We start from the raw sequence: 243,751 nt of genomic DNA on the forward strand, positions 1-243,751 counted from the left end.
TTTTGCTCTTGTTGCCCAGGCTAGGGTGCAATGGCACGATCTCGGCTCACCACAACCTCCGCCTCCTGGGTTCAAGTAATTCTCCTGCCTCAGCCTCCCAAGTAGCTAGGATTACAGGCATGTGCCACCACGCCTGGCTAATTTTGTATTTTTAGTGGAGACGGGGTTTCTCCATGTTGGTCAGGCTGGTCTCAAACTCCTGACTTCAGGTGATCTGCACGTCTCGGCCTCCCAATGTGCTGGGATTACAGGCGTGAGCCACTGCACCCGGCCCAATTTTTCGTATTTTTAGTAGAGTCGGGGTTTCACCGTGTTGGTCAGGCTGGTCTTGAACTCCTGAGTTCAGGTGATCCACCAGCCTCTGCCTCCCAAAATGCTAGGATTACAGGCATGAGCTACCACCCCGGTCACCCATTGTTTTTCTAATGCTTTTTTTTCTCTCTCTCTCTCTTTCTCTCTCATTTTTTTCTTTTTCTTTTCTTTCTTTCTTTCTTTTTTTTTTTTTTTTTGGAGACAGTCTCCCTCTGTCACCCAGGCTAGAGTGCAGTGGCTCTATCTTGGCTCACTGCAACCTCTGCCTCCCAGGTTCAAGCGATTCTCCTGCCTCAGCCTCTTGAGTAACTGGGACTACAGGCACCCGCCACCACCTCTGGCTAATTTTTGTATTTTTAGTACAGACGGGGGTTTCACCATGTTGGCCAGGCTGGTCTCGAACTCCTGACCTCAGGTGACCTGCCCGTCTCAGCCTGCCAGTGTTGGGATTACAGGCATGAGCCACCACGCCCGGCCGGTATGCAGTGTTTTTTTTTTTTTTTTTTTTTGAGACGGAAGTCTCGCTCTTTCGCCCAGGCCGGACTGCAGTGGCACTATCTCGGCTCACTGCAAGCTGCGCCTCCCCAGTTCACGCCATTCTCCTGCCTCAGCCTCCTGAGTAGCTGGGACTACAGGCGCCCACCACTGCGCCCGGCTAAGTTTTTGTATTTTTAGTAGAGATGGGTTTTCACCGTATTAGCCAGGATGGTCCCGATATCCTGACCTTGTGATCTGCCTGCTTGGCCTCCCAAAGTGCTGGGATTACAGGTATGAGCCACCACGCCCGGCCCCGGTACGCAGTTTTTTTAAAAAAAAATCTTAGTAGCTATCTTTTTAAGGAATAGAATGGGAGGCAGGTTTGCCCAAAGCAGTTCCCAGCTTGACTTTTCTTTGGCTTAGTGATTTTGGGGTCCCAAGATTTATTTTCCTTTCAAGATTTATTTTCCTTATGTTCTAGTGCGGCGAGCCCTAGCAAGAAAATAGACAAACTAGTTGTGAATTAGGTCGGTACTTTAAGGAAACTAAACAGCGAGCTAAGGCAGAGCTACAGAGGACTTGAGTGGAAAACCTGATCCTGTCTTTCTCCCCACCCTACACATAGCCCCCTATTTGTTCTTTCTTGGTGTCTGAGTTTTTTTCTGGTTAGAATACCTTTCGTTTCACTCCCCCTACCTTGTCAATTCAAATACTACTCCCCTCAGGAAACTTTTGTTTTGTTTTTTTGAGACACGGTCTCACTTTGTCACCTGGTCAACCAGGCTGGAGTGCAGTGGTGCAATCTTGGCTCACTGCAACCTCTGCCTCCCGGGTTCAAGCCATCCTCATGCCTCAGCCTCGTGAGTAGCTGGGATTACAGACATGCACCACTACGCCCAGCTAACTTTTGTATTTTTAGTAGAGACAGGGTTTTGCCATGTTGGGCCAGGCTAGTCTTGAACTCCTGGTGACAGGTGATCCTCCCACCTCATCCTCTTAAAGTGCTGGGATTATAGGCATGAGCCACGGTGCCCAGCTGTGTATTCACTTTTTAAATCCCCACTGGTGTAAGGTGCTGTGAAGAAGAGACAAAGTTGTCGATACAGATCTCCTCCCTCCAGGAGCCTGCAGTCTTCTTAGGGATTTTATGCATATATGCAGATAACTATAATACAGAGTGAGGTGAGGGCCGTAAAAAAGGAAGTGTGAAGAGATCATTGCTGACGAGGAAAGATCAGAAAAGGGTTTCCTAGCCGAGTGCTGTGGCTCACACCTGTAATTCCAGCACTTTCGGAGGCCGAGGCAGGTGGATTGATTGAGCTCAGGAGTTTAAAACCAGCGTGGCCAACGTGGTGAAACCCTGTCTCTACTAAAAAAAAAAAACTACAGAAATTAGCTGGGTGTGGTGGTGCAGCTCTGTAGTCCCAGCTACTGGTGGGGAGTGGGGCGGCTGTGGCGGGAGGATTGCTTGAGCCTGGGAGGTGGAGGTTGCAGTCAGCTGTGGCTGTGATCCCACCACTGTACTTCAGCTTGGGCAACAGGGTGAAACCCTGTCTCAAAACAAAACCCAAACTCAAGACATTAAAATACTTTGAAAAATAAAGAAAGGACTGTAGAAATAGAAATTACTTTTACCCAAGTGTGGTGGTAAGTGCTTGTAGTCCCAGCTACTCAGGAGGCTGAGGCGGGAGGATGACTTGAGCCCAGGAGTTGGAGTCCGGCCTGGGTAACATGGGAGACCCCGTCTCCTTAAAACAAACAAACAAAAAACCTTGCTTTTAAATCATAATTATAGCAAACACCACTCTGGGAATCTGCCCACATGGATGGCTAAGAATGGAGCTGGCTTTTCCAACCCTGTGATACAGGGAAGAGTAAAGGCTGCTCATCTATTTAAATAGCAAAATTTGAGGTTGTGGCCTTGATTTTCTGTTATCTTCCTTTCTCCATCAACTACCTGTGATCAGGGCCGGGCGCGGTGGCTCACACCTGTAATCCCAGCACTTTGGGAGGCCGAGGCGGGCGGATCACGAGGTCAGGCGATTGAGACCATCCTGGCTAACACGGTGAAACCCCGTCTCTACTAAAAATACAAAAAATTAGCCGGGCGAGGTGGCGGGCGCCTGTAGTCCCAGCTACTCAGGAGGCTGAGGCAGGAGAATGGCGTGAACCCGGGAGGGGGAGCCTGCAGTGAGCGGAGATCGCGCCACTGCACTCCAGCCTGGGCAACAGAGGGAGACTCCGTCTCAAAACAAACAAATAAACAAACAAAAACAAAAAACAAAAAAAACTACCTGTGATCACAAGATGAAACAAGTATGCTGAAGCTTGGACTTTTGCACTGATTTCTACAGAACGTAGTGGTTCAGAGCCAGAACGCCTCTGCTGCCCGCTCTACTTCCTTGTTTCCCTTGACAAATTACTGAACCACCCTGCCTTAATTTCCTCATGGGGTTGTTAAGTACAACACATGTGAAACAGGCCTGAAAATAATGCCTGGTACAAAGCAAACAATCATTATCAAAAGTTGTAGTAATCCACTGTGCTTCCTGGTACAGGGCACGACAGAGTTCCCGGGAGCTAATCTTGATTGCTGGTGCTCCGTGTGGTTGTTATGTACAAAGAAATTACCATGGAGGGAACTTGGAGGTGGGAAAGGGCTGGTGCAATGGGCAGAATGAAGAGGTGTCTGAAGAACCAACAACGTTAGGCTAGGCAGGAACATCTGGCAGCTCTCAGAGAGGTTTAGCAGTCCTTACTCAAGTGCAAGTGACTGTGAGGTGCACTAAAGAGTGAAAGGCAGAGAAAGGCCTCCTTGCCTTAGTCTTGGCCTTCATCTTTTTAACTAATGAAAAGAAGCTGAGTGCTCGCTTTGGCAGCATATACACCAAAATTGGAACAATATACGGAAGATTAGCATGGCCCCTGTACAAGAATGACACTCAAATTTGTGTTCTGTATTTAAAAAAAAAAAAAAAAAAAAAAAAAAAAAGGCTGGGCGTGGTGATTCATGCTTGTAATCCCAGCACTTTGGGAGGCGGAGGCGGGTGGATCACCCGAGGTTGGGAGTTCAAGACAAGCCTGGCCAACATGATGAAACCCCGTCTCTACTGAAAAAAATACAAAAAATTAGCCGAGTGTGGTGGCATGCACCTGTAATCTCAGCTACTTGAGAGGCTGAGGCAGGAGAATCGCTTTGAACCTGGGAGGCGGAGGCTGCAGTGAGCCGAGATTGCGCCACTGCACTCCAGCCTCGACAACAAGAGTGAAACTCCGTCTCAGAAGAAAAAAAAAAGTTGGGAAAAACATGGTTCTCCAGGGCCGTGGCAAGCCAGGCTTCTGCACTACTGCCAAGAGGAGTGAACTTGAGCTGCTTTTTGTTTCCTCCACACAACGTGGTGAGGAGCCAAAGGAAGACAGTGATCTAAGTCATTCCCCACCTTCAGGCGGCACCATCCCTGTTTTCAAATCCCTAACTGCCTCACTCCCCTAAAGCATTTTTTCCCCACTGGAAACAGACTGGAACACAATTAAGCAATGTTGATCACTGCTTCAGTCAAAAGTGGTCTGAAGGGAAAAGCTGATGTGTTTTGTCCCTCAAAAGGGATAGATGGCCTCGAAGGAAAATGCCACATTTGGATTAGATTTGTGGTAGGGGAGGAGTGACCTGCCAAGGGCTCCTTGAATAAACAAAACTGTTCCTCAAAGGGCTTTGGGTGGAGGTCATCAAAGCAAGTTCACAGAAAGATCCTCCTCCCTGGTAACTCTCCAGAGATGGCTGACTCTCTGCTTACATAGGTAGCTCAGGGGTCCCACTTGAAGTCAGTTGCCCAGAATAAGCCAGAGCCTGCCCCCTCAAGAATTCAGGAATGTGGTTTCCAATGCAAATAAAGACTAAATTGTAGAAACAGTGCTGGAGTGTGTTCAAGCCCTCCCTCTAGGTCCTCTGAGTCATTTGGAAATGGTTAACAAACAGGTTGGACACCTGGGTTGATTACTGCTAAAGGGGATTTCCACACAAACCCTATACTGTAAAATCATCCTCTTGCCTTCCCAAAGCAATTCAGTTCCACTTTCTAGACCGAATGTGCTTTAGATTCCACATGTCCTAAATCAGATCCTAGGGTTCCTAAATTAGAGCAGCAACTGCTGCTGACACAAAGAAACAAGGAGCCAAGCAACTTTGTGCTTAAAAAAAAAAAAAAAAAAAGTTTATTTTAAATTAAGAGGAACAGATGTCCAATGTTTCAAAAAGCCACACATTTGTGGATTTGGCTGACAAACTCTCTAAGCTGCATTTTATTTCTGTTCCCATAGAGTCAGCCAGCCACTTGCAACTGACTCACTTCTCTCTGGGCCACAGTTTGGGCCAGTCTCCTGACTACAGAATTAGAATCCAGCTATCAAATGAATCCAGGGTGCTTGGGTGGAGAGCAGGTGTTAAAAGCCATCTAAAGCCACCCCTTCCCTGCTTTAATTTAGGAGTATCAACACCCACACAGCAAACTGCAAGGCTAGTGGGTCAAAGAGAATGAGCAAACAGTTGGCACCTGCCAATCCCAGCGCCACACAATTTTAAAGGCAATGAGTAAGCAGCTGCCTGGAACAGGTTTTTGTATAATCCTTCTTAAGAGTACTGGTTAAATATGCAAATACACACAGGTTATTTGCTGCAATTCAAGGCCTCACCCCCAAGGCAAATGCATTACCTCAGGTGAACTCTTGGCCTTGTTGGGAAGGGATAGGATCCCTAGCTCCTGTCCACCAGACACAAATGACTCAGTTGCTTCTAAAGTTTAAAGTACATGCTGTGCTTTCTTTTCTTGTTGTCTTTGAGAATAAATAAATTTATCTTCAGACACAAGGGTTTTGTGTGTAGTATCTCATTTATGTTGTGTAAATACTGGAGAGGCTTCAATAAATGTTAGAGATAAAATGTTACTTGGCTTTTCAAAAACTTTAAACTCCTGCTTAGTTTTAATTTTTTGTAGCACCTCGAAAAATTATTTATGAATAAAATGAATCAGTTGTTTGTATTTTTTAATAGAAATGAGACTCTCAGGTCTATTGAGGAAGATCTTGCATGCCATCAATTTTTTCATGGTTCAAAACCTATTTACCCAGCAAATCTCACTGTATTTTCTAGACTGAACTTGTAACAAGTATTAAAAGCCGATACTCCCTTTTCTCCTCTTTACCTTCCAGATTTTTTAGTATTTATATATATATTTTTTGAGGCAGGGTCTGTGTCACTCAGGCTGGAGTGCAGTGACACAATCACGGCTCACTAATGAGGTGATCCTCCACCTCAGCCTGGGACTATAGGCACATACCGTCACACTTGGCTAACTTTTAAATATTTTGTAGAGAGGTCTCATTATTGTCCAGGCTGGTCTCGAACTCCTGGGCTCAGGAGTGATTTGCCTGCCTTGGCCTAACAAAGTGCTAGAATTACAGGCATGAGCAACCGTGATAACCAATATTCTTTATAATGAAAATAAATTAGAAAATGGTCAATATTTTCAGGTGGGAAAGTTAAAAAACTATTTTTGGTTTTAAATTCTTCAGTAAATTTTTCACTTATCAAAAGTTTGACAGAGTATCTGCTAGAAAACAAGAGCACATATGCTAAGAAAGCATTTTAAAATATATCTTTGTTTCTGGAGGAGTGAATGCAATGTTGTGAAATTCTTGCATGTATATCAGATGCTTTTTTTTTTTTTTTTTTTTTGCGAGATGGTGTCTTGCTCTGTTGCCCAGGCTGGAGTGCAGTGGCACGATCTCGGCTCACTGCAACCTCCGCCTTCCGGGTTCAAGTGACTCTCCTGCCTGTTTCCCGAGTAGCTGAGATTACAGGCATACACCACCACGCCTGGCTAATTTTTGTATTTTTAGTAGAGATAGGGTTTCACCATGCTGGCCAGGCTGGTCTTGAACTCCTGACCTCAAGTGATCCTGTCTTGGCCTCCCAAAAGGCTGGGATTACAGGCATGAGCCACTGTGCCCGGCTCAGTCTTTCATTGGGAATGCCCAGCATGGTGGCTCACACCTGTAATCCCAGCACTTTGGGAGGCCAAGGCAGGATCGCTTGAGCCTGGGAATTCAAGACCGGCCTGGGCAAAACATTGAGACCATGTCTTTACAAAAAATTAAAAAATTAGCCAGGTAGGGTGGTTCATACTGGTCCTTGCCAGGGAGGCTGACGTGGGAGAATTTCTCAAGCCTGGGAGGTCAAGGCTGTATAGAGCCATGACTGTGCCACCACACTCCAGCCTGGGTGACATAGTAAAACCTCATCTCAAAAAAAAAAAAAAAAAAAAAAAAGCTGGGGTGGTGGCGGTGCATAACTTTTATTGCTGTACTTTTACTAAACTCTTTTTTTGTTTTGTTTTGAGACGGAGTTTCACTCTTGTTGCCCAGGCTGGAGTGCAATGGCAAGATCTCAGCTCACTGCAACCTCCGCCTCCTGGGTTTAAGCGATTCCTGCCTCAGCCTCCCGAGTAGCTGGGATTACAGGCATGTGCCACCATGCCTGGCTACTTTTTTGTATTTTTAGTAGAGACGTTATTTTGCCATGTTGTTTAGGCTGGTCTCGAACTCAGGTGATCCGCCCACCTTGGCCTCCCATAGTGCTGGGATTACAGGCCGGAGCCACCATGCCCGTCCCTATTTATTGAACTCTTGGCCTAAAAGGGATCCTTCTGCCTTGGCCTCCGAAAGTATTGGGATTATAAGCATGAGCCACTGTACCCAGCCTATTTCAGTACTTTACATGTTACCAGATTTATTCCTTAGATAAACTGTTCTTCTATCTCTTTTATTTTTATAGATGAAAGAAACTGAGGCTCTTTTAAACTTTCTCAGGTCACAAACAATGTAGAAGAAACCTGAACCGTCATTAACATAGACTATTACACACAGGGGAAAATGGGTTTTAAAGTAATATATATGGAAAGGCTTTTTGACACTAAAAGGTTGGGAATCTCTATGACCTCCTTACACATGGGTCAGGCTAAACAATTCGCCTCAGGGTACATGAGCGCAACTGGTTATTTTACTTAGTGCATGATCCATACTCAAATGAGTCATTGTTGAATGACTGGTGAAATGACAAAAAGCCTCATGTTGTTCTACTAAGGCTATGGATAGCACAGAGCACACTGGGGGCAGAGGCTGAGCACTCGATACTGCATATGTTTCAATAATTAACTAGTGTATTTAAGAAACTTCATTCTAGGTGGGCACGGTGGCTCACGTCTGTGATCCCAGAACTTTGGGAGACTGAGGCAGGTGGATCACCTCAGGTCAGGAGTTCGAGACCAGCCTGACCAACATGGCCAACCCCGTCTCTACTAAAAATACAAAAACTAGCCTGGCGTGGTGGTGGATGCCTGAAATCCCAACTACTCCGGAGGCTGAGGCAGGACAATCGCTTGAACCTGGGAGGCGGAAGTGGCAGTGAGCCGAGATTGTACCATTGCACTCTAGCCTGGGCGACAGAGCGAGACTCTGTCTCAAAAAAATAAAAAAATAAAAAAACTTTATTCTAGCATTCATAGGGAATGGAGAGGTGGCCACTATCCAAAATGAAACTAAAAACCTCTTTCTTCCCAGACTCATACTCCAGATTATGCATACACAGAATACAGAAAACTATGGGAAAACTGGACATTGCACATTTTCATGTGACATGGTCTGTTTTTTTGTCTTGCTCTGTCACCCAGGCTGGAGTGCAGTGGCGCCATCTCAGCTCACTGCAACCTCTGCTTCCTGGGTTCAAGGGATTCTCCTGCCTCAGCCTCCTGAATAGCTGAGATTACAGGTGTGCACCACCACGCCCGGCTAATTTTTTGTATTTTTAGTAGAAATGGGGTTTCACCATGTTGGCCAGTCTGGTCTCAAACTCCTGACCTCAGGTGATCTGCCCGCCTTGGCCTCCCAAAGTGCTGGGATTACAGGTGTGAGCCACCGTGCCCGGCCGACATTGTCTGTTTTAAGGGAGGTATTCCTCAGCTCTTCGGTGATAAACTGCTGATATATTGCACTGCTTGACAGTCACCAAGTTGGAACATGATAAATACTGCAGATGTGTAAGGCACAAAATGAGACTTATACAAAGTAGAGATGGAATCGCAAGAATTCCCAAGCCCTCTTTTTATTTACAGTGATACCAAACCATCTACTTGCAAATTCTCTGGTCTCCCATCAGCTGGAATTAAGTAGGTACTGTGTATCTTTGAGATCATGTATTTGTCTCCACTTTGGTGGATACGAGAAAGGAAGGCACGAACAGCTGAAAAAGAAGGGTATCACACCGCTCCAGCTGGAATCCAGCAGGAACCTCTGAGCATGCCACAGCTGAACACTTAAAAGAGGAAAGAAGGACAGCTGCTCTTCATTTATTTTGAAAGCAAATTCATTTGAAAGATAGTGCATAAACGGTCATCGTAAGTCAAACGTATCAATTAGACCTTCAACCTAGGAAACAAAGGTTTTTTTTTCTATTTAATAATACACCACACTGAAATTATTTGCCAATGAATCCCAAAGATTTGGTACAAATAGTACAATTCGTATTTGCTTTCCTCTTTCCTTTCTTCAGACAAACACCAAATAAAATGCAGGTGAAATAGATGAAACACGACTAGAGGCTGACTTAGAAATTTATGCTGACTCGATCTAAAAAAAATTATGTTGGTTAATGTTAATCTATCTAAAATAAAGCATTTTGGGATGCTTTTCAAAGAAGGTCAAGTAACAGTCATACTGCTAGAAAAGTCCCTGAAAAAAAAAATTGTTAAGAAGTATAATAACCTTTTCAAAACCCACGATGCAGCTTAGTTTTCCTTTATTTATTTATTTATTTGTGGTCATGAAGACTATCCCCATTTCACCATAAAATCCTCCCTCCGTACTGCTGCCTTATGGCACAAAAGACTCTAAGTGCCACCAGACAGAAGGACCAGAGTTTCTGATTATAAACAATGATGCTGGGTAATGTTTAAATGAGAACATTGGATATGGATGGTCAGATGAAAGATACCAAAATGTCAGACAGCCCATCGACTGGTGTTGCCATGAGATTCAACAGTCAACATCAGTCTGATAAGCTACCCGACAAGGTGGTACAGCCATGGAGATGTCACGATGGTAGGCAAGACAAGCAGACATTCAGGCAGGATTTGATAAAAAAAAAAAAAACAAAAACAAACCAAAAAAACCAGGCATTTCTGGCCTGTTAAGATCGAACCCCAATTCTATTCTATTCTGACATAATGCTCATAATGCTCCTAAAGGAAAAAAGTAAAATTGTTTATTTTCCTCCCAAGCAAAACAAAATGAACAAGTTCAATCAAAAACATCCCAATGGAAAAAAATCACATTAAGAATAAAACACTTACAGAAAGGCGAGAAAACTGGGTTACATATAAATTTGTGTCTGTTGAAACCAGAGTACACGCTAGAAAACATTAACACAGATATGACAGAATGTGGTTTTTTTTTAGAAATGGGTAATTTCTCTCTCCAGTATCCTTTCACTTGTATGAGATATCTCTCCTCTCCTGTTTTCACAAACCAAGAAATCCCCAGGTAGGCCAATCCCAGAGGTGCCATTTAGCAGTATGCAGCAGCCCAGCTTCAGCATAACAAAACATGCCTTGGTAGTGGCTCTCTCATGCAAATAAAAGAAGGCTTAAGAAATTCTTGTTGTAGGTGGATTAGGCAAGGCAGCCATTCAGCTGGTATAAGCTAAAAGTAAAAAATCAAAACGCTCAAGAAAATGGACACAATTTTGGAATGATTAAAGATGTCTTTATAAAGTTTTTTTCAAGACTTCATTCTAAATACACAGAATAAAAAATGGTGTCAGCTCACTTGTAAGACACCAACCAGATTTTCCTTATACTGTCTCAAAATTTAAAGATCAATTTCCCCAGAGGGTGTGCAATGCATCATAAAATGGCCCTTTTTTGAGGGTGGGAGAGGAAGGGTCGGGCAGGATGGAATATTAAATTGTAACATGATAAACATGCAAGACTGTTATCCAATCTAGATAATTTATATACATTTTGATGACTTAGGAAAACAAAGCAATCATTTGTGACAAGCCTAAAAAGCTTGACATATTTAACATACTTAGGAACTTTTTCTGTGTGGTGGGAATTCTCTAATTGTATCATGTGGGCCTTTTGAAAGTAACAAACAGAAGGCCAGCCTATTGCAAGTTTGCTGCTGAACATCACATTCCACCCTAAGAAAACACAAGGTGGATTGGATCGAGGGTGGATACCTTACCTTAGCACAGAAGGAAAAAGTATGTCAGTGCAAAGTATGGACTAAACTGCTTTCAGGAAAAACGTTGTAAAAATTGATACAGGTTGGAAAAGGGAATTTTCCTTCCTGGCTTGGAGTCCTCCCAATTTAAGGCAGAACCCATCCACTCCAATTTCTGCAGTTTAAAACTTTCTCTACTTATTTAGTTTTCTCCTCTGAGTTCAACCGCTGCTGGATTCGTTTGGCATAACTTTGTGCCATGGAGTTAATGATAGATAGGATGAAGTAACACACCATGACAACGACCAACTTTTCAAACATCCAGGACAACCAGTTTTCTCCCTGTAGAAATAAATGCAGAACAATGCAATGAAAAAGGCTTCATTAGTTCAGTAGCAAAAAGAGGATCATCTATAATGCTTGAAGTGTGTAACTTATAAAACCTAAAGAATTAAAAATGAAAAGTAAGCAACCCTAGCTACTCCGAAATCTCCACTCCTCTCCTTTTTACACCCAACTATCAAGATTTCACTTTGTTGGATGTAAAATCAGTGTTGAATCATACAGTTTAGAATGGGGTGAGTGTGAGGTTAGCTCTTCTACTAGGACCTAAGAATAAACTCTTTGATTAAACTCAACTCTGAAGTCGCCATGCAGATACTCGTGAGTACTGTCAAGACAGTTAAATATTTTTGTTCCAGTATTAGGAGCTGTTTTTAAAACACACAAATGTATCTGTTTCTGATGTCATGTTTGGTCAACTGAGGGCAGCAAAGGTCCACAAGAAGAGTGCAAGGCCATTAAAAAAACAGTGCTCCGGCCGGGCGCGGCGGCTCACGTCTGTAATCCCAGAACTTTGGGAGGCCAAGGCAGGCGGATCATCTGAGGTCAGTTCAAGACCAGCCTGGCTAACATGGTGAAACCTGTTTCTACTAAAATACAAAAAATTAGCTGGTGTGGTGGCGCGTGCCTGGAATCGCAGCTACTTGGGAGGCTGAGGCAGGAGAATCACTTGAACCCGGGAGGCAGAGGTTGCAGTGAGCCAAGATCGCGCCATTGCACTCCAACTTGGGCAACAAGAGCGAAACTCTGTCTCAAAAAAACCCAAAAAAACAAAAAACAAACCAAACAAAACAAAACAAAAAAAACCTGTGCTTCCCTCGAGTTTCCCATTTCAGGTTATTGCTTACTCATCCTCTTCTAGTCATTTCCCTTTGCCTCAGAATCGTTTACAGAAAAGACAGTCTAAGTTTTAAAGTTCAGCTATGGTAAGAGCCTTGGTTTATTAAAAAATTATCATTTTCCCACGGGTGAAAAGAAAAATAGAGTGAAAATCAAAGGGAGATATTCAAGTCACCTCAGTAAGTGTAATACTTTGTTATACTGTAAGTTTTAACTTTTTAATCCACTTGGGAAGTATATCTACCAATACATCATTTAAGATCAAGGCAACAACTCATTCTATGTAACAGAACCATTACTTTCCATTGGCTCTACCCTTGTTTTTGGGAGAAGATGTACAGAGGTTACACTTTCTAGTTTAAGACAAAGACAAATTTCCCAGTAGAGCATACACAGACGCTCAACTTCTGTCAAGGAACACTGGCAAACCAACCTCACTTATTTGCCTAAAAATGTGAGTGAGAGCTGTGAATGTAATTTCAGCCCGAAACTTCCCAGAGGGGAGAAGAAACCGGATTAAAGTCTTACCTGTGGTGTGCCCATTTCGCTTTTGTGGTGAAGCTTCTGCCGTTGAGCCTCCAGGTACTCCTGAAATGGCTTCTGCAGAGATGGACCTATGCCGGGGACAGCACTGGAAGCAGGGTACAGTAGCCCAAAGAAAAAGACACATTTGGGAAGAAAAGCAGGAAAAACATTAAAGAAAATGCACTTACCACCTGGACTCAAAAGGCAGGGATTGGATAGGAAGAGGAATAAAATATAAAAATCAGAAAACTGCTGAAATTCTGCGAGCTCTTTTTAGTTAAAAAAAAAAAAAAAATTTACTCCTTCTAACAACCCTTAAAAAGCAAAATCTCTCCCACCAACATGTCTGGGAGAAACCAAGAGCTGTAAATCAGGAACCGCTTCCAGCAAAAGAGCTAGTCCCCAGAGTAAGGCCAGCTCAGCTGATGCTGTACTCTGGTGTGGCACAAAGAATAAAATGAATGACTTCTCAGAAGTCCCACATTTATCACCACCAGTTCCTGTAAGAACTGGTTTGAACCAATTAATAAGGAAATGACTTATGCTTGTGTCATCCCTAGTTAAAAAAGAAACTGCCCGCCCTCTCTCTGACTTGTCCCCTCTTCTCAGAGGGGGCGGTCTTTCTCAATCTAAGTCCTTATTAGGACAATCTGTGCGTCATCCTTATCCAAAAAGAATGCATTAGCAAACTTGAGAGGCACCTCCCACTAGTCAGAAGTCAGTGATTAACAAAGGAACAAAGAAGGAACTATGAACTTTGAATCCTTTCATGGTTTATGGTAGACGGTTTGCACAGAAACTCCAGTACATTAGTAACAACTTGTTCTGAGATGATTGGGATAGTGATCTTTGATAAATTTATGTACTCGGAGCTCCTTCTCACCCAGAATACATGGAGGCAGTGCTGTTAAACCGGTTTGGCAACTGTAGCTAACAGGCTCCTGTTTTAGACATGCTTGCAGGCGTTTTTAAAAACGGTAGCTTGAGGCAACTTAGAAAAATCAAACATCTCTATTTTCTGTACCTTTTTAGTTTCTTATCTGTCACATAGGGCTAAGGACGTAAATAAGTTCAAACTCTTTCTTAGAGCCAGCCAAAGAGATTCCAATATCTATTTGCAGCACTGCCTAATGCTTGTCCTATTAAGTATACTGACTCAAATCCACTTCACTTCACTTCTTTTTTTTTTGAGACAGAGTCTCGCTCTGTCCCCCAGGCTGGAGTGCAATGGCACGATCTCAGCTCACTGCAACCTCCACCTCCAGGGTTCAAGTGATTCTCCTGCCTCAGCCTCCCAAGTAGCTGGGATTACAGTCGCCCTCCACGACGCCCAGCTAATCTTTGTATTTTTGTAGAGACGGGATTTCACCATGTTGCCCAGGCTGGTCTCGAACTCCTGACTTCAAGTAATCTGCCCACCTTGGCCTCCCAAAATGCTGGGATTACAGGTGTGAGCCAGGAGCCTGGCCTCACTTCTCTTTTTTTTTTTTTTTTTAAGACATAGTCTCGCTCTGTCGCCCAGGATGGAGTGCAGTGGTGCGATCTCGGCTCACTACAACCTCTGCCTACTGGGTTCAAGCAATTCTCTGCCTTAGCCTCCCAACTAGCTGGCATTACAGGCGCTTGTCACCATGCCTAGCTAATTTTTTTGTATTTTTAGTAGAGATGGGGTTTCACCATCTTGGCCAGGCTGGTCTGGAACTCCTGACCTCATGATCCCCCTGCCTCGTCCTCCCAAAGTGCTGGGATTATAGGTGTGAGCCACCGTGCCTGGCCTTCACTTCTTTTCTAGAACAATTCCTTGCTGCTTTTTATAACAAAAAGCAGGAATAGAAGAGTTTTTGCTATTATATTTTATCAGATGCTAACACATCCCTAACTTCTGGCTGATTCTTTTCTTTAATCCTATTTATCTATCAGTCACCAAATACTTAATTGACGCCTTTTGCTGGGAAAAAAGCCAAAAAAACCCAAACTGCCCACAAGGAACTTAAAATCATTTATGGGGATTTGGATTCAAAACATAGGAAGATGCGCACACGTTGTGTGCGCGCACACACACACACGAACTGATCTGTGAACAAAATAATTTACAATTCAATATTAAAGTTTTTGGTACAGAAGATATATACCAAAGGAATTGGAGGGAGAAAAGAGAGATCAGTGAGGGGTGAAGTTGTTAAAAAGTCCTTTAGGCCATGTGCGGTGGCTCACGCTTGTAATCCCAACACTTTGGGAGGCCAAGGTGGGAGGATGGCTTGAGCCCAGGAGTTCAATACCATCCTGGGAAACATGATGAAACCCTGTCTCTACAAAAAATACAAAAATGAGCTGAAGATGGTGGCATGTGCCTGTAGTCCCCGCTACTCAGGAGGCTACAGTGAGAGCCCAGGAAGCTCAGGGCTGCACTGTACTCCAGTCTCGGTGACAGAGACCCTGCCTCACAAAAAAAAAAAAAAAAAAAAAAAAAGGATTCTTTAATGAATACTGAAGGATGTACAAAAGGCCTGAGCAGACATATATAATAAATGTGAATAATGCACTGATCAGACCAGAAGACCTGTGACAGACATCAAAGATGCTGTGAACAATCGAGAGAACTCATTACCTTCAGACTAGCCTCTCACTGAGCCACCGCTCCTGGCCCTGACTTTTAAGTGGACTTATATTAGGGAGGCAGACTAGTAATCTTTCCTTATATATTACAGGTGGGAATGCAAATAGCTCATCCATTTAGACTAGAAATAAATGACATGAATATAACAAATATATAAAATATTTTAAATATTTAATATATTATATATATATATAAATATATGTATTTTTGTGTATATAAATATATGCACAAAAAGGTTGACCTTGAAAACTGCAAATTTATGTGGTCGGGCGCAGTGGCTCATGCCTGTAATTCCAGCACTTTGGGAGGCCGAGGCGGGCGGATCACCTGAGGTCGGGAGTTCGAGATCAGCCTGACCAACATGGAGAAAACCCGTCTCTACTAAAAATACAAAATTAGCCGGGCATGGTGGCACATGCGTAGAATCTCAGCTACTAGTGAGGCTGGGGCAGGAGAATCGCTTGAACCTGGGAGGCAGAGTGCGGTGAGCCGAGATCATGCCATTGCACTCCAGCCTGGGCAATAAGAGTGAAACTCTGTCCCCCCCAAAAAAAAAAGAAAAGAAAACTGCATATTTATAAGAACTTTCCTTTTCATAAATCAATTTTTTCACTTTAACAGTACTCTGGCCAGGTGCAGTGGCTCACGCCTGTAATCCCAGCACCAGGGGAGGCTGAGGTGGGCAGATCATGAGGTCAGGAGTTCGAGACCAGCCTGGCCAACACAGTGAAACCCTGTCTCTACTAAAAATACAAAAATTAGCTGGGTGTGGTGGCACACACCTGTAATCCCAGCTACTCGGGAGGCTGAGGCAGAAGAATCGCTTGAACCCAGGAGGTGGCGGTTGCAGTGAGCTGAGACCACGCCATTGCACTCCAGCCTGGGCGACAGAGTGAGACTCTGTCTCAAACAAAACAAAACAAAACAAAACAAAAAAACAAAACAGCCTGGCCAACATGGTGAGAAACCCTGTCTCTACCAAAAAGACAAAAATTAGGCCGGCTGTGGTGGTTCACGCCTGTAATCCTAGCACTTTGGGAGGCCAAGGCGGGTGGATCACCTGAGGTCAGGAGTTCAAGACCAGCCTGGCCAACATGGCGAAACCCTGTCTCTACCAAAAAGACAAAAATTAGACCAGCCACGGTGGTTCACGCCTGTAATCCTAGCACTTTGGGAGGCCGAGGCGTGTGGATCATCTGAGGTCAGGAGTTCAAGACCAGCCTGGCCAACATGGTGAAACTCCATCTCTACCAAAATACAAAAATTAGCTGGGCATGATGGTGAGTGCCGGCAATCCCAGCTACTCGAGAGGCTGAGATGGGAGAATCACTTGAACCCAGGAGATGGTGGTTGCAGTGAGCCCAGATCGCACCACTCCACTCCAGCCTGGGCAGCTCAACAAGACTCCGTCTCAAAAAAAAAAAAAAAAAAAAATTAGCTGGGCATGGTGGCAGGTGTCTGTAATCCCAGCTACTTGGGAGGCTGAGATGGGACAATCACTTGAACCCGGGAGATGGTGGTTGCAGTAAGCCCATATCGCACCACTCCACTCCAGCCTGGGCAGCTGAGTGAGACTCCGTCTCAAAACAAAAAAACAAAACAAACCCCCCCCCTCCAAAAAAAAAAGTAGCCAGGCATGGTGGCACATGCCTGTAATCTCAGCTACTAGTGGGGGCGGAGGCAGGAGGATCTGCTTGAACCTGGGAGGCGGTGGTTGCAGTGAGCCAAGATCATGCCACTGCACTCTACCCTGGGCAACAGAGTGAGACTCCGTCTCAAACAAAAACAAGGCTGGGTGCGGTGGTTCACGCCTGTAATCCCAGCATTTTGGGAGGCTAAGGCAGGCGGATCACTTGAGGTCAGGAGTTCAAGACCAGCCTGGCCAACATGGTGAAACCCCGTCTCTACTAAAAATACAAAAAATTAGCCAGGTGTGGTGGCGGGCACCTGTAATCCCAGCTACTCGGGGGACTGAGGCAGGAGAACTGCTTGAACCCGGGAGATGGAGGTTGCAGTGCACCATTGTCCTCCAGGCTGGGGAAAAAGAGGGAAACTCTGTCTCAAAACAAAACAAAAACAAAAACAAAAACAAAAATAAAAATAAAAAACAGTACTCTAAGTTGTCATTTAAATCTACCAGGGATAGCCATAGTCAAGCCATTATTTAAGAGAAAATTAAGAACCAAGACCCAAATGTTAGAAAGAGTATAATGTTTTTGTTGTTTAGGGAAATGAAGAAGGGACTGGAAATAATAATTCTAGATTCCCTTCAAAATAATTTGAAAAGGTAAATAATTTGCCATTGTAAGTCCATTAAGAGATACACTTTATGTACCCATAATAATTTTAAAAAGACATACACTTTAGCTGATAGATACATTTTAGCTGATAGAGTACATCATATGAAGTGTATTCACATGATGTATAACTTATCTTGAGGATAATGCTGAGATTAATATACCAATTTGTTATGTGTCTCTATGTAGGTTTCCATGAAAGACTAGGAAAACAGATGAAAACAGACAAGAGGTTAAAAGTTTTATTTATTATTATTATTATTATTTTTCTTTTTATATTTTGTAGAGATGGAGTCTCACTATGTTGCCCAGGTGGGTCTCAAATTCCTGGCCTCAAAAGATCCTCCCACCTTGGTTTCCCAAACTGTCATCAAAATTTTAGTTACTTGTTTTTCATTTCTCTACCTCTACAATGACTTAGGCTACTGATGCCTCAGCTTCAACAAAGTACTCTTACACTATAGTTTGCTTAATTATCACTAAAGCTATTTTAGTAACGGTCTAGATAAAAATAGAAATTACAGCTCTCACTCTTAACATGCATTTAAGGCAAACAATAATGCCAGCTCTAAATACCACCCGTCAAGTTATTCTCAAGCAGCAGACCAGAAGCAAGAGTCCATTCTGACATTTAAGATTAACTTAAAGTGCACACACGGGGTAGGAGTAATAATTTGCAACACAGTTCAAAGGCTTTCTATAGTTGGTTTGGGAAATACCCTAAATGCCATTCTCCCTAAGCCATTACATTCTTGCAACCCTGTGCACCTTGCTAAAGATGCTAATCTGATCCCATAGTTAAGTTGGGGAAGTCCTCCAATTTGCCCTTAAGCTCTGATTAAATTCAAAGAATTACAATTTCGCTCGGGCATGGTGGTTCATGCCTGTAATCACAGCACTTCGGGAGGCCGAGGCGGGCAGATCACCTGAGGTCAGGAGTTTGAGACCAGCCTGGCCAACATGGTGAAACCCTGTCTCCACTAAAAATACAAAAAAAAAAAAAAAAAAAAAAAATAGCCAGGTACGGTGGTGGGTGCCCGTAATCCCAGCTACTCGGGAGGCTGAGGCAGGAGAATCGCTTGAACCTGGGAGGCAAAGGTTGCAATGAGCCGAGATTGTGCCACTGCATTCCAGCCTGGGCGACAGAGCGAGACTCTGTCTCAAAACAAAACAAAACAAATAATTACAATTTTGTGACATAGAAGAACATAAAGTAGGAGGAGAACAAACAGACATAGAATTATTTTTTCAGTCAACTGCAGGACTAAAATATACCTAAACTAGCTATGTAAGTAGGTACTTGCTCTAGGTGAGAAAGCCTTAGAAAAACAAAAAAAGAAGTAGGTTGGGCACCATGGCTCAGGAGTTCGAGACCAGCCTGGGCAACATGACGAAATCCTGTCTCTACTAAAAGTATAAAAAATTTAGCCAGGCGTGGTGGCACGTGCCTGTAGTCCCAGCTACTCGGGAGGCTGAGGCACGAGGATTGCTTGAACCTGGGAGGTGGAGGTTGCAATGAGCCGAGATTGCACTCCAGTCTAGGCAACAAAAAAAAAAAAAAGAAAGAAGTTGATCTCATTTGCTTTTCCTTGCTGTGAACCTTGAACACAGTGGATAGAAAAATCTTAGTGGGTAGTAGTATCTTCATATTTTTATTCCTGGCACAAACTTAACAGCAAATATAAGATTAAAAAAAATTTTTCCACCGGGCATGGTGGCACATGCCTGTAGTCCCAGCTAATTTGGAGGCTGAGCAGGAGGCTCTCTTGAGCCCAGGAGTTGGGATGGAGGCTTAGTGAGCTATAATCACGCCTGTGAATAGCCACTGCATTCCAGCCTGGGCAAAATAGTGAGATCCTGTCTCCGAAACAAACAAACACATTTCCAACAAATGATGCTAGTGGCGATTTTTACACTTTTGTTATTGTTAACTTCTGTTAAAAAAAAAAACTCAGGAATGCAAATAAAAATTTTTTTTAATTTAAAGAAAAAAACACAGACTCGAAACCTACTCAGAGCTCAAAATTGGTTTCATGGGAACAATATTTTCCCATGCTTACATACCTAGAATCTGTTAAACAGACCTAAGACAAACTTCTTGGCAAGCTTAAATATTGTTAAAAAAAAAAAAAAAAAATCCATTCAAAATAACATTTGGGCAAAATTCTGCCAAGAGCCTTTGTCAAATTGCAAACAAAATCTATTATTTTTCTATGGTTTTTAATATATATGTTACTCTGCTTCTGGAAATCACTTATGTGACAAGAAATCTGTATTTTAGGCTGGGTGTGATGGGTCATGCTTGTAATCCAAGCACTTTGGGAGGCTGAGGCAGGAGGACTTGAGGCCAAGAGTTTGAGATCAGCCTGGGCAACATAGTGAGACTCCTGTCTCTACAAAAGTTTAAAAAACTAGCTGGGTGTGATGGCAAGTGCCTGTAGTCCTAGCTATTCAAGAGGCTGAGATGGGAGGATCCTGTAAGCCTAGGAGTTCAAGGTTAAAGTAAACTAGGATTGAACCACTGCACTCCACCCTTGGTGAAAGAGCAAGACCCTGTCTCTCTCTCAATAAATCAATAGATTAGATAGATAGATAATAAATAAATAAGATCTGAAATCTGGCCAGGCAGGATAGGGTGGCTCATGCCAGTAATCCGAGCACTTTGGGAGGCTGAGGTGGGAGGACTGCTTGAGTCTAAGAGTTCAAGATCAGCTTGGGCAACACAGTGAGACTCTTGTCTCTACACCCACACACAAAATTAACCAAGTGTGGTGCACACCTGTAGTCCTAGTTACTCAAGAGGCTGAGTGGGGAGGACTGCTTGAGCCCTCCTAGGAGGTCGAGGCTGTAGTGATCTAAAATCACACCACTACACTCCACCCTGGGCTACAGAGGGAGAACCTGTCTCTTAAAACACAAACAAAAAAGATTGATTCACCTTGTTGTTTAGCCCTATTTACAGAGTGTATACTTAAAGTCTAAGCAGTTGAAGTCTCTAAGCCTAAGAATATTTTACCAGCATTAATAAAGTAAATTTTTTATTTAATATAGGCTCTGCTCCTTTCTCAAATACTTTTTTGAGGATCTCAGCATTAATGTGGGCATATAGGTTATATTTACCCTCCTGAAAAACATTCTGACATAAATTCTAGTAAGGAGGCAATAGCCTCTTTACAAAGAGTAATAAGCCTTTTTTCTTAGAAAAAAGTCTGGGCACAACAGTTTTTTACCTTTATTTCATTGTTTGTGCTGGGTTAGTATTCCCTCTGATGATTAATCACAAAGTCTAAAGAATCTCAGGGTGTCATAAGTCACATCCCTGAAAGCTTATAAATGAAAAAAAATTTTTTTTCAAGAGAAGATTCAGGTCAGGGTACTATAAAAAGAAAAGGGTGCTCAGCTTGGTGGCTCACTGTAATCCCAGCACTTTGGGAGGCCAAGGTGGGAGGATCACTTGAGCCTATGAGTTCAAGACCAGCCTGGGCAATATAGTGAGACCTCATCTCTACAAAAAATTTAAAAATTGGCTGAGCATGCTGGCATGTGACAGGAGGTGGGATGATCACTTGAGCCTGGCAGGCAGAGGTTGCTCCAGCCTGGGCAACAGAGCTAGCCCCTGTCCCCGCCCCCACCAAATCTGGATAGCCCAACTTCAGGAGACTGAAAACCTGTGCCCAGAGTTATAAAATTTAATTATGTTCTAAATGAATATCAGGGTCTTTAGAATTTTCTTGATTGAATGAGGACCACTGTATGTAAATCAATACATCAAATTTATCCTCTGACCCTGGAGAATTCTATCAGTTGAGATTTGGCCCAGGAGCACAGGAGTAGACTCCTATATAGAAAATGATCCTGTTCTAACTGAAGCCAACAACCGCCTCTTCTGCTGAAGAGGCTGAATTTTACATTTAAGGCACTAGTAGGATACACTTTCAGGAATGAAATTAAAGCCCTTCCCTATCCTACTCCCATTACAAGCTGATCTGTTATGTGTACAAAAGAGGCAAAGAGGGTGTGGGAGAAGATGAGCAACAAGACAGCCTAGCAATTCCCTTTCTCGGTAACAGTCTTGTAAATAATTCTCCATCTTCAGAAATGTGCACATTTTAGTCAAACATTATAGAGTTAAATTTTCCTTCCTACCCCCTAGGCAGTGATCTAAACAGGCTTAACGGCTAGTATTTTAATGAGTTGTCATTTCCTGTCTGATAAAGATTCTCACAGTATTTAACCACCAGTTTCCCTGGGGACCAACCAATACTAGAGCTCTATTCATAGTGACTCAGAATGGACCTCAGACTCTTGCCCTTATTCAAAAATGACAGATTGCCCTCCACATGAAACTGCCTTTCCTAGTAAGGTAGACTGCTCGGAAAAGGGTGGGGGAGTTTATCACGCAATCTTTCTGAAGAAGCCAAAGGCCATCATGCTGACTCATTAATATTTACAGCGTTTCAGCCCTTTATTAATCCAGAATAAGTAAATGAACAGGTGCTAACTGAAAATAAACTCATATTTAACCTAGTAAAAAAGGATCTAGTTATCCTGTGTGACTGGAATGAAAGTGTTATTATCTTTGCCATTTAACTGAACAGAACACATGAATCTTTTTGTTTTGTTTTGTTTTGTTTTTGGAGTTGGAGTCTGGCTCTATCACCCACGATGGAGTGCAGTGGCGCAATCTTGGCTCACTGCAAACTTCACCTCCGGGCTTCAAGCGATTCTCCTGCCTCAACCCCCTGAGTAGCTGAGATTACAGGTATGCGCCACTACACCCTGCTAGTTTTTGTATTTTTAGTAGAGACAGGGTTTCACTATGTTGGCCAGGCTGGTCTCAAACTCCTGACCTTAAGTGATCCGCCTGCCTTGACCTCCCAAAATGCTGGGATTACAGGCATGAGCCTCTGTGCCTGGCTGAGTATATGAATCTTTGAAGCTGATACTATAAGAAAAAACTGGTAACTGATGTATTCTACTTGCTTTGGATCTGAAATGTGGTAGCCCCCTAATTATGTTTCTTTACATCCAGGATCTTGGAATGGCACCCCAACATAAAATAAATTCAGGATGAAAATCACACACTATACTAGAAAATCTAGGGCTTTCTCATATATACAAGTTTGGACTGACAGTCTCTGGCACCTTCTAAAATTCGTTGTGATTTGACCCCAGGATCTGGGATTAAAACATCTTGAATTTCATTCACATCTGTGCCCTTTCAAATGACTAAAACCTCTTTTGTACTTAAGTTAGTCCATTGTACGCGGAGTGGTATTATGAACACATGACACCATGGGTTTCTTTCTGGCTGTGTAGAAGGAAGACCATGCTTTCTCCAGGTGTATTTTATCAGGTATATTGTTTCTACTGCCTTACAGCATATTTTATCACAAAATAATCTGCAATTGCCCTAGCTTTTGGAGATTTAGCATTATTTTCTGTAAGAATCAGATTGGAGGTTAGACCTCCTTATCATTAGCAGCTACTCTTTGAAATAAGCTAACATTAAAGAGAAGCTCTAGAGAACAAAACCTCATTTCAGAATGCAGACTTGAGCAGCGGGAGAAAAGCAGGTATTTGTGCTGATGAATGTGGCCAGAGCTAAAGGAGTGGTCTATAAGAACTAGGTAAAACTGATTGGTTGCCAAAACAAAACTCTGTTAAAAATCAACTGATTGCTTTTATAGAAAATGACAGACTGGTGGCAGCTTTTTTTTTTTTAAAGAGGTTGTGTCTCTTGCCTCAGCCTCCCAAGTAGCTGGAACTACAGGCGAGTGGCACTGCACCTGGCCCCAGTGGCGGCTGTTTTTTTGGGAACAGGATCTTGCTCTGTCACCCACCCAAGAGTGCAATGGCACAAACACGGCTCACTGCAGCCTTGACCTCCTGGGCTCAAGCAATCTTCCTGCCTCAACCTTCCAAGTAGCTGGGGCCACAGCAGCTAATTTTTAAATTTTTTTCTAGAGATGGGGTCTCGCCACGTTGCCCAGGCTGGTCTCAAACTTCTGGGCTCAAGCAATCCTGCCTCCCAAAGTTAGAACTTAGAACTCCCAAAGTTCTAAGATTACAGGTGTGAGTGGTCCCGGTGGCAGCTTTTTATAGTGACAGATCTGCACTGGCTTGAAGACTCACTGAGTTCTAAAACTTAAAAATCAGGCCGGCACAGCGGCTCATGCCTGTAATCCCAGCACTTTGGGAGGCCGAGGCCTTCTGAGGTCAGGAGTTCGAGACCAGCCTGGCCAACATGGTGAAACCCCGTCTCTACTAAAAATACAAAAAACTTAGCTGGGCGTAGTGGCAGGCACCTGTAATCCCAGCTACTCAGGAGGCTGAGGCAGGAGAATTGCTTGAACCGGGAGGCGGAGGTTGCAGAAAGCCGAGATAATGCCACTGCACTCCAGCCTGGGCAACAGAGTGAGACTCTGTCTCAAAAAAACAAAAAAGTAGGCCGGTCACGGTGGCTCATGCCTGTAATCCCAGCACTTTGGGAGGCCGTGGCGGGTGGATCACGAGATCAGGAGTTCGAGACCAGCCTGGCCAATATGGTGAAACCCCGACTCTAGTAAAAATACAAAAATTAGCTGGGCGTGGTGGTGCACGCCTGTAGTCTCAGCTGCTTGGGAGGCTGAGACTGGGTTCAAGCAATTCTTCTGAATTGCTTGAACCCAGGAGGCAGAGGTTACAGTGAGCTGAGATCACGCCACTGCACTCCAGGCTGGGCGACAAAGCAAGACTTGGTCTCAAAAAGCAAAGAAACAAAAAAACCAAAAAAGTGACAGTATTGGCAGGACACAGTGGCTCATGCCTGTAATCCCAGCATTTGGGGAGGCTGAGGCAGGAGGATCGCTTGAGCCCAGGAGTTCAAGATCAGCCTGGGCAACACAGCGAGACCCTGTCTCAAAAAAGAAAAAAAAGTATTGATTGAAATTCAATCTCACTTAAAAAAAGTTATGATCTCTGTCCTCAAGGAACTCTATCTAGAAGGATGCTGGGAGAGGGGGAAAAATGCACTTAAATGTACACTACAGAAACCAGTAGGTTTTTCATTAAAAGTAACCACAGTAGTAACTAGCTACAGCTGCACACAGGTGGATGCACGTGTGCACAGGAGAATAGACAGAATTCATGCTGCATCCCTACCAAATTCACACAGCAGCTATTTGAAACTGGTGCTCTAGTCTAAATTTCCAACTTCCAGCAAATGACCTCACTGGCTTCCAGAGTGCTCCCTCAGGAGTGTACCCCTTCTCTGCCTCAAAACATCTTGGAGTCTTCACTCCAGTTTTCAAGAAAGAACTGGTTCATGACGATAATCAATCCACTCCAGATTGATCCTATCTCAACCATCTCTTATCATTTATATGAATTTAACTTCTCTGTAATAGTACCTCACGGGTTTTGTTATGGATATGAAATGAATATTTATGTAAAGCATCTGGCATAGTGGGTGCTTACTGAATGTTAATTTCCTTCCCACATCCTTCCCTTTCTTCATTTGTATTTTCTATCTCTAGCATTTTACTAGAGTTTTTCCCTCAGCCTAAAATACACACTGGTCCCTCCTATTTAATGAATGAATTAATTCATCTGGTCAACAAATATTTACAAAACAATTACAATGTGTCAGACATGACTTTGGCTTGACCCTTCCTCTAGCCCACAATTCCATGTAATCCAATATATTTGGGTTTTAATTTTCATCATGCTACTAAAATGCTCCATTAAATGGTCAACGGTAACTTCCAAATACAATGCACCCATTTCTCATCTAACAGTCTAACTCCGGAACTCCTGTTTTAATCTTTATGCGGTCTCCCAATATCCATAACAAACATATAGAAAGGTTAAGTGTCAAAAGAGAAGGATATATAAACTACCACGAACATGAAGAGAAAGGGGTTTTCCCAAGCTGCAGAAAGAGGTTGTGTTAGACTGTATAACTGAGTCTCGGCAGCTGGGGTTTAAACCCTATGTTAAGCCTTAAATTCTATCCTTTCGTCAGATAATACAAATGTTGGGGTTCCACACTTCCATAACTCTTTCTGATTATTTTCAATGATCAAAGTCAAAGAGAATCAAATACATGGACCATTTTATATTTTAAAATGAAAGGACAGATTTTCTTTCTGTAGAATAAAAAGTCCAGGCCCACGTAGCTTATTCTGACCACTTTCCATACAGTGAGGAATAAGAAACAACATTCGGATTCAAGCACTTAATTACTCACTGGTTAAAATGATCTCTCTTGCCACAGGCAAGCCTGACTCTGAGGTCAAGCATCAAGTTAGCTCAGAAATAGGAGACAGCAAAGAAGAGCATGGAACATTCTGTATCTGGTAAAAAGTCCCTGTTCCAGCCAACACCATCCCCCAGCCCTCAAGTTCAATGATTGAGTTATGGAAACTTTTCTTGTGTGGTAAAACTGGGGACTTTGTCTTCCAATAAGACCCTGGCAACATGACAATGAGCCAATGTTCTGCATATGGTTTGCTGCGAGTCATATGCTTAATGTTGTTTTCTGGGAATTCACATCCCCTATTTGGTGAGAATATGGGAACATGTCATTTTAATCATAACTTTAAAAGTCAGATTTGGTTATGCTCTTTAAGAAATATGTACAGGTCTCTCCCACTGGAGAAAGTCTAAAATTAAATAAAAATTAGTATTAAATTGTAATCAAAAAAAAAAAAAAAAAGGGCTGGGCACAGTGGCTCATGCCTGTAATCCCAGCACTTTGGGAGGCCAAGGCGGGCGGATCACGAGGTCAGGAGTTTGAGACCAGCCTGGCCAACATGGTGAAATCCTGTCTCTATTAAAGACACAAAAATTAGCCAGGCATGGTGGCAGGTGCCTGTAATCCCAGCTACTCCGGAGAATCGCTTGAACACAGGAGGCAGAGGTTGCAGTGGGCTGAGATTGCGCCACAGCGCTCCAGCCTGGGCAACAGGACAAAACTCTGTTTCAAAAAAAAAAAAAATCACAACTAACATAATGTCTTTTGAGCTAGAAGTTCCCTAGTTCTTTGGTTCTATCACCTGACTTTGGGTCTCGCCATGTTGACCAGGCTGGTCTCGAATTCCTGAGAATTCAACCGATCCATCTGCCTCGGCCTCCCAAAGTGCTGGGATTACAGGTGTGAGCCAACATGCCAAGCCAATTTTTTTTTCTTTCTTTTTTTTTTTTGAGACGGAGTCTTGCTCTGTCACTCAGGCTGGAGTGCAGTGGCGCTATCTCGGCTCACCACAATTTCCACCTCCTGTGTTCAAGCGATTCTCCCACCTCAGCCTCTTGAGTAGCTGGGACTACAGGCAGCCATCATCACGCTTGGTTAATTTTTGTATTTTTAGTAGAGAGGGGGTTTCACCACGTTGGCCAGGCTGGTCTTGAACTCCTGACCTCAGGTGATCCACCCACCTCAGCCTCCCAAAGTGTTGGGATTACAGGCGTGAGCCACGGCGCCTGGTCCTTTTTTTTTTCTAGAAGGAGTCTCCCTCTGTCACCGAGGCTGGACGTGCACTGGCACGATCTTGGCTCACTGCAATCTCCACCTCCCGGGTTCAAGTGATTCTCCTGTCTCAGCCTCCCGAGTAGCTGGGATTACAGACGCCCACCCCCACGCCCGGCTAATTTTTTGTATTTTTAGTAGAGATGAGGTTTCATCAGGTCGCCCAGGCTGGTCTCAAACTCCTGACCTCAGGTGATACACCTGTCTTGGCCTCCCAAAGTGCTGGGGTTATAGATGTGAGCCATCATGCCCGGCCCCAGCCAAAAGATTTTTGATACCCTTTTTTTTTTTTTTTTTTTTTGAGATGGAGTGTCGCTGTGTCGCCCAGGCTGGAGTGCAGTGGCGTGATCTCAGCTCACTGCAAGCTCTGCCTCCTGGGTTCATGTGATTCTCCTGCCTCAGCCTCCTGAGTAGCTGGGACGACAGGTGCCTGCCACCATGCCCGGCTAATTTTTGTATGTTTAGTGGAGATGGGGTTTCACCATGTTGGCCAGCATGGTCTCGAATTCCTGACCTCAGGTGATCTGCCCAAAGTGCCGGGATTACAGGCGTGAACCTCTGCGCCCGGCCAAGGATTCATTTTTCATTCTTCCTTGCCTTATTATCTCATAATTTTATTTTAAATTTGAACTGCTGCTGGCTTTTTTCTTGCTTGTCTTTTGATTTTGTTCTCTACCATGACAAGTTATCTCTCCTTTATTTGTGACTGCAAGGTTTTAAATATCCTTCAAAAGACTGTATTCTGAAGTTTACTAATTTAGTTTGATGATTTGCTATGACATTCAGGGATTTTTTTTTTGTTTTTGAGGCAGAGTCTCGCTCTGTCACCCAGGTTGGAGTGCAAGTGGCATGATCTCGGCTCACTGCATGATCTGCCTCCTGGGTTCATGTCATTCTCCTGCCTCAGCCTCCCAAGTAGCTGAGACTACAGGTGCCCGCCACCATGCCCGGCTAATTTTTTTTGTATTTTTAGTAGAGATGGGGTTTCACCATGTTAGCCAGGATGGTCTTGATCTCCTGACCTCGTGATCCGCCCGCCTCAGCCTCCCAAAGTGCTGGGATTACAGGTGTGAGCCACTGCCCCCAGCCCGATTTTTTTTTTTTTTTTTTTTTTTTTGAGACAGAGTCTCACTGTCACCCAGGCTGGAGTGCAGTGGTGTGATCTCGGCTCACTACAACCTCTGCCTCCCAGGTTCGAGCAATTCTCCTACCTCAGCCTCCCAAATAGCTGAGATTACAGGCATGCGGCACTACGCCCGGCTAATTTTTGTATTTTTAGTAGAGATGGGGGTCTTACCATGTTGGCCAGCCTGGTCTCAAACTCCTGACTTCAAATGATCTACCGCCTTGGCCTCCCAAAGTGCTGGGATTACAGGCGTGAGCCACCATGCCTGGCCCATTCAGGGTTTTAACAGTGTGAAGGGGAGAACTAACAATTAAAGGAGAATGTTTATTTTCTTTCTTCCTTTCTTTTTTTCAAGAATCAGTGTCTCACTCTATCGCCTAGGATGGAGTGCAGTAGTATGATCATGGTTCACTGCAGCCTCAACCTCCTGCCTCAAACAATTTTTCCACCTCAGCCTCTTGGGTAGCAGGGACTACAGGCGGGTACCACCATGCCCAACTAATTTGTTAGTGCGTTTTTTTGTAGAGACAGACAGGGTCTTACTATGTTTCCAGGCCAGTCCTGAATTCCTGGCTTCAAATGATCTAAAGGAGAATGTTTCTACAGCAGGTTAGAGACAGGGTATCTAGTGAGGAAATCCAGCTGTTCACCTCCTCTTTTCTGAAATAAAGTACTAATCTATTAATTATGATATGAAAACATATATTTGGGTCTACTAAAAATTTGTTCTCTTTATTGAACTTAATCTCCATTTTAGGTTTGGTGAGGCAACTTATTAATTTTCATTTGAACACTTGTATTTAAAAGCATTTCTGGCCGGGCATGGTGGCTCACACCTGTAATCCCAGCACTTCGGGGGACAGAGGCGGGTGGATCACTTGAGGTCAGGAGTTCGAGACCAGCCTGACATGGTGAAACCCCATCTGTACTAAAAATACAAAAATTAGCCAGGTGTGTTGGGGCCCACCTATAATCCCAGCTACTCAGGAGGCTGAAGCAGGAGAATTGCTTGAACCCGGAAGGCAGAGATTGGAGTAAGCTGAGATCACACCACTGCACTCCAGCCTGAGCGACACAGCAAGACTCTGTCTCAGAAAAAAAAAAAAAAAAAAAAAGTATTTCCTACTTCAAAACATAAAAAAACCAATCATGTCATGCTCAACTGGAGAATCTGATTAAAAGATAATGTTATTAATGACAAAGACTAAAAGGATACCCTTTGGGATCTGATAATAAAGCTTTACTAGCATCTGCTGAGTCTAACTATTTATACTGTTTAATATATTATCTAGAAAAGAATGGCCGGGCACAGTGGCTCATTCTTGTAATTCCAGCACTTTGGGAGGCTGAGGTGGGCGGATCACCTGAGGTCAGGAGCTTGATATCAGCCTGGCCAACATGGTGGAACCCCATCTCTACTAAAAATATAAAAATTAGCCAGGCATGGTGGTGCAAGCCTGTAATCCCAGTTAATTGGGAGGCTGAGGCAGGAAAATCACTTGAATCCAGGAGGTGGAGGTTGCAGTGAGCTGAGATTGTGCCACTGCACCCCAGCCTGGGCGACAGAGCAAAACTCCATCTCAAAAAAAAAAAGGCCAGGTGCAGTGGCTCACGCCTGTAATCCCAGCACTTTGGGAGTCCCAGGCAGGTGGATCACCTGAGGTCAGGAGTTCGAGACCAGCCTGACCAACATGGAGAAACCCCGTCCCTACTAAAAATAAAAAATTAGCCGGGCATGATGGCACATGCCTGTAATCCCAGCTACTCGGGAGGCTCAGTCAGGAGAATTGCTTGAACCCAGGAGGCGGAGGTTTTGGTGAGTCAAGATCCGAGATCACACCATTGCACTCCAGCCTGGGCAACGAGAATGAAACTCTGCCTCAAAAAAAAAAAAAAAAAAAGAAGAAAAGTAGCTGAGGTAATCCCTGTAGACAGTGCTAGGAAAATGATAAGGACATCAGGACATTCCAACGTCTGTCTCCTGAAAATAATTTTTCAAATACGACACAACTCATTTAATTCAATACAAATCTGAATCCAGTAGGTCTTGAATATTTTAGCATAACTATATTCAAAACCATCTTATCTTTAAGAGTAAAGGGTCACTGGAATTTTTTGAGGGGCCATGCTAGTGGGGTTTAAAATAAATTACTGAGTTTGAAAGACGTAAGATAGGTCAGGTGCGGTGGCTCACACCTGTAATGCCAGCACTTTGGGAGGCTGAGGCAGGCGGATCACGAGGTCAGAAGATTGAGACCATTCTGGCTAACACGGTGAAACCCTGTCTCTATTAACAATACAAAAACTTAGCCAGGCATGGAGGCTGGCGCCTGTAGTCCCAGCTACTCGGGGGGCTGAGGCAGGAGAATGGCGTGGACCCAGGAGGTGGAGCTTCCAGTGAGCCAAGATCACGCCACTGCACTCCAGCCTGGGTGACATAGTGAGACTCCATCACAAAAAAAAAAAAAAAAAAAAAAAAAAAAAAAGGAAGAAGTAAGATATTCTGACTTAACTACATTGGCCTAAGCTTAAAGGCATTTCTATTTACCATAGATAAATAATATAATTTCATAAAAACTCTAAAGGCTGCGGAAATAGAAGAATCTGGGCTATACCAATGATTTTCTAATTTGTACTGGTCATGTGTTCACTTATTCAGCAGATTTACCAAGCATCTGCTATATGTCAGTCAAGACGCCAGGTCCAGTGGACATAACAGTAAACAAAATAGACATAATTTTTGCCTTTGAGAAGCTTACAGGTTAACAGTAAAAAGACAGTAATCACACACTCCTACAAACATAAGTGTAACAATATAACTATAAGTGCATGTAGTATACGTTGCTGTGAAGAAAGGCCCCTGGTAAAGATGGTATTAGATCAAGTCAGGGAATGCTTTCTGAGAATGCAATGGCTAAAATCTAAAGGACACTATTTAGGCCAGTGATTCTCAATGAGGGTGGTGGTCTGTTCCCCACGTGACATTTGGCAATGTCTGAGACATTTGTGATTGTCATGATTGGGAGGTACTAGTAGCATGCAGTGAGTAGAGGAGGAAGATGATGTTACATCTCTTATAATGCACAGGACAGTTCCCCATAACAAGTAATTATCTGGTCTTAAAAAAGTCAATAGTGCCAAGGTTGAGAAATCTTGAACTAGGCAAAGAGAAAAGCACAAGCAAAGATCAGTGGTGGGAGACTCAAATATGGGCAAAGTAGTTTGAGCAGAGAAAACTGGAGGGTACAGATAACACAGAGAGGGCTTATAAACCCTGGTAAGGAGTTTTGGCTTTATCTAAAGAATGAAGGGAAAAACAAGTAAGTGAAGGGTTTTAAGAAGAGGAGGAGAAAGGGAGTGAAGACAGTGGTGATGATGTGCTCAGATTAAAATTTCAAAAAGGTTACTGACTGCAATATGGTGAACAGATTGGAAGAGAGTGAAACTGGATATATTGGTAGGTGAAACAAGTAGCTAAGTAATTTAACTTCCTAGAAACTCCAAAGGCTGGGGAAACAGAAGGTACTCGTGGTGAGGATGCAGGAGTAGCTGAAAAACTTCTTTCTATAACTGTTCAGTATAAGAAAAGAACAAATAATGCATGGTGTTATATGCACTGCACTCTGCAGTCTCAAGGTAGAGTAGTAGTCTCTAAGAATAAATGAAATGTTTTCCTTACATTTAAAAAATAAGGGGTTGGGAGTGGGGGCTCCCGCCTGTAATCCCAGCACTTTAGGAGGCCGAGATGGGCGGATCACCAGGTCAGGAGTTTGAGACCAGCCTGACCAATGTGGTGAAACCCTAACTCTACTAAAAATACAAAAATTAGCCAGGTGTGGTGGTGTACACCTGTAATCCCAGCTACTCAGGAGGCTGATGCAGAAGAATTGCTTTAACCTGGGAGGCAGAGGTTGTAGTGAGCTGAGATTGCATCACCGCACTCCAGCCTGGAGCGAGACTCTGTCTCAAAAACAACAACAACAAAAAACAAAAACATAAGGGAAGGCCAGGCATGGTGGCTCATGCCAGTAATCCCAACACTTTGGAAGGCTGAGGGGGGAGGACTACTTGAAACCAGGAGTTTGACACCAGCCTGGGCAGCAAAGCAAGACCCCGTCACTACAAAAATGAATAAATAAATAAATAAAAATAAGAGACAAGAATATTTTTTGTCTTTATGTGATATATGGTCACATATAAAATACTTTATTTGTAAGGATTCAGGCAGCAAAACACTAGAGTAAATTTAATTTTAATTTTAAATGTAAATTTTAGTGTACAAGTTATAATCCACACTGATAAGCTCAGGAATTAATGAAACTAATGACTGGCTCCACTGAGTACAACCTCAAGAATATATTTTTTCCTTATTAAAGCTCAACTAGCAAATATTAAAAACTATTTTATTACAAAACATAGAAAAGAATGAATATATATATGACTAAAAAAAACCAATAGTCACAAACTCAACATCAAGTGGCATTTTTTTTTTAAATAGCAAAAATTTCCATAAATGTTTGCTCTGTAAGAGGCTTTTAAGATAAAGATTTACATTAAAACTAAACAAAGGGCACTTAAACTTGACACTTTTCCACCATGGGACAGCTGTACTACTGAATGAAAAGAAAACCTCTCCCCTCTAATAATGAATTAAAAACCTAACAACTTTTGGTTTTATTGCAATTTATTTTAATTTATTTTAAAAAAAAATTTTTTTTTTTTTTTTTGAGACGGAGTTTCGCTCTTCTTCCCCAGGCTGGAGTGCAATGATGCGATCTCGGCTCACCGCAACCTCCGCCTCCCTAGTAGCTGGGATTACAGGCATGTGCCACCACGCCCGGCTAATTTTGTATTTTTAGTAGAGATGGGGTTTCTCCATGTTGGTCAGGCTGGTCTTGAACTCCTGACATCAGGTGATCCGCCCACCTTGGCCTCCCGAAGTGCTGGGACTACAGGCATCAGCCACTGTGCCTGGCCAGTTTAGCCTTTTAAAATAACCTAATTTTTCTCTAGTGAAGTAATAGAGACCTGACAAATTTTGTTAATATTATGCCATCTAACATGACTTACTTAATGAAATACTAAATTTTCTTTTTTTTTTTTTAGATGGAGTCTTGCTCTGTCACCCACACTGGAGTGCAATGGCATGATCTTGGCTCACTGCAACCTCTGCCTCCCAGGTTCAAGCGATTCTCCTGCCTCAGCCTCCTGAGCAGCTGGGACTATAGGTGCCCGCCACCACGGCCGGCTAGGTTTTGTATAAAATACTAAAATTTTATGTAAGATTTATATTTACATTAAATGCAGCTGTGTATCTGGCATCTAGTTTGGCCAAAAATCATAGCATTGTACTAAAGTACCATTAAACTGCAATGATATACACATATCTTTTATATAAAGACAATTTCTTATTTCTTTGGTGGGGCTACAGATTCAAACCCCAAAGCTTCTTTTAAACCCAGAATTATATGACTTGATAGATGTTTGGTTTACAATTAAACAGGGATAATGTGAGTTTTATCTTTCCCTACTATAGAACAAGAAAGTCTTCTTCATTTACTAATAACAGCAAGTTATTTTTGCTGCTCAAAAAATAAAGAACTATGTCAAAAATTCTATTTCAATTCAGTCTTGTACACATTTACTCCCATTTAAAGAGTAATTATATTAATATTAGTCCTTAAAGAATTACTTACCCAATGAAAGCCACCATTTGCTCCACTATGTGCTTGCTGAATGTTATTATAACAAAAATTTTCTGTAAAGAAAACACCAGTTAAAATAAATTATTTAGTCATCAAAAAACCAACATAAATTCACAATTCTGGTAATAGTCTAAAGAGGTAAGATTGTGCCCCTAATTGCAATTTTTAAATTTCTTTAAAAATAAAATATAACATTTCCATCCTGTCCAACATGGTGAAACCCCATCTCTACTAAAAATACAAAAATTAGCTGGGCGTGGTGACATGCGCCTGTAGTAGTCCCAGCTACTTGGGAGGCTGAGGCAGGAGAATTGCTTGAACCCAGGAGGCGGAGGTGGCAGTGAGCCGAGATCGCACCACTGCACTCCAGCCTGATGACAGTGAGGAGACTCCATATCAAAAAAAAGATTATAATAAAATAAAATACAATAAAGTAAATAAAAGATAACATTTAATTCAAATGTTATCAACTTTGTATTCCTTTTTTTTTTTTGAGACAGAGTTTCGCTCTTGTTGCCCAGGCTGGAGTGCAATGGCGTGATCTCAACTCACCGCAACCTCTGCCTCCCAGGTTCAAGCGATTCTCCTGCCTCAGCCTCCCAAAGTACCTGGGATTACAGGGATGCGCTACCATGCCCAGCTAATTTTTTTTTTGTATTTTTAGTAGAGACGGTGTTTCTCCATGTTGGTCAGGCTGTTCTTGAACTACCGATCTCAGGTGATCCGTCTGCCTCAGCCTCCCAAAGTGCTGGGATTATAGGCATGAGCCATTGCACCTGGCCCTTTCTTTTTCTTTTTCTTTCTTTCTTTTTTTCGAGACGGAGTCTCCTTCTGTTGCCCAGGTTGGAGTGTAGTGGCGCCATCTTGGCTCACTACAACCTCGGCCTCCCAGGGTCAAGAGATTCTCATACCTCAGCCTCTCAAGTAGCTGGGATTACAGGCACACGACACCACGCCTAGCACATTTTTGTGTTTTTAGTAGAGATGGGGTGCCAGGAGGCCAGGATGGTCTCGAACTCCTGACCTGGTGATCTACCTGCCTCGGCCTCCCAAAGTGCTGGGACTACAGGCGCCCACCACCACACCCGCTAATTTTTTGTATTTTTAGTAGAGACGGGGTTTCACTGTGTTAGCCAGGAGGGTCTTGATCTCCTAACCTCATGATCTGCCCACCTCAGCCTCCCAAAGTGCTGGGATTACAGGCCTGAGCCACCGTGCCCAGCCAACAGTAGTCTTCTTTTTATCCACTCACTATGAATCTCAGGAACCTGGACAGGTTAGACTAATGTACATTATTTCTGGCAAGAAGACTAATAAGGCAAAGGTATACAATTGGTGTGTGAGTACTATGAAGCTAGCAAGGCTATTATTACAGATAATTTGTGAAGAAAAGCAGGGGGGTCTATATCAAAAACCAGTTATTTAGAGCTATAAATCTTTTATTAATCAACAGAGCTAGTAGTTCTTGCCTTTCAGTGATTTCATCACCATGAACTTTCCCTACTATCATTTCTTAACAATCAAAATAAGCCAATGCCTAAATAATTGCACAATTTCAACGCAAAACAGCAAAACAAGATTTTCTTTTTGTATGTAGCAGCTTGAAAAGTCACTGTTCTGGGTTAGACAAAAAACGTGTCACACATTTAAGAACATATGTCTTAGTCTTTCAGGCTGGAGGTCTGAGTGGGAATTCTACAAAATAAATAAAAGGCATAGACCACGGAAGAGCCCTCTTAACCACATGCATAGAAGAAACAAAGGAAAGGGTAGAGCAGGAGGAAAAAAGATATGGGAGGGAGGAACTAATTGTGCTAGAATGAACAAAGATGGAACCATCTGTAAAAGAAGTCCTTCATTGGAAAGAAGAATAGAAGAATCTTTTTTTTTTTTTTTTTTTTTTTTTGAGACGGAGTCTCGCTCTGTTGCCCAGGCTGGAGTGCAGTGGCTCAATCTGGGCTCACTGCAAGCTCCGCCTCCTGGGTTCACACCATTCTCCTGCCTCAGCCTCCTGAGTAGCTGGGACTACAGGCGCCCGCCACTATGCCCAGCTAATTTTTTTGTATTTTTTTAGTACAGACGGGGTTTCACCATGTTAGTCAGGATGGTCTCGATCTCCTGACCTTGTGATCCGCCTGCCTCGGCCTCCCAACGTGCTGGGATTACAGGCGTGAGCCACCGCACCCGGCCAGAAAGAAGAATCTTAAGACAGATTCAGTTATTAAATATGGAGTGCCTACTATCTGCCGGATGCTATTCTAGGCATTATAATACATCAGTGAACCAACAGACAAAAATCTCTGCCCTCCTGGGAGTTTATAATACTGTGTGTGTGCTGGTCAGTGTGAAGGTAGAGAGATAATAAAGAACAGTGATGTATTTTAAGGGTACAATAAGTAAGTTAAATGGTACATGAAATAACATAAATGAGTATGTTGCCTTTCTTAATTATTTGGGACAAAGGTAATATCTCTAAGGATACTACTTCTTCAAAAAATTTTTCTAAAAAGATACTCTTCTCATGCCTTTTCCTATCTAAGGATACTTCTACAGACAGAGGACTTGACTCTGTAGTGGAAGGGGAAATCTGATCTAACATTATAGGTAGATTGATTTGAATCTTTTAGGGGAAGGTTAATAGGAAGACATCAATAAAAACAGCAATATTTATTAAAGAAGGTTGTCTAATTTTAAGCTGAGGAAAAAGGGAAGAAAGAAAAGCAGACAAGGAGACAGGTTTACTATTAGGGTAGAAAAAAATCGGTGTGTGTGTGGCTTTCCCACTATTATTTCAGAATGGTTAAAATGTTTATATTACTAATATTGTTTACCCATAGAATGAGAAATGTTTGTTACCCTAAGCTACATCTGGATGTACATCAAGTGACATGCCTTTACAAAGTATGTCACTATGATACGATGGAACACAGCAAACATATCCCACGGTCTTAGTTTAGTGAAGGAACTCAGATTCTTTCCTTTCAGAAACATAAATGGATTTTAGCTTTCTTTTTCTTTTTTGCTTCCAAATAGATACAGGGAATGAGCTTTATCTTTACAGAGCTTGGTTGGATTCTAGGGCCTTAGGCAAGTATTTTACCTTCTCTAACACAGTTCCCTCATCTATGAAATGTGGTTAATAATGACCTCTCAGGATTGTCTGCCATGAGATAACTACTGCAAATTACCTTGCACAGGTCCTGATCAATAGCAGTCATTAAACAATTCAGTTTCCTTAATCATATCAATACATTAAAGTTAAGAAGGCAATGCAAAAGAATGGAAAGAACACTGAACTTGAAGTCAAAAGACTTGGGTTCAAATTCCAGCTGTTACTTACTCTCTTAAGCAACTATTACTTATTAACCTCCCTACCTCTGAGAATTACAAAATGGGTATAGTAATTCCTCTATCCCAGGATTATAAGAATTAAATCATATAGGTAAGTGCTTTAAAGTGTGAAGTTCCATAAAAAAATCAATCATCAGCCAGGCGCAGTGGCACGCCTGTAATCCCAGCACTTTGGGAGGCCAAGGTGGTAGATCATGAGGTCAGGAGTTCGAGACCAGCCTGGCCAATATGGTAAACCCTATCTCTACTAAAAATACAAAATTAGCTGGGTGTGGTGGCATGCGCCTGTAGTCCCACTTACTCTGGAGGCTGAGACAAAAGAATCGTTTGAACCTGGGAGGCGGAGGTTGCAGTGAGCTGAAATCACGCCACCACACTCCAGCCTGGGTGACAGAGAGAGACTCCGTCTCAAAATCAATCAACCAATCAATCAATCAATCATCATAAATTGAAAAAATCTGAGTATGTTTAAATATATACTAGTTTTAAATCTTTCTGAAATGAAAGGTCTGATAAGTTGCATATCTTACCACTACAGATAGGGTACTTATGGCATAATACGTTTTACTATAATTTATAGAAAGGCACTACATTCAAGAGGTATAAAGCAGGACACATAAAACTTATGGATTACTAGAGAAGTTCTTGTTAAGAAATAAAATAATCTTTATTTTTCCTTAGGTATTAAGGATTGCAAGAAGCTAAATGAAAGCTCTCTTCTAGAAGCAACTCTAAAGATTAAAGAAAAACCTATTTTCAGATACTTTGAAAATAATTTATTATTCACCATATTTTATTATTTGAAAAAATCCTGTATGGTATTAAATCTTTTTTTTTTTTTGAGACAAACTCTTGTTGCCCAGGCTGGAGTGCAATGGCGCGATCTCGGCTCAGTGCAACTTCCACCTCCCAGGTTCAAGTGATTCTCCTGCCTCAGGCTCCTGAGTAGCTGGGATTACAGGCATGCGCCACCACACTCGGCTAATTTTGTATTTTTAGTAGAGACAGGGTTTCTCCATGTTGGTCAGGCTGATCTGGAACTTCCAACCTCAGGTGATCCGCCCGCCTCGGCCTCCCAAAGTGCTGGGATTACAGGCGTGAGCCACCGCATCTGGCCAGTATTAAATCTTAACCATAGTAACTAGCACTGTAATATTAAAAAACCTGTGTTTGTTGATTGAACAAAATACTTAATTTAAATGGGAGGAAATATATTCTTTGAAGTAGGAAAAACATCCATGAAATTCTGAGTGATTATGGCAGGAAAATAGAGGACAGATGCAATAAACTTGACCCAAATGCCAAAATCTAAGATTATAAACCGGATAGGTAGAAGCAGCTGAAGTTTTCCTGTTTCATTCTTCCTTTCTAAGAACTGGAAGTAGAGAGGTATTACATAGAAACTTTGGGGATAGACACACTTGAAATTATCATGGAATCATACAAGGGCAGAGAACTTCACTGTTCTTTCCTTTCTTTTTTTGAGACAGAGTCTCGCTCTGTTGCCAGGCTGGAGTGCAGTGGCGTGATCTTGGCTCACTGCAACCTCCGCCTCCCAGGTTCAAGAGATTCTCCTGGGTCAGCCTCCCAAGTAGCTGGGATTACAAGCGCGCACCACCACGCCCAGCTAATTTTTGCATTTTCAGTAGAGACGGGGTTTCACCATGTTGGCCAGAATGGTCTCGATCTCCTGACCTCATGATCTGCCCGCCTCAGCCTCCCAAAGTGCTGGGATTACAGGCGTGAGCCACCACGCTTGGTTGTTCTTTTCTTTCTTTTGGTTAATAACGTTCTTTGTTACAAACCATACTGATTTAAAACAAATTCTTTCCAGGTTAATTTTTATTTTATTCTACTGAGATCTGCCCTTAGAAGGAAGTAATTCTTATCACAGTTCTAGAAGCACATAACCATTTTCCCTTCGTTTAAATTCTTAACCTTTTCTCTCCTCTCTATTCACATATGCGTGCACATACACATATACATGCACACACCCTCCATCCTAAAGATTTTGTTAAGAGTGGCTTTGAGGACTAGCAGATTCTCACTTCTCTGACCACAACCCACATCTCCTCGCCTTTCAGAGACCCTCTTCTTCCCCATTCTCCTCCCACACTAACATCTGGCTGTTTTTCGGTAAAGGATATTGGTAACACGGGAGGAACTGCTTCAAACGCTCTATATATAGAGTATGTGAAAGAAAGTAAGAATTAGTGAATGGCAATATTCTCTCAGCTTGTGGCTGGTAAAACAAAACAAACAAAAAACTACGTTTTTTGGGCTGTGTATATAAAAATGATGTGCATCTTTCTGCACACAAACACTATTTTTGTTTGGTGAAAGTCCTGGATAAATAGTTTCACAGGGCAAAAAAATAAAGAAAGAAAGAGAGAAAGGAAGGAAAGAAGGAAGAAAGGGAAGGAGGGAGGAAGAAAGAAGAAAAGAAAGAAAACAAGGAGATCACTAATTCCAAATGACATTCTATGCTTTATTACCTAAGTAAGCTACCAACCAAAAAAGCAGAAAGAATAACTAAATAATTCACTTAAGGAATGAGCATGTTTCATCGTCTTGTAATGGGTTCATCATCATTAGGCAGTGAATCAGGGGGTATAATTACCTGGATATGCATTTTTATTATTGCTTTTCCAATTAGGGTTGCACCAAAGAAGGTCCAAAAAGGTACCAGAAAGTGTCCACATGTTATTCCAGCCAGATCAAATAAAGGATTTGGAATCTATAGAGAGAAAAAGAAGGACATCCATATTATAATCCAAAGAACAATTTAATTTTATCACCCATTGATACGTGGTATTCTGCTTTCAGCCTGCTTACACTGCAAAGCAATATATGGGTTCCTTGCTCACTACTGGATTGTTTAAAAGGAGGTTAGGCAAACATCCTAATGTGTCTAGAAGCTGGGTCTCATATTCACCTTAGGTGTTCAATCCGCTCACAGCAAACCAAGGTGTCCTTTTGCTTATATTACTCCCGGCTAAGGCACTGTGTGTGTGTGTGTGTGTGCGCCCATCACATGAGAACTGGATAAAGTAAGTGGACCTGCAGGAATTTAATCCCATTCAGTTGATTCCTGGATATTTGGTGGCTGTTTTCTAAGGTGAGGTATGAGTGAATAAAGAGCCTTAAGATTGTTTCAGCAGTTAGGGTTCTAAAATCTTTAGCTTGAAATGTGAATATTATCTGGAAAGCACTCATATCATTAGCAAATATTTTAATAAATTCTCAAATACATTTATGGGTGGATGTGCTGTTATTCTCAACATAAAATATTAATAATTTGTATTTTATTTTATGAGAGACCAAGTCTGAGGGCCATGTGACACAATTTATAAAGAAGATCAAGTGTGGAAACATGAAATCACACAGATTCAGATGTTTTGAATACTCAGTCCCAGACAAAGAAGTAATTCACAACAAATACCTTTTCCAAACATTCCCACATTTTAAGAATGCTAAAAGATACTTCATGTAAAAATGCAAAGAAGCCACAAGCAGTTTTTGAGCACTTCATCCATTCTTCTCCTATGAAAGTACTCTGACCTTGTGGCTGTTGGCTGAACCATTAATAAGCCAATTAATTTATATAATTTCATTTTTGAACTTTGAAAGAAAAGGCTAGTTATTTAAAAAAATTTGTCACATATGGTCTTTAAAAAAGACATGACTAAATTAGAATTCAAGTATTCCTTTGTTAGTAACACTTGGATTCAATGACTCATTTTTGTTTTTCTCATCCAAATTCAAATGCTTTAGGATTATTTCATCTCTTACAACCATATAATAATATCATTTACACAGCATTACACCTGCTATTGCTCATGTGACTCTCATAATTCTCTGAGTTATAACTTTTTTTCCTTTATCATAAGGTTCCAACTCATGTTGAAATGAAAATGAATTTAAAGTATTTAAGATATGTAGGCTGGGCGCGGTGTCTCACGCCTATAATCCCAGCACTTTGGGAGGCCGAGGTGGGTAGATCACTTGAGGTCAGGAGTTTGAGACCAGCCTGGCCAACATGGTGAAACCTTGTCTCTACTAAAAATACAAAAATTAGCTGGGTGTAGTGGTGCATGATTGTAATCCCAGCTACTGGGTAGCCTGAGGCAGGATCGCTTGAACCTGGGAGGCGGAGGTTGCAGTGAGCCAAGATCGCGCCACTGCACTCCACCCTGGGTGACAGAGGGAGACTCTGTCTCAAAAAAAACAAACAAACAAAAAAAGGATTTAAGATACGTAAATCAGAGTAGCCCTGAGCTAACATCGCTTTACACAGGTTTTATATAAATTCTTCCTTGTAACTAATACTTGAAACTTTGGAAAAAGACCTCTTATCTATAAATTTGAGGAAAGAACGAAGTCATCCTTATTTGGTTAAATGTAGTTTAATTTGGTTAAATGTAGTATATTCTTCATGGGAAGAATGGATTTTGTCTCTTTTATTCTTACTGATTTAAGCCATTTAGGTCTGAAGTCATCACTACATGATGAAATATTTAAAAGCCAATAAACAAGATGTGAACCTATTCAACAGAAAACAGCTCATTTAATAAGTTGAATTGGGCTGGGTGCAGTAGCTCACGCCTGTAATCCCAGTACTTTGGGAGACTGAGGTGGGTGGATCACCTGAGGTCAGGAGTTCAAGACAACCCTGGCCAACATGGTGAAACCCCGTCTCAACTAAAAATAAAAAAAAAGTTGAATGGGCCAGGTATAGTGGCTCATGCCTGTAATCCCAGCACTTTGGGAGGCCGAGGCAGGTGGATCACTTGGGCCCAGGAGTTTGAGACTAGCCTGGGCAACATGAGATCCTGTCTCTACTAAAAATATAAAAATTAGCCAGGCGTGGGGTTGCATGCCTGTAGTCCCAGCTACTAGGGAGGCTGAGGCAGGAGAATTGCTTGAGCCCAGGAGATGGAGGTTGCAGTGAGCCGAGATCATGCCACTGCACTCCAGCCTGGGTGACAGGAGGGAGACTCCGTCTTAAAAAAAAAAAAAAAAAGGTAAATGATTCACAAAATTACATACCCAATAAAGGTGACAGCATTTTTGTTAATTCAGGAGTATATATGGATCAAAATATAACACTACCACTTAGTAAAAGTTCTGTTTTAATACAATTCACTTACCGAAGCACAGGCCAAAATTCCAAAAAATCCAACTTTCTGTACTAGTTTTTGAACTGCCAGTTTGGCCCGGGAGGCAAAGTCCTGTAAAAAGGCAAATTTAGAAACATTAATGAAAAGTAGGAAAAGAAGGAAAGATGGTTCTTTCTAGAGTTTATTAAAGATCTCACAATCTGATGACACTGATTAATAAGATGAATGATGAAAAAAATTACAGTAAGTTGTTCACTGAAACACAAGTAAAATAATGATAGAATATTACATCCTTAAAGTTAAGCTCTTACCACATTTTAAGAATAAACCAAAACACTGTAAATTTAAATTTAGTATTCTCTCTGGATATTCTAGGGATTAACAAAATACTATAAACTAACCATGAACCAATTTATTATTCTGGAAACACTGGCCTACAACATCTACCTTTTCCTCTCTTCTATAATTTGCCAGACTTCATGAAGACATCTCTGCTGATCACTAGGTCAGAAGATGGAAAAAACAGTTATGTGGCAATAAGTAAGCCTTCATTATCCCAGAAGCAAAAGAACATCCTACATTTGCACAGCTTGTGCTAGTTTTGTAAAACATTCTCACCATGATTTTATTTGAGCCTTCAATTCTGGTATGTAGGTATAGTGGATATTATTATACCCAATCTATAGACCACAAAACTGCAGCCCAGAAAGGGTAAGTGATCAAGATCATAATGTCAGCTAGTGACAAAGATAGGACATGATTCAATATTCAGACTGTGAAATCAGTGCTTTTTACTTCACTCTGTTACCTCCTCCCATGCTGAAACATGCATTCGGCTGGCTAGTTCTTTCAGCATGTTGACGCTACAAATATTTGACTAATTCTTTTCTGGTTTTGAAATGGCATATATTCGAATCCAAATTCCAATGAAAATAGTTCATAAGACAAAAAAATGAGCTAATGTGTAAATGCTTTATTTTTTGTATGTGTGTAAATGCTTTATTAATAAGTCTTCATATCATAGAACCTCTTCCACTCTCTTTAGTCCAACTTTCTTTTTTGAGACGGAGTTTCACTCTTGTTGCCCTGCCCAGGCTGGAGTGCAATGGCGCGATCTTGGCTCACTGGAACCTCCGCCTCCCAGGTTCAAGTGATTCTCTCGCCTCCACCTTCCCAGTAGCCGGGATTATAGGCACCTGCCACCACGCCCGGCTAATTTTGTATTTTTAGTAGAGACGAGGTTTCACCATGTTGGTCAAGCTGGTTTTGAACTCCTGACCTCAGGTGATCCGCTCGCCTCGGCCTCCCAAAGTGCCGAGATTACAGGCGTGAGCCACCGCACCCGGCCTTTAGTCCAACTTTCTAAAAGACGATAAAGAGAATATAGAAGCTGGACAGATCCGGCCGGGCGTGGTGGCTCAGGCCTGTAATCCCAGCACTTTGGGAGGCTGAGGCAGGCGGATCACAAGGTCAGGAGATCAAGACCAGCCTGACTAACACGGTGAAACCTTGTATCTACTAAAAATACAAAAAATTAGCAGGGCGTGCTGGCAGGCGCCTGTAGTCCCAGCTACTCGGGAGGCTGAGGCAGGAGAATGGTGCAAACCCGGGAGGCAGAGTTTGCAGTGAGCCGAGATCGCACCACTGCACTCCAGCCTGGGCGACAAGAGCGAGACTCCGTCTCAAAAAAAAAAAAACACAAAAAAACAAAAAAGAAGCTGGACAGATCTATCACAGAGAGTAGAAACAAAGTTCAAAGCCAGAAAAGTAAACTAGTTGAAAAATATACTTCTCTAATTGGCACAGAATCTGTGTATCCCCACTTACAAAAACATTTTGACAAATAATATTGTGTAGAATAGTCCTACCAAGTTACCACAGTAGTTAATACTGAAATTAAAGCAAACAAACAAAAAACCTAACTCTACTTGTTGAAGATGATGAGAAAGTCAAAGAAACCAAACCAATAAACTATATTTTAAAAAAAATGATCAGTCAATATAAACACTTTCAAGTCCAAATACATAGGCTCTCAAAGTTAATCATTAGCTAAATTCTGCAACAAAATTTAGCAATTTTATAATTTATTTCCAAAGAGATAATTATTAATTTTTCTTTTTGGGATTAGACTTACTTTTTCACTAAATCAGTTATATCAGATTTAATTTTTTTTTTTTTTTTTGAGAAAAAGTTTCACTCTTGTTGCCTAGGTTGGAGTGCAATGGTATGATCTTGGCTCACTGCAAACTCTGCCTCCCGGGTTCAAGTGATTCTCCTGTCTCAGCCTCCCGAGTATCTGGGATTACAGGCGCCCGCCACCATGCCTGGCTAATTTTTGTATTTTCAATAGGGAGGGGGTTTCATCATATGGTCAGGCTGGTCTTGAACTCCTGACCTCCCACCTCGGCCTCCCAAAGTGCTGGGATTACAGGCATTGAGCCACCGCCCCAGGCCTCAGATTTAATATTTTTAAACAACTGAACTACTGCAGCAAAGGGTATTTTCTATTTTTATTTAGATTTCTAGCTGAAGGTTAATTTTTTTCTTAGCATCTATTGCATTAAGTGTGAAATACTGAGTTTTATTTATTTAAAACCATATAAGAATATATAATCAATCAGTTTTCCTATATAGCTTATTTTAAAAACAAATTACATTTCTACTTCTATTACATTTTATTATTTACTGCTCCTTTTCACTAATCCTATCCTTCTGCAAAATCCATTTATTTTTAACAATTTATACAATTAGTCCCCAAATTACTAAGTTTATAATCCATTTGAAGCACTAAATAAAAACTGGTAAAAAATGTTTTAATTGTCTAAAGTATCAACAGATACTATTAAATTAAAAACTAGTTATGAAATTTTAATTACTATAGCACAAGAATTAAATATATAAAATCAGCAAAAATGCCTTCCTTGACAGCCTTTAAAATTTTCATAGCAAATCCACTTTTAATGAGAGGGAAGATTGTATTCAATTGCCAAGAAAAGGTAAAGTAAACAACAACAAAACCATATAAATTTTAAAGACAGCACAATTTTTATAAGTTTTCCCAGATATATGTGGGAATATTTTTCTATCAGCATTAATGTCACCTTTAATAGACACAATTATAGAAAATTAGTTTTTCTACATTAAATGGTATAGACAAGATCAACAAGTATTGTATTTAGAAGGTCTGGTGGCCTGCTTTCTTTTATATTAATTTCCTTTTTTTTTTTTTTTTTTTGCTTTTATTTTGAGTTTGCCAAAGAGCATTATCTTAATTTTAAGGCTTTAGAATTTTCTGTTTATTTAAACCAAGTGACTAAGATTGTGCCATCATTTCAAACTGATGGCATTTTTCTACTCTATAGAATCATATATACACATACAAACTTAAATAGGAAAAGAGGTATAATTACACCAACTGATTTATATAAAGAAAAAAATGATTAAACATTAGGCAGATCACCTAATAATATCAAAGATACTTAAAACTACAGAAGAACCAGAAAACATGGTTTGAAAAACATCCTGAAAAGAGGTCAAAACACAGTGATCATTACTAACAAAGAGGAATAACAAGTAAGGAGCCATTTTTCCCTTTTAGGGAAGAGTATCTTTGCTTAATGGCAATTAGGCAAGAACAAAAAACAGACTTCTTGTTCTTTCAGATGCCTGAGTGCTCCTCTTAGTTATCCTTAAGGGAGCTTCAACAATCTTTTTTTGAGCAAAAAGAGTTAATCTATCCAAACACGTGAAGCTGAAACCTCCTTTTACCTTTTTTAATTTTTAAATTTGAAGCTGGCATGTATTATAAGGAAAACAAGTAAAGTGTCTTTTTAATAGAGAGCTTTACTTTTTAAAACGAGTGAAAGTCATCTACTGAAAAAGGATTTCACAAATTTTATTATGTATTTAACATACACAGTGACCGTGCTACTTTCAGTTCCCATAATTTTTTTCCAGGTCTTTCACAATATTCTCAGAATTTAAATTACATTATATATCAAATAATCTACAAACATTTACTGAAATTATATTAATATGAAGTCTGCACAGTTGTTTTTATTTCAAGAAAATAAACATTAGCATAATATGCAGTTTGATGAACAGTATTTTCTTGATTTTTTTCCTTGCCAGTGTAATGAAAACAAAACCAGGAAAGCACTGTATTGGTATTTTAAAATAGTAAAATAACTAATGTTGAATGTTTAGATCTCATAAACACGAATATATTTTATTGTTTCTTATTTTAAATTTATTTCACTTTTTTTCTTTTCTTTTTTTTATTTTTAGCCGGCGTCTTGCTGTCGCCCAGGCTGGAGTGAAGTGGTACGATCTTGGCTCACTGCAACATCTGCCTCCCGGGTTCAAGTGATTCTCCTGCCTCAGCCTCCCGAGTAGCTGGGACTACAGGCACACACTGCAACGCCCGGCTAATTTTTTGTATTTTTAGTAGAGATGGAGTTTCACCGTGTTGCCCAGGCTGGTGTCAAACTCCTGAGCTTAGGCGATCCACCCGCCTCAGCCTCCCAAAGTGCTGGGATTACAGGCTTGAGCCGGTGCGCCAGGCCCAAATTTATTTTACTTTTAAAGCTACATGTATAAAACTTAGTTATATGGTTTTAACAGCTTTATGTAATAATTTTATTGAAAACATTATTCTTTTATTGTTCAAAATGTTCTATATGTTATATGCAATTTTGCTTTCCTTGTTGCTCTGTAGTTTTAAAAGTTCTTTGTTTTTCTAAAAACAACTTCAGTATATTTTTTAATTATTTGCATAATTTGGCAGCTCTTTCTTATGGTCATTTTAGAATAATATTGCCTATGAACTAAAATATATATATTCTCACTTGCCTTTATAATGAGAATTTTATTCTATGTATATTGTTAATAAACTTGACTCTATTACTCACACACCTAACACCACCAAAAAGCTAAACCAAAACAAAAAAAATCCCTTTTATAAAATTAAAAAAAAATTTTAAACAAATTTTGCTGTTCTTTTTAGTCCAAGTAAAATAAAAAAGCTAAGTAAAAATACACACCAATATTAAACAATATTTTTAAGAAAAACTAAATAAAAGATTACAAACAAATTGTATGTTAGGTATTCAATGTTCCCATTAAATGTTAAAAAAAATTAATATTTCATTTGAATAGTTTTGGAGTATTGTGGGAACAATGTAGCATGTCCAATTTGATTACTTCCTCACATGTCATTTTTCACTTTTTCAAAAATCCATAAACTAAAAACAAACACCTTTTATTAGTTCCATTTCTCTGTATTTACATTTCACAACTTTTACCTATTTCACAACTTAAGTGCCTGAGATGACAGTTTCATTCTCTAAGGCTACTTAAATATGAAGCATGCATTTACAATTAGCAATTACAAATCATTTTCTACTTTTCTTTTTTCACAAAAATAAAACCAATTATAGGTAAATAAATTACCTTTCCTACCACAACCCATAGTGATTATATATGTAAACCAATCATGCTTCTGAAACGGAGGCGGAAGAAACATTTTCCCAAGCACTACAAGACTAATAAAAAAAAGTCACAGCAATTCCTTATCACTGAATTTCAAGATTAAATACAGAAAGACAAAGCCTTAAACTATGAATATGCCTGTACCATTGTTGCTTCACATTTCTTTTTCTTAAGAAAGATATTTATGATTGAGAGAGAAGAGAAACTACAAGGCTAATAATAGTCTGCAAAATATTGATCTTTGAATCTAATGATGTCAACATGAATGTAAATATATGAAGTAACTTTTATCTTCAAACAGTAACAGTAAACGTTTTCATTTTCACGAGGAAGCCATATGAAAACATCTCTTTAAAAGCAACAGAAGGCCATATGCGGTGGCTCATGCCTGTAATCCAAGCACTTTGGAGGCCGAGGCGGGCGGATCACCTGAGGTTGGGAGTTCCAGACCAGGCTGACCAACATGAAGAAACGTTGTCTCTACTAAAAATACAAAATTAGCCGGGCGTGGTGGCGCATGCCTGTAATCCCAGCTACTTGGGAGGCTGAGGTGGGAGAATTGCTTGAACACGGGAGGCAGAGGTTGTGGTGAGCCGAGATCGTGCCATTGCACTCCTGCCTGGGCAACAAGAGCTAAACTCTTTCTCAAAACCAAACAAACAAAGCAAACCCAGAAAATTAGCTAGGCGTGGTGGCTGGTGCCTGTAATCCTAGCTACTCAGGAGGCCTAAGCAAGAGAATCGCTTGAACCCGGGAAGCGGAGGTTGCAGTGAGCCGAGATCGTGCCACTGCACTCCAGCCTGGGTGACATAAAAAAATGAAATAAAAACAACAGAAAATCCCTAAACATGTAAAACCAATGCAATGTTATTGAAGATAAATGTGTACTTGGTTAATATCTTATGGAAGTTTTATAACCCATTGCAGTCATGTGTGGCTTATATAACCCACTGCAGTCTTTATAACCCATTGCAGTCATATGTGGCTTAACAACTGGCATATATTCTGAGAAATGAGTTGTTAGGCAATTTCACTGTTGTGTGAACATCATGCAGTGTATTTATACAAACCTAGATGTTATATAGCCTACTACACACTTAGGCTATATAGTATAGCCTACTACTCCTAGGCTACAAACCTACACAACATGTTACTGTACTAAATGCTGTAGGCAATTGTAACACAATGGTAAGTATATGTGTATCTAAACATGTTTTTATTTTATTTTGTTTTATTTATTTTATTTTGGGACAGGGTCTCACTCTGTCGCCCAGGCTGGAGTGCAGTAGCGTGACTTGGCTCAATGCAACCTCCACCTCCTGGGTTCAAGCGATTCTCACACCTCAAACTCCAGAGTACCTAGGACTACAGGTGTGTGCCACCATGCCCAGCTAATTTTCGTATTTTTATTAGAGATGGGGTTTCGCGATGTTGGCCAGACTGGTCTCGAACTCCTGACCTCAAGTGATCTGCCCACCTTGGCCTTCCAAAGTGCTGGGATTACAGGCGTGAGTCACTACACCCGGCCTAAATATGTTTTTTGTTTTGTTTTGTTTTGTTTTTGAGATGGAGTTTAGCTCCTGTTACCCAGGCTAGAGTGCAAAGGCGCAATCTTGGCTCACTGCAACCTCTGCCTCCTAGGTTCAAGCAATTCTCCTGCCTGAGCTGGGATTACAGGCACCTGCCACCACATCTGGCTAATTTTTGTATTTTTAGTAGAGATGGGGTTTCACCACATTAGCCAGGCTGGTCTTGAACTCCTAACCTCAGGTGATCCGGCTGCCTCGGCCTCCTAAAGTGCTGGGATTATAGGCATAAGCCACCTCATCCGGCCTAAATATGTTTTTAAATATAAAAAAGGTACAAATACAATATGGTATATAAGATATTTTGGGCCAGGCACAGTGCCTCATGCCTATAATCCCAACAATTTGGGAAGCCAAGATGGGAGGATCACTCGAGCCTAGGACTTCGAGAGCAGCCTGGGTAACATAAGGAGACCAAGTCTCTATAGCTAATTAAAAAAAAACAATTAGCTAGGTGTGGTGATGCAAGTCTGTGTTCCCAGTTACTCAGGATGCTGAGGCAGGAGGATTGCCAGAGCCCAGGAAGTTGAGGCTACAGTGGGAGGTGATCACACCCCTGCACTCCAGCCTGGGCAAAAGAGCAAGATGATCCCCCCCTTCAACATACACACATACAAAAGATAAAACTATAGTATAGTAAATATATAAACCAATGACACATTTCATTTACTATCAAGTATTACATACTATATATAACTGTATGTGCTATATATATATATATATAAATTTTTTTTTTTTTTTTTTTTTTTTGAGCTGGAGTCTTGTTCTGTCACCCAGGATCGGGTGCAATGGCACGATCTCGGCTCACTGTAACCTCTGCCTCCTGGATTCAAGCAATTCTCCTGCCTCACTCTCCTGAGTAGCTGGGATTACAGGCACGCGCTACCAGGCCCAGCTAATTTTTGTATTTTTAGTTGAGACGGGGTTTCACCATGCTGGCCAGGCTGGTCTCGAACTCCTGACCTCGTGATCTGCCCACCTCAGGCTCCTAACATCCTGGGATTACAGGCGTGAGCCACTGCGCACAGCCTGTATGTGCTATAGTTTTATATGACTGGCAGTGTAATAGGTTTGTTTACACCAGCATCGCCACAAACATGTGAGTAATGTGTTGTGCTACATTACCATGCCACTAGGTGATGGGAATTTTTCAGCCCCATTATAAACTGTCAGAAATGCAGTTCATCACTGGCTGAAAGGTTGTTATGTGGTATATGACTGTATATATTAAAACTACTGAGCTAATAATGCTTTCTTTTGGATTTGGAGCTGAAGTGATTTCACAGCAAATATTAAAAGCCTCAGAGCAACTGTTTCAATACTGATTCCTCATGTGTAATGGAAATTTATGTTAAAATATAGTCTATTTGTGAAGCTCTTGTGCCACCTAAAAACTACTTGCTGGTTTCTGCGTGCTAGTCAAATATACACGCCAAGCAATGAAAACTCTATTAAGCAGAAATGGAATGACTTGTCATGATGACTTAATAATTTAAGTTTTTTCAGCATAGTAGACAATGAGTCTGAAATAATAACTTGTTATTAAGACCCTAATAACATACGATTAAATATTTTCTAAAATGAAATACATTATACAATTAACTATTATCTTTATAGAAACTGCAATGTAAAACTTTCTGTAATGCAGTTATAACTTCAAATCTTTCTTGAACACAAAGTAAAAAGTGCCTTAATCACTATTTTCCACCCATTATCAGGGCTCTATGAGTTATTTTAATTTAAAAATATAGAGCATTAATTGAATTCAAAGTGAACAAAATATTCTTACTGTTGACTTCCTCGACAATATCACTAAAGTAATTGCTTATATTTTAATATTGCATATTTGAGTAGGTCCTCTTTAAATAAGCTTTTTTTTTTTTTTGAGAGGAAGTCTCACTCTTATCCCCCAGGATCTCAGCTCACTGTAACCTCCGCCTCCTGGGTTCAAGTGATTCTCCTGCCTCAGTCTCCCGAGTAGCTGGGATTACAGGGGCCTGCCACCACACCCGGCTAATTTTTGTATCTTTAGTAGAGATGGGGTTTTACCATGTTGGCCAGGCTGGTCTCAAACTCCTGACCTCAGGTGATCCTCCCACCTTGGCCTCCCAAAATGCTGGGATTACAGGTGTGAGCCACCGCGCCCGGCCAAGTGAAGCATATTTTTAAGTCACACATTATTTATTGTTATTGAATTATAACATAATAAGGTCACGGGATAAAGACTGTGGTTAGGAAATAAATTCTAGAATTACCAAAAAAGTAGGGATATTGTTGAAATAAAGTGATTGTAAAACAAAGAAAATAGTTAATAAATTTTAAATTACTACCTATAAGATGTTGAATAACAAAATGCAAACCCATTTAAGAACAAAAAGTGATGAGAACTGAGTTGTGTAACTATTCCTGAAAATGAAACATTTTAACATCCAGCTGATGGCTTACACAGTTAGATAAAGCCAACTGTAAAATCAGAGATGGTCACTGGTATTTCTATATATATCAGAAATTAGGGTAAAACTCTATATAATACTGCAAGCAGAATACGTCACATGAACACATTTCATAAAAGCAAGGATATTTTATTCTGAAAATAACTTAGAGATTTAGAAGTTTTAAGAAGAGACTATATATAAAACATGCACTATAAACATAAGTTCTTATATCTATCAAAATCAATGCAGGCATAACTAAAAACTACCAGAAGCAAAGAAGGATCTGACTGTTCTCTGAAACAGTAAGAAACATTTATTTTGGCAACTAGCTAAATTTATTAAGTACTCAAAAACTAGATGTAACTAGAAATCTGAAAACAAAATTCACTTTAGGTTTCTGTTTATACTCATATTTATATTATCTAGGGCAGTTTCATTAAATTAAAATGTGGTGTGAAAATTTAGTTGGTAACAAATTACATCTTGCTTTTTCTTTTTATTTTTTTCTTTTGAGATGGAGTTTCGCTCTTGTTGTTCAGGCTGGAGGGTAATGGCGCAATCTCGGCTCACTGCAACCCCTGCCTCCTGGGTTCAAGCAATTCTCCTGCCTCAGCCTTCCGGGTAGCTGGGATTACAGGTATGCACCACCACACCTGGCTAATTTTGTATTTTTAGTAGAGATGGGGTTTCTCCATGTTGGTCAGGATGGTCCGGGACTCCTGACCTCAGGTGATCCGCCCGCCTTGGCCTCCCAGAGTGCTGGGATTACAGGCGTGAGCCACCGTGCCCGGCCTTACACCTTGTGTTTTAATGAACAGAATAAAATGGTGAGACCTCACAAGCAATGGAAGTGAATACTGTTTCACGAAACATTTATTCTAGTTACACACAAATTGGCTCTGGGTTGCTAAGTACAATGTATTTTGTATTGTTGGCTACAGTTTAAAAAAAGAAGTAAAAAAGTCATTGATCTAGAGGCAGCTGTGCCTGTAGTAGGTCTCATGATGCTTTATCCAAATTACACTTTTCAAAAGTTACGTGAGAGCTGATCAACACAAATTTTTTTCATGTATACACACAGGAAATATATAATCCACTGTGAACACCACACATTTCAGAGTGTTGTGCCAAAAATGGAAGCTATCAACTATTTCTGGGTCAAGATCAGGATTAAATGGATTTCTTGATATACAGATGTATTTCTGTTACCAACTTTACGTGGGCAGGGTGCAGGACAGAACAGTATGAGTAGTTTTTTAAACTAAGGCATAACATATACAGTAAAGCATACAAATCTAAAATATACATCTTAATGGAAATTTACAACACACCCATGTAACCACTACTGAGATCCAGATATAGAACATTACCGGAACTCCAGAAACCCTGCTGGTGGCACTCCTAGTAATTACTCCCTGCAAAATAACCACTAACGTTGGCTTCCATTACCACAGATTTAGCTTTTCCTATTTTTGAACTTCATTTTAAAAATTTATTTTATCATAGTTTATTTTATTTTTTTGAGATGGTGTTTTGCTCTTGTTGCCCAGGCTGCAATGGTGCGATCTTAGCTCACTGCAACCTCCTACTCCCGGGTTCAAGTGATTCTCCTGCCTCAGCCTCCTGAATAGCTGGGACTACAGGCCCATGCCACCACACCCAGCTAACTTTTGTATTTTTTTAGTAAAGACAGGGTTTCACCACATTGGTCAGGCTGGTCTCAAACTCCTGACCTCAGATGATCTGCCTGCCTCGGCTTCTCAAAGTGCTGGGATTACAGTCGTGAGCCACCGTGCCTGGCATGAACTTTATATAAATGGAATTATACGGTATGTCCTCTTTTATGTCTGGCTTCTTTAGCTTAACATTATATTATGTCCAGGTGATTCATCCATGCTGTTGCATGTAGCAGTAATCAATTTGTTGCAGAGGCGACATATTATTCCACTGTATAGGTATATCACAATTTATTCTATTGTTGGTGGACATTAGGGTTGCTTCCAGTTTTGAACTATTATTCAAAAAATCTTTTTATTTTTCTTTTCTTTTTTTTTTTTTTTGAGACAGAGTCTTGCTATGTCTCCAGGCTGGAGTGCAGTGGCGTGATCTTGGCTCACTGCAACCTCTGCTCCCGGGTTCAAGTGATTCTCCTGCCTCAGCCTCCCCAGTAGCTCGGACTACAGGCATGTGCCACCACACCTGGCTAATTTTTGTATTTTTAGTAGAGATGGGGTTTCACCATGCTGGCCAGGCTGGTCTGGAACTCCTGACCTTGTTTGGGAGAGCCTGCCTTGCTCTCCCAAAGTAGTAGGATTACAGGTGTTAGCAACAGTGCCAGGCCTTATTTTTCCTTTTTAAGCTATCTCCTACAGGAAGGAAATTTTGAGTTACTATAAATAATGCTGCTATGAACATTCTTGTACATGTCTTCCGGCATATCCTTCTGGTGAGCATAGACTTACAAACGGAATTGCTGGATCATACAGTGTGTGTATGTTTAACTGTAGTAGACAGTGCCAGTTTCCAAAAGTGACTGTAAATCAAATTATTCTTAATATTGCTTCCATTTTGCCAACTGATAATAACTGTCAATTGAAAAAAAATCTAAAGGATTTTCCTTTTGTACAGATGGTTCTAAAGAGTGTGTTTGTCAGAATTAGCATGAGGATTGAGTAAGTTAAAGCAAGAAAACGAGGAATGAATAGCTTTAAATATTTTAAATGCTAAGTTTTAGAAAAACAACTTATAACATTTTGAAAGTTACTTCCAATTTCCTTAGGAAAACAGAGATAATTGCTTAGGAAAAAAAGGTATTTTTTGCGCACACTCAATTTGGGAAGACAAAATTGAAACCTTTTTCAGAAATCAGAATTCTTATTTAAAAGCAATTAAATTTAACTGAATAAACCTGATAACTACTATGTGCAAGGTAATAAAGAATCCAAAGACGAGAACATAGTGATTCGTTCATACACTCATTCAGTATATGTTTAACAAGTGTTTACTACATGCCAAATATTGTAGAAGTTGAGAATACAACGCTAAATCACACTGATAACAATCTGGAACCTCATGGAGTTTATATTCTAGTGGGAGGAGATGAAAACTAAATAGGACAGTCAGGAAAGGCTTCAGAGAAAAGGTGATCCAAAACATCAAAATTCTCAAGGAGGTGAGAGAGTAGGTCATGCTGACAATCTATGAGAAGAGAGTTCCGGCGAATTTTTTCCCTTGGCAGATACCTAATTTAGGGTATGTGTATGGAAGCAGAGGGTGCAGTAAGTAAAAAGGGAAGATGAAAGAAGGATGGATGAAACCTACAAAGCAAGAGAGAGCAAAAACAAGAAGATAAAAAGTGCTATAGAGAGAAACAACACAAACACCAGCAATTCTATGGTTTTTAATGATATCAAAATGACAGCATTGATAACACTAAATCTTTTAGGTTCTCTGAATCGCAGTTTGTTCATCTTTTCTGTAAAATGATGATAATAATGTCTACCACCATAAACACAGCTGAGTATGAGACAAAATTGTTCAAATTGAAGTTATACTGCTTAGTAAATGTCAAGAGACAAAAAACACCTGATACCCAATGAAGTAAAATATCTTGCCTGATTTATTTTATCTACTCAGTCGGACCTTATGATGAGCACAATTACTACTGCAATCTTACGATGAAAATAAGAGATTTTTGTTTTGTTTTAAATTTTATTATTATTTTTTATTTTTATAATTTTTAAATGGTAGAGAGAGGATTTCACCATGTTGCCCAGGCTGGTCTTGAACTCCTGAGCTCAGCTGATCCTTTGGGAGGCCTCCCAAAGTGCTAGGATTACAAGCATGAGCCGCCATGCCCGACCATTGTTTTTAATTTTAAAAAACATAAAAGAAACATGTTCATATCAAAGACGTAAGGGGGCTGTAAAATGGAAGGGAGAGAAAGAAGGAAAATATATTAAAAATAAAAAAATTATCGGCCAGGCACGGTGGCTCACGCCTGTAATCCCAGCACTTTGGGAGGCTGAGGCGGATGGATCACTTGAAGTCAAGAGTTCGAGACCAGCCTGACTAACACAGTGAAACCCCATACCCCATCTCTACTAAAAATACAAAACTTAGCTGAGCATGGTGGCACATGCCTGTAATCCCAGCTACTCAGGAGGCTGAGGAAGGAGAATTGCTTGAATCCAGAGCTGGAGGTTGCAGTGACCCAAGATAGAGATCGTGCCATTGCACTCCAGCCTGGGCAGCAAGAGTGAAACTCTGTCTGAAAGAAAAAAAGAAAAAAGGCCAGGAGCGGTGGCTCACGCCTGTAATTCCAGCACTTTGGGAGGCTGAGGTGGGCAGATCACCTGAGGTCGGGAGTTCCAGACCAGCCGGACCAACATGGAGAAACCCTGTCTCTACTAAAAATACAAAATTAGCTGGGCATGGTGGCGCATGCCTGTAATCCCAGCTACTTGGGAGACTGAGGCAGGAGAAGGTGGTGGTGAGCCAAGATTACGCCATTGCATTCCAGCTTGGGCGACAAGGGCGAAACTCCGCCTCAAAAAAAAAAAAAAAAAAAAAAAAAAATCAAATCTGCCTTGCAGTGCCAACAATTAGTTTACCAAATCCTCCAACACAAGAAGGTAGAAATGGGTGCTATTACTTGTCCTAACTGCTTGTTCTTTAGGAGGAAATTGTTCAGTTATTTACACCTGTAATGATTATTTCACTATGATTACTAATCTTAAAACTCACAAACAACCTACTAGACATAAAACATTTCTTGTATAGTCTAGGAGGAAAGATGAGATGGAAGAAATACGGTTTCAGGAGGCTTTCTCGGGGGCTGACTCCAGTATTTATTACCATGTTCAGATATAAAGTAAGTAAATTATTCTTAGAAGCTCACACAAGCAAGCAGTGCTCTCTCTCCCTTTTTCTTATTCCAGCCCAGTTACCAGCATTGAAATTGGCCAGTATCTGCAGCGTCCTTTCCCTTTGTCTCTCTCCCTACTTAGATTTTCATTAAAAAAAAAAAAAAAAAAAAAAGAAAAAAAAATGCAGGGCGTGGGGGCTCACACCTGTAATCCCAGCACTTTGGGAGGCTGAGGCAGGCAGATCATGAGGTCAGGAGTTCAAGACCAGCCTGACCAACATGGTGAAACCCCACCTCTACTAAAAATACAAAAATTAGCCTGGCGTGGTGGCGTGCGATTGTAATCCCAGCTACTCAGGAGGCTAAGGCAGAACTGCTTGAACCCGGGAGGCAGAGGTTGCAGTGAGCTGAGATCTTGCCACTGCACTCCAGCCTGGGCAACAGAGACTCTGTCTCAAAAAAAAAAAAAAAAAAAAAAAAGGCCGGGTGTGGTGACTCACGCCTGTAATCCCAGCACTTTGGGAGGCCGAGGCGGGCAGATCACGAGGTCAGGAGATTGAGACCATCCTGGCTAACATGGTGAAACCCTGTCTCTACTAAAAATACAAAAAATTAGCCGGGTGTGGTGGCGGGTGCTTGTAGTCCCAGCTACTCGGGAGGCTGGGGCAGGAGAACAGCATGAACCTGGGAGGCGGAGCTTTCAGTGAGCCGAGATTGTGCCACTGCACTCCAGCCTGGGCAACAGAGCAAGACTCTGTCTCAAAAAAAAAAAAAAAAAAAAGGGCAAATGTGGTGGCTCACACCTGTAATCCCAGCACTTTAAGAGGCCAAGGCAGACCGTTTGTTTATCCATTCTGTTGTGAATGGATGTTTGAGTTGATTACTGGCTTTTGTTGTTATGAATAATGCTAATATAAATATATTTATACATCTTTCCTGATACACATGAGCAAGAATCTCTCAAGGATATATGCCGTGTTGAAGGGTATTATGTGTATTTAACTTTGAAAAATAATGCCAAACCGGGCGCGGTGGCTCATGCCTGTAATCCCAGCACTTTGGGAGGCCGAGGCAGGCAGATTACAAGGTCAAGAGATCGAGACCATCCTGGCCAACATGGTGAAACCCTGTCTCTACTAAAAATACAAAAATTAGCTGGGCGTGGTGGCGGGTGCCTGTAGTCCCAGTTACTCGGGAGGCTGAGGCAGGAGAATCGCTTGAACCCGGGAGGCGGAGGTTGCGGTGAGCCAAGATCACGCCATTGCACTCCAGCCTGGCGTCAGAGCAAGACTCCGTCTCAAAAGAAAAAAAAAAAAAAGAAAGAAAGAAAAATAATGCCAAGTTCGTTTTCCAGGTGCTTGCACTTCTTTGGTTTGACTTTGCCAGCAGCACAGAGTTGGCGTTCTTTGTTGCACATCTTCTTCGCTACTTGGTAATGTCAGCCTTTAAATTTCTGTCATCCAAGTGTGTGTGAAATGACACCTTACTGAGCTCTTAATTTGTATTTGCAATTACCGATGAGCTTGAACATCATTTCATGTTTTTTGACCAGTCCTGTTTCTTTTCTGTGAAATGCCTCTGAATATCCTTTGCCCATTTTTCTACTTATTAATTTTGCCTTGATTTATGTATACACACATATTTGTGTGCACATATATACACACTTATGAGTATACACACTACATTGTGGTTTTAATATTAAACGTGTTAAAAAAAAAAAAAGAGGCCAAGGCAGGCGGATCACAAGGTCAGGAGTTCGAGACCAGCCTGACCAACAAGGTGAAACCCTGTCTCTACTAAAAATACAAAAATTAAATGGGTGTGGTAATGCTCGCCTGTAATTCCAGCTACTCAGGAGGCTGAGGCAGGAGAATCGCTTGAACCCGGGAGGTGGAGGCTGCAGTAAGATAATATCACGCCACTGCGCTTCAGCCTGGGCGACAGAGCAAGACTCCATCTCAAAATAAATAAATAAATAAATAAATACACACACGCGCGCGCATGCACACACACACACAAACATGGTAATTCTTAGGCAGCTGGCATCCACTCAAACTCAGGTGGGTGCCTGCCTAACTCCTACTAGAAATAAGAACGGACTCTGTAGCCCAAGAAGGACAAGTGCTCTAGACACTCAGGGAAAATATCTGAGTATGCAAGATTTATTACTGCATAGAAATAAGTAAAGGGATATATTACACAAGTAATTTCCTTTTTCTCTCTTTTTCCTGTCTGAAGCCAGTAACTCCTCATATGACAATTTTTCAAAATTCTTTTTAAAAAAATTAATAGAGGCCGGGTGTGGTGGCTCACGCCTGTAATCCCAGCACTTTGGGAGGCCGAGGCAGGCAGATCACCTGAGGTTGGGAGTTCAAGACCAGCCTGGCCAACATGGAGAAATCCCATCTCTACTAAAAAAAAAATTAGAAAATCAGCTGGGTGTGGTGGCGCATGCCTGTAATCCTAGCACTTTGGGAGGCCGAGGCAGGAGAATTGCTTGAACCCGGGAGGCAGAGGTTGTGGTAAGCCGAGATTGTGCCATTGCACTCCAGTCTGGGCAACAAGAGCAGAACTCTGTCTCAAAAAAAAAAGAGATGGGGGTGTTACTATTTTGCCCAGACTGGTCTTGAACTCCTGGACTCCAAGTGATCCTCCCACCTCAGCCTCCCAAAGTGCTGGAATTACAGGCATGAGCCACGATGCCCAGCCACTCATCTGATAATAATTATTATTATATATATATTTTGAGACCGCCGTCTCAAAAAAAATATATAATATATATATATTTTTTGCTCATGTTGCCCAGGCTGGAGTGCAATGGCTCAATCTCGGCTCACCACAACCTCCGCCTCCTGGGTTCAAGCGATTCTCCTGCCTCAGCCTCCCGAGTACAGGATTACAGGCATGTGCCCGGCTAATTTTGTATTTTTAGTACAGACGGAGTTTCTCCATGTTGGTCAGGCTGGTCTCGAACTCTCGACCTCAGGTGATCCGCCCGCCTCGACCTCCCAAAGTGCTAGGATTACAGGCGTGAGCCACCGCGCCCAGCCTCATCTGATAATTATTTAGGTCAAACCGAAATAAAAAAAATCAGTAGATGACAATCTGCCATGTATAAAACATAACAATAATACTAGTCTGTGGAGAAAAAAAGAAAAAAGTCAAAATAGTGAGATGACTTAGACAAGCAAAACTATGAAAACTAAGTCTGTATGGAATTCACAAAACTGTCAGAGACAGGAAACTTAAGAGACTGAAAACAAAGGAAAAAGATAAATGGGAACTTCTCTATTATGGGAAATGTCAACAGTGACATTCTTTTCTGAGGTAGAACCAATCTTTTTTTGATTTTGAGACAGACTTTTGCTCTGCCGTCTAGCTGGAGTGCAGTGGTGCCATCATAGTTCACTGCAATCATGATTTCTCAGGCTCAAGCAATCCTCCTGCCTCAGCTTCCCAAGTAACTGGGACTACAGGTGCATGCCACCATGTATGATTAATTTTTTAACTTTTTTGTTTTTAGAGATGGGGTCTCACTATGTTTCCCAGGTTGGCCTCCAACTCCTTGGCTCAAGCGATCCTCCTACCTCAGTATCCCAAAGTGCTGGGATTACAAGCATGAGCCACGGCACCCGGCCAATAGAACCAATCTTAACAAATTTATAAATGGCCGTGGAAAAAGAAATGCAGAGTTTCAGTTCCAAATCTACAGTTGAAATTATATCTAAAGTAGAAGATGCTAAATTCATTACAGTAAACTGAAAGATTTTGCACACTTCAGCAAGCAAGTGGCAGGTCATCTTCAATACAGACAACAGCCAAGATAAAATGTTTGGGGAAAACTTATTTAAACATAAAACAATGGGGCCAGGCATGGTGGCTCATGCCTGTAATCCCAGCATTTTGGGAGGCCAAGGTGGGCAGATCATTTGAGGTCAGGAGTTCAAGACCAGCCTGGCCAACATTGTGAAACCCTGTCTCTACTAAAAATACAAAATTAGCTGGGTGTGGTGGCCTGTAATCCCAGTTACTAGGGAGGCTGAGGCAAGAGAATCACTTGAACCAGGGAGGCAGAGGAGTGAACACTCCAGCTTGGGTGACAGAGTGAGACTCTGTCTCAAAAAAAAAAAAAGAGCCGGGCATGGTGGCTCACGCCTATAATCCCAGCACTTTGGGAGGCTGAGGCGGGTGGATCTCCTGAGGTCAGGAGTTCGAGACCAGCCTGGCCAATATACTAAAACCCCGTCTCTACTAAAAATACAAAAAATTAGCTGAGCGCGGTGGCGGGCGCCTGTAATCCCAGCTACTCTGGAGGCTGAGGCAGGAGAATCGCTTGAACCCGGGAGGCGGAGCTTGCAGTGAGCCAAGATTGTGCCATTGCACTCCAGCCTGGGCAACAAGAGCGAGACTCCATCTTAAAAAAAAAAAAAAAAAAAAGGGAACTGGGAGCAGTCTTAAATTGTTTATTAAAAATGTCAGCAAAATGCATTGCTAAACAGGCCTATGATTTTAGAAATATGAAAAATGAGTACAGTTATGTGGCAATTGCCTCTGGAAAATCATGTGCAGTTGTGACTTTCATCATGCGCAGTTATGATTTCATGCTAGGAGAGACATAAAAGGATTAGATAAAGATCCACGGAAAAAACAATTGAGATTTGGGGGCTGTTGGATATAAAAAGTGAATAATTACATTCTCTAGAAAGGCTGAAGAGGAAGCTAAGTGAAATCTATAAAGTTATGAAAAATATGAGAGGAAATGAGAAGTATTTGACAAATTTTATAATATCAGAATAATTTGAGTGTAAACTTTATAACTTTTTTTTTTTTTTTTTGAGATGGAGCTTGCCCTGTCGCCCAGACTGGAGTGCAGTGGCACGATCATGGCTCACTGCAGCCTCTGCCCCCTGGGTTCAAGTGATTCTCCTGCCTCAGCCTCCCCGGTAGCTGAGATTACAGGCACATGCCACTACTGCCTGGCTAATTTTTGTATTTTTAGTAGAGATGGGGTTTCACCATGTTGGCCAGGCTAGTCTCAAACTCCTGACCTCAAGTGATCCACCCGCCTCGGCCTCCCAAAGTGCTGGAATTACAGGCATGAGCCACCGCGCCTGGCCAAACTTTATACCTTAAGAGAGGTAAATTTAAAACAAAATGGAAGCACTGCTTTATATGATGGGCTATAAACTTACTGAGTCTTTACTACAAGTAGTAAAAATACAAAGTTTTAGAAATTTGGATAAGTTAATTGATGCAGACCCATGTCGCGGAATGGGGCAAAAAAGTAAAATATATTCCTACTTTTGAGGGGAGCACTGAATGAATTATCATGCCCATTTCTTTAGATCTCTTCATAGGGCCTTAGTTTAAAAGCATGATAGTCATATTTTGAAGTTGTAAGACCTGAGATAGCAAAAATGGGAAGGAGACTCTATTGAGGGAAATCTCCTTAATAAGCAAGAAAGAACTGCAGATTGGAGCCAAACACGGTGGCTCATGTCTGTAATCCCTGCACTTTGGCAGGCTGAGGTGGGCGGATCGCCTGAGGTCAAGAGTTCCAGACCAGCCTGGCCAATATGGTGAAACCCTGCCTCTACTAGGAATACAAAAAAAATAGCCAGGCATGGTGGCGTGTGCTTGTAGTCCCAGCTACTTGGGAGGCTGAGGCAGGAGAATCGCTTGAACCCGGGAGGTGGAGGTTGCAGTGAGCTGAGATCACACCACTGCACTCCAGTCTGGGTGACAGAGTGAGACTCCGTCTCAAAAAAAAAAAGAAAGAAAGAAAGAAAGAGAAAAGAAAAGAAAGAAAGAAAGAAAGAAAGAAAGAAAGAAAGAAAGAAAGAAAGAAGGAAAGAAAGAAAGAAAGAAAGAAAGAAAGAAAGAAAGAAAGAAAGAAAGAAAGAAAGAAAGAAAAGAAAGAAAGAAAGAAAGAGAAAGAAAGAGAAAGAAAAAGAAAGAAAAAGAAAAAGAAAGAAAGAAAGAAAGAAAGAAAGAAAGAAAGAAAGAAAGAAAGAAAGAAAGAAAGAAACTGCAGATTGACCATGACAAACCAAGTATCCTGGCTAATTAGAAATAAAGGCACCTTTGCAATAGGAAATGAACATAATAGCTATTCTGCTGTCCAGGTCTTCCATTAAACTCTGATGTACCCCTCAAAGCACTCAGCAGTTATAACAGAGTGTGGGTTTGTATTTAGCATGTTACTGATTTACAGACTCATAAGCAAAAATAAAGAAGCGTAAGTAGTCTGTTGGTCCAAGTTTTAATAAAGGGCCTTTTTTTTTTTTTGAGACTTGCTTTGTCACCCACGCTGGAGTGCAGTGGCGTGATCTTGGCTCACTGCAACCTCCGCCTTCCGGGTTCAAGTGATTCTCCTGCCTCAGTCTCCCGAGTAATTGAGACTACAGTTGCGAGCCACCACGCCGGGCTAATTTTTGTATTTTTAGTAGAGATGGGGTTTCACCATATTGGCCAGACTGGTTCCGCCTGCCTCGGCCTCCCAAAAGCGCTGGGATTACAGGCGTAAGCCACCACGCTCAGCCAAAAGGGGCCTTTTTTTCTTTTATCTTTTTTTTTTTTTTTTTTGCTCACTGCAATCTCTGCTTCCTGGGTTCAAGGGATTCTCCTGCCTCAGCCTCCCGAGTAGCTGGGACTACAGGCGCGTGCCACCACGCCAGTCTAATTTTTTGTATTTTTAGTAGAGACGGGGTTTCACCGTGTTAGCCAGGATGGTCTCGATCTGCTGACCTCGTGATCCACCCGCCTCGGCCTCCCAAAGTGCTAGGATTACAGGCATGAGCCATGGCGCCCGGCCCAAAAGGGGCCTTTCTAAGGGCATTTTATAAAAGGTATTTGAAACACAAACCTGAAAAAAAAAACAAAAACCTTTAGTTTAACAAAGGTAACCTAATGCTTACCCAGTGCTTTTTTCGCCGCCATATCTGCAAACAGGTGTGGAAGTAAAAAGAACAAGCAGACATAACACAAAATTTTTTCTTTCTTTCTTTTTTTTTTTTTAGATGGAGTCTAGCTCTGTTGCCCAGGCTGGAGTGCAGTGGCGCAATCTCAGCTCACTGCAACTTCCGCCTCTGGGTTCAAGCAGTTCTCCTACCTCAGCCTCCCAAGCAGCTGGGACTAGAGGCACCCGCCAGCACACCCAGCTAATTTTTTTGTAGTTTTTGTAGAGACGGGGTTTTGCCATTGTTGGCCAGGCTGGTCTGGAACTCCTGACCTCAGGTGATCCGCTCGCCTCGGCCTCCCAAAGTGCTGGGATTACAGGCGTGAGCCACCATGCCCAGCCACAAAACTATTTTCTTTTTTCTTCTTTTTTTTTGGAGACTGAGTCTCTCTCTATCACCCAGGCTGGAGTGCAGTGGCGGGATCTCAGCTCACTACAATGTACGCCTCCCGGGTTCAAGCAATTCTCCTGCCTCAGCCTCCTGAGTAGCTGGGACTACCGGAGTCCTCCAACATGCCCGAGTAATTTTTGTATTTTTAGTAGAGATGGTGTTTCACCATCTTGGCCAGGCTGGTCTCGAGCTCCTGATTTTGCGATCCGCCCGCCTCAGCCTCCCAAAGTGCTGGGATTACAGGCCTGAGCCAACGCGTCCAGCCCAAAACTGTTTTCTACTCCAATGTGCAAAGCAACCTAACAGAAAAACCTTAAATATTTATTCTTATTTTCCTTGTTAATGACTAGACTGTATTAACCTCGTATTTTCATTTGAAAATCATCTGGTTTCAATGATAAATTGCTTTGTCATCAAAACAAATAATTTTTTTTAAATTTAGTTTGATGACTGACAGCATGGCTAGAACATAAACAATTTTAAACTTCATTATTGTATATTTTTTCCTGTGAGGAATAACTAGCTTCCACATTTTTTAGAATGTTTTTCCTATTTTGTTACAAAAGTGTAAGCCAAATAATTTTTAGGAGGTCGAGTTTAAGTTTTCACTAAATTAATTAATTAATTAATTAATTATTTTTGAGACAAAGTTCACTCTGTCACCCAGGCTGGAGTGTAGTGGCACGATCTCGGCTCACTGCATCCTCTGCCTCCCGTTTCAAGCAATTCTTTTGCCTCAGCCTCCTGAGTAGCTAGGATTACAGGCACCTGCCACCACGCCCCACAAATTTTTGTATTTTTAGTAGAGATGGGGTTTCACCATGTTGGCCAAGCTGGTCTCAAACTCCTGACCTCAGGTGATCCACCCGCCTCGGCCTCCCAAAATGCTGGGATTACAGGCGTGAGCCATTGTGCCCAGCCTAAATTTATTTTTTAAATAAGTAAGTCTAGCTAAAGGTGACAAGGCTAAATACAGAAATGCACATGTAAAAAGAAATGAACTTGGCAATGTATGGTGAGAAGACAAGTTTCCCATTAGCCATTCATTTAACAGCTTGCATCACATTGCAACTTGTTGATAATATGGGAATGAGTTAAAGAAATAGAAGAAACTAAAAGGGAGAAAGATTAAAGTCTGTGAGTGAGGTGGCAAAAGAGTTCAAAATAAAGTAAATGCTTCTAGAGAAAGCAAGTAAAAGGGGGCATGAAGAATTCCACTATAAATCATGCTAAGTGTGCTTAGACATCACAACTCCAGAATTACTCTAAGTGCTACCTTTTCTTGATGAACAAAGTGCAAGTAAGTGACCTTTGGTACCGACACCTAACTGTGCGAATAGTCAAAATATCCTGTAACAGAATCCATCAAGACCACTTAAAATTGCTTAATTTTGATGGTACTTTGTGATAAAATCATGAGCCAACTGTGAAAGACTATCTACCAGGCCCGCCTTTTCAAAAACTAAACATTATTGGGTGTGGTTGGTTGATTATGAAAAGAGAAACTACACTAATTCTTGGTAGTTTTGACAACGCCTTTAATGATAAAGAAGTGTGTTTAACATGTGTCTCTCATGTTCACTATGGTAAAGTTGATTAGTTTAACTCTTTGCAAACAAGCAAGAGATCCTGCAAGCAGGAAGCTTTTCTGTGGAACTCCTGACGCAACACAAACCATAACAGTTACTGCAAAGCTTAATGCAAACCCTCTAGAGTCCACGTTGACAAATTCTTTAACAAGCCCTGTGGTTACAGGGAAGCTGGTTTCACTGTGACTCACTCCTGCTCAAACAGTTTACTGGAAATGAAGGGGAGGGGGAATTTTCAGAGAAGTCATGTGATGGCCAGACAAACCACAACCAGTAAAGGTTCATCAGAGTCAAAAACAGGTCCCAGCAACAACTGACACCCAGAGTGTTCAAATGGTACTAAAGTGTATGAAAATGTGTCCTGTTTAGTTTCAGATCATCTACACCATAAACTCTTTCATGAATCTGTATATGTAAAGGAAAAACTTCACAGCAGGAAAAACCAGCAGGCATTGACATGGTGTAGGCAACTGCAACTGCACACACTTCATAGGAAAATGTGCTTAAAAGAGAACAGCATTAGTGGAATGCCAAAGCACTTTCGTGAGTATTTAAATAATCTTATCAATTCCTGTCCCATAGTCTTTAAACTCAAATGATCAAACACATATTTTATCATTATCAAAAGAATCCTTCACTTTGACCCTATACTTTGAAAAGGGATGTTCGCTAGATAAATGTCTATTTTGTTTTACTGCATTAAAAAAAAGGCATTGGCCTTAAGAATGAGAACTACCATTACAACTGATACACTGTTTTTTGGTTTTATATTTTCACTAGTAAAATAATGTAAATAACTCGAAACTTCTGAATAGGACAAAAATCCTATTAAGCCAAAAAATAAGATTTTTTTTCAGTCTTAAATTTAATAGAAATTAGTAAGGTAAAAGATACTAGTATTAAAACTTAATTTGGGGATTTAGCTTCAATATATAGAGTAGGTAGCAATTATTGATTATTAATTACATTAATTACTGTAGTCCTAAATAGAACCTAAAAATGTTCCCTTAAAAAAAGATTAAATTCAGAAACTATAAAATAGCCTTTGGGGAAATATTCAACCTAAAATGGTCTGGAGACTCATGAACGATACTCAACAGAAAGACAAGCTAATTGATATGAAAATAGAGGAAAAAAACTGATATTCTTTTTTATCTTTTTTTTTTTTTTTTGAGATGGAATCTCACTCTGTCACCTAGGCTGGAGTGCAGTGGTGTGATCTCGGCTCACTGCAACCTCCGCCTCTCGGGTTCAAGCGATTCTCGTTCCTCAGCCTCCCAAGTAGCTGGGATTACATGTGCCTGCCATCATGCCCAGCTAATTTTTGTATTTTTAGTACAAAAAATTTTGTATTTTTACAAGGTTTCACCATGTCAGTCAGGCTGGTCTTGAGCCCCTGACCTCAAATCATCCACCTGCCTTGGCCTTCCAAAGTGCTGGGATTACAGGCATGAGTCTTCATGCCAGGCCCCGATATTCTTTGAAAAGGTGAAGTTTTAAGACTTTTACATTTCTGATTTAATTTTAAATTTTCTATTCTGATAGCAATAATAAGAAGTAGGAAATTTCACATAGTCAGCAACCTAACACTGTGAGAAAGAATCCAAGTAGCAGGTCATTAAAACAGATGGCATTTAGGAAAGTAAACTCATTCGAAACATATTCTTGTAAGTAAATTTGTACCACAACATTTCTACTGTATTGTGTAAGCTTCAAATACAAAAATACCACAACCACTCCCGGACTTCTCCATTATTTCAGTAATACTGGCTGCCCTAATTTTTCAGGATACATCATGCAAATAAGTTCTTTTATTTTTCAAATTCCTTTATTCCTAAAGTATCTTTAATTTTTCTTTTTGGTTATACAGCTTATAGAATAAACAAATCACAAGAATCTTCATTCGTTTCTAAAGTATATAATTTTACAAAAGTTGTTTTACTCAATGTGAATTAAAATTTGCAAGTCTAAAAAAATAAAAAAAATTTAAAAAAGTAAAAAAATTTGCAAGTCATTTAACTTGGTGTCTTTTATACTATCTTCAGATGACAATTGCTCTCAGATGACTATTAAACTCAAAGATGCAAAACAGTTAAATCTTCCTTTCTTTGTAAAATTACTGGTGTTCAATTACATTTTACAGCAAAATAAGACTGAATATTCATGGACATGTTTCATGTAATGCTACACTTTTTCTTACTGTTATTTCATCATCTATTCAAAGTATCCACTGCATGAGTAGTATGTGCAACCGTAGGCAGGCATTGTTGAAAATACACACATTTTTAAGGCCCCTTCTTAAGGAGTTTACAGACTCCTGGAGAGATAAGAAAAGTCTATAAATAGATTTAAAAGAAGGTAGAATGTGGTAAGTGACACAAGAAAGACATAGCTGGGCTGAGATAGGAATTCAGAGACAATTTGAGAGGAGTGAAGGGGGTGAGGTAGGGGTAGGAAGGGAATCATAAAATAGTTCACAAAGAAGCCAGCAGCACATAAATTGAAAGGCAAGAAAACTGAAAAAGTAGACATGCAGATGGGAAGAAATGACACACTAAGCAAAGTTACGAAAAAGAACAATACCGCATAGTGGTGGAGGAAAACGTTAAATTATTCCAAATGATCAGGCTAGTAATTTTTAAACTTAAAAACTTCAGTTATTTAATTAAAAGAAATCTCTCTCCCTCTCCCTCCCTCCCTCCAATCTCTCTCTCTCTCACACACATACACACAAACACACACACACACACACACACACACACACTTTTTGATGGGTATTCTAGCAGTTTTTTAAAGTTCAACTTGAAAACCATCAATGCAGAGGATAAAAAACTGTTAAAGGGAAATCAGAAGTAGTTGTAGGTTGGGGCCAAGTAATGAAGAAAACTGGGTTAAATAGTTTAGATTTTACTCTATACACAGTGGAAGCCATCACAGATTTTTGAGCAGCAACGTTTCATAAGTAGAGATATTTTTCAGAAAATTATTTTTGTTACTTTGTGTGGGAAAAGATTGGGATAAAAAACTAGTAAAGAGTAGACCTACTAGGAAGCTGCCGGCAGTATTTAGGTAAGGGTTGAGAAAGGCCTGAACCAGCAGTGGGAAGGGAGAAGAGAGGGCATGTAAGATACTATGGAGATAGAATCAACAGGCCTTAAATAATTAATTACTGGGGACGGGAGGAAAGGAGGGAGTCAGATGACTCAGATTTTGATCCAAAGCAATTGTTAGGATGGTGATAGCATTAACAGAACACAGGAACAAAGAAGGAAAAGAAGATCATAAAGAGAATAATTAAACCTTGCATAAAACAGTCCACAAAGTACATAAACAGCTATCTAGACCTAACTTTTATAAATGATGCTAAAATTGCTCAAGGTCAGAGGAAGCTACATTCATTCATGTGTACCTCTCACAGACATCTAGTGGAAACATGATAGAAAGCCAAGAGCAAAAGGAAGTCAGCTTAGTGGAAAAATACTGCCTAATCTCAACATTGTACTCACAAAAATACAGCAGGTATCATAATAAATCAGAATACAAATAAATGCTTTAATCATCTTTTTTTTCCCCCTTAAAACATCTATAGTACGACATCCAACCATTAGTCAAGACTGGAATTTAAGCAAATAAAATTGTTTCATAACAACAATTTCTTTTTTTTTTTTTGAGACAGAGTCTTGCTCTGTCGCCCAGGCTGGAGTGCAGTGGTGCGATCTTGGCTCACTGCGAGCTCCGCCTCCCAGGTTCATGCCATTCTCCAGCCTCAGCCTCCGGAGTAGCTGGGACTAGAGGCGCCCGCCACCACGTCCAGCTAATTTTTTGTATTTTTTAATAGAGACGGGGTTTCACCGTGTCAGCCAGGATGGTCTCGATCTCCTGACCTCGTGATCCGCCTGCCTTGGGCGTGTTGGGATTACAGGTGTGAGCCGTCACGCCTGGCCACAACAATTTCTTAGTAAAATCACATACACCATTTAACCTAGTTGGAGAGCACATGGCAAAGCAATGAAAGCCAAGTGTTTTTTTTTGTTTGTTTGTTTTTACTTTTTTGGCTGATAAACTTATTCTAGTAAAGGGCTTTACCTTCAAAAATAAAAACCCATATTTTCTAACTCATTCTCACGCAATCTTAAAATTTAAATTTCCACTCACAGTTACTGATTGAGTTTACTTAATTTGCCGTTTTAGCTACAGTTGATTCAACTTTTCCATATTTTATTGCTTCTATCAAATTGGAGGTTTTACCAAATACACGTTATCTACGAGCCGATCCCAGCAACAAAGTCAGATAAACTTTGAATCTTTGCTAAACTGATTACTATAAGAATTTGTAAATCATAACCAATAAGATGCGACTAGAAAGATGTCAGTAAAGTTATAGCTTAGCAAATAAGAACCCAGTATCTTTTTAATATACCATTTCTAACATTCATAAAAATATAATAGAAAAAAGATGCAAATTAGAACAACAAAATATAAGACAAAACTAACATATTAAAATCACTTGGAAAATAGTGTTGGAACAATATACAATTAGTTAATTACCTAAGAAAGAAAAAAGTTAGATTCCTACATCATATCATATGTAAAAATATTTTCATAGATTAAAGACTTACACATAAAAGAATAAAACCATAAAAGTACTAAAAGAAAATACAGGCCAGGCGCGGTGGCTTATGCCTGTAATCCCAGAACTTTGGGAGGCCGAGGCTGGCAGATCACTTGAGGTTGGGAGCTCGAGACTAGCCTGGCCAACATGGTGAAACCCCATCTCTACTAAAAATACAAAAATTAGCTGGGCGTGGTGACATGTGCCTATAATCCTAGCTACTTGGGAGGCTGAGTTAGGAGAACCACTTGAACCCGGGAGGCAGAGGTTGCAGTGAGCCAAGATCACACCACTGCACTTCAGCATAGGCGACAGAGCGAGACTCTGTCTAAAAAAAGTAAAATGTAACAAAACATACCCAGTAAATGACATGGAAAAACTACTGGGAATAAGGAATAATACTGGCAGCATATGACAAAGGGCATCTTCTTAAATATGTAAACAAATAAGAAAATGAAAAATATATTATAAAAAATAGATATATGCACCTGTTAGATGAACATCCTATTTCTTCTTTTTTATTTGTATTTTCAGCATTTCATTATAATAAACATACTTTGTAGTAAGAAAAAAACTCGTTAAAGCAAAGATGTGAAAACATTTGATGGTGTGGAAAAATGTTCACGTTTTTAGATTCAAATCAAGTCACAAAACAACAAACAATATGATTTCACTCTTAGGTATATAAATATTTATAGAGAAAAGACTAAACGGCACTCACCAATTTTCTACAATGAGATGTATCACTTCGTAATAAAAAATAATTTTATAATAACATTGGTATCACATGTCTATGATACTGTGAAAAAGGAACTTGTGACTAAAATTTATGGTATGATTCTAATTTTTATAAAAAGTTAGGTATGCAAAGAAAGCAGTCTGGAATACAGTGATTATTACCCTACACTGGGTAGAAGGTGTGTGAGCTTTCACTTTTTACTTTATAATACTTCTGGAATGTAAGAATCTTATTACTAAAAGCACTTGTATAATTAAAAAATATGCAGATCTGTAAAACATAATATAAGCAAAGGGCCTAAGACAAATTCATGATTGAAAGCATTAAAAATCTTCTCTTTGCCAAGCCATAGCAAGAAACTCTCCTTTGAACAAGAATTAAAACATTGGTACTCTCTCAGATAATTTATAACATGGAAAACCGGCAACAGTCTCTTTCCACTTGTTCTCCCTCACCCCTTCAACTGCAAAACAACTATAAACAAATAAAAATTAAAAATCTTATACAACTTATCTAAAACTGGGAAAAAGTATGTAGGGAAAATTATATCCACATCCACTGAAATCTGTCATAAGCCACAAAATTGATGGAAACTGGTGAAAAAATCATGAAAAGGAATAAAGAAAAGAAAAATTAGGCTGGGTACAGGGGCTCACACCTGTAATCCCAGCACTCTGAGAGGCCCAGGTAGGTGGATCACCTGAGGTCAAGTAGTTTGAGACCAGCCTGGCCAACATGGTGAAATCCCATCTCTACTGAAAATACAAAAAATTAGCCAGGCGTGGTGGCGGACACCTATAATCCCAGCTACTTGGGAGGCTGAGGCAAGAGAGTCGCTTGAACCCAGGAGGCAGAGGTTGCAGTCAGCTGAGATGGCGCCACTACACTCCAGCCTGGGCAACAAGAGTGAAACTCTGTCTCAAAACAACAACAACAACAACAACAAAAAACGAAAAATCCAATATAGGAGAAAAAAACTAGTTCTTCACTTTTTATTGCATTAACCTGGATGAAAATATTGCTACATTATGGTATGGTAAGCACAGTACTACTACCATGCCCAGCTAATTTTCTGTATTTTTGGTAGAGATGGGGTTTCACCACATTGGCCAGGCTGGTCTCGAACTCCTGACCTCAAGTGATCTGCCCGCCTTGGTCTCCCAAAGTGCTGGAATTACAGGCGTGAGCCACTGCACCAGGCAACAGCATATGATTTCTAACAAAGAACATGAAACAGTATGTGTGTACATTTTGCTCACTTGATTTTTCAATATAAATAAGCATATATGAAATTAGGGACTGAGAAATGTACAGTTTATCTTAAAATAGTGATTTTAATTATTGGTTTTACAGGATGAAAATAGCCAAACCTCACAACCAACAGAAGTATTGTGTGCATTCTGGTTTCCACGACTCAAAGAAAAAGTGGAATTAGAGAAGATCCCCTCAAAAAGTAACTAATCAGGGACGTAAGAGATGAAAGAAAAAGATTATTACCCCAACAGTAAATAGATAAAGACTGTGAAAAGAAATGGTCAAAGTCTTCAAGAGCTCAAATTACATGGATAAAATAAAGAATTCTTCATCAAATTCTAGAAGATCTTAGTTTTTGGAATTGAGCTTTTAGATGGCAATAAGCTTATGAAATTCATTATTTAAAACTCTAAAATCAAAATCCTGCAAAGAATGAAATAAGTCTTCCAGTCTGATATTCCAGCCAATGCAGGGTGTGCTATGGATGGGATCCTTGAGAGATATCACACAGAGACAAGGCACTCACTGCACTCTGTGAGCAATAAGAATGACTTTTCTTAGTTTAAACCACTAAATATTGGGGTGATTTGTTACTCAGTAATACACAACTGGAATACTCTTTGTTCTAAAAATAACCTCAAAACATAGAAAGCAGAAACGAGAACTCAATCTTTGATGAAGTTAGCATTAACAAATGAGGACAGGACAAACAGAAGAAAAGATTATACCTGACAGCGTACAGGCAAGGGATATGTAAGAGAAGCAAAATACTTTGCCCCACAAAATTCCAAAAGAGCTCTTCAGCAGAACTGCCAGAAGAGGCTGGCATAGGGCTGAAAACAAGGAGAATGCAAAAGACTCCCAGGTCCATCCCTACTCAGCACAGCCAGGCAACTCTCTCTCCCATATCAGTAGGAGACATAGTCTCTAGACAAAAGTGAATGTTCTGGGCTCAGGACATACTTGTGCTTGCGTTTGTGTAGGTATTCACAGATGGAACAGAAGGTGAGTTAACCAACAGTCCACATACTAAATGGAGATCTCTAACCACTCTTCCCCAGTCTAGCTTTAGCGTGTCAGCAGCAACGCTGATACAGATGTTCCTTGACTTACAATGGGTGACGTGTCTTAACCCCTTTGTACTGAATATATCGTAAATCAAAAATGCATTGAATACATCTAACCTACCAAACATCATAGCTTAGCCTAGCCTCCCTTAGACATGCTCAGAAGACTTACATTAGCCTATAGTTGGGCAAAATTACAGTACACTGCAGAATATGGACGTTTACCCTCATGATCACCTGGCTGACTGGGAGCTGTGGCTCACTGCTGCTACTTGGCATTGTGTGAGAGTATGGTACCACATATCGCTAGCTGGGGAAAAGATCAAAATCCAAAATTCGACCTATGGTTTGTACTGAATGTGTATCAATTTCATACCATTGTAAAGGTGAACAATCACAAGTCGAACCGCTGTAAGTCAAGGACTGTCTGTATTGCCTAGGCAAGAAATTGAAGGATCCATCATGGAGAAACTGAACTATCACCAAGAAAAGATCAATAGACACTGATACATGGAGGTTCTCAGTAAATATTAAGCCTGGATGCCACCTGACTGTACAATAGGGAAGCCTCACCATCACTACACCTGGCCTGTACACACATAGCTTCCATTTAGCTTTTAAGTGCCTTATTCTTTTTTTTTTTTTGAGACGGAGTCTCGCTCTCACCCAGGCTGGAGTGCAGTGGCGCCATCTCGGCTCACTGCAAGCTCCACCTCCCAGGTTCACGCCATTCTCCTGCCTCAGCCTCCCAAGTAGCTGGGACTACAGGCGCCTGCTACCATGCCCAGCTAAATTTTTTTTGTATTTTTAGTAGAGACGGGGTTTCACTGTGTTAGCCAGGATGGTCTCGATCTCCTGACCTCATGATCCGCCTGCCTCTGCCTCCCAAAGTGCTGGGATTACAGGCTGAGCCACCGCGCCCGGCCTTAAGTGCCTTATTCTTATATAAACATACAAATAAGGATTATCAGGCTTTGAGGAAAGCCTCGAACTCCAATTGAACAAACAGAAAAGACGATGCCTGAAAAATAACATACAAATTGCTTTTTGAAAATGAATATGTAACAGCAGAAAAACATTTCGATACAAGACTTAGAAGATAAACTTGGGAAATCTCATAGATAGTAAAATGAGATAAATATTAGAAGCAAAAAGGTTTAAAAAATTAAAAGGATGGGCATAGGAGGCCTAACATTGAAGCAACTAGAATTCCAGGAAGCAAGAACGGAGACTAAAGAGGGAAAACTCACATAAAAAATACAAGAACATTTCCCAAAACTAAGGAACAAGTTTTCTGAGCACCTATCAGAGTACACTTTATTTGTTTTTTTGTTTTGTTTTGTTTTGAGACGGAGTCTTGCTGTGTCGCCCAGGCTGGAGTGCAGTGGCATGATCTTGGCTTACCGCAACCTCTGCCTCCAGGGTTCGAGCGATTCTCCTGTCTCAGCCTCCCAAGCAGCTGGGACTACAGGCGCATGCGACCACACCCAGCTAATTTGTTTGTATTTTTAGTAGAGATGGGGTTTCACCATGTTGGCTAGGCTGGTCTTGAACTCCTGACCGTAGGTGATCCACCCACCTCGGCCTCCCAAAGTGCTGGGATTACAGGCGTGAGCCACTGTGCCAAGCCCAGAATACATTTTAAAAAGACTGTACCTCAGATAATGAACCTAAAAGCTTCTAGAGAGAGAGAGAGAAAAAAAAAAAAGTAGACTGCTTATAAAGAGGACTCAGAAGGGCATCGGTCCTCTGGATACCAATTACAGAAACTTGAAGACAATTGAACAATGCCTTCCAAATTCTAAGTATAAAAAGTGATTTTCAACCCACAATACTATATTCAGTTAATTAATTGTGAATGAAGAACATGCTAGTTTAGAATGTATGGTATCACATTTTCCATTTACTCACCCTTTCACAGAAAGCTACAGCAGAATATGTTCAAGCAAAATGAAGGTATAAATTAAGAAAGAGGAAGACAAGAAATCTAAACCAAGACAGAAGCAACTGTGCAGAAGGCCAACTGAACAGCAAGTCCAGAATGGAGTGGGAGCATGGAGGGCTCCAGAGAGATGACTTCATGAAAAAGAAAATGGAATTGATATAATTTTATTTGTGTTACCAAGTGGAAAGTGGTATCATGAGATGTTTTTACAGAGCTGTTGGAGGGGAGAGAAGGCAAGCCAGAGATTTAAAGACGATGCAAATTTGAAAATGTTAATTCTAAGAAAAAAAGGTTTAAAAACAAAAGGAGAAATAATCATAGTACATTAGTTGACTTATGAGAGAACAACTCTCATACCCATTTGGAATCCAAGTCATAGCAAAAAAATGTATAGCTGCAAGCCACCTTATATTTATTCCACTTCAACTTGCTGATTTCATATAGATAAAAAAAGAATTTTAGAGATGTTAAATGACATACATTAGTTAGTGCCATAACTCAAAGAACTATCAGTTGTCACAAGTCTCACCCATCTACTTCTGTGGACAGACTGGTTTCAGTAATCGGAATATACCAGTAATGCTGGCATTCTGAGTTTTTGTTCTACCTGTAAGTATGTGAAATTTGGGAAGTAACAACTAAATCCACTGTTTTCTATAAAGTTAGAAGAATGGTACCTTTCCAAACTCCCTCCAAGTTAACACAAGGGTCATATTAGATACTGGATTTTTAAAATGCTAAAAATAATTTTAAAAGTTTATATTTATAATAATTATTAGCATTAATATAAGCATTATGATGTCATGAGAGGCATAATATTTGGTTGGCAGATAAGGCAAAGCAGATACCAGGGCAATTTGCTCTTTCCACAAAGAGCAGATGTTCATGCCTCTTTATTTCATTTGGTTTATATTTGGCTATTCTAAATTCATATTTGAAAGTTTTGTATTTAATTAAAAACTATAACCATACTTGGTTGAATTTGAATTTTATTTCATAATGCTTCTTCTTTTTTTTTTTTTTAGGTGGGGTCTTGCTCTGTTGCCCAGGGTAGAGTACAGTAGTGCAAATGCAGCTCACTGCAGCCTCCACCTTCTGGGCTCAAGCAATGCTTCTGCTTTAGCCTCCCAAGTAGCAGGGACTACAGGAACGCAACACCCTATGCAGCTAATTTTTCATTTTTTGTAGAGATGAGATCTTGCCATGTTGCCCAGGCTGGTCTTGAATTTCTGGCCTCAAGCAATCCTCCTGTCTCAGCCTCCCAAAGTTCTGGGTAATAATGCATTTTTTAAAAGCCCATCTGAATTGAAGATGGAGATTCAATCTTTCAACAATGTTTTTAGGAATTTTCCTGAAAACAAAACACTCTGTTGAGATAACTGAGATAGAGGCTGATACACAGACTGTGATTAGGTCAAAAAAGCCTCAACCAATTATGTTATCGCTTGCCTAGGCCTAGCATTTAGTATTTTTCTGTTTTGAAAGTTTACCTTGCTCATCTTGAGGACACTGTCTAGAATACTCCAGGGCATTCATTAATCTGAGGGAGGCAAAGGCAAGTCTGAACTGCTGAATAGTTTGAACTGTTAAATATTATTCAAAAAGAAAGTTCAGGCCAGGTGTGGTGGCTCACGCCTGTAATCCCAGCATTTTGGGAGGCCAAGGTGGGAGGATCACTTGAGCCCAGGAGTTTGAGGCCAGCCTAGGCAACATAGTGGGACCCTGTCTCTACAAAAAATAAAAATTAGCTGGCCATAGTGGTATATACCTGTAGTCCCAGCTACTTGAGAGATTGAAGCTGGGGAATAACTTTGTGTTTTTTGAGATAGTCCCATTCTGTCACCCAGGCTGGAGTGCAGTGGCATAATCAGGGCTCACTGCAATCTTTGCCTCCCAGGCTCAAGTGATCCTCCCAACTCAGCCTCCCAAGTAGCTAGGACTACAAGCATGAGCCACTAGGCCCAGCTAAGCTTTTTAAAAAATTTTTTGTAGGCCGGGCGTGGTGGCTCACGCCTGTAATCCCAGCACTTTGGGAGGCCGAGGCGGGCGGATCACAAGGTCAGGAGATTGAGACCATCCTGGCTAACATGGTGAAACCCCGTCTCCACTAAACAAAATACAAAATATTAGCCAGGTGTGGTGGCGGGCGCCCATAGTCCCAGCTACTAGGGAGGCTGAGGCAGGACAATGGCGTGAACCCAGAAGGTGGAGCTTGTAGTGAGCCAAGATCGGGCCACTGCACGCCAGCCTGGGCGACAAAAAAAAAATTTTTTTCTGTAGAGACAAGGTCTCACTATCGCCCAGGGTGATCTCAAACTCCTAGGCTCAAGTGATCTGCCCACCTCGGCCTCTCAAAGTGTTGGGATTACAGGCATGAGCTACCACCCCCGGCTGGAGCCTAAGAGTTTGAAGCTGCAGTAAGCTATGTTTGTATCACTGCACTCCAGCCTGGGTGACAAAGTGAGACCCTGAATCAAAAACAAACAAACAAAACAAAACAAAAAAAGGAAGAAACAAGCAAAGAAAGAAAAAGTTCTACTATTACTATTGTCATATATACTACTACATATTGCTTACTAGTTTAAAGTTTTAGTAACTACTTAAGAATTCGATATAATTCATGTATTCCCCTAGCAAACATTTCAGCAGCTCTGCACACTATGTGGAATATAGAATGAAGCTGCTTTCAAGGGAGGAAAGGGCCACTATAGATATAGCCATAAAATAAGATTTCTTTCTTTCTTTTTTTTTTTTAGAGACAGGGTCTGTTGCGTAGGCCAGAGTACAGTGGGATGATCATAGCTCACTTGCAGCCTCAAACTCCTGCGCTTATGCAATCCTCCTGCCTCGGGTTCTCAAAGTGCTGGGATTACAGGAGTGAGCCACCACATCTGGCCGTTGATGTTATGTTTAACAATTAATTCAGAAGTTCTATTATTTTGGACTCAGAGCAGCAGTCTGCTTGGTAATACCTCTAAACAAATAATGGAGAAAGTAAGTTTCAGCTCCTTAACATCATTGGCAACATTAATTTACCCTAGTTTCTGACAAGGTGTTTTAGTGTATTAAGAGTTGTCTTATTGCATTTTTCTATAATTTTCTATTCTAAGATCATCTTTTATATTTTGACCTTTCTAAATATTCTATCTCAAGTAATATTTTTCTTTTTTTTTTTTTTACTTTAGCAGTTTTCTTCTTCAGAGTAACTACTAACAATTTTACCTTAATAGCCTCTTTAGGAAGAAGTAAAGTGTTCTATTTTCTATCCCCACTGTTCTTACTTGTGCAGACTCTGCATGTTCCAGCATCTCTTCAAATTCCTGATACTCTTCATCATCTGGTTCAGCACCTGAGAGGCGAGCTGCTCTGGCCATGAAATACGGAGGCAGCTCTCCGATTGCTGTACCGATACCCTAGGTGGAAAAACCAAAATACTTACAATGAGGTTCTGTTCTCAACAGTGACACTTAATAGATCAAACCCATACTCTTCTATATCACCAGAAGCATTTTGAGATGCAATATATTGGCGGAAAGCATACGCTACATAATCAAAATAATAAGAGTTTGAATCCTGGCTCTAATTCTGACCTGACGCTTGGCAAGCATCACATAAAACCCTTAAGACAAGCCAGGCACAGTGGCACGCACCTGTAGCCATAGCTACTCAGGATGATGAGGCAGGAAGATCACCTGAGCCCAGGAGTTTGAGGCCAGCCTGGGCAACATTCTGAGATTCCTGTCTATGAAAAAAAAAAAAAATCTTGAGACAACACCTGGCTCATTGCAGACACTAAGTAAATTTTAGTTCTCTAGAATCTCTACTTAGACTCTGTTATTTTTATCATTTGCCCCCCCCGCTTCTGATATCTAAACGATCTGGTAATAAGAATTCACCAGTGGCTGGACATGGTGGCTCACGCCTGTAATCCCAGCACTTTGGGAGGCCGAGGCGGGCGGATCCCGAGGTCAAGAGATCGAGACCATCCTGGCCAATAGGGTGAAACCCCATCTCTACTAAAAACACAAAAATTAGCTGAGTGTGGTGGTGTGCACTTGTAGTTCCAGATACTCCAGAGGCTGAGGCAGGAGAATTGCTTGAACTTGGGAGGCGGAGGCTGCAGAGAGCTGAGATCACACCACTGCACTCCAGCCTAGCAACAGAGCAAGACCGTCTCAAAAAAAAAAAAAAAAAAAAAAAAAAAAAAAAAAAAAAAAAATTCACCAGCGTATGTGTTAGATAAAAATTCTCTAGGAAATCTTCTGGAACTTCAGAAGTTGCTTTAATTTAAATACAACTTTTCTTCTGTTGAGTTAAAACTTTTAACAAATTGTGGTCAGAAAGCCCTTTGAAAACTAAACATTAGGATGAATAAGTTTTCTTTTTCTTTTTTTTTTGAGATGAAGTCTCACTCTGTCACGAAGGCTGGAGTGCAATGGCACGATCTTGGCTCACCGCAACCTCTGCCTCCGAAGTTCAAGCAATTCTCCTGCCTCAGCCTCCCTAGTAGCTGGGACTACAGGTGTGTGCCACCACGTCTGGCTAATTTTTGTATTTTTAGTAGAGTCAGAGTTTCACTATGTTGGCCAGGCTGGTCTCGAACTCCTGACTTTAGGTGATTCACCTGCCTCGGCCTCCCAAAGTGCTGGGATTACAGGCGTGAGCCACTGTGCCCAGCCAAAAGCAATGTTAAGCATTTCAGTTTGCTCTGTCTTATGGTTCTGCCTCCAAATGCTTTGAAAAGAATTCCCAAGGGACCAAATCAAATTCAAACATTTTGTATTCACAATGGGTGGAACCAACAATTTCCACGTGTAACTGCATTATCCATACTTGAAACAAGAATTTTGAAAAAGGGTCCAGGCGCAGTGGCTCACGCCTGGAATCCCAGCACTTTGGGAGGCCGAGGCGGGTGAACTGCCTGAGCTCAGGAGTTTGAGACCAGCCTCGGCAACATCGCGAAACCCCAATTCTACTAAAATACAAAAAATTAGCTGGGCATGGTGGTGCGTGCCTGTAGTCCCAGCTACCTGGGAGGCTGAGGCATGAGAATTGCTTGAACCCGGGAGGTAGAGGTTGCAGCAAGCTTATGGGTGACAAAGCGAGACTCTATCTCCAAAAAAAAAAAAAGAAAAAAGAGAAAAAGAATACTTAAGTGCCAAAAGATTAAGCCTACATTTAGTCAAAAAAAAAGACAGAGAAGGCAGGAGAGACATATATACATGGATATAGGCAAAAACCAAATCATATATATTGCTAAACAAGAAAAGTTGGTCAGACGTCATGGCTCACACCCATCATCCCAGAACTTTGGGAGGCTAAGGCAGGCGTATTGCTTATGAACATGAGCTGAAGACCAGCCTGGGCAACATAATGAAGCTGTCTCTACAAAAAATTATGCATTTGTGGTCCCAGCTTCTTGGGAGGCTGAGGTAGGAGGATCACCTGGACCCAGGAGGTCAAGGCTGCTGTGAGCTGTGATCATGCTACTACACTCCAGCTTGGGTGACAGATTAAGACTCTGCCTCCAAAAAAAAAAAAAAAAAAAAAACATGGTAATGTTGGCCAACTTTGGAGGATGCTAGAGAACCAACTTATTAGTTTAAAAATTGGTATAATAAAGATCAAGTATTTATCTTTTTCTGATATAAACTGTATCTCAGGGTAACTAAATTAGTGACAAGGAAAAGTTTTCCTTCATCAAAGTATTACTTCAGGCCCAGTACGGTGGCTCATGCCTGTAATCCCAGCAGTTTAAAACCGGCCTGGGCAACACAGCAAAACCCTGCCTCTACAAAAAATTAGCTTGGCATGGTAGCTTGTGCCTTTAGTCCCAGCTATTCAGGAGGCTGAGGTGGGAGGATTGTTTAAGCCTGGGAGGTCAAGGCTGCAGTGAGCTGTGATTGTGCCACTGCACTCCAGCCTGGTGACAGAGTGAGACCCCGTCTCCAGTTAATAATTCAAAAAAAAAAAAAAAAAAAGGTGTAATGTAACTGGGATACTAATATTTTATAACCTCTAATAAAATAATGGACATATATAATAAAAAATCATCCATGGTGCTAATATCACAAAAAGGAAGGACAAACAGACATTGTATCTCATGACAGAAATACACAAGGCTATGAAGTGTATTCCTATTTACAAAAAAAGACCACAATTTATCAACTCAAAGGAAACACAAGGAACAGAGCAACATGCTTAAATTATACTAATTAGAATTTAGTCAGTAAAATTCAGACCGTGGGAAATTATTTAACAGTTTCTTCAGCATAAATTTGAAAAGAAATAAAATCCCAGCACTTTGGGAGGCTGAGGCAGGAGGATCACTAGGTCAGGAGTTTGAGACCAGTCTGACCAACATTGTGAAACCCCATGTCTACTAAAAATACAAAAAATTAGCCGGGTATGGTGGTGTGCGCCTATAATCCCAGCTACTCGGGAGGCTGAGGTAGGAGAATCGTGGGAATACGGGAGGAGGAGGTTGCAGTGAAATGAGATTGCGCCATTGCACTCCAGCCTGGGTGACAGTGCAAGATCCCATCTCAGAAAAAAAAAAAAAGAGAAATAAACGTAATCAGAAAAATTTGAACACTAATTGGATAACGAATTTTAAGAGACTACTATAGTTTCTTTTAGGTGTGATAATGCTTTTTAGGCCCCAAGGCTGATATATTTACAGATGATGTGTATTATGATATCTGGGATCAGCTTCAAGATAATTGAGAAGAGAATGAGAAGGGGTATAGATACAACAATATAAACTATTAGTTAATACTAGCTGAACTTGAGTGAGAGTATATTAAATTCATTTTATAATTCTCTGCACCTTTGGAAAATCTTCCATAGAAAAAAGTAGGACAGAAAGTGTAACATTTTACTCAAAACATGAACTTCTCCTAAGTTCAAATGTTAAGTCAAATGTTCAACAGTTCTGAAAGCAATCATGTGATTCAAGCTCATGACAAATTTCCTTAAAGTTAAGAAGGAAGTAACATAATGGACTGAAATGAAATCAAGAGCTGTATACTGTCTTATACGTAGTTGACTATATTTACTGTTATATTTTAGTTTAATTCTCCTAGTGTTTTCCCATATTAGCAAGAAACAATGGGAATCATGAGTCAGTACTCTCTTATTATGCAAATAAATACAAGGGAATTTAGTCATCCAGGCAGGTGTCCCAAAACACATTATATCCTAGACACAGACATTTATCTCAAATTAGATACTAAAGTCTCATCATTTCATAATCCTTACAATTTTATGATTCTCTATAAAATTCAAATATATATTTGTATAAGATACAAAATTCTTTACATTTGTTTATATTCAAAACAAAACATAAATTGTGGAACACTAAAAACTGTCAGCCTAAGTGTAATTAAGGAGAGAGAGTGACTGGCTTCTTTACTGCAAAATAAGTGGTATGTATAGTCAAGCAATAATTCAGAAAGCTCTCCTCCAAATCATCTACTACATATAAATTTATTACCCTTAAATCCTTCTTAAACTAGAGAAGAGTTTAATATGCACAAAATATGCAAACCAAGTGATAACACAGCATCTTCTTGGAGTGCTAATTTTATTCAAAGATTTTAGGGAAGACAAAAATTCTGAATTTGTACTTTTAAAAAGTTTTGTCAGGTGAAGTGGGGGAAAAACATTTTGTCAAGTGGACTCACAAGCAAATCTGCAGCATGGTGCTTTTATATTAAGAAATGTAAGTTTAATGATAAAAATCTGGAGAGCAGGAATTAAAAAAAAATCTATCTTTTTCATCGAGAAACCCTGTCTCTATTAAAAATACAAAAAAATTAGCTGGGCATGATGGCGCATGCCTGTAATCCTAGCTACTCAGGAGGCTGAGGCAGAATCACTTGAACCTGGGAGGCGGAGGTTGCAGTGAGTGAGATTGTGCCATTGCACTCCAGCCTGGGCAACAAGAGCGAAACTGTCTTTAAAAAAAAAAAGTTTTTATTTTATTTAATTAATTAATTAATTAATTAATATTTTTTTGGAGACAGAGTCTCACCTTGTTGCCCAGGCTGAAGTGCAGTGGCACAATCTTGGCTCACTGCAACCTCTGCCTCCCGGGTTCAAGCGATTCTCCTACCTTGGCCTCCTGAGTAGCTGGGATTACAGACCTGTGCCACCACACCCAGATAATTTTTGTATTTTTGGTAGAGACGAACTTTCACCATGTTGGCCAGGCTGGTCTTGAACACCTGACCTCAAGTGATCCACCTGCCTCAGGCTCCCAAGTAGCTGGGACTACAGGGGCCTGCCACCATGCCCAGCTAATTTTTTTTTTTTAATTTTTAGTACAGACTGCTGTCTTTACTATCTTGGCCAGGCTGGTCTTGAACTTCTGACCTCACGCTCTGCCTGCCTTGGCCTCCCAAAGTGCTGGGATTACATGCATGAGCCACCGCGCCTGGTGAATTAATTCTTATATATGGTGTAAGGTAAGGGTCCAACTTCATTCTTTTGCATGTGGATATTCAGTTTTTACAGCAGCCCCCTTGTTTTTTTTTTTTCTTTGAGACGGAGTGTTGCTCTGTCGCCCAGGCTGGAGTGCAATGGTATGATCTCAGCTCACTGCAACCTCCACCTCCTGGGTTCAAGCGATTCTCCTGCCTCAGCATCCCGAGTAGCTGTGATTACAGGCACCCACCACCATGCCCAGCTAAGTTTTATATTTTCAGTAGAGATGGGGTTTCACCACATTGGTCCGGCTGGTCTCGAACTCCTGACCTCAGGTGATCCACCTGCCTTGGCCTCCCAAAGTGCTGGGATTACAGGTGTGAGCCACTACATCCAGCCCCCAGCGCCATTTGTTGAAGACTGTCCTTGTAAATGTTGAGAACAATATTAACAAATTTAAACATAACTTAGTGTGTGCTGTATTTTTAATATAACGAGACAGCTACAAAGAAGGAAAGAAGAGCAAACATTTGACCTATTAATCAGTATTTATTGACATTCCTATACTACATGCAAAACTCTTTCAAAAACATTAATTTTTTTTTGAGAGAGTCTCGCTGTGTTGCACAGGCTGAAGTGCAGAGGTGCAATCTTGGCTCACTGCAACCTCTGCCTCCCGGGTTCAAGTGATTCTCCTACCTCAGCCTCCCAAGTCACTGAGAATACAGGTGTGAGCCACCATGCCCAGCTAATTTTTTGTATTTTTAGTAGAGATGGGGTTTCACCATGTTGGCCAGGCTGGTCTCAAATCCACCTACCTCGGCCTCCCATAGTGCTAGGATTATAGGAGTGAGCCACCGTGCCCAGCCCTATGTGCAAAACTTAATGCTGATTACTGTGATGCTAATACATTTAAGGTATATTTAATATTTTTTACGATCCTAAATATTATTTGGGGAAGAAAGCCACAATACCAGACAAATTAACTAATTTAAAGCATGTATAAAGCCAGGCCTAATATGCACTACAGACAATATATACTACGGAAATTTGGAGGAGGCAGTTATCGCGGCCAGCTGAGATAGTGGTTTTCATTTGTTGGCCTTAAGGTTAATCCAGCAATGTAAATAATTTTTGAAAGAACAAAAGTATAATATTAAGAAAAAAAGACAAATTTACATACAAAGTCCCTTTTCTAGCATGTTCCAAGTATCTTCTGTTATTCTAACATTTTTTTCATCAAAAGACTAATGTCATCAAATTTATAAAGCATATGCAACTAGTATAATAAATTTGTTTCCAGTGTTTATAAAAGAGCAACAGGAAACATGACAATTTTTCCTGTCTTTCATATTCAACAAATTCAACATTATGGTATTTCCTTTACAATTCTTTTAAAGCAAAACATAATTGCTAACACTTAACTGTGTTTCAAAACTCTGCTTCTCCTGAGGGTATGGTATTCATGCTCATTTTAATGAGTTAAGATTTGTAAGTGATCTGTTCCATAATCTTTAATTTCCTAAGAAATTGTTAGTGGGAAAAAATTACAGGAACATAACAAATTCCAATGAGTTAAAAAAAAAACTCAAATGGTAACAGAAATCTTTAACCAATGAATTATTCCTACGGATGCCTGAATAAATTTAGGCATACAGGGCTGGGTGAGGTAGCTCACGCCTGGTGGATCACCTGAAGTCAGGAGTTCGAGACCAGCCTGCCCAACATGGAGAAATCCCGTCTCTACTAAAAATACAAAAAAATCAGCCGAGCATGGTGGCGGGTGCCTGTAATCCCAGTTACTGGGGAGGCTGAGGCAGGAGAATTGCTTGAACCTGGGAGACGGAGGTTGCAGTGAGCCGAGATCGTGCTACCACGTTTCAGCCTGGGCGACAGAGCAAGACTGTCTCAAAAAAAAAAGCAAAAAAAAATTTAGGCATAAAAAAAAATTGTGTGGATTAGAATCCATCTGCCACTTAACATGCTGTCCAAAGAATTTTGTAAAATAAACTTAAGCAAACCACAAAAAGAATAACTGGAACAACTGAAAGTAAAATTGCCATATACGATCATACAGCCTGATACGTTCACTATAATAAGGCTTGGTTTATATTAAGAAATGTCTGACCTTACTTTAGTTAGCATTATAATAACTCAGAAAATGAAATGAGCTCTCTAAGAACACAATATTTTCTTGTTGTTGTTGAGATGTAGTCTCGCTTTGTAGCCCAGGCTGGAGAGCGGTGGCGGGTCTCGGCTCACTGCAACCCCTACTTCCTGGGTTCAAGCAATTCTCATGCCTCAGCATCCCCAGTAGCTGAGATTACAGGTATGCGCCACCACGCCTGGCTAATTTGTGTATTTTTAGTAGAGGTGGGATTTCACCATGTTGACCAGGCTGATCTTGAACTCCTGGCCTCAAGTGATCTGCCTGCCTTGGTCACCCAAAGTGCTGAGATTACAGGGATGGCCACCAGGCCCAGCCAGAACACAGTATTTTAATCTAAAAGTAAGACATACAGGAGGATCACTTGAGCCCAGGAGGTTGAAGCTGCAATGAGCCAAGATGGCGCCACTGCACTCCAGCCTGGGCAACAGAGCAAGGCCTTGTCTCAGTAAATAAATATATAATTAAATAAACGCATTCATATATATATACACACACAATTCTTATTTGCCAAATAAATAAAAGTAAAATTTTAAATTAAAAAAAGACACATGACATTTACCAATCTAATATTTATATATAACTATATATTACCAATCTAATATTTATATATATTTTGTATAACTCTTAGATAAATTCTAAAAGCTTATCAGGTATAGAAATACTGGAACAAATTTTATAATGTAGTATACAGTTGACCCTTGAACAACATGGATTTGAACTGTGCCAGTACAAGTGATAATGGGTGTGCCTCTCATGGCTCCCCATCTACCTCCTCCACCTCCTTTGCCTCTGCCACCCCTAAGACAGCAAGACCAACCCCTTCTTTCCCTCCTCCTCCTCCTCCTCAGCCTCTTCAACATGAAAATGGAGTGGAAATGATGATCCATTTCCACTTAATTAATAATAAATATATTTCCTTTTCCTTATGATTTTCTTTGTAATATAGTATACAATACTATATTAACACATACAAAATATGTGTTAATCTACTATTTATCATTAAGGCTTCCATTCAACAGTAGGCTATTAGTAGTTAAGTTTTTGGGGAGTCTAAAGTTATATGTGGATTTCCTACTGCACAGGGGGTTGGCACCCCTAACCCACACATCGTTCAAGGCTCAACTGTAGTTCCATCATCTGTACTCCCTTTCCCTGCTGGAGTCTACTTGGCCTCAGTTGCTTTGTGATACATATGGTTCATGCCTTTCTTCTCAATGCCATTCACGAATAGGAGATGCTCTAAAAGGTTTCTTTTGCCTTGGAAGTAGGTAGCTGGTTACTGACTGAATCATTTATTGACAAGGAGTATGTTTAGATTCCATTTCAATAAGGTACAACACACTATCAAGATGGTGAGGTTAGTTTTAAACAAATATGAAAATGCATATCTTACCCACATGCAGGCTTCAATCCTAACTTTTGAGATGATACTCCACAAAGAAATGGTTCCTTCGGTGCCCCCTTCATCTGGACAAATAATCTGATCAGGATAGGGTGGTTCAGGAAAATTAACTGAATTGCATTCATAAGCAGCTAATGTAACTGAGGCTATATGTGGACCCTATAAAACAAATACAAGAAACTTCTGATGAGAGCTATTAAAAAATTATCAATACACGTTATTTTAAAAGTATATTAATTACTGTATAAGAAAAATCTTAGCTTTCAAAGAACAAAAATAATTCTAAATAATTTCAAGATGCAGTTAGTAATATGAAGAAAATAATCCTTCCCAGAATCTCTTCCTGGTTGACTTAAAAAAAATCAGATTTATTGAGGTAAAATTTACACATAATGAGTCACATATTTGAGGTCTACATTTCAATTAGCTTTGACAAATATATTCAGCCATATAACCACAACAATCAAGATACAGAACATTTCCATTACTGCAAAAATGATCCCTTGGCCAGGCACGGCAGCTCACGCCTGTATTCCCACCACTTTGGGAGGCTGAGCCAGGATGACTGCTTGAAGCCAGGAGTTCGAGACCAGCCTGGGCTACAAAGCAAGACCTCATCTCTATAAAAATTTAAAAAATTAGCCACACATTGTGGCATGTGCCTGTAGTCCCAGCTACTCAGGAGACTGAGGCAGGAGGATTGCTTGAGCCCAGGTGTCAGAGGCTGTAGTGAGCTATGATTGTGCCACTGCACTCCAGTCTGGACAATGGAACAAGGCCCCATCCCTTATAAAAAAAAATCCCTTGTGTTCCTCTGTGGCCAATTCCCTCCCTCAAGTCCTAGTCCCTGGCAACCACTGATCTAATTCCTTGCTTGACTTTTATTTTATTTATCTATATTTCTCATTTGTTAGATAATTCCTTTTATTAAAAAAAACTTCCTGAGCCACTGTTCTTTTAGGCACAATTTGAGAATATCACTTTATGTCCTTACTTAAAAACAGCTGGTGATGTACCACCTCATGTAACCTTTCCCAGTGAGATCATAAAGCAAAAATGTAACTGTGAAACCAGTATCAATGAGTTTTACACAATGGTTCCTAAAAGCACAAGATGAGGTGTCTGCATACTAGGGAGTTGGTTAAAATATAAATTCCTGGGTCCCTTAAGCATAGGTTGATAGATGTCCTCTAGCATACAGTAACTAGCAGCCATCAGCTATTATGAAGAGAAATACTTTATTTGTAGAATAAAATTATTTACATATATACACACGAGATTTTATTACTAACTATATTGTGCAAGTATTTCTGAATCTGAAGGTTTCTATTAAAGATTTCTCCAATGATTTTTCATAAATGAGTCAGTCCCACAGAAAAGTAAGTGGGCTCTGTGTATAAGAAAGTATTTTAAGATCACTTGATGAAAGAATCTGTGGTTCAAAGTACATAAAATCTAGTGATAAAAATAAAACTAAGACATTCTCCTATCAAGATAATAAAATTTTGTTTGATGTTAATATACAAAGTTGTTCACACATATGTGATATTTATCTCTAAATAGAATAGGCATTTTCTGTTAAAATAATACTTAAAAAATGAAATCCTTGGCACTAAATCAGTTAATAGTTTTTTCTGGATCAAAAAAATCGATGTGAAGTTTTAGCCTTTGTTCCTCTTTTTGGGGACTTTTAATTCTTGGAAATGCAGAAATATTAAAGTATTAAAATAATTATATAAGATTTTGAAAAGAATACTTTGACTACTTAGGTTTTTGAAAACTTATGATTAACCATGAAATCTACAATCATTTCTTTAAACACCAGGTGCACACAAGAGATTTCACACTCAGGGGAAAAAAGAATTATTTTGTGATACTACAAAAAAACCCCAAAGTTTGTGATATTCAGAATAACTGCATAGTTTGTGAAACATTTCTCCTCATACAATTATAGCTATCAGACGTAATTAAAAAAATAAGAAGAAATCAGCTGTAACTTCCACCTTTACTATTAGAAAACACAAAAGAGACATATGAATGCCAATAAGTGAAAAAGAAGAAAATTTAAGAGTTTGTCCATGCTGTCCCCATGTTGCTGTCCTCTTTGGCTACAGGTAGTCTACAGCTAAAGTTAGAAATGAATTTCAACTGAACAAAAATAAAATTGCCTTGGGAGCTAAAATAATGAGATTTCTGGGATATATAGGAAAGGAAAAGCTATATTTGCATTCCAGAAATATAAAAAATGTATCCTAACAGATTAAACATATTATCCAATAAAATAAAAGTTCTTTATAGTTTTCATTTTTAGTTATTCTGAAAAGGGAAATTTTCAACAATCTGATTTGAGATGTTTTTTCAAGTCTCTGATTTGAGAATTCTTTCTTCTAAAGAAGTCTGTTCATTCACTCAACTAAACTGACATATATTTTCCATAACCACACTAATAAGTCATGATTACTCAGCCTTTGAGGCAGATGTGGTGGTTCCCAGACAAAATGAACATTAACAACTCAGTTTCTTGTCCTTTGTTCATAGTTTAAACTATATTAAGTGATAGGAAACCTCACAAGTTCTATTCAACATTTTAGCTTAATGGTTTCTAAATATAACCAATTTGAATGAAAAAATATGTTTATGTGAAAAATTCAAATAAAAACAAAAAAATTTTTGATTAAAAGTTTTAAAAGTTACACATAATTCAAACTACTTTTAAAGTATATTTTCTAAAAACTACAAGTCTCACTACAATGTAGCAAATATGAGTCACATTTTTAACCATACTAAACAAAGAAACAAGAGGGTAAAGACCCAAACAGCTATAGTATTAATTGAAAAGCCTAACTGGATAAAACCTGCCACAGGATATAAAATTTATGTATTTACTGAGCAGCAGGTTCCAACTCTTGTGGGAGCATGGGTTAGGGATCCTGGTCTATGGCTGAAGGTTTTCTGCCTCAGGGCCAGATGAAGTAACGGATACTAGACTTTCATTTCTATAGCAAACAATTAGAAAACTGGACAAAATATATGGGACAATTCTTTTTAGACATTGTACTACAGGCAGTACAGGGCTTTGATTACTAAGAGAAGGGATAAAAATGAAGAAACCATACATCGACTCTGGCTTCTTGTCTGTAGACACATTCCATGCCTGCCAAAAATTCCATGGTCAAAAGAGCAAGAGCCCAAACAAAGCATGTTGCTCCTGCCGAGTTGAGAATGAGATTGGGGTTCACGAGTTCAGGATTCAAGAAGGCTGAGGCAGTCAGAATTTATGAGGCAGTATAACAGAAAAGAGAAAGCTACACAGAGAGAAGGAACTCTAGAAATCTGCACGGGGTCCCCTTCAGACTCTGGCACACAAAGCTGCATTGCATGCTAAGGTGAGACCACAAGTCCAGGCAAAGAACTACTGGGAAAAGAACAATTACTGGGGATTTGTAAACTGACCAATTCCCAGAGTTCACACAGGCCTGGGAAACATTTGTGATCAACCAGCTAGAGTAGAGAGACTCAGCATTCAACCCAGAAAGGTCATGCCTGGGTAGGTACCACCTTTCCTTCTGGTCCTAAGGTGAAAGCTACTCTATCTAGTCTGACCCTAACAGAGTTTAAAACAAGTCTTAAAAAGATCAAGCTGATCCACAGGTAACTTAATTGTCCCCTTCACCCTGCCCCCACATCAATGTTCTATAGTGGAAGACAAACAAAATCCATACAATCAATAATTTAATACTACATATCTAGCATTCAATTAAAAATTACTAGCACTCAGTATTACTAGATATGCGAAGCAGCGAATTATAACTCATAACCAAAAGAAATATTGCTCAATAGAAACAGATCCAGATTTGATGAAAAGTATCAATCCGCAGACTTAAGAAACTGAACAAATCCAGTCAGGATTGACACAAAGAAAATAAAACACATGGGCTGGGTGCGGTGGCTCACACCTGTAATCCCAGCACTTTGGGAGGCCGAGGTGGGTGGATCATGAGGTCAGGAGTTCGAGACTAGCCTGGTCAACATGGTGAAACCTGTCTCTACTAAAAATACAAAAAATCAGCCAGGCGTGGTGGCAAGTGCCTATAATTCCAGCTACTGGGGAGGCTGGGGCAGGAGAATCGCTTGAACCCAGGAGGCAGAGGGTGCGGTGAGCTGAGATCTCACCACTGCACACCAGCACAAAAAAGAAAAGAAAAGAAAACATATAGGCCGGGCATGGTGGCTCACGCCTGTAATCCCAGCGCTTTGGGAGGCCAAGGTGGGTGGATCATGAGGTCAGGAGATTGAGACCATACTGGCCAACATGGTGAAACCCCATCCCTACTAAAAATACAAAAATTAGCTGGGTATGGTGGTGCGCACCTGTAATCCCAGCTACTCGGGAGGCTGAGGCAGGGAATGGCTTGAACCCAGGAGGCGGAGACTGCAGTGAGCCGAGATTGCGCCACTGTACTCCAGCCTGACATCAGAGCAAGATGCCATCTCAAAAAAAGAAAATAGAAAATAAAACGTAATCAAACTGCTAAAAATCATCACAATCATGTCATAATGAAATTGTTATAATTCAATGATAAGAGGAAAAGTCTTAAAAACAATAGAGGAGATAAAAATAAAACATTATCTACAGGGAAAAATAGGTCAGACTTTTCATCAGAAATAATGCAAACCAAAGGACATCAGAATTACTTCTTTAAAATGTCAAAGAAAAAAACACCTGTTAATCTGGGAGCTGGGAAAATATATTTCAAAAAAATATATTTCAAAACAGTACTGTGGGTTTATGACATATGACGAAGTAAAATATACAAGAAGTAAAATGTATGACAACTAAAGCATAAATTATAAATTATGGGAGGAGGAAATGAAGAACACTATTATAAGTTTGTTACATTTTATACAAAATGAGAAAATAATACTTCATTGTTCACCCTGTAAGTTAATGCAGCATATTGCAAACCTTAGGACAACCACTAATTTTTTTTTCTTTTTTTTTTTTGAGAAAGGGTCCTACCCTGTTGCCCAGGCTGGAGGGCAGTAGTGTGATCACAGCTCAGTGGAGTCTTGACTGCCCAGGCTCATGAGATTCTACCTCAGCCTCCCGAGTAGCTGGGACCACAGGCATGCATCACTACACCTAGCTACACCACTAAAAATTTTAACAGAAGTAGAACAAACAAGCAGATAAATTTAATACCAAAAAAAAGAAAACAAAAACACCAAAAAACAAAACAAAACAAACAAACAAACAAACAAAAAAACCCTCAGTCCAAAAGAAGGCAGAGAAAAAAGAAAAAGGAATGAAAAATTAGATATGACAAACAGTTTGAGGGTAGACTTAAACCCAATCATATTGATAACTACATTAATTGCAAATGGACCAAACATATGAATTCAGGCAGACACTGTCACACTGGATTAGTATACGCTGTCTATAAGAAACCCACTTTAAATATTAAGAACCCAGAAAAGAAAGAGTAAAGAGATGGGAAAAGAAAAACCATTTAAAAAATCCATAAAAAAGATAAAGTAGCTAAATTGATATTAGACAAAGTAGATTTAAGGACAAAGAATATTAACAGAGATTCATAGGAACAAATGATAAAAGGTCTAATTCTCAGGAAGTCAGACCAATTCTAAACGTGTATACACCCAATAACAGAGTGTGAAAATACATAAAGCAAAAACTGACAGAACAGAGAAATGAACAAATACCCAATTATAGCTGGAAATTTCTTTATTTTATTTTATTTTTTTTGAGACGGAGTCTCACTCTGTTGCCCAGGCTGGAGTGCAATGGCATGATCTTGGCTCACTGCAATCTTTGCCTCTGGGGTTCAAGCGATTCTCCTGCCTCAGCCTCCCAAGTAGCTGGGGTTACAGGCACCCGCCACCACACCCAGCTAATTTTTGTATTTTTGGTAGAGATGGGTTTTCACCATGTTGGTCAGGCTGGTTTTGAACTCCTGACCTCAGGTGATCCACCCAACTGGGACTGCAGGTGCAAGATACCACACCCAACTAATTTTGTTGTTGTTGTTGTTGAGACAGGGTATCTCATTCCATCACCCAAACTGGAGTGCAGTGGCAAGATCTTGGCTCACTGCAGCCTCAACCTCTCGAGTTCCGGTGATCTTCCCACCCCAGCCTCCTGGGTAGCTGGGACTACAGGTGTACACCACCACGCCTGGCTAATTTTTTGTAGAGATGGGGTTTTGCCTGTTGCCCAGGCTGGTCTCTAACTCTAAGTGATCTACCCGCCTCAGTCTCTCAAAGTGCTGGGATTACAGGTGTAAGCCAGAGTGCCCAGCCCAGCTAATTTTTTTTCATTATTTGTAGACAGGTCTCCCTATGTTGCTTAAACTCCTAGACTCAGGGGATCCTCCTACCAACGCCTCCCAAAGTGCTGGCATTACAGGTGTGAGCCAGCGCACCTGGCCCAGATAATTTTTTTTTGTTATTTTTAGAGATGGGTCCCCCTGTGTTGCCCAGGCTAGTCTCAAACTCCTGGGCTCAAGAGATTCTCCCACCAAGGCCTTCCAAAGTGCTGGGATTACTGGTGTAAGCCACCACACCTGGCTCTATCTAATTTTTCTATTTTTTGTAGAGACAGGGTCTGCCTATGTTGTCCAGGCTGGTCTCAAACTCAGTTCAAGGGATCCTCCTGCCTTGGCCTCCCAAAGCACTCGGATTAGAGGTGAGCCACCATGCCTGGCACATACATAGTTGAAAACTTCAACATCTATATTTCATTAATTGATAGAACAACTACACTGATAATTGTATGGACACAGAAGATTTGAATAACATAGAAAATACCACCCAGCAAGAGCCAAATATATATTATTTTCAAGTACACATGGAATATTTGCCAAGACAGACCATATGCTGTGCTATAAAATTAGTCTGAACACATTTAAAAGGATGTGACATGTGGCAAGGTAAAGATCAATACAGGGAGTACATCTTAAAGGGGCAAACAGGCAAGGCAGGGTGGCTCATGTCTGTATTCTCAGCACTTTGGGAGGCTGAGGTGGGAGACTCACTGGACCCCAGGAGTTTTGAGACCAGCCTGGGTAACATGGTGAGACCCTCCCTCTCAAAACAAAACAAAACAAACAAACAAAAAAATTAGCTGGGTATGGTGGTGTGCACCTGTAGTCCCAGTGAAGTGGGAGGACTGCTTGAGCCTGGGAGGTCAAGGCTGCTGTGAGCTGAGATCGCGCCACTGCACTCCAGCCTGGGCGACAGAGTGAGACCCTGTCTTAAAAAAAAAAAAAAAAGAAAAGTGGCAAATAAAGGTCTGTTTTATTTTTGGTAACTCAGTATAGTTATTCCAGATGAAGTCAAATCAACAAGATAGCTTGGTTATTTGCAACATATTGGACATCTGGATTTGCTTCATTTCAGAGTTCCATATATCTAGTCTCATGAGCTGTATTACATTATATTTTCCAAAGATTGGTAATGGAATAATTTTGCCTTGTCCAGGATAAAAGATGTAGTGCTTGGCCAGGCAAGAGTATGTCTGGGTGACAGCAAACTATACTTAGATGAAAGGGTAAGATTTCTAGTAAGAGCAGATGTAGGTATTTGTCTGTGGAAAAAGATATTTTATCTTTTAAAAACTCTTTTTACGTAAGTTTAAAAAGTTACATTTCCATGATTTACATTCTTTCATGAGTTTTAGTGATTAGAAAAGTTTTAGTGATTAGAAAAAAACCAAACTGAGATAATTCTATGTAATCAATTTTTACTCTAGCTTCAAGAATAATAATACACTACTAGTTCTTCTAATTAAGAGAAACTTAGAATTCAAAAAAAATTGTCCTAGAAGGGTAAAATCATACAAAACCACATCTATCTATCTATCTATCTATCTATCTATCTATCTACCCATCTCCATCCTAATGTGGTAGTGAAGAGTTTTAAGTAGTTTTCTGATAATAATATAGTATCTATGTTAAGCCCAGAGAAAGAAATCCTTGTGCCACAAACACTAATTAGGGTCATAGTAAGAAAGGGATGAATATATTCATACTTGAATTTGTGAAAAAATCATATTAGTAAAATGATAAACTAGTATGTACACTGCTGCTTAATTTTAAGTAAGTAAAACATTTTCTGGATTTTGAACTTTTCAAGTTCTTTGGATTTATACTATAGCGGCTCATGATTTACTATAATTGTACCTTCTTCACACACTTTGTAGCATTTAAAGGATTGAAAAGGTTATACTCATTTCTATGTTTCATCAAGAAAAACAGTATACCATCCAAAAGACCAGAGACAGAATACTGTTGGGTTTACTTTAGGGTCCTTTCTTACAGAGATATCTTTTAAAAATGAAAGACCTAAAATGTTCATATTAATTATTAGCCTAATTTAGGCAAGTATATTTATCAACCAAGATGAAGAATACAACATCACATAGTGTGTGTCTGAGTATTTTTAAGGAAGGCAAGCAGACAAAACAGACAGACAGACATTCTTCCACTCTAGACGGCTCCCTCGAACTGATAAAACATTCCTAAAGACTGGAGTTGTTTGGACAACATCTGTAATGTCAATTCATAGCCTAATCCATCATCTATACACAGAAGTCAAGTGAGATCCCAAAGGCAAAATTTCCAATTAGTTTTGTCTGGAAAGTTTAGGGCAAAGGTAATAAAATCAAGAATCCTGTGCTGATTCACTGGGAAAACATTTATTTGCCACACTTCTTCACTGAGGAACAAAAGCAGTCAGTGGTTAGTCTGGAATGTGATTCATTAGGAATATCTGGGTGATAAATAAACAAAAAAAGATGACAAATGGTTGTTTGTATGACTTGCAAAACCTTTGTTTTCTTTCAGCGGACTTCAGAAACCCTTTTGCAAACACAGGAATTCTCTTCAGAATTTTTTTAATCATTGTTTTTCTCATTAGAGTCAGAAAACAAGGTTATGGTCTACAGCAAATAATTCTAGAAGGCTAGAGTGTAAAATATCGATTCCCAATGGGCACTGACAAGTTTAACCAGTGTTTATATTCTTTTTGTGAAGAAGGTCCCAAGTTATGCCTCTGGTCTCTCTTAACAAAATGCAGTACAGGCTGGGAACCGTGTCTCATGCTTGTAATCCTAACACTTTGAGAGGCCGAGGCAGCAGGATCACTTGAGCCCAGGAGTTCGAGACTAGCCCGGACAACACAGTGAGATTCCGTCTCTACTAAGAAAAAATATTAGCCCAGTGTGGTGGCATATGCCTGCAGTCCCAGCTACTTGGGAGGCTGAGATGGGAGGACCACTCGAGCCCAGGAGTTCAAGGTTGCAGTGAGCTATGATCATGCCACTGCACTCCAGCCTGAGCGACAGAGCAAGACCGTGTTTCAAAAAAAAACCAAAAACCAAAACAAAAAACAAAGAAACAAACTGTCAAAAAGCAGTAACCGGGGCATGCATTAATGTGGATTTCAGTTTTCTAAATCTGTTGGTAAATTACTGTTGGTAACTTCTATCTCCTCCTTTGTTTAACAAAAAGCCTAATAATGCCTGTTACCTAGGTCATAGGGTAGAAATATGAGATTATACTATAAAAGTGCAAATGTAAAATGGCTGGCCAAAACAAAAGAAATATGAACTCTACAGTATTAGTTCATGCTCCAAGTCATAAGGTACTGTCTTTGAAGCTATTTTTATTATATTGAATTAATCCATACTAAAAGGCATGTTTGGCCAGGTGTGGTGGCTCACGCCTGTAATCCCAGCAGTTTGGGAGGCTGAGGCGGGCGGATCACTTGAGGTCAGGAGTTCGAGACCAGCCTGGCCAACACTGTGAAACCCCCGTCTCTACTAAAAATACAAAAAATTAGCCAGGTGTGGTGGCGCATGATTGTAGTCCCAACTACTCAGGAGGCTGAGGCAGGAGAATCACTTGAACATGGGAGAAGGAGTTTGCCGTGAGCCAAGATCGTGCCATTGCACTCCAGCCTGGGCGACAGAGTGAGTCTCCGTCTAAAAAAAAAAAAGAAAAAGAAGGCATGTTTCACCTTTGTTCTTTAGACCCAAGCAACTTTTGATCATACAGTTGACTTAAGTATTCAAGAGAAATTAACTACATATTTATGAGAGAGCTGTTAAAAAAAAGGGGGGGGGGCTAGTATACATTGTTTAAAATGTATGCTCAACAACAAATTTAGGCTAAACTAAATTTTCTTGGCTTTCATTTAAGCATACATTAATAAACTTAAGGGCAGGAAGTTACCCAGTCTGTGCATACCCCTTTTCCTTGGCAAAAACCCAGCCCGATGTCCTGAAGACCTTGGTTTCTTCTTTTGATGTGGTGATGCTCAGCAGAGTTAATATATGAGTCATTCCTTAGGGGAAGACAGGGAGAAGAGCTTTCATGCCTTCATCAAACAAAAGGCAAATAGATTTTTTTCTAAGAAGGGTCTGTTGGTCTTCCTGAAACAGCACTGAGTCACTGCATGCTTATAGCCATAGTTATAAGTGTCTGGTATCAAGTCATACCAGAGCCTTAACTTTTGGTAATTTCTTTTTTGTCTTAAAAGGAGGATAGACAAATGAGCAATAAAGCAATAGTCAGAAGTCAAGCTGAATTGATAGGGAAGAAGCTGGCTAACAATTTTTTTAAAAAAGAATGATTCCACTTTACGGTATTAACTACTACAATATTTCACTTACTGAAACTATTTCACTATTTTATTTCAACCCATATCAATGCAGTTTTCCAAATAATATTTACTTTTAGCAATAGCCAAGAGTCAAAAAGTATCAGAAATGTCTATACTAAGGAAAAAACAGCTTTTAAAAAGTGCAGAATACTATACAGTACTTCCTCCTTAGGGTGCCATATACAGAGGAGGTCATAAATATGAAAAAGCAATTAAGATGTCAGATTTTTTAAATGTATAATTTTTTTGTTTTCTTTTTAGTCATCAATTGACCTGCACTTCAGGGTAAATGTACAATTTTTAACACATATTTTAATAATGAAATAATCCCAAACTTTAAAGCAGAAACAGGCTCTGAATCTTACACAGGGGCACATATCTCACAACTTTCTTTGTATCTAATTTATAAGAAAAAGTACTTTTTTTCTATAAAAATGGTCATATGAAACAAATGGCTCACAGATATCATTCAAAGGATAACACCTTGATGTTACAGCTTCTAATAAAACCTGATCTATTCTACAATGTAACTGAATAGTTCCCAACTTTTCTACTTCCAAACTGCTTCTAGAAAGTAAAACTAACACTTTAAACATGAGAAAATCCAATGGTTAAAATATATGGCAAACAGAAAAATTGTAAAATATATTCAGCCTTCTACTTATAGCTAAATATTTGGGTATGTTTTTAAATTATAAAATGATTGTCGATCGTTTTTCTTCTCTTTACAGTTCTTCGTCTAGAAGCTGGGCTTAATTGAAAGGGATATAGGGCTTTGTGAAGTCTTTTGTCAGGAAACTGCTCCATCTAGTGTCAAAAATTGTACATACATCACATTATATAGGAGAGTAAATTGTAGCCCATGGATTCCTTTGCTATTAAGAACAGGCTTTATAAATCCTTAATGTTACATACAGTTTACAAATGGTTCTTTAATCATCTTTTTGTCTTGTAACTTGATGAATCATAATGTACATGCATATAAGGAGCATGTCCAAAATACATTTCTCATAATCAAGTACCAAAGTTGCTGTTTTTGTTAACCTGGTTAATTACAGAATTATGAATCATATTTCTGTTAGTGGGAAATAATTACAAGGTGGCTACTGAAATAACCCCATCACTTCTCCTAATTGTGTACAACATCTAAACTTTTTTTTTTCTTGAGACAGGGTCTCATTCTGTCGCCCAGGCTAGAGTGCACTGGCACGATCATAACCTCCTTTGGCTCAAGCGATTCTCCAACCTTGGCCTCAACCTCCACCTGAGTAGCTGGGACTACAGGAGCATGCCACTACACCTGGCTAATTAAAATTTTTTTTTTGTAGAGACGGGGTCCCACTAGGTTGACCAGGCTGGTATGGTCTTGAACTCCCAGCCTCAAGTGATCCTCCTGCCTTGGCCTCCCAAAGTGCTGGGAATACAGGTGCGAGCCACTGCACCTGGCCTAAGCTTTTTAGAAATAAATTTTATTGTGCATAATTGAGGCTTACAATATGTTGTTATAGTATACATACAGATAACAAAATGGTTATACTATAGTAAAGCAAATTAACATGTCTATCATCTTACATAGCTTTTTAAAAATAAGAACAGCTAAAAATCTACTTAACAAAAATCCCTAATCCATTATAATTTTACAACAGTGGTACCTTAGATCTTTAGACCTGTTCATCCTACACGTGACATCTAAACTTAATCCATAAGTTATTTATTCCTCAAAATGGTTGCAATCTTGTAAAATCTGGTATTTAAGAGGAATTGAACATACCAATGGTTACATGAAACTGGAACCAAATCTTCCTGTCATCAGACAGCTCATTTAGAAGAAATTCTTCTGCTTTTCCCTTCATAAAAAGCTTTTTCTTTTTATTCTTAATTTTTTTATACAACTCATATATGCACAACTATATTCTTTGCTAAAGCATCATGTGAAACCTGTTATTTCTTGATCAAGAAGAGAGAAATTATAGTACTTATTTGGCAAATGGGTGAACCAAATACACAGATATCATACAAAAATCCTTAGAAGACAGCTAGCTCTCTCATTAAGGCTCCCAGGCTCACTATGTCTCTTCCAGTGTACTACTGTCATTCAATGAGTTGGAGCAGGGGTTAACACACTACAAACTGCAGACCAAATCCAGCCTGCTACCTGTTTTTATGAATAAAGTTTTACCAGAAAACGGCCACATTCACTCATTTATGTACTGTCTATGATTGCTTTCTCATTACAGTACTCATTATGTACTGTCTATGAGCATTTCTCATTTCTCATAAATGCTCACTCATTTATGTACTGTCTATGATTGCTTTCTCATTACAGTGACAGATCTGAGTAGTTGCACAGAGACTGGATAGCCCACGATGTGTAAATAGCTATGGATCTGACCCTTTACAGAAAAAGTGAGGCCGGATACAGTGGCTCATGCCTGTAATCCTAGCACTTTAGGAGGCTGAGGCGAGAGGATCTCTTGAACCGAGGAGTTTGAGACCAGCCTGGGCAACATGGAGAGACCCCGTTTCTACCCCTAAAAAAAAAACAGCTGCGTGTAGTGGTGCGCACCTGTAGTCCCAGCTACTTGGGAGGCTGAGGTGGGAGGATCTCTTGAGCCCAGGAGGTTGAGGCTACAGCGGGCCATATTCATGCCACTGTACTCCAGCCTGGCAACAGAGAGAAACCCTGTCTCAAAAAAGAAACGAAGATAAAAGAAAATGAAAAAGAGAAAGTATGCTCTCTAGCCCTAGGTTAGACCTTTTTTTTTTTTTTTTTGAGATGGAGTTTTGCTCTTGTTGCCCAGGTTGGAGAGCAATGGCGCCATCTCGGCTCACTACAACCTCCGCCTCTCCCGTTCAAACAATTATCTCGCCTCAGCCTCCTGAGTATCTGGGATTACAGGTGCCCCCTCAACCACGCCCAGCTAATTTTTGTATTTTTAGTAGAGACAGGGTTTCACTATGTTGGCCAGGCTGGTCTCAAACTCCTGACCTCAGGTGATCCACCCACCACAGCCTCCCAAAGTGCTGGGATCACAGGCATGAGCCACCGCGCCCGGTCTAGACCATTATTAAGATAGAAATTTTGACTCACAAAAACAGGCTGCATAGAGATGAACCAAAGGGGTCAACAGCAGCTATGTTCTCTTTATGCAAACATTAACTTACTATTCTTACTCTGGATATAATTTCCGCTACACGAGAGAATAAATAAGCATTCCTGATCGCTCATGTACCGGATCTTCTAAAAGGTAACCTGAACGCTTGCTAAGACTAAAATAAATCTGTCAATGGATTTTGGGGAATTAATATGCAATAAAAGACTGCTTAAAAGGTGCTACCTGGCCGATCACGAGGTCAGGAGATCAAGACCATCCTGGCTAACACGGTGAAACCCCGTCTCTACTGAAAATACAAAAAATTAGCCGGGCGTCCCAGCTACTCGGGAGGCTGAGGCAGGGGAATGGCGTGAACCCGGGAGGCGGAGCTTGCAGTGAGCCAAGATTGCACCACTGCACTCCAGCCTGGGCGACAGAGCGAGACTCCGTCTCCAAAAAAAAAAAAAAAAAAAAAAGGTGCTATCTTGGAAAAATCTGCCAGCCCCAGAAGCTTCTTTGCACCTAATCTACATACAAACTCAAATAAGGTAAATGAATGAAATTTGTAACTTGCACTACTTGCCAGGCAAAATTTGTTCAAGGTAGATATCAAATGAATGAACAAAAATATGCCTGCATAAGAACTAAAAACAGAGGAAATGCAGTTTACAAATGCTATTAATTTCTAATTTATTTAATATTCTTTATTTCAAAGTACAATATATCTCACTATAAAGATAAACCAGAGACATAAGCATATTAGCATATGTTGAATAAAATTATTTTAAAAATCACTCATTGTGGGCTGGGCGTGGTGGCTCATGCCTGTAATCCCAGCACTTTGGGAGGCCGAGGTGGGTGGATCACCTGAGGTCAGGAGGTCGAGGCCAGCCTGGCCAACATGGTGAAACCCCATTTCTACAAAAATTAGCCGGGTGTGGTGGTGGACACCTATAATCTCAGCTACTTGGGAGTGTGAGGCAGGAGAATCACTTGAACCCAGGAGGCAGAGATTGCAGTGAGCCGAGTTCGCACCACTGCACTCCAGCCTGGGCAATAAGAGTGAAACTCCATCTCAAAAAAAAAAAAAATTATTCATTGTACCTATTTTTTGTCTAAATTTAAGTAAATTGAATGCAAAGAGCATAATAAAATGTTTACACAGCAAGAAGTAGATGCACTTATTTGCTGGAGAAATAAAACGATGTACTAATATTTAATATAAAACTTATGCAAATTAAGAAAAAGCTATATATAGATTAGGTCATTTTTCATCAACTGTCACAAATAAGACTCAGATGTTAGGAACAGACTGTTTTGCCAATAAAAGAAGTCAAATTATTCTATCTCTCATAGGCTTTGCAAAGATTCTATTTTACATTAATATATTCAACATATATTTGTTGAGCACCTATTGAGTACTAGGCTCTGTTCTAGACAGTTGGAATACAACAGTAAGTTAAGTAGAGGTAATGTAAAACCTAGGATGATTTTACTTTCCTCCAGACAAGTTTGCTTCTAGTGGGTAGACGGGCTGGGCCACTTACAGTTCTAAGAAGATAATAAGATTATTTGAACTTGAGGCAGGGCATGGTGGCTCATGCCTGTAATCGCAGCACTTTGGGAGGCTGAGGGGGGCTGATCAATTGAGGTCAGAATTCGAGACCAGCCTGGCCAACATGGTGAAACCCCGTCTCTACTAAAACTACAAAAACTAGCCAGGTGTGGTGGCACATGCCTGTAATCCCACCTACTTGGGAGGCTGAGACATGAGAATCACTTGAACCCAGGAGGTGGAGGTTGCAGTGAGCTGAGATCACACCACTGCACTCCAGTTTGGGTGACAGAGCGAGACTCTGTCTCAAAAAAAAAAAAAAAAGATTATTTAACTTGAGCTTCAGTACCCATGAAAGCTGATTTATATCTAGTTCATCACATCTTTTAAAGTACGGCCCTTTAGAGTTCAAATTCAAAGCCTGCAGGTTTATCAGGGCCTATCCTTGGCCAGTCTTTCTTCTTTGAGTTTCCTGTATAACTTAGATCTTGGTCTTATAATTCTTTTACTCTCTTTAAACATATATACAAATACTCATATATACATATACTCACCTTTAAATATATATTTAAAAATTTATCAGCTGGGTGTGGTGGCTCACGCCTGTAATTCCAGCACTTTGGGAGGCTGAGGTAGGCGGATCACGAGGTCAGGAGTTCAAGGCCAGCCTGACCAACACGGTGAAACCCCGTCTCTAATAAAAATACAAAAAAAAAAATAGCCAGGCTTGGTAGCGGGCGCCTGTAATCCCAGCTACTGGGGAGGCTGAGGCAGGAGAAACACTTGAACCTAGGAAGCAGAGGTTGCAGTGAGCCGAGATCACACCACTGCACTCCAGCCTGGGTGACAGAGTGAGACTCTGTCTCAAAAAAAAAAAAAAATAATAATAATAAATTTATCCACTCTTTTAAGAAACTTTTATGGGAGAGTTGGTCCAAATTGCCTAGTCATCATTGTTGGAAATGAAAGGATCAGTGGTTTTCAATTATTCTATAACACTGTACTGAAATCAATTGTGGGAAATGTTCCTAATTTGTTAAGACTAGCTAAAGCATATAAATTGAAAATTATTACATTTCAAAAATAAATCAGAGTAAGAATAGTGATATTGCTAATTATAATAGCAGCAATCATTTATTGAATACCTTGCATTTACTAGGTACTGAGCTGAAAATTGTACAAGTAATTTCATTAATCCTCAAAACAGTCTTATCAGACGGGTACTATTATTATCACTCCCATTTACAGCTGAATGACTGAGGTTTAAAAGTTAAGAAATTTGCCAAATATCACACAGCTAGTAACCTAGCTGTTTTACTCTGAAGAGGCCCTATTTCCTATCATAGGAATGAAGGATTTAATGAAAGATTTTATTCTTTTAACAAAATTGGTTTCAATCACTTGCATATTCCTGAACAGTAAAGAAAAGATTGGACTTAAAGTTAGTATGTTTGGTATTACACCTGACACTGGGCATACCATAGGAGTTATGTCCTGCATGTAAATATGTGTATCAATGTTGTGGGAAGTCAGGGATCCCAAACAGACAGACCGGCTGAAACCATGGCAGAAGAACCTGGATTGTGAAGATTTTATGGACATTTATTAGTTCCCCAAATTAATACTTTTGTAATTTCTTATGCCTGTCTTTACTGCAATCTCTAAACATAAATTGTAAAGATTTCATGGACACTTATCACTTCCCCAGTCAATACCCTTGTGATTTCCTATGCCTGTCTTTACTTTAATCTCTTAATCCTGTCAGCCGAGAAGGATGTATATCATCTCAGGACCCTGTAATAATTGCGTTAACTACACAAATTGTACAGCATATGTGTTTGAGCAATATGAAATGTGGGCACCCTGAAAAAAGAACAGGATAACAGCAATTGTTCAGGGAATAAGAGAGATAACCTTAAACTCTGACCGCCAGTGAGCCGGGCAGAACAGAGCCATATTTCTCTTCTTTCAAAAGCAAATGGGAGAAATATCGTTGAATTCTTTTTCTCAGCATGGAACGTCCCTGAGAAAGACAATGCGCACCTAGGGGCAGGTCTCTGAACTGGCCCCTCCGGGACGTACCTGTCTCTTATGGTCGAGATTGCAGAGGTGAAATAAACTCCAGTCTCCCATAGTGCTCCTAGGCTTATTAGGAAGAGGAAATTCCCACCTAATAAATTTTGGTCAGACCGGTTGATCTCAAAACCCTGTCTCCTGATAAGATGTTATCAATGACAATAGTGCCCGAAACTTCATTAGCAATTTTAATTTCGCCTCGGTCCTGTGGTCCTGTGATCTCGCCCTGCCTCCACTTGCCTTGTGATATTCTATTACCCTGTTAAGTACTTGATGTCTGTCACCCACACCTATTCGCACACTCCCTCCCCTTTTGAAAATCCCTAATAAAAACTTGCTGGTTTTTGTGGCTTGTGGGGCATCATGGATCCTACCAATGTGTGATGTCTCCCCCAGACGCCCAGCTTTAAAATTTCTCTCTTTTGTACTCTGTCCTTTTATTTCTCAAGCCAGCCGACGCTTAGGAAGAGAAAAGAACCTACGTGATTATCGGGGAAGGTCCCCCAATACATCAAAATGAAAGGAAAGGCTTTTTTTTTTTTTTGAGACGGAGTCTCACTCTGTTCCCCAGGCTGGAGTGCAGTGGCACCATCTTGGCTCACTGCAAGCTCCGCCTCCCGGGTTCACGCTATTCTCCTGCCTCAGCCTCCCAAGTAGCTGGGACTACAGGCGCCCGCCACCACACCTGGCTAATTTTTTGTATTTTTAGTAGAGACGGGGTTTCACCGTGTTAGCTAAGATGGTCTCGATCTCCTGACCTCGTGATCTGCCTGCCTCGGCCTCCCAAAGTGCTGGGATTACAGGCGTAAGCTACCGCGCCTGGCTGGAAAGACTTTTTTTTTAAGAGACAGGGTCTCGCTCTGTAACACAGGCTGGAGTGCAGTGGGACAATCATAGCTCACCACAGCCTTAAACTCCTGGGCTCAAGTAGTCTTCCCACCTCAACTTCCTGAGTAGCTAGGACTATAGGTGTACACCCCCACACCCAGCTAATTAAAATAATTTTTTTTTTTAAGAAATGGGGTCTTGGCCAGGCACTGTGGCTCATGTCTGTAATCCTAGCACTTTGGGAGGCCAAAGCAGGTGGATCACTCGAGGTTAGGAGTTCAAGACCTGCCTGGCTAACATGGTGAAACCCCGTCTCTACTAAAAATACAAAAATTAGCTGGGCGGTAGTGGCATGCGCCTGTAATCCCAGCTACTTAGGAAGCTGAGGCAGGAGAATCACTTGAGCCTGGGAGGCAGAGGTTGTGGCGAGCCGAGATTGTGCCACTGTACTCCAGCCTGGGCAACAGAGTGAGACTCCATCTTAAAAAAAAAAAAAAAAAGAAAGAAAGAAAGAAAGAAAAAAAACCGGGGTCTTGCTTTGTTGCCCAGACTGGTCTTAAACTCCTGGCCTCAAGTGATCCCCCTGCCCCCCTCTCCCAATGTGCTGGGATTACAGGCATAAGCTGGCCAGAAAGGCAGATTATTAACTGCTGAACTAATTAATGAATGAATGTGAGAAACTATTAAGAAATGCCCTTTTTACTTACATGCGTAAACTGGTTTTAGGCAGGCATGAATACAAGTAAATAACAGAATATGTCTCCTGGCTTAGTAGAGCCATTTGATGGCTTGGTTTTTGGGTGAAGTTGCTCTACACACATATATTTATCCAGACTAGAAACTGCAAATACAATACAGTATATTGGCTGTATTAGCAATGCCACCTAGTGGCAGCCAAATATAGATATATTTTGAAAAAAGTTGTAGAAGAATGGTTCTTAACATTTCACAGTCTTTGGAGAATCTGATGAATACTATAGGTTCTTTCTTGCTAGAAAAAAAGCTTATTTGCAATGATGCATAACAAGTACAGTGCTTTGGGAAATTAACAGGCCTCCTGAAACCCACTTTTTAATTATTAAAATTAACAGAACAAAGCAAGTAACCTAGTAGCCCAACAAACTCTCCGTAAGCCATCGGCAGAAAAAATTTATTTACTTCCCCTTCATCTCCTCCTTTCTGGTTAGCAACCACTATTCTTGCATAAACAGTATCTTAACTTGTCCCTCTGGGCTAGGTACTTGGTCTCTGCAAATTACTTGATTTACACTTTACTGAAATCAATTTACAAAACTCGATGGTTAGTAATTTTTCCCTGATGATTTTCATTAAATTTACTGATCAAATAAACACTAACTTTTATTTGTAACATTTAAAGAAGTGATGAGGACTTCTAAGACATCTTAATTTCAAGTTATAACCTTTCAGTTATATCTAAAAATATTACCAGGCATGTTGGCTCACGCCTGTAATCCCAGTACTTTGGGAGGCTGAGGCGGGTGGATCACCTGAGGCCAGGAGTTCAAGACCAGCCCAGCCAACATGGCAAAATCCTGTCTCTACTAAAAATACAAAAATTAGCTGGGTGTGGTGGTACACACCTATAATTCCAGCTACTTGGGAAGCTGAGGCACTATAATTGCTTGAACCTGGGAGGCGGTGGTTGCAGTGAGCTGAGATCACAGCACTGCACTCCAGCCTGGGTGTCAGAGAGAGATGCTATCTGAATAAATAAATAAATAAAAATATAAATGAAATTGTTTACGGATAAATTTAAGACAAATTCTCCATTTTAAAGCCAAACACGTAGGTATCTAATATTTTAGGAAATTTAGTAAGTCTTTTAGGTGACTAGTATACAACCAATTATAACTTACTAAATGATACTTCCAAAAAAAAATACCTTCCGCACTCTAGGAATCATTCATTCTAAACACAAATTTCAAAAACCTAACTGGGAAATTTTGCCTATTCAGAAAAAAATTCGTATTTCACTTTTAAGCTATGATTTCCAGTAAAGAGAGCCATAATAAATAATGAATTACATTTTTTCTGTTAAAATTAGTTTCTTTTTCACCACAAACTATTATCAAAAGGAGGCCCATATTTTTCACCAGACTACTCTCCCAATATGATCATTTATTCTCTTTGTTGAGGATTAGTTATATGGGTATATTGCAGAGGTGCCTGTTTCATCAGCACGTAATAGAACACGAGAATGTAACATTTCCCTAAGTGAGGATTATGTTAAGCCTGGAAAATGAAAGTAAGTGTAATTAGGACATCCTAAACACAATTGCATTTCCTACATAGAAAAGAAATGGTGACCAATAAGGATAAAATTCTGTTGATCACTAATCAGCAAGAAAATGGTATGAGCTTAAAAAAACTAACCAGAGATTATTTGAAATTGTTTCTATTAAGTAAAAACCCAGATCAGATTTTGAAACTTTTGACTTTGCTTTGCTTCTAGTTTCTTATTTTACTCTTTTCTATAATTGCCAAAGTTCACAAGTAAATAGTTTAAGCTTATTAATTAAAATTTTTACACTTGTCACACTATTGGTTATTGACTAGCTTGGCTCTTGGGAGGCCTGAGATAATTCATTTAAAGTGATGCTCACAGAGACTACCACCTAGTAAACATTCAATAAATGTTAGCTGTCTATCAGTCAGGATAGGTTAGATTATGATGTAATAACAAACAACACAAAGATCTCAAGCAACATCTATCATTTATGCTCACATTTCATTGGTCAAAGCAAATAATATGGCTGGAGTTCAGTAAGGTAGGGATGTAAAATCTTCCCATAGGAATGGGTACCACAAAATGGCCACCAAACATGAGTAAAAATAAAAGAACTGACCAGCTAGTATTAGCACGAGTATGACAATGATGTTTGCCCTTTTTGTTGTTAGTAGTGCTTAACCTCTTGCAAACTGATTTCCACCCCAACCAGTCAATTAAAAAATAAAGACTAGTGATATATTTTGTTTTCCTTTTGCTTCTCTGCAAATTGTATTTTATAAATGCTCTTTCTTCTTCATTCTTTCTGTTAAACCTAAGGGATCCTAAATGGAAGTCAGGATCAAAAAGGTCTAAGAACTAAAGGTCATTTGGTCAAATGGAAATGGCATATACTAGATCTCTCTTTATATTTCTTTTATATTTAACAGATTTCTCCCCAAGCTTCTAAATATTCAATTTCTTTCTTTCCTTCCTTTTCTTCTTTCTTTCATCTCTCTCTTTCCTTCTCTCTGTTTTTTTTTTTTTTTCTGGTAGAGATGGGGTCTCATTATGTTGCCCTGGCAGGTCTTGAACTCCTGGTCTCAAGCAGGGATCCTTCCTTGGTCTCTCAAAGTGCTGAGACTACAGGCATGAGGCACCATGCCTGGACTTTATTTCTTTTTTAAATACTGGCTTTTTTTTTTTTTTTTTGAGACGGAATTTCGCTCTTGTTGCCCAGGCCAGAGTGCAGTGGTGGAATCTTGGCTCACTGCAACCTCCACCTGCCAGGTTCAACTGATTCTCCTGCCTCAGCCTCCTGAGTAGCTGGGATTACAGGCACCTGTCACCACGCCTGGCTAATTTCTTGTATTTTTAGTAGAGACGGGGTTTCATCATGTTGGCCAGGCTGGTCTCAAATTCCTGACCTCAGGTGATCCACCCAACTCGGCCTCCCAAAGTGCAGAGATTACAGGCATGAGCCACCGCGCCTGGTCAAATACTGGCTTTCTAGTCACTATCATCTAAAACAGTGGGTTTTGGGGGACAAAATCCAACAGATTCATGATTAAAAAAAACCAAAAACCTCAGCAAACTTGGCATAGAGGGGTACTTCCTCAATCTGGTAAATAATATCTACAAAAACCTACAGCTAATATCATACTTAAGGGTGAGAAACTAGAGGCTTTCCCATTAAGGTTGGGAACAAGGCAGGATGGCCCCTTCATGACTCCTCTTCAACATTATTTTGAAAACCTAACCAATGCAATAAGACAAGAAAGGAAATAACAGGTATACAGATTGGGAGGGTAGAAAAACTGTCTTTGTTCACAGATGACATAATTATCTATGTAGAAAATAATAAGGAATCATCAAAAAAGTCTTGGAGCTATTAAGCAATTACAGCAAGGTTGCAGAATATAAGGTTAGTAAACAACCTTAAGCCAAGTTTTTTCTATATATTAGTAATTAATACTCATGTTCTATCAGAGTATATATTAATACTCATGATCTATCAGAAAATATATTTATATATTTATAAATATAGCATATATAGCATATATATAATATAGCACATATATATATAGAGAGAGAGAGAGAGAGCAGTTTTTTAAAAATAATTGCCAAACGGGAACAAACAAGATATCCTTCAATAAGTGAATGGATACACAAACTGGTGGTACATCCATATAGAGGAATATTATTAAATAGTGATGAAAAGAAATGAGGTATCAAGCCAGAAAAAGACAAGGAAAAACCTTAAATGTATATTGCAAAGTGAAAGAGGTCGGTCAGAAAAGGATCATACCCTATATAATTCCAACTATAGTGTCTTCTGGAAAAGGCAAAACTATAGAAACAGTAAAAAGATCAGTGGTTATGAAAGGTTTGGGGGCAGGTGGGGAAGTGGAAAAAAAAGGTGAAGCACACGGCATTTTTAAGACAGTGAAACTATTCTGTATGATACTATAGGTATATACATGACATTATGCATTTGTCAAAACCCATAGACCTGTATAACACAGAGTAGATCCCATAAACTATGGGTTTTAGTTAATAATGTATCAATATTGGTTCCTCAATTGTAACAAATAAATTACACTAATACAATATGTTAATAGTAGAGGAAACTGTGTGGTGGGGAAAGGTGTATGGCAGTGGTCCCCAACCTTTTGGGCACCAGGAACCAGTTTCGTGGAAGACAAGTTTTCCACAGACCTGAGGAGGGGGATGGTTTTGGGATGAAACTGTTCCACCTCAGATGATCAGGCATTAGATTCTCATAAAGAGCATGCAAGCTAGATCCCTCGTATGCACAGTTCACAATAAGGTTTGAGCTCCTATGAGAATCTGATGCTGCTGCTGATCTAACAGGAGGTAGAGCTCAGGCAGTAATTCGAGTGATGGGGAGCGGCTGCAAATACAGATGAAGCTTCACTTGCTTGCCAGCTCGCTGATCACCTACTGCTGTGTGGCCTGGTTCCTAACAGGCCAGGGACCAGTACCGGTCTGTGGCCTGGGGATTAGGGACCCCTGGTGTATTAGAACCCTCTGTCTTTTCTGCTCAATTTTTCTGTAAACCTAAAACTACACTAAACAATAAAGCCTATTATTATTATTATTTTTGTTTTTGAGACAGGGTTTTGCTCTGTTTCCCAGGCTAAAGTGCAGTGGTGCAATCATAGTTCACTGTGACCTTGAGCTTCTGGGCTCAAGCAATCCTCCCTCCTTAGCCTCCCAAGGAGCTAGGACCACAGGTACATGCCACCACACCCAGCAAATTTATTTATCTTTTATTTATTTATGTGTTTTTCAGAAACGAGGTCTTGCTAGGTCTGGTCTTGAACCCATGGTCTCAAGTGATTCTCCTGCCTTGGCCTCCCAAAGCACTGGGAGCACAGGAATGAGTCACCGCGCCCAGCTCTAATAATTTTTTGTTTTGTTTTGTTTTGTAAGCGTTCTCAGTCCTTATAACTTTCCCTTCTCTTTCCATTCAACTACGGGCACCAGCAACCTACCTGGATGAAGTGAGGATCTCATTTAACTTGTAGCATAATTACAGTATACCTTTAAATTTCTCTTATTGCATACTTATAATATGTAATAAATGTGAACAAGTGAACATATAACTGTTTTCTATACAGTTAATGGCATCAAAATCTACCCAGTCACTCAGTAAAAAACCAGTAACTACACAGAAAAATGTTGCAAGATCTCATTCATAGACATACAGATGGGAGGAGATGTAGATCAAAGGATACAAAGTAGCAAATATACAGGCAGAACAAGTCAAAAGATCCAATGTACTCTACATACACTATGAGGACTATAGTTAATAACAATGTATTGTATTCAGTTTTTGCTAAACTAGTAAATTATAGCTGTTCTTGCCATGGGGAGTAAAAACGTAAAAACGTAAAAATGGGTAACTACATGAGATAAAGAACATGTTAATTTTTTCCACAATAGTAACCATTTTACTATATATATTTATATCTTATAACATCATGTTGTATACCTTAAATACACATAAAATATATTAAAACAAAAGGAAATCCAAGAGTTATCTTTCATTCCTTCTTCCTCCATAATAATGTACCACACTCTTGATTGTACTTCTAAAATTTCTCTCATATTTGTCCTCTTTCATCCCAAATGCTATTGCCATTCCAAGCAATCTTTTAAAACATCAAAGGTCTATACCATCTTTTGTCTTCATTTTGCTTGACTTCTCTCTACAAGTTCTCTTTATAAATACTCCTTGCTATCCATTCTTCCTATTACCTCCTGGGAAGCTTGTGTCTCTCATAAGGATAATCCTAACAGCTCCTCTTCTCTCCCACCTTCAATCTATCTCCCACACTATAGCCAGGATTATATATTCATAAATTGCAGATCTGGCTGTTTTACATATACTTAATTTTAGGGCATTTAAAATAATTTTTTTTTTGAGACAAGGTCTCACTTTGTCACCCAGGTTGGAGTGCATGGTGCAATCATAGCTCACTGCAGCCCCTATCTCCTGGGCTCAAGCCATCCTCTCGCTTCAGCCTCCTGAGTAGCTGAGACTAACAGTCCTGTGCCACCACACACGACTAATTTTTGTATTTTTGGTAGAGATGTAGAGATGTGTTGCTCAGGCTGGACTCGAACTCCTAGGCTCAAGTGATCAGCCTGCCTTGGCGTCTCAAAATGCTGGAATTACAGGCATGAGCCATAATTTGAATCTCTTTTGACATTCAGCAGAATCTGCTATCTGGGTTGCTTTTCAGAGTCTTCCAAATTAATTAAATGCTGCAAATGAGTTTCTTAATCTGGTTTTCCCAAGGAATATGAGGACAGGTCTAGACACGAACAGAAAAGTATCCTGTAACCTGTAATTCCTTCTTTTCCTCTCTCCCTCAACCTCTACTAGTGAATGTAGTGTTATTCTACTACGAATGCAGTTATTAGAAAAACAGTGATATGAGTTAATTCCCTAGGATTTATGTCCCTGTTTGAGTTAAATCACCAAGCAAACATGAACATAATTCTAAAGTTCCAAGTTTTAAACTCCCATAAACTTGGAGAAATGATATATTATACATTAATTCCCAAAGCATTCGTCAGATCATTAATTCAGTACTCTTCTGAGCCAAGCAGACAATCATTCCTTAATACTTATCCTAGCTGCTTCAGAGATGAATTCATTATAGCACAGAGATTGCAAGTGCTTGTAGTGATGAATTTTATTCAGCAATGGGTACTGCTTGACAACCTTTCGCCTGTTTTTCCCCAATGAAGATCAAACTGCTTTCAAATATGGAAGTGTTTTCAATTTATTATCTAGGGACAGGAACAGCATGAACAAGCAAGGCACATGGGGCACAAAATTCAATGAGGCACTTACTCATCCATTCTGTATCTGCATGACCCTGAGAGTGCCTATTTATATTTTGTGCCCTCAGTATCTAACTCAACCTCTCTCTAGTTCTAGCTCTGATATTATTCCAGTATATTTGTGAATGTTCAAAGGAAAACTGATCTTCATTCTCTCTTATTTCTTTTTCTTTTTCTTTTTTTTTTTTTTTGAGACGGAGTCTTGCTCTGTCGCCCAGGCTGGAGTGCAGTGGCGTGATCTCGGCTCACTGCAAGCTCCACCTCCCAGGTTCACACTATTCTCCTGCCTCAGCCTCCCGAGTAGCTGGGACTACAGGTGCCTGCCACCATGCCCGGCTAATTTTTTTTGTGTATCTAGTAGAGACGGGGTTTCACCATGTTAGCCAGGATGGTCTCGATCTCCTGACCTTGTGATCCGCCTGCCTCGGCTTCCCAAAGTGCTGGGATTACAGGCGTGAGCCACTGCGCCTGGCCATTCTCTCTTATTTCAACTAGTAAAAGAATATTTTTCAGAAGGGGCACTTTTTTTTTTTTTGAGACAGTCTTGCTCTGTCACCCAGGCTGGAGTGCACTGGCGCCATCTCCGCTCACTGCAAGCTCCGCCTCCTGGGTTTACGCCATTCTCCTGCCTCAGCATCCTGAGTAGGTGGGACTACAGGCGCCCGCCACCACATCCGGCTAATTTTTTGTATTTTTAGTAGAGACAGGGTTTCACCGTGTTAGCCAGGATGGTCTCGATCTCCAGACCTCATGATCTGCCCTCCTTGGCCTCCCAAAGTGCTGAGATTACAGGTGTGAGCCACTGCGCCCAGCCTAGAAGGGGCACTTTTTATACTTTGGTTTAAAGGGCTCAAGAAAGCATTTAGTTCTACATGTTAATACTCCATCAATTACATTCAATAAGAATACCAAAATAAATATCCAAGTGTGTAAATGATATTAAAGGATGTGAGGGAAGACATCATTTCTCACATGGAATTTTGTATATTTAAATGGACTTCATATATTAAAATAACAATTGCTTAAGCAATTAAATCTAGAAGGAAAAGAAAAACCTTCCACGCTAAACTAATTTAAATAAACAACCTTATTTGCTTAACTGGGGTTTTATCTTTGCTTTTTAAATATTAACCCTAAAGGAAAAACAAAACAGAACTCTAAGTCAAACTTAAAGCACTGACTGGAGGATCAGAATGCTTACAAAACACAAAGGTAATTAAAACAAATCTTAGAAATTTTACTTCTGACGTAAAAGCACCAATAAAAAGATAGGAAATATCATTTTTGCTTATTAAAATAAAATTATTCTTACCAGATAAAGCAGAAAGGTGTGCAGCCCTGTTCCAAGCCCAACAGAAGACAAAATTCCTAAGCCTATCCAGTAGGCATACAAAAGAAACTGTTTCTCTATACGTTGCACATACTGAAAAAAAGGGATGAGGTGAAAACCGTGAATTCTCTATACAGAAATGCGGTATTTATAAACCATCATCAAAATTAAATAAACCAACTAAAATAAGTTTCAAATAGGAAAAAACTAATAAGATTAAAAACCCATTGAAGAGGCCTAATTTCTTTAATATACAATGGCAAAGATGACAAAAAAATTAATTTAACTGGAATAAAGGCCTTATTTCTAAACCTTTAATAAAAGCCTTGTTTCTAAACCTTTAAATTCCTACTATTTACAGGACACAGGAAAAGCAAATTACGAATAAGATAATTTTGAGGATAATTTTAGATATATTTAAAATAAATGCATTTAGAACTGTAAAAACTTCTCTGTGATTAGCAGTAAACTGTTTCAAAATGCCACTCTAGAGTCATTTCTGTGATTGGCAGTAAAGTGCTTTAAAATACCATTCTAGAACCATTTCCTGTTAAAATACATTAATGTTTTGCTATTTTTACAAAAGAGGTTAACAAAGCATCCTATTTTCCCATCAGTAATGTTGTACATGTAGACTACAGGCAAATGAACCTGTCTTTTTATACAAATAAAACGTAATCATCAACCTTGGATGAGAGGCCTACCTATTTGGATGGGTCACAAAAGTATGTTAGAGAAAACAAGAAAACTTTGGCAGTGATTAATGGATTCATGCTGCTATGAATGAAAACCTTCAGGAAAGTTACATTTAAATCTTTGATTACAGGTAGAGTGGCCTGTAATCCCAGCATTTATGGAGGCCAAGGCAGGCAGATCACCTGATGTCAGGAGTTTGAGACCAGCCTGGCCAACGTGGCGAAACGCCATCTCTACAAAAATACAAAAAAAATTAGCTGGGTGTGGTGGCGGGCGCCTGTAATCCCAGCTACTTGGGAGGCTACGGCAGGAGAATTGCTTGAACCCAGGAGGCAGAGGTTGCAGTGAGCTCAGATCACACCACTGCGCTCCAACCTGGGTGACAGAGCGAGACTCTGTCTTTAAAAAAAAAAAATCTTTGAAGGTAAAAGGAATCACATACACCAAATATAAATGCTCAGCAGCCATAAAACATCACAAGAATATTTTTAGTGTATGCCTTTAAAAGTAAAACCTTTGAGATACTAGTTATGAGATAATGTTGAGGGCAGAAATTCTATAAAACCCACATTCGTCCCATTTGAAACTGAGATTAGAGAATTAGAGAATGTGCAAGACTAGAAACAGAATTGCTCGACCTCTCACCTGTTGATGTGCTCCTTCAACATAATACGTAGCTATAAGCACAGCAAGCAGCAGTAAAAAAGACACCACAATGCTTTGACGATGCCATAATCTTAAAAACAAATTAAAAAAAATAAATATCTCACAGTCTCACTTTCAGCATTCATCATTCTCGAAACAATTTCTTGCCGAAACAGTTAGGTTACCTAGCTCAGCTGGGCTGAGCTCTTTTCTTTACACATCATGGCCTCTTGGAGGAACAGAAGGGGGTCAAGGGAAGATACATAGGCAGAGAACCCAAGTTCTTATCATAACCCCCATTGTAGCCTTTTCCTTACCCAAAGCCTGATCTTATTAAACCTCAACTTATAATAATGGAAAAACATTATAGCATAATACAAAGAGCACTGGCCTTCAAGTCAGAGGACCTGGGTCAGAGACCCTTCATGTTGCACTTTCGGTCAGACACTTAACCAATCTGATTCTGTTTCTTGTTTTTAAAATCTTTATTTACTTTTTTTTTTTTTTTTTTGAGATGGAGTCTTACTCTGTTGCTGGAGTGCAGTGGTGCGACCTCAGCTCACTGCAAGCTCCACCTGCCGGGTTCAAGCTATTCTCCTGCCTCAGCCTCCCAAGTTGCTAGGACTATAGGTGTGTGACACCATGCCCGGCTAATTTTTCTATTTTTAGTAGAGATGGGGTTTCACCATGTTGGCCAGGCTGGTCTTGAACTCCTGTCTTAGTGATCTGCCTGCCTCGGCCCCTCAAAGTGCTGGGATTACAGCCGTGAGCCACCATGCCCGGCCTTTGTTTCTTTTTTTCAGAGACAGGGTCTTGCTCTGTCATCCAGGCTGGAGTGCAGTGGCATGATCTTGGCTCACTGCAACTTCCACCTCCTGGGTTCAAGCTATTCTCCTGCCTCAGCCTCCCAAGTTGCTAGGACTACAGGTGCACGCCACCATGCCTGGCTAATTTTTGTATTTTTAGTAGAGACGGGGTTTCACCATGTTGGCCAGGCTGGTCTCAAATTCCTGACCTCAGGTGATCCACCCACCTCCCAAAGTGCTGGGATTATAGGTGTGAGCCACCATGCCTGGCCTAAAATGTTTATAATGATATACTTGTTTTACCTTCTTTATGGAGTTGCCCTAAGGATCAAAATCAGCTGAAAATGTTACAAAATACTTTATAAACTCTTAGCACAATAAAAATGTTAAGATAATAGTACAGATAATAACTTGGAAGGGCATGCCACAAGATAAGGCATGTAAAAGTTCGACTTGTTCTTTATGGTACTTGAAACAGGGCTTACAAGTACTAAATTTAAAGACAGAACACATTTCCATGGCAGAGTTCTTTTTCATTGGCTCAAACTATCAGTAAAACTGCCACGTATGCTGAACCTTGCCCTGCTAAAGAATCAGCGCATCTAAATTACACAGACCTGATTTCTCCTGACGGTAAAATCAGGAGAGAAAATAAAAATCATATTTTTCAGTGTTCTCCACTGCAGATTCAACATGAAAAAACAGTGGACAACTGTGATAATCCAGTAAACAAACAGCAAATAGCAATGTCTTTCCCTAATCTGTTTTTCTTCAACCTAAAGAAAGGAGAATAAATATGTTCCTATGGTAATATTCTAAAGGTAATTAATCCATTTTGATGGAGTAGAGGGCAGAAAGTAAGAGATTACTGAGGATTTTTTAAATGAGTAAATGAGGTGTATGTAAAAGGTAGTGGGAGAAGACTCTTTACTTTGAGGTCCATTCCTTCAAGATTACAAGGATTTCCAGAGAAAAATACTGCAAGGTAATGAGCGGCTGTCTCCACAGGACAATATTCTGCCTTTCTTCCCGCTCCCTCCTCTTCTTTTCATTCACTGAAGAGGGGTCTGAAAAACAATAGTGCAGAGATTAGAACAGAATTTCTAACATTTATGCTTATTCTCTTCAATCACTTTAGATGAAAAGAGTTTTGTTTATCTCCCAAATAACAACTAATAGCAAGTCCTAGAGTCTTGTGAAAAATGGCAACTAGTAGTACCTATAATCTCAGCACTTTGGGAGGCTGAGGAGGGTGGATCACTTGAGGTCAGTAGTTCAAGACCAGCCTGGCCAACATGGTGGAACTTCATCTCTACTAATAATACAAAAATTAGCTGGGCATGGTGGTACACGCCTGTAATCCCAGCTACTCGGGAGGCTGAAGCACAAGAATCCCTTGAACCTGGGAGGCAGAGGTTGCAGTGAACTGAGATTGTGCCACTGAAGACCAGCCTGGATAACAGAATGAAAGAGACTCTGCCTCAAAAAAAAATTTAAAAAGGCAACTAGTCCAAACTCAGCATAGAAAGGAGATGAGACAGTAGTTCCCCCTTATCCACAGTTTCAGTAACACATGGTCAACTATGGTCTGAAAATAATAAATGGAAAAAAATTCTGAAAATAAGCGATTCATAAGTTTTATTGTTTTAAATTTATTTTTATTTTTTTAAGAGACAGGGTCTCCATTCTGTTGCCCAGGCTGGAATGCAGTGGCATAATCACAGCTCACTTTAAACTCCAACTCCTGGGGTCAAGTGATCCTCCCACCTCAGCCTCCCAAGCAGCTAGGACTACAGGTGTGTACCACCGCACCCAGCTAATATTTTTGGTTTTTGTGGAGACACAGTCTCACAACGTTGCCTGGGCTCATCTGAAACTCCTGACCTTAAGTGATCTGCTCGCCTTGGCCTCCCAAAGTGCTGGAATTACAGGTGTGAGCTACTGCAGCCAAGCCCCTAAGTTTTATATTGTATGCTGTTCTGAGTAGTACAATAAAATCTTGCCAGTCCTGCTCCATCCAGCCCAAGACCTGATTCATCCCTTTGTTTAGCACATCCGCGCTGTATATGTTACCCCATTACTATATACAGAACAACATAGTATTTTTTCCTATATCCACTAGGGGTCATGGAATGTATCCCTCATGGATAAGGGGGCTACTATATTATAGTTGCCATTTCTTAATTAGTGTTACCTAGAGAACAATTGAGGCAAAACCAACTCCCTGCCTTGATAAACATCAGAACCTTTTGTAGAGGATGTCCTAAAGAAATGGTATTGAAAATTCCAGCAGTTGAATTTGGGATAGAGCTATAGATTTTGGGAAAATTACTGAAATAAGTCTAAATTGGTCCACCTTCTATGAAGGGCATTCTATCAACCTAGGATCATATTACAGAACAAAGTGGTTTAGATCGCAAAAATGGTGAGGCAAACTAGTTGGTTCCAATCCTGGCTCTGCCTTCTACTAGTCGCATGATCTTGGGCAAGTTAGTTAATACTTTTGTGTCTCAGTTTTCTCTTCTGTAAAATGGGGATCACAATAGTACATACTTTTCAGGGTCATTGTAAGGATTAAATGAGCTCATATATGTAAAGTTCTCAGAAGAGTTTAACACTTAGTAAGTGTCCAATTAAGATTAGCTATTAATTATCACCATCTATTGAAATTACAAAATGCTTTTGTTTTTGTTTTTTTGAGACAGGGTCTCATTCTGTCGCGCAGGCTGGGGTGCAGTGGTAGCACGATTTCGGCTCACTGCAACCTCCACCTCCCTGGTTAAAGTGGTTCTCCTGCCTGAGCTTCCCGAGTAGCTGGGATCACAGGCATCTGCCACCACGCCCGGCTAGTTTTTTTTGTATTTTTAGTAGAGATGAGGTTTCACCATGTTGGCCAGGCTGGTTTCAAACTCCTGACCTCAAGTGATCCGCCCACCTCGGCCTCCCAAAGTGCTGGGATTACAGGTGTGAGCCACCACGCCCAGCACAAAATGCATATACACTGTAAACCAGTAATTCCATTTCTAGGAATGATTAGGTATAAGGTGAAATGACTTGCATACCACAGCATTATTTGTACTAGCAAAAAATAATAACATATATTACCAACAGAGGACAGAAGAGTGATTAAAGTATGGCACACTCATACAATGGAAAGAAAAACTAAGCAGCCATAATAAAGAATATATATATATTTTTTGGGACAGGGTCTTGCTCTGTCGCCCAGGCTGGATTGCAGTGGTGTGATCGCAGCTCACTGCAGCCTTGTGGGCTAAATCGATACTCTCACCTCAGTCTTTCCAGTAACTAGCTAGAACTTGAGTAGCTAGCTAGAACTATAGGTGCATACGATCACATCCAGCAAACTTTTAAAATCTTTTGTAGAGATAAGGTTTCCCTGTGTTGTCCTGGCTGGTCTCAAACTCCTGGGCTCAAGAGATCCTCCCACCTTGGCCTCCCAAAGTGTTGGGATTATAGGCGTGAATCACCACGCCCAGCCTAAGAATCAGTTTTTCATGTACAGTTATAGCACAATCTCTAAAATATTAAAAAACACATGGTACAAAAGAGTAAGTATGACATGCTAATGTTAATTTTAAATTCCAATGGGGTGAGCAGTAGAGGAAGAAAATACAAATGTATGTGCTTGCTAAAAGGAAAGAAAAAAATAGCACACAAAAGCTCCTAATGGGAAGACACTATGATGTATGCAATGCCCATCTCTGAATCCTGAAACTCTTGGTGAAATTGCCAAGTTTACTGACAACCAAAGTAACCCAAAAGTCAGATCAGTGCTGCAAAACGTCCTCTGCAAGGCAATATGGTGATTAAAACAAACAAATGAGGCCGGGCACGGTGGCTCATGCCTGTAATCCCAGCACTTTGGGAGGCCAAGGTGGGTGGATCACTTGAGGTCAGGAGTTCAAGACCACCCTGGCCAACATGGTGAAAACCCATCTCTACTAAAAATACAAAAATTGGCTGGGCGTGGTGGTGCATGCCTTTAATTCCAGCTACTCGGGAGGCTGAGGCAGAATTGTTTGAACCTGGGAGGCACAGGTTGCAGTGAGCCGAGATCGCACCATTGCACTCCAGCCTGGTGACAGACTGAGACTCCATCTCAAAAAGCAAACAAACAAACAAACAAATGAAAACTACGATTTCAGATTCCTTGCACTTCCTCTAAAAGAAGAGAATTGCTGTGAAAATATTACCACACTAGAGTATTATTTGCCATGTGTTTGAGATGTCAAACAATTTAAAAGCTAAAAAAAAAAACATTATGATTACAAGAAAAGAAAAACTTTTTTTCATTTTCCTTTAAATGCATGAAGGAAAGTTTCTACTTAAATCCATATTAATAAATCCATATTAATAGAAGTCATCATTTTCAGGGTAACTGTATAAACAGGAGTCAAATACACTGAAATTTACCACAAATTCCAATTTGGCTAAAATATGAGTTTATTCATCTCAAACTATAATTTTAAAATAAATTTTTAAATAATATTCACATTCTAACTTTTTTGATAACTATATTTAAGAACAGTGTAGTAAGTTTATAATCTACTTCTAGAATTACAAAATAGCACAATAAAATTGAGCACTGAGCAAAGCCAAATAAACACTGACCATACTACAAGATTAACAAGTAATAATCTTGTACTTGGAACACTGTTTATGTGATTGTAGCCAGGCTGCTTCTGCCATCACTATGAAATATCACCTTACAGGCCCTGACTGACCCATAATTTAATTTACTAAGAAGATAATATAAGATTAAAAATATAAGAAGTAATATATCTCTATTTTATTCCAATGAAAATTATATCATTTAAACCCATAGCACTCCTCCCTCCAAACCATCAAAATTTACCTGTGAAATTTCCATTATGTTGTTCCTTGTTCATTGCTACACGTCTCTGGTCACAATTTTTTCCATTCTCTGCCATTTCATAGATCAGTAACTCTTGAGGAGCTAATACAGCAAAATAAAATCCAGCAATACATTACAAACTTCTGCTGTGTAGCTGTGACTGAATAACACTGAATACAGGAATAACATCACAGTAATAACCCACACGATATGTATGATGTGTTTACACTTTTTTCTTTTATAACCAAAATTTGAACAATTTATATAGTTATTCTATTGAACAATTTATATAGATATTCTAATACAAATAGTAAAAATATAAAAGCCATATAGTTGTAAACCTTTTTCTAGTAGTTATTTCAGGGATCTTCCAGATTGAAATTTGGAGGTAATTTGTCCACAGAAGGAGGCTATCAAGCACTAGCACCTCCAAATGTTAACACACTGTAAGGTCTAACATCCTTCTAATTTACAATTAAATATCATACTACTATGTACTCAAAATTAACCTTATCATTTTTACCTTTTTACAGTTTTCTTTCATATTCCCTTTAACATTATTACATAAAAATAGAATATACTACAAAAGATGCTGCAACTGTTGATACATAAATCTAAGATCATAGACCAGTTTTATTTAGGAAACAATTCTACTGAATAAAATGATATGGGCAAAAAAAAAACAAAAACTTGAAATGTTTAAGATAGTTAAATGTACTTTATAACATGTTTCATACTACAGGTATCAGTACTTTTAATGTAATACAACATATAAAAACCAGGTTGCCTGTGATTGTATCATTCTTCAGGTGTTAGTAAAGCAAAACTTTCTACTCAAAAAGCACATCACTTCAATAAAAGGCTAAAATGCTGAGTCCTTAATACAATATTAAAACTTGCCCAGACACTTATAAAAAGACAACTGGGGCCGGGTGCAGTGACTCATGCCTATAATCCCAGCACTTTGGGAGACCAAGGCGGGATAATCGCTTGAGGTCAGGAGTTTGAGCCCAGCCTGGACTACACAGTGAGATCCCATCTCTACATAAGATAAATAAATTAGCCAGGAGTGATGACCCATGCCTGTAGTTCTAGTTGCTCAGGAGGCTGAGGTGGGAGGATAGCTTGAGCTCAGGAGTGAAAGGCTACAGTGAGGTATGATTGTACCACTGCATTACAGCCTGGGCAAAAGGGAGACCCTGCTTCAAAAAAAAAAAAGAAAGTGAAAATAAATACAACCCACAGGAGAAAGTATTTACAAATCATATACGTTTCATAAGAAGCGTGTATCAGGCCTGCAAACTCTTACAACTCAGTAATAAAAAGCAAATAATCCAATTAATAAATGGACAGCAGAGCTGCACAGATATTTCTCCAAAGATACACAAATTGCTAATAAGCACATAAAAAGATGTCTAACATCTTTAGCCATCAAGGAAATGCAAATTAAACCACAATGACATACAATCTCATACCTGTTAGGATGGTTATTGTAAAAGACAGATAATAGGCCAGGTGCGGTGGCTCACGCCTGTAATCCCAGCACTTTGGGAGGCCAAGGCAGGCAGATCATGAGGTCAGGAGTTCAAGACTAGCCTGCCCAACATGGCGAAACCCCATCTCTACTAAAAATACAAAAATTAGCCCAGCGTGGTGGTGGGCGGCTGTAATCCCAGCTACTCGGGAGGCTGAGGCAGGAGAATCGCTTGAACTCCCGAGGCGGAGGTTGCAGTGAGCCAAGATTGTGCCATTGCAGCCTGGGCGACAGGAGCAAGATTCTGTCTCAAAAAAAAAAAAAAAAAGAAGAAAAAAGAAACAAAAACAAAAAGATAATAATAACAAGTGTTAGTGAGGATGTGGAGAAATCTAAACTGCTGGTGGGAATGCAAAAGAGTTCAGCTGCTTCGGAAAACAATCTGTCAGTTCCTCAAAAGGTAAAATACAGTTACCATATGACTCAGCAATTCAGGAATGTTCATAGTGACACTGTTAACAGACAAAAGGTTTTTTTTTTTTTTTTTTTGAGATGGAGTCTCACTGTGTCGCTCAGGCTGGAGTGCAGTGGCATGATCTTGGCTCACTGCAACCTCTGCCTCCCGAGTTCAAGTGGTTCTCCTGCCTCAGCCTCCCAGGTAACTGGGATTACAGGTGCCCGCCACCATGCCTGGCTAATTTTTGTATTTTTAGTAGAGACGGGGTTTCACCATGTTGGTTAGGCTGGTCTTGAACTCCTGACCTTGTGATCTGCCTGCCTCGGCCTCCCAAAGTGCTGGGATTACAGGCGTGAGCCACCGCGCCTGGCCTATAACCCAAATGTATTATCAACTGATGAAAGGATATAGGAAATATGGTATATGGTATACCCAAACAATGAAATATTAGCCATAAAAAGAAATAAAGTAGTAATACATACTACTGCATCAATGGAGTCTGAAAATATGCTAAAGTGAAAGAAGTCAGTCACAAAAGACTACTTGTTATGATTCCCATTTATATGAAATTTCCAGAATATGCATATCCATAATAACAGAAAGTGGATTAGCAGATTAGCTGGAGAAAAATGGGGAGTAGCTGCCAATGAGTTGTGAGTTTTTTTTCTGGGGTGATGATAATGTTCTAAAATTGTTTTGATAGTTGCATAGATGTGAATATACCATTTAAATGGGTGAATTATATGATATGTGAATTATGCTTCAATAAAGCTGTTTAAGAATAGTCACCAGCAGGAACTATCCAAACTTCCAAATATTCATAGCAAATATATGTTATGAATACATACGAATAATATATTCATAGAAAAAGAATGGTATACTGTTCTACAAACCTCATTTATTCATTCATTCATTTAGTTATGTTGCCCAGGCTGGTCTCGAACTCCTGGCCTGAAGCGATCCTCCTGCCCCAGCTTCCCAAAGTGGTGGGATTCGAGGCATGAGCCACTACCCATGCTTCTCTATATTTAATAGAAGACCCAAGAGTATTAGGAGTATTCTCATGGCCAAGTGGCTCAAATTTTTATATTTTATGAGCAGATTCAGTGACAGTTTAGAATTCAAAGTCAGATATATGAGTTAGGGGGTTATATTATTAAGAAAGAAAATTCATGAAATCACTTGATAAGATGCTTGTATAAGGTTTGTTTACCTATTCACTCAACAAATACTAACTGAACACTTTGTATGTGCCAAGAGTCATGCTAGATTTATATTTAGCTGATCAGAATATGATATAGTCATGGATCCAATCTTCCTGTAGTTTGATAGCTGGTGCTAATTTATTCCTTGACTAAACTCTAACTATTGTAACTATTTTCAAAATTTATGCCTCATAAAGGAAAACAAGTGAAAGACTATAAAAATCACTAGAAAAAAAAGCACACATTCATCACTGTAATATTCTCCTTTTTAAGATACAATCCATTTGTGTATACCTTTGTGTTGTTGTCTTCGATGCTGAATAAGCAAATAAACACATCAAGAAATAAAATATAGGCTTCTATTAGTATAGACAGCCTTAAGTAGACAATCATAAGATTTAAAATCTGAAAAATCTGGATTTGATCCCAGATTTGCCACTGATTAGTTGTGTGATCTTAAGCAAAGTTTCATTTTCTTTAGTCCTTCATTGTTTGGATTCACAAAATGAGGACAATAATTGCCACTTTCAAATGATTGATGTGTAGATGAAATAATCTATGTATACATGTGTATGTTTGTTGATATGCACGCATATGTGACTATAAATGCCAATACGTCAAAAGAGTAGGAGGTAATAAACGTACAAAATGCCTAAACTATAAAAAACAACTTCACAGCACATGCCTCATTGTTATTGTATCAGTGATGCCAGTGTTGTTCATTCAGCTCTCATTTTAAAAGTTCTGGGGTCTCCAATGGGCACTGAGGATACAAATATGAATAGGATAAGGAGGTCCCTGTCCTCAAGAGGATCACAGTCTGGTAAAGAAGCCAAATGAACACAAGAAATCAATTATAACAGAATGGGATGAAATAGGCATTTTAATAAAATTAGATGAAAAGACAATGTTTTAGTCAGGTCTTAAGAGTCTAACAGGGCAGGGCATGATGGCTCACGCCTGTAATCCCAGCATTTTCGAAGGCTGAGGTGGGTGGATCACGAGGTCAGGAGATCAAGACCATCCTGGCTAACACAGTGAAACCCTGTCTCTACTAAAAATACAAAAAAATAGCCGGGCGTGGTGATGGGCACCTGTAGTCCCAACTACTCGAGAGGCTGAGGCAGGAGAATGGCGTGAACCCAGGAGGCAGAACTTGCGGTGAGCGGAGATCGCGCCACTGCACTCCAGCATGGGCGACAAAGCAAGACTCCGTCTCAAAAAAAAAAAAAAACAAAACAAAAAGTCTAACAGACTGGAGAAATTTGTAAATCTCTCTAAACATCAGTTTTTCTTAATTTGTAAAACAGAGATAACATGACACACATCAGAGGGTTGAGGATTAAATAAGATAATGTACATAAAATACTAACATATTGCCTCACCTTTCACGTGACCTCAATATATACTAGCTATGATGAAGATCGTGAAGTAGAAAGCACTATGGGAGCTCACAGGCAATATATTCAGACCAGTTCATAGAAGCTGAAAGTTTGACTCTGCAAACTTAAGTCATACTTGTGTGAAGATTCAGCCAAAAGATAATGCAGCCCAAGCAATTACAAAACAATAACAACAAAAACCAAAGATGCTAGAGCATCACAATAGGTTTACAAAATGGAAATCTATTTCACAAATCTGAATTTTATTAATAAAAAAATCAACTGAGGATGTTTGAAATGGAACCATATAAAAAAGTTCATGATTTTCCATCTGCCAGTCATTTAACTTGAAGCCATACTTAAGTTCTGCAAATACTTAAAACTATGTGGGTTTGGCCAGGTGTAGTGGCTCATGCCTGTAATCCCAGCACTTTGGGAGGCTGAGGCGGGCAGATCACCCGAGGTCAGGAGTTCGAGACCAGCCTGGCCAACATGGCGAAACCCTGTCTCTACTAAAAATACATAAATTAGCTGGGTGTGGTGGCTTGCACCTGTAATCCCAGCTACTTGGGAGGCTGAGGCAGGAGAATCGCTTGAACCCAGGAGGTGGAGGTCGCAGTGAACTGAGATTGCACCACTGCACTCCAGCCTGGGCAACAGAGCAGGACTCCATCTCAAAAAAACAAAAACAAAACCAAAAAAAACTATGAGTGTTCATATTCAGCCAAATCCTATAGGGCAATATCTTTAAAAAATATTTTGAAGATATTTAAACATTTGTAAATATCTAAATATATGATAAATATTTACAAATAAGATATTTAAGGATATTTAAGATATTTTAAAGCCAGCCATTCATCTCTATCACAGTAAGTAAAATTTATTTAATTTGTGATGAAAAGATAAACAGGGCACAAAAGGGTTTGCCTTATAAATAACATTCTAAAACCTTTCTCCTACAAAACACTGATAATTGAACTCATTTGCCCCTATTTACTCTTTCCCATAGTGTCATTGTTTTACCCAAAACATTTTGGGTCTATGAGTGCGTACTTATAACAATGGTATTGCACAATTATTTGAAGGTTTTGTTTTTAAGCTATTGCAACAGGAGTTTTCATTTGAGCAAATAATGTGTTCTTACACAACGTGCTAAAAAAGAACAGCATACTGACATTTCCTTCTCCAAAATTCTCTCTAGAAAACATAATAGTCTGAAATTTTGTTTTGTAAGAAATAACCCAGGGAACGAAGTTATTTTCATCAGTCTATTTCTTCATAAACAAAATAAATTTGCAGTTTAAAAAACAACTTTTCAAAACCTTCTTGCCATTCCCAAAAGAAGGAAACAAAGCAGAAGGCCAAACAAGAGAGCCACTGAGGTTCTAAACAGTTAAGCTTGTAAAAGCATCAAACCCCCTTTTTTTTTTGGCATTTTGACCATTTAGGATGATTTAAAACCATCCCAAGTATGAAACAGCCAAAATAAAAGAATCACTAGTGTTTTATAGTTAAGCTTATAAAAACTTCAAAGCTTTTCTGCATTTTAACCATTTTGTAAAGGATTTAACATTTTTCCTTGCCTTTCAAAATTCCCTTGAAAACACCCTCAATTACTTTGCCTCTTCTTCCCCCAATCATACGTACTGTAAAACTTTGTAAAACTGCAATGCCTCCAGAATCTTCTGCATTCTTATGATCTGTCTAAGCAGCCGAACATAACTGAAGAAAATCACACAATTACAAAGCCACTTCAAATTCTTAATTCAACAAATATATACCAATGGTCCATTATGTGCCAGTTATTATTATTATTATCATTATTATTTTGAGACAGTCTCGCTGTGTTGCCCAGGCTGGAGTGCAGTGGCACGATCTCGGTTCACTGCAACCTCTGCTTCCCAGGTTCAAGTGATTCTCCTGTCTCAGCCTCCCAAGTAGCTGGGACTACAGGCACCCGCCACCACGCCTGGCTAATTTTTGTTGTTGCTTTTTTTTTTGAGACAGTCTCATTCTGTCGCCCAGGCTGGAGTGCACTGGCACCATCTCGGCTCACTGCAAGCTCCACCTCCCGGGTTCATGCCATTTTCTTGCCTCAGCCTCCCGAGTAGCTGGGACTACAGGCGCCCGCCTCCAGGCCCGGCTAATTTTTTTGTATTTTTAGTAGAGACGGGGTTTCACTGTGTTAGCCAGGATGGTCTCCATCTCCTGACCTCGTGATCAGCCCACCTTGGCCTCCCAAAGTGCTGGGATTACAGGCGTGAGCCACCATGCCCTGCCTATTATTATTTTTGAGACAAAGTCTCACTCTGTTACGCAGGCTGGCGTGCAATAGCACAATATTGGCTCACTGCAACCTCTGCCTCCCGGATCCAAACAATCCTCCTGTCTCAGCCTCCCAAGTAGCTGGGACTACATGTGTGCACCACCACGACAGGCTAATTTTTATAGAAATGGGGTTTCACCATGTTGTCCAGGCTGGCCTCAAACTCCTGGGCTCAAGTGATCTGCCCATCTCAGCCTCCCAAAGTACTGGGATTACAGGCTTGAGCCACTGTGCCTAGCCCAGTTATTAAGATGCCAAAGCTCAAACCTAAAACTGATGATTCCTGCTAATAAACTTTTTTTTTTTACTTTGACAACTATTTCATTCTTTGTTTTTGCTCCCAAAACGTTTTACCCTCCTTTTTCCTTTCTTATTTTCAGACATTGACTTTCTTTTTTCTTTTTCTTTTCTTTTTTTTTTTTGAGACAGGGTCTCACTCTGTCCCCCAGGCTGGAGTACAGTGGTGCAATCATGGCTTACTGCACCCTCGACCTCCTGGGTTCAAGTGATCCTCCCACTTCAGCCTCCCGTGCAGCTGGAACTACAGGAACATGCCAACATGTCCAGCTAATTTTTCTATTTTTAGTAGAGACTGGGTTTCCCCACGTTGCCCATGCTGGTCTTGACCTCCTAGGCTCAAGTGATCCCCCTGCCTTGGCCTCCCAAAGTGCTGGGATTACAGGCATGAACCGTATCCAGCCCTGTTACATTTTTTTAAATAACAAAAGCAGTGAGAGAATTCACCAATCCCACTACTACTAAGCCTACTAAAATATTTATACTTCACCCATGTCAGCATTCTTTCTCTCTTTATGACTTGGCAGTGTCCTCTACTTACCAAAGGCCATTATGTCAATATATATATATCGTTTCCTTCCTCCTTCTCAGGGACTTTGCTCCTTCTGTTCTCACTGTGTAATCAATCTTTACCCCTTTATTGTCACCAGAAAATAAGTATTCAGCATTTCCCATTTTTCATTCCTTCTTCATAAAGTTCTCAAAAGAGTTGCCTACATATACAGGCTCCACTTACTCATCACCAAATTTCTGTCTGATCCATTGTGATATGACTTCTGCTCCGACAAATAAAAATAAATTGCTTTTGTGAAGATTATCGATTACCTCCATTTGCCAAATCCAAAGGACACGTCTTACTGAATCTCTTACCTTCGCCGAATACAAGTATCCACTCCCTATTTCTTGAAATACTTTCATTTTTCTTCCTATTTCTCTGACGGCTCCCCCTGCTCTATGTCCTGGGGTTCTTCAAAGCCTGGCCCTAGATTCCTTTCTGTGTTCCCTTTATATTCTCTCCCTAATGATGTCATCTATTCACTCAGCCTTAAATACCCCCTACATACTGACAATTCTTTCTTTCAAAGGCAAAATGATGTTGCCATACTGCTTTATGAAAGTGCTTTATGAATATGCTGTAAAAATAATTAGAATCACAGAAGGAACTTTAGAGAATATCAAGCCTATTCCACTTATTTACAGATAAGCATCTCAGAGGTAAGGGACTTGTATAATGCCACAGAACAAGTTAGTGACAAACCTGGAGGCAGGACCCAGATACAACGGTGATCTTAGGAGTACACCGACCTATTGGGAAGACAACCCCACCCTCCAAACTAAATCAAAAGTTATTTTTCTGAGAATTTTGAAAGGGACAAGCTCAATCTAGAAAAGAGACGTAATGTAAGAGCTGGCCCCAAAATGTGATTTAGGAGTTAAAGACTCAAATCTTTTTTCCTGAGACAGTCTTGCTCTGTCACCTAGGCTGGCGTGCAGTGGAGCAATCACAGCTCACTGCAACCTCCACCTTCCAGGTTCAAGCCATTCTCCTGCCTCAGTCTCCCCACTAGCTGGGATTACAAGCATGTGCCCCCCCAGGCCCGGCTAATTTTTTTGTATTTTTTAGTAGAGACGGGGTTTCACCATGTTGGCCACACTGGTCTTGAACTCCTGACCTCAGGCAATCTGCTAGCCTCGGCCTCCCAAAGTGTTGGGGTTATGGGCATAAGCCACTGTGCCCAGCCTAAGACTCAAATCTAATCAAATTGGGAGTACAGGTTGCTGTAAGTTTTTTATGTTACACTGGGGGGCATTATTAGGCTGGGCTCATAACCATAAAATTATTAACCAAACTGCCTGAAAAAAAATAATTTAAGGGGACTGGTTTTATGATAAAAGAGAAGTTCAACAAAACAAAATAGTAAGTCTATCTCCAGCACAGTGCAGCAGAAGTTAGCCTATATAAATCTCCTATCTACTGGGGCACACAGCATCATGATTACCAAGGGCTTTGATCATCTTACCATCCACCTTTGAGTTCATGCTCCCAAACAGTATTTTGTTTATAACCTGACTTCTCATGCTGATTAGCTATAAGGAGAGTATATGCTTGTAATGGGCTGAATTGTGCCCCCCCAAATTCATATGGTGAAGTCCTAACACTCGTGTGACTATAATTTGGAGATACTGCCTTTAAGAAGGTAATTAAGGTAAATGAGGTAATAAGGGTGGTACTCTAATAAGGACTCACGTCCTTATTGGAAGAAGCACCAGACAGCTTTCTCTTCTACCTGGACACAGAGGAAAGACTATGTAAGGACATAGAGAGAAGATGGCTGTCTGTAAGCCAGGAAGAGAGTCCTCACCAGAAATAAACCCTGCTGGCACCTTCATCTTGGACTTGCAGCCTACAAAACTGGGAGAAAAACAATTTCTGTTGTTTAAACAGAGACGGGGTTTTGCCATGTTTTGTCTGTGGTATTCTGTTATGACAACCCTGGCAGAGCAATACAATGTTGATTAGTATAAATAAGGGTATCCAGATTGCAGAATAGTTTTGTTTGTTTTGTTTTGTTTGTAGAGACAGAGTCTCACTATGTTACCCAGAGTGATCTTCTGGGTACCAAGTGATCCTCCTGTCTCAGCCTCCCAAAGTGCTGGGATTACATACAGGTGTGAGCCATCTTGTCTAGCTAGACTACCTTTTATCCAGAAAAACCTGATGTATTTTACTGCATGTGTCTTCAAACTGCCACAGTGACTAATCTAGCATCAACATACCCTGTTAATCTTACTTATTATCATCTTCGTCATGACCCATTTTATAGGGAAAAAGGAAAACTTGGTGGCTGAAAGCTGCCAATACGTCCTGACTTACTAGTTATATGACTTTAGGTTAAATAATTTGCATTTGTGCATATGTGTAAAATATCCCCATCCTTATTTTTCTTTTTTGAGACGGAGTTTCGCTCTTGTCGCCCAGGCTGGAGTGCAATGGGGTGATCATGGCTCACTGCAACCTCCGCCTCCTAAGTTCAAACAATTCTCCTGCCTCAGTCTCCCGAGTAGCTGGAATTACAGGTGCGTGCCACCACACCCAGCTAATTTTTGTATTTTTAGTAGAGACAGGGTTTCACCATGTTGGCCAGGCGGATCTCAAATTCTTGACCTCAGGTGATCTGCCCACCTTGGCCTCCCAAAGTGCTGGGATTACAGGTGTGAGCCACCACGCCCAGCCTCCATCCCTATTTTTATATCATCCTTAAATGTTTTTGTTTTGCTTTGGGGGACTCTCAACAAGTTAGCTTCTCTACTTTAAGATAATTTTTTTTTTTTGAGATGGAGTTTTGCTCTTGTTGCCCAGGCTTGAGTGTAATGGCACAATCTCGGCTCACCGCAACCTCTGCTTCCCGGGTTCAAGCGATTCTCCTGTCTCAGCCTCCCAAGTAGCTGGGATTACAAGCGTCTGCCACCACACCTGGCTAATTTTTTGTATTTAGTAGAGACGGAGTTTCACCACGTTGGTCAGGGTGGTCTGGAACTCCTGACCTCAGGTGATCCACCCGCCTCGGCCTCCCAAAGTGCTGGGATTACAGGTGTGAGCCACCACGCCTGGCCAAGATAAATAACATATAAGTGCACTACACAGTGACTGGCACATAGCAGTCACTTAATGTTAGTTTCTCCATGCTCTTTAATATTTTTAAATGCAGTATCATACCCATCAATCTCCATGCTTCTCAAATGTCACAATTTTCCAAAAAAACATGGTAAATGGTGCCCTGAGTATTCACTTACAGGTACTTCCTTTCCATATTAGTATGCTATACAAAAGCCTATGTAACTGGTTTCCATAGCCTATATAACAGAAGTAGCCACAGATTTAGAACAATCTTAGTTTATGTTGAATAACAAAAATGAATTATTCTTCATCAATTTAAACATCTTGAAATGTACGACAAGGACAATCCGTCAAAAATTATTATGAGGTAAAAGGGTTCTAGTCTATCCACGTAGCTAAGGTAAGATGAAATACTCATTTTTAATGAGAGCCACTTTTCAAAATTCAATAAAGTAGCAATAATTTTTGAAATCTGTGATGATACAATGTCAGTGAGATTCCTAGATGTAGGAGTAAATCCAAGTATTCCTAGTCTGTTTAAAATGTTGAAATGTCCTCAAACAGAAATCTAACACATATTCTTGACCTTCAATGGCATCTACTTTACACCGAGTGCACATATGTAAGTTAGTTTTGTTTGTAAGAATGAGGTTGCTGAAACAAATCTTATAGGTCTGTGGATGGGGTTGAGAAGACAAACCGGGCAGAAGCATAACTCAAACATCAAATAATTTTCATTTTGAACACTTATATAGATACAAGAAATGCATTAAAAGAGTGTAACAGAACTTAACTGCAGCTGAAGCATTTAAAACAGAGTTAACATTAAATGTGGGGGGTTTTTTATTTGTTTCCTACAGAAGTGCTTAGAAAACACTGCAAAAATCAGCTCACAAAGGTTCTTTGTAGGCTGTACATCCAGTGCTAAGACTATAATACTCCATTCATTTTAAACATTAGTCACACTTGTAATAGAAAAACAATGTGCAAGTAAATTACTGAGAGTTCCCCACCAAGCAAAACAAAAAACATTTATGGATAACATGATAAAAGCATCTCCCTGAGTAATATAAGAGTTACTGGAACAGTTAACAAGGTAGAAAAGGAAAAGAAAGTGAGAGTAACAAAACCATTGATTTTCATTTTCTTGGCAACATCATCCCAAAATAAAACGAACATACTTTCTTTAAAAAAAAAAAATCATCTACCCAGATGAATTTTACTTTCTCAAAAAAAAATTATGTCAGTGTGCTCAATAAAACACATTGTTCTTCATACAAGGCACACAAAGATAGCCAATAAGTATTATGCTTCTCAGTAACCTTTCTTGCTTTCAGAAGTATCTTTTTTTTGTTTGTTTGTTTTGTGACAGGGTCTTCCTCTGTCACTCAGGCTAGAGTGCAGTAGCATGGTCACAGGCCACCACAGGCTGGAACTCTTGGGCTCAAGCGATGCTCTGGCTTCAACCTCTAGAAGTATCTTTTCTTAATTGGATTAGACTACTCCAAAATAGCTGTAGATTTCCCTAAAACTGTTAAGATTAAGGAATTGTGATCTACTCTTGGAAACAAAATAACTAATCTGAGTAATATATCTTGACAAATGAGGCTTTGATACAGTTTTCCACTTGTGCAGGGGTATAAGGCCAAAGATAATTCACATAAAATGCACAATATCAGAGTAACTATCAGACATATCAGAGTGTCATCTGATATGTCTATCTATGATATATCTATCATGTGGTTGTTCCAGTTAAAGAACGTGTACTCTGAAAATTCATAATAATGTGAATGGGGATATATGAAAAAAATTTCTTGAATTTTTTTCAACTTTCTAAGGTCTTGGGGAGGGCTGGGTGTGATGGCTCACACCTGTAATAACCCTATCGTTTTGGGAGGCTGAGGCAGGAGGATCATTTGAGGCCAGGAGGTCCAGACCAGCCTGGGAAACACAGTGAAACCCCATCTCTTAAAAGAAAAAACCGAAACAAAACAAACAAACAAACAAAAACAATTAGCCAGGTGTGGTGGTATGTGCATGTAGTCCCAGCTACTTGGGAGGCTGAGACCAGAGGACTGCTTGAGTCCAGGAGCTTGAGGTTGCAGTGAGCTATGATTGTGGCACTGCACCTCAACCTGAGTGACAGAGTAAGACCATGTTAAAAGAAAGGAGGGGCCAGGCGCAGTGGCTCACACCTGTAATCCCAGCACTTTGGGAGGCCGAGGCGGGCGGATCACAAGGTCAGGAGATTGAGACCATCCTGGCTAACATGGTGAAAACCCGTCGCTACTAAAAATACAAAAAATCAGCCGGGTGTGGTGGCGGGCACCTGTAATCCCAGCTACTTGGGAGGCTGAGGCAGGAGAATGGTGTGAACCCAGAAGGTAGAGGTTGCAGTGAGCTGAGACTGTGCCACTGCACTCCAGCCTGGGTGACAGAGCGAGACTCCGTCTCACAAAAAAAAAAAAAAAAAAAAAAAAGGAGGGAGGGAAGGAAGAAAGGAAGGAAGTCAGTCAGTCTTGGGGAATTAGACAAATTAAAACCCCAAATTAGGATGCAATTTAAAAACATTCAGAATCTCCATTAATCTCCCAATAATGGATCAGCAGGTAATGAGGGTATTTCTGGCCTAAAAAGTTTCTCAACTTAAATCTAGTGATGTATAAAATACACTAAACTCATCACAGGTTCCTAATTGTTGAAAAATTATAAACTGCCCTGGGTCTAATTTTTTTTTTTTCTTTTTAAAACAAAGTCTTGCTCTGCTCTGTCATCCAGGCTGGAGTGCAGTGGTGTCATCTCAGCTTACTGCAACCTCCACCTCCCAGGTTCAAGTAATTCTCCTGTTTCAGCCTCTGGAGTAGTTGGGATTACAGGCACGCGCCACCATGCCTAGCTAATTTTTGTGTTTTTAGTGGAGACAAGGTTTCTCCATGTTGGCCAGGCTGTTATCAAATGCCTAACCTCAGGTGATCCTCCTGCCTTGGCCTCCCAAAGTGCTGGGATTACAGGCATGAGCCACTGTGCCAGAGGTGGGAGGTAGGAGGATCGTTTGAGGCTAGGAGTTCGAGACCAGACTGGCCAACACTGTGGAACCCTGTCTGTACCAAAAATACAAAAGTTAGCTGGGAGTGGTGGTGCAGGCCTATAGTCCCAGCTCCTTGGGAGGCTGAGGCACAAGAATCGCTTAAGCCTGGGAGGTGAGGGTTGCAGTGAGCCGAGACGGTGCCACTGCACTCCCGCCTGGGTGACAGAGCAAGAGTGTGTCTCCAAAAAAAAAAAAAAAAGAGATTAGAAAAAGAAAAATCCCATTTCTCATTTTCTCTTAATCTACTTCTAAATGTTCCTGCAGTTTTTCATAACCAATGCAATCTTAGCGAAACATTTTCATCAAAAAGATGGGGGATCGGCCGGGCGCGGTGGCTCACGCCTGTAATCCCAGCACTTTGGGAGGCCGAAGCGGGCGGATCACGAGGTCAGGAAATCAAGACCATCCTGGCCAACACAGTGAAACCCCGTGTCTACGAAAAACACAAAAAATTAGCCGGGCGTGGTGGTGGGCGCCTGTAGTCCCAGCTACTCCGGAGGTTGAAGAAGGAGAATGACGTGAACCCGGGAGGCAGAGCTTGCAATGAGCCGAGATCGCGCCGCTGCACTCCAGCCTGGGCGACAGAGTGAGACTCCGTCTCAAAACAAACAAACAAACAAAAAAAGGTGGGGGGACTAAGAGTAAGGTCAAGAATTAAGATAATGAAGGAATACCAGACTAGAGTTGGGAGATTTGGCTAACTGTGAGACCTTGGCATTGTCACTTCACATGGCTGATTCTCTTTTTCCTCATTCAGTTACTAGGCACATGGAGTAAATGAGTGCAATAATTTCTTTTCTAGTTGTAAAAAAAATTCCAACTAGGACAAGGGTAGAGTTTTGGATGTATTTAATAACAACTACTTTTGTATAGTGATTTATAGTTTAAAAATAGGTTAACAAACATAATGCTAATAGCCATCTGTAAGGGACTGTTATTTTTATCCTTGCTTTTTTGCAAATGAGAAACTGAGTGCTCCAAGGGCCCCAAATAGCAAGTCGGCAGCATATAAATGTCAAAGCAGGAGTTCAACCTCGCTTTTCCAAGTCCAAATTCAATAGTTCTTCTACTATACAAAACAGTCCAGTGAGAGGATTTTCAGGTCACTGAGGAATTCCAGAGTCACAAATGCACACAAGATGAAAAAACAGTCCCAGAAGTTTAGCTTGTCCTAGTATTTTCAAATGTTCCCCATTACTAGAATTAACAGAACACTCATCCCTATTGATTCTTAGTACTTAAACTATCTACGAAACTCACGTAGTATCTATGAAACTATCTGAAACTCCCTACTTTACTGTCCCTAAATACCTGGGGCATTTACACTTGTACAACTGGGGTGAAAATACTCCCACTGGACTGTTGTGTACGCTAAAGTAGAAGAACTATCGAATTTGGACTTGGAAAAGTCTGGGTGAACACCTGCTCTGACATTTATATCCTCTATTCTTTCTATTCTAAAGCAACACCACTGTAGGGATACTGAACTTTTTCATGAGCCACACTTATGAATAAGCTAAGAAACAAGTCTCAAAAAATTGCTAAGAATGGGCATTATAAATGACAATCTCTGATAAGCCAGAAATTATGTTAACATTTAGTACAAAAAAAAAGAAATAAAAAATTTTCTAGGTAGTTAGAAGTTAACGCACACAGTCCTAAATAACATAGGCCAAAATAAAAGAAAAATTTTAAATACTCAGAACTGCTAGAACAAAGTGAATTTAGCAAGGTCACAGGATAAAAGATCAAAACTAATACTTTCCACTATATACTTGGAATAAAAATTGGACTATTATATACTTGGAATAATTTTTTAAAATTTCAGATTCAGTAACATCTGAAAATATAAAATATTTAGAGACAAATTTAACAAAATATAAGCAAAATCTAAAACGAAATAAAGAAAGAAAATAAATTATACAGAGCCTAAATAAATGATTAGCATGTTTTGTTGATTGTTTGGAAGACTTGATATTGTCACTATGTCAATTTCCCCTGATACGGTTTGGCTCTGTGTCCCCACCTAAACTGTAACCCCGATGTGTCCAGGGAGGGTCCTGTAACCCCCACATGTCGAGGGAGGGAGGTGATTGAATCATGGGGGCGGTTCCCCCATGCTGTTCTCATGATAGTGAGTTCTCATGAGATCTGATGGTTATGTGTTTGACAACTCCTCCTTCACACTATTCTCTCTTCTGCTGCCTTGTGAAGGTTCCTGTTTCCCCTTCCACCATGATTGTAAGTTTCCTGAGGCCTTCTCAGCCATACAGAACAGTGAGTCAATTAAACCTCTCTCCTTTATAAATTACCCAGTCTCAGGTAGTACCTTTATAGCAGTGTGAAAACACACTAATACATCCCTCAAAGTGATGTACAGCCTTAATGAAGATCAATCAAATTCAAGCAAGCTTTATAAAAAAAAGCAATTCAAATTTTTATAGAAATGCAAAAACTTAGAGTAGCGAAAACAATTGGGATAAAGAACAAAGTTGAAGGACTTGGCACTAACTGATGTCAACAATTACTATAAATCTACAGTAATCATGACAGTGTGGTATTGGTAAAAGGATAAGTTAGAAGCCAATGGAAAAGAATAGAGAATACCAAAATAGGCCAGGCACAGTGGTTCATACTTGTAATCCCAGCACATTGGGATGCCAAGGTGAGAGGATCACTTGAGTCCCAGAGTTCAAGACCAGCCTGAGCAACATAACAAGACCCCATCCCTACCAAAAAATTTTAAAAATTACTCCTCTGTGGTGGCATGCACCTCATGGTATCTGTGGTCCCAGATGCTCAGGGGGCTGAGGTGGGAGGATTGCTTGAGCCTAGGAGGTCAAGGTTGCAGAGAGGTGTGATCGTGCCACTGCAATCTAACAATCTAGCCTGGGTGACAGAGATCCTGGCTCAAACCCCTCTCCCCGCACCACCCCCACCCCCCACCAAAAACAAAAACAAAAACGCAAGAACAACTTTCATGTGCTTTAAAATAATTATATATATACATTTGAAAAAAGTGAAAAACCTTGCTCCCCACTCTCCCTGCTAGATGTAACCACTTTTATTAGTTTTGTGTATCTGACCTTTCTTCTTTCAAACACCCCTATTATTGTTTGAGTATGTGTCCCCTCCAAAACTCATCTTAAAATTTAACCCCTAATGTGGCAGTATAGTGAGACAAGGCCTTTAAGAGGTGATTGGGTCATGGAGGCTCTGCCCTTATGAATGAATTAATCCATTCATAAATTAATGGGTTAATGGATTAATGGGTGATCATGGGGGTAGGACTGTTTGCTTTATAAGCAGAGAAAAAGAGAACTGAGCTTGCACACTCAGCTCCCCCTCCATGTGATATTCTCGGCACTCTGCAGAGTCCCACCAGCAAGAAGGCCCTTACCCAATGTGGCCACTCGATCTTGAACTTTTCAGCTTCCACAACTATAAAAATTAAGTTCCTTTTCTTTATAAATTACCCAGTTTCGGGTATTCTGGTATAAGCAACAGAAAATGGACTAAGACACCTTCTCTTTTTTTTTTTTCCTTTTAAGATGGAGTCTCGCTCAGTTGCGCAGGTTGGAGTGCAGTGGCACGATCTTGGCTCACTGCAACCTCTGCCTCCCGGGTTCAAGCGATTCTACTGCCTCAGCCTCCCTAGCAGTGGGGATTACAGGTGCCAACCACCACGCCCAGCTAATTTTTGTATTTTTAGTAGAGATGGGGTTTCACCATGTTGGCCAGGCTGATCTTGAACTCTTGACCTCAAGTGATCTGCGCACCTTGGCCTCTCAAAGTGTTGGGATTACAGGTGTGAGCCACTGGACCCAGCCCTAAGACACCTTCTTAGTCTCCATTGTCAGATCTCTTTTTTTTTAGTTAAAAAAAAAAAAAAAAGAGGTGGGGTTTTGCCATGTTGTCCAGGCTGGTCTCGAACTCCTGGACTCAAGCGATCCACCCACCTCAGCCTCTCAAAGTTCTGGGATTACAGGAGTGAGCCACTGCATCCAGCCCAGATCTTTCTTTTACCTGACCTCGGCCCTCTCCTCTTCCTATCTCCCCAAGTGACTCATCTGGTCCATGGCTGAAAATACTATCCCGTATTTGTATTTCTGGTTTTGACCTCTAGATTTATATATGTAAGTGCGCGACTTGGATGATTCTTTTTTTTATTATTATTATTATACTTTAAGTTCTAGGGTACATGTGCACAACGTGCAGGTTTGTTATGTATGTATACATGTGCCATGTTGGTGTGCTGCACCTATTAACTCGTCGTTTACATTAGGTATTATCTCCTAATGCTATCCCTCCCCACTTCCCCCACCCCACAACAGGCCCCGGTGTGTGATGTCCCCCCTCCTGTGTCCATGGATGATTCTTTAAGTGTCTCAAAATTAACATGTCCTTTTCTCCCTACACTACCCACCTTCTTGTAACAAACAAACCTGGTCTTCTCCAAACCTCCCTTCTCCCAGTACCTGGCACAACCACTCACCCAGTCACTAAATCCAGAAGCTTAGTCATCCCTGACTCTTCCCTTTTCCTTACCACTCATCTAACCCAGGACCAAGTCCTATACCAAATATATTTGGTATCCACACACAACTGTCTGTCTTCTTTGCTACCCTTCTAGTCCAGACCATCTTCATCTTCTACTTGGACTACTGCAGTGGACTCTCAACTTCTCTCTCCATTTCTATTCTTGCCCCCTTCAATTCATCCTTCACACATGAGCAACAATGAACTTCTTATAAATCCTATTACTCCTCTACTTAAAATTGTAGAATGATTTCCTATTGCACTCAAAATCAAATTCAAACTCATTCCCTTGGCCTGCAAAATTCTGCATAACCTGGATCCTGTATATATTTCCTATATCATCGCGTGTCAATGTATTCCAAGTCTATTATGCTCCAGCCTCAAATAAGCATATATCCACATTGTTAACTCTCTCTTAGACCCTCATGTGCTGCCTTCCTAACAATTCTTATTTCCCATTGTTTTCCCCAGAACCTGGTGTAAGGCCTGGGACACAAAATGTTTGTTCACTGACTGGGTAATGAACAGATAAGGCAATAGATGTCACTGGAAAATGATCTTTCCATTCCAAGAAAGTGCTAAAAGACATCATTAAACATCAAAAGTTTCAATTGCCAAATTCTGTGTTATGGCTTACACAGATAATGTAGTCTGTTAATACCAAAAGGTTAACAGAATGGCCCAAAAGAATGCCCTATTTGGTTAAGAATCTCACATGTGTTGTAAAATATAGACAAAATGAAGTGTATACTCAGATATTTATTTACTGGAACTTCATTAATAATGAGCAAACAATAATTAAGTAAGCAGCAACGTAAAGCTATGCTTTTAAAAGAGGGCTGGGAAAGAGTTATTGGCAATAGCTTAGTGGGCCACATGATGATAATGATCACAATCATGGTTACATCATGCTGCAGACACTGTTCTAAATGCTTTATTTAAACCTATTCATTTAATCCTAACAACAAAGGTATTGACTTCATTGTCCAGGAGGAAACTGAGATAGCAAGAAGTAAAAAGTAACTAATCCAAGCGTTGCATAGTAATAGAGCAGCTGGAATTTGAAAAAAACCAGTCTAGCTTTATAGCCCTGGCTTTTAACACTACCTGCCTAGTCCTTCCAGATAATCTATAAAGAACAAAGTTATCATTAAAAAACTCAAGGACAAGAGAAAATACTCCCATGAACTACTGAAAAGATGAAGTAGTTCAAGAATACAAACAAACTCTTGAGCAATTATAGGTATATTAGCTGTGATATAATTACTCAATAGATTGCCCTTGCTTAATTTAAATACGCCTTAAACTTTAAGTATCACCTTTTATCTGACACAGAAAATTATCTCCTGTTCAAATGTCCTTGATTCTGCAAATCAAGGAGCATATTTTAAAATGAGCTTTATATAAGAGTCTACATAATACCTAACTTCAGTTCAGCAAACTCCATCCAAAGCTGCTTTCCCATATAAAATAAGGAATTTCTTGAGGCAATATGGTCTCAAAAATTTACTACTCCCCAAAATATTTGCAAGGCTTTGTGAAAGCAGATTAACAATTTACAAAACCACGACAAAGTTATCACTTCAATTTGTCCTGTTTATTAGGATTCTCTAATCTAGAGTTCATTTCCACACCAAAATGGGAGACACAGCAAGGGCACTTGGGCAAAAACAGGAATGATAGTAGCACCTAGAACTATCATCTCCGAGAAAGACTAAAGAGACTAAAAAGTTTGTTAAATCAATGGAACCAAAAAAAAAAAGAGTACCCAACAATGCAAAGAATTAACTCTTCTACAATGGCTATTTACCCAGAATAAAATAACTAGAGAAATGGCTCTATATATAATAGATAATTAACATAGCAAAATATTAAAATTACAAACAGCTTGGGGAGGTTTTTTTTTTTTTTTTTTCGTACGAGCAAATAATACAGTTCTCTCCTACTGCTTTTCTTTTCTTTTCTTCTCTTTTTTTTTGAGATGGAGTCTCGCTCTGTTGTCCAGGCTGGAGTGCAGTGGCGCGATCTCGGCTCACTGGAACCTCCGCCTCCCGGGTTCAAACGATTCTCATGCCTCAGCCTCCTGAGTAGCTGGGATTACAGGCGTCTGCCACCACACCCAGCTAATTTTTTTGTATTTTTTGTAGACACCGGGTTTCACCACGTTAGACAGGCTGGTCTCAAACTCCTGATCTCAGGTGATCTTCCAGCCTCGGCCTCCCAAAGTGCTGGGATTACAGGCGTGAGCCACGGCGCCCGGCCAGTTCTCTCCTACTCTTTAGCAACAACATTCACAGTAGACACGTGTTACAAGGCTCCTCTGTCATTTCCACTTGCCAGAAAGATAACTCAACACCTAACAGTCATGAAGCATGAACTCAGACAAACTATTCTGAAGAATATAACTGATTTTCTTTCCTTAATCTATTACACTTCAAATCTAGCCAAGCAGTTTTTGTTATGCTACAATTTATAAGACTAAACTAGCTAAAGAGGGCAAGTTTGTAAATAAGGTTTATGTGCTTATGTGTGTATTTACGTGTGTATGTGGATAGATCCCTTTAATACCTAAGAGTAATTATTTTCATGTGAACCGGGAAATATTACCAAATCATAATGAGATGCCTGGATACAACCTTGTTAGAACAGAAAGAACACTTGAGACCTTACAGTTCAGGTTCTAGCACTACCTAAGCCAGATGACCTCAAGCAAGCCAATTACTAATTACTAATTGTTTCTGAGCCTTAATTTTCTCCTCTGTTAAATAGGAATCTACTTATACATTCACAGAGATTCCTTCTAATTCTAAATATTGGTTTCAGTGAAATAATAGGTTTCCTTTTTTTTTTTTTTGAGATGGAGTCTGGCTCTGTCTCCCAGGCTGGAGTGCAGCGGCGCAATCTCCGCTCACTGCAAGCTCCGCCTCCTGGGTTCGCGCCATTCTCCTGCCTCAGCCTCCCGAGTAGCTGGGATTACAGGCGCCCGCCACCACGCCCGGCTAATTTTTTGTATTTTCAGTAGAGACAGGGTTTCACTGTATTAGCCAGAATGGTCTCGATTGCCTGACCTCCTGATCCTCCCGACTCGGCCTTCCAAAGTGCTGGGATTACAAGCGTGAACCACCGCGCCCGGCCCAATAATAAGGTTTCTTATTTAATGTAAGTAAGATAGGACTACTTCTACTCTTTAGTTAACTATACGTAGGCAAAAAACTTCAGCTTTTTCTGCACTTGGAAATTCTGAAATGACAATACGTGACGACCAAAAAGGATCAGATTTAAACTCCCGAATGCAAAACTATACTCATTTTCCAGGCACCTATTTATTAACCATGGTGACTAATTCAGTGGATCACGGTATCAAACTATTCTTTGCTAACTTTCAAAGGTGGGGCAAAGATCATCTCAGAAAAGTATGTGATAATATTTTCAGATAATGATGCAAAGTAACAGTATTCTACACTGACATATCTCCAGTTCCAAGAGTAAAGTGATACCATATTTTCATTTATATAATAATTTCATGTTTACCATCTCATTTAATCTTTGTGACAGTTGTATGAAAGAAAGTGAGCAGAATTTTTATCAACACAATCTAGACCAGCTCAGAATGTTAGGTAACCTATCAGCCATTACTTAACAAGTGTTGGAGCCCAGACTTCAATCCAGATCTTCTGATTTAAAGTTTAATAGTCACCAAAATCCTAAAAAGTGATGATTCAAGCCAAAAGCGAGAAGTTGGAAAAGTGAGAAAAACTGGATAATCAGTCCTTCAATGGAACATAAAGAATATAAGATCAGATTTGGCAGTTATATAATCAAGAAGCAAATTTACCGAATGTTAAACTAATGATACATCTATCATAATTCCACATCCCAAATTTTGTCACCTTGTTTCAAAGCCAAGCGTGAACAAATTTTCAAACTCAAAATAAGAAAAATATGTAAACTGACAAACTGATTAAACTAGCTATAGGTAAACCGGTAAAAGGCATCATGGTTCTATGTATATTTTCTTCTGGAATGTGACTCACAGAAATTAAACTGTATTAATCAATTGTAATCAAGTAGGATATATCCCTCAAAGGAAAAAAGTAACCTTCAGTGCCTTAAGACAATGTAGGCAAAGTAGTAAAACATAAAATTTCTACTTGAGAGAGTCACTTCATACTTACACAAATCAGTCACATTTGTCTAGGTACCACCATCCCTCTTCCACAGTAAAAACATAAGCTACAATGCATACAATGATGCCTAGTAAATAAGTTTCTTCCTTTCATCATCTATGCTAAGAATACACAACTAAAATCAGAGCTAATGACAATACAATTAGTAGGTAGTAGCAACTGGAATATTAAATTCTATCATGACAACACTAGAAACACTTGTACAAGCTTCTTCAAATGATCAATGTAGTCTGTCCACAAAAATCTCTGACAAGCCCCAAAGTAGAAATGAAAGACGTTAACATTAGGATAACGAGCGATGCTGCCAAAACACGTCAACAGTGGCCAGTCTACGTGTAATATTAGATTTTTACATGGAGTTGCAGGTAAATAAAAGATGATTGTGTAAAATCTTCTGGAGGTCATAAGTAATCTAGCAGTGTGACACAGGGCCACATATGGTTTCTGGAATTTTAGAGATTAAGTCGACCTTCACGTTTTACTGCAAATACCTCCACCGTAATAAAATATAGAGGTCGGGGTTCAGGGGTTTGGAAAGGCAGACAACTCTTTTTCATTAAAGCAGTGAAAAATCTGAGAAGTTCCTCTCCAAGGGCTCTGCGGAGCGAAGGCCCATTCCCTTGGCTACCCTGTACCACCAGAGCTTTAGATGGCACTTGCACGCCTGGATTTCGTTTAGGAGCGAATACATCTAGCATCATGCGCCAGAGGTTCGGGAGAGCAAAAACCAAACTGACAGATCCTGAGAAACAGCTCAGTCATTAGCAGAGAAGACCTTCTCCACTTACTCCAAGGTGTTGGACATCCCGGGACTAAGAGGTTCTCTAAAGAAGCCTAGCAAGGCTTCCAAGTACGTGGAGAGGAGAACGAACAGCCCGGTGTCTGGGTTCCATGTCCGGGTGACCGACCATGAGAAGGTGTCCCAAATAACCTGGCTACCGCCAGCGTGAGACATCCAGGCTGAGACATCCAGTCAGCAGCGTCCTAAAACACTGCTGGAAGTCGGAATCACAGTGCCCCAGATCCGCAATGCCTAAGTGGGAGAGCTCCGGAAGACGCCAAGCTCTGAGGACAGCCTCAGGCTTCAGTCCCCAATTCCCTGAGTTAGTTTACCTACCCGCTCCGACCCCGGCTTCTCCGGATCTCAGGATCCTGGAAGCTGCTCCTTACCGACTCTCACACCCGCCGCTGGGCTCCGGCCAACCGGAACTCGCTCACGTCACTTCCGGTCCGGTCCCTCTGCCCCCGGAGACAGCCTCCAGAAGGGGTACGTTCCTCCCTCCTTTCGGCGAGCTCGGTTGATCCTCGCGGGATTTCAGTTAGGCTCTTAGCGCGAGCCCTGTGGGTGTGGCAAGAGGAAGAATGACTGCTCGCTTTGTGATTCTTGATCCGGAACTTGTCACCCAGGAACCCCGGAAGAGGTAGCTCACGCGATAGAAACGTGTTCCCTGCCCAGAAGAAGGGAAGGCGCGAGTGAGGAAAAGAGGTACTGTAGGTAGGTTGGTTGGCTCCTTACAGGGCGAAGGAAACCACTATCATTATTCATTTTCTCTCCAGTAGGAACGTTTCTTTTCACCTCATTGCATTACCCACCTTCTTCATTTTCTCCTTTATAAGCTGTCTTCCGCCCAGGGGTCGCTGAGCCCTCTGTTCCTGTTTTGCGAACCGTCCTTTGGAAGAAAGGAACAGGCTGCTGGGGAGGGGAAGACTCAGAATTTCTAGTTCCCAGCAAAGCCTCCATGCGGGCAGTATCGATGCGCTCTCTCCGAAATTGATAAAATAGCGAGCAGGCCTCACACCCTCAGCTGGGCACTTATGAATACCCCCAGCGTTTCGAGCTGTCGAGCTCTGCGTGGAAAGAATTCGTTTCTAAGAATATAGTCGAAAATTTGGGGCCGGGCGCGGTGGCTCACGCCTGTAATCCCAGCACTTTGGGAGGCTGATGTGGGCGGATCAACTGAGGTCAGGAGTTCGAGACCATCCTGGCCAACATGGCGAAAACCCATCTATACTAAAAATACAAAAATTAGCCGGCATGGTGGCGCGTGCCTGTAATCCCAGCTACTCGGGAGGCTGAGGCAGGAGAATCACTTAAACTCGGGAGGTGGAGGTTGCAGTGAGCCGATATCGCTCCATTGCTGTCCAGCCTGGGCGACAGAGTGAGACTTCGTCTCAGAAAAAAAAAAAGAAAGAAAAATATTCCCCCTCTTTTCACGCAAAGAGATTAACGAGAGAGGTATTAATCCTTACTAACATACCCCAGGCACCATACTAGACTCTGGGAATATGCTATACAGGGAAAGTGAGGCAGTAGCTTAAGGGTCAGAGAAGATTTGGGAAAGGTTTGTTTGTTTTTTCCGTTGTAAACTGCAGACCCGGTGCGGTGGCTCAGCCTGTAATTCCAACACTTTGGGAGGCTGAGACAGGAGGATTGCTTGAGCCCAGGAGTTTGAGAACAGCCTGGGCCACATAGTGGGCCACATAGTGAGACCCTGTCTCTTAAAAAAAGATTAACGGGTGGAGCATGGTGCAGAAGGAGGTAATGGGATCAAGAGCACTACTGAAATGGGTTTACTGAGGCAGGGGAATTAGAAGGAACCAAGAAGAAGATTTTATAGGATGTACTTATTTTGTTCTGCTGTCATTGCCCAGAATTATTTATGAGACAAAGAATGGTTATTTGTTTTACCTTAGTCTCAGGCACCAGGCTTATTGATACACTTGTCGTAAGTTTACAGAAAAAGAGACAGACGTGTTGTTTTAGAGGAGTTGGATGATAATCTGATCAGATTAATGTGAGATTAGAACATCCTAAAGAACAAAAATATGTGTTAATTTTAGCATTTTTATGATTAGACACTCCATTGAGATATGGGACATAATAAATAAACTTGGTAACTTTTGGAACTTTCACTGTTCTGTTTTTGATCTTATTGGGTTTTTTTTTTTTTGGAGACAGGGTCTTGTTTGTTGTCCAGCCTGGGAGCCTGGGGTGCAGTGGCACAATCATGGCTCACTACAACTTCCACCTCCCAGCCTGAGGTGTCCTCCTACCTTATCCCCTGAGTATGGGAGTATGGGCATGTGGCACCACATCTGGCTAATTATTTAAATTTTTTGTAAAGATGAGGTCTCACTATGTTGCCCAGATTGGTTTCGAACTGGACTCAAGAGATGCTGCTGCCTCAACCTCAAGCAACTTCTTGAGGCCAGGAGTTCCAGACCAGCCTGGGCAACATAGCAAGACCAAGTCCACACAAAAATAAAAAATTTTTTTAAAAATCAGGAGGGTGTGGTGGCATGCGCCTGTAGTCCCATCTACTTGGAAGGCTGAGGTAGGAGAATTGCTTAAGCCCAGGAGTTTGAGGCTGTAGCAAGCTATGATCATGCCACTGAACTCTAGCCTGGGTGACAGAGGGAGACCCCTTCTCTTTAAAAAATAAAAAAATAAAAAGGCAACATCTCTGTTTGATCCTCATATTTCTCATCTTTAAAATGAGGCTAATATAGCTTCCTTTTTATGTGTTCATAGGAACAATAAATGAGGTAATGGATATAAAGGATTTAGTATGTTATCCAGCACATAATAGCTTCTCTATATAGAGCAGTTCCTTCTCCAGCTAGTACCTGAATCTAGTGTATGGGATATTTGGTTACTTTGCAACCTATAAATTATTTCAGAGAATCCTAATTGTTGACATAGAGGTTACTATACCTTTTTAGAAATAATTGAATATTTGTTCAGTTTGGAGTCTGGTTGTTAGATTATCAAAGAAAAGTCCTGCTGATATGTAAGCATCAAATAGAAACTTGGCCAGGCGTGGTGGCCCATGCCTGTAATCCCAGCACTTTGGGAGGCTGAGGCAGGCAGATCACTTGAGGTCAGGAGTTCGAGACCAGCCTGGCCAACATGGTGAAACCCCGTTTCTACTAAAAATACAAGAATTAGCCAGGTGTGGTGGCGGGTGCCTGTAATCCCATGTACATGGGAGGCTGAGGCGGGAGAATTGCTTGAACCCGGAGGCAGAGGTTGCAGTGAGCTGAGATGGCACCACTGCACTCCAGCCTGGGTGACAAAGTGAGATGCTGTCTCAAAAAAAAAAAAGAATTCTCTGTCTTTGTCTCTTTTGTGGGGTGGGGGCTGTAAAGGCACTAGAACCATAAGTACTATGTCTGTGCAGCCCTGTCACTGTATTTAGGCACTTGAGTGGAAGAGCACTGAAACTAGGTGCACTACAGCTTATCCTATGTGACCCTCCTACTCCTGGCCACTCCATGTCAGTCTCCTTTGATTCCTAATGTTCATTTCCTCAGGATTATGTTTTAGTCCTTTCTTCATCCTACATATTTGTCCAAGTGGCCTCATACTCTTCCATCTCTTCAGTAACTTCAATTATATGGTAAGGTCTCTCAAATCTATATTTCCAGCCCAGACCTTTCTGATTTTAAGCTGATATATCCTAGACCTTTCTGTCCTTTAAGCTGGTATATCCTTTTTTTTCTTCTTCTTTCTAGATATCTCTGAGATGTCTTTTGTTCAGAACAAAACTAATTAATTATCTTTTCCATTCAAACCTGGTATTTCACCAAAATTCTCCATTTGTTCAAATCTAGGTGTCATTATTAACTTCTCCCTTTCTGTCACCAGACTTCCTGTCAGTCACTAAATCAGACAGGTGTACCTTAGACACTTTTTTTCTTTCTCATTCTCACTACTGTTGTCTAAATGACCATCATCTCATCTAGACTGCTGGGAGAGGCCTGATATAGTAGTGTTAAGAACAAGGGCTCGGCAGAGCATGGTGGCTCATGCCTGTAATCCCAGCACTTTGGGAAGCCGAGGTGGGTGGATCACCTGAGATCAGGAGTTTGAGACCAGCCTGGCCAACATGGTGAAACCCTGTCTCTACTAAAAATACAAACAATTAGCTCGGTATAGTGGCGGGTGTCTGTAATCCCAGCTATTTGGGAGGCTGAGGCAGGAGAATCACTTGAACCCAGGAGGCAGAGGTTGCAGTGAGCCGAGATTGTGCCATTGCACTCCAGCATGGGTGACAAGAACAAGACTCTGTCTCAAAAAGAAAAAAGAACAAGGGCTCTGGATTAAGACGACCACTTATGAGCTGGGTGAATTTAGGCAAGCTATATATAACTTGTATACCTCATTTTTCTACATCTGAAAAATGGGGCTCATAATTATATATAGATGCTTCTCAACTTAGGGTGGGGTTATATCCTGATAAACCCATCATAAATTGAAGGTACCATAAATTGAGAGCCAGGCACAGTGGCTCATGCCTGTAAACGCAGCTACATGGGAGGCTGAGGTGGGAGGGATCATATGAGGCCCAGAGTTCGAGACCAGCCTGGGCAACATAATGAAACCCCTGTCTTAAAAAATACATATTTTTTTAATTAGCAGTGTGTGGTGCTATGTGCTTGTAGTCGCAGCTACTGGGGAGGTTGAAGTGGGAGGATTGCTTGAGCTCAGGAGTTCGAGGCTGCAGTGAGCTATGATCACTCCACTGTATTCCAGCCTGGACAAAAGAGTGAAACCCTGTCTCTTAGAAAAGGAAATAGAAGTTGGAAATAAATTTAATACACCTAACCTACCAAACATGGTAGTTTAGTCTAGCCTACCTTAAAGGTGCTCAGAACACTTAATTTATTAGTGTACAATAGGGCAAAATCATCTAACATAAGGCCTACAAATGTTGAATATTTCATGTAATTCGTTGAATACTGTACTGAAGATGAAAAACAGAATGTTTGTATGGGTAAAGTTTCTACTGAATATGTGTTGCTTTTGAACCATTGTAAAGCCAAAATCTTAAGTGAAACTATAGTAAGTCCATGACCAGCTCTATTTACCTTGAAGTGCTGTTGGGCACATTAAAGAAGACAATTCCTATAGAGTGTTTAGCCAGTGTGTAGCAAAACACTTCATAAATGTTAACTATTACTACATTATAGCAGCCTCTGAAATGATCTCCCTGTGTCTATTGCCAACTGCTAGTCAAGGCTCAGGTATCTTTTAGAACAGGCATCCCTGTGGCCTGTTAGGAACTGGGCCGCACAGCAGGAGGTGAGTGGTGGGCAACTGAGTGAAGTTTTATCTGTATTTGCAGCCACTCCCCATCGCTCACATTACCTCCTGAGCTCTGTCTGATTAGCGACAGTATTAGATTCTCATGCGAGTGTGAACCCTGTTATGAACTGCCCATGCGAGGGATCTATGTTGTGTACTTCGTATGAGAATCTAATGTCTGATGATCTGTCACTGCCTCCCATCTCACCGCCGATGGGACTGTCAAACACCTTTTTATAACATTTACCACTCTTGCAATTATTTGTCTTCACTACTCATCTATGAACAGCTGACAGTGGCCCGTATTCATCACTATATCCTCAGCTTAACAGGGGGTATGGCTGGCACGTAGATAGCCAGTAAACATTTGTTTTATTGAACTTAACTTCTCTTGGTCTGAATTTCTTCATTTTTGATATGGCAGTAATCCTCACTTCTCAGTGGATCAAATAACACAATACATGTCAAAGTATTGTGGAAATTTTGAGCTATAAAGACAAAGTTTTGGCTGAGCACAGTGGCTCACGCCTGTAATCCCAGCACTTTGGGAGGCCGAGGCAGGCGGATCACGAGGTCAGGAGATTGAGACCATCCTGGCTAACATGGTGAAACCCTGTCTCTACTAAAAATACAAAAAAAAAAAAAAATTAGCCAGGTGTGGTGGTGGGCGCCTGTAGTCCCAGCTACTTGGGAGGCTGAGGCAGGAGAATGGCGTGAACCCGGGAGGCGGAGCTGGCAGTGAGCTGAGATCGCGCCACTGCATGCTAGCCTAGGCGACAGAGCGAGACTCCATCTCAAAAACAAACAAACAAACAAAAAAAACCAAAGTTTTAAAACAGCATGAAAGAAATTCAAAATTAGGATTGGACCATTTCAAAACCATTGCTAAAATGTAAGCTTCATTAGAGAAAGGACTTTTTCTGCTTTGTGCACTCCTGTATCCCTTAGATCCTAGAACAGGGTCAATCAGTATTTGTGGAAGGGAAGCAGTATATCATAAAACTAAAAGAATTGAAAAAGTAGATAGTAGTCACACTTCTATTTCAGATACCCATTCCTATAGCTATGCTCTTTGTAATTGCTCATCTCCAAAATCAAAACCCCATGCATCGCTCTAAGTCTTTCCAGTTTACTTTCATCACACCTGTTCTTCAACAGCATGTCTAGATAAATAGCATGCATCACTTTGTTGTCCATAAATCAGTCTTTGATAATACAGGTTGCTTTTTATCAGGTAGGCCAAAAGAGAAAAATGTAATAACACAGGTTGCATGGTCTATCATGTCAAACATTCTTACCCTTATCCTAAATTCCCTTGTACCACTGTGTCTTGGGGCTTCTCCTGGCATAATTTAAACTTGGATACATCCAACTACCATTCCAGTAGGAGGGGAGAGCAAAGGATGAGTGTGGATGGAGGTTAGTTTGTATGTTTGGAGGAAGTGATTAGTAGTTTTAGTCTTTTGGCTTCTAAGTACTACTGGAGAGAATCACAAATAGTATGTTGCCATTAAAAAGTCATCATTAATCTTAACCATGCTTTCAATATTCCTCTGCAATCCTGCCATATTTTGCCACACCTTTTATTTCCGCCTTTCTCTTCTCTACTCCATTTTAACTTCTGTCTGAACTCCTTCCCTCCGGGGGAATACCTTCCTGCCTTCAAATCCATGGACCTACCTGATTTAAAACTGAAATTGGGAAAGGTGTCCCTTTTCCTTTCCAAGACCAAATCCCTTTATAAAGGCTTTCTCTATCTTGAGCATTTACCTGCCTTTCTTCCGGCTCCATCCTATTAACATTTAAATATGCTTATCCTTTCTTCTTAGGAGAAAAAAAAATTGCTTTTCTCTGTGTCGCCTTATATCCACTGCTTTTTCTTTTTGCTCTATCTCGACCCCACCTCAAACAAATTTTTGCCCCACCAAAGACAATAACCCCTTTTATGTTAAAATTAGTGGAAAGAACGTTAATATAATGCCCTAACTTTAAAGAAGAACATAAAGGAAATTTATAAGTACTTCCAGAGCTGTCATCTATGCCGTGCCAATCATGCACTGCGCAATTCCAAGGGCACCACTTTACATTGCAAATACAGTGCATTACAAATATAGTGGCCCCATGTTTATAAATGCTTAGATAATACTCCACTAGAAAAAGAAACTGATAGTTGCTTGCCACATAGAAGCACTGTGAATCCAGCAGCCTCATTTGTAGACTGATATAGGTGTTTTATTGGTGACTTAAATATTATGAACAGCTTTGTCGAAGTAGCAAGATTTTCTAAAATAATAAAGGATGACATTCCTGTGTTTTATGATAGCTACACTTCTGGAAAATTCAGTATGGACAGTCTCCGACTTAGGATTTTTCAACTTTAGGATGGTGTGAAAGCGATACCCATTCAGTAGAAACTGTACTTGGAGTTTTGCATTTTGATCTTTCCTGGCCTAGTGATAATGTGGTACAGTACACTCTTGTGATGCTGGGCAGTGGCAACGAGCCACAGCTCCCAGTCACCCATGTGATCACGGGAATGAACAACCCATCCTCTACTGTGTACTGTGTTGTCAGCTTTTTTGGATATTGTGTGTTGTGTTTTCACATTCCATCATGTCTACAAAATGTCCATCAGTGTCTCCTGTTTCTGGTGAGATGAAGAAGAGGAAGGCAATTACTCTTGAAATGAAACTCAAGATAATTGCCCAGCATGAAGGTGGCAAGCCAGTAATGGCCATTGCACGTGAGTTAGGACTTTCGCAGTCCACGATTTCAACCATCTTAAAGGATAAGAAGCGAATCAGTGATGCAGCGAAATCGTCAGCATCAGTTAAATCCACTGTCATCACAAAGAAAAGGGCTGGACCGATTGATGATATGGAAAAATTACTTGTTATGTGGATGGAAGACCAGATACAGAAGCGTATACCACTTAGCCTACTGATGATCCAGGCTAAGGCAAGAAGTCTTTTTAATATGCTAAAAGACCGTGCCAATGATCCTACATATACACAGATGTTTAAAGCAAGTCATGGATGGTTCCAGCGCTTCAAAAGGCGTCATAATTTTCACAATGTAAAGATCACTGGTGAGGCAGCACGTGCTGGTAATGAAGGTGCCATAGCTTTTAAGGAACGGCTGCATAGGATAATTACGGCTGAAGATCTTTCCAATAAGGAGCTGATTGCACTGGAGGAAGAAAGAGGTAAAGGAGTTGAGGCAGTGGAAGAAGTTACACCCACGGCACCTAGAAAGTTCACAGCAAAGAAACTGGCAGAGGCATTTGCTGCTATCAGCAGTGGCCTACAGATGTTAGAAGAAATGGACGTCAATTACGAGAGATTCACCACAGTTGACAGGCAGATACAGGATGCTCTTGCTTGCTACAGAGAAATATATAATGAAAAGAAGAAACAAGCTGTACGGTCAAAACTTGGTATCTTCCTGAAGAACAACACTATGCTTGCTAAACCATCAACTAGTGTTGATGTCCCAATGCCTTCTACCACCTATTCTCGATATTCATCAGAAGAGAGAGAAATTGAGGACCCTATTGCATCCCCATCATCCAGCAATTAATTCTATTTCAGTGCTTCAAACATTTTTCAGGACCACTGTGCTTTCAGCTGTGTAAATTAATGGTGAGTACCCATACAACCATTGTTTTCCACTTACAGTATTCAATAAATTACAGGAGATATTCAACACTATTATAAAAGAGCCTCGTGTTAGATGATTTTTGTCCAACTGTAGGCTAATGTAAGTGTTCTGAGCACATTTAAGGTAGGCTAGGCTAAGTCGTGATATTCTGTAGGTGTATTAAATGCATTTTTGGCTTATGATATTTTCAATTAATTGGGTTAAGTGGGATATAACCCCATGGGAAATTGAGGAGCACCTGTACATAGTAAAACTATGCAAAAAATATTTTGTGTTCTTAAGTAAAATGATGTTGAGTTCTCATCTCAGTTATTAAGTTTTTCAGCTGCACTAATGTCCAATGGGACAACTCTTCATTTTGTAAGGTTTTTAGCATCCTAGCTTAGTAAATTTCAGTAGTGCACCTCACTCCAGGCCCATTAATGTGACAGTGAGGTTCATCTGAGGGTGACTGATTTGATACCATCTCCACTGAGAACCACTGCATTGTGAAAACACAGATTAGCACTGTATTCCAGGAAAGGGTTATTTTTGGTTTCTTTAAATCTTAGGCATCTTGGTAAAATGGAACATCTCCACAAGACTAAGGGAAGACTGAGGAATAGAGTTTTTGAACTTCATGCAACTTTGTTTACATCAAGATTCAAAATGACCTAAACTGTTTCATGTGGATGCTTGAATCTTTTCTAGTACACTGGTGGTGGGCAAGAGGGTGCTGGAAACAGGGTGCAGGCATAAGATCTAAGATGTGTTTTGCCTTTTTTCTGGATGACCTCATTAAGTGTATAGTCAAAATGTTTCTCTGATAAGCCTATACCTCTGTAAGTTGTTACTGCCGGATAAGTGATAACTGTTTTCCTTTCCCTTAAGATGCCCTCCAAATCCTTGGTTATGGAATATTTGGCTCATCCCAGTGCACTCGGCTTGGCTGTTGGAGTTGCTTGTGGCATGTGCCTGGGCTGGAGCCTTCGAGTACGCTTTGGGATGCTCCCCAAAAGCAAGACGAGCAAGACACACACAGATACTGAAAGTGAAGCAAGCATCTTGGGAGAGAGCGGGGAGTACAAGATGATTCTTGTGGTTCGAAATGACTTAAAGATGGGAAAAGGGAAAGTGGCTGCCCAGTGCTCTCATGCTGCTGTTTCAGCCTACAAGCAGATTCAAAGAAGAAATCCTGAAATGCTCAAACAATGGGAATACTGTGGCCAGCCCAAGGTGGTGGTCAAAGCTCCTGATGAAGAAACCCTGATTGCATTATTGGCCCATGCAAAAATGCTGGGACTGACTGTAAGTTTAATTCAAGATGCTGGACGTACTCAGATTGCACCAGGCTCTCAAACTGTCCTAGGGATTGGGCCAGGACCAGCAGACCTAATTGACAAAGTCACTGGTCACCTAAAACTTTACTAGGTGGACTTTGATATGACAACAACCCCTCCATCACAAGTGTTTGAAGCCTGTCAGATTCTAACAAAAGCTGAATTTCTTCACCCAACTTAAATGTTCTTGAGATGAAAATAAAACCTATTCCCATGTTCTATGTTTGGCAGTTGTCATCTTGGGCTTAAAAAAAGTACTGTTGGTTAAATGGTCTTGGTGGTTCAAGTGAGAGGCTGAAACAAATATTTAAGATGAGAGAAACAGGTCATGATACAATTGGATTAAAATGGAGGAAACAGCATTTCCCTATACATGGTTAGGTCCCTTTGTATGTTGGTAGCCCTTCCCCGAGACTATGCTGCTGTCCCCCTGGAGGTCAAGGTTCAAGGGTATTCCCACTAGAGACATAGCTGCAGTTTGTTCCCCTGCTGTCACTTTTTGGGTGACTGATAGCCTACTTTATTAATAGATACAGCCACCCTTAATGGAGTCCCATGGTTTATAACCTGTTTAAATTTTGTCTCCAGGTTGAGTTTTATAGCATTGATACAACCTACTGTGCAGTGTTTCATGTTCACTTTCCCTGACCCATACTAGCCAAAGGTTAATCAGCAGTGGTTCTAAATCACAGCCTATTAAAGGTTGTCACTTCCCCCCTTTCTTGTAACAATGAAGCCGTTGAAACTTGAATAACCTTATGGACCTTACAGATGGAAATGGGTGGGCCCAAGTAAGAATTTATGGTAACTGTAAAGTGAACGTAGTTTGTCATCCCTGCTAGTTTTTTTTCCTAGAACTTTGACAATTAAGGGTGCCTTTTTTCCCTTTTGATCTTTAAATACACCTGATAACAATCCTAATAATTACTATGTTATACCAGTTACCCAGAATATGAGGCAGAGGGTCCCAACTCCCCAAGCCACATAGCTTCCTGATAGTCATCTTGTTAGAAACTATTTTTCTTTAAAGCCTTCTTTTAAGGAGGATACTGACAGTAATTTCTAAAATCAGTGTATCCCCAAGAACTGTAATGATGCCAGGGAGAATTTTGGTAATAGGCCCATTTTAAGTGGCTCTACCTCTCTATAGTTAACTGCAATATAAGCAGCATTATAGCACAATCTCAAGGTCTAAGGTCATTGGTGGAGTATTGTGGGCAGAACACTAAAGACAGCCTTGAAAGTTCTAATATTTGATTGATTTAATACACTTTGCACAGGCATATGACAGCACAGGAGAAAAATTGCAACTGTGAATGATGCCACAATAGCAACTATTTCTAAACAAAATGTTTACTGGCTGCAAAAGTGATGCAACAAAATGCAACGTTAGGACTGAGTTGAACTCAGTGCTAAGTGCATGATTCTGGCTCAGGTAATTTCTGAGGTTTGCCTCAGATAGACTGATGGCTCCAAATTCAAAGATAGTGGCATTCCCAACAGGATGGCATAGGGTGGCTAAGTAACTGATCAGTCATGGCATGTCTACTAAAAGGAATACTATGAAAATTCTGGTAATTGTGGATATATGCTTGTTTTCTAGTTCATCTGTACTTGGTATTTTATAGAACTCATCATCTTATAGTTTTCAAAGTATACTTTGCAGAACCCACGGGGTCTCCACAGAGTCAAAAATGTTTTCCTAATACTATTATTTTTTTTTTCTCTGTGTTGGTATTTGCACTGATGGTGCAAAAGCAGTGGTGGGGAGAACTGATGGCACTTCCCACAAATCAAAGCAGGGGCACCATTGTATTCTTCACTGACCTGCACTCACATCATTAAACACTTTCACTTGATGTCCTGGATGAAACTAAATAGGTTTGTTTTTTGAGACAAGAGTCTCATTCTGTCACCCAGGATGGAGTGCAGTGACGTGATCTCGGCTCACTACAACCTTTGCCTCACAGGTTCAAGTGATTCTCATGCCTCAGCCTCCTGCCTCCTGAGTAGCAGCTAGGATCTTATAAGCGTGCACCATCACACCTGGCTGATTTTTTATTTTTAGTAGAGCACGCCTGGCTGATTTTTTATTTTTAGTAGAGATGGAGTTTCACCATGTTGGTCAGGCTTGTCTCGAACTCCTGGCCTCAAGCAATCTGCCTGCCTCAGCCTCCCAAAGTGCTGGGATTACAGGCATGAGCCACCACACCTGGTGGGACAGGGCTTTTAAGGTTTAAAAAACTTCTGTGGAGCTTATGGTAGGTAATTTGCCTAAGAGAGTTGTAAAGCAGTGCAAGACTAGGCAAGGGGGTATGTGTAGCTATTGAGGATTTAAGGGATCGTGAAATGAACTTTAGGAACATTCTCAGCCATAAGCAAGAGCTGGATTCACACAACCAATTTTTCAAAAAATCAACTTAAGATACCCATAATTTGGGCACATTTATAATTCATGATGAGAAAAAGCATGTTAACTACATGTTTAAATATATTTTATTTCAAGTTAATATAACAGCCATGATTTGTTCATTTAAGTGAAATGCTTAGATAAAAACCTCAGGTGTCACTTGGTTAAAATATTGGAGACAGATTAAATGTAAGCCACTATAGTAGTGACTCTGGTTCTTTAGACTATTGCATGTACCTTGTTAATGAACTACAGGAATGCACATTGATATAATGCACAATGTCTTCACATGTCTCAATCTTCATTCCTCTTCCTTTCATGCCTCCCTAATGCCTCAGTATCCAATATAAAACTACAAAAACTACTGTTCTTTTGGTTTGAGTGGTATTTAATTAAAACTTCAATTCTATGTTATTTCCACAGTCCAGTAATTTATTTTAAATTTGAGTAATTTCAAATTCCACAAACAAAACTGAAGAACAGCAATATTTTGTTTGAATTTCTCTCTTCTGTACACTCAGTGATCTAAAACACCACAATATCCAACATACACAAACCTCAGGGAAGGGTTAGTAAACACACACAAGATTGGAATCATGGTGCTCTTTGCTCCTGAATGGAATGGTCCCACAGAAAAAGCACAGGATACAGCACAACATAAGGGCACCTGTTACATATGAAGTAAGCAAAACATACTAGCATTTTCTATATGCATAATGGGGAAACCTGCATAGGTTAGAGGGCCTTTTATGCTCATTTAAAAATCAGGCAAGTTGTCTGTAACATTTTTCAAATAATCTGGAGAGCACTGCAATCCAGTGTAGGATGTGCTGATTAGTGTTGTCTTTGTTGGCACTGACAGTCTTGCATGGTCATATGCCAGTATTTTTACTTTAGCTTTTCTTTGAATAAAACAGATTTAAATGCATTTAGACAATATGTATTTGTAAGCTGTTTACATACACTAAATTTAAAAGATTCAATATTAGAGTTTCTTTGTTTCTTTAAACACTACAGAGTGCAAATCAGGTTCTTCACAACAGATTGAATATTGAGCAGTTCTTTAAAGAATGAGGGGGAAGAAAAAAAGCCCAAGTGAATAAAACATTGAAACTATTCCCCTTTGAAAATAAATTCTAAAATGATGTGGAATGTGAAATAAGGTTTTAACATAGGCGATCCAAGTTTACAGTTAGAAACAAAAAGGAGTCCTTCATGAAATAAAGGTTACAAGAACACGTTGCCTGTTTCCCCCATTATAAACTGAGAAGTGGGTAGAGACGATGTTTCAGTACGAAAATAGGTGACTACAGGATCAGCTTTTCATCTCACATGCTGTACCCAAAGCCAGGCTGTGGCTGTCCATATGGTGGTGCGGTATAACCATAACCAAAAGGTGCCTGGGGAGGGACGGCAACACTGGGTCCTGCTGTCAGCATCAACTGGGGCTGACCTAAAGTAGAAGAAAACAAAAAGGAGCAGGGGGCAGGGGCAAGGAGGAAGGACAAACTGTTAGCATTTAGAACACTCCAATCTCCTCCACTCTAGCAACATAATCTCAACCTCAAATGAGTTGTATGGGGGGCACATTTGATTGCTACAATTTTGGCATGACAGTCTTACTCTAAGAAGGTTTCTACCTAAAAAGCCAACAAACTGTGCAGGGCCAAAGGCCAGAACTGCTTATGACTGAACACAATATGCCTCATACTCTGTATACTTGACACATACCTACATGCATATTACACTTCATGACACAATAAAATCAGCACAAGAAAACAAGTTTTTTAAAAGACTTTTAAAAAACAAAAAAAAGAATCTGGCTCTGTTGCCTAGGCTGGAGTGCAGATGTGTAATCTCGGCTCACTGAAACCTCTGCCTACTGGGTTCAAGTGATTCTCGTGCCTCAGCCTCCCCAGTAGCTGGGATTACAGGTGTGCACCACCATGTCCAGCTAATTTTTGTATTTTTAGTAGAGACGGGGTTTTGCCACGTTGGTCAGGCTGGTATTGAACTCCTGGCCACAAGTGATCAGCCCATCTTGCCCTCCCAAAGTGCTGGGATTATAGGCGTGAGCCACCATGCTTGGTCTAAATGACATGTTTTTAACATAACTGAACTTTTAGAGTTACATTTAAATTTCTGATTCAAACATGTCTAAATGGCAATGAAACCAAATTCATTTATAGAAGATCCAGTACTAATTTAGAGACAGCAATTAAATTAAAAATAAGACACATTTGGGCCGGGCGCAGTGGCTCACGCCTGTAATCCCAGGACTTTGGGAGGCCGAGGAGGGCGGATCATGAGGTCAGGAGTTCGACACCAGTGTGGCCGATATGGTGAAACCCCGTCTCTACTAAAAATACAAAAAAAATTAGCCGGGTGTGGTGGTGCGTGCTTATAATCCCAGCTACTCAGCAGGTTGAGGCAGGAGAATCACTTGAACTCAGGAGGCAAAGGTTGCAGTGAGCCGAGATCACGCCACTGTACTCCAGCCTGGGTGACAGAGCGAGACTCCATCTTGGGGGAAAAAAAAGACACATTCAGACATTCTTTAGGTATGAAATACATTAGAACATACACCCTCTATCAAATACTATGTTGACACTCTTTCTTATAAAGTTTAAATAGTTGTTGCCCATATACAGAAAACATGACCTGTAGAGAACTTGGCTTAGAGAGCGAAAACAAGTAACACCTCTCTCTACCCCTACAAAACAAGTATTTTTAACATCCCACTACAGTGTAAATCTAGATCAAGATTCCTCCTACACAAGGGACTTCATGTCTTTGCTTTTCGTGGTTAACAACCAAAGCTGTCTTCAGCAAACAAATTATTATCGGAAACCAGTTTTATTTATTTTATTATTATCTTTTGAGACGGAGTCTCGCTCTGTCACCCAGGGAGTGCAGTGGTGCAATTTTGGCTCACTGCAGCCTTTGCCTCCCAGGTTCAAGCAATTCTTCTGCCTTAGCCTCCCAAGTAGCTGGGACTACAGGCGCATGCCACCATGCCCAGCTAATTTTTGTACTTTTAGTAGAGATGGGGTTTCACCATGTTGGCCAGGATGGTCTTGATCTCCTGACCTCATGATCTGCCCACCTTGGCCTCCCAAAGTGCTGGGATTACAGGCGTGAGCCACCGCACCCAGCCAACAGAAACCAGTTTTTAAAAAGTCATCCCTAATCTTGATAATGACATCTACTTGAAATTCCAACCCAATTTTCAACTACCCATGAAAACACCCTGAAAGCAAGCCAAATTCAGTAGGTAACCCCAAAGTATTACACCCATCTTTTTTTTGTTCCTACTGTGTTTCCTATCTCTTTTTCACCTTTAAGGACTTGATGTGTTTCCTATCTCAAACATGTCAAACATCTTGCTCCCATCTCTAAGAACCCACTTTATCAAAACTATCCCGTCCTCTAAATTCCTAAAGTACTTTTTGTCTACAGTAAAAAGGAGATAAAACCATAAGTGTATATATTATTATTTGTGTCAGTAGCCTGATATATAATGGTTATATATATATATACACATATATATATATATATATTTTTTTAAGGCAGAGTCTTGCTCTGTCACCCAGGCTGGACTGCAGTGGCACGATCTCGGCTCACTGCAACTCTGCCTCCCGGGTTCAAGCGATTCTCCTGCCTCAGCCTCCCGAGTAGCTGGGACTACAGGCATGTGCCACCACACCCGGCTAATCTTTTGCATTTTTAGTAGAGACGGGGTTTCACTGTGTTAGCCAGGATGGTCTCAAGCTCCTGACCTTGTGATCCGCCCGCCTCAGCCTTCCAAAGTGCTGGGATTACAGGCATGAGCCACCGCACCCAGCCATAATGGTCATATTTTTATGTTCCCTCACCTGGTTATTGTGCTTCTACCTATACTCTTCAAAGTGATTGTTCAAAGGAATCTGTTCACCAACTATGAAATGGAAAGGAGCAGTAATTCAGACATGTAGGTTTAAGAAGACATGAAATTGTCTTAAATATTCACTTGAGAGTTTGAAGATCCTATCTCTCTGGAAAGTTCTCAAATGGAAACTACCCAGTTCTCTGCCCCAGTTAGAATTTAAAATGAGGATGTATTCTGTATGTAAAGCATACTAAAGACAGCCTTGGCATATTCTCTCACCTTTTGCTCTTTTGAAAATGGAATTCATCAATATTTCTTTTTCAGTAATTTATGAGCAGGTAATGCATGAGGGACCAGATGATAGGAAAGATTCATGTTATGATTTTAAATGACTGTTTTTGAGTTTTCTTGTATTTAAGATTATTTTAGTGAATAATATCAACACCTGCTTTATGACTTCTCAGAAAAAAAATCAGACAGTAGAGAGCAGTATTTCTTAGAAAGCCTTTTGCACTTTAGAAGCTTGTTGTATTCTATTTTGAGGCACAGTCTCTAAATAATTAAATATTTGTCTAATGAATTTTTTGAGGTTACAGAGAGAGATTACCATAAACAATGGGTTGTGTCTCTGTAGCTTGTTCTTCTTCTTTTCTCAGTGATTCTGAAGCATCTAATTTATCCACCTGGAGAAAAACACATCATGTTAATTAGCACCCCAAAAGTATTATAAACCTAGGTTTATGGCAGAAAGTGGAAAAGCCTTAGTATGTTAAATTCTGTCAAAATAAAACAGACTAGAAAGAACATTCTCAGTCCCCCTCAAATTCAATGGCAATGTTCATACTTCAGTCCAGGTGGTTTTCAGCACTGTCATTATAAACCCTCAGGAAGGAGGGATTTATAAATGGCATAAAAGCTCACGCCAGACTAAAACTGGGCATGCTAGGATGCAGCCTGAGGGAGGGAGAAAACGAGAAGGAACCACTTTTCAAATGAAGTTTAAAACTCATCAGAGGTAATAATGAATTCACCGTCTGGCAATACTTCCCTCCCCAAAGGAAATGGTATTCAAAAAAGTGAAATAAGCCTAGTGACTGGACAAGTATTTGAGCAGAATAAGCTATTCTTTTGCCAATTGTGTACAGCTTCTCATGATATTGGTTATAGCTGCAGACTGAAGTTTAAGATTCAAGTGGCTCCATATTCTATCTTTTTGTATAAAGAAAGGCTGCATGTTTTAATACTGTGTGGGCTCTGTTATCTAAGAAGTAATCAGGAAAGCCTGATTTTGTCCCAAAAATGTTTGCTTTTAATTGAGCCAAAAGTAAATGGCTACTATACGCTAGCTACTCTTCAAAGTGGATAGTATCAGACAGAAGTAATTCTGTAGAGCAGTCCAAATGTATTAGTGAAAGAAAGGAATTAGAATGCCTGGATCCTTCCACTAACTAGTTGTGTGATCTTGGCAAACCATTGCACTGGCCCTCAAATTCCCTTCTCTATATAATGAGAAGATTGAACAAAATGATCTGCAGTTTCTTCTAGGGCTAACATGATTTGATTCTGTAATTCTGTAATGAATTAGAGAGAAGTGACATTACAACCCTGGGACTAGAGAATCTCCTTCACTATACAAATTCCATTGCGCCTTTTACACTGTGTTTGTCTTTCAATATTTAAAAGCTGGTCTCTCAACTAAAGCCTTATACTTGGTCTATCATTATACCTAAGTAAAACTAAATTTCAAATCTCAATGTTATCTATTACTGATGGTTTTCAATGTCATAAATGTGCTGGATGAGACAGGGGGGCCAAAGTGCAGGGGGAAACACTTTATGAATGTTCACTGCATGTTCTTCAAAAAGGCAAATTATGAAAAATCACTCCAAAAAAAAAAAAAATTGTAGACTTCAGTGGAAAAGTTTGTAAAAACCAGGTCCTAAAAAGATTAAGGCAGCACCTCATTTCTGTTTGAAACTATTAAAAAAGTATCTTTCAGTCTTCACATAGGCCATTAAGGTTAGGGCACTGTTTTATATTTAATTATTTCATATTAAATACCATAAATATGAGTCTAATCCATCTTAATTTGTTAGGGAACTGAAAGTTTGAGAAAAGTAAGCCTAAGTAGGCTTCTTCAGATGAAATGTGGTTTTTCTAGCCTAGGAAGATGGATTAGTTTACTTTTATACACTATTATCCTATTTTATGGTCTAAATGATGTGTTACAAATTACCCTAATACCAAATTAAAGACTATTATGTAGTATAAGTACCATATGAAATGTCCATTTTTTGGCATCCACACTTAGAACAAAAATTATTAGTTATAGAACTTAAAGCACAGCTCTGTGCCATCAAGGGTCAGATGGGGTTTTGCTAACTAACCAGTATTCAAGAATGAGCTACAGAAGTTATAAAGAAAAATACATGGATGCCTGTACATTAGTAACTTCTAAGAAAAAAGAAGAAAAATGAAACAACCAAAAAGCCACCACTGCATAATACATTTCCGGACTTTCAAGGAAAAGAATCTGAAGTGAACATGTGTTTAAAAGTTAAGGTCTGAATCAGATGTTGAACACAGAAGTCCTATTAGAGAAGCACATGGAAGACTTAGAAGAGCTGGCAATATCACAATGCCCTGGCATACACATAGGAAGTTTGGGCATGGGGGAAGAATTCTGAAGGAATAGCATCAAGCTAAGCAAAAAGTTTGATTCTTCTATATAACGGGACAGCCTCTGGCACAGGGACTTTCAATTTTTGTTTCCACTGATCCAATTTAGATTGCTCAAAAAAAAAAGCAGAGAAGGCTTTTAAGAACACAAGCTTTTGTTAAGAGCTGTAACTAAAGTTTCTGATCCTTGGATTTAAAAAGAAAAATTACAGGTAAGCATGTCAATGAATTCAGTTCCATCTGTACTACTGAAAATTCACTAAAATGTAAAAGGCTTTTCCACAAAGACTGCAATATGCTGCAGAGGAAAAGTAACATGCAGTCAGTTATTTTGGTGTATGTGTGCATGAAAAAAAGGCAAAAGTACTGAAGCAAGAAGTGAGATCTGAAGATGACTTGCTATACAGGCTCTCAAGAAACACACACAGCCCACAGCAATGCTCTAAGAGTTTCAAAAATAGTATGATGTAATTGCAATGACTGTTGTACATGCTTCATTTAAAACAATGCATAACACTGCAGTTCAATTACCTGTTTTTCACACACACGCTTTCTAACTGCCTTGCTTACTAGCTGCTGAAGGGTCTCACACACAATGCATTTTACTCAGGTTTGCCCTAAGTTCCAGTGGTGACTCCAGTTTGGTTCAACATAATCCCAAGGCATTGTCCCCCACCCAAATTCTTTTAAATTTGTTTCAACTCTCCTTTACCTTCCCACCCTTTTCTAACCACAATTTGATAACAGATGTAAGTTTGTTTCATTTATATTGGGATGGAGACAAGCCAATGAAGGAAGCAGCAACCAAAAGGTGCCTGAATTTGACATCCTTGGACAAGCCAACTGATAAATAGGAGAGCAAATTTTAGGTAGCTTCAGAGGTATGCCTTATTACAGAAAGTAGAAGTTAATACTTTGTTAAAAATAATTCATGTTGCTTAGCAACAATTACAGCAAGCTTGGCTCTCATGATTAAAAAGGTTTTGATTCCTCTTAAAAATGGACTAGCACCATAAGAACTGGACACCTGGAGAAACATGAGGAAAGTCTCTTCGGAAGCAGCTAGTATCTCTTGTATCTACTTTCAGCAAAAAATTAGTAAGAATCAAGAGATCAGAAACTGGATCACAGTCCTTCAATACAAAAAAAAAAAAACCCCAAAAAGCCTTTTAGGGCATGAATATATACATATATAAATTCAACAACTGTCAGGCAAGCTCACAAAGTAAAACCAGAGGCTGTTTTAATTTACTTCAAGTATTATGATAGTCCTATTATGGTCCAGATACCCTGACAGGGAAAAGAAATTTCCTGTTACTTTGAAATTAATATGGAAACTCACCATACTCAGTTTTTCATAATATATTTAAGAGAGACTGTGAACCAACTACTGATTAGCCTCCTGCCCTTCCTAAAGCCTATTAGCCGATTAGTAGCAAACGTCTACTAATGTCCTACAGCTCTATTAAAGTTATGTTTCAAGGGACTTGCAGAGGCTTTAGTGAAAATTTATTGGGGGGAAAAAGCAGCAGCAGCAGTGTAGAAAAGGAAGGAAAAAAATCATGCAAATTCCTTAGACTTAGTCCTCCAGACTTAAAGATGGAAAAGAATCAACTTTCACCTTTTCCTTTATTGCATCAACCTGCAAAGGAATTCAGAAGGTGCAGCTTAGAAAAAAAATCAAATTCCATATTGAGCATAAAAAGGTAGAATCAGCAACAAAGGTTTAGGGAAGAAACATCTAACCACTAAAAAGGTATGAGAGAAGTGAAAATAAAGGGCATACTGGAAGCAAAATTTAGAATTTTCTGTAACTTCAAAGCTTACTGCAGAAGAATTTATGCTACAGTATGAAAGAAAGCAGCTTAATTGCTAGTAAAATTCACAGCACTTAGGTTAACAGCAGCTTAGAGACAGTTCTCACAAGTTGGCATTATGTTTAAGAAGCTATTCTCATCTATGGCTAAGATAAGGCAACATGTTTTTTCTCTTACATTGAATACAGAAAATGTTAATTCTTTAAAAACTTTAAAGAGACACAATAGTATCTAATTAAATGGTATCCTGAGGAAAAATTCGGTATGGTAGGGGTTGTTGGTAGCGCTTCTTCACCCCCCCCACCCCCCCCAACTCAGGCAGGCTGAAGGAATCAGATGTGAGACTCTGATTTTAATCATGTTTTTTGCTTTGACGAAAAGGATCCTCTAAAACCATTTAAAAATGTTCTACAGAGAGAAAGCTAGTAACTGCTGAAGATAGGGTGAGTAAATTCATACATCAAAAAGGGACACTAAGATGAACAGTGAATGTTATAAGGCGATTAGACCCCCAGCTTGTTTTTTTTCCCATGTTCACCTCATATGGTATTTTTAAATCAGGGTTTAAACTATCAAAAAAATTGTGAAGATTAAAAGGATGTTAAGAATATACATGCAGCTTCCCCAGGGGAAACAGGCATAGACATCATTAAAGTCAGGAACCAACCAAATAAAAGAGAATCTACAATACTAGTTACGAATATTTGAGTTACAAGAACTGATTTGAGAAAAATACTATTTTGAAATAAAATTTATCGGAGTTTTTTAAATAAAAAAAATTTAGATTATTTTCACCCTCATAAATACACTGAGGATAAACAGCTACATTTGAGTTCCCCTTCCAATCAGTGTCATTTGTCAGCTATTAAAAAAAAATTTCAAAAGAACAGGAATATTTTATGATCGACTAAATGACTTACTTCTACTAAAGAAAAAAACATTTAAAAAAATTAATGTGCATGTAGAATTTTACATGCAAGAAAACTAGTTCTGAATACACTTAGAAGAGTCATTACCTTTGTCAAGTATTCCTTCATGACCTGGATGAAATAGGGCATGGCAAAATCCATGATATTGTGCCTCCATGCAGTTTCTAGGACGACATCTGGCCTTAAAAGATCGTAACAGGTAAACAGACAAGCTCCAAAGCACTCTCTTTTTTCTTCCTGCAAAAACCACTGCAGGAGTTCTTCAGCCAACTCAGTATCTTTAGATTCAGAAGCATACTGCATTGCATCCTATTCAAAGAAATAGTGAAAGTCAAAAACATTAGACCCCACATAATAAACTAGTAAACCAAGAAAAACAATGGCAACTTTCCAATATAAATCTGGTTTTGCAAGGGGAAAAAAGCCTCCTAGTTGTATCATTTAAATTAAAATTTTCAAAGAACAGATAAGCTAAAGGCTTTTTTTTCCCCAGACAAGTTTGACCTTAACTAAGAGAGTCCCTAGAATCAAGAAATCCATTAACTTAAATTGCCTTAAAGTCAGCTCTCATATTCACAAAACCAGTACTTTTATTTATAGATTATAATCACTTGTAACACCATTTTAGGCCCGGTTTAAAACAGCCCCCGCCCCGCAACTTTATCAACCTTGTAAAGGCTGTCTTTCTTGCACAGCTCTACACTCTGTTTCCAGCGATTGTTGCCTTTGAAGAGATAAGCAGCAATTCTCCTGAACTCAATGAGTTCATGTTTTTCCAAACGCTGAGCAAGCGAGATATTGTCAAAGTTGTCATAAGCATCTATTGATGTTCGCAGAGCCTTAAAAAAAAAGCCATCCAAATGCCAGATCAGTATTTTGTTTAACATTATATTCCGTTCTCAATCAATGAGCCCTTTAGATGGTAACATGTAATATGACACCTAGATTCAAGCATCAAAAGGTATGTTTTTTCATTTTACCTAAAGATACCATTTTCTCCAGGATTTTCAGTATCAAGGACTAACATATGGCTATGAAATGGACAATATTTCTAATTTGGAGGGCAAGATTTTTTTTTTTTTTTTTTTTTTGAGATGGAGTCTCTCTCTGTTGCCCAGGCTGGAGTGCAGTGGTGATGCAATCTGGGCTCACTACAATCTGCCTCTAGGGTTCAAGCGATTCTCCTGCCTCAGCCTCCCGAGTAGCTAGGAATACAGGCACGTGCCACCACACCCAGCTAATTTTTTTTGTATTTTAGTAGAGACGGGGTTTCATTGTGTTAGTCAGGATGGTCTCGATCTCCTGACCTCGTGATCCGCCTGCCTCGGCCTCCCAAAGTGCTGGGATTACACGCGTGAGCCACCACGCCTGGCATGGAGGGCAAGATTCTGTGCTCTAGAGAAACTTCTGATAAAACTCAGCATGGCAGCAGTACAGATCTGCATGCACTGAGCCTCAAAGAAAATCAAGAGAGAGAAAAAAAGGCAAGTAGCTTAAGCTTAACTCTACTTCACTTCTGCTTATGTGAAATCCTTCATAAGAGAAAGTTTATACAAACACTAATAAAACAGTAGGCAAGAAAAATGGTGAATAAATATAGTTAATACCAAATAAATTTTATGAACTAATTAAGTGGTCAAAGACATTTTTGACTCTACCTACAATCTAGATGTTAGAGATAAAGTAATCATATCATTTTTTCAAAAGCAGTATCTTATACAAGATCTGAGCAAAATTCTGAAAACTTGGCATTTAATTAGAAGTTAAGATTTATCAATCCTGAAATCTTACTAAATTTAGATCCTAGGTATGCAAGCACCTACTGTTTACAATCCTAAAGGATAATGGCTTTTTTAAAAAATGGGAAAACATAACTTTGTGAGTCTTGAGATTATGTGCAAGAATCAAAAGGTTTTACCTGATAATCTTCTTCCGTAATAAAAAGGTTGTTCAGTGATTCATTCACAGATTTGTTGTTATGGTTCTGAACTGAACGCAAATATGGTTTCACCAGTGGTAGCTGTTTAACCTTTAAAATAAAGAGTTTGTTACAAATATAGCACATAATTGAAGTCCCAGGGACAAAAGTTATCGAAGTATGTCCTAATTCCTTGCTATTAAGCTTTGGTTTAAAATTATTTCTTTACCTTGCTGAAATAATTGACTGCACGAGTGTGATCCAACCGTGGAGACAGCACCATCAGCAAATCATTTAACAACAGAGGCTTGAATTCTAAGTAGAACTGTATTGCTCTGTAGTATAGTTCCACATTGGCAACCTACAATGGGAAAATCCATACATAAGTCAGTTACTTCCTAATGAGCTTTCTCCTTCTGAATCCTTTATCTTCTGAAGAAAGTACACACCTTGGTAATGATATCTTTGAATTGCCCTTCTTTCCAAGCATCAGTTGGATGGTTCATCATGGTGATTATGGCATTATCATATTCTTCATACTTGTCATACAAAAACACCAGTTCTGCCCAAAGATGAGCTTGTTCTGCAGCTCTTAGCACCTGCATAAGAAAGACTTAATTGCTGTAGATATGAGTCTAGCTAACAGCCTTAAAAATAATAAGATATTTTGAAGTATTAGTTTTAACTACACAGTTGCTTCACTGTGTTACAATGACTGGTTACCTTGGGAATATTCACTCTAGACCAGAACAGCTCCAGGTGCTCCCTCATTTTCTGAGGCTTAAATTTAGAGTATAGAATAGCTAATTCAGTAAACATTCCCATGTGAGCTCGCTCAAGTCCCAGTGCTGCTTCCAACATGGTAATCAGCTCTTCAAAATAGCCACGATCCTGAACAAGAGAAATGTGCAGTTAAAGATAAGAATATCTATGGTAAAAGATCTCAGGTCATATAAAAGTCTTGTTAATACCTGATAGTAGTTGATAAGTTCTTCTAATTCATCTGCGTGTACAACAATATGAAGTCCACACATCTGAGCAAGACGGAATTCTTTCCCATCTACACAGGCGAAGCAGACCTAGAATAAACATTTCCTTTCTGTGAACTCAAATGTAAACATGGCTAGTTATTTAAACTAATGTTTAAAGAGCATTTCTTTAATTCTTCACTCAAACTTGGGTTTAGATTACCTCTTTCCATGTTCGAGTACTGTTAGCTTTCCTAGCCCCATCAACAGCTGCCTGATATTCACCCAGGTGAACCAGGGTAGATGCCAAACGTCCAAAATTGGAAACATTATTGTACAACAACTTAGCAGCATCATACATTTTTTCATCATAACAACGGTCACCAACCTGGAAAAAAAAGGTAACCCACATTCAGCAAGATATTAGTGTGAGCTTAATCCTCTTTTCAAATTTGTATCTTCACACTGAGAAATAATTTGTTTTCCTATAGATTTTTCCTTGGAATTCTTCAGTTATGACGTTTTGATCCTACCAAGCTAATCAAGTAGCCCAACTAGTTTTTCTTAAATCTGAAAAGGAAACCCACTTGTTGGATATGAGCATTATTTGGTCCATTGATAAATTCTTCTAACTCTGCAAGGCGGTTTGTTTTAGCCAGCGCGAATATCAGTTCTGTCTCCACGTAGGACTCTCGAGCCTTCTTACGGGCCATCTGCAAGTACTTCACCAGTTCTTCCCAGTTTCCTAAGTATAGAAAAAGAAAAAATATATCCAAACACTAACATCCTAATTTATCTTTCATCCAAGTAAATGAAAATTGCATTCATTTCCTTTTCAAGGAAACATGGATAATGACAAATGTAAACCGTGCAATATTTCACTTCTGTATTACCATGGACCAAATGAATAGATGAATTCTCTTTTTCCTTAAAGTTTTAAGATTAGAGCACTATCAGGATTTTATGAGACTTCAAAAACAGAAGATTCATCTTCCCCACTTGTTAAGTTTTGTGAACTTACAAATTCACAAAATACAGCCTCTTTTTATCTGGACTAAGATGGAGCACTAAAAGAAACCATGCAGTATCCAACTCTTCTAAAATTCAGAACAGACAGATATCTTAATGCTTAGCTTAATCATTTTACGAGGTCTCAATACATAAGGTAAGAAGTCATACCACTAGTATTGGCAGCCTGAACAACTTCCATGTAGGAGGAAGGATCATCTGCTTTGATATAAGAATCAATAGCTTCTTTCACCATTCCTTTCTGCAACTGGGCTTTTGCAAGTTGACTCCAGACCGCAGGTTCATTGCAACGTTCAGCAAACTCATATGCCCGATCCAAGTTTCCAATATGCTCAATTAAGACCTAAGTACCCAAGTTTGAAATTAGGGTTAGAGTAAAATCCATCCTACCCAAAGCAATTACATTTAAGCTGTTAGTATTTTATTGCTCTTCTATTGCCGTAGCAACCAATTAGGCCCACCCTCATAGCACAGTGTTTAGTAATTCAACTTAGGTAATCTGAAGATTTACCTGAACTGCTGAAGTATTGACATCAAATTTCCGGAAAATGGCAAATGCTTCTTCAAACAGCTCATTGCTGATGGCGATATTGGCAATATCTGGGGCATCATAATTATCCAGGCGGTTAATATACTCCATAACACGTGTACGGTCAGCCTTAATTGCAGTGAGGATAAGGAGGTTTTGCAGATTCCTTTAAGAAAAAAAAGAATATTTTAAATGCAATATTTTAAGTTTATCAGACATAAAAAATAACCACTGTGACTAACGGAGAGTTTTTTGTCTCAAGAGGTAGGGTGGAGGGGAGGATATTAGAAGAGTGAGAATTCAGGCAACTTTCTCTGATCTTTTTGTTCCTTCCCAAAACTGATGGGCCATTATTAAAGACTGACTATAAATAGCCAATGGATCCCTCTGAAAGCATACCTGTGTTCACTGAATACAGAGTTATCAAGGACAATTTTCTCCAGCAGTTCAATGAGTTCATTAGGAAGGTCTGCAGTCATGAAAGCCTTGACAGTTACTGACACTTCTTCAGGGTCCTGAGTCTCAGACAAAGCTGTTTGTACAACCTACAGAGGATATATGGGACATAAGTACTGAGAATCAAGTTGGTTTTAAATAAGGGCAAGTTGGCCTCTCATTAGAAAACTTGAAATAGGCAGAAAAGAATGAAGTAGGAAAACGACTTTTAAATTTACAGAGAGGTCTTTCTACACAAATCTATACAATATGTATAATTCTACTCTGTTGAAAAATTACTCTAATTATATAATTTCTATATATTTCTTTTCCCTGATTAAAACATTATCCAGGCTAGCAATCATCATTATCACTTTAATGGCTACACATAATTCAAAATTCAGCTACACAGATGTGGAATTAAAATATCGGTAATTCTCTTGGTTTTGGCTATTTGCATGGTTTTCTAGATGCTGCAATGATTTCCAACCACCGCTCCCACCCCCACAACCTTCCCCTACAAAGCTTTGTAACTACTTGGGAATGTTCCTTAGAAGTGCTTCCTAGGAAAGGAATGAAATATTAATAGCCTTCAACCTATTCGTTTCCAAAATGTTTTATTTATACTTATCTCAGGAGAATTTTAAGACTCATTATAACAACTCTTCTGTTTTTAGAGCTTTTAAAATATGTTGTCTATTTTATTTAGGTATAAAACCCCATCTCATTTGCAGTTCTATACTTCTTATTAGGAAGATATAACACTGATGCACTTGGTCTTTTGTATTTTCTCTTATCCTTATATTTTTCTGACATCATTATCTTGAAGTTTCCAATCAATTTAGCCACTTAAGTGTTAATAATAGCAATCTTTAATGTTTAGTTTGTTATTTTCCTTTTAAACTATGATGAACCGAGAGAGTTTTATGTAATTAAGTCAGGTCTTTTGGGATGTATTTTCTTTTTCTTTTTTCTTTTTTTTTTTGAGACAGTCTTGCTCTTATCACCCAGGCTGGAATGCAATGGCGTGATCTCAGCTTACTGCAACCTCCACCTCCTGGGTTCAAGCGATTTTCCTGCCGAGTAGCTGGGATTACATGCGCCTGGCTAATTTTTGTATTTTTAGTAGAGATGGGGTTTCACTACGTTGGCCAGGCTGGTCTCGAACTCCTGACCTCAGGTGATCCATCCACCTCGGCCTCCCAAAGTGCTGGAATTACAGGCGTGAGCCAGCGCACACGGCTTATTTTTCTTAATGTATGTTATATACATATTTATACTTATATAAATGTACATTCATTTGTATATAATGTATATAACCAATTTACATTCATTATATATACAAATGAATGTAAATTGAATGTATATAAATTTTAATTTTCTTCTACTTTGTCTTGCTTTCTCTCATAGTTAAATATGATCCATTTGAGTACATGATGAGGGAAAGGATTGTATTCATAGTTAAAAATGTATAATTTTTACTGACAGCCATAAACACATTTGCCAATGTTACCTGGTCAATTAAGGGTCTCCTGTAAGGATTGCTTTCCAGCAGCACGCTGCCCCACAATTCTGGATCCTTTCGACGTACCAGGTAGCGAGAAAGACTTTTGAAGAGGGAATTCTCATTGCAAACCTAAAGAAGATATGACAGATTAATTTCAAGGTAAAAAGTAAAAGACTTTTTATAGCATTTTAGAGGGTATTTCCTATCTTTTAAACTATGTTTATTGATAATCTTACTGGTATTGGATCTAGTTTTGGACTTTGATTCATGTACCAGTAATATACTGTTTTAATTATACAGACTTTGTAATATACAGTTCAACAACTGGTAGGACTAGTCCACTTTTACAGTTTTCAGTGTTTTACTAGCTGTTCTTGTGTGTTTATTTTTCCATGCGTATATGCACATGTATGTACATAAATGAGCATATGTATGTACATAAATGTAGCTAAGCTCTGACCACTGAAAGATCTTAGAAGCAAATACACTTAAGCTCAGATCTTGACTTCTAATATTTTCAGAAAATAGGAGTCTTGCTCTGTTGTCAAGGTTGGAGAGTACAGTGTTACGATCACAGCTCACTGAAACATTGACCTCCTGGGCTCAAGTGATCCTCCTGCCTCAGCTTTCTGGGTAGCTTGAAACCAAGTGCATGGCACCTCCCCCAGCTAATTATGTAATTTTTTGTAGAGACGGGGCTCGCTATGTTGCCCAGGCTGGTTTCAAACTCCTGGGCTCAAGTGATCCTCCTGCCTCGGCCTCCCAAAGTGCTGGGATTCTAGGAGTGAGCCACTCACCTGGCCCAGATCTTGGTTTCTAATGCCCCCAGTAAGAGGTTCCCTAGGGAAATGACTGACTCCAGGGCTGTAGAAGGTACAAAATGAGCTTGGTGTACTGTGGGCCAGAAAATAAGTTAGTGGTCAAAGAACAATGAGCCCATGACACAAAGACACAGACTGAAGAGGTTCTCACCAGTCAAAACGGGGACAATTTGAGCATCAAAATAAATAGTAGTGAATTGTAGCCCATCGAATAAAATCCAAGAGTTCATGAATGCATGAGTGCTAACAGACAAATGTGGAGAAACTGCTGGAGTTTGAAAAATTTTCATTTTGCAACCAACACATTAAGAATGGTTTAAGCAAGAATCAACAGATGCTAAATTAAGGGAGAGGGTAAAAGGATATTTGCATGGTCTACTACAGACTACTTATAGACTGTTTAATATCTGCAAGAGGGTAATAATTATATAATAAAGACATGTTACAACTTGATAAAAACTGACAAAGGGGACAAATGAACACTGCGTGCTTCCAGATATAATACCAAGAGAAAAACAAACCACCACTGAAGCAGTACTCTGGGTGGAAACGTATAACCTAAATCTAATCATCAGGAACCATCAGAGGAACTCAAAGTGAGACACATTCCATTTTTTAAAAAGAGACTTTACATTTAGATGAAATAGAGAGAATAGGCAAATCCATAGAGACAGTATAGTCTGGTGGTTGTCAGGGGCTGGGAGGAGAGGGTATGTGGGGGAACTGTTTAATTAACACAGGGTTTCCTTTTGAAGTGATGAAAACTTGTAACTAGATAAAGGTGATTATATAACATTGTGAATGTACTGAATGCCACTGAATTATTCACTTTAAAATGGTTAATTTGATGTTGCTTTAAATTTCAACTATATAAAACAGTTACAAATAGAAAAAGCAACCATCGTTTACAAAGATATCAGCGTCATAAAAAATAAAAGACTGAAGAACCATTCCAAAGTACAGGAGACTAAAGACATGAAAACTACATGCCATATATGACCTTAGACTAGAAGGGAAAAAACTGCTACAAAGGACATCATTGGTTAATTGACAAAACTAGAATAGAACAGATTTTTAAAGGTATCCTATCAATGTCAAACTGACTGAAGCTGGTATCTTTCATGTGGTTAATGAAAGAGAACATCCTTATTCTTAGGCCATACACTCTGAAGGGGTATAAGGCCATGATGCATTCAACTTATTCCCACGTGGTTAAAAAATAGTATGTGTGTGTATACACATATGTATGAATGGTGTGCCTGATTGTAAGAGTGTGAGAACACAAATGGTAAGGCTAGTGGGGTTAAAACATTAGCAAGTCAGTCAGAATAAATGGTATATAGACTTTATCCACTATTTGGGCACTTTTAGATTCACGATTATTTCCAAATAAAAGTTTTTAAAAAGCACCCACCATCCCCAAATGTCCCATATTACCTAAAATTACCCTGAAACTCTCATATAACAGGTTTTTACAAATGCAGCTTTTTTACATATTCAGCTAGCAGTACTCACATTAATAAGTTCCAGATCACATTGGCCACGTTCATAAGCAACACAGGCCAGATGTGGATCTCTCTTCTCACAATACTTTCCAACAACGCGACTGTCATAGTAGGGATTTTCACGAAGAAATCTCTCCGGGTTGTTATTACTGTCTATGTAGATTTTGGCTAAGGCATTGTGAGTAGCAGGCTCCTCACAGCCCTCATGAATTCTGGCCTCTAGCCAAGGCAGAAGCAGTTTCAATCTAGGAAAAAAGGAAAAAAACCTCACACACACATACTGTATTATAAATAACACACTCTTGACATGCTAACTATGTAAATACCTTATGGTCTATAATGTGCTTTCACATACTTTTTTTTCTCCCCGAGTATTGCTACATTGCCCAGGCTGAAGTGCAGTGGCTATTCACAGCCACAATCGTTGTGCACTACAGCCTTGGGCTCAAGTGATCCTAGTACCTCAGCCTCCTGAGTAGCTGGTACTATAGGTGCAAGCCACTGTACCTGGCTTTACATTAATTTTAATTATCAGTGATCCTATTATAAATTGGGAAATTAAGACTCAAAAGATGATTGAGTTGTCCAAGAATAAAAAGAAGGTATATAAGGCTATTTTTCACTCTCCCAGGTTTATCTGCTATATGATATACTTACCCGCGTATATCTGAATAAAAGATTAGAGATTCATACAGTGTCCTTTCTTTATAACACACAAAATATCTAGACTTCAGAAAATTTTGTTTGTGGATAGGATGGGGATGTGATATTACATAGGCCAGATTATCTGAGAGTTCTTTCAGCTTTAACACAATTAACATACAGCATTACCTACAGCCAAACCCTAAATACCCATTGGGAATAAAATCTGGTAGCTTTAGAAGCTCTTGGTTTAATAGTTGCAGCTGTCATATAAACACTCCATCAAGGAGCACAGTTTTGCTATACTATAGCTTGTTTCGATAGTCCTGATGACCATGCCTCCTTTTATTTTTATTTTTATTTTAAAGCCAGGGTCTTCTGTTGCCCAAGCTGGAGTGCAGTGGTGGGCTCACTGCAGCCCTGACCTCCTGGGCTCAAGCAATCCTCTCACCTTAGCTTCCCCAGAAGCTGGGACTACAGGCACAAGCCACCACACCTAGCCCAAGCCTCTTTCACCAATGATTTAAACATTAAAAGCAGCCAAAGAAAAAGCATTATTTGTTATTTTGGCTATATCAAATTCACATGGTTATTATGAACCCTCCCATTAGGGAGAAGACAATTTTAATAAATAGAGGCAAAAATCCAGCTCCTACAAACATGTGCAATCCAAGATGTGCCATGTCAACTTAAGGAACAAAAATTAGCTGAGGCATGTCTAGACTAGTGACTTAGATGTAAATCTAGCTTTTCACAATATAATTTGTCACTTAAAGACTAAATTATCTAACTGTAACTGCCATTTGCTTGGAATATGCAATAAGATTATTTTCAGGTAATAGATTCAACAGGTTCAGACTCAACTGAACCTCTTATTAAATGTTAAATTGTTATGACATAAAATCACTTGAAACTAGGCTCAAACCTTTAGGTCAGTATTAACTGTATATCTCTATTACCCTTAAATGCAAAATTTTTCCATGTTTGAAACATTCTAATATAAATTCTAAGAATATAATTAGTAGATCAACTATATCAACTCAGGTTAAAATGAAACCCACAGACTTTCTTAATTTCTTCTCATAAACAGCAGAACTTCCCACTAGCATACCACCTCACCAAACTCATTCACATCAGTACTTCCTAAACACTAGTTCCTCAGAACGTTCCAGCTAAAAAAAGACTTCACAGTCTGTAAGTTTTAGAAGCACTTACACTATATTCTATTGGAAATCCATATTATCATGTTAAGGTACTATAAATTAAATATCAGTTGAACTCAAGAGTTGCACAGGGAACTCTTTTGCCTCATACTTAAATAAACACCACACTATTTGTTTTTTTTAATCAGCTTTCTCAGGTTGGAAACACCACACTATTGATCAGTACAGAATTAGTTGTTAAATACACAGGTATCACACCTAACTAAACAGGAGACTTAGTACATAGTTTATATAAAAACATATAAAGTCAAACCACATAGCTGTAATTATAAACATGCCAAGAAAATGATCAACCAGGTTAACAGATTTCCTATGACAGCTATAATGTTTCAGAAAACAGATTTTTTCCCAGTGCTATTAGCTAGCTTATCACCTCTATGTTAGGTGTCTTCAGGAAATTATTCTCCATGTGTTATTTAGTAGCTTTGGAACAAATGACTACCTATATTTTTATCTATTGCCATGCTAAGAAAGAGTAACTTATCCCTGTTAAAATGGTACTACACCTGTTTCTCTTTTCAACCTCAGCAACAAGCTCATCAGTAGAGAATTGACCTCTTACAACAAGAATCAAGTTTTTTATGACATCTTCAGAACAGTCAACATCAAGTAATCCTCCAATAACTACCGGAAGTCGACTTGGATTCACCTGTGGTTAAAAAAAAAGTAGAAGAATGTTATTATGTTATTAAAAGCAAAGAGGAATTTTAAAAAAGCATTTATCTCTATTGCTTTTAAGCTCAGTTTTTTTTTTCTTTAAGTGCAGTTTTTAAATTCAGTAATAAACTGAGGGTCTAAATTTACAACTAGATAGAGGAATTTAGCAGGAGGTCCAGCTAAAAACAAGACTTCATGGTTTAATAAGTATTGAAAGCACATATACTATATTCTGTCTCTACTGGTTTGGTTAGTTACTGAAGCATTGTTCCATATGATAAATAAGTCCAAAGAAGCTACAGTCAAAGATGACTATGCAAGACTGTCTAATAAAAAGGCTCCCATTATAGCAATACTGCCTGTTTCTACAGTTAGAAGGTGAAGTATCTACTATCTGTATTTAAGATGGTTTGAAAACTCTGCTTTGGAGTCTACATGGATACCTCAGGGTCTATCAAGTTAGTAGGGCCCTAGGCCACCCAACTTTTTCAATAGCAGTTCTATTCTTATATTTTACACACTTGGCATGCATGGTTTTTTTTCCCCGTTCCCTGAGTCGGCTTGCTAGGGAAGCACATATAATTTTATTCCAAGAAAGGATTCTGCTGGGGAAAAAGCATTAAAAGCAGGCTGGGCATGGTAGTATGCACCTGCAGTCCCAGAAACTTGGGAGGCTAAGGCAGGAGGACTGCTTGAGCCCAGGAGTTTAAGGTTAGAGTGAGCTATGAGTCTGCCACTGTATTCCAGCATGGGTGACAGAGCAAGACCCTGTCTCCAAAACAAAAACAAAAACAAAAAATCCCACGTTAAAAGTTGCAGACCACTCTTATTGAGCACAGAGTTTCAAAAGGATTTCCAGAATATAAGAAATAAAATCTATAGTAAGAATATACCTTTACATTACCTACATATTACTTACCTTCTGTACATATATCTCTATATACTTTTGAAGATTATTTCTATATAAATAGAGCACCAAATCATGGACAAAGTCAAATCGATCACACACAATGATAAGTGGTAGCTGATCTGTTAGTTTTGCTTCCTGAAAAAAAAAAACAAAAAGAAGCTTTAATTTTCTTCTATGAGGTATCAAAATCTATGTAACATATGAGAATTTGTTCTACACTAACAAGAGAGGCTCACACAAACATAACTCTTCTGTTAAAGAAAGAATGTCCCAATAGTTGAGTGTGTACATCCCAGTTTCAGTAAATTTTTACTAAGCAATACTTAGATCCACACAGCAAGATACAGGTCTTTCCCATACACACCCTTTACCAAAAAACAAGAGTAACAAATTAAGATACCTGAGCCAGTGGCTCTCAGATGATAAATTCACCACACCGGGACTTTCACTGGTAGTAACACTTCAACCGTATTTAAAATCAACTTAATAACTATAGTCACATTGTCAAACATATAGCATAAATGGCTTACATTTGTTTCAAACTAATGATTTTCTATCCCTCCCCACATCCAATCTATACAACCAGCCTCTAATACTCTATTATAACAAAGCCTACAAGGAGCAGCATGATGGTGACCACATGTGGCCATAAGAAAACCCGCCCCCCACAAAAAAAACCCAGCATTTAAAGAAAAGATATCTTTAAATTGCCAACTGCTTTTATCATTCCATTACAGATACCAAACTACAATCCTACTTATAGACTGACATAGAAGATGTTATAGACAGGTAAGTAAAACCTGTACTGGGCATTTACCTGATACATGTCCTGTTACATTCCACAGACATAAGGTAGAGCACAAAAAACAACAGTTTCCATCAGGAATTCATTTATACACAGTGAAACATTCCTCAACAAATGATTCCTCTAACACAGTCTACTAGGGAAGCAGAACTAAGTAGGGTAGAACTTTCCCCAGTGATGGCCACCAAGAACATTATTTTCAAGGTTAGAATAAAATGGCTCCTGAGACTAGGGGATATTAGTTACTCGATTATAAATAATACAAAGACTAGTCTATGAAGTGTCCCAAGAACACCAAGGTAAATCTTAATTTTAATATAGCCATCCTAAATTAAAAAATAAAAATGTCTGTAAAGCTGCAGATTTTCCACATCAAGGAAGGTTTTCTAAAGTAAGTATTGTTTAACACCATGGAAACTCTGCAGTAATAGTTGTTAACGATCATTTCTAGAATCTGTCTGCATCTATCTATGTAAAAATTTTAGTATGTCATGTTTTTCCTACTAAATGAACATCAAAAAAGTATGGATCAACACACTAGTCATCTTACCTATACACATATAAAATATTTTTGTTATCTTTATCACTTACAAATAATCTAGGATTACTTTTCTATTTTCATGCATAGGTGTTAAAACTTCTGTGGCAAATAATTCCACTTTTGTGGAATACTAACTGTATTCCAAAAGAAAATTTCAGATTTAAAAAGTAGACAAAATCTAGGTTATTTTCTTGATTGCTAAAATTTGCACATGATTTTATACATTGTAGAAATGTTAACATTTTAATAATATTAAATTACTTACTAAATGTTTAATTAACCTCCAGTTATAATGGTTAAAAATTTTAAGATCAAACTTGAAATTATATTAGCATAGCCAGAGGTTTTCTTCAACATAAATTTGTTCATTTAACAAATATTTATGAGTACCCAAGCATTAGACTCTGTTCTTAGGTACTGGAGATACAACAGGGAACAAAGGAAGCAGAGTACATTCTCTCAAGGAACTTACATTCTAGTTGGGAGGAGACGTTTCATAGTGGTGTTATAAAGAAAAACAAGCAAAATGGGCTAGGAATGGGTTCTATTTTACACAAGGCAACCTGAGACATCCTCTCTTCTGACATTCAATCAGAAACCCAAAGAAGGTAAAGGAGAAAGAAGGTCATGAGAGAACAGTAGTACTGGGCACGAGCAAAGGCCCTTCGGCAGGACAGGGTTAGGGGAGTTCCAGGAATAGCTAGCAGGCCAGTGTGGCTGAAGCTAAACCAGCAAAGAAAGAAAAAAAGAAAGGTAGAAAATAAGATCAAAGGCAGCAAGGAGCAGATCATGGGTCTGATGAACAGTTACATGCTTTCTACAGAGAGCTTACAGTTCTACAAACTTAGGGCATGAGCCAAATGATGCTAATGACACAATTTTATCCTGCTCACAGGATACCTTAAAGGAGAAGTTATGTTCTACCAATCTCTTTATTCCTGGTGGCTAACACACAATTGGCACTTGAATATTCAAGATCAGAGTCAGGGTATTTTTCTTATGACACAGGGTTTACTTACAACACCAGTAAATTATCATATAGCTAGTACCTCTAAAATTAAGTTTAATAAGAGTGATAAGAGGCATCGTAACCCTGTACTGCAGGTTAACAGGGAATCTAATATGTTCATTCTCAACACTGGCATCAGAGGATGAATGTGATAGTTGCATCTTAGTATTGAGCTCCCATGTCAAATTATGTAGACATAAGACACTAAATTCACCTCTAATCCTGGCTGGAAGTAAATTCCTTCAAAGAGTCAGGTACAAATTGATATCAAAGAGAAATAAATACTTGCCTGACAGAAATCCCATTTAGGCTGACTCCACCTTCTTCCAAGGCTTATCACTTATCAGTAATAGTTACTGCCTAAACATCTATAGTATACAAGGTACTTGATAAATAAACATAGCTTATGGTTGAAGAAACTGAGGCTGAGGCATATTCATTAACTTGCCTGAGGTAACAGCTCAGACATATACTGAATGAACAAACAATGGCTAAGCAGAATTTGAAACAGGTCTGACTGACTCAAAAGCTCATAATCCACATCCACATCCCTACTATATCAGGCTTGTACCCAGTTCACAAGTGTGGAGGGGAAATCTTCATCTGATTAGATCCCACGGTCTATGCAAACCTAAGGCCATACCATCCTCGTACCCAGAGGATTGTTTTTCATTTCTTTACTAGAGGATTTTTTTTAAAGCTCAAGAATGTGATAATTAAATAATAGCTAATTTCATTTTGCCTTCCATATATATATAACTCAAATATTAAAATCCAAAGCTAAAGAAGTTACAATTTAAGCATAGAAGCTGAGGGCTCAATAAAAACAAAAAGAAATCATTTAAGAATCTGGTAGTATTAACACAGGAACAGGAAACCAAATACTGCATGTTCTCACTAGTAGGTGGGAAATAAATGATGAGAACACATGGACACAGAGAGGAACAACAGACACTGGGGCCTACTGAAGGGTGGAGGATGGGAGGAGGGAGAGGATCAGGAAAAATAACTAATGGGTTGTAGGCTTAATACCTGGGTGATGAAACAATCTGTACAACAAACCCCCATGACACAGTTTACCTATATAACAAACCTGCCCATGCACCCCTGAACTTAAAAGCTTAAAAAGAAAAACAAAAAAAACCCCAACACCCCCTGCCCCCAAAAGAATCTGGTAGTAGTTTTTTGTTTGTTTTTTTTAAAGGAAATAGTAATGATACTCAAGGAAGTTAATCAGTAGTATGGGTACACTAGTCAAGCATAGAGTATCAAATCTTTCTCATTTGGAGGGGTTTTTTGACACCAGAAAGTTTTGGTCCAAACATAGCACAGCTAGGTTACCCAGAATATTCATGATGGCCAAGACATTTTAAAGCTATACTTTTTTGAAAAGTGTATCTTTTAACCTAAAATGTAGAGCAGTTTCAACATTTTGACTACTTCATTACACTAAAACCCCTAAGGGTTTTGCTATTTAATCTAGAGCCCAGGTAGTAAATTCTTCAAAAGAACAATCTGCCAATGCAACCACAGGCACAAATGATGATCATCTGGGAGCAGGAAAAGCCTACTTTCTGTACTGTATTCTACAAAAACATTTTGGTTTCACTTGTAATGTAAAATTCTTCCAAGACAAAAAATACTTCAGAACTTTCTATAAAGTCTCAGGAATCATTATATATATATAGTGTACACACACACACACAATAGGCAGTGAGAGAGCAGTAATCTAAGTGTTCTGTAGTTTTCCTAGTCTTTTATAGATAGCTATCAATTTTAAAGCTTTATTTCCCTCACAAAGTAACTGGTAGTTACAAGAATAAAGCTAAAGCTAAGTTAAACATTAAACAAAATTAACTGCCCTTAGGGATCTTCTAGAGTTCAGAATCTCTCAACCATTACTCCTCCCTGCAACACAGGTGGTCCTTACTTCTCTATAACTGATTTCATGTGTCACAAAGCTGAGCGTTTTGTTTGATCTTACCTTTATGAATTATATATGAATAATAATATTTTAGTTTCTAGAGTTGAGCAAACTTGATGAAAGAAGTAAACCTATACATTCCTTAGACAACAGATCCCTTTGCCTACAATAGAGGCGCCTCAAAATGGTATGAAGAGCAAGCTGATGTTAATATTCAAAAGCCTAAATGATTCTAAAATGACATTGAAAGTATACAACCACTTTTCTAAATTTTTCCATCCAAAATTAAAATAAAGGAAATTCCTTTGAAATAGTTGAAATAGTGCTATTTTTTTTTCTTCTTTACTCACCGATTTCCTTCCGTATTTCAAAGGAAACCACAGAATATTATGTTTGGAAGAAACAATCCAGCACACAACTTAAGAATGCTAACAATTTCACATTTAGGGAAAAAATATTTTTGAACTATGACCAAACCCTTGTAAAACTGCTAACCTGGAATCCAACCAGAAAACACATTACTCAAAACCACTTACCTTAAGAAAATTCTTGACTCGCTCAGGATCGTAGCAGTTGCTTTCTCTACAGATTCTTTCTACTTCTTTGATTTGCCCAGTCTTGCAAGCTGCCTGAATATATTTAAAGTGCACATCTGGGTCCTGGCTAAAGTTAACAATGGATCCCAGAAAATAAAAGAGACCTTAAAGAAACAAGTAATTACAATTAAACATAGGCACACCTTTGAGAATGACTGAAAAACATTTATGTAATTAAAAAACTGTTGAATACTCCCAAATATAAGTTGGTTGCTTAAAAAGCTCGATAAAAATACTAATTATTCCATTAATCAGATCAGTAAAATGGATTTGCACTTTAATCCTAAAGAATAGACAATTCAACCCAATGTTTCCTTTTTTTCTTTTTTATTGAGGCAGGTCTCTGTCACCCAGGCTGGAGTGCAGTGGCACGATCATAGCTCACTGCAGCCTCAAACTCCTGGGCTCAAGCAATCCTCCCACCTCAACCTCCTAGTAGCTAGAACTACAGATGCATGCCACCATGCCAGGCTAATTTTTAAGAAAATTTTTGTAGAGATGGTGTCTTGTTATGCTACCCAGGCTGGTCTTCAATTTGTGGCCTCAAGTACTTGGCCTCCCAAAGCACTGGGATTATTAAACGCATACACCACTGTGCCCCTATATGGGAAATTTTAAATGAAGACCCCAATACCTAGTGTTTTTCAATATGCAATTTATAGGAAAAATACAAATAATTTGGGAAGAATTTAGTGCAGTATTGTCCAGAAGAACTTTCTGCAATGATGAAAATCTTATCTTTGCCCTCCAATATAATAGCCACTAAACACATGTGGCTATTAAGCACTTGAAATGTGGCTAGAGTGACTGAATAACTAAATATTAAATTTTATTTCATTTTAATAACTTTCAATGTAAATAGCTATTATATGTGGCTAGTGACTGTACTAAACAGTGTAAATTTAGTGCAGAGTTAACATTTTGAAACTGGGAAAATTAAGAAAACTAGTAGACTCTCTTACCCCTTCTCAATAGAGCACTACTAGTACAGAGAGGAGAGAAAGGCAATTGGAGACCAGAACTTAGACACCCAACAGTGATTACGTTAGTACCCTGTAGAGCAGTGGTTCTCAACTGAGGTGATTTTCCTCACAGGTGACATTGGCAATGTCTGAAGACATTTTTGGTTGTCACAACTGGTGGAGCTGACACTACTGGAATCTAGTGGGTAGAAATCAGGAATGCTGCTGAATATTCTACATGTACAGGAACACCCCTCTACAATGGTTATCCAGCCCTAAATGTCTATAGTACTAAGGTTAAGAAATCCTGCTAAATAGCAACAAATCACAAAATGCCCTTAGCGAGAATCACCTGCTATTTTAAGAGTCAGATATATAAGCATAAAATTTTATTATACCTGATCATCCCTTATCCAAAATACTTGAGACCAGACGTGTTTCAGATTTTGAACTTTGGAATATTCGCATTATAATTACCTGATCAGCATCCCTAATCTGAAAATCCAATTTCTGAAATGCTCCAACAAGCATTTCCTTTGAGCGTTATGTTGGTGCTCAAAAAGCTTTGGACTTTGGTGCATTTTGGATTTTCAGATTAGGGACACTCAACCTCTATTTTCATTTTATACAATTTCAACACCACTACATATTTTTCTCTTAAAATTCTACCTTTAATTCATCTACAAAATATCCAAACAGATGGTCTTGTTCACTGCATATCCTTAGAATCCAACATAAAAGGGCCTTGACATTTATTGAATAAAACTTAAAAAATTAAAATGTCCCATAGGACCAAATTTTTAGAAAATCAAAATTTCCAATAGCCTGATCATAAGCATACCTCTTCTTGGCTACCTTAAATACTTTTTTAAAAAATTCAAAAACTCCTAATTACCTTCAAAACTCTTGAAAGATTCAAAAAGTTCAATCAGAGACTGAGTTGACAGTTGTTCATGATATTTAGAAGCCACCTGAACACAAATCTGCAGATTCTGACGAATGTTGGCAGACAGCATGGCTCTGAGACATTCTAGGGAGTCTTCTACTGATAAGGAACCAAAGTAGTTGACTAACCACTACAAGACAAAATAAATGAATGAATAAATGAAACAATGTTGAACCTCATGGTGGTATGAAATTATTAATATTTAGTACCACAAACACATTCTCAGTGTACCTATTAATCACAGCTAACACCATCTATTAGGTAAGAAACTGAAATACCTCAGGGTTAAGAAGATGGGTGTGAACCACTGCACGTTTTATATCATATAAATCAGTGAAGTGTTCTAATGCACGCTGCAGTAGGCCAGCCTTTTCACACAGTTGAGCAATATGAGCCCGGTCATAATGTGTGAACATCTGATTGCCTAGAATTGCATCTGCAACCTGTAAAACCACAAACAAGGCAAGTTTATTGTCCACTCCATTTATATGAGTAATTCAATATCCATATTACAGATTAAGGTTTAATAGTGAACTGTTAAAGAAAGTACAAAAGAATATTATAATAGCTACATTTTCTTTAATAAGGAGTAGGCATCTTAGTAGTTTTGCATAACAATCTGAGACGCTCTGCACAATTACTAAAACAATGTTGGAAACATGCCTAAAAAGCATTAAAACACATACTTGAGGTGCATGCATAAGGTTCATCTCAAGTAACCGCGTCTGTAAAGGACCTTCAGATGGGCGATTATTCTTCAGAGCATCAAGCAAGAATGCAGTACACTGCTGAATTAGATTGTATTCCATAAAGACATCTACAATCTACAAAAAAAAGATTTAAAAGAAATTGTTTTAAGATACTATGGAGAGTATGTAGACAACATTATACATGAACTCTTTCTTTACCTGAGAATTTTATTTGGACAATATAAACACTTAAGAACAAATTTTTGTCCTCTAGGGATCATAGTTATTTTGAGTTCTGATAAAAACAACTACAAAATATTTCAAGATATTACATAACAGCAGAATACAACTGAACCGATAGACCTTTATTTTATTTTATTTATTTATTTTATTTTTTTGAGACAGTTTCGTTCTTATTGCCCAGGCTGGAGTACAGTGGCACGATCTCAGCTCACTGCAACCTCCACCTCCTGGGTTCAAGTGATTCTCCTGCCTCAGCTCCCGAGTAGCTGAGATTACAGGTGTCCGCCACCACACCTAGCTAATTTTTTGTTATTTTTAGTAGAGACAGGGTTTCGCTATATTGGCTAGGCTGGTCTCAAACTCCTGACCTCAGGTGATCTGCCCACCTCAGCCTCCCAAAGTGCTGGGATTACAGGCTTGAGCCACCGCGCCCAGCCTGACAGACCTTTATTTTTATGAACTTTAGAAAACCAATAGCATAAATATGAAGCACTCTGACTCACACTTACAAATGCATCTCTTCCCTCTCCCCACACCCAGTGGCAACCACTATCCTGTTTTATCATCCCCATGTATTTTTCATATTTTTAATACACATACATCTCTAAATAAGATGTTTGTCTTGCATGTATTAAAACTACATGCAGATGGTTTCATACTGTCCATTCTTTTGCAACTTGCTTTTTTTGCAAGGCATTTGAGGTTTATCCATATAGAGTGACAAAACTTTAATTTCTACAAACTAAGTTTTCCTTTTTTTTTTTTTTTTTGAGAGTCTCACTCTGTTGCCCAGGTTGGAGTCCAATGGCACGATCACAGCTCACTGCAGCCTCGACCTCCCAGGCTCAAGCTATCCCTCCACTTCAGCCACCCAAGTAGGTGGGACGACAGGCATGTGCCACCACACCCAGCTGATTTTTAAATTTTTTGTAGTTACAGGGTCTCACAATGTTGCCCAGACTGGTCTTGAATTCTTGGCCTCAAGCAATACTCCCACCTTGGACTCCCAAGTGAACCACCATGGCTGGCCCCCACACTCCATTTCAATCAGCTTCTACAAAATATATTTTAATCACATTACCTGTGTGATGTCAGCAAGAGGCTCTTCATCTTGAACTAACATTTGGGCAAACTGCTGTCCCTGATCTGGACTGATTCGCATTACATTTCTCAGCAGAAATATCCAATCTGGAGTGTATCCAACCTATAAACAAACAAAGACTTAAACGCTGCTCCTGTTTCAATTTTATAGCATTTAAAGACTTTTTCTACTATAAAATCTCACTAATATAGAACTACTGGTGAAAGCACAAATTCACTTTCAATTTAAGGTGCCCAGTTAGACCTTGGTGATGACATATTTGAACAAACATCTGTCAATTTTTATAACTGACTTATCCATTTTCTTTTTTTTTTTTTTTTTTTTTTTTTGAGACAGGGTCTTGCTTTGTCATCCAAGCTGGAGTGCAGAGGTGCAATCTTGATTCACTGAAACCTCTGCCCCCTGGGCTCAAGTGATCCTCCTACCTTGGCCTCCTGAGTAGCTAAGACCACAGACACACCACTACGCCTGGCTACTTTTTTGTATTTTTAGTAAAGACAAGGTTTCACCATGTTGCCCAGGCTGGTCTCAAACTCCTGAGCTCAAGTGATCTGCCCGCCTTGGCCTCCCAAAGTACTGGGATTACAGGCGCAAGCCACCACGTCTGGCCTGGCTTATCCATTTTCAATAAATGAATATTTCAAAAGTTTGTTCTAACATGCTAAACGCGCCTGCTATCTGAAATTCTGATAAGCCATGCAAAAGTAATTTTCTCAATTTAACAAGTATGAATCTGATATGAGGGGTAAGAGAATTTTTATACATTTCAAAGTAAATCAAAATGAAAGGAAATTCACTATTAAAGTAATCAAGAGTTAATACAGGCTAATTTCTCTGTCAATGCTTCAATGAATTCATGCTGAGAATTTGTTTCATTGAACTCACTTTTTTAGCATATAAAACAATCTTCTGGACTTGACCTGTTTCTGCAAAGCACTGAATGACTTTATTTGGGACGTTAGCCCTTAGGTACACACTAAGTGCCAATGTAGGGTCCACAGATTTCACAAGATCACCCAGTTCTTCAGAACATTCCAGCTGTCCAAAGGAAAAAGAGATTTAGTGATCCACGAGCAGTTGACACTATGTCCACTATAAGTAATAACTAGTATGAAAGGTACTTAGTTTCACAGAATATATTATAAATATGCAGGGCTTGTGGTTGGTAGACTCTTAATCTTGTGTTCACAGCAATGTCTCAGTAGAATTCTCCACAAATCCTGTTTAAAGATAAAAAGCTCACCAAGACTGCAATCTTATAGATACTATCGACTACCTTGTTAAGGATTTAAGTACTTCAAAGCAGAATCTTGTACCTCTTGTACTTCTAACTACTAAGAATATTCAGATATCAGACTCACATCACATGGCCCCAATTTTTCAAAAACAAAAAGCAACTTTTAATGTAATGTTATCAACTGAAAATTTGATAATGAAGGAGCCAGATGAGGTTTACCATAAGGACAGTTATTAAACTCACAGTGTAACCTATATATGTCTGAAGGATCTAAGCACCACTATCTTCTTGACTTGGATTTAAGCTTATAGGGCAGGAAGGACACTCAAGAATTTTTAGGTAGTAGACAGGCAGATACCGTCTTCTGTGTTATTCAGTCTGCCTTACTCATTCAGCTGGCCAATCTGGAAATTCATTTCCTAAGAGTTCTGGTTTACATAGTAAAGTTGATTTTCTACTTTGGAGACTAGCTCTTATAAATGATATTTAGTGCCAAAAATAAAAAGTTGTATCAGAGTCAATAACCTTAACTGAAGATGTCTCTTTTATTAATACCACAAATGGTCCCATATGACTGTTCACAGAAAAGGGTAATGATACCTAAAAAGCTTTCACCCTGTTACGTAGGTCAACTCAGTTACCTTGGCTGTTCTCACCCTCCCTTATCTTTTTAAAAAATATTGTGTATTTATTTAATAGGGTCTCGCTGTGTTGCCTAGGCTGGTCTCAAACTCTTTGCATCAAGTGATCCTTTTGCCTTGGCCTCCCAAAGTAGTGGGATTACAGGCGTGAGCCACCAAACTCAGTCCTGCCTTATCTTAATCAATTAGGATGGACCTCAAATACTCGCTAGTGTGGCTATTCTTCATCAGGTGTGAAAGGAATTAACACTAATGGACAGCTAAAACTTGTTTGTTATCTTAGAAACAAACAATGTCCTTTGGCTGTTTCTCAGTCACTATTCCACATAAGGAATAATGTGCTCAGGAATACATACTACCATTATATGCTCTCTGTAAAGAGAAATAAGTACTGAGTGAATATAAAAGGCATGGAGAAGACCTACAGTAAAGAAAGCTAGCTAACATTTAGAAAAGGTTCATATTTAAATAAATTTCAAGAAACCAAGTTAAATATTTTTCCATGTAACACCAACTAACATTCTGTGAAATCTCTGGGAAACAGTATCTCATTGCTAATTAGACAGCCATCCTGTCTTACTAAGATCCAACTTTTTTTTTTTTTAAGACTGAGTCTTGTTCTATCGCCCAGGCTGGAGTGCAGTGACGCAATCTCAGCTCACTGCAACCTCCACCTCCCGGGTTCAAGCAATTCTCCTGCCTCAGCCTCCCAAGTAGCTGGGATTACAGGCACCTGCCACCACATCCAGCTAATTTTTCTATTTTTAGTAGAGACGGGGTTTCTCCATGTTGGTCAGGCTGGTCTCAAACTCCCGACCTCAAGTGATCCACCCACCTTGGCCTCCCAAAGTGCTGGGATTACAGGCCTGAGCCACCATGCCCGGCGAAAAAATATATATATTTTCAAAAGGAAATAAGTGAATCCATCTTATGCAGTGTGTGTTTTTGTTCTGTTTCTACCAGCAGTAATGGAGACACTGTGGTGCAGCCTAAATGATTTTAACTTGCTAATATCATATTTAATGCAACCAAAGCAAGATTATGTCAACATAATTTAATGTACCTTATCTTCTTTTAACCATTTCTCCAAAAGCTGTTTTCGCCCTTGCTGAAGTACAGGCCTACAAAGCTCTAAGGATTCATATTTGTTGAGCTGTCCCTGGTCCAAAAGGATACCAAAGTACTGAAGTAGAGGAGAAGTTTGACCTGGCTGGGCTGGGACACTCTGGAACCGACGGATAGTGTCTGGAGTACGAAGAATTCCCTTTAAGAAGGAGAAAGTTAAACACTCTTCAAAAGTGATCCAAACATCACACTAAACACCCTGTAGAATCTCTTAGGTCAATCTTAAAGGAATGAATCCATCTATTAACATCAGGTTAGAAGTTTCAAATCTTCACCATCTGGAGTAAATATTTAGTCACTGTCTTTCATACCCCTGGTTCAATGTTATAAGATTATCCAGAATCAAAAATAGATCAACTTAAATTACAATGTCTGTGTGTAAGAGAATAGTTATAATCATAAAATAGTTATAGCTAAGTATTATCCCAAGTTCATATTAAATTAAGTACAAGTTTCATAATGAATATTGGTCAGGAATGTAAGGTGTTAATTCAGTCCACCATAAACTAACATCAAAAGTGATAAGAATAAATTCAGCCTAATTTTGACAGCTCTACCCACCATAAAATTGGACAGTATGTATTTCATGTCCAAGTTATGGAAATAAAATCAGTAACTATCATTTATGAGGTCAAACAGTATTACACCTAAATAACTAAACATTATTACATCTATGTAAATCAAAAGCTTGCTAGACCTACATATCCTTCTAACAATCTGGGTCTTAAAAAACTAATCAAATCCAGAGAAAATTAACCAAATCTAGAGGCATTAACAAGGAATTCTACTAAAGGAAAATGTAACCCAAATGTAATCTAAAAACAGTTTATCTGTAGGAAGCTGGTTCCTTTTCTAGCAATGTAAGAAACAGAATACTAACAATGGATTAATGTCATGACAACTTCATTTTCATAACTCTTTACCTTTGGTGCATTAGCAGCCACCTTTGCTGCCTCCGAGTAATTTCCCTGGGCAAAAAGAGCATTAAATTTCCGGGCAAAGAGTTCTTCAGCACCGGCTAAGTTATTACGTACAGCCATTCTCAGAGCCAAATCAGGATTTTGTAGAACATTGGTAATGTAAGGAATTATGTTTTCTTCTTCCACACACACTGACAGAACCTGCAATTTAAAGAATAAAATATAGCTGCAATGTGTTCATTTGGATACAAATGATACTAAATCTGTTTAGAACAGGTTAATACTGAGTCACAAAGGTAATGAAATTGTGACAGCTGTTTTCTTGCTGCCATTAAAATATAATAAAAGAAAGGAAGGAAGACAAGGAGAAAAAAAGTTAAGGAGATTTGAAAACAAATGTCATAGGGTGTTAGGCCATTATGTGGTTCCTAAAATATGGCTATTCTATAATCTAAATAACTTCTTACTTCATTGTCCAAACTAACTGCTTGGATACCATCTATTCATTCTTAACACAGTCAGTATCAAAAATTAACATTCCCACTTAATTGAGCTCTGAAAGACAACTCCACATAATTTAAAACTTCTTGAGGACTTCAATCTTGATAACCTACAGAAAATGACACTGAAGAAGCTATGATATCTAAATGACATTTAGGGTTCACTTGCAAGTTGTTTAAGGTATACTTCTTTTAATTTTAGGATTTTTCTTTACAAGAATTTTTCAGTAATTTTCGTTAATTACATTTTCATTTCTAGAGAGCAGATTACATACTCAATGAAGGGAGGGACCACTGAATCCTCAAGCAGCTAACATAATACAAGGAACATGGTAGGTGCTTCAAAAAATAGGCCGGGCGCAGTGGCTCACGCCTGTAATCCCAGCACTTTGGGAGGCCGAGGCAGGTGGATCATGAGATCAGGAGTTCAAGACCAGCCTGACCAACATGGTGAAACCCCACCTCTACTAAAAAATAAATAAATAAAAAATTAGCCGGGCATGGTGGCACGCGCCTGTAGTCACTAGGGAGGCTGAAGCAGGAGAATCGATTGAACCCAGGAGGTGGAGGTTTCAGTAAGCCAAGATGGCACGACTGCACTCCAGCCTGGGCAACAGAGGGAGACTTTGTCTCAAAAAAAAATAAAAATAAAAAAATAATAATATCAGTAAAGGCCAATTTCTAATTGCTTGTTTGGAAAAGTTACCTACCCTCAAACCTCTCAATGCCACAGAATACTTTCTGGCTTGCCCCAAAAGCTGAACTACTGTCAACTGCCATAGAGAAAGGGAGTCCTTCTCTACCCATCCATCCCTTTCCCCAGTGCAGAACTAGTCATATGCCCTAGCTTATAAACTACTCATATTACCCCAACAGCACTTCTCAACCTAATATAATTGTATAATTTTTTCTCAGTTACTGTTCACATGAGGAAAGGGGGCTTGTCTTTGTTTAATTGTATTACTAGCAATATGCAATTAGTGTAGCATAAAACATATTTAATTTGTTGAATAAATGAACATAGGAAATTTCTGTACCCAAATCAGTAAGAATTGAAAAATACTTGAGAACTCAGTGAACCAAATAGATAGATAGGTAACAGTCTGCCCTGCCTATTCTACTACTCCTTTCAGGGAAAATGAAGAAATTTCAACCTCCAAGATTTTACTTCTATAGGTCCAACCTCCATCCTCAAGGCTTATTTAAAGGAAGTAATAATTACTTTCTTTATAGTTATTTGCATTCCTGAGCCCCAACCTTAACTCAAATCTTACCTCCTATAAAGAATGAGAAAGATAAACAGAAAATCCAGTTCCAATTACATTTTCTGAAGCTTCCTATTGATTGCTGCCTTAAGTTGCCCCAAATACTGAATCCACAGTTTTATCCTTATCATACTTAAAGACTGTTCTAGCAGATTTCTAGCAACCAGTACTTAGTAAGATCTGCTACAGGAAACAGAAAAGGTTCCAGTGTCTTCTAAAGTACTCAGTTCTATCAAATTCAGATTTTAAGTCAGATGTTGACTATAACATCACTTTAATTGATTTTGATTTTTCAACCCATAGAAGCCACTTACTCATTCCTTTAGGGAATATGCCAAGTTAGTAGACTTTAGCAAAGAGTAGAAGAAAGCCCTAAGGTTACTGTAAATACTCATCTCTTTACTCAAAGTAGCTGGCACATAAAATTTGGGAGGAAGGGAAAGTAACAACAAGTTCCCAGAATTAGAGTTATGAACACCAAGAATGTATCATGAAATTATTTAAGGTACTTTAGGTTAAGAGTTATCTTAAAACAGCACAACAGCAGAAACAAAAAGGGGCCAGGCGTGGTGGCTCATGCCTGTAATCCTAGCACTTTGGGAGGCCAAGGCAGGAGGATCGCTTGAGCCCAGGAGTTCAAGACCAGCCTAGGCAACACAGCAAGACCCTGGCTCTCTTTTATTTTTATTTTTGAGATGGAGTCTCACTCTGTCGCCCAGGCTGGAGTGCAGTGGCACAATGTCGGCTCACAGCAACCTCTGCCTCCTGGGTTCAAGCAATTCTCCTGTCTCAGCCTCCCAAGTAGCTAGGATGACAGGCACCTGCCACCACACCCAGCTAATTTTTTTTCATATTTTTAGTAGAGACGGGGTTTCACCATATTGGTCAGGCTGGTCTCAAACTCTTGACCCCAGGTAATCCACCCACCTCAGCCTCCCAAAGTACTGGGACTACAGGCGTGAGACACTGCGCCCGGCCTGTCTTTTTTTTTTATTTTTATTTTTTTAATTAATTAAGAGTTAAAAAAAAAAAAAAGTCCCTGGCTTCACAACTTCATGATTATTATCACTAATCTAGTTCACCAAAAAAGGCCAATATATTCTTTATTTTCCTTTTTTTTTTTTTTTTTTTGAGACAGAGTCTTGCTCTGTCATCCAGGCTAGAGTGCAGTGGTGCGATCTTGGCTCATGGTAACCTCCGCCTCCCAGGTTCAAGTGATTCTCTTGCCTCAGCCTCTCGAGTAGCTAGGATTACAGGCATGCACCATCATAGCCGGCTAACTTTTTGTACTTTTAGTAGAGACGGGGTTTCACCATGTTGGCCAGGCTGGTCTTGAACTCCTGAGCTCAGGCAATCTGCCCGCGTTGGCCTCCCAAAGTGCTGGGATTACAGGTGTGAGCCACTGAGCCTAGCCTTATTCTTGATTTTTCTAAGCGAGACACTCATAACTGAATATCTGAAAGCTACTGAATTTTTAAAACTGCTTTTGTCCCAGACACTGACTGGTGCTAGAAATATAATTTACTAAAGACAATCCCTTTTTCTAATGATGAATAGTGACTGCAACAGCTTAGTGAGCAATTTTAATAAGTATGGTAAGTGTTATGAGGAGAAAGCCCTAAGTTCTAGGAGTACAGAGCAAAAGCATCTAACCAGGTCTGGAGTTAAGATGGGGCATGGGTAGGTAGGGATGCACTCCCTTTCCCTAGAGGAATTGTCTCTTCTATACATAAGATTTTTCAAAAATTAACTGAATGAAGGAGAAACAAAACCTATCTACTTCCTTTGCTTATTATCTGGGAAAAATACTAATTTAGAAGAAAATGAGTAAAAGGCAAGACCAGTAACAGTATTTTTAAAATGTTTAGCCATTTTTCAGAAAATTAACATACCTCCTGGTAAAATATTCTTATTAAAATAGGCTGTGCACCATGACTCACGCCTGTAATCCCAGCACTTTGGGAGGCTGGGGTGGGTGGATCACAAGGTCAGGAGTTTGAGACCAGCCTGGCCAACATGGTGAAAGCTTGCCTCTACTAAAAATACAGAAATTAGCCAGGTGCGGTGACTTACACCTGTAATTGCAGCTACTTGGGAGGCTGAGGCAGAAGAATTGCTTAAACCCGGGAAGTGGAGGTTGTAGTGAGCTGAGATCATGCCACTGCACTCTAACCTGGGTGACAGAGCAAGACTCCGTCTCAAGAAAAAAAAAAAAAAATTAAAATAATAAGATGACAGATAAAGAATCACTTGCTAGATGGTATGAAGAGGTTTTTCAAAAATGACAAATTTAGAACGGATATTTTTCCTACCAAACTGATTAACTTTCCAGGCATCCCACAAGAAGTACTGAAACATATCACCTTCTAACATGTAATAGTAATGCTTAATTAAGGAGCTAGGAAAAGGGATGTAGGTAGAATTCTTTTCCCTGTAGTTGATAATTGCTCTGCCTTGGAGATAACAGAAAATTCCTTAAAAAGAATAGTCTGTCAAATATGACCCTAAATTGTTTCTTTGCATGGGGAATCACTTCTTTTGACAGTAATGCATCTATACAGTCCTAGATGGCTATAAACCAGTTTCTCTGAGACAGGATTAAAGACAGACTTTGTATTCATACACATCTCTATTTTTAGGTATATATTATTTTCTTTTTTATCAGCTTACATCATGCTTTGATATATATTATTTTCTAATATCCAAAGTTACTATTTACTTTTTGGAAAAAAACTAACAGTAATGTGTTTATTTTCTATTTTATTATTTTGGGGGGTAATTTCTCAAAAGTACAGGATTGTTCCCAACTCATCAGGTTATCTTATTTTATTGCTTAAGTTTCAAGGTTTCCTTACTTGTCCCTTTCTGTTTACTCCAATTATTCCAGCTGTGGCTTCATGAGGTGCAGTAACAAAAATTGTTTCTCCACTGATTCTATTCATGTAGATGCAGGTACCAGTCTCAAGATCATAGAGGTGGATATAACCATACTTGGTTATCAAGAATACCACATCATGCTTTTCACTGATCTACAGAAAGAAAATCAACACTTTAGTAAAATAACGAATCTACAAACGGAAAATAAAAACTTTCAGTCTAATTCCATTTTAGAGATGGTAAAATTCTAGAACAAGAGGGTTATTTGAAAAATTATAAGTTAATATTTAAAGTTTCCTTCATTTTTACAGCACATTTAAATATGGATATCCCAAGCTCTTATATAACATAAGAATATGAATGAAACTGATAAGAGGAAAGACAATTTAAAACTTAGGATAGCACAGTTTACGTATTACAGGCATACCTCATTTTACTGCACTTTGCAGTGCAGATGAATCTTTACGAATGGAAGGTTTATGGCAACCCTGCATCGAGCAAGCCTATTGGCACTATTTTCCAACAGCGTGTGCTCTCTTCAGTGTCTCTGTGTCACATTTTCATTAATTCTCACAATATTTCAAACCTTTTCATTATTGTATCTGTTATGTTGATCTGTGGCCAGTCATCTTTGATGTTACTATTATAATTATTTTAGGATGCGATGAATCGCACCCACATAAGACAGCAAACTGAACTGATAAATATTGTGTGTGTTCTGACTGCTCCACCAACCAGCTGTTCTCCCGTTTCCTTCCCTTTCCTCAGGCCTATTCCCTGAGACACAACAATAACGAAATTAGGCCAATATAATAACTCTACAATTGCCTCTATGTGTTCTACCTCTCATTTTAAATCAAAAGCTAGAAGTAATTTTAAGTTTAGTGAGAAAGACATGTCCAAAGCCAAGATAGGCTGAATGGTGGGCCTTTTGACCTAGCCAAGTTGTGAATACAAAGGAAAAGTTCTTGAAGGAAATTAAAAGTGCTACTCCAGTGAACACATGAATGATAAGAAAACCTAACAGCTTTCTTGCTGATATGCAGAAAGCGCACTGGTGCAGTGGCTTACAAATGTAATCCCAGTCTCATTTTCTCACATCTAAGAAAACGACCACAGACAAAGTCAAACTCTAGGTACTTGCCATATTGAGGTAATGTTTTGCAGGCCAAAGAAAAATAAAACGATTCTACTTTTGAATTTATGTAACTATCTAAATGAGCAGTTTTTTTCTCTTTTAAAATGTTATAGGCTAGGTGCGGTGGCTCACGTCTGTAATCCTAGCACTTTAGGAGGCCGAGGCGGGTGGATTGCTTGAGCTCAGGAGTTCAAGACCACCCTGGGCAACACAGTGAAACCCTGTCTCTACTAAATACGGAAGAAATTAGCCAGGCATGGCATCGTGCACAGGTAGTCCCAGCTACTGGGGAGGCTGAGGCAGGAGAATTGCTTGACCCTGGAGGCGGAGGTTGCAGTGAGCCGAGATGGTGCCACTGCACTCCAGCCTGGGCGACGAGTGAGACTCCGTCTCTAAAAGAAAAATGTTATACAGAGCTGGGTGCAGTGGCTTATGCCTGTAATCTCAGCACTTTGGGAGGCTGAGGCAGGTGGATCACTTGAGGTCAGGAGTTCGAGACCAGCCTGACCAACATGGTGAAGCCCTGTCTCTACTAAAAATACAAAAAAATTACCCAGGTGGGGTGGTGCGCGCCTGTAATCCCAGCTACATGGGAGGCTGAGGCACAAGAATCACTTGAACCCGAGACGTGGAGGGTGCAGTGAGCCGAGATTGCGCCATTGCACTCCAGCCTGGGTGACAGAGCGAGACCGTCTCAAATAAAAATACAAATAAAAATGTTATACAATAGCCAGGTGCAGTGGTATGTGTCTGTATCCCAGCCACACAGGAGGCTGAGGCAGATGGATCACTTAAGGCCAGGAGTTTAAGACCAGCCTGGGCTTGGCATAGTGGCTCATGCCTGTGATCCCAGCACTTTGGGAGGCCAAGGTGGGCAGATCATTTGAGGTCAGGAGTTCGAGACCAGCCTGACCAACATGGTGAAACCCTGACTCTACTAAAAATACAAAAATTAGCTGGGTGTGGTGGCGGGTGCCTGTAATCCCAGCTACTCAGGAGGCTGAGGCATGAGAATCGCTTGAATCCAGGAGGCAGAGATTGCAGTGAGCTGAGATTGCACCACTGCACTCCAGTCTGGGCAATAGAGAGACTCAGTGTCAAAAAAAAAAAAAAAAAAAAAGACTAGCCAGGGCAACACAGTGAGACATTGTCTCTAAAATATTTTTTAAATAGCCAGGTGTAGTGGCATGTACCTGTAGTCCTACCTACTCTGGAGGCTGAGGCAAGAGGATCAGTTGAGCCCAGGAGTTCCAAGGCTGCAGTGAGCTATGATCACAGCACTGCATTCCAGCCTGGGCAACAGAGGGAGACCCTATCTCTTTAAAGAGGGAGAGGGAAAGGGAAAGGAAGAGGAGGAGAGGGAGAGGAGGCCGGGCGTGGTGGCTCATGCCTGTAATCCCACCACTTTGGGAGGCTGAGGCGGGCGGATCACGAGGTCAGGAGATCGAGACCATCCTGGCTAACACAGTGAAACCCCATCTCTACTAAAAATACAAAAAATTAGCCGAGGGTGGTGGTGGGTGCCTGTAGTCCCAGCTACTCGGGAGGCTGAGGCAGGAGAATGGCGTGAACCCAGGAGGCGGAGCTTGCAGTGAGCCGAGATCGTGCCACTGCACTCCAGCCTGGGTGACAGGGTGAGACTCTGTCTCAAAAAAAGAAAAAGAAAAGAAGAGAAGGAAAGAAAAGAAAAGAAAGAAAAGAAAAAAAAAAGATCGGCCCGGCGCAGTGGCTCACACCTGTAATCCCATCACTTTGGGAGTCCGAGGCGGGTGGATCACGAGGTCAGGAGATCCAGACCATCCTGGCTAACACGGTGAAACACCGTCTCTACTAAAAAATACAAAAAAATTAGCCGGGCATGGTGGTGGGCACCTATAGTCCCAGCTACTCGGGAGGCTGAGGCAGGAGAATGGCGTGAACCCAGGAGGCGGAGCTTGCAGTGAGCCGAGATCGCACCACTGCACTCCAGTCTGGGTGACAGAGAGAGACTCCGTCTCAAAAAAATAAATAAATAAATAAATAAATAAAATAAAAGATCCAACCAGCTACAACATTCTCTTAAGCCAAAGCCTAATCTAGTTTAAGGCCCTAACTCTCCTCAATTCTGTGAAGGGTCAGAGAGGTGAGAAAGCAACAGAAGAAAAATTTGAAGGTAGCATAAGTTGATTCGTGAGGTTTAAGCAAATAAACCATCTCTATAACATAAAGGTGCAAGGTGAAAAACCAAGTACTGATGTAGAAGCTGCAGCAAGTTATATGGAAGATCTAGCTAAGATCATTAAAGGTGGCTACACTAAACAGATTTTCTCTACAGAGAAGTCAACGCCTGGCTTTAATGGACAGGCTGACTCTCTTATTAGGAACTAATGACGCTGGTGACTTTAAGGTGAAGCCAATGCTCATCTGCTATTCCAAAAATCCTAGGACCTTCAAGAATTATGCTAAATCTACTTTGCCTATGCTATAGAAATGGAACAGCAAAGCCCTGATGACAGCACATCTGTTTATAGCATGGTTTACTAAATATTTTATGCCTACTGTTGAGACCTACTGCTCAGAAAAAAAGATTCCTTTCAAAATGTTACTGCTCATCCACAATGCACATAGTCACCCAAGACCTCTAATGGAGATATACAAGGAGATTAATATTGCTTTCATGTCTGCTAAGACAGCATCCATTCTGAAGCCTATGGATCAAAGAAGTAATTTTGACTTACAAGTCTTCTTATTTAAGAAATATATTTCATAAGACCACAGCTGCCCTGAATAGTGATTTGTCTGATGGATCTGGGCAAAGTAAATTTAAGTGAATCTGGAAAGGATTCACCACAGTAAATTTAAGTAATGGTGAATCTGGAAAGGATTCATCATTGTAGATGTCATTAAGAACATTCATGATTCATGGGAGGAAGTCAAAATATCAACATTAAAAGGAGTTTGGAAGAGGCTGATTCCAATCTTCATGGATGATTGAGGGGTTCAAGACTTGAGTGGAGCAAGTAAGTGGAGATGTGGTAGAAATAGCAAGAAAACCAGAATTAGAAATAGAGCCTAAAAATGTGACTGAATTACTGTAATCTCCTAGTAAAGGAGCTGCTTCTTAAGGATGGGCAAAGAAAAGAGGTTTCTTGAGATAAAATCTACTGCTGGTAAAGGTGCTGTGAACATTGCTGAATGACAACAAAGGATTTAGATTATTACAGAAACTTAGCTAATAAAGCAGTGGCAGGGTTTGAAAGAACTGACTCCAATTCTGAAAGATCTACTGTGGGTAAAATGCTATCAAACAGCAATGCATAGAGAAATCTTTTGTGAAAGAGTCAATTGATGCAGCAAACATCTTTGCTGTCTTATTTTAAGAAACTGCCACAGCCACCTCAACCTTCAGCAACCACCACTCTGATTATTCAGCAGCCATCGACATTGAGAAAAGACTTTCCACGAGCAAAAAGATTACAACTCACTAAAGGCTCAAATAATCATTAACATTTTTTAGCAATAAAGTATTTTTAAATTACAGTATGTATACTGTTTTTCTAGACAATGCTATTTCACACTTTACAGTAGACTATAGCATAGTGTTAAGTGTAACTTTGATCTGCACTGGGAAACCAAAGAATTCTTATGACTCACTTTGTTGTGGTATGTACTTTATTGTGGTGATCTGGAGCCAAACCTCATAATATGCCCAAGGTAGTTCTGTACATGAAAGGCCAAGGTATTATTTTACAAAGCTTCACTGATAAACTTTATAAGAGTATTCTTTTAAGCATCACTTAAATTATATCTACCATGAATAGTCTTTGGCTTAATTTCTTTTAAGAGGAGAGATTTTTAAAAAGTCATTTATTTTGTTTAAAATACCTGCATTGCAACAGGAAAATCATTTTGTGCTTCTGGAGGAAAGAAAACATCTACTGCCTTCTTTGGAAAGGGCTGGTTCCCTGTAGGTGGTGTGCCAACTTCAATAATATGTAACTGTTCAAAAGAAAATCAAAATGTATATAAACCTATACATTAGCAGTTGATCACAGAAGCTTTATTTGTAGCCCCCAAATGGAAACAACCAACATGTTCTACAGAAGATCAGTGTTAAATGGTTTTGGTTACATCCATACCATGGAATACTTGGTAATAAAAAGGAACAAACATTCATGAACATTATGGTGAGTGAAAAAAAAAGAAGCCAATCTTAAATGGTCACATACTGTATGATTCCATTTATGTAACATTACTAAAGTGACAAAATTATAGAGATGGAGAATAAATTAGTGGTTGCCAGGAGCTAGGGATGGTGTGAGAGGGGGGAGTGGGGGTGACTCTACAGTCATAAGGGAAATCACTGTGGTGATAAAATAGTTATCTACTCATGATAAAATGACACAGAATTATACAATTGTACCAAAGTCAACTTCCTGGTTTTTCTACTGTACTACAGCTGTGTAAGATGTAGCCATTGGGAGAAACTGGGTAAAGAACACTGGGGACTGTTCTGTACTGTCTTTACAGCTTCCTATAAATCTTTATTATTTTAAGATAAATACAGTTTTAAAAGTCAGCTGATACTTGGGAGGCTGAGGCAGGAGAATCGCTTGAACCCAGGAGGCAGAGGTTGCAGGGAAGTGGGATCGCACCACTGCATTCCAGCCTGGGCAACAGAGCAAGACTCCATCTCAAAAAAAAAAAAAAAAAAGTCATCTGAATATCTGAAATAATCATACCTCAAATAATCTACCTGAAATAAATGGTATAGAAGGGTAATACATTACCTACAATGGTACTTTTCTCCTAGCTTTAAATTTTAATTTAGTATTTCCAAATAGAAACCTAAGTTGTTAAATTCTTCTCTACCTATACATATACACTAAAACAGAAGGAATGTATATACCTAATTTGAGTTCTCTCTCTAATCACAAACATCCCATAAACTAAATGAGAACATTTTGGTTTAAAATATCCAATGCTGCACATAAGCCAGGCAAGAGAAAAGTAAATAATCTCAATGAAAAAGTACTATATATTTTCCTTAGTCATGCCAGAAATGAACTCAGACCAAAAAAAAAAAATTCAGTTTCCAAGACACATACCACATGAATGTTATAGGGTCTCATCATCCTTCATTAGGATGACTAGCCATACTGAAAAACTTGGTATCTTCCTTCAAAAGCCATGGCAGACAGGGTAGCGCCATGTATGAAATAATAGGCTCAATAACCTATAAACAGGTTTCCAGATACTGTTCAAAATGACATTGAAACTTTTTTCTAGTAGAACTTTTCAATAAATGTCCTGGCCTTATGTTTTAAGGATAATATCTAATTTCTAAAACTATGTGTTTTTTTCTTTTTAAATTTTATCAATTCAGATCTAAATATCAGTGCTTTCTACCCTTGTCACATTGAGGTGTTAGTAGCATTATCCTCAATTCAGGGGCTATGATGAAATTTTAAGCAGAATTGTATCTCCTTACTTACTGTTTCCTCTCTCCTGACAGGCTACAGATGATATTTTAAGCAATCTCTATTTCAATTTTTAAAAACTGCTTATTTACAAAAAGAAAGAGACACATGTCCTAACAAAAGTGAAGTTCAAATTTTTTGGTCTGCCTAGAATCTAAACCCTCTTCCTGATGGGACAACAAGAGGGAAGATACTCTTTATAAGTTTTGCTGGTGGTAGAACCAGCCTTCTGTTTTAGGAGCACCAAACACCAAATAATTATTTCCAAACCTCTTAGACGTAAGATGTGGGCATCTGATCTTGCCTATAACTAGACTTTGAACAGGGAGCTAGGAACACAAAAGTATTAGGATTTCAGAGATTCTACTCTGGTAGTGGAAATAGTAGTCAAATCGAATTTCCAAGCATCCAGAAATGCAATCATGGATCCAGAAGTATCCTCAGAGTTCTGTGGAATAGTTGTTGGCTGGGACCCTGACCACTGCTCATTTTCCATTATTTCTCCTCATTTCCCAGTCTTGGTTTTACAGCCTCCCTAGCTGTTGTAAACTATCCAATATCCTTCACTAAATAGACCATTGCTCTAATCAACCAGACCTTGTTTCTATTACCTGCAACTAAGTCTAATATACAAAGTACTACAATTTGTCCAGGCGATTCCAATGTGTAGCCATGGTTGAAAACCTCTAACTTAAGTCAATGTTATTCAACTGTAGTCTACATTACCTCTATATCAAGCCATATAAGGTATTTAAAATGCAGATTATATTGGGAGACCAAGGCGGGAAGATCACTTGGACCCAGAGGTTTGAGACCAGCCTGGGCAATATAGTGAGACCCTGTCTCTACAAAAATACAAAATTTAGCCAGGCATGGTGGCACATGCCTGCAGTCCCAGCAACTTGGGAGGCTAAGACAGAGGGATCACTTGAGCCCAGAAGGTCGAGGCTGCAGTGAGCCCATGACTGCGCCACTGCACTCCAGCCTGGGTAACAGAGTGACACCCTGTCTCAAAAAGCAACAAATAAACAAAAAAAATTATGGGCACCACCTACTAAATCAAACTCTCTAGATGTACAGCATATGAATGTGCACTTTAGCAATCAAAGTAAAGAATATAAACAATCAACAGAACGAGTTGTGAAAGAACATTATTCATTTTAGACAAGTATCACTACATGCAAAATTTGAACAAATTAAGTCACCACAAATGTGAATACTAAAATTACTTAGGAAAGGAGAAGGCTATTTTGAAATTAGATGACTAATTCATAGCAGAAAGCCAAATAATACAAGTTCTCATTAAAATAATTACCAAAGCCAAAACTTACCTTCCCTCCAGCTTGGCCCCGAACTGCAAAACAAAATAACGTTGATTCTTCTGCATTTCCTTCCATCTTAAACTGTGCAAAGCTAGCTGCATGTCCTTCAATGGGCTGAGACACTTTCCTATCTACAGAATATAGCTGCATAGCTCCCACCACACGATTTTGCTATAAAGGATCAAAGAGAATAACATTTGGAGACCCATAAATCAAAAACTCTCAGATTCATCAAGTAATGAAATAATTAGAATGCTTTGTCATCTTTAGCAGGATTTATAATTATTTGTTACTTCATCTCTCACTGTAGATTTGATACTTCTTAACTTAAAATCACCCCCAAACATTATCTTGTTAAAGCCTAACATAAATGTTTAAAATATGCCTCATATACGTCTTAAACAAAAAGGTAGAGAAGCATTCATTCTGCAGTAAATACTCCATAATAAATCCCAAATCATTCTTACAGAAACTCAATTTCTACTCAATCTCCACAGAAGAGCTAAAAATGTTTGGTAAGAGCATTCTGAAATTATATGTCAGTATAGCAAGGGAGCGAGGAAGAAGAAAGGAAGGGAGGGAGGAAGGAGAAGAGAAGGGATGGGAGGGAGGAAAAAAAAGTCTTCCAAAATAAGTGAAATTCAACAGGATTGAGTATAGAAAGACCTAATTTCAAAATCAAACTGCATTCTGGGCACAACCGTGTTCTAAACCTCTTCTTTATAAAAAACTAGTTAAAATGTTACCTGTGCAGATATACCAGTCAGAAGTAACCACTTTTGTTTTGCATCTGTACGGTAATTGATAATCTGGCACCCTGCAAGGCTAGAATGGCGATCAAACATTTTCACTGGCTGAGACTCTCCTTCCATACTCCAGTGATAAACTGCATTATCCGTAACAAGAGCAACCGTATTCAAAGAGATCCATTTCCAAAAGGTGACATCATCAGTCATAGTATGAGCCTTCATTTTACTTTTCATTTCAATGTTAAAAATCTGAAGAGTTTTCCCAGCTAAAAACAAAATCAAGAATTATAAATCATTAAAAGAGTAAAGTTTAGAATGAATACCTACCTAGACTAACTCTGTCACTTCCAAACAAAAATAGTTCTATTACAAGACGAGTTGCAGCGATACAGCAGCAACCATTAAAGAGGTAACAGCTAAGACTAAGCAAACAATCTACATCTACGTTTTAAGCAAAAACTATATTACCTCTAATAAATACACTTTAAACAGATAGTATGACTTCCGTGGAATTCTAAATCCCAACTGAAAATAAGCCTAATGAATAGTTTTCTTAACAATAATTGAAAACAAAGCTGTCACCTTCATACTTGTAATTAAGTATGTTTACTTTACACATAAACTTAGTTGCATGTACACAAGACAAAGCAACTCTGATAACAAACACATGGGGGAAAGAAAATGTACTTTTTTAAAGGCAGTCATCTCTCATCCAAATAAATCTTGTGGAAACTGCTTTTTAAAAAGAGGATCTGCTTCAATTCTATCTTGTTGCCACTAGCACATAAGAGAAGTGCCTGCTATATTTAACTGGCTTAAGATAACAAAGGGAAGGTAGAGGTGCTGGAGGAAAGGAGAGGGAGACAAAGGAAGAGGATAGTTTCAGATGTTGTTAATATACTGGAGATAAGAACAAAGTTCAAGCTTCATCCAATTAAGAAAGCAAGCATTTAGTTAAAAAAGGATGAAATTTGCCTTGAGTGTTAAGAGTCCACTGAGTCAGATGCAAAGGCTTGTACTTGTAATTTGAAATCCATCAGTTCAAAATGTGATTTGGTATAAATTAATAGAGGCCAAAGCCTACAACTATCACTAGGCTATCAAGATTAGTCTTTAAAGACTAAGAAAAACACCATTCCTGAGACACAGAGAAACTGGCTCCTGAAGGACCAAAATTTTAAGACTCAGGTGCTGGGGGGACAAAGAAGGGGGGCAAAACATACAGCTTTGTACTACCACCCTCCTTACCACATGTGCAAAAATTTCTTTCATAAAATGAAGAATGTTATTCCCATCCCACACAGTATGTAAACCACAACCAGACTTGAAAAATTGTGAGAGTTACAGTCCTGTTTATAAAAAGAAGCCAAGGGGTTCAAAACTGGCTTCAGAGGGAAGCAGTATTTTGGAATGACTTACTTTCCTTTGCTGCCTTCCTCAACCCCCAGATTATTAGGGGTTGGAGTATATACATAAGTGGGGTGGTTTGGGGAGGGGGACAAGGGATGACAGCTTGACTCCATAGTGCAGACGTATAGGGACAAATCTATGATGCTATTGTACAATGCTCCGAAAATCTTTTCAATTTATTCTTTTTATAGAACAGGACAATAACTAATACAATCTAATTTAAGATAACTCACCATCTGCACACATAAGAAAGCATTAAGAAACGTGATAAGATAATAATAACATTAAAAATAGAAAAGAATTTTGGCAAAATTAAAATGATGGCCTTTTAATAGAGAGGCATGGGAATTGCTAAGGACCTGAATTTAAATTCTTTAAAGAGTCTGAAGGAAGCTTAATACCCTAAATAGAAGTAATAGAAGTAAAACACTTACTGTCACAAAACATCTGGTCCTATGTGAAAGCTGGACCATTTTTCCTCGAGATGAGATGAGCGCCTATCTTAGATATGTCATAGTGACTTATTTGTTTGAATATGCTAGTCCTACCCAACCCTATTTACTCTCCAACTAGTATTATTACTATATACAAAGTTTAAATCATGTATAGAAAAGTCAAAGTTCAGCACCTCTAATAACTTAGCCACAAATATATCAAGAAATTACTGGGAACTTGAACTCTTCTTTCTTCTATCAAAATGAAAAACAAAGCAAAAAATAGGCAATCGAATGCCTTTTTAAGAGTCAGTTTGTCACCGAGCCCTCTTAAAAACATCTGTTTTAAAGCGTCAATTAGTCTCATTCTAAAGTTCAAAGGAATACAGCTTCCGTGACAGTCTAAGATTTGAACTCTGTTTAGACTTAAGCTGCACAGTTCCCTTGTTGGGACAATTAAAAAGTTAGTCTGAATAAACTCAAATACCCTTCACTCAAGAGCTTTAATATCCACCTAAATACAAACACACTTTAAACAATCACTGTAAATTCAAGCCATTTCTAGAACCCAATAATCTAAGTGAAACACAAGCCCGAAGTATAAAAAAAAAGCACAGAATCAAAGGCAAGTTTATCATCATAACAAAATTCTGCAATATTTAGGTGCTAATATTAGTAAAGTATGTTCTATTCCAGAATATGAATCACTAATTTCTTTCCTCTGTAGAGAGATATGTTTAGCACAGTCTTATACCAGATACAAAATTTAAATGCATTTATTCTAAAACTTAAAATTATTCTAAGTAGATATATGTTAAGACATTCCACAGATACATTCCAAGTAAAAGTAATTAAAGTGGTTTAAATCAAGTTCAGTATTAGCAGATCTATTTTCTTTAACCAAACTTAATCAATATACTTAAAAAGGAAAACCCTAGTTATTGTACTTGCATAAATACATAGGAAGAGTTGGCTGGGCGTGGTGGCTCACGCCTGTAATCTCAGCATTCTGGTAGGCCGAGGCAGGTAGATCATGAGGTCAGGAGTTTGAGACCAGCCTGGACAACATAGTGAAACCCCATCTCTACTAAAAATACAAAAAAACTAGCTGGGTGTGGTGGCAGGCACCTGTAATTCCAGCAACTCGGGAGGCTGAGGCAAGAGAATCACTTGACTGGGAGGCGGAACTTGCAGTGAGCCAAGATCGTGCCATTGCACTCCAGCCTGGGCAACAAGAGTAAAACTCCATCTCAAAAACAAACAAACAAACAAAAAAAAACCAAAAACATACGAAGAGTTTTAAGGAAAACCCACATTCTTTTATACCTTTCAGTGCAATTACTTTGCTAGCTGGATTCATGATGGCGCTGTCTGCTGAAATTGGTCTTCGAATTGGATTACTTGGGTCATTCATATCAATGATTACCACCTGGGCCTGCTCTCCTACTTTTTCTCTAATGCAGATGAATTTGTCAGACTCCATAGTCAGGGTACTGAAGCCAATGTTTGCTGGGTTGATACCCAGGTTCTGGAGCTAGAAAAAATAATAATAAACTATGTTACCAAGTGGATTCCAAAGACTTGACATTCATATATGCTCATCAACACAAATCCTCACTTAACATTAATGCTTCAAGGTCACAATAACATCTACATTATGTTAATTAAAGAGAGACTATTAATAGCCAAGTATTGGACCTTCTCTTCTTCGAACAAACATGGCATTCAACTGTTTCAAATAAGAGGTAGAACAAATACAGATGAAGTTAAAGGAAAGAGCAACATCTGCAAGGTAGCATGCATAGTTCAAGGGATTTGAAGTAATTGAGTTTCTTGATTTATTTTAAGACCTTGGAACTATTGGACCAGTCCTCTCTTACCCCCCTTAACATGTAGCAGTTATTTGTTCACGCTTCAAGAAGCTGAAAAATTAAGTTACAAGCATAAAAAATTTAAAATGTCAGAGTTCTTGATCTAAATAAAGGAACTTGAATAGCAAGAGCAAACAAGTTCTAATTCTGTGCAAAAAGTGCCAAAACAAAGATATGTAAGAGGGATCTTGTCAAAGGCTACATAGCTAAAGCAATGTGTTCAAAGGAGGCAGGCGAGAGAATTCTCAACAGAAAGAGCGTGTGGTAAAGCACAGAGATGTAAAAGTGTGGTTGGCTAAGGGAACTACAAGTACTTCTGTAACACTATAGGCTTGAGGGAGTACACAATTAAGGTTAGAGGGATAAGCAAGGGCCAGACCGACAAGCTAAACATACCTCAGTAAGAATCCTGAGTTTATTCTACATGCAAAGGGAGCTACTTAAGGATTTTAACAAGGAAAATAATGGAATTAGATTTGCTTTGTGTACTCAGAAAATACTGAAGTATCTGCTAAACAAATACAGTGAATCTACAGATGGTAGGTCTTTGCGAACCAATTAAGTATGTAAGAACAAAAGTCACTTGTTACTAGGAAGAAATCTCTACCACAGTGGGTTATTAATACTCTGGGTGACTAACTATGGTGTAACAGATTAAGTCCTACTAAAAGAAGCTACATGGAGGCTTTATTTTATTAGCCTTGGCCAGACTAGTTTTATCCCCCTTTCCTCCAAGGGTAATATAATAAATTCACATGGTACAAAATACACACACACACACACCCCAGAAAAGAAAAAGCATGGAAAAAAAAAGCAAGTCTTTCTGTCACCCTTGTCCTCTAGCAATACAATTCTCCTCCACAGACACCACCACTGTCACTATTATCTTACAGACTAAACCAGCCAAGTTAACTGTATTTTATTTCAATTCTCTTCTCAAACTCTTCTGCTAATAGTGCTTAAACATAACCAGGCCAGGCTCTGAGTAAGATATAACATAAGACTACAAGGCTACATTTTACTTTCTCTTCACTCTTCTATCTCAATTACTACTGGTATTAAGTTATAAGTGTTATAACTCAGTTATAAAGTGTAGTTACAGTAACTCAGTCACTGAATATAGGGGCAAGAAGTCAAACAACTCTCTAACCATTAATACAAACATCGTAATAAAGTAGAATATTAACCTGCTTTACAAGCTCAAGTATATGCTGTAATGCAAGGCAAATACACTAGCTTTAAAGTATGTAACTTATAATGTATTTAGTTATAGTAAAGCCTTATAAACCATTAATTTTAACTTCTTCCTGACTTTAACTTTTCTTTTGAGACAGGATCTCACATCTATTTTTCTGAGTAGAGGGTCCTCAGACTCCTTAAGTTTAATTGATAATTAGCCTTTCCAATAATTGGAGAAAACATTCCAGTGGGCTCATAAAGTTCATAGAGCTATATACCTAAAAGCAATAAGTTATCCTGTAAGAATCCTAAGCTACCCTGTAAGAATTCTGTTTCTAAGTCTCTACCAAGCCTTCATCTAAGGCACTGAGTTTCACCTGTCACAGCTTAAGTCCCACAGTGTTTGAGGAAGTAGGAGTAAAAATAGTGTTAGTCAAATAGTGAAATTAAATTCAAAACCACAAAAGGAAGCAAACCACAGATACTACTAACTGAAGCCCAAGTGATTCTAACAGATTCCCTCCTACTTCTCAACTTCAGAGGCAGGTGGAAGATGATTTTAAGAAAACACTATCAGAAAACAATGAGGAGGAAAAGGGAAAGTCAAAAACCTGTGTTTCCAATTCCTTGTTAGATCTCCAGAAAAAAAGCAGTAAGAAAAACATGCTGCATCAGTTAGCAATGACCTTCAGCCTCAAGGTGTTTTACTTCTAGAAAAAAACAAAGATTTGGCCTGGCACCTTGGTTCACACCTATAATCCCAGCACTTTGGGAGGCTGAGATGAGAGGATCACTTGAGCCCAGGAGTTTGATACCAGCCTGGGCAACATAATGAGACTTCATCACTACAAAAACTTTAAAAAATAAGTAAATAAAAGATCTGGCTTTAAAGGGACAGAATTGCCTGCAACCCTAATCTATGTAATCCTTATATTACTTTCTCATTAAACATATGCTACCAAGAGAGCTATGCATATATATCTTTGATCTCCTTCAGGAATGTATTGGTACTAATCAAAATAGTCCATGTGTAATACATATACTTTATTTAAAAAACGCAAAATTAAACAGGAGGCAAGTGACAAACTTTTTTTTTTGAGATGGAGTCTTGCTCTGTCGCCAGCCAGGCTGGAGTACAGTGGCTCGATCTCAGCTCACTGCAACCTCTGCCTCCTAGGTTCAAGTGATTCTCCTGCCTCAGCCTCCCGAGTAGCTGGGACTACAGGAGTGCGCCAACACACCCGGCTAATTTTTTGTATTTTAGTAGAAATGGAGTTTCACCATGTTGGCCAGGATGGTCTCGATCTCCTGACCTCATGGTCCACCTGCCTCAGCCTCAGTCTAGACAAGTCAGTCAGCCTCAGTCTAGACAAGTCAGTCAGCCTCAGTCTAGACAAGAACAGAAAAGTAGCCTGTAACCTGTAATTCCTTCTTTTCCTCTCTCCCTCAACCTCTACTAGTGAATGTAGTGTTATTCTACTATGAATGCAGTTATTAGAACAACAGTGATATGGGTTACTTCCCTAGGATTTATGTCCCAGTTTGAGTTAAAACACCAGCAAACATGAACATAATTCTGAAGTTGCAAGTTTTTTTTTTTTTTTTTTTTTTTGGAAACCGAGTCTCGCTCTGTCACCAGACTGGAATGCAGTGGCATGATCTCGGCTCACTGCAACCTCTACCTCCCTGGTTCAAGCAATTCTCCTGCCTCAGCCTCCCAAGTAGCTGGGACTACAGGCGTGCACCACCACGTTCAGCTAATTTTTGTATTTTTAGTATAGATGGGGTTTGACCACGTTGGCCAGAATGGTCTCGATCTCTTGACCTCATGTTCCACCCGCCTTGGCCTCCCAAAGTGCTGAGATTACAGGCATGAGCCACCGTGCCCAGCCGTGTCAAATTCTTAATAATGGCACATGTTTAAACATATTAAAAAGCACACTAAAGTGGTGGTCATTTGCATAACTGAACAGGACCCTGCTCCTTCCTAAACAGCCTTCCTACTTGTTAGGAAAAAAAGACAGGAACTTTGGCTGGGCATGGTGGCTCATGCCTGTAATCCCAGCACTTTGGGAGGCCAAGTGGGGGTGGATCACGAGGACAGGAGATCAAGACCATCCTGGCTAACACAGTGAAACCCCGTTTCTACTAAAAATACAAAATATTAGCTGGGCCCATGGTGGCACACACCTGTAGTCCCAGCTACTCCGGAGGCTGAGGCAGGAGAATCGCTTGAACCCGGGAGGCGGAGGTTGCAGTGAGCCAAAGATCGCCCTACTGCACTCCAGCCTGAGTGACAGAGCAAGACTTCGGTTAAAAAAAAAAAAAAAGACAGGAACTTCAAGTGACCTATTCCTATTGGCTAACAGAAGGTTAAATTTGCTTCCACCTCGTCAAATAAGGTAGGTAAGATTGTCTGGTTTAGGTATACCCTTACAGTAGGAGCATGTAACAGGGTTGCCAAACTATATAACTATGTCTAGTAATATCAATATAGATTAAAACTTATAAAATGCAACATTTTTAAACAGGTTTTATTTTCAAAATAGCACATAGTAACCATAAAGTATTCTCAGTCAGTTATAAAGATGTGATGGCATATAAGCTATACCACAGAAACTGAATTGTATTTTTATTCTTTATTTACTGAGACAGGGTCTTGCCCTGTTGCCCAGGCTGGAGTGCAGTGGTACCACTGCAGCCTCAACCTCCCAGGCTCGGGCTCAAGTGATCTTCCTACCTCAGCCTCCTCAGTACCTGAAACTACAGGCGCCACCATGCCTGGCTAATTTTTTTTTTTTTTTTTTTTTTTTAAGAGACAGGTTCTCCCTATGTTACCCAGGCTGGTCTCGAACTCCTGGGCTCAAGTAATCCTCCCACCTCGACCTCCCAGTGTTGGGATTACAGGTATGAACCACTGTACCCAGCCAGAAACTGAATTATACACTATGGAACTAAGCACGGATAAAGTCAAAGGACATATACAACATTCTCTATAAACTTGCAGGTATTTTCAGAGGACATATCTGAAATACATGTAGTATATCTAGATACATGTAGTATCCAAACGACAGCTACATTTTATTATCCTCTCAATCTGCAAAATGCCATTAGTGTTGAAGCTGGAGATATCCTATTTTAACATATGCTTGGAAATTCCTATGATGAAGTTTTTTTTAACTTAAAAGAATTTTTATTTTGCTGTTGTAAGAATATGGAGTCAATAAACTGGGTCCAAAAAAAGGGGCTTGTTTTTTTGAATAGTTATCATGTGCATACAGTAAAGCACTAAAATCTTACAAAAGGTTATACTATGAAAAGCCACCCACCCCTTCTTTCCAGTAATATCCTTCTCCCCTAAGCAATTAGAGATACTTTTGCATTTCAGAGTTATCCTGTAGCATATGAAAGTATGTATTTCCTCCGCCCTTTTCCAACAGAATGGCACAAGACACAAAAGTATACAAATAAACTGCTTCCTTGTTTTTACAGAAAAGCACCCAAACTTTGTACTCATTTGGTTTCCAGATTCGATTTTGGTCTGCAAGTGGCACTACTTTAGGACTTGACACCTAAACCTGGATCTAAAAAGGCAATTAAACAAATTTATTCCCTATTTATTCTTTAAAACTCTGAAGTACCCTGGAGTTACATGTTATAAATGATTTTAAAATGCTTCCTTTCCCTGGCATCTCCTTCCTTCTCCATTCCAACTTCCATTAACAGGGGGAGGTGGGGAGTAAAAGGTAGGATTCTGTTTTTATAATGAGAAAATAGTACTTCGGCTTCCCCATAATCTAGAGCAGGGGTCCCGAACCACAGGCTGCAGACCAGTATCCCGTTAGCAACTGGGCCACACAGAAGAAGGTGAGCAGCCAATGAGCAGACATGACCACTTGAGCTCTACCTCCTGTCATTTCAGCTGCAGCATTAGATTCTCATAGGCACGCGAACCCTATTGTGAACTGTGCAAGCGAGGGATCTAGGTTGCTCACTCCTTATGAGAATCTAACGAATGCCTTGTGATCTGAGGTGAAACAATTTCATCTGAGACCATCCCACCCCCACTCCCACCCCCAACCGGTGGAAAAATTGTCTTCCACAAAACTGGTCCCTGGTGCCAAAAAGGCTGTGGACCACCGATCTAGAGAACACAGGCTGTGTTTATATTTTCTCATATGAAACATTTGAGATGACAGTATCTATCTCAGAGGTGTGAAGATTTAATGTGAATGCAAAGAACAATGCCTGCCATCTAACAGCTCAACAGATATTGCCTTTTGTTTTTTTTAAAAGACAGGGTCTTGCTCTGTCACCCAAGCTGGAGTGCAAGAGATAGGGTCTCGCTCTGTCACCCAAGCTGGAGTGCAGTGATGTGATCATAGCTCACTGTATCCTTAAAACTCCTGGGATCAAGCAATCCAGAGCTCACTGATATTAACTATTAATACATACAACGTATCAGTACTTTAAGCCAGCTCAAGGTTAGGTTTTTTGCATTTGCATTTTATTATCTGCTTAATTCAGCTGTCCATAGGTTGGCTGAAACTCTGGGTGTGAATTTCTTTCAACTACTGATACTAGATTATTGGTCTCTGGGTGCTTAACTGCCTCAGACACTATGAAATGCCTTTTTTTTTAAAGTTTATTTTTGTTGGGGAAGTGAGGAGAAAAGGAAATTACACTTTAGGACTTCCAATTCTTTTTTTTCTCATACAGGGTCTTGCTCTGTGGCCCAGGGTGGAATTCAGTGGCACAATCATGGGTCACTGCAGCTTCAACCTCCTGGGCTGCTTAATTCAGCTGTCCATAGGTTGGCTGAAACTCTGGGTGTGAATTTCTTTTAACTACTGATAATAGATTAGCCTTCCAAATAGATGGTACCACCCATACGCCACCATGCCCAGCTAATTTTTTTTTTTTTTTTTTTGTAGAGATAGGTAGCACTTTGTTTCCCAGTCTGGTATTCAACTCCTGGGCTTAAGGGATCCTCCTGCCTCAGCCTCCCAAAGTGCTGGGATTACAGGCATGAGTCACTGTGCCTGGCTAAAAAAAAGAAATTTTTTTTTTTTTTTAAGAAACTTCAGGCTGGGCGCGATGGCTTATGCCTGTAATCCCAGCACTTTGGGAGGCCGAGGCGGGTGGATCATGAGGTCAGGAGATTGAGACCATCCTGGCTAACACAGTGAAACCCCATCTCTACTAAAAATACAAAAAATTAGCCGGGTGTGGTGACGGGCGCCTGTAGTCCCAGCTACTCGGGATGCTGAGGCAGGAGAATGGCGTGAACCCAGGAGGCGGAGCTTGCAGTGAGCCTAGATCGTGCCACTGCACTCCAGCCTGGGCGACAGAGCAAGACTCCGTCTCAAAAAAAAGAAAAGAAACTTCAGAGACATAACTGAAAGCAGCATGAGCTTTCTTGGATTCTGATTTAAACCAAACAACATTTAGGGACAATGAGGAAAATATGAATATAGACTGGTTTTCTGATATTGTTCTTAAATATCAGGGAGCTATAAATAATATTATGATTATAAGAAAATGTCCTGGCCAGGTACGGTGGCTCATTCCTGTAATCCCAGCACTTTGGGAGGCTGAGGTGGGTGGATTACCTGAGGCCAAGAGTTCAAGACCAACCTGGCCAATATGGCGAAACCCCATCTCTACTAAAAATACAAAAAAAAAAAAAAAAAAAAAAAAAATTAGCCGGGCATGGTGGTGGGCACCTGTAATCCCAGCTACTCAGGAGACTGAGGCAGAAGAATTGCTTGAGCCCGGGAGGCAGAGGCTGCAGTGAGCCAAGATCATGCCATTGCACTCCAGTCTGGGCAACAAGAGTGAAACTCCATCTCAAAAAGAAAAAAAAAGAAAGAAAATGTCCTTATTTTCTAAAGATGCAAGCTGAAGTATTTACAGGTAAAATACGATAGCCTGACTTTATTTAAAATGTTTAAGCAAAAGAAACAAATACAAGCAAATACAAGACTGGGTATGGTGGTTCACACCTGTAATCCCAGTGCTTTGGAGGTTGAGGTGGGAGGATAGCTTGAGGCCAGGAGTTCGGTTTGAGACCAGCCTGGGCAACAAGGGAAGCAGAGGTTGCAGTGAGCTGAGATCGCGCCACTGCACTCCAGCCTGGGCGACAGAACAAGACTCTGTCTCCAAAAAAAATAAAAAATAAAAATAAAAAACACATCAGCAGTGAGACTCAGAAATCTACGTTGAATGCTCATCAGTGTTTAATGGTTTAAACTTTGTTTTTCCTGTCTTGGTTTTGAAAATATACTCCATTTGATTGTAAATATGGAAAATGGAAAGGGAAAAAAAGTATCCATCCTTACTTGAGAGGGAGCAAAGAAGCATGCCTAGGTGCTCCATGAAAGGTTAAGGTGATTTAACACACATCAAGCACTTAGTGTGGGAGCACAGAGCACTCCATTATTTGATGAACTTCTAGTTCTGGGACTATGGTATTATGATATAGACCGTTCTTTTTTTTTTTTTTGAGATGTAGTTTCGCTCTTGTTGCCTAGGCTGGAGTGCAATGGCATGATCTCGACTCACAGCAACCTCCACCTCCTGGGTTCAAGCCATTCTCCTGCCTCAGCCTCCGGAGTAGCTCAGGCTGGTCTCGAACTCCCGACCTCAGGTGATCTGCCTGCCTCGGCCTCCCAAAGTGCTGGGATTACAGGTATGAGCCACCACACCTGGCCGATATAGACTGTTCTTAAACAGACTGGTTTTAGCATCATGCTACTGTTATATACTCAAACCTTACCTGGGCCAATTTGCTTTGTTCACGTGCTCCTCAAGACAGAATGGGGAAACCCTGATACATCAAGGAATCAGGAAACTTAATGGTGTTGTATGAGCATCTTAACAGAATATATTAGTGATCAAACTATGAAAATATTGTTAAGAGGACCAAAGAGGCCATGGTCCTATTAATATATTTAATTCAATACTATATACCTTAAGAAAGGCAGAAAATGTTAGCTTAAGACATACAACCAAATAAAACCATAATTTTTTCAAGGCCCAATTCTTAAACTATCTAAAGACAACTCTCCATTAGCACCAAGGCACACTCTCAGCAATCATTCACAATCTATCTGTTTGTGCCTACAGACACCACATAATTAAAGGAGTAATAGGTTTGCTTTGAGCCTACTAATTTCAACCAGCAGTTCTCACATCTGATTAGTTAAGAATAAACTCATTTGAAATTGGCTTCTCTGTAAGTATACCTAAGGAGTTTGCTTCCTAATGAATCATAGACTTGTAATATAACTCATTTACCAGCTATATCAGCTGAAAATCAAACTACATGAAAACCGGTTTATGACAGCATTACTAAGGACTTATGTTTCACAATTATTGCTTGGCTTCACATTTTCCAGATCCTCCTTGTTTCATCTGAATAGGGAAAATGTAAAGGAAGTATGTATGAGCTACTGTTTTTCAGATGGAGCTATTTTCTGCAAATGAATCTTGTATCTTACCAAGGACTTCAGAAGTGTTACCACTATAGAGTTAATAGGTCAACAATCTGAGAGACCTGCTGATACTTGTATATCATTCTGATACCATTCATCTCTCAATACAAGTATTTTTAAGTCAGTACTTAAAGATTTGGTTAACTTCCTAACCCAAGTATTTCACTAAGCATAATTTCCTTTAAAAGCTCCTAAACATCCTCTACCTTCTCTAGTATCAATCACAGTGAAAAAAGATGCTGACAGCAGTCACTTCATTGAGCCCTTCCTGGAAACTAGCAGAATGTCAAATAAAAACTGCAGTTGCTGTATTCTACAGGAAATAAGAAATGCTGAGAATGCAGCATTCCTTTAGTTCTTCCATCAACAGGATACCAACCACTGTTTTCTGTAGGCTCCACAGATTTCAAGCAACAAATAAAAATGCCTTTAACCCTTGCTGTCCCCATATTTAAACATACAGTTTTTTTCTACTCCATGTTAGCCTTTGAGAGAATCACTGTCTCTTAGAATTTTTGATTCTGGTCACAAACTCCAAATTTAAGCAATATATTCAGGAAGCAACCACAGTTGGAGAAAGGTTGTCAGACTATTATTAGCTTTGGTAAACTACCAGGAGACTCAAAGAATTTTTCCTACTTGTAATCAACTGCTGATTGGAAATTTTCAAAAACTTTATATTTAATGCATTCTTAAAAAATAATCCAATAATTAGATGATATCAGATCAATTAGGCCAATGTTAACCAAGCTGCAGGGAAATACAGGAGTTTTTATGCCCCAAATCTTGGAGATGGATATGACTTACCAAGATTATGCCCCCCCGTATAAATGCAATTCAGCAGCACAAAACAACCAAATGCTACTACCATAGCTACATTCAATGGCAGCGGTGAGAAGTTGTGCAGAATACATCCAAACCTACCAGATGGGCTTACTTTGAGGGTTCAAGTCCAGGCGCAGTGGCTCATGCCTGTAATCCCAGCACTTTTGCAGGCCAAGGTGGGAGGACCTCTCGAGCCCAGGTGTTCAAGACCAGCCTGGGCAATATGGCGAGACCCTGTCCCTACAAAAAATAAAAAAACTGGCCAGGCGTGGTGGTGTGCACCTGTAGTTCTAGCTAGTTGGCAGGCTGAGGTGGGACGATTGTTTGAGTCCAGGAGGCAGAGGCTGCAGTGAGCTGTGACTGCACCCCTGCACTTCAGCCTGGGTGACAGAGCAAGACCCCATCTCAAAAAATACATATAATACTTCTTGCTGACTTAGCATAAAGGATGTTATAAATGAATGTAACCAGGCAGACATTAAAGGCTTGGTTTCCTGATATGAATAAAACATTTGGACAGTCTCCTTAATATTCAAGTTATAAAGATCCTTGATAAACTTCATTCTATGACACAACTTCCCATCAACTTCACAAAATGTACATTTAAGTGGGAGCCTAGTGTTACATTCTGTCAACCCCATCGCTATTGTATATATTCATGTATCTTTCTACCCTATACTGAGGGACCTGCCAGGAAATTAGACATTATGCTCTATCCCATATTATTCTAGTTAGATCAATCATTTAAAGCACACTCAGTCTACCAGGTGCTACAAGTTATAAGACTAGAACCATTTTATTTTACAATTGAGTCACTAGAGTATATTTTTTCTTTTTTTGAGATGGAATCTCGCTCTGTTGCCCAGGCTGGAGTGCAATGGCACGATCTCAGCTTACCACAACCTCTGCCTCCCGGGTTCAAGCCATTCTCCTGCCTGAACCTCCTGAGTAGCTGGGACTACAGGCATGCACCACCACGCCCGGCTAATTTTTGTGTTTTTTCAGTAGAGACGGGGTTTCACCATGTTGGCCAGGCTGGTCTCAAACTCCTGATCTCAAGTGATCCACCCACCTTGGCCTCCCAAAGTATTGGGATTATAGGAGTGAGCCACTGCACCCAGCCTGGAGTGTTTTCCTGTGAGCTTAAATGCCACAAATACTGTTTTCAAATGAGTGAATGAAATAACTAACAATCAGCATGAGGAGTTACAGATTATCTCAAAATGATTTAATATTAACAAATTCAGGGAGTTCAAAATGACATTAAAATGATTAAAATGACAACCACCATGATTTGCTTTCAATTAATACATATTGAGCATCCATTATTTAGCAACTTAACACAAACTCAATATTTTAAGTACAATTTTTGTGTGAAACTGTCCCTTTTGTGCTAAGACTGTAACTTTGTCATTACTAGTGAGGAAACAACCTGTAGGAGAAAAAACAGGTTTTAGGTTCTCAGAGGCTCTTTGGGGGTTCAAACTGTGATTCATGTCTTCTAAAAACAAGTGAAGACACTTTTCATCTCAAAAACTATAGACACTGCTTCACTATCTAAAATTCAGGGTTAAAAAACTAATATTACTTTGATTTTTTTGGTCAGGAAGAGGATGTGCCCTAGATGCTTATAGTTTTGGGGATTTTTTTTTTGTTTTTGAGACAGAGTCTCACTCTGTCGCACAGACTGGCATGCAGTGGTGCAATCTCGGCTCACTGCAACCTCCTGCTCCTGGGTTCAAGCAATTCTTGTGCCTTGGCCTCCCGAGTTTGTTTTGTTTTGTTTTTTTAAATTCATGGTATTACAACTTCCTCAAGCCTGTTCCAAACACTAAGCCCTTTTAATTTTGGTTCTTTCAAATTACAGAAGTTTTCTTTTATTGAAAAAAGCTTCCATTCCAATTATTTTGGTTTCTAAAATTCTTTTTTTTTTTGAGACGGAGTCTCGCTCTTTCACCCACGCTGGAGTGCAGTGGCCTGATCTTGATTCACTGCAAGCTCCGCCTCCTGGGTTCACGCCATTCTCCTGCCTCAGCCTCCCGAGTAGCTGGGACTACAGGCACCGGCCACTGCGCCTGGCTAATTTTTTGTATTTTTAGTGGAGACGGGGTTTCACCATGTTAGCCAGGATGGTCTCGATCTACTGACCTCGTGATCCGCCCGCCTCAGCCTCCCAAAGTACTGGGATTACAGGCGTGAGCCACCACGCCTGGCCCAGTTTCTAAAATTCTTAAATTTGTAATGTATTCTGTCACACACACAAACACACACACACCACTTTTACTTAATTCTGGGATTTACTTCTAAATTAAAATCTTTTTTTTTTTTTTTTTTTGAGATAGGGTCTCACTCTGTCCGCGAGGTTTGAGTGCAGTGGCATGACTTCGGCCTACTGCAACCTCGACTTCCCAGGCTCAGGTGATCCATCCACCTCAGCCTCCCAAGTAGATGGGACTACAGGCGCATGCCACCACACCCGGCTAATTTTTTATTTTTTGTAGAGATAGGGTTTTGCCATGCTGTCCAGGCTAGTCTCGAATGCCTGGGTTGAAGCAATCCACCTACTCTGGCCTCCCAAAGTGATGGGGTTACAGGCGTGAGCCACTGCACCCAGCCTAAATTCAAAATCTTTAAAAAAAATCTTATTACTCCTTCCACATTGCTGATTCATTCCACAGAGTATGAATTCCAGTTCTGCTCTTAACTGATTTCAAAACCAATTGTTTCTGTATGTTTTATGTTATTGCATCCCATTATCTCCATAGGTCTTTCTGTTCCTTTTACATCAACTTTTGCCGCATGCCACAGATGATGTCAACAATTTTCTAAAGTTTTCTTTGCAGAAAAAAATTTCTAGTATTTCTTCAGATCTCTCCCTAGCTCTGTAGTTTTCCCAATAATCATATACTTAAAAAATGCCTGAGCAGCTACTGTGTGCCAGACACTACACTAATGCACAGAGTTCTACAGCAAATGAGACACTCCCTTCCACTCAGTATACATAACAGGTACACAGCAATTACAAAAATGCCATGAAGTTACAGGGATGTATGCCTAGCACAGATACATGTAGGGGTATATGCAGTGTCTCAGAAGAAACGGAAACAATCTAAAACAGGATACACAATATAAGGGAGGGCAGGGCTACAGAGTTTGGGAGCGGACACACAGAATTAAAAATACCACATAGGCCCAAATAAGGTACTTATTTTCCCAATTAGACGAATCATCCCAACACCCCAAAAAGCTGTCAGAAGATGTGAAGAAAATGGAACTCTCATATATTTCTAGTGGGCATGTCAAAGGGTGCCACCACTGTGGAAAACAGTTTCGTGGTCTCTCAAAAAGTTGAAACAGAGAAATTACCATATGACCCAGCAATTCCACTTCTAAGTATATATCTAGAAGAACTGACAACAGGCATTCAAACAAATACTTGTACATGAATGTTTGCAACACCACTAGTCACAATAGCCAAAAGGTAGAAAGAACCCAAATGTCCACCAACTGATGAAAGGACAAATAAAATGTTGATATATCCATTCACTGAAGTATTATTCAGCCATAAAGGAATGAAGTCTGATATATGCTATAACATGGATACTTAGTGAAAGAAGTTAGAAACAAACAGTCACTTATTGTATAATTCCATTTATGTGAAATATCCAGAACAGGTAAATCCATAGAGACAAAAAGCAAATTAGCAGTTGCCAGGGGATGGGAGGAAGGGGATGGGAGAGGGACTGCTTCACGTGTATGGGGTTTCCTTTTGGGGAGATGAAAATGTCTTGGAACTAGATACAGGTGTTGGCTGCACGACACTGTGAATGCACTAAATACCACTAAATTGTTCACTTTAAAATGGTTAATTTTGTTATGTGAATTTTATCTCAATTGAAAAAGTTTTGATCCCTTTCCATTATAAACTCTTAGAGATTAGATATATTTAATGTACAATTCAACTAGTCATTTCACTTACTTTACAGACATTTAAAATTATAAAATTAGGCCAGGCACAGTGGCTCCCACCTGTAATCCCAGCACTTTGGGAGGCCGAGGCAGGCAGATTGCTTGGGCTCAGGAGTTCGAGGCCAGCCTGGGCAACATGGCCAAAGCCCATTTCTACAAAAAAATACAAAAATTGGCTGGGTGTGGTGGCACATGCCTGTAGTCCCAGCTACTTGGGAGGCTGAGGTGAGAGGATGGCTGGAGCCTGGGAAGTCGAGGCTGAGCAAGACCCTGTCTCAAAAAACAAAACAAAACACACAAAACAAAATTATATTTAAACTCTGCATATGCATTTTTGACATCAGCACTGGAAAGTCATCTCCATTTCACAATGCTTTTCAAAAATCCATTACAGAGCAATCATACTGGTGCAGTTTTGTAACATCAAATCTATTTGCGTTATCAGGAGAGTTGTTTTTCTCTTATCTTTCTATGTAAATTATGATCTCTAGGCTGGGTGTGGTGGCTCACGCCTGTAATCCCAGCACTTTGGGAGGCCGAGGCAGGTGGATCACAAGGTCAGGAGTTCAACACCAGCCTGGACAACATGGTGAAACCCCATCTCTACTAAAATTACAAAAATCAGCCAGGCGTGGTGGCGGGCACCTGTAATCCCAGGTACTTGGGAGGCTGAGGCAGAAGAATCGCTCGAACCCGGGAGGCAGAGATTGCAGTGAGCCAAGATCGCGCCACTGTACTCCAGCCTGGGCGACAGAGCAAGACTCCATCTCAAAAAAAAAAAAAAAAAAAAATTATGATCTCTAGAAACATGCCCGAATGGACTGCTTTTCAAGGGATATTTAAATCATCTGCTTATAACATCCAACAGTTCCAACTGTGAGGCCATACACAGGAGAATTTTAGATGTGTAAAATTTGTCTCTCACTAATCCAGTTGATTTCAAGCCTACAGCAGCCTTTGCCAAACAGCATTCTGGTGCTCAAAACAGAAGCAACTGTGAGAGGACACAATACTATGGAGATTCAGTAAGGCTTTTAATAAGGAGACTCTTTCCTGAGGATATTTGTGGTAAAAAAAAAAGAAACCTGCCTTAGATTTTCATAGTTCAATATGACCAAATATAGAGTATTGCAGAGACTGGAGAAAGAGATGGGTTTTTGTAAACCATGTTCTCTCTACTCGTTTTTTTTCCCCTTATTATTCATCTTTAAATAATGAGATCTATCCAAAGTCAGCTGTTTGCCAAACAGAGCATATATATTGACAGTCTTTAGCTTCAGTCTGTCCACTTTGGTGGTTTTTTTTTTTTAAGCCACCTTTCTCAATGAGCAGCTAATCAGAAATAAATGCAAGTTGGCCAGGCACGGTGGCTCACGCCTGTAATCCCAGCACTTTGGGAAGCTAAGGAGGGTAGATTATTTGAGGTCTGGAGTTTGAGACCAGCCTGGCCAACATGGTGAAACCCTGTCTCTACTAAAAATACAAAAAAAATTCTCCAGGCATGGTGGCGGGCCCCTGTAGTCCCAGCTATTCAGGAGGCTGAGGCAGGAGAACTGCCTGAACCTGGGAGGCGGAAGTTGCAGTGAACCAAGATTGCACCACTGTACTCCAGCCTGGGCAACAGAGTCAACTCCCAATCCAATTCTTGTTTTTTCATCTTCTATGACTCCCAGTTTCAACCTAGGGTCATGAAAAACTGTCATCCCTGAGACCCCCAGTGTGCATCACTGAGGAACTCCAGAAATCGATGGATGCAGAAAATGAGAAATTAGAGAGTCTGGTGTAACTTCAAGATCTTGGCTTCAATAACTGGGTAGATGGTAGTTTTTCTCCTTTAGTACGGCACATATATTCAACTCAAGTGGACAAAGGGAAACTCTTCCAGGGTGGAGGGGAAGAACTAATATTCGAGTGCCTGTAAGGGGTTAAGGGGCTAAATATTATACTACAAATACAAAAACATACTGTAGTCTAACTTTAAAATTGCCAGGAAATATTGTTTTAATAAATGAGGAAGTTGAGACAAGTTGAAAACCTGACATCATAGATAAGCCCAGATTAAACATCTGAGACATTTTCCAGAATAGCACACTGCAGAGTTTTTTAATGTGACAAAATACGGCTTTAATGGATCTGGTTCCTATTCTTTCAGAAATAATCTTTAAAACCGTCTTACTTCAGAACTTAAAGAAAATCCTTATTTACCTAAGGATTAGGAACAAGAAGTATTAACAGTACTGGCAGTGTGCCTCCAAAGCACAACCCTACAAGTCTGTAACCATTTTCCTTTCTACCATGATGCTACTCAAAATGAGCAAATATATTCCACTGTCACCTTCCTTTCCTATCCCTTTCATGCACAACTGCCTTCCTTGAGTTCAAGCTTCTATATCTTGCTATAAACACAAAAACATGAATTTACAGTAAAATAGAAAGCAGAAGTTTCCTCCTTTCACAAGTGGCTTCAGACTGGAACAAACTCATTCTTTTCAGTAAGAAAAAGTCTATAGAAAAGTGTGATAAGTTCAGTCTTATGAGAAGGATGCAGACAATCCTGGTTACAAGTTAACCGGATCCCAATCATCCTGCACAATTTTCCAATAGGAAATAGGATAAAGTCCTTAAAAAAGATACAGCTAAATAATCATTCAAGGCATAAAGTCAGATGTTAGTTTGCTGTCTCCTACTTTTCTCATAATATAAAAAATATTTCCCGATAAATGACAGTACTACTAGAATCAAAGAACATCACAGCATAGATACAAACAATTGTGGTACATTTTGCAATTCAAATGATACAGACCATTTACCAAATGAGGCAATGAGCCAAATGAAAGAACAAATATTAAAAGTCTGACTGCTCACTAGCTGTGTGACTCTGAAAGTTACCTACTATGAACTTCAGTTGCCCAATCTCTACAATAAGGCTAATCCGACCTAAGCACAAGGGTTCTCTTGCTAATTAAATGAGATAATAAACATTAAATATTTAATACAGTTCTTTGCACGTAATAGGTGCTCAAACAACTATAATGGCCAATGTATTTTGATTTTATGGATTAGATTTCAGGACAATTAAGATTTGAATAGTTATTGCCTCAAAAATAGGACAAGGCTTGGTGTCTCACACTTGTAATTCCAGCACTTTGGGAAGCTGTGGCAGGCGGACTGCTTGAGCCTGGGATTTTGAGACCATCCTGGGAAACATGGCAAAACCCCAACTCTACAAAAAAATACAAAAATTAGCCGGGTTTGGTGGTGCACGCCTGTAGTCCCAGCTATTTAGGGAGCGGAGGTGGGAGGATCACCTAAGCCCGGGGAGGTCAAGGCTACAGTGAGCCTTGATCATGCCACTGCACTCCAGCCTGGGCAACAGAGTGAGACCCTGTCTCCAAAAAAAAAAAGTAGGACAAAAATATCTTGAATTATGTCTTAATTTAAGGAAATAATACAAAAGAAGAGACTCACAAAAGTCTGACAGATGGGTTTTGCATAACACATTTAGGTCCAAGCTTTCAGCCATCTTTTGAGTTAAGAGCATTAGCCATAGGCACTTGACCAAGAAGCAAAGACAAGACACCCAGAGCTGTAAACTTTGCTGTGGCTCAGAAGACAGGTTTATTTCATGAAGTAGTTTTGGCATGGCATATAGTGCAAGAACTTAGAGAAACAGCCTCATTCTAATATACAGGACTAAAATATCAGCTATGAACCTACTGCTCATCTAAGTGAGAAGATTCACTTCAACACTACCACCCTAAAAAAGGACACATACAATAACTCTAACAATCGCCTGACCGGCATTCCATATGGGTATTTTATCCGACATGATTAAGTTTTTTTTTTCAAATATGTCTGTTCAAGGAACCCTAATTTAAAATGTACCAGTGGCACACAATGAGACTCATGGAACATAATAAAAGATTTATTTAAAAGTTTCTTTTTGGGGGGCAGTTTCAGAGTGTAATCGACTTTGTATCATATCAATATTTGTATTAAATTGTGCACAATAAAAAATGTTCAAATACATAAAAGATCCACAATCAAGTAGACAACATCGATGGTTGGAATGACAAGTGTACAGCCTTTGCCAACTCATCAATGGAAGCATGAATGCAAGGTGTAGTCCATCTTGTTTACCACCTTGTCCCTAGAGTCTAACACAGTTCCTGATTTGCAGTAAGTACTCAAATCTTAGGTAAATGCGCTAACCCCAAATACTTATACACCATAAAACACTGGATCTGCAAATGAATATTGTGTCATTGGTTGAGATATGTGAATAAAATGTACTGGACAAAAATTATTTAGCCAATAATTAATGCTCCTAAAATGCTACGTAAAGTACTTTCACATACATGATCTCAGATCCTCATAATAACTTTGTGAGATAAGTATGCCCATTTCCCAGAGAAAAAGAAGCAAGAGGTTAGACTTAACCTGTGTTGTCCAATATGGTAACCACAAGTCACAACTCACATACGATAATGAGCACTTGAAATGTGGTTACCATAATTTTAAAGTAATTAAATAATAACCAGTAAGTGATTCCATTACTGGAAAACTTAAGTATGTTTGGGATCACTGAAGTATTGCATATCTGCTTTCCTTTTTCTTCATTTTTGTTTGTTTAATATAGAGACGAGGTCTTAACTCTTGTTACCCAGGCTGGTCTCGAATTCCTGGGCTCAAACAGTGCTCCTACCTTGGCTCACAAAGTGCTGAGTTTACAGGCATGAGCCACTAGCCCCAGCCCCAAATCTGCCTTTCTAACTGTAAATTTTATGAACTCTAAATACGGACCAGGATTTCCAATGAAATAGGGTCTGAATTGATATATGCTCTAAGTATAAAATATACATAGCCGGGCGCTATGTATTACAGGCTCACACCTGTAATCCTAACACTTTGGGAGGCCGAGGCAGGCATTTCACGAGGCCAAGAGATTGAGACCATCCTGACCAACATGGTGAAACCCCATCTCTACTAAAAATACAAAAAAAAAAAAAAAAAAAATAGCTGGGCGTGGTGGCACGCGCCTGTAGTCCCAGCGACTCGGGAGGCAGAGGCAGAAGAATCGCTTGAACCCGGGAGGCGGAGGTTGCAGTGAGCCGAGATCTGCCACTGCACTCCAGCCTGGCGACAGAGCGAGACTTTGTCTCAAAAAAAAAAAAAAAAAAAAAGAAAAAAAAAGAAAAAGAAAAAACACACACACACACACAAGATTGAGAAAATTTAGTATGAAAAAGAATGTAAGGTATCTCATTAGTAAATTTTATACTGATTACATATTGAAATAATATTTTGCATATCCCAAGTTAAATAAAATATATTAAATTTAATTTTATCTGGGCAGGGCATGGTGACTCACGCCTGTAATCCCAGCACTTTGGGAGGCCAAGGCGAGTGGATCACTTGAGCCCAACAATTTGAGACCAGCCTGAGCAATATAGCAAGACTCTGTCTCTACCAAAAAAACCCAAAATTAATTAATTTTATGTTTTTTCACTTTTAATATGGCTGCTAGAAAACTTAAAAAATTATTTATGTGAGGCCAGGAGCAGCAGCTCATGCCTGTAATCCCAGCACTTTGGGAGGTCGAGGTGGGCAGATCATTTGAAGTCAGGAGTTGAAGACCAGCCTGGCCAACATGGTAAAACACCATCTCTACTGAAAATAGAAAAATTAGCCAGGCATGGTGGTGGACACCTAAAATCCCAGCTACTCGGGAAGCTGAGGCAGGAGAATCACTTGAACCTGGGAGGTGGAGGTTGCCGTGAGCCGAGATCGCACCACTGCACTCTAGTCTAGGTGACAGAGGACAGAGTGAGACTCTGTCTCAAAAAAAAAAAAAAAAAAAAAAAAAGTATGTGGCTCATATTATTTTTCTATTGGACAGCATTTGTTTTAACAACCCCTAAAGCCCTCCCTGTTCTGTCTACTATACCACATTGTTAATCTATAAACAAGTAGAGAGAACTCACCTCTCTGGGCCTAAGTCCAACAGACAAAAAGCACTCTAGGATACTGTATAACTTCTCTTTTTAAGGTCAATTATTCAATTTCTTTGAAATATTTTGTGTCAGAAGACCCAGGTACACATCCCATTCGGACAGCATTCCCACTACTTTGAGTCTCACTTTTTAGAAAGGTGTCTGGGGGGATTGAGTGAAGATCTGAAAGTACCTAGCCAAATTTACAGCACATAATAAGGTCTCAAGAAGTCTGCTGCTAGTCATTGTTCATCACCACCACTTTCCAAGACAGACAGTATTCAGTTAAAACTTTTGAACAATGAGTGTTTTAATTTTAGCTAAGGAAATATTCTAAATACATAAACATGAGTGGTGAGATAAATCTTCAAACTCAGAAAACACATCAGCATGGCCTATAATTGTGTAGTCCAATGTAGGAGTCAATTGTCACATGTGGCTATTTACATTTAAATTAAAAAGAAATTAAAGCACAAATTTAGTTCCTCAGTCACATCAGCCACATTTCAAGTGCTCAATATCCCTATGTAGCTAGTAGACAGTTCCATCACTGAAGAAAGTTCTACTGGACAATAACTCAAAGAGAAAAAGCCACACAACAGTAACAATGACAGGGAAAACATCTTGTTAAATATAATTTGAATAACATATAAACATATGTATGGAAAAAACAATTTTGCAAAGAAGCTGAGGACTCAATATAAATGGAATCTTTTAAAAGCAAGGTACAAATTCCAATTATGGTCAGAAACAATTGTTCAAGAGCAACTACCATGGTTCCTGAAATGTGAATTTTCCTAAATACTCAAATGAAAATGATTGTGTTCTACATACACACCATTCTGTGTTTTATTTCCTAATCAGAGTGAAAGCACTTTCACTAAAATTAACCACACACTTTAAGCTGGGTAAACTGACCATCAAGAAAATTCTGAAGAATATGATACATTTTAAACTTAGAAGCTATTCCCAGGAGACTGCAGCATAATTCCAGGAAGTTTACCTCTTCCAGAGAGTACAACTAAGCATGTAGTAAATCCCAGTACTTAGCATTGCTTTCTATTCACAATCCAAACTAACTATAGCAAGAACCCCTAACATTTGACTCAACAACACATTCCATGCCTGCATCTACGGATCAAAGGGGAAAGAACAGGGTAGGGAGATTTTTAATTGAAGACCCAAATAATCTAGGAATACAATGGAATGTGTCAAGTGGCCTAAAGATACTTAATGTGCCAAAAAAATAGAGAATCACCAAAAAATTAAGAATTATAGACAATATTTTATATATGTAGCCTAGGATTTTTATAGAATCTGCAATTCCAACAATATCTTGCTCAAATAGGCACTCATTTATTAACTATCAGTCTAAACAGTCTAGGAAAAAAGAAATCTTCATATATTAACATTCATTTGCTGTAGGTCCAAGCTTTGATGACAACAGATCCTTCAGTTGGACAATGTAGTTAAAGGTATAAAAATAAGTTCATTTACAGTTTCACAAGCTAACTCTATACTCATACTTAAGTTCCTCATTTCTTGTTTCCAGTTTTTATCCTACGTGTTTCAGAAAGTTTTCTGTTACTTAGCAAACTGGTAGAAGCTCAGAGGTCAGAGACCTAAGATGCCAATTAAAATAATCCTTATTAGTTGGGCTCGGTGGTTCACACCTATTATCCCAGCACTTTGGGAGGCCAAGGCAAAGGATTGCTTGAGCCCAGGCATTCGAGACTAGCCTAGGTAACATGAAACTCCATCTCTACAAAAAATACAAAAATTAGCCAGGTGTGGTGGCTCATGGCTGTAGCCCCAGCTACTCGGGATGCTGAGGTGGGAGGATGGCTTGAGCCCAGTAGGTCAAGGCTGCAGTGAGCTGTGATGGCGCCACTGACCTCCAGCAAAAACCCTGTCTCTTCAAAAAAAAATAAAATAAAACCTTATTAATTTTTAAAAAGGGAGGAGATAATGATATGAAGTTAGGAGATACATTATCATGGAAGAGGCTGTAGTTATTTGGGCTCCGCAATTAATCAGCTGGAGCACAGTCATATTAGCTAAGCAAGCTTAAGTTTAGGCATGACATAGCAATCCAAAACACAGAGGATGGAATTTTTCAATTTGCAAATCTGCTTTATATTCAAAATCTTCAAATTATTTGAGAAGAAAATGGCTTCATTCAAGCATCTGCAGAAACTTTGAGCCAGTTACAAAACAGACATGTATTAAATTTGTCTTTAATAAGTGACAAGGTTGGGTTCCAATCTTCGGGATCATTTAACAATTCTTGCCTCCTCTTTAAAAGAAATGAAAAGCTATTACTCGAACCACCACAAGATTTAGTAGTGAGCTATACATCTGCCGTGGAAAATAAACAGCAGCTGTACTTGATTCTCTGTGTGGTTTATAAACATTTGTCTGCAGAAAGATATTTCAGATGCAGTTTAGTATGAAAATAAGCCCACGTTTTCCCCTCACACTTAAGAACAGCACCTCCTCAACTCTCCACATTCATTTGCCACCCCACTTTAACAAAAGTAACCACAGCAATTAAACTTGGATTGATCACGAAAAAAAAATGTCCATTTTGTTATTTAACATTTTTAACCCTCTGTAAAAGTGTTTTTATTGCCAAGGTATATTCCATTACTTCAGATGAGTTATTTGAAAATTATAGATGACTGAGGAAAGTGCATTATTTAACTCATTTTATGGGTAAAGATTTATTATTCTTTACATTTCAAGCCTTGCTAGTGCAAACATGGTAATACCTTCCAAGAAACATGAAATTGTTACTTATAGCCTGAATGTTAAAACCTTTTATTAACAAGAATCCTTTATGTATGTTATACCAATGGGGGAATGTAAATAAAAATGGTCTTCAATGGTAAAGTGTCTAATAGGTCACTGGTATTAGTGTCATGTCAAACCACTGCATTCTCTGTCATTATGGAATTAGCCCTTCAGACGACTGAGCTGAGGCAGGTTTCTTTAAGGGGATATTTAAGAAGAAAGCAAATTAACAGGAATAAATTATTTCAGCTACAGTAAAAATCAGGATTGGTGACACAGGAAAATCAAAAGCTCTGAAGAGGTTTAATTCAGTGAAGCCTTCCAATGGTCACCTGCCTAGGCCCGCCACGGGCATGTTGCCAGATAACAATATGTTGCCTCCAGGATAAGGAACCATGGGGAAGAACTCTAGAACTTACTAAAGGGAAGCCAGTTACAGACCAAATAGCCCTGCAGGTCTCAGAGCAGCTGTGCTCTGTCCCCAGGACTCTGTTCAATTCCATGCGATCCTGAAGAAGATATTCAAAGCTACCTGCTACTACTCGAGAAGACTAGAAGATAACCTCTGTATCACTCTTTCCTACCTTCCAGAACCAAAGAGGGGTTAAGAGCCACAACATCCCCAGAGAAATAAAAAAAGGGGGAAGGGGAGGCGAGTTTCCTTAGGGAGCCTGACCCCACACACTCTGAGATTGACATCGCTCCGAGAAATGCGTTCTCCCATTCTACCCTGGTTCCGTTCTTTCAGTGACCTTCTGTCCCTACTGCCTCAGGGAAGGCAAGAGAAAAGCCACCGCCTCACCACCACCCCCAACCCCCACCACCGGAGAAGGTGCCTTTCTCAGTTGAGAGCCGCAGAGGGAGGAAAAAAAAAGGTTGCTCCTCCCCAACCCACCCGCCCCACAACTCCTGGGTGCAGACACGATGAGGGAAAGAGGAGAGCAATGGAAGGTGACAGCCCCGCACTGGCCCAGGGGATAAGAATCCTTGCTCTGGTAGAAACAAGGGAGAATCCCCCTCCCACTCCCCTACCCAAATGAATGAACTGAATAAAATGGGGAGAGAGTTTGTACGCGCAGTTCTGGCCATCCAGGAAGCAAGGTCGAGAGGCCTTTGCATCCAGGCCTGGTTTTTGCAGCCCTTTGCACCCCAACTCCTGTCCTTTCCATCCAAGCCCCACATCATTTAATCTTTTAAGCTTTCCAAGATAGTGCCCCCTCCTCCATCTACCCCAATCACCGACAATCCCCTGCCCCTCCAGCTCCGATACTGCTCGGGTCCAGACTCCAGCGTCTTCCATCCTTCCTACCATCTTCTCCACAGCCCTCACCAGCCCGGGCCCGGCCGCACCTGGAGATGCTCCTGAAAACGAATTGGCAGAATCTGGGCCATGGCGCTGTCGGGGGGTATGGTCTCCTCCTGTCACTGGGGCTGCGGGGCAGTGGCTGCCCGGGCTCTCCAAGGGAGAGGAGGAGAAGGGGAGGGGGGAGGCTGGGCTCAGCAGGATCCTCTCCGGGGACGCAGGAAACTGGCAAGCAGACGAAAAGAGCTCGGGTCGGGGGCGGAGGCTCCAGGGGCCAGAAGAGCCGCAATGGCGGAACCGGGCGCAGCGCAGACTCCGGAAACGGCTGAGCCCAGCGGAAGGATCCCGGCGACAGAACTCCGCCCAGTCGCTTCACCCCCTCCGCCTTATGTACCCCTCCACGGAGCGGCGCGCGCGGCGGGCGCAGGAATTCGGGGTGCAGTGCGCCTGGAGCCTCGCTTCCTGACGCCACACGGGGGAAAACAGAGGAACCGGAGGGACTACTTTTTTAGACTCATCACTTTCGCCAATCTTCTTTTTCTCCCCCCACTTTTTTTTTTTTTTTTTTTCATTTTGCCACATCATGCGACTCGGGGCGACCGACGTCACTTCCGTGGGCACTTTAGGTCCCACCCACGTACTTCCAGGTGCACGTGATACTGATGGGGAAGGGTCGGCTGATTGCTGCCAGAATGGAGAGCTCGTTTTAAGGAAATGCAGCGTCTCCTGGGAGTGAAGAGGCTTTTGGGCCACCTTGAGGCATGACGGCTGCCGCTTCCTTTCCCTGCGACCCCTGCCTGTTTCGACTGAGCCCCTTACAGGAGGACGTGGCGGGGGCCGACGGGCGCGCAGCCTCCCGCCCTCTCCGTGACTCAGGGAAAAGGCCTCGCCGCAGAGCGCTTCCTCGGCAGCTGGCTGCAGCACTCCTCCCCCGCCGGGCTTCAGAGTGGGTCGTTTCCTACAGCCTAGGGAGGGGGCCTGAAACGGGGTTTAAAATCTCCCCTGCCCTCACACATGCCCTTCTGACTGTTGGAGAACCTGACGCGCGGATTCTAACTAGAACCGGCACTCTCTTCGGCTGTTAGATAATTAGCTCAAAGGACAGCGAAGGCCATTTATGATGTCTCTCAAGCTGGCCTTATGACAGCTTTTCTTAACGTTTCTGCGGACATCTTGGCGGACTTGTGTCGGCCTAGCTCAGTGATCAGTTTCGTTAAAGAATTCGAGTATCCGAACATTAAAGGACTGGACCTAAATTCTAGCAGAGGGATTTTTAGCCACATCAAATAATTTACGTCTCAAAGATTTAGATAATTAGGGTAAGGATGCTTGGTAAAACCTGAAGGTTCCTGGAGGAAAGAGATGAGCTATTAGCCGTGTATTTCGGTGGGACCACCTCAACATAGGTTCCTGTAGGTTAGCAGTGTAGAAATGTAGCGCTTCAAAGCCGGAGCATCCTGTCTTCAAAGAGCATGGAGGTATCAACGGCATTCATTGTCGATTAATAATAACCTTCCTGGTACTTTCTTACTAAAGTATAAGCCATAATAATATTTCATAATCGCACCAATACAATAAAGGATGAAAGACTTTAGTTCTGTGCCTTTTATCTTTGTAAGAGAGGTGATTCTCCCCCCCACCCTCCGCCCCGCCGAAAGAGAAAAGCTCAAGTCCACAATAATTATTTTTAGTGTCCTTTTCAGTTAAAGGACATAAAACCCTATTGGGTAGACGATAATTTTGTATGCTAAGCAGTTTAGGTTAGAGTGAGACGTTTGCCAATCATTTTAGTTGCTTTTAGTGTTTTTCCCTTTTACTTAACTGTCTCACATACTGAGCATGAGAGATGAGTCTGGCAGGTAAGAGGGCAAAGATTGTTATGCAAAGAAAAGCCTTGCCACCATGTTGTAAGAGTGAATATTTATGCTTGTAAAATTTCTTTTTGTATTAAGCTAAATACACGAAGATCCTCTGTTCCGCAACATGTGAAATAACCTAATGCCAGTCTAGTAATAACTGCTTTAAACCCTTTTTGGAAGTAGACAAATTCTAAATTAAAATTCTAAGGGAGTAATTGTTTTATTACAGTAATTCAATAGCTTGATCAAGTTACATTTTCAATCTCAGAATCTGGAGATACAAGAGCCGTATCATGAATGGGCCACCAAAATTTAATTTATTAATGTGTCTGGCATTTTCATACAGACCCTGTAACTTTAAGTACATTTAGAATCCCAAAAGCAATTGATTTTAGTTATTTGGAGTGGAATATCTAACCAAAAAGTGTGCTGAGGTTGTTAGTGACTGCTACGTCATCACACATAGAAATTACATTGTTTTGAGAAATAATCTAGGAAGAGGAAAAATAGATTGTGATATCCTGGGTTATTTTGAAATGATCTTCAAATTAATCCAAAAATTTTCAAGAGAAGAAAAAAGTCAAGATGATGAACATTAAAAAAAAAACCTATGCCTTTTTAAAAATGAATAATTTGAGTAGGGTAATAAGAGATTTTTTTTTTTTAAATGGGAGTCTGCTGTTCTTGGTAACAGTATAAAGGCAGTTTCACTGGTTTCGATGGTTTAGTTACCTAAGCAATACCTGAATGGCACCGTTGTCAGACATTACCTCAAGTTAGAAGGGAGAACAGATAACCTAATAGACCAGGAAGCAAATCCTACTACCCAGAATGGTTTTTTCTACGATACAGTATGACAGTCTTTTAATAAGACAGTGCTATGAATGATCACTCTAGCTTTTGGTTTCAGAAAATGTTTTAGCAAGGTAGCCATGTTAATCAATGGTGAAGTGAAAGCTATTTTAGTTGGAATGCCCATCAACAGTAGGTCCCTATCATGAGTCATAGCAAGTGCCATTAGCAAAAACTACATTGCTTGGTCTGTTATTTTGAGGACTGCTAGTTTCTCAAAACCTATACAAGAAACCTGTGTTGTGTCACTAATTTTAATGTTATGCCAACAATTAGGATGGATATATATATATAAAACCCTCAATAGAATGACACCTCAAAACAAACAAAAAAAAACCAACCCCTTTCACTGTAGGATTTCTCCATAGCTGTTCATCTTCAGGCAGCCCTGGCACTAATGCCCCTGCCTTTTAAAAACTTGACCTTTTAAAAACAGCCTGAATTCACTGCACTGCAAAATTCACAAAGAAAAGGCATATCTCACATACTCAGAAATTAATTTTAAAGCAGAACTTTAATCCACCGTACCAAATGTTTACAATTCAGATTCCAATAAAGCCATAAAGGACATACTTTAGTATTATCCAAGTAAGATACTTGGTTTTGCCATTTAAACAGTAGCTTTGAAGCATCTCAACCCCCTGGGGCCACTGATAAGAATCCCAGCAGGATTAGACTGGCTAGGTCTTTATTTTTTCATGCAAGATAAAGAGCAGCCTATCAAATGCCAGTAAACAAATGTACAAGTCACTGTCTATCGGCAAGGCTCCCCGCTCCAAAATGAAGAAAAGAAAGCAGCATTTACAAAGCAAGAACAATTTTTTTTTTTGGGACGGAGTCTTGCTCTTGTCGCCCAGGCCGGACTGCAATGGTGTGATCTCGGCCCACCGCAACCTCCGCCTCCTGGGTTCAGGCAATTCTCCTGCCTCAGCCTCCCGAGGAGCTGGGATTACAGGCACCAGCCACCATGCCTGGCTTATTTTTGTATTTTTAGTAGAGATGGGGGTTTCACCATGTTGGGTAGGCTGGTCTTGAACTCCTGACCTCAGGTGATCTGCCTGCCTCAGCCTCCTAAAGTGCTGGGATTACAGGCATGAGCCACCACACCCAGCCCCACAAGAACAAAATTTTAATGGCATTTTAATTTTACTATGAAATGTACCTTACTCTTGACATCCACTACGCAGGCTTGTTTTAAACCTTTAAATATTTAGACAAGTTTTATAACGTACCATGGATAGCAATAAGATCTATAGTGAATCTTTACTTTGTATCAGCATTGGGCATGTTCCAAGTGAAAAGCCAAGACTAGCTCTGTGGGGATCCAATGTGGAATGAAGTCACATTTTATAGGGCCCACCCATGTTTTTGAAGGGTTAAATCAGACCCTGGCAGAGGAATGAAGTGGTTCATGACATTACCTTAAAAAGCCATTTCACAAAAGTTGGTTTAGGCAGGATGTGGCGGCTCAGCCTGTAATCCCAGCACTTTGGAAGGCCGAGGCGGGCGAATTACCTGAGGTCAGGAGTTTGAGACCAGCCTGGCCAACGTGGTGAAATCCCACCTCTACTAAATATACAAAAATTAGCCAGGCATGGTGGCAGGTGCCTGTCATCCCAGCTACTTGGGAGGCTGAGGCAGGAGAATTGCTTGAACCTGGGAGGTGGAGGTTGCAGTGAGCCCAGATCACACCATTGCACTCCAGCCTGGGTGACAGAGCGAGACTCAGTCTCAAAAATAAGATAAAATAAGTTTCTGGATGCCTTCAATTTCCCTTTTGTTTTTTGAACCCCCCCGCCTTCCTATTTCCCTTTCAATTCTAGACAAATTAAAGGAAACATTCCTATTATAAGTATACTTTTATATAGCACTTTTAAGAAAGGTGTTTATTAATAGGGGATTTTATATCAGAATCAGATAAATATGTCTTCATTTGCCACTCTACAGTGCGCCACTGCACTCCAGCCTGAGAACAGAGCAAGAGTCTGTCTCAAAAAAAAAAAAAAAAAAAAAAAAAAAAAAGCTGGTTTAAATATAGCAATTCACAGAACATTGTGGACAGGAAAACCCAGGAGGATTTTAACCCTGCTGATCAATAGGGAGTCAGATGCCATGTCACAACATCTTGCGACAAAAGTCACAAGAAGCTTGAGAACATCTATAGAATGAAGAGGCAATGAGGGTGAGAGTGTGGGAATAATTGTTTAGGGCTATTTCTTTTTTCTATTTCTAAATATGTAGAACGTTCTGTGTTCACCTCCTAGAGTTACTACTGTCTCCAAAGCAAAACATGACCCACAGATATGTTCCCTTGGAAAATGTAGAGTTTTTGCCACTCTAGGGATAGTTCTGCCAGTAGCAGTGTACATCTGCAGCCTTGTTAACGGTAGTAAACTCTCACTTCGCAACAGAATAGCTAAGGACTGAGATTTGGTCAAGTTTTGGTTAACTCAATAATAAAGTTTTAAGGAATTATAATCTAATTTCTTCAACAAATATTTTCCTACAATGTAAAATTAAATACTCAATGTTAAATTCTTTTGTAAAGCCTTTTTTGAAAAAAAAAACAAAAACAATTGATATAGGGAAAGCAGTTCTGAACCTTAAAGGCCTCCGATTCATCAAAGTGAACAGTTGTTGTATAGTACTCCTGCAAATGTAACCTGAGTAGTACCAAACCTAGGAAATACTAGGAATTACTTTTTTTAAAATGCCATACCTCATCCTGTCATGACTACTAAAAGTAAATTACTATCTAAATCAAACGAAATACCTGGTTATTTTCTTTTCCTGGTTGCTCATATTCCAAATAACTATGAGTTTAATGTTGTATAGTATAAAACCCATACAATTACTTTTCATTCCACAACACTGCAGTGATGAAAAGTATGCAGCATTCATATAAGCCTACCTTAGATTTATTGATATAAATGGTTTTTCTTTTCTGAGTCAACCTCGTTGGCACCAAGAGTCATGAAAAGGTCTCCTTAGCTTAAGTCCACCAACCACTCAAATATGTAGTCCTCCATTATCCACAAGGGATATATTCCAAGACCTCTATAGAGGATGCCTGAAACCAGCTAATACTGAACCCCATACAGTATACACTATGTTTTTTCTATACATATATCCCTATGATAAAGTTTAACATAAATTAGGCACAGTAAGATATTAACAATGAAAATAGGACAATTATAACAATGTAGTATAATAAAAGTTATGTGAATGTGGTCTCTCAAAATACCATATTGTAGTCACCTATTTTTGGACACAGTTGAACACGGTAACTGAAACATCAGAAAATGAAACCTCAGATAATAAGGGACTACAATATAAAGCATTCTACATGCATGGTGAAAATAAAAACTAACGATGAAGACAGCTATTACAGTCTATTTTAGTTACTATATAGTTGACCCACCAGATCAGATGTAGAGATAAGATTATACTCATTATTGAGGAAGGCTTAAACATTCCATTATTAATTTATTAAAAAAAATTTAACCTTTGCACAGAAGTGATAAAAATTCCATTTTTAAAAAGGGAACTAAATGAAGTAGCAGACACGTATACAATGGCACATGATAAAAGGAAAATCCCAGCCCAAGCTACTTTAAAATTTTTCTATCTGTAGGAATGAGTGACACTCAAATTATTCTCCATTTGACTTATTAGTGTTAACCCAAGATACAGAATGGACGTTGCAAAACCCTTCCAAAAAATCCTTCTCAAAGTGACACCAAAACCTTTCCATTGTTTACATCTGGTTCCTCTCACCAACCACACAAATTGTCTTTTTGTTTCAGTCCAGGTCCTACTCTTCTCTCAAAGACTCATCTTAAAATCCATTTACCAGCAAGGCACGGTGCCTCACGCCTGTAATCCCAGCACTTTGGGAAGCCGAGGTGGGTGGATCACTTGAGGTCAGGAGTTCAAGACCATCCTGGCCAACATGGTGAAACCCCGCCTCTGCTAAAAATACAAAAATTAGCTGGGTGTGATGGCGGGCGCCTGTAGTCCCAGCTACTCGGGAGGCTAAGCCAGGAGAATTGCTTGAACCGGGGAGGCGGAGGTTGCAGTGAGCCAAGATGGCATCACTGCACTCCTGCTTGGGCAACAGAGTGAGGCTCTGTCTCAAAAAAAAAAAAAATCAATTTACCTTACTTCTCCAGCTATTAAAGCATTTATTGATTACACAACCCATTTAATTTGAAGCCTAGGCTACTTTATGTTGTTAGTAATCGCATCTGGAGTTGGCACAACAATCATTTATAAATACCTCCCATATACAAAGCACCAAACTGGGTGCTAGGCTGTATTTTGGGTTCACTCATCTCATTTCCTGTATTTTAGCTGAGAACCAAGTAATAATATTAATAGGTGAGAAAAATATGTGGATTTTATCTGGACAAAGAATGTGACTAATCATTGTCGTTTTTTTCTGAGACAGAGTCTTGCTCCGTCGCCCAGGCTGGAGTGCAGTGGTGTGATCTCAGCTCACTGCAACCTCCGCCTCATGGGTTCAAGCGATTCTCCTGCCCCAGCCTCCTGAGTAGCTGGGATTACAGGCAGGTACTACTACACCCAGCTAATTTTTTGTATCTTTAGTAGAGACGGGGTTTCACCATGTTGGCCAGGCTGGTCTGGAGCTCCTGACCTCGTGATCTGCCCACCTCGGCCTCCCAAAGTGCTGGGATTACAGGTGTGAGCCACCATGCCCAGCTGTGACTAATCATTTTCTTTGAAAAATCTTTAACAGCTTCACAAGGGAATTTTGTATTATTCATGTATTAAGTTTAAAGGAACAGCTAACAAGTAATAAGGATTACTTTAAAAATCTTTGGGTGATTAAAGATTACTACTTAAATTTATTGATTCCTTGATATTATGCTTAGTCTCATCAACTCTGCTATGAAGAAAAAGTAAAAGCCAGAAAAATCTGACATTTCATTAAGACCTTTTCTTGCAAATGAAGTGCTCATTTAAGTTAGAATGGGAATATTAAAAAGTAGTTTTTCTAGATTCAAATACAAGTGGTAAAAAACTGAAACTGGTGGGCGTGCTGGCTCACACCTGTAATCCCAGCACTTTGGGAGGCCAAAGCAGGCGGATCACTTGAGGTCAGAAGTTTGAGACCAGCCTGGCCAACATGGGAAACCCCATCTTTACTAAAAATACAAAAATTAGCTGGGTGTGGTGGCAGGTCCCTGTAATCCCAGGTACTCAGGACACTGAGGCAGGAGAATCATTTGAACCTGGGAGGCGGAGGTTGCAGTGAGCCGAGATCATGCCACTGCACTCCAGCCTGGGCGACAGAGTAAGACTCCATCTCAAAGAAAAAAAACCTGAAATCAAAACAATAATCCAGTCATCCCTTAGTATCAGCTAGGGTTTGGTTCCAGGACTTCCCCCTGAGGATAACAAAATCTGGTTGATGCTCAAGTTTCTCATATAAAATGGGTAGTGTCTGCATATATGCACATTTTCCTGCATACTTTACATCATATCGATTATAATATCTAATACAATGTAAATAGTTGTTATACTTTTTTTCTTTATATTATCTTTCATTATTGTATTATTTTTATTGGATTTTCTTTGGAATATTTGAAATCTGTGGTTGGTTGAATCTGTGGTTGTGGAACCCCAGATACTGAGCCTCCAGATACAGGGGGCTGACTGTATTTGCTGACATGTGAAATTTGAATTTCATTCTCCATAGTTTTATTGGAACACAGTGATATTCATTCATGTACTGTCTGTTTTTGCTTTCATACTACATCAGAGTAGCTGCAACAGAAATTACATGTCCAGAAAGCCTAAAATATTTACTATCTGGCTTATCAAATTCAAATCAGATAATTTTATTATTCCCTACAGTTTGAACATATGGAAAAAGCATTAAATATCTAAATATGTAAATTAAGATAATAATGAGGCACCTTTTTGTCAATAATTAGAAGACTGAGGAACTATGAGGTGTAGTAAGACTGGCATTTTCATATATTGCTGGTTGGAATATGAACTGGTTCATCTGTTCTGCTAAATAGGAGTACACATCAGGAATCTCAGAAATCACTTTCACTGCTGTAGAATTCAACAGTAAGCACATATCACAATTTATTAAACCTTTTCCCTACTGATACAGCTATATAGATATGTGCTGTTTTCAGATTTTTTTCTATTAGAAACAATGGTGTATTTCACATTTTAATGAATGCTGTATTTAACATTTTTAATGTATTTATCATCAGCAATTAACGCTATATCTATAGGAGTCCAATTTTATAAGGCACAGAATATTGTATATAGTCTGAGAGTTCCTAGTCTAGAGAAACCCCTAAGTCTTAAATATGGACTTACTGGGTCCACCCTAAGTAAACAAAACTAGTATCACTAATAAGCGGCAAATGCCATGTACCTCCAGATGTGATACGCTAGTCAAAGACCAACTAAGTCTAGAGGTGGACTTACTAGGTATCAGGTTGTACACAGCTTCAACTTTACTAGATATTGCCAAAATGTTCTCTAAAATAAGAGCTGGCCTGGGCATGGTGACTCACGTCTGTAATCCCAGGATTTTGGTAGGCCAAGGCAAGAGGATCATTTGAGCCCAGGAGTTCGGGACCCAGCCTAAGCAACATAGTGACACCCCATATATACAAAAAACGAATTTTAAAATAATTAGTCGGGTGTGTTGGCACACACCTGTACTCTCAGCTACTCAGGAAACTAAGGTGGGAGGACTGCTTGAGCCTAGATCAAAGAAGTAGTGAGCCATGATCATGCTGTACTCCACCCTGGGCAACAGAAGTGTATGAAAAATTAATTAAATAAGAGCAATTTATTCTTCACCACCAACACTTTTCAGGAGTATTAATTATTGCTAATCTGATGGAAATGAATGCCATCTCCCTGATTACAAGTTAGGTTCATTGTCTTATTTATTGACCCTTCCTCCTGTTTCCCCTTTTATAAAAGGACTGACCATGTCCTTTGCCCATTTTTCTATTATAACATTTGTCGGCTGGATGCAGTGGCTCATGTCTGTAATCCCAACACTTTGGGAGGCCAAGGTGGGCAGATCACGAGGTCAGAAGTTCAAGACGAGCCTGGCCAGCCTGGTGAAACCCCGTCTCTACTAAAAACACAAAAAAATTAGCCAGGCGTGGTGGCGCGCACCTGTAATCCCAGCTACTCGGGAGGCTGAGGCAGGAGAACTGCTTGAACCCAGCAGGCCGAGGTTGTGGTGAGCCGAGATTGCGCCATTGCACTCCAGCCTGGGCAACAAGAGCGAAATTCCGTCTCAAAAAAAATTTGTCTTTGATTCTGTTTTGTTTCATTTAGTAACTTGAAGGTGTATTCCCATTCTTCTAAGAACAAACTCCTCCATAAAACCTACCTTTCCTCCAAGGCTGCTTCCATGTTCTTGCCTTAACTAGATCCAGCATTTCCTTGATACTACTGCTCTCTCAGTCCTCTCAGCGCAAACTGAGATACAGAAATTTTTTATCAATAACACTGTCACAATTATCCCAAAACTGTAATGATGTCCTTCCCTTCTAACAAATCCATAAAATAATTCCAAATTCCATAGATTGGTTTTCAAAGCTTTCTATAATCTGACCTTAACAGTTTCAGCCACCTACTCTCCTATATATATTCTATGCACCAAGTAAACTCAACTGTTTGCCACCATCTCAAACACCCCCTGGGCTTTCTATAAATACTTCTCTGTCTTGATCCATGCTCTTCTTAGCACCCACCCGTTTATCAGACATTCATCCTTCAAGGAAAACTCTTCCTTACAATATAATACCAACAAATATAGAAAAGAATTAGAAAAAAAAAATCACCATTTTGCAGCCATAAGAATAAAATGGATTCAGGCAAGAATCATCAATTGATGGTAAATACAAAATGTCATATTTTATAAGGAACAAGATATTTTATATAATGTCAAAGTATCTCTCCCTCAAATTATTTATGAATTATAAGGATAACCAGGTTCATATAATTTAAAAAGCACCCTAATAAGTAATTAACATTAATAACACCAGTAAGGGGAAAATGCCATGTACCTCCAGATGTGATACCATGACACTATTAACTTATGCAGTATTCCAGTTAAAAATGCATAACCATGAAGAAACATTGGAGAAACCCAAATTGAGAACATTCTATAAAATAACTAGCCTATATTATTTTAAAAATGTTAATGTTGTGAAAGACAAGGACTGAGGACTTTTTCCAGATTAAGAGACTAAACAATACATGATCCTAGACTAAATCTTGAACTAGAGAAAAATGCCATAAAGGACATTACTGAAACAACTGATATAATTTGAGTGTGAGGTGTAGATTCAGAATATATGCTTAATATTTACTAAACTAGAAGAGCTCTCATTCCAAGAATCCACACACACTCCCACCACATCTAAGGATATGCCCTTATACAATACACCTGAAAAGAGAAACTGACAGCACTAAATGATTTAATATGTGCTAATAACAGTGTCTAGAGCACTAAAGATAAAAATGAACAAATTAGGCCGGGCACGGTGACTCACGCCTATAATCCCAGCACTCTGGGAGGCAGAGGCGGGCGC

The 243,751-nt window shown here is 39.7% G+C and overlaps 3 protein-coding genes, 1 long non-coding RNA gene and 1 other non-coding gene across 11 annotated transcripts; 2 read left to right on the forward strand and 3 right to left on the reverse strand.

Moving 5' to 3' along the window:
• The first annotated feature begins 3,652 nt into the window (after positions 1-3,652).
• On the forward strand, positions 3,653-3,754 carry LOC112129748 (U6 spliceosomal RNA). Its single transcript, XR_002912106.3, has one exon. It is a non-coding gene; the product is annotated as a U6 spliceosomal RNA (small nuclear RNA).
• A 5,174-nt stretch (positions 3,755-8,928) lies between these two features.
• VMP1 (vacuole membrane protein 1) lies at positions 8,929-145,443 on the reverse strand. Of its 3 annotated transcripts, XM_054535180.2 has the most exons (13): positions 145,312-145,443; positions 124,445-124,573; positions 121,621-121,722; positions 117,676-117,811; positions 115,939-116,029; positions 114,580-114,690; positions 87,419-87,586; positions 78,710-78,841; positions 42,526-42,606; positions 39,996-40,112; positions 34,016-34,077; positions 12,775-12,877; positions 8,929-11,406 (listed from the first exon to the last, which is right to left on the reverse strand). In XM_054535180.2, the coding sequence occupies exons 3-13, from the start codon at positions 121,694-121,696 to the stop codon at positions 11,263-11,265; spliced, it is 1,221 nt and encodes a 406-aa protein (XP_054391155.1). In that variant the 5' UTR covers positions 121,697-121,722; positions 124,445-124,573; positions 145,312-145,443; the 3' UTR covers positions 8,929-11,262.
• On the reverse strand, positions 95,870-101,874 carry LOC134760566 (uncharacterized). The gene is made up of 2 exons (XR_010138297.1): positions 97,693-101,874; positions 95,870-97,427 (listed from the first exon to the last, which is right to left on the reverse strand). It is a non-coding gene; the product is annotated as an uncharacterized LOC134760566 (long non-coding RNA).
• Positions 145,444-145,520: 77 nt separating the features above from the next.
• PTRH2 (peptidyl-tRNA hydrolase 2) lies at positions 145,521-155,480 on the forward strand. Of its 2 annotated transcripts, none has more exons than XM_009236481.4 (2): positions 145,521-145,689; positions 154,813-155,480. In XM_009236481.4, the coding sequence occupies exon 2, from the start codon at positions 154,813-154,815 to the stop codon at positions 155,350-155,352; it is 540 nt and encodes a 179-aa protein (XP_009234756.1). In that variant the 5' UTR covers positions 145,521-145,689; the 3' UTR covers positions 155,353-155,480. The 2 variants fall into 2 exon arrangements, with proteins under 2 accessions (XP_009234756.1, XP_009234757.1); XM_009236482.4 differs by having other exon boundaries at positions 145,527-145,680.
• A 2,259-nt stretch (positions 155,481-157,739) lies between these two features.
• CLTC (clathrin heavy chain) lies at positions 157,740-235,763 on the reverse strand. 4 transcript variants are annotated; one of them, XM_054537028.2, is made up of 33 exons: positions 232,479-235,763; positions 208,329-208,536; positions 205,156-205,424; positions 204,419-204,580; positions 201,493-201,606; positions 196,469-196,642; positions 191,852-192,049; positions 190,867-191,067; positions 188,811-188,963; positions 187,905-188,027; positions 186,578-186,715; positions 186,170-186,334; positions 185,841-186,021; positions 183,924-184,087; positions 179,118-179,243; positions 178,048-178,190; positions 175,687-175,921; positions 173,357-173,479; positions 171,808-171,953; positions 171,391-171,574; positions 171,030-171,222; positions 170,438-170,595; positions 170,074-170,238; positions 169,854-169,961; positions 169,606-169,773; positions 169,332-169,481; positions 169,112-169,243; positions 168,883-168,993; positions 167,633-167,803; positions 167,052-167,273; positions 165,840-165,860; positions 162,147-162,222; positions 157,740-159,124 (listed from the first exon to the last, which is right to left on the reverse strand). In XM_054537028.2, exons 1-33 carry the CDS (start codon positions 232,518-232,520, stop codon positions 159,000-159,002), a joined length of 5,049 nt encoding a protein of 1,682 aa, XP_054393003.1. In that variant the 5' UTR covers positions 232,521-235,763; the 3' UTR covers positions 157,740-158,999. The 4 variants fall into 4 exon arrangements, with proteins under 4 accessions (XP_054393003.1, XP_002834168.1, XP_054393004.1 ...); XM_054537029.2 differs by lacking the exon at positions 157,740-159,124 and adding an exon at positions 161,545-161,608; XM_002834122.5 differs by lacking the exon at positions 165,840-165,860.
• Positions 235,764-243,751: the final 7,988 nt, after the last annotated feature.

This window comes from Pongo abelii, chromosome 19 (assembly GCF_028885655.2).
Source record: "Pongo abelii isolate AG06213 chromosome 19, NHGRI_mPonAbe1-v2.0_pri, whole genome shotgun sequence".
Taxonomy (NCBI): domain Eukaryota; kingdom Metazoa; phylum Chordata; class Mammalia; order Primates; family Hominidae; genus Pongo; species Pongo abelii.

What these genes read in the sequence shown, in the direction of transcription:
- VMP1 (XM_009236469.4), bottom strand. Translation starts at nt 121,696, where the DNA reads ATGGCAGAGAATGGAAAAAATTGTGACCAGAGACGTGTAGCAATGAAC. An exon ending in ACATAATGGAAATTTCACAG is followed by an intron (nt 117,812 to 121,620) that starts GTAAATTTTGAT and finishes ATTGTTTTTCAG; the next exon opens with ACCCCTCTTCAGTGAATGAA. An exon ending in TAATAAAAATGCATATCCAG is followed by an intron (nt 34,078 to 39,995) that starts GTAATTATACCC and finishes TTTTCTTTACAG; the next exon opens with AAAATTTTTGTTATAATAAC.
- PTRH2 (XM_009236481.4), top strand. Translation starts at nt 154,813, where the DNA reads ATGCCCTCCAAATCCTTGGTTATGGAATATTTGGCTCATCCCAGTGCA.
- CLTC (XM_054537028.2), bottom strand. Translation starts at nt 232,520, where the DNA reads ATGGCCCAGATTCTGCCAATTCGTTTTCAGGAGCATCTCCAG. An exon ending in ATCTTTCAAGAGTTTTGAAG is followed by an intron (nt 184,088 to 185,840) that starts GTAATTAGGAGT and finishes TGTTTCTTTAAG; the next exon opens with GTCTCTTTTATTTTCTGGGA. An exon ending in TAGAGATATATGTACAGAAG is followed by an intron (nt 178,191 to 179,117) that starts GTAAGTAATATG and finishes TTTTAACCACAG; the next exon opens with GTGAATCCAAGTCGACTTCC.